We start from the raw sequence: 243,793 nt of genomic DNA on the forward strand, positions 1-243,793 counted from the left end.
GTTCAAGGAAACTACACTGAGAAAAGGCACCCTTCGAGGCAGTGAGATTGACACAGTTCATGCATTGTTTCCACAAAAGAGAAACTGTGAAAGTCACATGAGCATAGGAAGTCTCTGGAGCTGGAAGATGTGGACCAGCTGAGTAGCCTGGCTACTTAGTTGGACGTTGTCATCCACATTGCAAATCTCTCCTATCCATTGTTGTAAAAACTCCAGTAGTTACTTTAAGGTAGACATTCCTTATCATCCTTCAAAATCCTCAAGCCAACGACCTGTTTCTCTTGTAAAGTTTGAGATGAAATCAATAGTGCTCATAGCACAGCTAATGAAAACACCAGACCTCTTTTGAGGTGTTTTCTACTTTTTTTTTTCTTATATTTAAAGTAATAAAGCTCAAAATTATTACTAAGCATGTTGATATTAATATGGCATTGTGTAGAATTACTATAGGTACATTGTACTTCTAAAATAAATTGGTGCATGCTCTAAGTTCACTAAAGAATGGATTATTTATTATTATTTTGCTGTTTAGTTTCTGGAAGGGCTTAATACTCTTGTCACATGCTAAAAAAAAATGTTAGAAACGAGTTCATAACTGTAGTGGTTCATTTAATACTGCCAAGTGGCCCTACAGGGAAATGTGAGCTGTCTATTATAAATGACCCAGTAAATAAAGTAATTTCATTTTAGATGAAAAAGACCAAGTTTAATAACATATACTTGGCATTAAAGAACATGATGTGGAATCAGGGTGTATTTCTATGAAGAAATGTAAAAAATAATGTACAATAACTATAAATTTTGTGTTGAGAATAAATTATTATTCTGTCTGATTAGGAATGGGTAAAAGGATATATGAAAAACTAATTATAAGAGGCACATGGAATATTTTTACATTCAGAAAATTGAGTTATTGATTTAGAGTCAATGTTCACCAAAAATACTATGTGATCTTGCAGAAATTATAATAATACTGCTACATAGGAAGGATTTTATGAATTTAAAGGATGTATTCTTCCTTTTTGCCCTATATTATAGAGAAAAGCTTTTTAAAGAATTTATTAAGTGGTGTTTCTCTAGCATGCAGTTGAAACTCACGGAGCAATGTCCAAGATTATTTTAAGCTATTAGGTTTTCATTCTGTCTGGCATAATTAAATAATGTTATCTGCGAAAAAGTCTTCCATGTCACGCATAGTCTGTGAAAAGACTGTATTAGGTACAGTGTAACTTGTGTGAAAAACCCCAAAGGGGAACTGTGTTTCTCATTAAGACTGAATTATTTAGTCCCATTCTGGTGGTTTCTATTGCAGATGAGTTATTAGAAATGGAAACCTCTTCCTTTTCCTCAAGTGTCATGCTCGGCTTAAAGGTTACAGGACGAGAGATTGAAGCTTACTGAAAATCTCTGTTCTTGTTCATATGCCTCAGGCCTCCTCATGAGAGCCAGTTCAGCAGAATCTGACCTGCCACTTCTTTCACATTCACTGGATTTAACTTATTTTCTAAAGCACTTTCTGTCCTCATACAAAAAGATGTCACTTTTTTCTAAAACCAAAATGCCACAATGAAAGATTATGTAATTTGGTAAATTTTTGTGTTACTCTGGCATCCAGCACAATTTTAAACTTTGTTTACCTTGCAAAATCACCACAAGGTGCCAGTGATCACTGCTGCTGCTTCCTCTGTGTCACATCCTGGGCAGTTAACAGTCTTCTTTTTCTTGTAAAAATGTGAGGAAATTAATTTCAAGCTGCATCTGCTAGAGCAGAGTCAGTGGTGTGAGAGCAGACATAGACAGGGCACTAGTTTTGCTGTTTCAGATCTTTCCATAAGGATAAAGGCTTGTCTGGAGACAAAGTTCATAAGCAAGAACATAAGTGATCCAAAAACCTGCCACCAAATTATCTGGAAACCTCACAGGGGTTCTGTCCCAGACAGGTGATACTCTGGTTATTAGATTCCCTGTAGATATGACAGTGAACTCAAAAAACATTGTCTTTGTTTATTCTGAAGGGTCGTTGGAGTAACTCCTGAAAGTTGTTCTGTCAGATATTGGGGATCATATATTGTAGATTCATTATATAGCTAAAGAAATTCAGCCATCATCAGGGTAGTTTAAATACAGAGAATGTTTAAATACAGGATTGTTAAATACAGAGAATGCAAATGGGACTGAATTCAAATTCTAACACCTAATTTTCTTGCTGTAAAAATATAAACTCTGCCTGTCAAATGAGAGAACAGTCTAGTGATTGTCTGTATCCTTTACAAAATGTGTTAAATTGTGAATATAGACTATATAAAAAGACAATGAACACAAAGTCAGAACACTGTACTAAGGAAATAAATAAGGTATAAATATAATCCTCACATTCATCAAAATTTAAGTTTATTTAGGTCCTTTGGTTTTTTATTCAAATTTTCCTATTGATAAGTGCAGAATCTGAACACCATAGCATTCGTGTGTATATATATATATATATATATATATATATATATATAGTGTTTGTTATAAGTGTATAAAATCAATGGAGTCACTTAACTTGCAGGTATTCTTGGATAAAGGGCAAAATTTTGCCAAAATCATCTAAATCCCATAAAACTAATGAATTTTATTACTGTTTTCTGAACAGGAGAGGACAACTACACAGCAGAAGAGCCCAAGGAGAAGTGCAATAGACTCCACTTTCAGAATAAGAGAGCTGTCTAAGTCCATTAAATAATTATTCAGACATTAAGGGTTAATAGTGGATAAGGTTTGATTTCAGAGCACTGTCTTTCATAGGTTTTTTCAACAAGTTTTTTGTTTGATTGGTAAAATTCTGCTTGAATTTCAAAGACAAAGAGTGGAACTGGACTATATAAAACACATTAGAAATTTATGTCATACCATGTTTGAAAAAGTTTTAAATTGTTGTGCATAATTAATGACATACTTTGTGTTATTTCTATGTTTTAAATACAACTTTACAGTGACATGAAATCGGTCATTGTGCCCTTCTGAAAATTCCCATGTGCCGTAACATTTTAATATTAAAATGATACTTTGTTGTTGTTGTTGTTGTTACACAAAGGCATAAACAGAATGAAAAAACAGAAGTCAAAACTGAGGAAAACAGTCATTGGTGCAGCCAGTTTTGTGGTTTCTCCTGCCGAAGGCATTGGTTGATTCTGAAACTCAGTCAAAGTGCAAAGGGCTCACTTTGAATGCAGAGATTCACTAGAGAACTGCCCACTAAGACAAACACTGGAAAGTGCTGCAGAGCCAGAGTTCTGATCAAAAAAAAAGATTAAGGCATTATGAAATGTCAAGTTCCCAAGCCATTGTCCTTGGGGTTATTTCCCTGAATCACAGCTAAGAACTGTGTGAAAGTTCCTAACATTTCCCTGGCTCCCATTACTACTGTATAGAAGGATCTCTGTTAGGTAGGCAGGCACATTGTCTTCTTACAGCTACTTGTTAAGGCAGCTTTAGCATGAACCGGAGAAGAATTTGAATTCTTGCATTAGAAAAAGTGGTGATAATAATGAGCAAAACTAAAGATTTTGAAAGCCTACTCTTGGAGGAAAATTGGTAGAACAGCTGGTTGAGAGTTCTTGTTTCCATTTTCTTATGTTTAGAAACACCATCTCTTATTTGCAGTTACCCTGTTTTGAGTTTTCTCTAGCAGCAGTTCACATTACAATGGATTATGGCTGATAATAGTACTATTATTGACTTGTAACAATCAACTTTGGTTTTGCCCCTGCTTCAAGCTGTTCTTTTCATTACTTTTCTCCTTCTCTATTTGCAAGTGAATGAGTCACGTAAGCCTCTATCCATTTTCTGAGTGAATCCTCTCTAAGGGGGACAAAAAGCCTGATGCTTTTCCACTCACCTGCTGAGAGCTAGTCTTTTAAGGTACAAGGTTGTGTTTTGGTTTCTTTCAGAAAAGAAAGAAGTTTTTTCCAAGATTCAGGTGAATAAAAGCTGAACTACAGAGTAGGTATCAGAATGGTCAATAGCTGCTTAGCTAGAAGGAATGGATCTTCTTCAAGAAAAATATCCTACAAATCATTCTTAGCTTTTTCTTGAATTGCATTTCCTGGGAATGGGTTTTGGGGTTTGCAATCAAATGTTAAAACATGCTTTGTAACTTTTATTCTGAATTCTTTCTAGCTTTCATTCCTTTCCCAAGGTGTGAATTCCAACCACAGATACTGCTATAAGAAGAAAATTGAGAGCGCCATAAAGAGATGAAATGTCTTTTCCTTGCAATTTTCTGCTGTTCATTGTCCCTTCACAATGCATCAACGATGCTTGCTGAAATCATGATCTGATGATGGCTCTTTTAAAATCTTGCAGGCAGTAAGTAATTTTCAGCAGTTGTCTATGAAAAAGGAGACCAGAAGGCAGGGATTTCAGGTTCTTCAAACAGAGCATATCAAATTAATTGCAAGTGAAGTACATGGATTCTCCAGTTTCCATATTGTCATATCTTTAACTTTTAATTTTTCTTTTCTCATGCAATATTAAGAGGAGAAAGGGGGGTATGTTTTGCTGTTAGGGACTACAGTGTTCCACAGTGATGAGCGATGTTTTATTCCCATCTATTTCCATCACAGGCTCCTACAGGAGTGCTCTTTAAATCTACAAGCTCATTCTAGTACATGAATTGGGAAGAGATTCCCTCAAAAAAGTATTTAGTATCTTGAAAACAGAAGATAGGGAGAAATAACCAAATAAATAAATTTCTGTCTTCATAAGCAGATGTTTGTGTTTGGTTTGTCAGATGTCTTGGAAGGGGAGAAGGAAAGTGCTTAAAAGGCACAGAGTAACCTGAAGACAGGCAGAAGCCATTCATGACTTTACTCTGAAAGTACCCTGCATTACAGACAGATGTCTGTTTCTCTTCAATGTTTCCAAGAGTTACAGAGACCAAGGTCACTAGAAAGATACTTTAAGTACAGTACAATTTTGAAATTATAGTACCTGTTCCTCATGCCTCAGAGATAACAAAATATCTCCATTGCTTTCAGAAACATGAAAATATACTTGAGCTCTGATGTTAATAAGTAGCTTCTGTACTGCTACAGAAGCTGAGACTTATAGGTGAAACTATTGAGAAGCTGCACCCTACCACAGTGTTTATCCATCAGGGTTCTCTACTGGTACTAATTGATTTGAAAGGTGTTGTGAAGTTTGCTTTTTACTTTTTGCCTGGTTGTCACTGTTGTTAATAAACTACATTGCAGGATTTCCATTCATCCTGATGGCTCTGCAATAACATGTATGTCCTTCAGTATTAAAATCTTCTGCACAAAAACAATCTATGGGACAATTTCTTTCCGATGGAAGAGAATTGTGAAGTAAAAATTAAATTTGACATATTTGTGAGACAGTATGTGTGTATCCCCTTTGCAATTTACAGCCTCATCTATATCTCACAGTATGGAATTGTCCCCCAGAGGTATAGGAATCTAGGAGATTTGAGGATAGAGTGCAAGGAAAAAAAGAGTTTTATTTATCTTCCAGAAAACCTTGTGAGGAGTTGGGCTGTAATGGAGTTCTGAGACAGAAAAACAGAAGAGATATGCAGGGAGACAACACTGTGGTTTCATTTGAGTTTTGTAATTTCACATCATCATAAAACTGGAAAACACGTTGAAAGCTCAAAGGTTGCACTCTTCATGAAGCTTCAGACAATTATTTTAATAAATTAACAGCAAGAAAGGAGCATGTACCATGACTCTTTAGAGCCTATTAATTATAATACATTCGACACAGAATCAGCTTCTTCTTATATATTAATCAATTCTGATATCTTTAAAATTACCAACCACTTCACATATTAAACTCTTTAACGTGAAATTTTGCTGTACCAAATATGACATGGGAGAATTGTACTACAAAACAAAAAAATATTATAACTATCAGTATTGTCAATAAAAATACTTTAGATCTGTCATATATGCTGGGTTTCTTGCTGATCTAAACTTCTCTTAAATATAAACTACTGAGCTGATTTTACAGAAGGAGACTAATATTAACTTAATAGAAGAGATTAATTTTCATATAATTACTGTGAAAAAAGAATTGGATCTTGATATTCATAAAAGACTGGCTACTGTTTCCTTCATTAAGCTATAAGGTGAGTATGGGGGATATAAGGATACTACACATTCTCCATTCTACAGTTCAAGAAATCTTTTCTGAAGTATTTATTATTTGTTCATTCAAATAGAGGGGGGAAAAAAGTTAGTACTCTTATTGGAACAGTTGTGTCCTTATTTGCCATGCTGGGCAAGTAAGGAGGAAAAGGATTGGGGCTCTCACACTCTGTCCTTTGCCTTCACCCCAACTGTTCTGATTCTGCTCATAATGGTATCATCAGCATCCTTTCCTCTTGTCTCTCCTTGTTCTTTCACAGTTCAACATTGAAATCCATTCAGTTCTACCAGTTCTTGTTCAGTTCAGTTTCAAACATTTCTATTTTCTTTTCCAGTCAAAATACTTTAAAAAAAGAGATCATTTATAGGAAGAAATTTGCATCTATTTTAACTATTTCACAAAAACCAAAACCAAACAAAAAAATCACCAAACTACTTGGAGACATCTTAATTCTGTGACACAGCTGAAGTTGTTTGATCCTTTTGCCACTTTCTTTGCGAGGTTTGCCTTTGATTCTTACTTCACGTGTCTTAGCAGGTTTAGCACAGAAGTACTTGGGCTTTCTTGGTAATGGTTGCACTGTAAAATATAAGGAAGCTCTAAAATGACACAGATGCATAGAATTATCCATTGCCATGGCTGGGTATATGTGTGTAGCTCCTGGACAGAACAGGTTGTATCTGAGCTCACACCCTGCTGTTCCTCTTAATAGACCATTAAATTTGTCTCTAACCTCTGTACTATTGTTATCTCTCTAAAATCTGCAGGAACTTCAAAACTTAGGGACCTCTAAGTTTCTGTCACATTTGGTTGAAACTGGCCAATGTGTTCACAATTCTACTGTGGCAAGAATAAACAGACACTGTTACAATATCAACCTAATTTTCATTGGAAAGAAGGCTAGAAAAGAACCGTAGAAAAACAAGACTGGTACACTCCACCCTTCCTGCTCAAAATGGCCAGATTTTCATTGTATATGTGGAAAACTTGCTTTAAAAAACTTTCTTTTTAAAACTAGCCCAGATTATGAAATTGTGAAGAATTTTACAGGATGCCATATTTCTAAACTGAAAATGAGACAAGAAGTAGATTTCCAGCTAATCTTCTCTGACTAAACTGTCAAGTAGAAGCTGTCCCAGAAATTTATTTCATAATTTATACCATACATGATTAATCCTGTGGTTCTGGATCTTGAGTCCTTTGAACTTGCTGTGAAGGTAACCACAGCACTACTTGTGGCTCTTACCAGTTCCTGTTGCTGCTTTGTACTGACTAACTCACTTTGGCTTTTTGATTATTTATTTTTTCCTCTTTTGAAAAGACATTCACAAAATACAATACAGCATAAAATGCTCATTTTCTCCAAGCAAAACAGAAGAAAAAACAATAGGTGTTCCTGCATAGCCTGTCTTGTAGTATGATACACTGACAGGCATGGACTTCCAAAGCACATGTCACTTTTCAGTATGAGGAGTGAACTGGGTTTGTGTATGATGGAAAACAGTCATCAAATGCCAGGGGCCTTTTCTTTCACTCAGCCTTTTTATGGCCTAGGACATAATGGCCTTTTCCTGTCTCTATCTGGGATTAAAATTTTGGCTTGTGCTAGTTAATACAAAGCTATACATTTATGTGTGTTAGATTTTTATTGCAAGATGAGGATTTATGAATTTTAAAAGCCAAGTGTTCTGTCTCCCTTGGCAATATTTTTTTCATTCTGCCCTGCATAGTTAACTCAACTGGAATTTAGAAATAGATTATTTTCAAAATTTGCTTTGCATCCAGGAGAATTTCCTGATTTTACACATTATCTGTATTTCTGTTTCCACTTTTGCTCTTTTTACTCTTTTTTTCTTTTTTCTTTTTTCTTTTTTTTTTCTGTTCAGATGCTAAAGTGCTCTTGCAAATTTTGTTTGAGAAGTCAGTCTTTTAAAACCATGCACAAGTGAGATATCAAAAGGAAGGATTTAAAAAATGTAATTTGAAGTAGATGCCTTTACTCACGCACCCCAAAAATTGCAAGTAGTAGTAATTAAAATGGGACTGTCCAAACCTGGTTAGTAATATACTCAGGGGATGAAGCAGAGAATAAACTGCGTTCTGATGGCTGCTGCCAGCAGATGGCTATGGCTCAACTTTCATTTCCAACCTTTTCCTAAGCATTCTGCCTTCTTTGGCTCAAGCACAGATTCCACTGAGATCATGTAAACTGTGCCAGAAGTGGACCCTCTAAACTGCATCTCACAGGCAGATGTGATATTTACATGGAACTGCCAAGATAAATCTCATCTTAAAGAGACTAGTGGGAAGGCCAAGCTTCTATTTTTTAATGAAATTTTGACATTCTGAAAACAATAGAAGATGATTTTGTCCTTGCCATCACCACTCCCAAATATTTACTGTAACTCATGTTGATTCATGTATTTATTAATTCATTTCAGATTCAGTGGTGATTACTTTAATGAGATAAATAACAAAAAAGTGTTTTCTTCTTGCAATGTCACCTTTTCGTACGGTGTGTACATGAATGAAGTCAATTTCATTTGCAGATTAGCCCATCTGACCCAGTTACCTTCAAAGATGTAATATTCTTCTGATCATCTGCAACAGTAACATCAACCATCCTTGATTCGGGATTTTAGAGCAAGTTGTTTCTTTTACTCAGCTTGCTTGCATAATTCTCAGGTCTTTGTATCCCCTGTGATTTTTAGACATACCCTTCTTGTCCTTGCTTTCCATAAATCCTTGAGAGACCACTTTCTTTGGCAGTGCCTTTCTTTTCTGTGTACTTAAGAATATTCACTTCTTTCTCCTTAATTATGCTAGCAAGGTCTCTTGTGATATAGTCTCTTCCCAAGAGACTGTACTTGGTATCTCTTATCCAATCACTTCTATGTAATATCAATGTAATGTATTGTAATAATATTCTCTTTCAGTTTCTTCTAGTCTCTGATTCACTCGTTCAAAACCCAGTTTTTACAGATGTATGTAGATGATGATTTAATGAGTAATTATCTCCTTTGAAGCTGACACTTTGAAGAAATCAATGAGCTATGGAAATAATAAGGTGAGAAAACGGGCTTCATTTCAGTCATTATCCCTACACTGCATTCTAGAGGATGGCTGCCAAAGTGGTGTCAGCTGGAATAGAAGAGTCTCTTGGAGGCTCCATCCGGCACAGCACAAACTCATTACAGTGCAGGATGAAAAACAGTGATTTTTAACACTTTGCTTTTCCCTCTCCTTCTCAGAGAAGAAAATCTGGACTGTTATCTTCACAGGTAAAAATAGAACTTTTCCTTCTACTTTCAGAGCTGGTGCCAGCTTTACTTTACTGGTAGTGCTAATGGTTTTCTGCCTTCCAGAATCCATGGCACCTTTGTGCCTTATGCCAGCTGGTCTAATTTTGACAAGTAAATCATCAGAGCAAAGATAAGTCTTTGCTTTTTCTGCAGTCAGGATACACTACCCCATGAGAGTTTAAAGTAGTAAGGAAAGGGAATTTGTGATTCTAGCTGGATTTTTAAAATCTCAGAATAGTCAGGTCATTCACAACAGTCTTGCCAACATAAAACCATTTCTGTTTTCATGGAAACTGAATTCTGTTCAGGAAGTTATTTTAATAAAAATACGAATTTCTCTCCCATTTATAGAAACCTGTGTGCACACAGATAAAATTTTATTATATTTTCACAGGCCACCCCTGTCAGAAAATTCATGCTGGAGTTATTGCAAAATCACAACTTTAATTTTCAATATGACATTTTTGTATACAGCAGTTTTGTTATCAGTAGCCCTTAATGGATTCTTTTTTTCTCTGGATGTACTTAAGTACTATTTGAACACAGGCAAACATTGGTGTTCACAGCAGCCCAAAACAATGAGTTTCATCAGTGAATTACATGCTTTATGAAACAAAACCTTCTTTTGTACATGTTTATCTCATTTTTTATGGGATACCCTGTAGTTCTTGCATTAAATGCATGAACAAAGAGTTATTGCCTATTCAGTGTTTCCTGCCATTGCTTATTTACAGATCTGCTATCTCTCTCTTCAGGATTCTGTTTTCCAGACTCCGAGTCTGGTTAATGGTTCTTTATGGGGAAACCATTCTTTACCCACAATAGGCCACTCTGTGCCTCCCACAGTTGTATCATATGTATTTTCATCATTAAGGGGAAATGCTACACACATTATTCATAGTAAGAGGGCACCATGGATTTGTTCACTGGTGTATTATCCTATTCTTTCCCTTATAATGTCTAACATTTGTTTTAACTTCTGGATCAATACCAAGTACTGAGTTAATCTTGTTATAGGACTGTCTGTCATAATTCCAACATTTTTTTCCCTGAATAAGGCTATGTATTCAGGACTCATTCAGGACTCTTCATTATAAACACAAAGTTAAGAGTGGGCTGTATTTGCCATGTACACCATTTTTACCTACAATTTAATTTTACATGGGATTGTTCAGCCATCCACCATAATGAAATCCTTATGTAAAATTTTTGCAGCCACTTTTTTGTTCCTACTGCCCAAAATAATTTACGATCTTCAGCCACTTTGGGCATTTTGCTGTTTCTTTTCTAAGTCACTGATAAACATTATGCAAATAGAGGTCATCTATCTCTACTGATAGCTTTACTCCACTGTGAAAACTGATCTATTTGTGGTATCACATGTTGTGTCTTAACTAGTATTAAATAGTATTTAATTTAGCAACCGTCTTTAACAGTGTTAATCAGTGGGAATATTTTGTATCAGATGACATTAATTATTTTTGGAAGGGTTTCATTGGGGAATCTGTCCAAAGCCTTCTGAAAAGCAAGACAATCAACCAGACATGTATTGTTCAAATGGCTAGCAATTCTTTCAAAGATAAGCTTATGGTAAAAGACTTCACCTTACATGTTGACTCTTCCTTGATAGAGCACATTTATTGATGTCTTTACCAACTTTGCTTTTTTTTTTATAATTCATAATAGTTTGCCTACTGCATACATTAGGCTGGTCTCAAAACTCCCCAGGATTTTTCTAAAAGAAAAAACTGCCAGTTTCAACCTTTTTAATACTAGAGCAGTTTTAAGCAAGAGGCTCCAAACCATAGTTAGCAGTTTGGCCATTTTATTCCTGATGCCCGTTAAAATATGTCATCTTTTAGATGAGAATTTTCTGCTCTTGGCAATTTACTACTGACTGAAACCTCTCCTACCAACCTGGCAGATGTTTCAGGCAGAGAGATCCTGTGGCACATGTGCAGAAAAGGGACAGGATTCTAGCATAGGAACCCCCCTGAATTCCTCCATGGTGAACACAGGCAAAGTACCCATCTAATTATCTGCCATGGCCTTGCTTTGTTTGAAATCTTCTTTTACACCTTCCTCAATTATTGGCCAAACAGAAACTGTCAGATTCTCATTCTCAATGTATTTAGAAAGGAGTTTATTTTTTTTTTATGTTTTGCAGAATGCTTTACTGAAAATATATTTTGCCTTTCTATATTGTATTTTACACAATATGGCTTCCAAAGTTTATTTTTCTGTGTTTCCCATTTAGTATAACTTATGACTTCTGAAAGTTTTCCTTTACCTCATACTAGTCTTCAGCATGCTACAGTGAACGTGTTATCTGAGAACAATATCCTTGCTTAAATGCCACACAGCAGTAGGATGTCATCATCATCATCATGGCAGTTAAATGGAGTCTTTCATGACTGTGCTGTCCACCTCTGCAGCCTCTGTAATTTCCTTCAGCACAGATGGAATTGCCTTTCTGGTAAGAAAATCCTTGCCTTCTTTTGATGGGATTCTGCTGCTTCAGTCTCCCTTTAAAGTTTTGCCAAGCTCTGCTCCAGGCCTAATCTGAGGATACAAAGCTTCTATTGACACAAACCCAGAGGAAACGTCACTGGAAATATCATGCCCTTTCACATCCGTTCTCCACTCCCCTTGTCTTTCCTTTAAATATTTCACCAAAACTTGTTTAATTGTAACTGTCAACAACGTGGTATAATCTTAGTTTAAGATCACCTTTCCTGAAGGATCTACAAATGATTCCCCTGTACTCACTGAATCTCAGTTCCGCCTCTGTACACAATGTCCTGCATCTTTGTGTAAATTCTCAAGACAGTTTTGCACTTCAGGCTTTGGGACTGGTTTAGCCAGCTGCTTGAAATGTGTTTTCAGCTGTGGGTGAAACACCAAGCTCCTGAGTTCTAAGATTCTTTTGATTAAATATTGATGAAATGGCTGAGTTTTATCTGCCTTTTCTCTAGGTTTGGGAGGGAGAACAGGGACTGAATCAATATTGCTACTCTGAGAAATACTAAAATAAAGACATGTCCTGAATTATTGGGTAAATCAGCACTTCCACTTAGCCAGAAGCCTTCCTTTTTACAAGGAACAGTAAGTTAGTTGTTGAAAAATCCATGCTACTAATAGAATACTATTCTATAAGATGTAAGAGTTTTGAAAAATATTGAATATAATTTTGTTTTCTTTTCCCCTCTTTGCATGTCTACAGTGCAGCAGCACAGCATGGTTGTCTTTTCCTCACCAGGATCTAAAATTCACCTAAAATATATTAAAAAACCCTTCATATTTGATCTAGATATTATTAACAGATTGCCATATCTTAAGCAAAATGCCTCTGAACTGTCTATAAACACCAAGAGTAAAAATAATCAAAAATAAACACAAAGGTGTATTGTAACATCACAGATAGAGGAACTACTGAAACCATAACCACTGTGCTGTTTGGCAGTACTGCCATTTCTCAAGGCTGGGCCAAAGATCATTTCCCTACAAGTGGTCCCACTGAAACCCAACAAAATTTCTTGTAAAGATTGACATTATTTTTTTCCTCTTCAACATTACTGTATATGGGCAAAAGCCTCACTCATAGTTTACTGGTTATGATGGTTCATTGCTTACCCTGGTTGATGACTTTTTAATGATGACTAGAAATTATTGTAACATTGTGGAGATAAGATTATATTGCAAATTCTTTTTAATACTATACCCACAGTTCAAGTGTCCTATGTATTTCATACTACTTAAAATGTCTTGTAAGTTTCATATGGTGTCAGTGAATTATAACACCTGAAAATGAAACCTGATCTGCTTCTTTCATGAAACTATTTTGTGGGCAGAACCATTAACCAAGCAATGCAGCCAAAGAGGTGATTCCCTTCACCAGGTGTATAAGGACCTGTTTAGAATACAGCAGCAGAACAAGCTCGACTTACTACCCTCTTCCTTGCTGATCTGCAATACCAGTAGACTGAGAAAACCTTCCTTATTTCTGAATTCATACAGCATAAAGGGACAGCACCGGCTCCTCTATACAAATCAAAGAAAAAACCTTTTTCAGCATAACAGGGAGCAGCAATGACAAGGTTTGCAAAGAAATGTCACATTGTTCTTGAGCTCAGTTCCTCTTTTGCTACACTTGGGGCAATGTCTACTACAGTAAATTACCCAAGTAATACACTCACTAGGGAAAAGCAGGCAGTCTTTTTCCATCAAATTCCGAGACTTTTTAAACAAGTCATTACTTCATGTGTTGTCTCTTCAAAGAGCCCAGTTCACAAGTTAAGAGCATTCCCTGCTTCTATCAGATACTCTGAAGAGCAGTAGGCTTACATTTTTTTTCCAGCTACACTCAAGAAACACATGTCAAATTAGTGCTGTTTGCTGTAAGTGACCTTCTGAGCCCATCCATGCAGAGGGGGTCAATCACCTGTTTTAGGGGGAAAAACAGGTAAGGAATGTTAGTAAAGCTTAAGTCTGAAAAGTATTTGGAAACCTGAAAAGCCGGATCAGATAGTGAAAGAGTGGTGGGAACATTTACTGCACCTGTCTGACATTTAGAACTATGTCTCACATGAACATTTCATGATGAAAAAGTACTTCCTGCTGAAAGCCATGTTTTGGCTATTTTTGACAACCATACTGAATAACAGAGAACACCATCCCAGTGGTGCTGCTTTAAGTTCCCAGGACAGCAGAGCTTAGCCTTAGACTCAAGCTTAAAGAAAGCTGGATGCAAGGCACAGTTGAGGATCAAGGACATAACTGTCAAAGGACAGCTGAGGACTGACACAACACTAAGCTGATCTCAAATGACAATTAACAGCCCATTGGCCCTAGCATCTGAGAATATGGAATCACTGCAGTGTAACCATGGATGTAAAGAAACCCAAGTATCAAACAGGGAAGCTCAAGTGGACTTTATTATAGTTATTAGAATGTACAGGGACATCAGTGCACTGCTTCTTATTTCATTTCTCAGATTCAACACAGGAGCAGTTAGACACCAGCTCTTTGCTTTGTGCACATTTAGAATGTGTCATGTGGGACGTCCTTAAATAATTTTCTGAAAGGCTCTTGAAGTACAAATCAAGTCAAAACCAAACTAAGTGACTTCATAGATTCCCTGATATTTCAAGGAAATGCTATGTATACCAAAAAGCTTTAATATAAGAAGTGATTAGGATGCGCCAACAGGGTGGTAGGATACAGGTACCTGATTTTATCATCACTTTTATGATTTTTAAAGTCCATTCCATTCCATGAACTTGAAACAGTCCTTGAAAACTTCATTATAACACTATTTCTTTATTACAAATATTTACATACTATATATTAGTACAGTTTTTATTTCCACACTTTAACAATCCCATCCCTTGATGCAGTTACTATAAACCCTTGTGTGGTCTGGAAAGTCGCAATATCTGTGATAATATCATGATGCCCAACCGGGAGAGACTCTGGACCCTTCCGAGGGGTCTCATCAGTGGGCCCCAGCTTTTGTTTGTTCTGAATTTCCTGTATAAAAACAAAGTGAGAAATACTATTTACAGAAGGGTGAGCACTTGCAAAGAGAGACTGTCATCCATATTAAGTTGTCAGTATAAGAAGACTGCAAAGCCTCTTCCACCAGAAGAAACAGTCAAACAAAAATGCCCAACCATACAACCTCCCATCTTTTGACAGTTTCTTTTACTCCTTGGTTCATTTCTTTACATCACACACAGCCAAAGTCTTAATCTGAACTGACATTAAAACTCTTTGATTAGGTTAAAAATGGGGGGTTTTCTCATATTTATTTAAATGACAGTAAGATTTGATATTCCAACAGGGGGAAAAAAGCTATGGGAACACATACATCTTGGCTTCCCAAAGCTTTTATAAAAACTGCTTCAATAGCAAGAAAGTAATTTAAAAGTTTGAGAAAAAACACTAAAAAAACAGTGCATTGGGTAGACCCCTACTGACTTGTTTTAGTCACCTTTGAATCAGCACTCAATTTGTTGAACTGAAACAAAATATTGTGCTATTTAACAACCAGCAACACTGCTAGCTCCCAAAGTCACTCTGAAGGATGTAACAAAAACTTCAGCATGCAGATACTGTATTATCCTGGTGCCAGTACATCTCACATTGCCTGGCTAAGATGCTACTCAAAAGATATTCCAAACACTGATGAAAGCCAAAAGCATTAAACGTCTGAATTTCAATATACCAAAAGAAACACATGACTCTGGCTTCTGCATCTAAGTAGTATTTGTTGAGTCCAATTATGTCAAAAACAAATTATGTTTTTCTTTTAAAGTCTTCCCAACTGCCCAAAAGTGCAATGCTGACACCATCCACAAAAGTAAGAGTGAGCGAGTTATAGTTAAAGATATTATGCAATGAATATAACCTATAGGGCCATCCAAATGCAAGCAGAATAGGTGTCTATCAAACAATGCAAAGTACCTGAACCACCTCTGTGCCCTCAATTATCTTCCTGTAGTAGGAAACAGACGGGCAATTAGAACTTCCAGCAACAACGTATGATCTCTCAGGGTAGGCTAGATCCCAAAACCTAAAAATGAAGAAACAAAATCAAGGTAAGACGTTCAATTTTATCAGCTTAAAACAGCTGCTTAAAAGTGGTTTTCCTCTTATGATGAAAATGAGTGGGCACAAATGCTATCTGCTTTCTACACTTAGCAGAAGGGAGCGACGCAGAGAAATCTACACTCATATCAAGTTCACACATGAATTATTTTTTGATTTTTGTCATCGAGCTGATGAAGAATTTTACAGATGGATATACACTGTATTTCAGAGTACACACTGTGTTTCAGAGAAGCACCAAGTTCTGCAGTCCTTTTTTTGTGAACAATTTCCTCAGCTCACTGATGTTCACTAATGAACACATGTTCAGTATTATTGTTTCGGCTTCTTACAGAAGATTATTTAGGCAACACTTGGCAAAATTTAGTGCACCAGCAGGGGTGAGAAGAGGAGGGTGACAAACAAGAAGGTTGTTTAGTTTGATTACCTTATTTTCATGTCTGATCCTGCTGTCAGTAATATGGGATTACCAGAAGCTGGACTACAGTATATTCCATGGATGCTGTGAGGAGAAGGCTAGCAGGAAAAAGGAACATATAAAAATAACTTATCAGCAATAGCTGTCACCATGCTTCAGAAAGGAAATGCATTCCTAGCCACATTCATCCACCCAATTTCCAAATATTTCTTGCAAATGCCAAGTCACTTTAATGGGCCACATCTTATTATATTAAATTTCTCCCTTACTCTTTACAGAGTTAATCCTCCATAACTTTCTTTTTTTTTTTTTTTTTATCTTGGAAATTACATTCTCAGTGATGAGAGATTATTTTTAAAAGACTCAGGCAGGCAAATCCTACTGAAAAGCACATGGATGCTTAAATTTTTAGGCTATGAAGGAATTATGGGACAGATACACAACAGAAAACTATCTAAGATCATGGAACTACCTGTGTCAAAAAGGGCAGGATTGAAATGAACTCAACCTGTGATCCTTGCAGCATGTACAAACTTAGGTTTAAGTAGATTTCAGACATGCATTTATAACATCTATAGAAGCAGCTGGGTAATTTTTGTTGATGTATTTGTGAACGATATTCCAGGCTGCTCCTTTCCCAATTAAGTCATTGGAGAAGAGCCACTTCATGCTTCAAACTAGAAGTGTAGTAGTGGCATTATATTACAGAAAGAATTTGTAAAGGAGCAGATGCTTATGGAAGTATGCACAGCCCCAGGAACAGCAAATAAAAATAAATACAAGAAGCCACACCTTGAATTTTGGCTTTCTCATAATCTTTACAAGCTTGACCAGTTCACTGGTTTTCTAAGAACATGGGTGGGTATAACATATGAGTGTTACAAGTACATTCCATAGACAATGGAAGGTACCAGTGAAGATTCAGGTTACACTGCTGTTTTACAAAGGGGATTTAATTCTGACAAGTAAAACAGTTATAGCGGCAAAATGAATCCCAGGGCAAGTTCTATACTGATGCAGCATGGAGTCCAAGGTTGTTTTAACCCTGGCTACCCAACAGAAACTGGAAAAGAAAGAGACCAGACCTGCAGTTCTGAAAGAGGTGGTGCACTGCTGGCCCACAGAGTGAAGCGTCGATCACCAGTTTCCATATCCCACATGGAGACTTCATTGTTGCCTTGAACAGCTACAGGAAAGATAAAGCCAGCGCAATAAGTACCAAACAGGTTGGCTGGCTCTTTCTATTTGCTCTACTGATATCACATGGAGGGTATGACACAGAGATGTCATATGACAGAGAGAGACACTCTGTTTGCTCCCTGCAGCATTTGTATTAGTCTTGCTACAGTACTTTGGTTTTACTGCTTGAAAGCAGCTTCACTATAATTAAAAGTGCTTGATATAAAAGAGTTTAAAGGAAACCTTATTTAATTCCCAACCCTTTTAAAAATGTATAAAACCCTTGGTTTCCTCCCTAGATAACTTCTCAGCCTTCTATGAGGAGCATAGATGCTCTGTTCAGCATAGTCATCAGGGTCTTCAGAGAATACTTATATGCAGGTAAGAAAACAATCCAAAGTTACAGAGCTCAGTAGCTACAATGAAGTTCCACACTTATGTTGACAGGTAAAGAATTCTGTTCAAGGGATTGCTTACAAGCCTGGCAGCAACCTAGCAGGCAAGGACTTTTTAATAATAATAATAATAATAATCCAAAATTATGAACTTTGTCATTCATTTAGTCTTTCATAGGGAGGAAACAAACTAGAAAGTACAGTGAAACTTGCTTAATTTGTATTTTTTTCAAGAAATTTCTCTTATCTCCCAGGGTGGTTAATAACTCAAAATAGGAAGTGAAGCCTAAGAAGTAAGTAAGATATGAAACTCAAATTACTCTCATTTTACAGCAACTTGATAAATTTAGTTATTGTAGGATTAGTTTAAGGTACTTGTCCATTTCAGAATGTGTTCCTGACACAAACCTATAAAAGCCTATGACAGTGCCACATGCAGTGAGGATGAAGCAGTCGTAAGCATATCAGATGAGGAATCTTGGAGATTTCCAAAACTTCTAACCCAGGACACATTTGGCTTAGATTGGAGGGGGAATTGGAATTCAGTCTCTGCTGTACAGAAGGTGGTGGCAGATTTTCCATCAGCTTCAATGTATGAGTTTGAGTTTAATCTTTTGTAATATTTTGTCCTTAAAAAGGGATGGGGTAGACAGCACATAGGGAGGGCCCCTCATGAGAGCTGCAATGCTCAGAAGATGAGAATTGTAAAGGCTGTCTGTCATTTTGACAATGGCTAAACCCTACTTTTTTTATTTTCAATCCCCACCAGGGCTTGAAGATGAAGCTGAAAGTAAAACTGCTTTAATCACAACCTCTGGGAATTGTGAGGTAAGTTTAAGACATCTTTTACCTGCTATTACCCATGACTGATAGACAGGATGCATGAGCAGGCGTCTGATTCGGGCCTTGGAAGGATGAGAGTGGCTGGAGATAGGTAACTGAAACCTCATGTCCCAACACGCCATGGTACCATTGCTTGTTCCTGGTGAGAAAAAGCTCCCCTTAGTCAGAGGAATAAGTACATGAGGTTTTGTCCTTATCTTTGTGCTCTGTTCCTAGGGAGATGGCCTTCAGCCTCAAGTACTCAGCTGGCAGAATGCCTCCCAAAAACAGATGAGAAGATATTTCTCTCCTCTTGTTTGAGAAAGGCATATGCTAGTAAAATCAGATCAAGCAAAAGCTTGAGATGTAGTTACTGTAAGAGAAAACCACAAGGAAGAAGAGGGGCAGGGAAGAGAAAGAAACTAACAAGAAATACAGGCTTACCAATACACAGCCAGCACTGGTGTATGTCCACAGCAAACGAAGTTATGAGGCCTAACTTCAAATCGTGTTTCAGTGTCCAAGCATTGCTGCTGGATCGCAAATCCCAGCCAACCAGAGATCCATTAACTGTTCCATAAGCCAGTACTGACTGAGCTCCTGAATTGAAGTGATGCATATCTACCACACAGCCATCATCCTTCAGATCTAATGACCTGGGTTAAAAGAATAAACTAATTTACACACAGGTATGACTCCCTCCAAGTTTAAGACTCCTTCCCACAGCTTATGCTGAGCAGCTTTTTCCTCTTTGTGTCACTTCCCAAGGCATCTGCCAGAAACAGCTTTCTGATTTTAGTACCAGGGGTGCTTATGCTCTCTCAAATCTCTCTGCTGACAGATCCTGCAAGGTTGTCAGCAGCCCTTTGCAAACATAAACACAGTTCTGTGCCCTGGGTCAGGGCAAGCCCAAGCACAAGTACAGGCTGGGTTGAAAATACACTGAGAGCAGCCCTGAGCAGAAAGACTTGGGGGTGCTGGCTGATGAGAAGCTCAGCACGATCCAGCAATATGTGCTCACAGCCGAAAAAGCTACCCACAACAGAAGAATCAAAAGTGTGGGCAGTAGGTTGTGGGATGTGATTCTCTCTCTGCTCCACACTTGTGAGACCCCACTAGCAGTACTGTGAGTACTTTCTGAGGCCTGGATATATCTCTCACTCAAACTGGAAGATTAAGCTGTAGCTTCAGTACCAAATAGTCACACACTGCTCATATGGAGGTAAGAAAGAGATAAACCAAGCCCAAAGACTCCTCTAAATAGTATCCCATTACCCATATCCCTACCACCTTACCACATTAAGAGCCTAGGAGGAAAAATTGCAGGTCTGAGGCCACATCATATGCAGTACCACTGTAAAAATTTATCTAATGACCTGTGAAAGAACCTTCAAAATCACTTTCTTAAGATCTTAACAAAGGAACTAACCAATCCCAGTACACAAATAAAACAACTAAGAACTATTCATAAAGGCTGTTTCAAGCTCATAATGTGTTCAGTGACACAGGAAGTACAAATATCCTATAGCTAAGAATGGTCAGCTCTGCACAGTGCATTTGAACCCTTCTTTATGAAGCAGGGTAAGAACATACATTACAGCCTTCCAGTACAGTCTGGGCTCAGCCAGCAAGAAGCCTAGATCAAACTTAATGATCTATCTGAGGAATATACTAACAGCTTGAGATCTGTGAATGGTGAGATTTAACCTCTTTAAGTACATACCTGCTTTGTATTGGATGAATTTTAGGAGATTTAGGGAGCTTTGAGGCTTCAATACCAAGAAGCTGGATGGCACCATTATCTGAAGCTATAGCCAAGTAATGTGAGCCTTGGCAAAATGTAAGTGTTTTTACATGTCCTCCAATCCGAGAGTATGTCAAAATTGATCTAAACAGTACAGAGAGAAATAGGGGGAGAGAAAAATGAGGTTCTTTTTGGTGGCACTTAAAAAAAAAATTACTTCTCTTAAACACCTACTTGAAACAAATGGCTCTTGAGAGAGCTCTGAAAATAACATTTTCTAGCTGTTTCAGAATGAGAAAGCAAAAAAGCCAGTGTTGTTTAAAGCAAAAAAGCTTTAAACAACAATACCAGAATATATTTATATATGTACAGAAATTAAATCAAAAGCCTGTAACTATTGTGCCTACAAAGCAGTCCCTTGGTTTATTTTCTTTTATTAACTAATTGAAACAGCAATATAATATTATAGATACAAGCCAAGAGGAACATATCTCTTTATTGATATTTCCAGCACACCCAAAAGTGATTCATATTCTGCTCCCTGCTCTACTTCATTTTTCACTCTAAAATTGCAGCCCCAAATACCACAGGTTTTTAAGCTACCTGGTTGTAGTTGTTTTTCCTTCCATTTTTTGGCTGTTCCAGACCTTCACTGTGCCATCATTTGAGCAAGTGGCAAATATTGAGTGTTCATCAGAGACCCGAATGCGATTCACGGCAGACTTGTGTTCATGAAGGTGAGCTACCAACAACCCTTTGGGACGCCATCCTACAGGGAAAACAAAAGCACAATCTAATTAGGAACATGCAAATCCCCCTAGATCCATGCACTAACTATATCAGGATACAGTCATTACAACTGCAAAGCACAGACAGCACTGAAAACAGTGTTAAGGCATTTTAAATATTAAAGGCAAAAGCCTACTTGCTCAGTTCTTAATTAGACACTAGGTCATAGGTGTTCTGTGCAGTAAACACATTTCCTAAACTAGAAATTTCCTCTTTTCCTCATCCTTTGTTTTTTTTTACATGAAAGGATGATATCTTGACTCAAATTATACATATATATATATATACACATATAATTTTTTATCAAATAATCTCAGTGGCCTGTGATGTACCTGGAGGTGGGGGCTTGCTCTCCCACTCAGCATTCTCCATCATCTGTTTGGCAAGTCTCTCTGCATTACACTGCTCTCTCTTCTGCTGGATCAGCTGCTGCAGCTCAGTTTTGCAAGTGGTGATGCGCAGCTGGTGTGCAGATGGGGACATTGTGCTGCCCAGAGCCTGCAGGGTTGGTTTCCTGGGCTGGACAATTGCTCCATCAGATGCCTGTAAGTAATTGGCCCTTAAAAAGATGTGCCTTACATTTTACACACAGACAAATCCCCTTCATAAGATTTCTGGGTCACACACACAGTGAATAAAAATGGAAAAAAATGTTTTTTATTCAATCAATTAGCAATGAATTAGCATTAAAAAAATGCTCGCATGAAGACAATTAAAAATAATGAAAATTATTATTTATATAAAAGATTAACCATTCTCTTATTCTACCCTGTTTGCTTACTCTGTTCTCTATTCTATCTAAAGAAATTGTAATGTGCAGTGCACACCTATTAATGTGATTATTACAGAGGCAGTTATTGCTCTCAAGACTGAAAAAATTAAAGGTTAGATCTCAAATTCATTTACATTGGGCTTTAAAAACCAAAATGTGAAGTGTTTCCCTTATTGTTCAGGGTAGACACACTCATTTAAAGTTAGCAGAAGTTAATCTCCAAATAGAAGCCAAATAGAAAACAACAGAAAACAGTGTCAAGAGATGCCTCCACAGCCTGCAGAGCTCCCAGCCTATCCTTCTCTAGCCAGTACTAAGTATTACAGGTACAGGATGTCCAAATGCTGTTGTGATCTCCAAGTTAAAACCATGATTTCTCTTCCTCACAACATGTATCAGGGCATGCAATTTGAGGAAAAGTCTTCCTTGCCAGAAAGGTTTATGTAATAACTGTCTAATCCACAAAGCCCCACCTCTTTGTGCAAAACATCTATTTGCTAGTGAAGGGCTAAACTTACTTCAGTCCTCTCTCAGTTCCTATTTTTAAAATAAGAACTTGAATGTCAGCAACTCTGCTGAAGAAAACAAAAGCCAATAGCATGGCCAGTGTCAAATAACCTCCAAAACAAAACAAGAACATCCCATCCATACAGTCCCACTTGACTTTAAAATCAAATCATTTCAGTTTAAGATGAGAACATAGTATTTTTCAAGTGTTTTCTCCTCACCTGTGGAGAGGATGACAAAGTGGCACAAATACCAGCTGAGGACTCTGAACGAAGTGGTTTCCCAGCTTGGATGGCTTCAGGATCAGTAGTTTGCCCATGTCCTTTGGATATTGGCTGGGAGATGTTTGTTGGTTCCAGAGACCCAAACATGCTTTTCCATTCTTCATTTACATTTGAATCTTGTTTTACATGCTTTCTAGCTATAAGTAGATTGGAGAGAGGGAGGAAAGGAGGAGGTGGCAGGAGAAGAAAAAAAAAACCAAACACCCCCCGACATTACCATGACAACATTCACTCAGGATTGTCATTACTTTTGAGACCACATGGAAGTCTAATGTTTACATGCCAGATTGTTATTTACATACAGAGAAAATCCTATTGCTATGCTGTGGAGATCAGCTGACAGGCATTTATGAGGGAAACCAAAGCAAGCACCTGCCACAGGTATTCACATCTTCTTGATCCTATAACTGACTCGTGATAAATCACTTCACTAGAGGGAAAGCTTACATCTAGAAGGCTGCAGGATTGGACTCCACCATATGATATATTTTTCTTATAGAATCATGGAAGGGTTTGGATCATTTAGTCCATCTGCCCTGCAATGAGCAGGGACATCAAGAATAAATTTGTAACAGCATTGTACACAAATCATTGTTAGTGTCAAATACAATAGTTTTCCATCATAAGTGCAACATCACCTTTAGATTCAATTATGTTTTATTTTTAATAGGAAATGCATTTATTTTCAGCATTTCTTTAGAGTCACTTAGAACTGTAAAATATAGACAGAAAAACATGGGACAAATTAAATTTGGACAAAGTCAGTGAAGAAAAGTTAAAGGCGTGGAGACTTTAAGGGTAACAGCTTTGGGTGAATTAGTTCAAGTATAGACTTCCTATACACTAAGTTTTAAATCATGTTGACTCCTGATTCAAGGATGCAAAAAAATAAAAAATCCTATACTTCTGTACTTTTCTTTACAATTATATGCAAAACACCCTAATCCTAGAAATAAGATATTAATAGGTACAGGTTTTACAGATATTTCTGTATTTTTATATGTAAAAACACAGAACCTACCACTGGTGTAAGAGAGAAGGGAATTACAAGCTTGAGAGAGTAAAGAGGAAGCTCAAACTGTCTGGTAAAGAAGAATTTTGAGATTACAGAGAACTGGCATAGTTAGCAGCAAGTGGATTTCACATCTGAACAAGGAAATGTAAGAGGGTTTTTACGCTGAAAGAAGAGCACGCAAAAAAACATAAACTGGGAGTGGATGAGAAGCTGAAGAACCCTAGGGCCAAAAAGCATGTACTTGGGTGAACAACAGTTAGCAACTCCTCAGTGCCAGCCTGAGGAGTTTTGAGTTTTCTTCAGGCTGCCTCAAGAAAACACTATTTTCACAGTTAAAGAGCTTAGCACTTGTTAAGAGGAAACAGCAGACATGTAGCCTTCAAAATTTACACTGTTGCCATGAGTCACTAGAGTCCTGTTTGCCACAACCAGCTGAACAACTGCACATGCAGCCAATTTAAAATATTCTCAGGGGAAAAAATAATCCCCATTTTTCAATGATCAGAGAACATTCCACCACCTCATATTTCAAACAGAAGTAATAATTTTCCTATTGCATACTCAGTGAGAATGGTGATAGTAGGTGATAGGCTGATTTACTGAGAACACCCTGAAAGGATGGCTATACTTCAACTATATAGGTCACAAAATATACTAACCACGTTTGTCATCGGAATCCTGCTTTGTTTTAACAAGATCCACTTGTCTCCCAGTTATTCCCAGAGCTGACAAGTCAATCACCCCTTTATGACTGCTGTCATGCAGGTGGCTCTGATCCACAATATTGGCTTTAGCTTTATTAGATTTTAGCATAAAGTCTTTCAGTGCTAACAGTTTGTCTTCTTCCTCCTCAGTCATCCCCTACAGAATAAAATAAAAGGTAATATTAGTCTCTTTTAACAATAACATGCATCAAGGCATGAAGATTTAAGAAGCAATAAAATTAATGACTGGCTCAGAAGTGCAAAAGAGGACATCCCCAGAATTCAAAGCATTGGTCCATTGCTCATACAAAACATAAGGTAAGCTACTGCAGTGTAAGAATATCTTTCCTCCTACGGAATGGGACAAGGGAAAGTGAAAGGGCAGAACAGAATTTAATGCTGGATCACTATCTGGTGCAATCTCCTTAGCTGCCACCTAGACCATGCTTACAGCCCACAAGCCATAGGGGACAAATAACCTCACACAGCTACAGTCCTTTCTCTTCCCAGTTCTCATTACTTTGGGTGGGTGATTCTTTATGTTCCCCTCTTCACACATAAGCCTCAAGACTTTCCAGCTCCATTTGCTTTTGGCACACAAATCTAGCATTTTGACAAATACATACTCCTTTATCCAGCACAATGCACTTAATCCAGCAATACTCTGTAATGCTGCCACATCGCGGATGCATCAGATGTTTGAGACTTACAGCCATTTTTTAAAGACTTAGGTGGTATTTGTATGTCTCCATACCTGGCAGATCTTTTAAAAATCTTTAAGTTCTGAACAAGTTGTCCCACAAGCATATACTGAAATCAGTGAAGTTAACAGCTTGGAGGATGAGAACCTCAGACTAGGAGTCCCTCACAGCAGCACTGCAAGGTCAGGGTTTATGGAGGTGTACAGAGCCCAAGAGTCTCAAGCCTGACTTTTAAAGTACAAATAAAACCAAATTACTTGTGAAAGAAGCTTTTTCAACAGCTGTGCAATGGCAGGATCTTCTGGGGGTGGGCACTCAGAGAGAGCTCCAGTTCTCTTCTTTTGACGCAAGTGAAGGTGTCGGAAGAGGCTTGTGATATCCTTTGATCTTAAGACATAATCAAATATGGAACGGCTGACGGGCTCCTTAAGTACACTTAACAGGACTATTTCTTTGTCCACCTGGAATTCAAAACAGTAGACCAGTCACCATGATGATATCATATAACTTGTACAAATCACTTAGATTCAACTTGTCTCCTTTCTTGAAAATAAGTTCTGTGTTGGTCATGTCAAACTTTCTCCATTCTCTTTCCCTCTTTCCTATAAAGTGCTTCTCATAGCTTGCTGTCTACATGAAAAACAACTTCAAAGTGAGTCTAGAGTGAGAACTTAATATTACAATCCAACTTAATGTTACCCACTACTTGCTTGCTAAATATAGTGTTGCATAGCAAAGAAAAGATTTATATACTAAAACCAAGAAGAAAAGATTTATATACTAATATGGCACAGGAAGTCAACAAGACAAATTTATCAATCAATGCCTAAAACACAGCACAAAGAATATGTAAACAAGGAAAAATGTTATTATAGTAAAGTTCCCATCTGCAAGGTTTACAACAAAATGTTAAACATGGGATGCATTTCTCAATGTACATACTGCAATTATTTCTTATCTATTTATCCATTAGAACAACTAAGAGGTGCAATCTACAGGTCCTGAAGTTGTATGCAAAGATGCCTATAAGGTCATACTACCAGCATCATGCAGGTCATTCCTGGACATGCACTGATAGTAAATGACTTAACTCATTCACGCTGAGCATTGCACCCTGACCCTTGTCAGAGCACTGAAACACAGGAGAGGTGCTGGTGAAATCATAAGCATGGTAATCACTGCTTAACAGACTGGTCTTGTAGATGAAAACAAAGAACATAAACCCACTTGTTTCACAGCCAACTTTTCATGCCTTTTAGACTCCTATAAACTACCACACTATTGCAAGAGTTTGACTATAAACAAGGCAGAAAATCAAAAACCTGTTGATTTTAGGATTTGTAAAATGTTTTGCATTTTGCAACAAATTTGAGAGAACAGTCTTTAAAACATGGAAAGCAATGGCCATTCTATAAATCTGCCAGCAGAGATCAAGAATCTATAATTGCCTGTAATCTTACTTTAAAAAAGAAGTATATATGGTCCTTAAAGCCAGACCATAGCCAAAACAAACTTAAGAATCATGGCTAGACCAGACATATTCCCTAATATTATTGGAAGTATTACCTGTATTATTGGTTGTGTGATAAAAGGATGGAGGTATGGCATTAGCTTGCAGTAAACATCAGCAATATTCAAATACTGTGCCACCACAGTGATAAATCCAACTGCACCATAACATATCCAAAGATTAGGGTGACACAGGAACGGTGCTGAAAGAAAAACAGGCTGTTACAATATATCATTCATATAGGAGAGAGAAGATCATCCTGCACATGGCAGCCTGTGATGTAATTTCCTTCTAATAGAATTACTCCCAAACTGAGCTGTCTCTACTCCAGAACACTAAGGTGAAAACATTCATATGGAGGAAATTATTTCATGGATTTCACTGTACTCATGCTGCTCAATTTCCCTGCTCTTGCCAAAAAGCATATTTTCCTTATTTGTTCATTTCAATCCCCAATTGTCAACTACAGATTTGCAATGGAGACTGATCCAAAAATAAATCTCAATACATTCTAGCAATTACAGTGAATCCTAAAGCCGGGGATTTATTTTTTTTAAGTAAATACTTTACTCCTTCCTGCTTTCTCTCTCTTCCTTGAAGAGTCACTACTTATATTCTAAGATTATGAGACTCAGAAGTCCCCCTAATTATGTGGGCTTTAAGAACTTGTTGTCAAGGCACTGTATCTAGCCATGAGACATAATCACAGATCATCTGCCCCAAATTCTGAGTGCATTTGAAAAACTGTAACATTAAGAAGAAGCAGACTACATCTCAAAAAATCATTTGGTATTTTTTTTTATAAATAGTTGTTAAATCTTGGGCACATCTAAATTAAACTGATAAGCCTGATCAGGAAGGTGAGACCTACTCTGACACCAAGGATGAATTGAGTTAATGGGTTTTTATGGTGTGAGAATAAGAAAGGATCCCAATTGTCTGAATTCTCTCATCTTCAAAGGCTATCAGTCTATCAGGCACATAACTTGCAGACACACACATTAGTGTGTCTGCAAGTTATGTGCCTGATAGACTACCAGAAGCAACCAGGATTTTTTGTTTACAGCAGGTTGCCAAGCAGACCAAGGAAAAGTCTTAAGGCAGAAAGATTTTGGAGTGAGTGTTTTTTGCTGCTTCCAGCCTATATAAAATCCAATTTGTTCCACCAAAACTATTATTTTAGAGTCCTGAGCACTAACATGGTTCAACTAACTGTAGGTCCTTACCACAATTTTGTTCAGATTCTAAAACAGAACTACAGGTTTGTATTCTAGACAGCTAAGCTGACAGTGTAGCTTTATGTAGTACTGAGATTTCTTTTCTTTACTATGAAAACGGTATTTTCCAGTATTCCAACTTACCGATATCACATGCAAACTCATAAATATGGGGCTTTTGCAAGAGTCCCAGCTGGCACATACAAGTAAGAGCATTGAGGGCTTTATAAATGACAAATTCTTCAGCATCACTGAGACCTTGCTGAAGCAGAGGTTTGAGTATTGATGAGCTTTGCCAGCCAACATAAGCAGCAACACCTGAAGCATAAAAAAACAAAGCAAATTGATAAACACCAGAAAACTCTATGACTTCCTATCAGAATTGAGAGTAAACATAAAATAACTTTATCACTTCTAATATAATAAAGTAATAATCAATATACTTGTTCATGTCTTAATGCTGGACTTTGCAGCCCTTTAATAAAAGGAAGGGAGGAAGAGGAGAGAAACAGCACAGGTAAGAGAAATTCCCTCAGTGCCACTGCTACAGAAAGGCATCTGCTCAAAGCCACAGGCACCAGTGCCTGCACTTACTTAAATACCAGTTAGAGAGCTCAGTTTTAAAGATGTGCAAATGCTTGAAGTAAAATAAAAACATAACTTTAGAACTTAATCTGAATTCTTCTGTGGATATTTTGAATGGATCCTGGGAGAAGAGTTAAAAATATAGGTTACATGTCTTCACTTTAACTCTCAATTACCTCACGTGTCTCTCAACGTCCTGCAAGAAGTCAGGACACTCTGACCTGTGCTTTGGCTGCTCCATTGCTCCTTCTAAACAATTTCTGGTAAGTTATCAATATCACCTCTTGGCAGTTTGTCAGCACAGCATTTTGTGGTTTCCAGTCACAATGGATTGTGCAGCTATCGTAATGGCCCCTCTGAAAGTTTGATCATGACTGTTTTTCTTGCCATGCACCTGAAGCACCATTTTTACTCTCAGGAACTGCACTTGGGAAAGTTTTCCTAACCCACACATCCTGAGCACTGACTCTCAGAAATGGTCATATGGATTGCCAACATACATAGAGCACTAGATATACTTAACACCTGATGTCATTATTAGTAAGATTTTAAAAATTGTTATGAAGTATTTTGAAGTGACAGGAATCTTTAGGTGAGGTTTTAAGGCATTAAAAAAACTTTTCCAGTTATAGCTTTAGCATATGACAAAGCCTAGCTATCACCATATGAACAGATCTGAAGTGAATGGGACGATGTGCACATGGTGAAGTGATGCATCTACTGCAGAGCTTGCCGAAATCCCAGTAATCACTTGCCATAATTTAGCTTTTTAAGTTAGTGGCTGTAGCAGAGACTCAAAGAAAAAAAAGCATTTAAATTCCAAACTTTTAATGTTAACCTACCCTAGACTTAAATATTTGGACTAAAAGAAGTATACATTTGTATCCACATTGTTTCATCTTCATTCTCTAAAGAAGCATTTCCACCCAATACTTCAGAAAGCTCTTTTCTTATAAATTCTACAAAACTTTATAAGAAAAGACTTTTATATCATTTATTTTTTATATCCTGGAAACTATTAATTTATTTACATTATTTTCTTTCCACTCTGTTTGGCTGCAACCAAACACTTACCAACAATGCTGTCAAAGAAAGCTCCTCGAAGATGCCAGTCATTCTTGTCATTTAAGAAAGTGATCATATGAGACAGAAGAACATCATTGGCTTTTTGCCGTCCAAAAAAGACACACAGACGTGTTATTCCATTTTCCATCAGTGTTTGTTTCACAATATTCTCTGGGTCACTTAGCAAAGTCACAACTTTCTGCTGGACCATTTCATGCAAGGCTTGCAGCTCTGCAAGGGACAACAGGATGACAACAGACAACATTTTGGCTGAGGAGAAACAGAGTGTGCATGTGTACCACCTGCTGCTAAAGGAGTTACAGCGACAGGTCATCCTGAACAACACCACACTCAGTAAAATTAGCAAAGCAACAGAACCTCCACGGTTCCAACCAGGGCTCAAAGACTTCAGGCTAAGTGTGAGGTGGTGACAAAGGTAAAGAGTAGAGAAATAAGAGACATTTTTACCCAGATCAATTTATTCTAAACTTGTTGCAACTTCCACTAAGACGTTCCACTCATTTTATACATATAGGTGATACGCAGATGTGAGGAAGCATCAGAATGAGTCAGCAGCAACAATACCGCAGTAAACAAAATGCTTTGAGGGAATTTTGATTTGATACGTTTATTTTACTATGAATTTCAAAATTTGTGAACTGACAACAGATCAAGAATATGTTTTCAGTTAGGTAGATAAATTCACTTCATTAAGCATACAGAGAGGAATATAAGAACACTTGAAAAAGTGAGTGCTTCCAGTTTCATTAAATTTCTCTAGTTAATGTAACAATACGATGAAAAATTTGACTATGACCTTGCCTATGGCTTCTACTTCATGACACAATTAAAAAAAATCTATTAAATGGAAATTACTGATTGTTAATGCACTGCATACTATTGAAAACTACAAGGCAGGATCTCAAACAAGCAACACAAAAATTTCAGCTACTGCTGCACCAGTTTTAAGGGGTGATTATCATTTGCCTGCAGTCAGAAATCCAGCTAATTTGCTTTCTATCATGACCCTGTCTATCAGTCACATGAAAAATCTGCTTCCTGGGTTCAAATTTCTCATGCTTGGTTTCTAAAAGGGTGAAAAGAACAGAACTACTCAAGCTTCTTTCTTCCTTGTGTTACTTCCTTCATCTCCAAGCTATCTCAAGGGCTAGGGGACAGCACTTCCTAGAAACACAGCCCATACAATGGAGCTTCCTCTCTGCGTCTTCAGTAATTCTGGGCATCCCACACCTTACATGAAGGAATTTTAAAATAATCTTTTATATTTGGTTTTAGTAGATTCATTGCTGTTTTATTTTAATGTATCACCCTGCAACTACTTAAGGGAAAACTGCCTCTTCCCCAAATTGAATATATGCAAGATGTTTACCAACTCTGATTAGTCACAGATGGATCTACTTAGCCCAGAAGAGAAATGACAGTTTTTAACCACAAACTCTTCCCAGCTATGAAGACTTGCTCAGCATTATTCTGGGAATTTATGCAGCACTACAAGGGACTGCATTTGACACACAGGTCACTTATTACCATGTGTCTTTCTGAAGGAAAAGAAAATCCATCCTTAGGATTTTAACTGGTTCTCTGCGCTAGTTACAATACAAAGTTACAGTAATGTTACTGGCAAATGGCATCCACACATTTAGTTTTGCCAGGCAAACAGACAGGAATTGGGAGGCACAGGGACAGAAGGAAGAATGACTGAAAAATACAGTACAAACACTATGCTAGAATTTGACAGGTTTTCCAAAGCTAAGGCTGCTTCCCACTCCAACAGAAGCAGTATTTGGAACACAGACATGTTTTTGCAGCTGTCTTGTTTATGCGACAAGCTGGAAGTGAAGCTGGACATGCAACCAGGCAGCCAGCATCACAGTCAAATACCTTGAGGACTTCTGGAGAAGAAAAATATGCTCATTTATATACTTCTTTTGTCTCTCAAAACATTCAGAGCAGAGGTGCCTGTTTTTCTGTGAAGCTGTAACACTTTGATACTGGTCAAGGCAAATCATTCTTCCTATTTAATAGGAAGGCTAAGGTTTGAGAGATGAGACAGATCAGTGCTACCTAGGAGGTTTGGGCCATGATTTGCTATTATAAGCAGGCAAAAAAGTGACATTACCTGTGTCATAGTTATCACTAGGGTGAGATGTTTCATCCGTTTCTTCACCATTTGGTTCATTTTCCATATTCAGATTTTTCAGCTGTACTAACTCCAGAAATCTCAGAGCTGTTTCTGCCAATAATGCTATGTTTTCTGCAAAGGAAAACATTTTGGTTACGAATTGTTCTACTTTGCCAATTTACACCAGTCTGATGATCCCCCTGAAGAAAGATTACAGCCACTGACAACACTAGTCACCATGGGCAAACAGGAGATTACACAGCATGCTCTGGTCAACCCATTTCTGTTGACTCCCAGCAAAGCTACCTAAGTTCATCAAATCACGCAGTACATTTGTCGTGTAAACAAATGGAAAAATACCAATGATATTAGGTGTAACAAAAGCTAATTTAATCCTGCTAGAACTAGCTCTCAATGCCACTTAATCTAAATTTAGCGACTAAATAACTTGACAGAATATAAGGGCAAAGAGACTGAATTAACTAACATTGCCACATAGTAGACTGCAACAAAATAACAACAAACCGTCACACCAGGACATGTATCCTAGTGAATAACAACTCGTTACCCTGGAATCCACTTTTAGAACATCTGTCAGGGTATCTATCCAGCCAATTTGGCACAGTTCTGCACCGTTTGGAAGCTGCTGAAGCAACTCAGGCTGCATTATACGGGTCAGGCCACCCCTGGCACAGGAACAATAACATCAAGGCAGAAGTCCCACTTAAGCAGTCATTCTGAGTGTCATCCAAGACATCAGCAAATGCCAATGGAGCCTGTCCACAGCCCAGACCAAATCCTCTTAAGTCACCAGTCTGACCACTTCCAAAAGTGTACTATAGTAACAGAAGCTAACTCAGTTAAACCATCTTTAAATACATTGATGTATTTGAAATTTAAATTTATCATGGTGACCACAAGCGATCGGTCCTATTCGTTAGCTATACAAAGTCTTCAATAAGTAGTTTTATTAATTTACTTAGTAAACAAAAGAAAAACATCACCTAAGACATTTTCAACTGAAAATGTAATTTTTAACTAAAAAACCCAAAACTAAAACAACACACCTGAAAATGTGCTAGTCATAGCAAATAAGAGTACATTGTAAATAGAAAACATGGGCATGACTACAAAGCTTCTTCCTGAACCATGCAGAACTCACACATCTGAGTAACATCTAAAGAACATGTCTGTTACAGTATAAACCAGTCTATTACAGAGCAAATAATCTCATTTCAGCCGCTGCATATCAAATTTAATTTTGTTAGAAAACAGCTCTGCAGCCCAGCAACACACTGATGCTTCAAGTTAGTTTTGTATTTATTCAGTTCCATCGGGCCATTTTAGTTAAACAATCAGAGCTAATGAAATGTGAGTACAGGTGTCATTACCTGCAGTCACTTCTGGTGACTTTTACTGACAGAAACAGTTAAGAGATTACAGAAAAGCTCAAGATTTGGAGTTTTGACTGGATGTCCTCTTACCAGCATATGCAAGTCTGACGATGGTGGCTTCATCCTGGGCCAAGTGTGCAATGCCTGGCAGAATGTATTCTGGGTAAATGTTAATATCATTGCGTGGCACCTCTTTGACGAGAGCAAGAACTTTAGTTAGTGTCCTCACAGATTCTGCCCTCACCCTGGGCACAGAGTCATTGCTGAAATGTAACAGATAAGGAGTAATACGATCCAGAAGAATCTCTACACTTAATCTTGGTGCTAAATGAAGAATCAGCTCCAAAGCAGCCAGTTTTGAATCACAGTACTTGAGAGTCTGTAAACAGGAAGTTATCACAGACACTAGAATAACCAGCCCATTCTCTTTTGTCTCTCCCTCGACCTTCTCTGTGCGATCCTGCCCACAGAGATTGTGAATGATGTTGTCCAGATCTTTACGTATGACCAGTATACGCTCATCTGCTGACACAAATGTTTCCTTGGCAAACTGGGCCATGTAAGGCTGAAGGAAAGTGTAAAATATTTCAGGAAATGCACTGTTACGTTGCTGTTTCAAATAATCTTCAGCTGCTAAACGTTTATCTGGCTCTCGATGGATCATCTGAGTGACCTTGAGAAAGGCAGAAGTAGGAGAGAGTAGGAGAGAAAAATCAAAGGTTTAGACATTTGTAATACAAAAACATCAAAACCCAAACCCAAACAATAAGCAATCTGTCACCAAAGTAAGTGAAATAAACTGCAAACAATACACACAGATGGTTCTAATTCTGTAGTCCATCCTTACCAGTTCTCTGATACTGTGGTCTTCAATTTTGTTTAGGACTTGATCAGGGGAAAAGAGGCCATTTCTGTAAGCCAAAAGTTGAGATAAATCAAACAAGGGTACACCTTCTGTGAAGAGCTCTGCTATTACACAACCTGGGACAGAAAGAAAAAAATAAGTCAAAGATTGCCAGAGGATAATAAACAGATAGTTTAACTTTGTTTTCTGCATGTAGACAAGAACAAGCCCTAAACAAGCCTTTGCTCGATTAAAAATAAGGCAAATGAGTTGCCAAATTCGTTTGCAGAAAGAAGATATCTCAAGCTCCAAAACCTGGCTTTTGTACTTGATCCCTGAAATAGGTTCCAAGTAATTTATTTTGAGCAGAGGGGTTTGCAATTAGAAAACATGAGGCAGTGATTTCAGCCACCTGCCAGCTGGAAAATCCATCACTAGAAATGGAACCCACATCACTGTCATGTGTTAGAGGAGTGTAGTAAGTCGGGTAGTAGCTCAAAATTAAGCAGCCCTTTTAAAGAAGGTAAAGAAATAACTTCTGCTTCCACAGCTGATGCTGGGACACAGCATATATTCACTCACACATGATTGCCAAAAACAAACCCCCAGTGCTGTGTACATGACACAGGTCTCTCTTCAAAGAACCTGCTCCAGCAGTTTCCTCCCAATAGTCTGCTTTATCAGTGGAGTGTTCTGGAAGTTTGGCCATAAGAGCAACTTGTAAACAGCTCCTTTAAATTCATATTTTGAATCACTTTAAGGGGAGAAAAAAAACCCCAAAAAATCAAGGGCTAAATTCATAACTTTCAAGACAAGGCCAAGACTCAAGGCAGTCTCTCACAGTCAAACTCTAACAACTACTTGTGAGTGGGACCATAACAGGACTTTGCTCCCACTTTGTGCCTGTGGGGAAAATGAGAAGGGGCTTCTAGAGCCAGTATTGCCAAATTACCCTGAAAGTTGTGTCAATCCCCCCACAGCTGGACCACTGACTGGTTTCTCCTCTCAGGCCCCATGAGGTACATGCTTCTCTGCCAATAGAAGATGATGGACTGCACCTTGTGCTCTTTCCTAGAGTATAGTTGAGCCATAACAGAATAGTTTGCGATTTCTCTCCTCAGATAACAGCAGTACACTTAAATTATGTAGCCTACTATGTTGTCTTTGTATTTGTCTGTAAATGAAAAAGGGTTGGGTCTTTACGTATAAATACGCAAGTTTTTAACATGCTGTTCTCCAAACCCACTGTAAAATTAGAAAAAAAAAAGAAATCAAAAAATTCCAGTTAAGCTCTTTTGCACTGCATTAGTCAGAAACAACACCTGATAGCTCCAAGTACCTGCAGAAAAGATATCCATTGCACGTTTTAACTCCCCTCTTGTTCGCTGATTGCTGTTTGCCAAGTCTACCAAAGGAGTGGAAGGGTCCCGCATGTTTTCCAGCTCCGTGGCAAACATGCTGCCGTCGACAAAGCGCTCGGGAGCGATGTAACACGTTCTCCTCCGGGATGTGTCAAAGAAGTAATTAAAGTCAGCAGGATTGTCTTCAGGAAGGTAAGTTGGTTTAAAACTGGCAAAGTCAGTTAGAAGAACCCAGTTCCAGCTGGTCACCATGATGTTCTCTGTTTTAATATCACCATGGCGGACTCCAGATTTGTGCGCTTGGTCCACCGCAGTGAGGATCTGGAAAGCGATCCACCTTTTCTCAATGTTGTTCAGGAATGGCCTGGTACTAATTCGGTCATAAAGGTTGTCCCGTACGTACTGTCTGAAAAGCATGGCGGCCTTATCGGACAGGGTGGCTTTCTGGAAGGGAAGGCAGTTCTGTGCCGAGTATAACCTTATCTTCAGCTCCTCCAGCTCCTGCTTGTAGCTTGTCAGGGATAAGGTGGGATCCTGAATGGCAAACACCTTCACGACCACCAGCCCCTCCCGGTGTTTGGCTCGGGCCACCTTGAAGAAGCGGGTGCTGCCCAGGCTCTTGTCGTACTCGAAGTCGTGGATGTCCGAGAAGTAGCTGTCCACCGAGAGGATCTGCGAGGGGGCGATGCCAGCCAGCTGGTTCCCCATGGCGGCACCTCCTCGGGCCGCGGGCACCGCGCCGGGGCTCTCCCGCGTCCGCCTGCGGACAAACACAGCGCGGATCTCACGCAGCCCCGGGTCCGCCCCGCTGCCCGGGCCCGCGGGCCGCGCTCCCCGCCCCGAGCGGGCCCGGCCGCCGCCGCTGCCCAGGCCCGGCCGCCCGGGCCGGCCCCAGGGGCACGGGTCCCCCGCAGCACTCACCGGCCCAGGCGGAGCCGGGACCCCCGGCCCCGGAGGCAGCGAGAGGGAGCGAGGCGGGACTCGGGGCGGCGGAACCGGCACCGCCGGGCGGGCGGGGAAGGGGCGGTGCCGTGAGCTCACATCCTGCGCCCGGCCGGCGGCGCCGGGTGTCCCCCAGAGTCCGCGGCGGTGCCTGCGCGTGGACGCCAACCCGGCTCTTCTGCCGCTCGGGCCACTGATGAACTTTCCCCCCCCGCTCTTGCTCCGTTCCCTGGAAGGGTTTACTTTTGTTCTTTGCTCTGCAATGGGAAGAAGCTAGGTGATACGTTCAGGCCGGCTTCGGGTTGTTTTCATCTGTTTGTTTAGCCGCGTTAGGGACGGGCCGTGAGGGTGCAGCGTCTCCTGTGAGCCTGGTGCTGAGTCAGCTCAAGCAGTGCGGGTCGGAAGGTGCCTGCAGGAGATGGGGGTGCAGGTGGAACTCAAGAGCATCAGTCAGGAGCTTCTCTCAGCAAACAGGAGAAGAGCTGCCATGCTTCCTTCTACTGGTGCTTAGCTTTTTCAGGAGGCTTCACTTCTAGGTCGGTCCTGACAATGGTGGTATATCTGAAATATGAGGGAAAAGGCTTTTTGTGGCAAACAAAATTATTGCCTTTCTCACAGTTTAATCTGAAAGTGCTTGAGAGCAAGGAGAAGCCCAGAGCAGAGTTTGTTCATTCTTCCCTCTGCCTTTTCCCTTTGCCATGATCTTTCTTTGCTATCCATGATACGTTACTACAATCGTGATATTTGAGTCTCACAGACCAGTGCCTGTATACTCAAGACTTTCCTTAGTACAGGATTGCCACCAGCCATGTGTGAGGTCACTTAATCTTCAAAGTGGTTTGGCTTGTCCTAGTCAGGGTTTCTTGCCAGCAGGACTCTCTCATCATTAATGGACACCTGGAGAGTTAGCCTGTCCCAGGGCAGAAATCTTAGCCCAGGTCTAGGGTTAGGTTAGGACTAGGATCAAGGTGGGAAGCAGCAAACATTCTGGCATTAGACTGATGCCTAGGCACAGTTCATTCCAGGGTCAGAACTGTCATGCCATTTTTTCCCTTGGAATCCCATGATCTGGACATAACTTCCATTCACGAGACCTTTTCCTGAAGGGCGGGTAGGGTAGGCATGAAATACCAGGGGAATTTGGGAAAGAAGGCACATAACTCAGTTTTCTGCTCTGCTAGAAGCTTGGCAGGTTGGCTTCATGCTGCAACACTGTAAACAGATAGCACTGTTTAGCTCCTGTCATAGTGGATAGGGAAGGGAATGTGGAGTGGTGACTATTGTGCTTCCTATTTGACTTTGAAACAGACAGTATGCTAATGGACCCCTGGTATAATCCTTCCTAATCACCTAAAACTTAATTCCCTCATTTTTAGGGCATAACGTGGGTGGAGAAAGCTGTGTAAAGAGACAACTGCTGCTAAGAGTCTGGCTAAATCAGATGTTGATTGTCTTGTAAGTTACTAAAAGGGTAATCAGAAAATCCCCACGGACTTGTCTGCAAAACAGTTACATAGGTGTTGCTCTCTCTAATGGAAAAAGCAAATGGATTTAAAGTGGAAAGGTTTTCTCAGTTGCATCTGTCAGCCCCTGCAGCTTAGCTGTGCTCTCCACCCTTTGATCGTAGGAGGTAGGTTCCCTTCCCAAAAGAGGGCAGGGTTTTTTCATAGCCAGGGCTCTTTGTAGCTGCCACAGGCAGACTTTGCTCAGAGCTGAGCCGTTAGCTGCTGTCTCTGAGCTAAGGCATTGGGCTAGAGTCAAGCTTCAAGACAGTTTTCCAGCCACCTATATCAGGGTGACAGCCTCCACAGTACTTCCAGGTGTACAGTGTGTGGGGGCACAGGTGCTGAGAGAGATACAGCAACACATTTCCATGCTCTTTATTTGAAGTTTAGCTAAACTGGCCACAACAAATAGAAGAGGTGCATTTATGGCTTTGGAGTAATAAAATGGAAAAAAGAGTGAATTGTGTATATGCTCTCCTCTTATAGAGGAGACTGTTTAGGTGCTCCTCCAAATAAAAAACAAATGGGAAGGAAAACTTAACATTTCACTGTGGCATCTTTGGTCAGCATTTATTCATAAGTATACAAGAAGTAAAACTAGACACTTAGTTTTAGCTGTTGATCATGCTGAAGTTAACAGAAATTATATAGGCTGCTGAATATGTTGTCATCTTTTCCCTTGTCTCCCAAATCTCTTTCCCTTCTAAAGCTTACATCCTTGGGTATCTATGCAAATACAATACCTTTCATCATTTCTTGAAAATGTCAGAAGTTTGCTGCTTCTGCAGAGCTGAGCTTAGAAAAGCAAAGAGCATTGTCATATCAGAAATCTCCTTTAAATCATGGATGAGTACTGGAAATTGCCTGGAAACTGCTTGGGCACAGTGGTGTGTCCTGTGGATCTCCAATGCTTTTGCTCCAGTACAAAGAATTTATCCCTATTCACTCATTTCAGGGCTTATGGGAATGTTTATGTTGTGTGAAACCAAAACTGCTTTGAAAGAAGAAAGGTGATTTAATAAGACTTCAATATACAGCATCTTGGAATAAGAACAAAGCTTCTGAAATGCTCAAATTTGTATGTTTTACTGAAAAGGGCTTGGAAGGTTTTAATTTCTTACAATTCTCTAAGCCAGCATTTTGAGGTAATTTTTTGCTTTCAAAATGGTTCATTAATATGTCAGTTGACTTTCTAGGAATGGTGCTTTTTTAATTACTAATTTGAAAAGGGTCTCAAGATCTGTGCATGTCACCCCTGATTAGTATGTGTGTACATTTTAAAACATTCTGCAGCACCATTCTGTGCTATCACATCTTGTGACAGTCTGTCCTGCTGATTTAGCAAGACTTCACTGCATGCAATATGGCAGTGATCCCAGGGACTTAAATGGGTGAGAGAAATGGTTTATAGAACACTTTCTTTAAAAGTGCCTAAGGTAGGAGAACTGCCTCAAGTTTAGTCTCCAGACTGATATACTGACAGATTTGTTCCCTAGTCATGTGCTAATTATTTTGGAATGAGAATCACTTGCTCCTGGATCCTTCTACCAAAGCAGCATGTACAAAATTAATTTCACAAAACTCAGTAAGAGACCATATGGAAGGGGAAAATGGTATTTATTTTAAACAAAGTTGATTTCAGTCACTAACACATTGTGTTGTAGATGTCAGTCCCTTGCACTCCCACACCATGTACTCAGAAGCATCCAGTCATGTGTGATACTTTCATACACAATCTTCTATTAATGTTTCATTCAGACCAAGTTCCGTATTTCTGCCACACAGCAAGTTAAATTGCACTAGCACACATGCTCACCATTAGGTTGCAGTGGTGCAGTTTTCTTCTGTGCCTGCAGCTACTTTTAACTTTGGGAATTAAAAATTGAAAGATGGAAATTGTAGAAGTGAGTTCTATTACATACCTTAAAAACCTATGCCTTAAACATACCTGCAAGCTGTGGATAGTTTTTATAACCACCCCCTTGCAGAAAGAGTGAAGCAGGAAGAATGTTTTGCTTTTTTGTTTCTTTTGCAGAACTGTGGAGATTTACTAAGGAAAATGTTGCTCTGTTTTGAGCTCCATATGAACGTTGGGTAACTCTTTAATCTCAGTATCTAAACTGTGTAAATTTCCCCTTTCCTACGTTTGATTCCTCTGCCTGAGACTCAGAAGTGGCTCTTCTGTATTAGACACAAGTCAGCTAATGATCATCTTTTATTGGACTAAGTCAGCTCCAGTGCCAAATACCTCATGCTTTTTGTTGTCATGTATCTTAGTTTAGTTAATCTAAGCTCCAATGCCAAACACCTTATAGATTTAATTAAATTATTTTGATTTAATTTTTAAATTATTCCATTTTACTTTTGTTTAGTGTATTATTATTTAGTTTGGCTTATTTTATTTTGTATTTTCATTTCCTTTTATACAGTGACTAGTTAGTCTTCCTTTGAAATCCAGGGTAAAAATCCCAAACTGTGCTCTTGGGCACGGATTTAACATGTTCTTCAGTAAAGGTACCAGCCCTATGCTAAACGAGCTGCTCTCTGCCAGATCCAGACTCAGTCTCAGCTGTGACCCCACAGAAATGCCAAGTGTTTCCAAGGAAGCAGGCCTCTGCTGGAAGCTGAGACGTTTGTGTGTTTCATCTGTTTGTGGGCTGATGAGAATTTGGGAGGGTCTTATAGAGTGGCCAGCACATTTTGGAAATATGTTTTAGATAGGCAGGTTTTGTGGATAGCAGATGCCTTCCAAAGCGATTATAACTCACCATTTCCAGGGCTTTGGTTTCCCATGCCCCACTTGTTCCTGTCTCAGTAGGAAATAATTTTACCAAGACATAGAGGACACTGTTCAAAGCATATGCTGACAAAAGGCTGAGTATCATGTTGCAAATGCATGTCCTCATTTGCTGGAATTGTAGAGGCAAAAGATAGCAGAGAACTGCAGTTGAATATTACACTTCCCAGTAAAAAACAGCTAGCAGGTGCTAGTTGCTGTGAAGTCTAGATGAAATTAAAAGTGATTCCTCCCTTGCAAGGGAGATGATGATATGAGAATGAGCTCTTTATGAACAGGTATACTTAGGAGAAAGCCTCCTGAAAAAAGTCAGTTGTTAAGCTTGCATGTCACACAACTGACAGGTGAATTGGAATGGCAGCATCTGGGGAGGTGATGCAGGGCTGGGAATATCTGGCTGGTCGGTGGTGTTAATTATGGGAATGTCAGGTGAGAGGACAGTGAAATAGTTCAGTCAAAAGTTCAGTGAAATAGGTCAGTCCCATAACTGAGTATTATTGCACTCCAGGCCTGTGTGTGAGAGCAACCACAGTGATACTGGGTTTATCCACAGGAGAAAGGACTGACAGCAGAATCATTGCTATTCATAATCTCCTCATGTGGATATACAGCATTAAAAACTGTTGTACCTTATTCTTTTGATGACAACTTTCTGGCAGAGACAGAAGCAGTAATGTTTATACTGTGATATCAAACAGTGCCCTTTCTTCTCCACTCTTACTCTTCCCACTGAAACTGTAAAATATCAGGGAATTTCACTGCTAGAGTCTCTGTCTGGCTGCAGTCAGATTGTTTAGCTTCAAATCCTGGTCTGAATACAACTAATATTGTCAAAGATTTTGTTTTTTCAAATTTGAGAGAAAAATGATAGACTCGGGCCCATCTTTATCACATCTATTGTCAGATGTCAGGGTAGTTACATCAGAACATAATTACGTCCATCAGTGCAGTATTCAGTTGTTAGTCATTCTTCCCTAATGGTGAAATGCGTGACAGTTTTGGGTTTTGATTGGCACCTCCATTACCTGCTCTCAGTAAACAGACTATTGGCCTTCTTTTTTTCTTTCAAATAGAAATTTGCCATCTTCACCTTGCACACAGTCTTGTTACCCAGCCTGCTCTAATGTGTGCTGCAACTAATAAATGAGCAGCTGCCATGGCTACTGTAGCCATACAAAGAAAAGCTCTTTAGCTTTTAAGGAGTGGCTGGAGGCAGGTAATTAACCATGGCTTCACTCCTTGCACGCAAAGTGCCTGGAAAGCCACACACCGGGCTTCCCTGTGGATTTTCCTTTTATCAGCACTTACTTCAAGGATTGCAATGTCGCTGCCAGTTCTGGCTACAGCAAGAGAGTAAGAAAAAGCAAGGCAAATCCAGTTATAATTAAGCCGGTGATAGCAAAGGGATCTTAAAAATATAATAGCAGATTAATCTCTGGAGAACTTCCTTCTCCTGCTTCCTTTCCCCCATTTCAGGCTTTATTCCTTTGTGCTGTTGTCTGTTCACTGCTTCAAGAAATGTGTCTCTAATGCATCCAGGAGGGTGCAGGAGGGTGTTCACCAAACAATCTTTGTTCTTTTCATATCAATGCATTGCCATTTATGCATCTTAATCCACTGGTCCTCCGTCTCTGAAGACTCCCTGATATTACAGAGCTATTTAAACTCATTTTTTAGGATGCAGGGTGAATCACATTCTGCTATATAGCAGATTGTTATTTGTCTGTCAGCCAAAGGTGAGAGGTCTGCTTTCTGCCCACTGACTTCACTGCAAAGTTCTTTGTTGACTATAATTATAATTATAATATAGTTTATATAATTATAATATAATATAATTATATAATATAGTTGACTATAATTATAATTATAATTAGGGTAAAATTTGGTTCAAGAGTGTTAAATTATATCTTCTCCAGCACAGAAGAGCATACCCTGACTTTCAGCCATATCAATCTGTTTGCATACAACAGTGAAATTCTTTTTGGGTGTCACTGAGCCATGACAACGTGACAGTCTCTTAGAACTATAGATTGGATTTCAGGACAGAAATTGCTACTACCAGCTAGTTTGAATTCTTGTAGAGAGAGGCAAAAATTCAGCCAGAAACTTGCACAAAACCTATACATCCTGTGTGAGCTATAGGCCAAGAACTGCAGCCTCTTTATCTTGATAACAAAAAATTCTTACCAGGAAAGTTACTGTTATTGGTTTATTGGAGTGTATTTTATCTCTCTCTCCCTCATGTCTAATTCAGAGCTTATTCACTTGTCTCAGAAATTCAAGCCATTAGTTGTTGCTCTTTAAAGGTCAACAGTAACTTTAAGTTGCTATAAAATTAATCTGGAGCTGAAGTTACAATTTCACTAGTACTCTTACTGTTCAAGTAGTATATTTTAAAGTGTTTGGGGCCTTATAAATCAAAATAAATACTTGGCTGACTTGCTTGGGTATCTTCCCTTGGCAATCTGTTTCTAGCTCACAGTCTGGCTTTCTTTGCAGCTGAGATACCTGGTTCTTTTTCTGCCAGCTTTTTTTTTTTCTTTTAGTGGGTTTTTTTTCTGTTTTTTTTTTGTTTTTGATTTTGCATCTTCTCTCTGAAGCAAAAAATTATCTTGGTTCAGCAGTCTAACATTGCACTTTGTGATTTCTCAACGCTCCAGTCAAGAGTTTTCAAGCTTCCTTGACTTTTACCACTGCAATCCACATGTTTTAAAAAAATATTGCTTATTACCTAACTTGTGTAGTTTGTTTTATATAATTCATTTCTTTCTGAGACAAAGAATTACATTGATAGCTGCTGGCATTGACTCACACTGCTGTTTGTACCCAGCCTGCCTATCTGTTGACTTCAGTCAGGCTGCTAATCTAAGGTTTGCAAGCCTCTGCAAGAAAATAAGCTTCTTAGAGATGCCCTTTTAAAAATCCTCGTAGACTTCAGTCCATCTTTGTCCTTTCCCTGATTTGTCCTGATTCCCTAACTGTGTTTTCTGTGGCTTCACTCCTAAGGCGTGTTTGAGCCTTGCATAATGCCTGGCTGGGGAGGAGGGAAATAGTGATGACAGCCAGCTGCCTCAGCCAGCTGGGGAGCTGAGTGCTGGGGAAGCAGATTTTGTCCTTGGTCTCCACCACCCCATTCTGCACCAGTACTGAGTGTGGGAGCCAGCTCACTAACTGGTGAGGAACTGCAGCTGACTTGGGATGACTGGATTCCTCTTGAGAGCTTAAGTTCTAGCTGTCCTCTGAGCTTCTGCAGACTTTAGAAAGGATGAGTGGGATGTTTTGTTGTCCTGTTGTTTTCAGCTGATTTAAGCATCTTTTAAACTTGGGGGCACTTGGGGATAGCAAGTGAAGTGAAATAGTTGTTTTAGCATCTTCTGAAAATACTCTGAACAGCAACAGACTGCAACTTAGAGGGAAAATATTTCCAATTTTGGGGTGAATGTGTTTGCAACAACCCTGGGTCATTTAGAGAATCTCTCAGCATGCAAACCACCAGAAAAAAAGAACAAAAACAGAAAGCAAAGGAGGAGCTAAGCAGCTGGATTTTCTCCTGTAGTAGCATCCACTGGCTGGCGAATACAGTCAGTTTGAAAAACAGTGTTATTGCAACTCATCCTGGTCAAAATCTGAGTGGTGAAAGAGAAGTAAGACTGAACTGGTGGGTAGGAATTGCATCTGCGTGGCTCAGTGCTGGCAAACTTGCTCCAGCTCTGAGACTGGGAGGAGACTTCAAGCTCCCCTTGGGCCATACTTCTGCTGTGAAGCCATCTGATGGCAAAAACACAGTAGGAAAGACCACTTGGAGAGTTATAGCAGGTTATTAAGAAATGTGCCTGTGTGAGAAAATTCCTCTTCTTTGCACTACAGAGCCAGGCACATTTCTTGTCTTTGTGCTTTTTGACTACAGGGACAGGTTCTGCTTCACACAAGAGCAACGCTGATTAACTCAAAACATTTGCAGGGGAGTAAAGCACAGCCAAGACCCACTCTCCACCATGTGCTGCTGGTCAGCTGGAACAACAGCACTGTACGAGGAAAACATCACTTCTTCCTTCAGTAAAACACCCATTCTTCCTTCAGTAAAAAGCCATTGCATTAGAAGCAGCAGGATGAATTTTGCTATGCTTCCATCTTCTACTAATTTTGTATTAGGGTATACACAAGATAATTTTGAAGTGAGATTTTTCATTCCCAGCTTGTGAAAGATTTTGTTTTCCAGCTGCTGGAAAATAACATGAGCTGATCCTGTAATGAACTCTCTCATGTAAGAATTGCCTCATTACCACTAAATGTTACCAGCTCTTAGATTTGTGTTCTACTTCATAAATTCTAAAAAGGAGCTTAATGTATTTAGAAGCTATTTCCCTGTTTTAAAAGGAACCAGAGTCTATTCCAGGACCCAAGCCAGATCGCTTACAGTTTAAATGAAGATAGATTGCCATGAGCTTATTCCAAAAGGTGAAGAAAAAGTTCTTGCAGAGCAATTTCTCTCCTTTTTTTCTTTTTTTTTTTTTAAGGACAAAGAACCTGTGCTTTTTCTGTTCCTGAAGAACAGTGAATAAATCCAACAAAAATGCACTATTGTCTGTGCCTGCTAGTCAAGTATGAATTTTTTTTTTTTTTCCCCATTGGCAGAAGGCAAAAAAGGGCCAGAATCCATTCTCCATGATTCTACATACCAAGTCCATAGGGTTCAATTTACTCCAAAATAAAAGGGAGCTGCTTTGGAAGAACTAATGATAAGGACTGGAGGGTTTCTCCCATCAATTTTTAATTTGAATATAATCCATGTCAACGTTGAGCACTTTAGGTCAGCTCTGTGTTGCTTGACTTCTATAAAATAATGAAAATCTCTTCTAATCATGGTGGGTGGTTACTGTGAGTTTTCATTTCTATTGGCAACCTGAAGTAGTGAATAGGACAAAGAGGCAATTTTATTTTCTTACCTAGACAGGTATAGGCAGAGCAGCACAACAAATTTTGTAACAAACTGTTATTCATTTTGCATATACTCCTAAGAAATAGAAGTGAATTTGCTATAGGCGGCAAAAGTAGCTCACAAAAATGAAATTGCCAAGGAGAACATCAGTTCTGAACTGTGCACCTTCCAAATATCTGGGAATTCTGCCTGGGCAAAACAGTAATGTTGGATCTTAGTAGACAGTGAGACACATATGTTGGGTTTAACCAATGGATCTTTCCAAAGGAGCTACAGAGGGGAAAAATCCATAATGCAGTTGGGCACATTTCTCATTTCCCATTGAAATCTGTCTGTTTCCACCATGTCCAGTCAAATTTAAACAGATGAAAACATCAACTAAACAATGATCCTTTATGTACATCAATTAAGATATGAGAGTGTTCAGTAATTTATTTTAGCTATTAAAATGCTGCTGTAATTTTGACTTTGAGAAAGGAAGAGCTTTAGAAGGACCAGAAGACAGTATCTCATGGTAAACAACCAAAACTGGACAAGTTGCGAAGATGCAAGAGGATGTGTTCAGTCAAAGATGTATTCAGTCTGTTCAAGAAGGAGCATGCAGCTGTGTCCTAATAAAAAGAAATAGTTTGATTTATTTGATCTTCCAGGGTTCTTTCCTTCATAGTTTATCCAAGAGAACATTTTTTGATGTTATGACTTCTTTTTTGCATAATGTCTTTCAAAACCAGGCCTCTTTTCCAAATGTCAGCTCTGACATTTGGCCATTGGTAAATTCATTGCATTGGATCCCTTCTGCACTGCTCCTGGAAAACTGCACAGCAGACAGCTGGGAATGCCATAGCTGGACCTGGACTGTGGTTTCCCATCCATATAGGACAGAAATATGCAGAGGAGGAAAGCACCAGGTCTGACATGACAATGCTGGGAAAAGCTACTAGCTGAATTAATAATTACACCAGGAAACTGCTGGGCTCTCTACATGGACTTGTTTTATTATCTAAACCCAAAATTCAGTTTTACTTGTCATGTCCTAGCTGGAAGTAGAGTACATAAAACAGGCTGAAATTCCAAGCGTAGGTATAATGAAATATTTAACTCTAGTACCCTATTCAGCCGTTGCTTAGTGTTCCTTTCAGTTTGTTTTTTTTTTTTTAAAGTTGATTTTCTTACAGTTTTTCTTCAGAAAACCTATTAACAGTTATAATTTCTTATTTCAACGGCTGAAAAATTTGGCATCTCAATCTGATCACCTCATGGCATGTTGTACCTGAGCAAAAATTTACCCCCCTACTCTTCACAAAAGCAGAATGCATGGAAGGAACAGTTGTAGCACTTTGAAGTGCTATTTAGGCTGTCAATTCTCTTTCCATAAATGTTTTTAAATCAGGGATTTAAATTAAGCACTCACATTACTCACTCTCAAACTAATCAGTGAATTGATTCCAAATCTGGCAGCTAGTCAGTGCTGATACAAGATTTGCTGCACGTATACTCACAAATTTTGTTTGCACAGTGTTTTATTGCAAATTTAAAAAGGCAAATTCAGTTGTCAGTTATGAATGAAATTGAATCAGGATAAACTGAAGTATGAAACTGGTGTATATACACTAAGTAGTCTGTCAGTATGGACAAAACCACCTGTGATTTGACATCTTATTTGATAGATCTTCCTGTAAATAATAAATCACCTTTTCTTTCTGCAAACAACCCGAACTGTGTTCATCATTTGAGATCCTTTACATTATTAACAGCTTGGCAGGGAGTTCAGAAACACAGCAAAGAAAATATTCAGAAGATCCTATATAGTTTATATTAAGATTCCATGCTGATCTTTTGTACATAGCCTTCTTATTTTACTAGCAAATTTACATAATTTGGTATTAGAAAAGTCATGGTCTTCTGCTTCTTGGGGCATTTCCATACTGGAAGTATTCTGAAATATGATTTGAATGACAAGACTCACAGAATGTGTTGTTGAAAGAAATATTTAAAGATTGTCTAGTCCAACCTTGTGCCATGGACAAGGACACCTTTCATCAAACTGGATTGCTCAGAGCCCATCCAACATGGCCTTGAGCATTTCCAGTGACAAGACATCCATAACCTCCCGCAGAAACATTTCTCAGTGCCCCATCACCCTCATCATTAAAAATGCCTTCCTTATATCCAACCAAAATCATCCCTCTTTCAGTTTAAAGCTATTGCCCCATGTCCTACCATTACAGGAAGGCTGGAATCTTTTTTATTCAAGTAATGCATACAGTTTGCTATGTATTTCAGAAAGTGAGACATTCCCAGCAGTGCTCTTACATTTTTACAGCTCCTGAAGCTGATGTGCCAAGAAACATATTTCTTCTCAGGTGCAGTCTGGCTCAGCATGGGTCCTAAAGATTCCATGGCAAAACAAGGGAAGGAAGACAAAAGGTACAAAGAGCACAGAGACAACTCCTAGGCTGCAAAATAATCCTATTCCTTCTCTGAAGACAGTAATGCACAAAAATGTCTTTGTAGCTAAAGCTGGTTACTTTCTAGCCTTGACATACTTCAAAATATTATTTCTGTGACATAACCCACAATAAGACGCTGTTATATCTTGAAGACAGTGGTACCTTAAAAGCCTCATTGAGTGATGAAGAGCTGGGCCTATTTACTCCCAAAAATGCCAAATGTTCCTATGTATGAAGGAAATTCCATATTCTCACTGCAAGAGTTTAGTGGGTAAAGAGAGAAAACAAAAAAATCTATCATGAAGGAAGAAAAGAATTCTGAAGTTCAAGAAGCACAAGCCAGATAGTGTACTCCCTTCTCCCAATCCTTTTTATTATCTGAACAAAACATTCACAAAAACAGAGGATCGCTGAGGCAGGGGAGAAAACTTGGCAGGAAAGGATTCTTGTCCATGCCTTTTTCCTAGTGCTGTAGTGAGCATGGGGAGGGTGGACATGGAGATGGGGGACAATGACACAATCAGGGTTCTCTTGCACAATGGCCACTTAATCTTTGGCTGTAAAGAAACTCTCTTCATCCATCCAGTACAAGATCCAGGCTCCTGAGTGCCATGGGGCAGGTGTAGGTGCTTCAAAAAAGATGAAGACCATCCTGTTCTTTCGCACCCTGAAAATCTTCATACAAACAGCCAGCTTTGGTTTTAGGTCTTCAAATCACACGTGGGCTGCTGAAAGTAAAGCTATCATTAAATATTCATTAATTCCTTTCTAGAAGTAATTTATTCTTCTTACTTTTTTTTTTTTTTCCTGTCTCAAATAGACATCTCTTCCTCTGGTTTTTGTGAGAGATAACCTGCAGGACTAAATGGAAATTGAGTTTGTGCCCTTATTTCTAGAGTGATTTGGATTAGGGGTGTATCACTGAAAAATACAGCTGTCCTAGCTGCTAGGCAATTTTAATAGTGATTTAGCCATTTTTCCCTTATTTATTGTGGACTTCTTTTCTTAGTTTCATATTTTCTTGTTCTTAATCTAAACATCCAGTTCATAGATATATAATTATTTACTGTGAACAAAACATAGATTTCTTTCAATAGTGATTTGTAAATCTATATAAAATATAAAAGGAAGAAAAACAGTTTGGTACACTAAGGAATGTAAAATACCTGCTACACATCTTCTTCGTTGCATCAACCTCTTCAACAAATAAGCTTACTGGAAGACCTGCAGGAACATCACAACTGCACATCTGATTAGCTAAAGCTAAACAAATCTGAGCATTAATTCAGTAGAATCCTCTGGACTGGTAGACAGCCAACTCAATTAAGCAGTTATCCTGATAAAGAGACACAAAAATGCTTCTGAAAAGACTTGCCATGACATAAAGTAGCCATCAAAGTAAAACTACAACAAAAAGAAGATTACTCACAGCATTTAATTTGTCTTTGGTATTTATTTCTTTATTATGACTGAAATCTCTGTTTGTGATGGAAGTTTGGCATTTCAAACTGTTTTAAGAGCTTGAGATACTTCATTTCTGTACCACTAAATGAATATAACCCTGTTAAGCAGTTTCATGGTCATTAAGTATAATTGTGCTAAATTAGCATCCATGGAGATGTCCTGGTTAAAAGTTTTTTTTCTATACCAGTGATTGTATACAAATAACATAATCCTGATTGAAAAAAAAAAAAAAAGAAAAGAAAAAGAAAAAGAAAAAGAAGCCTGGGCAATAGCTAAGAGAAGGAATTTGTAGTTGCTTTTCAGAAGAGCCGTCAGGGAAGTGGCTTCACACCAGCCTCTACTGGGACAGGGAGGATTCCATTTCTCAGCTAAGTCAGCAGAGTGGCCCCTGAGGATTGCTGTTTGACACAGCTGTTTCTCTAAAAGAGACACATGGCCATTGCAGTCCAGGCTTTGGCAGAGTCCTGTTTTCCACAGTGCTTGGCTCTCTTGCTAAATAGAAATTACCTGCAGTGCTGGTGTTTTGTGGGCTTCCTCTCTGCCGCCTGCACAGGAACGGTTTGCCATACAAATTCTTCAAACCATCCTCTTAAGAATTAATGTTGGGAGAAGGCTTTTTCCTTTTTGAGCTGTTATGCTTAACATCTAATTAGTCCATGGTGTCAAGGCTATCATGATAACTCTGTAGGCCAGACACTTCTCATGAGGAGTAAGGAATAATGTAAAACCATCATTAGGAGCTGAAAGGTCTTGAAAATAGAAATTCTGTTCACTTTATCTATAACTTTAGATAACTGTGCTACAGTATTCCAATTTAGTGCTCATTTCTGGAGTTACTAGGTAAAATAACAAGCTGACATCTGTACTGTTTCATATGCTTGATTATGTGTGTGCAGAAAATGGCAAAGAACTATTTCAGATAACCAAGTGATTTAATGCTTGAGGGAATTTCCAATATAATTAATCAGCATCTCAGGACTTTAAACTGTTTGCTTAAGAAGGATTTTTGGTTAATTGAGGTTCACTAACTAAGGTTACATAGAATGCAGAGCAACTTTTAGTTAGGCCTTGAAGCGTCACAATGAAGGGTGTTTCAAAGGATTGTTTGAAAAAATGCTTTTAACATCTAATAATTTGCCTCTTAATTATCCTAATTACTAGCCATTTAATTATCTTTCTTATTGTGTAAGCAAAACTGAGAGAAAATTATCTTCCTTTTTTATGCAAAACAAAGAGTAAAGGTTGGTCCTTACCTACATACAGAGAAACTTGAGTAAAAAATCTTAAGTTTCCATTAGTCCTGAAGCATGTTGAAGTATTATTGATTCATATTCATCTGCACAAATTGAACAAACATATATTTCAAAACTATCCTGATACAATCTGTCTTTAGTTGTATGCTTCAATCAAAGCATCAGGCGTGTGTTAGAAGGGAAGAATGAATTCCAGAAGGAAGACTCTTCCCTCTTCCCAGCCTCTGTTCAAACCCAGATACCTGCAACCAGCAACTTCACAGCTAATTCTGACAACATTCTTGTTTTCATTTTCTTAAGAAATTGCAGGATGAATGAATCACAGGGGTCACATTTTGACCAACAGATTACTCAGTCAGCTTAACTGACCACTAGATTGGTCTGTGTGTTACTGAAGAAATCAGTATAATTTTCATCCCTGACAGTCTTTGGTTACAGAGTAAGCATAGTGAGGAATACTACACACAAAATTTAGGACCCAGCAATAGTCTATGTCAATGTTTCTCAGCTTTTAGTAGTTGAAGAAAAAGCCAAAATTTAAGCAAAGATTTATCTTACTTGCTTTGTCACGATTGTTTTCTTGTGTAACTAAACAACAAGTGCATTGAAATGGGATCACTTATGCTTTCATTTTTTATACCATCATTTTTATTCCCTTCTCTTTACTTGTATTTGGCTGTATATTTCACTAACATTATGGGATTTTAAATTGTTTGGAAAATGTGTCATCTGAGATATGATGGGACAATGGTGAAAAGCTGTTGAGAAGCACTCAGCTAGGAAACTTGTACATGTCCTTTCTATCCATTTGCTCTACAGTTGTTTGATATGTCATTGTTTGCAAGTAGCTGTTTCTTGGCACCCAACTTGCACTTTCAGTTCCGAGCAGTAAGAATGAGGATTCAAACCCTTTCCCTGCATTCCCCTGCTCTGTTTACACTGTTAAGATACCAGGGCAAACAAAAATGTTTACTGATGTTGTCTGCAGCCTGTTCATCCAAATTTCATTATTTCAGTGACCTTTCTTATAGTAGTTGTGCGTAATGTTTGTAAAAGCAAATTTTGAGGCAAGGGATTTCTCTATAAATTCTTAATTGCTTCTACCTGTTTTATTTCTGATGAAAGGTTCTGATTGACAAATTAAGTGTAATTGCTTTAAAAAACAGCCTTGATACATGCTGCATTACAACTAATACTTTATGAGGTGTTTGTGAACTCGGAGTCAGTATAAATGTCAACATGGGAAATATATTTAATCTTTCTGCACAGCTGTTTTTATCAACCTTTTCCTCAACTATTAACAAATAGCTGATAAAGCCCTCAGGGGAACTTGCCATGACACATACTGAAATTGGTTTTCCCATCCTATTCCTCCTCTTGCTTAGTGGAAGGTTAATGCTTTAAATTGGTCAGAGAGTTTGAGAAGATGGACTAATTCAGGAGCAGTTACACAAGTGATAAGAGGTCTGACCTTGTCCCACCATCTGGTATAAAATTAGAAGGCAACTCATTTCACTGGAAACAAGACCCCTCTTCTAATGCTGGGATGAATTTTGTGATTTGCTAATTTATATCAATGGCTCAGCTGCTCCAGATGGAAATTCTGACTCACAGCTAGTGGGGTTGCAGGTGAAATGAGGGTAAAACATTTCCCACCCATCTGCAAGCTCCAAAGGAAGGCTGTAACTTTGTAAATGCTATTCCTGATGCTATTCCTGATGCTATTCCTTTAAAAAGACTGTGTTAAAAACCTTCTCTCAAAAAATTGATAAGAGCATTCCCATTATTTTCAGTACAATCAGAATTTTATGCTGAACAGGAAGAAATGTAATTTCAGAGTGCCTTCCTTGACAGTAGAGATGATATGCCCATGATTTACCTAGGAAATGATTTTTCTAGTGCCTGGGAATTTCTGTTTTTCATTTTGGTCAAAATTGCTCTGTTGACAATGTTTATTCATGACACATTGCACTATAGGGTAGTCTTTGTTTGCTGTGTTTACCTGACAAAAGTGACTCAGTGGGACAATTGTGCTCTTGAGTAAATGATATTTAGGGCAGAATATTTGAATTGCCCTTTGGCTGAAAGAGCATGGGAGCTCTGCTGATTGTTGCTCATTCTGGCCATTTTTGAACTTAAAAGGTGCTGAGGAGTGCTTCAGTCCTGGAAATACATATACTTTTGAGGGGAAGAAAAGGATAATATTGTAAATTACCTTTTCATTGGAGTTCTGTGACCTAGGAAATAATACTGCAAGAGTGACAAGTGTTTTCCAGTGAATTTATGGCCATGTTTATAACTGGCATCCTTCACAGCATTGTTTGAGGTATTCTGGATTTACACAGAATTGTTTAAGTTTGGAAAAGACCTTTAAGACCAAGTCCAGCCATTGCAGACACATGCAGGAGCTGTAGAAAGTAAAGTATTTTATTTGCAGCCAAGGTGTAGCAAGTGCCATGTTCTTGCAAAATGCCTGTTTTCCCTTCACCTTTTGGTAGAGAGCTGAGTCTAAGAATGGAAGTAAGGTTTGGTTTGCATGCTTTTCTCAGAAAATGCATGTGGCAAACAGTCCTTACGTTATCTGTATGTCTACTTCTATGCCACTTACATGTGACCTGTATATACATGATCACCACTGGACAAAATACATGAGTTAGTTTTGCAGCTCAGTTAGCTTTCATATTTAAAAGCTGGAATCTAGGGCAGTGTGCAGAAAGAGCTTTTATATATGACTGTTCCATCATCACTATGCAATGAATCAGTGGTGACAAAATCCACTTTATAGAACACGATGTTCATCTCATCACAGTGGCCATGATGAGGCTGACTGGATACTGGGACTTAAAGATCCTCTTACCCTTGAGTGAGATTTGGCCTGTGTTTTTAGCTGCCTGAGATTTGTATCTCCTGTGTAGACAGCTCCTTGCAAATGCATCAAATAAATTATGCACAAACACTCTGTCTTAGGCAAAAAAAACCCCAGATACAAATGCTACTTTCCTTTCCCCCAAAAGTGCTTCTTTCTATCCACACAATCTTCTCCTATCTCACACAGGACATTTATTTTATTTCCATTAAAAGGTATTCTGTGCACTCATTTCATCAAGGGAATGAAATAACCTAGCACTGTTGAATGAAATACTGATACAGTAGAAATAAATGCAGATGTTTCCTATATGTAGGCTTCCCAGCTGGTTAATTGACAGTCTATACAAATGTTATTTTCTGGCACTGTTAATAATTTTCTTTTGTGATTTGTGTCATAATCCATTTATTTACAGAATCTGTCATTGAATTGAAGCAGGGAGTACAGTGTGCTTTTTGTAAAGTCAGTCTGAAGATTGTTATTTAAAGCAGAGTCTGTGGCTTATGAAGAAGATATCCCAGGAGGTGATAAGGGAAATTGCATTGAGACAACAGAGCAGGAGGTTAGCTTACTATGCTCTGGAACAGAGAGATATGAGAAGCAAAACAGGACTATAGTAAATCCCAGGGTAATGGCATCATGTTATTTCATGGAATGCCATGGAAAAACAAATGGAAGGAGAATAGTGATGTCTTACACATGCACTGTAAGCATCTGTAGGTTAATTGAGTGACCCACGTGCTGAAGATGGGTTTTAAATAGAAAAATGGGGAAAGAGAAGGGTGAGATGTCCTGCTAGCTCCAGTTGTGACTCCACTAACTCTACTAGAAACCTTGTCTTGAAATGATCTCCTGAGAGTAAGAAATGCAACTCTTCATTTTCCCACTCAAAAGCCATAGCAGCTCAAAAGCTCAAGAGCAATGTTCTGTGTACAGGAAGCCCTTGAGATGACTCTTGAAAAAGAACACCTGTGGAATCATGAGGAAAATGGAGTCTTCCTTTTTCTTCAGTGTTTTAAAGCCAGCAGAGCACCTGGCATCAGCTTTCTGTATCAGATAGGGAAGTGGGTATCATCTCTTACAGGATAAGCTGCTGTTGGGGAGCAACAGCCTGGAGGTGCTTCGAGCAGCTTAATGTAGGCTGGGAATGCACAGTATGTGCCACCTTAAGCTGGGCCTTGTGGCATTTACTTCCAGCTACCTTTGCCAAGAAGTTCTCATGCTCCATCCCTGAATATTTTTTCTTGGTTTTACAGGGTTTCCTGCACTTCAGAAGGCAATGAAACTAAGGTATAATAGCAGAGTGTCCTTATCCCACTGCACATTCCCATTGCAGAGACATGGGGAAAAGTCCCTGTGTTTGACGGAATCAGAGGATGATAGCATTCTGTTGATGTCTTTATCTGCCTCAGCTCTGCAGTGTTATTTTTCAAGTTACCCCATAATCCATGGAGTTAGTGAGCATTTCCCAGTTGTATGCTGCACTGGATACCCCAAATACAGTGACTGTTAGGTAATTTTCTTTGCTGACTGAAAAATCGTATACTGTTTCTCTAACATGGAAGCTTGACTGAGTCTGGAAAGAGCATCTGAGCATATTTGGTGTATTGTATCAATCAAAACAGGGAGAAAGCCAAAGAAGGCGTTCTCCATAGAAACACAAGGTTACAGTGGGAACACCAAGTCTTCTCTTGGTGATAAATGGCACTTACACTGTGATTGCTCTGCTTTTGTGGTCCCTGGAGGTGTCTCTATGCAATAAATTTTTTACTAACATGCCCCTTACTTTCCTTTTTTAATCTGCTCAATATTTTGTCTGCCAGATTTTACATAAGTGAAGCACACTGTATCATTTTTCCCAAGAGTAGTTTTCTTAATATCTCTAAGCCCAAAATTTTATATTTGCATGTGAGCACATTTGTATCAAATCATTCAAAGCAACTGATACTTCTAGATCAACGTCTATTCTCAGTTACCAGTAAGAATTCAGCAGTAATTTAGCTACACAAATTTATAGTTTCTGCTATGCAGGAACTCTGTGACCTGGAGATTGCTGGAAGCTGACCGAAGCACCTGGGGGAAGCAATGCTGTGTGCCTGCTCTGCTCTCAAGTCTGTTGTGTGTGCATCTGCTAAAAGCCCTTGCAGGAAGCAGCTCTCAGGGGACATGTCCTCTGCCCTTGTGAATGGCTTCTGGCAAAGGGTGAGACCTGGGAAGAGAACCCCCAGATCTGTAACCTGTGGTACAAGAACACAACAGTACTCCTGTTTGGCAGAAAGGGGTGAGGACAGTCTCTACCTCATGTCAGGGCCCTGAGGTCACCCTCTGCCCCTCTTGGGGGCTTGACTTCCAGGGCTCAGAGCCAGTCTAATGCCCTGTGACACAGCTGCTGGTCTTAGGGAGAAAGTGACTAGAACTCAGTGAGGTCTCTCCTCACCTGCCATTCGCACAGGATCTGGTTTTAAGCTCAGGCTCTGGTTCCTTGGGTCCTGGCCAGTCTGCATTGCAGCTGCATTATGGCCATGTTTGGCTGTGGACCCTTCTGATGCACTGCCCCTGACCCACGAATTGGCTTCCCAGACTGACCCCAGACCTGCCTCATCACCCATGGACTTGCTGTGCCTGGCTGCCCCCTTCCATCCTGCCCTGCTTCCTCCATGAGGGCAGTGGGATGAGCCCTGGCTGGTGGGGCCATCTCCTGTGGCTCACAGCTACCCACCTCTTACCCTGGGAACTCACTCCCTTGCTGGGCCACACCAGTGTCCTGTGCCACACCAGCAGCCCACACTGGACTTGCCATGAACAAGTTGTTGACCCAGTCTGTGATCCATGTAGGAGATGAAAGGTCGGTGTTTTGTTCACCTCTGGATTTTATGCACCTTTAGCTGTGGGGCAGAGGCACAGCCTTCAGCTGTCACATACCTCACTCCCTGCCTGCTTGTGTTTTGTCAGGTGAATCTAGCACATGTGGTCCCACACACTGGGAGAAAAAGTAATAGGTCTGACAGTAATATGCTTGATCATGTAGCACCATGATCTTATAATTCAATTAATCTTTACAGAGATTCTCTTACAAGAATTTATAAGGTTGAACATGCTAAACAAAAAGATTAAGGGTATTTATTTATGGGCATAGATGCTCAATGAACTTTAGTAATAATTGTAAGGTGACTCAAACATGGTTTGCCTGGGGTTTCTGGAAGTTTATCAGGGCGTCCCTTTGATTTCAAACAGACAAAGATAATGAAAAGGCCTGGACTGAAACATGGCTTATGGCTCACTTGTAGAGCCATAAGCTAGGATAATGAAGGTCACTGCAGCTACCAACAGGTTGTGTATCAACATAGATGTGTTCAGAATTGAGAGAAGTTAACACAGCAAACTCTTCAACTGGAATCTGTTCATGTAATTTGCCTTATGAGACAGAAAATGGGTTGCAGGTTTTCTCTTCCTGCCTTCCTTCCTTGAGAATTCATTGGCAGAGGAAGCCAGTGTCAAACAGCCTTGATAAATTATCATTTCTATGCACAAAACACATAATTCAGGTTTCATCACCATTTCCTGTCAACAAGTTTCAGTCTGTTGGGGAATGATCCCTCTGCTAGAATTGAAACATGTTCAAGCTCAGGGTGACAAAGTACATATAGCAAATCATTTAGACAAATTGCCTTCCTGGTAAACCATTTTGTTATATTAACAGAACTTTTAAACATTTAATATTGCATCTTCTCTGAGATGTTTTTTTTAATAAAAAATCAATTTATTCATCTCTTCAATATGTCACATTTCTGTTTCACCCTCTCTATAAATATGATGCTCTTTTCCTCAAACATTTGGAGCACTTTTCCTGTCTTTTCACAGTTCCACCTCATTGGGCCTAACCTCAGAACCTAGAGTTGTTTCTCTTTGTCTGGTTAACTGATGTTTCATCCCTTTCCTTTTTCTAAGGAGTAAGTTGGGGATTTTCTTTCTAAGTCACTGCATGTTGATTTGTCAGTTTGCTAATTCCATTTCCATTTCTTTTTTACATCTATATCCCCCCCTTGTGTTTTAGGTCAAAGGCATTATAAATGAATTAATAATACTTTCCTTGCCTGCCAGAATAACTGCTTATAAAAGTCTGTTTTCTAATTCCTTAGAGTTGATGAGGGACCTTTGCCCTGAAGCATACAGTTTGACATCCCAGCCTGCACCCTTTCTAATGAATGTCCCCATTATACACTTACTGGTTCAATCTTCCTTTGAATCTGAGTAACATTTGACCCCTGAGATGGCATGCAGAAAAATTAAAAAAAAAAAAAAATAAATCCACATTTTAATCAATTCCTATTTTATTCAAAAGAAAATCTGTTTTAAAAAACAGACTTCCTTCCTGTGTTTCAGATGTGCTGTACCTAGTTCTTCCACTGTCTTTCATTTCCCTCTGTGTCTGTCTCCTGCCAGCTCTAAACAGTTTGCATCTTTTCAGTCCTTCTTCATATAAAAGCTTTTGTAGGACTATTCATGACCACTGTCTGTCTCACGTCTTTCCATTCTTGTAGCTGGTTTTTGTGAGATGATGATACATCTGGCTATGGGTGCTCTCAGTCAGACACATCCTGAGCTTATAAAACAGAAAATAATACAGCCCTCTATTATTCTCTAGACACACTTTTTTGATCATCTGTGCATAATGTGAGCAGTAGCTTCTTCTTGATGTCTTTAAAGTGACTGTATATCCTCTGCATAGAGTTCCAGGCTACCCAAAACTGACAGATAATTCAATCCTAAAATAATTTTTGGAGTGTGTACAAGGCAGAAAAAAGAGATTGACACATAGCTGCTAGGAAGAGTGTCCTTTGATATATAAACAGATAAAGTCTATACCAGACACAATTTTTCAGAATCCATTTTCTGAATGCCTTTTTACTTTCAAATACCATTCTTCAAGTCAGATGTTTGCCAATTTACAACATGAAATTCAGAGCCTGTTGAGCAAGCTTTTATTCTAAATTCTCATGCTGGTTCTTGCTTTTAGCTGTATGTAGCTGTCCAACACATTCTTCTTTTAATCTGATCAATAGATAAATGAACTGCCCTGAGAGATATTTTAAAGTGGAATCTTTTATAAATTAAGGTATGGTTTTTTTTCAGTAGATTCAGCTAAGCAGCTGAATTATTAATTGCACCTGGAGTTTCAGATGCTCAGCAATTGGTCCTTACTCTCCACCAGCTTTCAAATGATATATGTGCTTTCAATTAGATCCTTTACATCCTTTGCACTGGCAGGATTCACATTCTCCACTGTAGGTTAAGGCACATTTCATGCACTCACACCATCTCCTCTCCATGCTTGCTTCACTCACATGCCTCAAATCTGAGATCTTCACAGAGACAAGAGGAAAAAATCTAGAATTGCCTAGCAGTAATCTCCTTAAACCGTATACTGGGCTAGGTGTTTTCATATGAGAGGAAGGGAACCTAAGGCGAGCTCTTATAAAGCAAACATTGCAATCCTTTCCCTTTCCTTTTCTGTGGTGTGCAGTATTCCTATAAGAGAAATGTTTCAAGGGGAACGTTTGGAAGGGCCTTGGAAAAGGAAAAGAATTACAGACCATGAGAAGATGGGAAAAAAGGTTAGTTATTTCTATTTTTCAATTGTTGATTTATCTTGAGAATGGTAGGTGCATTCAGAAAGAAGAAAGGTTTTGCATAGGTATAAAGTCACAAAAAAATGTAGCAGAAGAAATTGTGCAACAAGTTTGAGGAGTAAAGTTAAATTGCTAAAGGGGCTACTTTCACTTGAGTCAAGAGACTTCTTAATTTTGAGTAGAAAGTTGTATGTGAAATCTGGCAGAATGCACGTTGGATTTCCATGTTATCTTTCCCTAGTCTGATGAAGGGAATATTTTGAAAAGCTAATGCTAAGTGTTTAAAGGTGAATTGCTGGAATCAGGCTCACTTTGAGAAAGACTTTCCTGGTTTCCTACAGTCTCTTATGGGGCTCTTAGCAAGTACAAGTCTTGTATCCCTAAGTACACCTGCAGATCTAGTCCTTGGTGTCCAGGATGCAATTTCTGTAGAGCTTGTACTTGAATAGGAGAGGGTTTTCTCAGTAATCTGACCCCGTGTGTCTCTGATTATGCCTTAAATAAGTGCACTTGTTTAGAACCTGGACCATTTTGTAAGTGTTCTTCAGCTTAAGCAAACCTCCAGGGGAAGTACTTTTGCTTAGGGCACTTCTGAGTAAGATGTGGAAACTGTTCAGATGAGTCCTCTTTGGAGCTGGAAGAGCTGTGTGTCTGAAAAAATGAAAACTAATGAGTAAAGGCCCCCTTCTTCCACCCTTCAGGCATTTTCTCCTGGCTAGGAGCTTAGTGGGTTTTTGGATGGGCTGCTAGCTGCTTTTGAGTGTTTGAAGGCAAACTTGAGGGTAGTAACAACACTATAGGAAGATAACCTGGGCTAGACAGATGAAACCGTGGTGATGTAATGAGTTAAACCTCAGATGAAAGAGGTGGAGGTGAGAAAAAGCTCAGCTGGCTGCCAGGTTCACAAGCAGTGAACTTCTGCCTTTCTAGCCCTGCTGTTCTGTGAAGCACCCTAAAACTAAACCGCAGTCCATCAGTGCAGTGAAGAGGTTTTCATGCTCCATTGAGACATGTGCGAATAATTAGTTGAACTTTTTTGTTCAGACTAAGTTCATAAGCTGCAGTATATTATGTGTTTAGCAGACAAGTGAAAACACAGTGGATTTCTGTTATCTAACTCTACCACGGCTTCTTGTTGCTATGTGTGGGAAGCTCCTTCAGGAAGAATTCGGTAGGAAAAAAGCCCTTCTCAGCTTCATAAACTTGTAACGTGAATACAGAATTGCCTGGGCTACAATGTGTCAGGATAATTAACAATGAAACACCAGTGGTGAGGGAGCTATCAAATGGCATATCTCTGAATCAGTATTGGGTCTGGTATTAATTAATGAAAGCACTAATTAAGGTTTCTATTAAACAATCTGGAAGACAAAATGAAGCACGCATTGATCAAATTTGTAGAGGCTAGGCTGAAACTACAGAATGATTGATCAAGAGATTTTAGAGCAAGAGGCAAATTTTAAATAGGGTGTGATTTTAATTTAGATAAATTTAAACAGTGCACTAGAGGGTGACACTTTATAAAATGGAAGGCTGCTGATTAGACCTCATTAACACAAAGAACTAGGAGAGTTGGTAACAAATGGGGCCCAAATCCCAATACCATGGAGCTTTAAAAGGACAAATAGTTTTCGTGGCTTTACAGAGAGTAAAAGGTAGGTCGTTTGTAGGACAGTGGCTATAAGAATATCTATTCTGGACTTCTAGTGTGGCAATAAGGGTAAAGCTTCAGCCTGTTATCCATGTGAAATTAACTCTTCAATTGTGACCTCAAGGTTGGATATTAAAGAAATTAAGTTTCTGAAAACAGTGCTGGGCTGATAGGTCTGGGTACACAGCCTCTGAGAGGCATGTGAGCACAGTGTGTTCCACTGACAGCCACCTCTCAGCCATGTGACACCTGATCACACACACTCTGCTTATGATCCATTGACTCCTGATGCATTCCTTTACTTGGCATAATGGAATGGGAGAAAACTGCTTTGATCAAGGAGAATGCAGCAGGAATAAGCATAGAAGTCTCAGCCTCTGTCTACCATCTTATCAACCTGGTCCTTCCTGTTACTGCAAAACTGCAAAAAAATATTTGACATTATCTTCTGACTGGGAAGTGGTAAATCAGGTGAACATGAAGAGAATATCCAAGGAAAGAAGTTTTGAGAAATGGGTGCTGGGTTTTGAGCTTTATTTTACAGCTGGGGTCTCTCTTTTCTAGGAGTGACATCATCTAGATTGAAGCCCTGGTACAGCAGAAGTACCATTGCAGTCAGTTGCTTCTCATGACTTTGTATTCTTGGGAATTAAGGAAGAAAAGGGGAAAGCTAACTGCTTCATGCATGCTTGGGAGAGGTAGAAAAAAAGTCTGAAAATACTACAGTATCTAGGAGAAATTATGGACCAGTTATCTGGTCCAACAATTTCAAGTAAGCTATTGTTAACCAGACTTGTAGTATATGTAGTTATTTGATGCCTGTGTGAGTACTTCTACATAAGAGTGCTGTATTACATTTGAGAAGCATTCTGGAAACTCAGGCAAAATTTCTTGCAATAAAATGAAATATTATTTTCTGGCACAGCACTAGCAATGAATCTATATATTTGGGAATCAGTTTACTGGTGACATTTCTTTAACTGTATCTTCTTTCTTTAAAAAGCACTTGCTTTTACGCAGAATTAATGATGCCATTTGATATCCTTAGGGGTTTTTTATAGTAATAGCTTATAATTGCACAGAAATATAGAGTAGCTGAGGTTGGAAGGGACTCTTTGGAGATCATGTAGTACAATACCATGCTCAAAGCAAAGTCAGAAAGAGCAGATTGCTTAGAATGGATTGCAAGGCTTTGAACGTGTCCAAAGTTGAAGACTTCACAACGTTTTTAGCAGCAGATTTCAACACTTCATCACTATAACAGTGGTTTAATAAACAAATAATTACATTTAGGTGGAACTTTCTGCATTTCAGTTTCTGCCCATTTCCTCCATTCTTTTCACAGGGCATTGCTGAGAAGTCAGGCTCCTCTTCCTTCATTTCAGCCTCTCAGGTATTTATGCATATTAAGAAAATCCCCCTGAGACTGTCCTTGTCCAGACTAAACAGTCCCAGCTCTCGCAGTTTCTCTTCCCATAATATATATTCCAGTCCCTTAATTATCTTTGTGGCTCTTTTCTGGACATGCTCCAGTATAGTCATGTCTTTTTTTGGACTCGGGAGACTGTTACTGGACATGGAACTAAAATTGAAGCATTAAAATCCTAGAAAATCTAAATTAGTGATGCATATCAAATATAGAGTTTGCATCATTCAAAATAAAAAAAAAAAAAAAAAGAAAAATAACTGGATCAATTTTTAACTAGAATTGAACTAATAAATCCTGCTCAAGGGTACAGAAAATTAGATTAGTTGAAAATGTTGGACTAACAGCTCTGCTGGAGTTACTGTTATTTATCAAAGTAATGATGTGGGGGGAGATGGGGAAAGAAGCAAATTCTTGTCCTGACAGTATACAAAGCCAAAATGCAATACTTTATACGTATAGGATATTCTTCAAGGACCCAAATGCCATGGCTTCCTTGGGATAGAAGAACTTTGCAGTGAAAGGCTTTAGAAGGTGAGGGGTCTGGCTGAGATGCCAAGATGGTAGAAGACAATTAAACAGCTCACAGTGAACAAGAATTTTATGTTGCTGCCTGTCCTGCTGCCAGCAGCTTGCGCTGAGTAGTAGGACAAAGTCTGTGTTTGTTTGCCGACTCCTCAAATGTATTTTCAGGGTGGGGGCATTGTGTATAGATGTGGTACCTGCATCTATATAGACACATATACCGGTGTGTATGCGTACATATCTCTGTTATGGTGTGGTTTTGGTTGGTTTTGGTTTCTTTCACTCAGTGAAGAGATAATTATTTGCTACTTTTACACAGGATCTGGATGCTGTTTGTGGATTTTGGCTGCAAGCAATATATTATATTGTCATTAGAAAAGCTTATAATACAGGGCAGGGGTTGTCCAACTGCTGTGTAGGAGATGCTCAATTCACCCTGACTGATACTGCAAGAATTAGTTGAACAAATAGGCTAGTGCTATTCTTGTTGTTACTGGATAGTTGCCAGGCCAGAGCTGAGGAGTTTAGTCTCTGTTATTTGCTATTTTCTGAGCACATTATAGATCATTATTTTAGTATAAATTTGATTCATTCCTAGGTAGAGTCAAAATGTTTAAATTTCTTTCATTTTCTTTTAAATGTAGTATGGCATGAGAAGTGAGGGGATTTCTTTAGTAAAAACACAGGGCACAAAGAGAAACTGTTCTTTCAGGTGTCAGAACTCATGTTTGGAAATTTTGTCACATTATTTTACACCAGAGCAAGGAGAGTTTTTCATTAAAACCCTTAAACTAAAACATTCTGACAGCTGATATTGTATGTTGAAAGCTTGTCTTTGCTTTCCTTGGCTTATTACTGCTTTTCTTAAACAGGGTGGAGGAAGAACATTTGTGATATGTACCCACTGACTTACCCTCGACAGTGCAAGTGTTTCCTAGTTAAGAAATCTTTCTCTCTGTTTCAATAAAGACTTCAGGTGCTGATCAAGGAAATGTAGAATTCTGATATTTGCCAAGGCCAAGGTATGGCTCAACCAGGTGATGTCATCCTACACTTCTGAGGCTCCATCCACCATCCAGCTGTCTCTGATACTGCAGATGTCTCCCTTTGTGCTCCCTAAGCACCTATATGCAGCACAGAAGAGGTGAGTGTACAAGTGCCTGCTTGAAACACTGTTAGACCAATCTGAAACAAGCCTATGGTACTCCATTCCTCTGAAAGAGCTTGGTCATGCACTTTAGAACTTTGCAAAGAAGCATCTTCAGCCTGGCATGATTTTGCAGGGAATGGCATAAACATAACACTGAATTTAGGTAAAAATCTAAGGTTATACAAAACAAATGCATCCTAATATATGCCATTTTTAAGGAACCACTACAGCAAAGTGGAGCTGAGAGTTTCCCCCTGCTTGACTCTTTTATGCCTGTGGCTTGTGTTTTTGCCTTTATTATTCTTGTCCTTCTGCTTGGGGTGATCCTGGCTTTGCAGAACAATTAAAATTCTCATGCTACGATGTGTCACTGATCTTTGTAACATCCCCCTGGCTTCAAAGTAACAAGTGTACTTGGCAATTTACAGTGCTGACAACTCCAGTTTTCTTCCTCTGCTGCTCAGGTGGTCAGAGTCACTCAAGTGCCAACAAATTTTATAAAGCTCAGTGTTTCTGACTCAGCAGGGCTTTGTACCAAAGTGAGGGCAGAAGAGGTATTGTGCCGAGAGCTCAGAATTGGCTGGCCTCTCTCGATAGGAAGTGAAACAGGAAGATCACCTTGTAAGCAGGCTTGGTGCCATCCAAACAGATGGGCTGAAGTATAAGCAGCCAAACAGTCATTTAGGAACACAAAAAGGATTTGTTGAAGGCATGTTTCCAAGCATAAAATGTCAGAATGTTTGCCTGTGTCAAGCATCAAACCTGAAGGGAGGGATATGCGCAAGTAGTGTGGGATGAGTTAACACTGAAAACAAACATGTAAATCTGTCTTGGATTCTTTCCTGAATCTATTGAAAGATTTTTTTGTAGCCGTGAGACCTAGAAAGGAAGAGTGGGAGAAGAGTCCAAAAAGCAGTATTATTTCCCTACCATATGGACCACTTTCCACAAACTGTGCTGACAAGGTAAAGAAATGATTTCTTTTGCCTCCCACAAATGTTGTTGTGCAGGAGGCACATAACATTCTCTGGCTGGTTAGTCTTTAGCAGCTGTATATAATAGCTTTGGGATAAATTCTGTAGTATTAGCCAAGATCTAAATAATAGAATCATAGAATGGCCTGGGTACGGAGTGACTTTACAATAATTTATTATACATGGAAACACACCTTAGGAAAGACTTAAAAAACTTGGAGTTAATGGCTGTGGAGTTGTAGTGAGGACTGAATTGCTTTACTGTAATAAGAACCCAGCTCTGTGACTTCTCTGCATAAAAGGCCAATGACAACTAGAGAGGGAGACATCCACCCAAACTTCCATAACTCTGAAACTCAAGAACTTAGGATAATAATTGATGTAACTGTGCTTTGCTGCTTTTCCATCCGCTACAAAAGCCAGATAAGCACTTGTCTGCTGATCAAAGGTGCAAAGAAGAGAAGGGGCCATAAAGACAAATATAATGACTTGAAAGGAAATGAGTTTGCAGGTAAGATTCAAGGCAAAGCCCCCAGCTGCAAGCTAAGCTTTATCTGAGCTTGCACTGTTTTGCTCTGTAACTGGTGCCTTGCAGTTCCAGTTTAGAAAGTGGGGAATGAAAGAAAGCATTAATCTGAAATCCACATAACAGGATTGTGTGTGAAACAAAAGTGAAACCAGACAGTGCAGTCGGTGAAATACAGCTTGAGGAGGAGGGGTGAATGTGCTGGAAACAGCAGTTTTCTAACCTCTTTACTGCAGCTGAACAAGCTTTAAGAGGCATCAGGCATTAGGAGGGGTAGGAAAAAATCAGGACCTAGTTACTGTTGATTTTTGCAGCAGAATGTTCTTACCAGAAGTAGAGCTGTTTGAGCAGGCTGCCAGGGAAATGATTTGCATTTGGTAGAACTGCCCTTCAGTTCTTGCAGCTCACATTGCCCTTGTGGCACTTTAACACTAGTCATTTGTTGGACGCTCTGCATTTGATGTTTTGATTTTCACCAGTTGCTCTGCAGGAAAGGATTGTGCAACAGTCGAGGACTACGAGTCTTTGGGAAGAGGCAGAAAACATGCATTCAGAACTCCAGAAAGGGAAGCAGTAAGAGAAATTGCCTAAATTATGGATAATCTGCTGCATAAGTCTGTCTTCTCCTGTTTTATAAAGCTTCCTATCCATGCAATTTGGAAACTTATATCGACAGTGAAAGCCAAGAGGATTCAAGAAAAGGTAAAAGCAAATTAAAAAAAAATAAAACTGCTTCAATTGTAACCCTGGGGATGACCTAGCTATATCTTAAAGGGGAAGATCACAAGTTTAGCTGCACGGTTTTCTAAATGTCAGTACCTGTGAGTAATGATTCTATTTAGGATTTTATGAGAGCACTGCGAATTTGAAAAAATTTGCCCTGAGAACAAATGATTTTTGATTCTGAGGAAATTACTGGGCACTTAAAGAGATTGGGGCCTGACACCATGAAGCTTTAAGTAGTCATTACCTGCCTCTTGAAGATCACAGAAGCCCATATTTCACTGCTGTCATGAGTTGTTTTCAGTGTAATTCCAGTTCATCTTGAACCACTCATCTTCATACTAGCTGTGTAAAAAAACTGTTAGACTTCCTTGTGTTCAAGATAGTCTTGAATCTGCTTGTTATGCTAAGGGGGGGATATATTTGACAATATTAATTTCTAAATAGGTATATAAAATACATAAAAAAATAAACCAGACTTTCCCTCTTTTAACTCTTCTCTTAGCCACAAGCTTTATGCTGTGCTGTTCTCTGTTTTGTAAGGATTTTATCTTTGCTAAGAGATTTTCATTTTTCTGAGATCAGGTGTAGACACTGGTCAGTATTTGGGCCCTTTATCATGTAGATCTGTGTTAAACAAAAGGTTGCATTCTTGGAAGTAGGGCTTGTAAACCGATTTCTTGAATATTTTGGTAGATCACGATTTCTTGACTTAAATGCAACATGAATATCCTTAGGAAAACGGAATTGTAATCTGAAGCTGTTGCTGTTTCACAAGGAAATGGAAGCTGTTTAGCATGGGCGGGGGGAGAAGGGGTGAGTCTGGAATGAGGCCGTCTCTGCTGAGTTACTGTTCCTTTTCATCCAATATGTGCTGGATATTAAGCTGTGTGATGAGCATTCAGAAGAACTCTGTAACAAGAGCTGGAATTCTGCATTCCTTTGAAACAGTTAAACTTCTTTGTTCTCTGTGTGCTAAATGATGCTGAATAGCATACTTCTCCAAATCAGAGGTCATCAGGCAAAGAAAGACACATTCCTTTGCCATGATACATTTTGGAAAAAAAAAAAAAAAGTACCAGGGCTGTAACTGGCAGGGGGTGGGTGGGAGGGAAATCTGCTTTTCCTGTTTTGGTACAGTAATGTTCATTATTTTCTTTCTTCCTCCTAATGTTTTTACAATGGCTAACAGCTCAAGCACTACATGCTTAAAGAAACATCGTGTTCATTCTCCTTGGGTTTGTCAGATGTTGGCAGGGCTGATACTCACCACATAGTAACACTTGCTGCTTTGACTCTACAAACACAGAGTGCAGATTTGCTCTGGAGGCTGCCCTGCATGGTGTTGAAAATAAGCTCTTTATTTCTGAGGATCACATTCTTTTATTTAGCAGGGTAAGTCCTTGGGATGGCTTGCTTAATACTGACTGAATGTTTTAATAAATGCTATCAGTAGATAAATGCTTTTTTCTTTGGGGGTTTTTGTTATTTTCTCACTATTTACCCTTTTCTAATCTCAGTGGGCATTAAAGTTCCAGAGAGTTTAGCACATTCTAACTGTGCTATTGTCATGTTCTGTTCTGATAGATTTTGTCTGATGCACATAGTGGTGCTTGTCCAGTCACAGAGGAAAAACATCACAAGTAAAGGATACAGGCAGGGCTAATTGGCTAATAACTTTTGAGTTGTTCAAGATTTGTCCTGACAGCTGAACCTCTGAAGATGCACAGGCCAGTTAAGTTGTAACTTTAACATTCATTGGTGGAATTGAATGAAAGAATTAGAGATTGAATTAGAGAGCAACCTGTAACTTGATGCTAAATTTAATCATCCTGCTTGCATAAGGATGTGAATATCCTTAGTGCAATATATTTCTGGCCCTGCTGCTTCCACTGCTGGAAGAAATCCATTTAATCAAAACAAGCATTGATGTGGTTATTAGCATGTTAGTCCCAAGACACAAAGCTTTATCAATATAAAATGAACTGAATGTGATGCTACTATTCACTCTCTTTACATTGCTTGATATTGTGCACTGAATGTAATGAGGCTTGTTGAAGAACTGCTGTTCACTGTGATGTTCCAGAAGAGTTATGCATCCTAGGAGACTTGTTCTCTGATCAAACATTTTAAATTAAATACATTAAAATAAGTGTAATGGCTACAATCTGAGGTTAGCTTTGCATGCTCACTTTAATGAGTTGCAATTTCTTCTAGAAACTGACAACTAAAAAATCCTGTTTACCAGTTGCTTAGAAACTGATCGTCAGTAAGAGCATTAGACATCAAATATTTCAGTAAAAACTAAAGCTGAAATAAATGTGTATTGTTCAGAAAAAATAGATTTGGGAAATTACCATGGATTTTCATGAAGTCCAAGACATAAACACATTATAAGAAGGACATGCATATAGATAAGAACTGGTACTAAGAAGGATAAACTTGCTTTCTTAAGGTATACAATATGGTTTAAGGAAAATATTTCAATACTGGCAGTGTATTAAATGTTTCCTTTCTTGGATCACCTTCTGGAACCATTCCTTAATGAACACACAAGGCCCAGGAGCATGGACTTCAGGGAGTATGATCCAATAATGGAATTATTTATGATCTTTGAGATTTTTCTCTTATTTTTAATACAAACTTGAATGTTTTAAAGCAAAGAAATATGAAAGCTTTTTAACAAGCCTTATAGAAATGGTATGAAAAATTTTGTGGCTACATGGCAGAGTTTGTTTGAGAGCAAGTGACATTTTAACAGCATAGTCAAGTTTAGGAGGTAATTCCAGCTAAATGAGGCTTTTATCTAGACCTCTATAGCTCTTTCTTAGAGGAATATGTATTTTTTTAAAGAGCAATTCTTATCTAATTCTGTACATTGAATTTTTCCATTAAAATTATTATGATTAAGTTCTTGGAAGGTTTGAGGTTTATAATATTAATTCAGTCTGAGCAAGGAAATGAAACATGCCACTTATTTTCTTGTCAAACATAAAAGGGCTATTATTTCAACATGTTTAAGCGGCCTCTCTGCTTAGATAAAAAACAATAGAAGGCATGTATGTGGCTTATTTAATGGTGTTTATGCTGGCAGGATTATCTCCTTTCCTTTAAGTCATTTTTCAATTCATTTGGCAGAACAAGAAATGATATTCTTTTGCCTTTGGTGCTAGTTAGAGTATATCTCATTAACATTTGAGGAAATTACTTTTCAAGAGTATTGTAAGGTTACCTCTTTCCAAAACATGGCCATAAAACTTGGACTTCCTGTTGAAAATTCCAGCTAGACTCGGATAAAATCTTTTCCTGGAAGAAACTGCAGGATGTTTTTTTCATTCACAGTCCATTTCCAAAGGGTCTGTGACCAATGCTAAAGGAAATGGAAGAACCATAATTTTGTCCTGAGAAATGCCACCATCTTTCCTTCTGAATCCTAGCAGTAAACAGACATTTCTTACATCCTTTCCAGCCAATGCCTCTTTAGAATGATTTCTCAGCTACACACCAGCCACAAGAAGAATGCTGAAATGATTTCTTTAGGTATTAGTTCATGCATAAGAGTGAGGTACCGTCAATGAGGTTCTATCCAGGAGAATTAACAGATGGGGCTTTGTCCTTTAGGGAACCCACCAAAAGAGCTTTGGGAATTCAGAACTGAGGCAGGACAGAGTGATTTGTACATTGTGCTTGGCATTGAGGGTATGTTTCTTTAACAGTTAACACAGCTGCTTTGGCAGAACCCTTTTTAGCCTCTTTTCTGAAGGAAGTGAGCTGTATCTGTCCCTTTCCCCCAGTAACTGCAGAACTCATGGATAGAGAGTCTCAAAGATGTGAAACACCCACATGCTTAATGAAAATGAGGTTGGTTGGTAAGAGGGGAGGCATCCTATTAAAACTGCCTTTTAGAGCAGCATTACATCAAAGAGATCACGCAGGGGAGAATAATCAGCAGCACTTCATGTACTGGAAAAGCTCACATCGGTGTTTGCACCTCTCAAGTATTCAAAAGAATAATTCCCAAAGCCTACCCTGGAGAGCATAACTGAGAACATCCTTGACTCCTATCCCTGGTAGTGCTTGACTGCTGCAGCTCAGTCAGTTTACAAGTCAGTCAACCAGAAGACACCAGAGGACACCAGACTTCTGGAGACCAGGCAGGACATTCCTCTATTCATGAGAGAGCTATTGACATTAAAACGTATTTGGTTTTTTCAAGTTTACCAATCAAATTAATTTAAGAGGCAGTGACTGAACTGAGGGTAGAGTTGGATAATAACATCTATGCCGAGTGGCATTAAGCTGTCTTTCCTTTGAATCTCTGTTTTAACTGTGATTTGTAGGTCCTTCCAAGGTCTGAGTAGGAACAGAGTACAGAGCCTCTTGTGAGGATGTTCTCCTAACAGAGCTTATCAGATGCTTGCTTGTTTAGGGCATTGTTCTTTTGCCTTATCTTTAGCTTTCCTCAAAAATGGCAACTCTGTTCAAGTCAAGGTCTTATCTCAAAGTAACTGAGGATTTAACACTATCTTTGAGGAAGACAGTGCTCACAAAGGATGGGTCTTTAATCAAGGAGAAAAAAGCTCACAGGCTGCATGCAAATAGGATATAAGGTGCCACCTTTCAATCTGTATTTAACATTTGGAATAACTTTTTGGGTTGCCAGCCCGTTCTCTGAAATTGTGATTGGGAATGCTTATAAAAGACTTTATACAGATGAAATAGAGGTTATAGTTCTTGTACATAATTTACAGGTGGAAATTCTCTGTTACACATACAGTCAGACTGAAATAAATAATTCCTTACAACTTTAAAATCTACATTAGTTGAATGAAACTGGCACTGTTTAAGATTGCCTGTAAATGTAGCTGTTATAAGCCAAGCAACTAATGTAGCTGAATCTGACATATATTTGACACACAGTTCCTGAAACTACAGGACTACAGGCATTTTAAAGTACACATTTCATGTGACAACCTAAGACTCCTGCAAGAATCGGCTCTTCCAAGGGGAAAAGACTTCAGACATCTAGCTAGTTAGCCTGGAGAAGAGATGCTGAGGATGCAGCTAAAGGGTCTGAACAGGACATGACTTTATCCATTAAAAGATCTGGCAGCTTTTGCTGAAATAGCTGGCACTTGATCTCTGCTCTGAGATGAACGATACCTCCCATTCCACACAGGTTAACCTCTAGCTGGAAGTGATGCTGTCTCTTAGTGTGGAGAAATATATCTCTCAGGAGAGACGGCATCTGTGGTTGCTAGTGTTGTAAAAGTGATAATGCTTTTATTATGGCTATGATAGTTCAAGTGCTACTGCTGACTTACCAAAAGAAAAAAAACAAAAAAGGAAGAAAAGAGAGAGGCACTCTGGCTTTGTTTTGCTTTTCTAAAGATTCCGGTATCTAAAGATACATTTGGTGCCTCAGGTTTACAGTGTAAGTTCTCTATGAAATTCATGGGTATTACAAATGACATAGTACTTCTCTACTAGGACAGCTAAGAAATCCGTATAGCTATTAATGAAAAGTTCATTGTAATGGCTTTATCATGTCTAGTTAATTTTATTTAACAACAGTGGTATTTTTACTTTTTGGTATGTAAAAACGAATGTATATGTTAAATTTGAGATGACACTTTAAAAATGCTGCTTGCTTTGGATGACTAAGGCACTCTGACTTTTGTGGTTAAACAGAGGCTTGACTAATTTTTCTAATGAAACATTTTCCCTCATTTCTCTTATTTGTGTTCTGAAGCACAAAAAGCTCTGAGTGCTGTGTATCCCTGGGATGTGGTAATCTCCAGAATCTAGAATACTCTGGGGCTGATGGATATTATGTTGTTTAATATTTTATATTTAAATCCATTGTGTCAGAACAATTACTATGATCTAACTGTTCCTTGCAGTTCACAAATTCATTTGGAAAACTCTAAATCTTCTGATAAAGATGGGTATCTCAGGTATCTTCTTTGTCACATTAGCTTCTCCTAAGCTCAGATCAATATTTGAGAGACTGCATCAAAACAAATCCCTATTTGGTCCAATTTGGCTTTGTGCTAGACTTTCTCCTGTACTCATATAGAAATTCCTGTCAAGACTATATGAAGTTTTCCAAGGATGTGTAGATTCTTCATTTTTTTACCCAAAGCAGATTTTCTGCTTGAATTATCAGTGGCATCAAAGCTTGAATGTTTTGCCTCTTCAAAAGAGGCAAATGCATCAATGCATTTTCATTGAATCACCATCTTATACTTCAATCATAAGCTCTCCACTGCTTTGTGTCAGACACAACCAGACAAATTTTCAAGCATATGCTATGTCTATCTATGCAGACATATTTTAAGATGAGCAGGTCATGCCATAAGAAACCAGTTGAAGAAATCAGTAGGCTAAGCAAGGATCCTAATCATAAGGCATTGAGATTCTGCTTTTCACAAAAACAAAAACGAGCTGTTTTCCAAATACAAATCATTAAACTTATCTAGCTGCTGATGGACTGTGGCAGCTCTTTCCTAATGGTTTATTCAAATTCTTATTTTAATATGTTGACAAAATATTAATCTAAATGGTCAAAGCTTATTTATTTTTGGTCTCTAAGTCTGAGATGATCTTCTGAAGAAATCTTATACCACTGACATTTTAAATAGGATTGTAGTACATTTCCTGAAATACTTTCTCATTTAGGCACTTTCTGTGACACACATATCATATCAATCAGATATGGCAAGGTTGGATGGAGCTCTGAGCAACCTGGCCTGGTGAAAGGTGTCCTTACCCTTGGCAGGAAGGTTGGAACTTGATGATGTTAAGGTCCCTTCTAACCCAAACCATGCTGTGTTTTAACAGTTTTTCAGCTGAGCCAGTATCAAGACTGAATGGTTGCTGCTGACAGCTGTTGCTTGGGAAGGGAGGGGAGTGGGGCAGGCTGACTGCCACTTCTCAAATCTACTGAAATGAAAAACCTTAACAGAATAGGCTGTTCAGTAGAAAGCCTACTCTCTCTTTAATCCTTAAGCTCAACTTTTACAGCTTTATTTAAGTATCTGGTAGAACAGTGCATGTAAACACAAGTATGTCAAAGATTGAAAACCAAGAGAAAAAATTTGAAAACTAAGATCTATTCAATTACTGAAGCTTTATTTGATTACAAATGAAACAGATTATTTGTAACTAAAAAAAATCTGTCTTATCCCACTGTTTCCTCTCTTTTTCATATAAGAATATGTCTGCCAGATACAGACAGATTAGATTTAATTTTTGGAGCCTTCATGTTAGCATTTCTAATGTCATGGAAAGATAAGGAACCCAATAAAGCTTAGGGAGCATTTCAAGTTCTGAGACAGTCGAAAACAGATGCTTGGTTCCTGTTTTTTTAATTGAATTTCCTCAGCTCTGCCCTGTCAAATTAGCTTCTTGCACCATCAGATGTACCAAACCTGTGCTACAGTTAAGAGGTAGTCAGTAACACATATATCTATTTACGTTTCTCCCCAGGAAATTAGACAGAAATATAGCAGAGCTACTTTTTAACCATATTTTTAAAATAATCAGAGCAGAAACTGCTCAAGAGGCATTAAAAAGGGCTAGGTGAAAATGCTTTTGAGAGTTAGAAATTCCAGGATCATCAATCGCAACCATTACAAAAATGAATTACCCTTTCAAATTCTGATTTCTTTTCAGAGAAATTTCATTTGGCCTTTCTATTCAAGTTTTGAGGTTCATGCCTTCCAGATTTTCTATTCAACTAAAAGGATTAGAAGCTTTTTTCAGCATAGGCAAACTTCTTTAATATAATGGCGCCGTTCCACAAACCAGCTTGTAATATCAAACAATACAATATTAAATCCCAGGAACTACAAAAGCTTAAACAGAGCAGTGTTATAGGCATCAAGCTTTGGGTTGTAACTTTCCTCTGGCATTCATGCCATGTCAAGCCTCTTTATGGTATTTGCTTTGCATCCACAGGAAGTTTGTTATGAGCAGTTACAGCCTATAGCTGAAGACAAAGCAGGGAACCTGAATTAGTAAAAGCAATCTTAGTAATAGTGGTTGTCTTTCATAGTAACACATGGAATTTTCCCTGAGAGCTAAAATAAAAAAAAAATAAAAATTGCAACCATCTTATGTATAGGACTCAGAAGCACTGGCATTGCAGCTGGAAACTTTTAAACCTGACCAAATTTCACGTAGCTGCTCCTTCAGTTGCAGTGCTGCAAAAGGCTTTGTGTTTGGGCAGGGCTAATTTCACATGGAAGGACAGGATGTCATGCCACAGCTATTTTAAAAGGTTGCTTGGAATTACTGTCACCACTGACTGAGCTACTTCAAAATCATTTAAATATATTAAAAAAAAAAAAGAGAAAAGAGTTCTGTTTAAAGAGAAGTGATTATAAAGCTTGCGTACCTGCAATAAATCTGAAACTCGTCAGAAAATATTTACTAAGAAGTTCCCATTGGGATCAGAAGCCATTATGTGCAGGATTGCAACAATGAAGTCACTTGTCTTTTTTCATCAGTGTAGATGTACCTCTTTAGGTGGCCTAGGGCCTGGTACAGGAAATGGTGGTATTCCTTTTGCTACAAACTGTAAAAGGAAATGCTGTTTTAGAGGTCTAGGCAAGTCTGAAAATGGACTTTATTTTTCCTCACAATTTTCAGCTTCTCTGCTACAGTTCTGTGTTCTTTAGGCTTTGACCCTAGGAGCAGTATCTTGATTACACTTTGTAGGATGTAACAGCTGAATTGATGCTCAGCTTAATTTATTCAAATCTAGCTCTCTCTCTTTAGATATTGCAGTGGGGTTTTGGATAAAACAGACTTTATAAACAGGAAAAATTGCAACACCACGGTTAGTTTATTCTACGTCCTCTATTATCTGTCCCTGGAAGTGGAAAACAGCATCACTGTACATAAATGTTGAAGATGTGAGGCTGTAAACAGCCAAAGATCAAGTTTTCAAAAAGGGAAAACAATTTGGGGTGAAAACTGCGGGAGACATGAAAGATGAATTCTTAAAAGCACCTGGCTCATGAAATCTGTATCTAATGAAGAAAATACTCCAGGAGTCCTGTTTTGCAACTCCAATGGAAGCAAAATCAATATTTTGGTTCTCAATGCATACACACGTAAGTGATTTCTGATTAATCCATGTTACTACTACAATGTCAGAGGCTTCCAGTGATCGTTTTGGTTTTTGTCCTGGATGGATGATTTTTGACACTTGAATGACTGATGAATCAGAAACATTTACATCTTAGTATCTTTTTATTTCTGCATAATTAATAAGTCATAGATATATGTCTGGATAGATTTATTATTTGGTACAAAATAATAAACTAATGATAAGCAGATGTATGATTCAGTAAATCATAGATATAATAGCAATCATATAAATATAAAATGTACCATATATTTGATGCAATGTGATAGATATGTTCTCATAACAGTATCTTAATACAACCTAAGATATTCTTCTGACCTTAAATTTATTATATGATATATGAAAGAAGTAGGATAAAATAAAACATGCCTCTCATTAGATATCTAAATAGTCCAGTCAAGTTTTAAATTGTATATGGGAAATTCAGAGTTAAAATTTACTTTAAGCTGAACTTCAAATAGGAAACAAGATTTTCTCTGATTTATCACTACCAGTTTCTCTACTCTATAAATAGAGTTGTATCCTCAGAACTCCTCAACAGATATGGATTAGGCTGGAGGCCCTCAAAGATGGAATGGGAACTGCCTAATTTTTTTCCTGAATAAGAAATGGATTTTTTTCCCTTCCTTCTGAAAAAGCAGTTGTCATGCTGAATTGTACTGAATGTCCCCACTAGCCAGATGGTGGGGAGGAGGGCCTACGATACGAGTTTCGACTCTTTTTAAATTAAATCCTCCTCTGGTGCTTCTTGGCTTGTTGCAGATGCACAGAATGCAGCTGACATTAGCTGCTGAATTACCGGGAGACAGAGGGGCACCTCAGGGCTCTTTTAACCTTCCCCTTGCGACAGGCTGCTGGAATATACTTTCCCAATTCATATGATACAGTTGTAGGGTTTGTCCCTCCCATAGCCATTCCTGTCACTTTCAGCTGGGGCTGTATCCAACCTTTGGTGATGCATGACCTGACTATGTGATCTATTATTTAGAGTCAGGCTACTAAAGATGGTGATGTTGCTGGGTAATATTTTAGCACCTATTTTCAAGAATGACAGGATCCGCCTTTGAAATGTGTGTTTGTTTTTTAATTCCCTTGCGCTGAAGTTTGATATTCATTAGCAGTGGTATGGAAACACTCTCGAGCACTTGCTCCCACCTCCACTTTGTCCTAGCACAAGCTTGTGCAGCTAGATAGGGAATGAGGTCACAACAACCTTGTTAAATTCGGGTATTTTTTTCTAAGTGTACTTAACTAAGTTTCTAAATGTTACATAACCTGTGTGCACAGTTTTTATTCCTCCCCCTGCAGCCTTACTGTTAACTTTGACTAAGAAAGCATCTGAATATAGATTTAGACTCTGATTTCACCAGTTGGACCTATCTTAAAGTTAGGGGTCTTTATGACAGAGAGTTGCAATAGAAGCATGCTACATTAATTGCTTTTATCAGTAACATTTACCAGCTTTAAAAATGTGACCTCAGACCACTCCTTTTAAGACATAAGGGAGGAAAAAATTCTCTGTATATTTGATGCCATTTACATGAAAGTTGTAGTAATACTAAAAATAAGAAAGTATATAGACTCTCCTGTAAAACAAAAGTTTGTAATGAATTCCTCCCAACCTGAAAAGCTGCCACATGCTTTCACTTGATAACATTTTTTGGCTCTGAGTCTGAATAAAATTTCATAGCCCAACATATTATGCTTAAGTGTGTTATCAAACAAATCATCATATTCTTGCCAGGAGCTGAAATTGTATCACTATGTAAACATCTGTTTATTAACTGCCAGCTCCTCACTGAGTATCACCTTTGCCCTTTTTTGCTCTCATCCATAGTCTTGAAGAAGAATTTCCAAGACTCTTGGCAAGCTTACTTGTCTGTAATATATGCAGCATTCCTGAAATTCTTGGCACATTAACCTTGAATTCAAATGAAAGTACTTTGCTATTGCTGTTTTTTCAAGCTGTTTATAGTTTCATTGCTGAAATGTCTTTATTCTCCACCACAGACAGCTTGCTATAATGTAACTGAAATAATTTAAAAGTAAATGGGGTGCCTTCTTTGCCATGTAATAAATTGCAGTAATCCTTCAGAAAGACATAAACCTTTACTAGGGAAGAGTTTTCCGCCTTCTGCTGTATTCAGGCCACAACATGATGGTAGCTGCAGCTGGCAATGCAGAGGAGTGCAGTCTTTGTCCTGTAGCAGACATCCTAACAAGGCATTTTGCCTGCCTCAGCCAAGACTTCCAATAGTAACTTGCTTCACAGCATATTCCAATTATAGAGCACATGCTTCTTGGCTGTCTTTTACAGTCAATGTGAAACTAGATCTTTACTTCACAAAATGTCTCTGGAAATGTGAAGCCTCCAGTAGATGGGATAGAGGCACTCGTGAGAGCTTCCATGTTAGCAGTGAAGCTTTTACTGAAGTAGCTAGGTTTGAAAACAGTCACTGAGGGGAAAACAGAAACAGCTGAAGAGCTCTGCGAGTCCTAAATAAAGGGAAGGGAAACCTCTCTGGAAAATGTGCAATTAATATTTTTAACTATTTCAAAATAGTGCAGCTGAAGGAAGAAAATAGCAGATGAGTATTGAATATGTGGTTGAAGGTATTAAAGAAGAAAAGTATGGAAGATGAAATGCAGGTTTTAGATAAGGAGATAAGTTGAGTGCTATGGTCAGAAAATGAATTAACTTTGTCTTTCCCTGAAGGATAGATCAAACCTGATTTTCTTGAATGCTCTGAGTATACATTCACAACAGTTCAAAATGATTAAAGGTTTTAGTCCTGGCACTGCTTTACACTGCCTTACTCCACTAGTTCTGGGAGTTCAGCAGTAGAGCCTTTCTTGAGGTGGGCTTTCTTCTTGGCAAACCACTCCTCCTGAGCTGGGTTATCAAGAAAGGAGAATGTCAAGGCCAGTGCAGAACCAGCAGAAGGGCAGTCACAGAAGCCTGATTTTATGTCAACTTTAATTGCTGTGGTGCTGAATGTACAATATTGGTAGTGATGCTACCTAGGGATGGGATGACATGGTTAAATTCAAGTGTTTTAAAAATCAGTGAAATGTAATTTAAGACTCCCATAAACCAAAGTTCCTTAATTAGCATAATTGCACAGTGTCAAGACAGGGCTGAGCTAAGGTAATTTGAAAATGTAGTTATGTTTCTTACATCTTAAGATGCTCAGAATTATAAAATTTAATGAGCACTTATTTCCTCTGGGAAAACTGTACCATTTTTCTTCTTTTAAACTTGAACTGATTTTACATACACACACACACACACACACACACAGAGAAAACATTTGAACTTTAGGTGGTCTTGCCTTGGGTTTTTCTCTGGAGAATTCAATTTGGAGATGAGGTGATTGCTTCTATCTTCCATCAGTTGAACAGCATGGATGGAAAGGATGTGGAGATTAAATTTTCAACACAGGCTTTACAAATGACGTGCCATTTAAAGCATGTAAATGAGAAGCTCCAGTATCATCCCTCCCCTGGTCTGACTCCAGTCATACAAGAACTCTGTAGAGGACTGTAGAAGCACAGTGAGTTTTTGACTTCCAGATGAAAGACAACAAAAAACATGATTAAATCAAATTAAACTTTGTCTTACCAGAAACCAGTTTTTTTCCTTCCATGAAAGCAAATTTATTCTCAGTGTATTGAGGGCTGTTTAAGTCATACCTAAAGCAAAGCAAGCGAGTAGTGAAGCCTGTTTTGACAGAAGGATCATATATTAACCCTTTTGGACCCAAACTGAACTGCTATAGAAAGCTTTGTCCAGATTAAAATATCATCAATGATATGTCTCAGGAAAATGTCTCTTGTTGTAATGTATAAATAAATTCTTATGAGACTAACAAAATTTGTAACAGATTTCAGTAGCATGACTCAACATTGACAGGCTTTAAGCAAATTCATCTTGAGAAGGATACCATAAAATAATACTTTAAAATAATCCGTAAACTCACTTCAGAGCAACAAGTATTTCAAGTGCTGTTGTGGTCTGACAAGTGACTTCAACAGAATTCTGTGTAATAAATCTCTAATCTGTGAACCATGCAGTTAAGGTATCCTTGTTATGTTTAAAATACATTTTACTGCTTTTGGTAGTGCTGTAGCACATGGGAGACATTGAGATGAAGCTGAATTGATTGAGACTAAAGCAAACCGAGTTCAGCTTTCCTATAAACAAGCTGCAGGTTAAGGCCTATCTGTTTAACACCATTAGAGTAAAATTCTCCCTTTTTTGCTTCCAACTGATTGATGGTATTTCCTGGACTGTAATGAATTTTCTACTTTTTAATTTTTCCAAGCTTTCCAGAGGCCTTTAATTCTTCTGAAGAAATAAAGGCAGCTAAAAACTGGGGTGAGGTGGTGGCGGTTGGGTGGCAGGAATTCTGTTTTATTGATGCAGAATACCAAGGTAGTGCTGTGTGGCATTAAACCTGGTAACACAGCAAGAGAAGGAGAATGCCTGGGGCAGGAGGCTGCTTAATTTACCATTGAACACTCATGAAACTCTGCTCTCCTGAGTGTAAACCTATTTCCAGAAGGTTTGCTTGCTTTTATGAAGTATTTTCAGGACTGTGAACTAGAAAGAAAAAATGCTAACAATCACCAGTGTTCAGTCTTTTTCCCCCCAAACTCATTAGTATTGCATATCCTTTCAAGTACTGTTTTTTAAAAAAAGAGATTCTAACTGTGTCAGTTAAAGACTGTTTGTGTATGTTTTTCTAGTTTGTATATGTATTTTCATTGGAATTCTTCTGTTTGGGCTAGACATGCTTGCTCACTGGAAATTCAAAGGAGCATTTCACTGCAAGATTTTTTTTCAAGATTAAAAGAAGTAAAACAAATATTATTGTAATTTGTGAGTGCAACTGGCTATGACAGGTTACTGTAAGCAAAGCCTTGTTTTAATTTCAGATTTATCTCTACAATCATATTTTAATAATGTGCTGTGGTTTGCCAAATAATGCCTTTGCCACACACTTTAATGAGGCTTCCTGAAGATATTAAGGCTGTCTTTATACTCTTGTGTATCAAGCTCACATTAAGGATGGGATTTTTGAAGAAACAACATTTAGCAGCAGTTGTAAACAAAATACTTTGAGCATTTTTTATTAAACAGCCACTGTTTGCAGGTGTGGAATATGGCAGAAACTGCACTATAATTTTCAAGGATGGATATAGTCTTTGTGTAATGCTGAAGAGGCACTTCCCAGCTGCCTGGCAGCATCACAGGCTGTAATATTGGCAGATGTACGTAATGAGAAAAAGATTAAGCCTCAAAGATTAAACTTTTTCAGTTGTTGCTATACAGTATGACTTGCTTTTGACTTCTTATGAGATACCTGAACACAGAATGCTTCTCAGTATGCAGACTTTGTCACACATATTTAGGTCTCAATTGTGAACAATCTCAGTAATGTTCAGGACCTCTCACTCTTCTCCCCAAAACTTTTCACAATGTAAAGAAGTCCAAATATCTTGTGGATGTAAACAGTATTAGGATCTACAGGCTTTGTTTTTTTCTCCATAAAATATTTACCTAAGTTTTTAATATTTAATGATAGCATATGATATTGAAAGCAAGACCTACCTGTTTTAACAAAGTAACTAAATATTTTTCTTGCTGGGTGCATCGGTTTTGTGTAGAAATTGTGGCATTATAACTGTGGGTGTGTCATGAGTATCTTGGAAGGGTTCTTAGTATGCTTACAGATAAATTAAGAGAAGCACTGTCTTGGAGAACAGTCACTGCTACTTGTAGTGGGATACTTCATGGAGTAACCATGGAGATACTCAAGTAACATGGCAACTACATGGGACAGGCCAGGTAATCTCAAACTACTAAACCCACCTGGTGTCACCTTAATTTTCTGAATATAAATATTTGGAGCCTTTACTTTAGGGCAACACTTCTAACCCTTCTTTACTGCTCAAAATATATTGATGAATCTATATTACGTTAATACTCAAAGTTATCATCAAAAGCTTCAAAAGAAGCAAGGATGCTCTTTAGCTTCAAGAGGCACACTATTACGGGTTGTGAGATTCATTTGAAATGTTAAAATTCGGTTCTGTTAAATGCTGCTTATGAACTGACAAAGACTGAGTTTGGTTTCTTCTGCTGCTTAAGAAAAACAAAGTCAAGGTGACAGATCATTAATCATGAGATGTCAATGCAAGTGCTTTTTTCAGACCATGTTGTCACCGCTCCTTTAGAAATGGGATGTAAAGCCTACAATTAGCACATCTTCATTAGATTTTGACCTTGAAAGTTGAAAGGTATTTTGTTCTTACTAGTAGTGCACATCAGACCTTAAATTAAAATTAATCGTCTCAGTGGAAGTTACTTTTACTTAAAAACTTCCCCAGCTGAAGAACTCAGCATTGCAACTATAGTTTCAAATAATATTTCTTTGGTGTCTAAATGAACATAATTGAGTTGATAAAGCATTTTTCCCTCCAGAATTCAGTTACTTATTAGGGTTGGTGGTTCCATAATTGGTAGCTAAAACCTACCTTTAAAATTTAGTAGTTACCTGATGTGTTTTAAGATTTTGTACTGAATTGATTTTTTTTTTTCTGCTAACATTTACAAGAATATGATAATTTGGTGGCGCAAAACCAAGAAGGGTTGCCAGCATGTTCTGTGACATAGAATAGGAACTACGAAGGCCTTAAGATGCCACTGGGGAGATTCTCATTATTAGAAAGGAAAAATTCACTTTTAGGGTGATCGGGCATTCAAATAGGCTGCCAAGGGAGGTGGTGGTCACCATCTCTGAAGTGTTCAAGAGGCGTCTGGACTTGGCACCGAGTGTTACCGTTTAGGGGTCTCAGAGGTAGCGCTGGGTGCACAGTTGGACTGGATCATCGAAAAGGTCTTTCCCAGCCTCGGTAATTCTGGTTCTACCCCATGTGAGTGACCCCGGTTTTCATGGGAGGGCAGCAGAGCAGCACTTTGAGGCCAGCGGCAATGACGGGGTTGTTTTCCCACGCCAGGAGGGCCGGCCTTGGCTCCCGGCGCTGGCGCCGTGCCCGGTGGGGCCGAGGGCGCGGGCCGGGCCCCTCAGCACAGCTCGCTCCCCGCGCCGGCCGCTCAACGCCGCTCCCGGATCCGCCTTCTCGCGGCACCGTGCGGCTGCTGCCCGGGCAGGGGGCGAGGTGGGCACCGGGCGGGAGAATCCATGGCTCCCTGCAGGGGCCGGGCGTTCAAATGCGTTTATATTCGACCGTGGCGCGGTTCGGCTCCCGCAGCCTGCGGAGCTGCCCGGCGCTGCGGGTGAAGCCGCTCCGCCGTGCGGGGCTACCGGGGCCCGGCACCGCGCGGCTGCCAGCGGGGAGCGGGCGTGTGTGGGCTCCGCCCGCCCTTCCGCCGCGGCGCCCCGCCCCGTCCGCCGCCTCTGCCCGCGGAAGTGAGCGGAGCGGGGATGCGGCCGCGCCGCCCCGGCGCTCCGAGGTGAGCGGCGCGGCCGGGCGGCGGGGCCGGGCGGCGGCCGTGCCGAAGCTGCTCCTTGTCCCTCTCTAGGCCGCCACGGCCGCCTCCCCCGCGCTGCCCCGCGGCCTGCGCTACGGTGCGGGCGGGGCCGGGGCGGCCGAGGGGGCTGCGGGCGGGCGTCGCTTCGGGCAGGCAGCGCTTCCCTTCGCCGCTCCCCTGTCTCCCGCCTGGCGCCGAGGATGCGGGGTGCGGGCAGAGCGGGGAAGGGGGGTTACTTGGGGTGAGGGTTTATTTTTAGGAGCGAACGCCCCTCCCCGGGCGGGACGAGGCTGTTAGAGGCGCTGGTGGCGAGGGGAAAGCGGCGGCGCTGCTCCTCCGTGTTGCTGAAGCTGCTGGGCGGCTAATTAATCCTAATGCTCATCCTCGGTGGTCTCTGACAGCTCTGCGGGCTTCATGTGCCGCTCTGCGTTGGGCAGCCTATACGGGCTTTTATTTATTTTTTAAAATTTTTTATTTTTTTAATAATTTTTCCTCTTTTAGCGTTGGTTTCTCTTGCAGATGTTGCTGCAGGTGGGGGCAAAGGGAGCACTGTGATTGCCTGGGATCTTGGGGCATTTCTGTCTTCACCTTTCTGCTCCCGCTCCAGCGCTGCTGTTGCTAAAGACTTTTGTAACTATCGACTCAAGTACAATTTCGATGGAAAATGAAGGTAAAGGTCTCATCAGAGTCACTGACTTCATTGGAGCTAAGAGGATTTTTGCATGCAATTTGGTGACAACTCCTACTGGTGCGTGTGTATGTTTTACCGTTCCAGGGGTTCGCAGGGTTGCTCTCGTGTGTTAATCTTGTGGTAGGGATTTTGATCTGCATTTCGAGGTTTAAGATTTGTAGCATCATCGTTTTTCTTTATTTGTGCTGCTGCTTGTTGAACTAATTGTCAGACAGATTTTATTGTCTCTTGACAGATACTCAAAGCATCTATTGTGCATTTAGTGCTCTGTGTGTTTGGAATAGAAATATTTCATTTAGATAGAAGCTTCTTAGCATTAGTTGCTTGGTATTTGCTTAGATTATATGATTCTCTTAAATTTATATTTCAGGATGAAATTTAGAAACATTAGTTGTATTTTACTTTGAAGTATTTTGTGTATTTATATGTTCTTGAAAATGACTCAAATTTGCTGTCTTGGACAATATTTAATTAAAAAGTGACAGTGAAGTTTTGAGTACTGAAAGAAGTTGCTCTGTTGTGCTTTCCCTTTCTTGTCTTGTTTGGAAATTACTTAACATGGGGAATTGTTTCAGTTTTTTTCCTGTTGGCCTTCACTTTATGCTCTGGGAACCTTGAAAGCCCCTTTGCATTGTGACAGTAACTGTGGACTTCACTGATTTTTTTTATTTTTGTTTGTTTCTATTTGACTCTGTATGTTAAAAATCTCTGAAATTTATTACTTTTATTACTAAAGGTAAGAAAGGAACCGTTGATACCCCCCTCCTTAGGTCATCACTGTTCTTTGAAAATGGGTGGAGGTTTAGGTAGCTTCTGGATTTCCTTTGCTATAGATTGTTACATGACATGTTAGGTGTCTCTTTTCCTCCCATCCCTGTCTGAAAAGAGGAGTGTTTTTTTTATGGTTTGACTTGAATGAAGAACTGAACTGAGATTGAGGGGCAGACCTAAATTATTTTTTATGGTTGGGTATTTTTCTGTTTTGAAATATGGTTGTCGTGGATGACTTAAAGCTGTGGTAATGGTGAAGTCCAACCCACGTTGAAAACTATGTAGGTTGCTGTCACCTGGCATTTCTGAACTTTCTTCTAACTTTAAAATCACGTTAGAATATTTTAAATTCTATTGATCATGGCCTCCAGCTGGATAATTGTAAAGAAGAGCATTGACCTTGTTAGGTAGCAGGAATTTTGAAGTGCACAGACCACCTCTAGAAGATTGGTCTTTGTTTTTAGAGGCTGGATAGCTGACAGAAGTGGGGTCAGTGCCTTTGAATTGCAGTCACTGTTGCAAGTAAGAGGGTTTTGAATGGGCAACGCCCAGGAGCGGGGGAAGGCAAGCAGAGATAATACCAGTGAATAGAATTACACTTAAGGGAAAAAAATATCTGTGTGCAAAACCCAAATGGCATAAAGACTTTTAATGCCTTACAATTCTGTTACCAAATAAATAGTATATCATAGATGCAGTGTACAGTTGAGTTGTGTGTGATAGTGTGTCTCTATTCTGTTCTTCCAAATGCACAAAGATGGCATTTCTTATGGAATAAATAAACTATATATAAAAATTAGTAATATTTGTATGATTGAAATATGCATTTGATTATATTTTAAAGTATTTTCTCCTAGCTAAAGCTTATTTCTAAGACAGAAATAAAGGCTGTGATTTGTAGAAGGTTTTCGAAGTGGGGTAAGCTTATGGGGGTAGGAGAAAATGATGTATGATAAAAAGACTGAAGTGGTTTTCTGAACACATGAATTACTTCTTCTCCACTATTTCTGCTCCCATATCCCTCCATCTCATAATTAATTGAGTCTCCAGATGGGCATGGATATTTACAACTGTGTACTGTCTGTTTTGGTGTTCTTGGTATTTCTGAACCCTTCTTTTTCTATCAGTGTGACATTTTAAGGCAGCTAGACACCAACACCTTCCGTATGGGAACTTTTCAGCACTCTTGACGTTGCTTAATGTATTTTTTTCCTGGCAACAGCTGAATAATCTTTGTAATCTTGTAGAACAAAGATTGCATTTAGAATATTTTAAAGCTTTTTTTTTTTTTTTTTTGTTCTTCAAGTATGTGTTTGGAAAGTCTCTTAGGTTTGGATATTGAGCAAGAGATGGCAGATTGTGGTTTTTTTCTCTCCTGTATCTGAATGAATATTCAAGAAGGGGAAGTGATGAAATTGTTAGGAAAACTGATGTTTTTCTGTGTTAATTCAGTACTCATAAGCAGTATTATGTGTTTATGTCCACGCTAGTTAATGTTTTGTTCTGAGACTTTGTGGTTCCTGTTGGGTTGATTGAACTTCCGCAAAAATTCATGTTTCTCATGGTAATAAGGAAGACAGAATTTCCCATCATAGGAGGACTTCTGCTTGATCATAAAACTATGAGTTAGAGGATTGAAGTTCGTATTTCCATTTGGAATTTTGTGACTTCTTTCTGTAAGAGTTTTTTCTGAAACTGTAGGCAGTTAAGGAAATCTTGCGTAGGTGAAACATAATTTTGTAATTTTTGGATTTCTCCATTGGTACCTCTGGGCCATTTAAAGTAATTTTCTGTAGTATAGTCTTAAATGTTTTTCTTTCTCTTATCAACATATTTTACATTGTGACTTAGGCTGTTTGTTTGAATGAGGATTGTCTTGTAGAAGGGTGCCTTTTAGTTGAAAAATAAAGAACACAGTTTAGGTTTCATAGACTTTGAGCTTCTTTGAGATCAGACTGTGATGACAAATACAAATTGTTAAATAGGAGTACTGTTTTGTTATCAGGACCTTAGGTAGGATTTGTTTTCGTATCATTAAGACCTGAATGAAAGAGGTCAAAGTAACATTTTCCTGCAAAAAAGATTTTCCCAAAATGATACGGAGGGTTGGTACAAAAACTCAGACCAGACTTGCTGCATGTAATAAAACATTGTGTGGTGATTCGAAAGTCCTCCTTAATCCTCATTGTTTTGAGTCCTAGTTAATTTTAGCTAATCTTCAAAGATGATGGTTGATTTCAGCCTATGGTCCATAGTAATTTCAGGATAATTTTGATGTTTGGATGAAAAGGGAGATGTAAGTGAAGACTGTTTTATTTCTTAGAAAAAGGTACTTTAGTTCTTCATAAAATCCTGATAAATTAATAATTTTTTGTTTGTCTTGCACTTGAAGTGAAGTTGAATTTCCTAGTGAGTTTCATGGGTGGTGTTTTTTGGTGTTTTTTTTAAATGATGAAAATGGGCTTAGGTGCTGAGCTATCAGGTTGAAGATCAGTGCATAGATTTTGGGTTTTGGGGGCAGTGAGTTTTAACACCCTGGACTGGCTCATCATGGATTAGGCAGCTGTAAGTACTGATGAAAGGGTGGAGCGTGTGTACATGCAACAGACAAGAGGAGGAGGGGAGGGATGCCTGCGGCAGCAGTGGCTTGAAAATAAATTAAATGGTTCCAGAGTGGCATCATCAGTTGTTCATTAGGTAATATCCAAAAGAATCAGACTGAAATTTGCGATGGAAAATGTCGGAGTTTCTGAAATGGACCTGGTGTTATCACAACAGTTCCAAGTTCCTTTTGGAATGTAGATGACTTCTTAACAAATTAGTAGGTGAAGCAAGAAATTTCATATTCATTGATTACAGTTTTTTACTATCTACAGCTTGTAGAAAGCTAGAAACTAATACTTTACACTTATGTTGGCAGAAGTTACATCTTTTGAGCTTAGAGGTTAAGGTGAGAAAACAGAATTTTACTTTTTGTTTTTAAAAAAGTGGGAATCTTCACTCAAGACCAATTCTATTCCTATATTTGAACAGTACTTTAGTAACTTAAATAACTGCTAAGGTAATATAGTTCAGTTTTGCATTCGAAACATGTATTTCCTTTTTAAATGAACAGTCAGAGTCATCTTTTAAACTGGTTGATGGAGCATTAGATTAGTTTTAGCCTTTTCTTTCCCCTTTTTTTCACATGCAGGTAACTTTGAAATGTTAATATATAATAACCTAGAAGTAATTTAACATGGTGTCAGTTTGAGTTCAGATGTTGCAGAATGTATGTTTAGTTGTTTTGCTCCCTCTGTAACTACTTTACTTGGAGAGTTTATGGCATAATATTGTGGTGAGGCAGGAGTAGCATTGCTGTAAGGAAAATGCAGACAAAATTCAACAAAAGAGAAACAAACATTTTTGCATGTGTTTTTGTGGGGAGGAGTGGCAAATAGGTAGTGATTTTTAGCATCTTGGTGTGCTTTTCTGTAGGACTGAATAAAAGGGTCTCCTTATTGCTGAAAAAAGATCCTGCTTCTGAGCTGTGTTCCTGCACTAGAGTTGTGTTGACTCTTATGATTGTTGAGTTTGTCTGTTTGTTATGGTTGTTTGTCTTTTGCAGGCTTGGCAGCAGGTTAGCCCAGCCCTTCCTTCCCCTTGCCCTTGTTGGGCAGCTTTCTTTTGAGTTTGAAAATTTCATGGGTTCATGAAGTGTTCAGGTAATGTTGGAAAAGGTGAGGGGCAGAGGAGTGAGACTGGTTAGCTTGAATCAGTTCCTTATGTAATCATGTCTTCCATTCTGTATCAGTTCACCCACAGACCATGGTGGAATTTTGCAAGAGTGGCATAAGTTAATAAATAGAATTTTAGTTGTGAGATCTGCTTTTGATCTGGTGAAAGAGTTCAGATGATAACTAATTGACTTTGGGTGGTAAAATTGACATTTGCAATGTGGTTTGTAGAAGCTGGATGGAATGACTAAGTTACAATGAAGAGAAGAGAGGGAAAATAAAATGCAGTAATTAAGGTATAAATTTGGGACAAGGATCTGTTTCTAGTTATTTGTTTTGTAAACAATCTTTGGCAAACAATTAGAAAGGATAAAGTGGATAATAGGTTAACAGATGCTATCTACAGAATCTTTTACAAAGGCTTTTAAAATATTTGTAGATCATAAATTTTCTGCAGCACTTTTTTCTGAATACATAATTCACCAAAAAAACCCCATTGCGAATACAGTGTTGCTGCTTTCTTGATACTAGTCATAAAGAAATTTATTTCCATAAGTAGAGTAATTATGCAGTGAGTTATGTTTGCATTTAAATTGACACTGACATAGCTTGGCCCTGAGAAGTGTTGTAAACAGTAAGTTCAGTATTTTTTTACTTAGAAATTTATTTTGTTGCATTATGAAGAGACTGCACAGCTGTCAAAGATATCATCAACTATGGGGTCTTGAAGCTTCATTATTTTAAACGAATACTGAGACAATATTTTTATTGGTGTTTTTGCTCAGTCCCATTATATAGCAACTAAATTCTGCATGTCATGGATACATTAGTAGCATATCACAGGGTGATAAAATTCTTCGTTTTAGTGTTTGCCATTCAAGTGCCATCCTTGATTCAGAGAAGCTCAGCACTTCAGAGTGTTATGAGATACAAGCAGGCTGTTGGAGAGCAGCCATGATCTTATTTCTAAGCTTAAATGTTCTCTTCTAGAAAGTTAGTGACTCTCTGGTAAGATAAATGACTGATACTTAGACCCAAAGTTTTTTGGCCTTTAACTTCTAAAGAGCTTCCCGTGAATCAGGATTTAAGCTGAAGCAGGAGCTATTTGTAGAGTCAAATGAGGTATGGCCAGCAGTGCTCTCTCTTCCTGGGCTGATGAGTTTCTGAACTGGTAAGCTTTGATTTCATCGAGGCACTGGCGTTGATTTGATCATTTTAGTGTGTGCTTAGGATTGTGTATCTTTTTGTTCTTCTGAATGATAAGTAATGACAAATGTAAGAAATGTCCAAGCAGACTTTTCCAGTGTTCAAGGAGTTTTCTTGAACAGAAAGATTGAAAACTGAATATTTTGGCCAACCAACTACAGACAGGTCTGAGGTGTTTGTCAGTGCCTTCTTGACAAAGCTGACGCCATCTCCAGGCTGTCAGCAATGAGGTTCTAAACTCATCATAGTACATTCTCCAGAGAATGCATAAATGCTCTAAATGGTAAATCTTTTGTAGAAATGAAATAGAAAATGTGTTTGGCATTCTTAAGCTTCCCCTGTATTCTACATTAAATAACCTAAAGGAAGATAAAGTGGTGTTGGAGGTTTAGTTGGACTTTTTTTGCCATTACTCTGTCAGTCCACAGCACTGCAATCAGGTTAAGGTATGATTATTTTTGTGAAATGTTTTCTCTAGTTAGAAAGTGGGCAGTTGTCACTCACAAGGTTTGCAAGATAACCACATGATGTATACTATGATTACAGCAAACTGTCCATCTTTATTCTTTGCTGCTAGCCTCAGTTGAACTAGATGTCCTACTTTGTTTTTTAAATTAAAGAAGACATGGGGAAACATCTTGAAAGAGTAAAGTGTATTCCAGTTGTGGAGACATGTTTCTTAGAGACTGTTCTTGGAAAGTATTTTTAGGACTTGAAAATAGTTCTTGAGCTTTATAGACTATTGGACAGTTAATAAATTGCATGTTAAATGGAGCATCTTAGTCTTTATTGCACTGCCTGAAGTAGATGGGGTTGGGGATGGGTTGCTTAAATATTTTATGACTTTTAAGGTAGGACAAACCTTGAGATTTAAAATGGTCAGTGCCAGTGTTCGATTTCTGTTTCTTATTTGATCAGAAATAAAAAAAAAAATTGCCAAAGTGTCATGTATCAAAGAGTATGGTTCTGCATTATGGTTGTTTTGTGGCCGTAGTGAAAGTCCTAAGCACTGCTGAAGTGGTACTGGAATATGAGGCAGGGGTTTTTTCAGGCTTACAGAACAGCTTAGCAGGTTGTTCTCATAATTTGGGTGTTTATATTTCTTTGGTTAATGGGTGGTGTCTTGCCCTTTTTCTAGACAGTATTATGAAATGATACACGATAGCAAGGGGCTGAAACTGTGACCTCCCAGGATAAAATTACTCTTCAAGGAGAACTCATTAATGTAAATTAGTGTTTTTCTTTCCTTCTGGCTTTTTAAGAGTCCGAACTTTCTGTGTGAACTTCCTTTGATGTGGGGGCTCCTGGTAAATATTTTAACTAAAATACTGTTGAATAGGAGCAAATGTTTTTTGACTGTTAGAATACAGGGTTGCTGCAGTTGTTTCCCCAGAAGTGAAAAATCATCACACTTTTCCAGAAGAGTACATTCAAAAAAAGACAGTAGACAGTAACTTCAAAGGCTTCAAAAAGTATTTCTTTTTCTGAGCAAACAGTGCCTGGTAGAAAACAAGAGGCTCATTAGTTTGCAGACTTCAGTGTCTCTTGGGGTGGGAAGGGACAGCTCTTTGCAGTGAAAAGTAAAATACTCTTTTTGCAAATTGGTCATGGTTTGTGTTGAATAAGTGCTGGCCCTTCTTGTTCTAAAAGCCTTACTTCCCACGGAGGTATGTGTCAGAGTTTAGAGCTCTCTGACCAGGTTCTTTTGGATAACCCGCGTAAGGAGGGTGCAACACTGAATTGTTGCACAAAGGGGGCAGCAAAACTGGTGAAGATCTTGAGCACTAGTCCTGTGAGGAGCAGCTGACGGAGTTGGGGTTTAGCCTGAAGAAAAGGAGGCTCAGGGGAGACATTATTGCTCTCTAGAACTGCCTAAAAGGAGGTTGTAGCCAGGTGTGGGTTGATCTCTTCTCCCAGGCAACTCATGACAGGACAAGAGGACATAGCCTCAAGTAGTGCCCAGGGGAGGTTTAGGTTGGATATTAGGAGGATTTTCTTTACAGAAAAGTTGATTAGACACTGGAATGGACTGCCCATGGGGGTGGTGTAGTCACTGTCTCTGGAGGTGTTTAAGGAAAGACTGGACATGGCACTCAGTACTGTGGTCTGGTCACCATGGTGGTGTTTGGTCATAGGCTGGACCCTGATCTCAGAGGTCCTTTCAGCCTAATTGATTCTGTGATATCTGTGTTTGAAGATATTTGATGTTATGTGGGTTTTTTGATTTAGCAGAAGGACACATTCATATTATGTTTTCAGTATATTTTGTAAGGATAGGTTGCAATTAGTAAAATGTAGAAATTTCAATACACAGTTCAAACAAAATGCCAATGTGATTCCCATTTCCTGTCTCTGTAATATCTGCACCATTGTCATGCTGGGCATCCCTCATCACCAGAAAGGATCATGTGGGTTGAGACCCCCCCTACGGTGCTCCTGAAATTTTGTCAGTGGTTCTGTGCATGTGATCACTGAGCAACGTGAGCCTGACCAGCATGAGAGGGGATGCAAACTTGGAGATTAGCATTCGTTCGATGAAACTGGGGAGAAACATTCACACTACCAGCTGATCCACTCAGCTAACTGAGGTGTTTATCCAAAGCAAAGGCCACCCTCCAGTCCCACTGAGTAGAGGTCAAGTCAGCCTCTTTGCAACAGCTGTGTTATTTCCTGGATGCTTCACCCTTGCTCAGCTCCTCCTGGTACAGGGTTTTATTGGTCAATCACCTTACTTGAGTATTTATCATATCTAAATTTACAGGAGTTAGAGGCTCATTTGAGAAGTTACTAGTGGTTAGTAAGTCATGATTTAATTAGTTGCTAGTTGGTCGTCATGATTTAATCACGTTTAAGGTGCAAACAACTGTACCAGTGCAGTCTGTAGAGATAAAGCCTTTCTCAATGTAAATTCCAAATTTATCCACATAATTAAAATATAGATAAATTAGTTCAAAAGCCAAGAATAAGACAGTAAAAATCAGAGTTTACTTCAGGTAAATTGCAACTTGACTGCATTTATAGTTTGCGGACTTGATTGCACTGGATTTTATTTTATTAAGTCTATTTGCAATACTAAGCTGCTTCCACGTGCTTCTTCTGTTAGCATAACTGGTTAATTTCTATGGAGATTTAATTCCTGTTAAAATCTGGTGGAATCTCACAGATAAAATTGAGTCATAGTCACAACCATGTTCAGTATTGCTGGTTTCAAAATGGTCTGATGGCTCTTTGTGTGTTCCTCTCTGCTTTTCCTCCACTTTTGGAATCCTGCTTCAGGGGTTTGCTTCTGGCTGTACATTTGGTCTAGGATTTACTGTAACTATTAAGTGTGCCTAATGCCTTTTTTTGTGTGTGTGTGTGTGCCTGGCTTTTTCTGTCTTGTCATCACTTGGCCATGGTTCTGTAGCTGGGACTTGGATTGAGGTTCCAGAAGCACTTTGCCTTCTAGACAAAAGGGGGAGGGAAAGATGGCATAAACATCTAGTGAGATAGGTATTTTTAAGGTCATTGTTAGCTAGTGACTCTGTGGAATCACAGTTGTGATGCTGAGCAATTAGCTTTTGAAATAGAGAGCTTGATGATACTTAAGACAGATAAGATAGTTATGCTTTAAAGAAGACAATTAAAAACTTGCATCTCCAGAACCTCTAGCCACAATGTCATAATCAGCAGGAGAGGATTTTGCAGTGCTGCTTCATATCTGATGGAACTGATGGAAAAAAATGGATTACTTATATTCTGGGTAGTCCTTTCCTTGAAGATGCCTTTTGAATTTAGACTAGATACCAAGACTAGAGTCTTTGCCTAATGGGAACTGTGTCCAAAGTCTGTGTGCATCCACAGGGAGAGTCAGATATCTGTGCCCACTAGTTGATCTCTAGTACTGTGCACTTTCAGGATTCTAGGCAGTGCAGAAAAGGTAAGCACTTGGTATTTAAGTATCTTACTGTATGCATGGGTGTCTATGTTCCCCTGTGCACCTTCTTATCCTGGTTCTGAATTGTACAGACTTGGAGAAGAGCATGCTTTTTAGGATCTGAGCTTTTTAAATCTTTCAGTATCACATATAGTTTGATCATATAGAAAGTTCAGGAAATGGGAAGCTTGTACATGTCAGTCTGGTGTTCAGTGAAATACCTTTTATTATGTTGAATGCTATTGTTTTTTTCAGTGTGGGGAGGGTAGATAAAAAATGAAACCTAAAACATATAGTGGGTGAAGAAGACCTTGTTCTTTTGGGATCCCAGTAAAGAAAGATGTGAACGCTTGAAAGGCAGATCACTACTAATAGCTGAAAAAAGGCAGTGGCAAAGTATAAAATCATATGTCCTTTCTGATGCTGGGAATCCTGAGATGATATGGCTTTGGAAGGATCTCTGGTCAGGGCATGGCACATGGCACATTTTTCATTAGTACTGTTACGGGGTTTTACAATACAGAGTCATCCATCACTGATAGTAGTTGAGTCTGGAATGAGAGCTTTGAAGTATCCTGTGGATTACGTGCCCTAATATCCTTACCTCATTAATAAAACTGCAGTTCCTGAACAAGGTGCATATAATATTTCAAGTGGGAAAGACAGCATACTGTACACATACTGAAAATGAAATGCACATTGATTAGTTACACATTGATTACGTGGACATTCATTAATTATGCTATTGATTAGACACAGCATGACTCAGTAACGATCATATGGTATCTGCGATAATCACGTACCTGAATGTGGATCACTGACTGCTCACACAATAATAATCTTACAGGCGGCTCATTACAAACAAGTTGAAAGGTCTTTGTAGTACTTGAATTGGCTTGAAAGGGGTTCAGTTTTACAGGGATTGATGGGACAGATTCAGACAGATTTAGTGAGCTTTTCAGGTGGACCTGAAGATTCAGAAGGAATCCCAAAGAATCAGAATTTCTTTCAGTACCTCAACTTACATTCCATTGATTTGTGAGCATCTGCGTTTTTTTTTCACTTTTGCTATTCTCTATAGATTTGTTTCTCTACTACGTTTGTATTTCATACTTGTAGGTCAGTTGAGTAGCTTTATGTAACATTTGCAGGGCTTAATATTAGCTAATTAGCCTTAGTGTGTTGGTCACCAGTTTGTCTAAAAATAGATTTCGCTATGTGAGTGTTCTAAATTTTTAGACTGTCTCCGGTGAATGTGGGTCCTGCCATTTGCATTTTCTGAGCAAGAAGAGCTAAAATTCCCTTTAAAGATAATTGTAAAAGTATATTGATGTCAGTGAGCCCTACTAATGGGTAATGGGTTCATCCTGTTAAGCTGAAAAAAGCAATGGTAGAGGTAAGCTGACTTCATATTGGTCCTGGTAGAAGGAAGTTAGGTAGGCTCTTGTAGCCTATGAGGAAGAAGAAACGGTAACACATCGCTGTTAACTGGAATTTTCTTCAGAGAAAAAAGAAGGGAGCTCTGAATTTCTGGTAGTTTAAGCCTTCCAGACAAATTTGTATTAATTTTGATAAACATCCTTTGGTCACAGTTCCATGGTCGTATGATTGATGCATATTTCTTGGCCTAGAAATTATGATGTGTACCTTGGAAGTGGTCCAAGAAAAGCCCTTCCTGAAGCAGTGATTTATTTTTGTTAGTTAGCATCCTGCTGATTTGTTCCTTAGCTGCAAGTGGGGAATGGAAAGCTGTAGACATAGAAGCTTCAGTGGTGATGTGTGTGCTCCCTATCCAATACTTGACATTGGCCAGTATAATTTCTTAGCCCGCATTTTCTTTATCTATAAAAAAAAAAACTTGGCCTGCAATGAAATACTGAACTATTTTAAGGTATCAACCAATGAATGATGGAAAATTAATTGCAGCATGGGATGGAAAGAGAATTTGCTATATGTGGGTTGTCTCCTTTAATGCAGAGGTTCTGGGAATAGCTTCTGTTGGATATCTTAAAAGGTGTTGCGGAGGCCCAGCTCTCTGGTGGGCAGCAGTGCAAAGGACTGTAGAGAGTGCTTGCCAACAGTATTGAGTAAGTAATTTTTCTAGTTTTGTGGAAGTAAAAGTAAAAGATGTATAGTAAAAGCAAAACAATTTGCTTGAATACAGTTATTGTGGTCCAGCAGATAGCAAGTGCAGCTGCTTTTTGGCCCTAAATCTGTTGGTATAACCCACTTCATATTTTGTGAAGGGAACAGTGATTGATTTCTCATTGGCTAAGCAATTGAAATTTAATTTGTGGCAGTGTTAGATATTTGAAGCTGTTCTTTTCTGAACTACAAGTATAGTTCAATCTACAAAGATTGTAGAGGGTTTTTAAAAATTAGATGAGGATTCATCCAGAATTATTGTACAATGTGTAATTCTGCTCTGGTGAAAGGAGGTTATAAAAAGACTTTCTCTGAGCCTTTATCTTTCTGATTCTGTATCAAACTTTTTGTACATTTTTTTTTTCACCACATGCAGTACAGCATTCTTCATAAAAGTGGGAGATACTATGTATGAAATAAGTTCAAAATTACTGTTTTTTTGAGTCTGTCACAAAAATGTTGTCAAAATAAGCTTTGTTGTTGCACTGTAGTTTTGTGCTAATGGAGATTTATTTGGAAAATAAATCTGGTCTCTGAGAGAACCTTAACATTTCTTTTTAAGGATATTTAAATAACCTTAAACATGTTATTAGACTTCCTGAAGTCCTAATTGATAATAATAGGGAAATGACCAGTTATGTGTCCTTTTTTTTGGAGTTGTGTGTGTTTAGCAGTGTTGTCAGTTGCTACAGGGAAAAATATTTTTGTCAGCACTAAAATTTGTAATGGCTGTCAGTTCATTTCTGCCTGCCCTTTCTGGGAAAGCATGGTTGCTCAGCATTTTTGTTGAGAATGTGGAGTCATCTTGGCCAAAGTCATATATATGTTGGTGGGCTTGTTTTGGAACAGCACTTAGGCTTAATGGTTTTCTGCCCTAAACTGGTGTTTGGTAGCTACAAAGAGAATGAGATACAGTAGTAGAGTACATGGCCAACAGTGTGCATTATAGAAAATTAAGACTGCCATACCTTTTTTGGGACATAAAGTGCTGGAATCTTTTAATGTGTTGTCATCTTTAGGTACTTGTATTTTAAGTCTCAGCACTGATAGAGGAGATATATACAATACAGTAATTATTTCCAAAAGCATAAACCCACTAGTTGAAATTCTGTGCAAGTATAATGTGAATTATGCTGTGGCCATTTCTGTGGTCTGCATGTTTGCGTGTTAGGTCTCTTCCAGTTAATGGTGGGGGGATGTGTGTGCAGCATGAGATATTAATTGTGAGTGCAGTGAGACACCAGGAAAAAAAGAGTATCACTCCAGCTTCTCATGAATCAGAAACTCTGAAGTTTCATTAAATATCAAAGCAGTGCTGACCTATGCAATCAATGTTGCTATTGTGCTCTACTGCAGTTCACAGAATTTTAGCTTCCTGAAATTACAGAAAACATTACTTTTTATAGCACTGATTTGAAGCTTTTGTACTGTAGTCAAGTTTTATGGCTTCACTTGCATCTGTCCTCTTGTTTGAGGTTTTCTTACTGGTGTTTCTCCTTTTGTTATGTACAATAAGATGTAAATAGGCCTACTTAGAGCACCTTCATTAATGACTAGAAAGTAGGAGCAGGAAGTGAAATTTATCTGGAGTGACTTTCTGACTAGATATTGATGATAATGAGCTAAAGGATTATTAAGTTAGTTTGCTGTTAGGATCTTTGATTGTTACAGAAATTAGTGTTCTCACTTGCATGTCCAGTGTTTCATTATTGCAGGTGGTAACTGCATGAAAATAAGCTGAATTGTAGATTATTTAAGTGTGTTTTTTATAAAAAATTGCCTTTGAGTGGTATTAATACTTAATTGCTCTGGCATGTGTTGTTTAAAATAAAAAATTAGCACTGTCCTTCCCTTCAGACTTTGGTTTTTATTCTAGGTTGCACGTCTTCAAAAAATCCCTGATGGTGACAATGAGACAATGATTCCTGTACTGTCTTCAAAAAAAGCAAGTGAATTGCCAGTTGATGAAGTAGCAAGTATTCTGCAAGTAAGTAGCTTTTTCATATCTAAAGAATTTCCTGATGCTGGCAAACAAGGACAGATCTTGTAATTGAAAGTTGATGCATTATCATGCAGTTTGATGTTTGATGTTAGCTTTTACCTTTTTTGATTTTTAAATTGTTACTAGAAATGCTCTAATCTCTTATTTTTTTAAAAATTGGGCATTTGCAGGGGGAGTGAGATTCAACTTGAAAATGTTTGGATTTGTTTGCTTTGAAAATTGCAATTTGTTAATAAAAATCCTAGAGCCAGTCTTGCTATAAAATTCTGTCTTGTGTTTTTCTTTTTTTATTGCTTTAATTTCTCTAAGGAATCTTTAATGTTCTTAATTTATTTTGGTAGCCTTCATCTTAAGTGGAGAAACAGGACTGAGAAAGCTACCCATTGACAGATTTATGAACCATTCAATCTGGGTTAATTTTCATGATAGATGATCTTTTTTCATTTTCTGTATGCTTGACTGCTTGAGGAGTACACCATGATAAATGCTGGTCACTGACAACTCAAGATTTTGTAGCTGTTGCTGTCATTTGGCTGAGTCACTGAACTCCTGACATAACCCTCAGGAGTCTGAAGAATGCCCACAGTTTGGTTTGTGGTAGAATTTTTTGCAGGGAATATCAGCAGTCATTTACAGATGTGAAGCAACATCTGCTTCTGTAGTTCTTCTGTGAATTTTTGATTGAATCCCTTAAATACTGCCAAACAGAGTTTTAAAATAGTAGTTAGCTTTTGTTGTCATACAGACATTAGTACCAAGCTTGTCTTTCTGATGTTGCCTAAATTTGTATAATCTAAGGCTTTGTATTTGGGTGTGAGAATTTACACTAGCTTCTCAGTGTAATTGCTGACTGTTTTATTCTTTGCATATTTTAATAGGCTAATCTTCAGAATGGCTTAAAAAACTGTGAAGTTTGTCATAGACGGGCATTCCATGGATGGAATGAATTTGATATTAGTGAAGATGAACCACTGTGGAAAAAATATATATCCCAGGTGAAGATTTTTGTCCTTTCTGCTTTTAGGTTTTAATACTTTTCAGTAGTTTTGTTCTTTATTTTGTTTGCTTAGCTTTTGTGTACATGAACATATTTTGATAAAAGTGAGAAAAATCTAGTAGAGTGGGAAACTACAGCTTATATAATTTATATCTAATTTACCTATTGAAAAAGCTTTTATTTAGGCATATACCTATAAACATCATGGTGTTTTGATTGTGATTTGTTCTTAAATGTGTATTCATAGTGTCCAAGGGTGCCATTCATAACTAGCCTGAGGGCTAGAAAAGCAGAATAAACTTCCCTGTAGTCAAACGTGGTCCTGAATTGTACTAAGGTCAGAGAACAATTCATGTGACCATTGGTAAATATTTAAATGGAATGTGAAATATGAAGAACTTGATAGGAAATTTCAAAAAGCGAAACCGCTGCCTTTGATCTGAGGGTGGAGGTGGGACCGGCCTTGATTCTGGTGTTAAGCAGAACTGGCAAGAGTGAAGTGTGAACTTGTTTCTTACCAGTGTGATGTATCTCAAACACATATATACATACCTGATGTGAAAGTGTCACTACTTTCTCCTGCCTACCCGTCCCACCCCCTAGCTGTACAAGATACTTACAGATGATTCTTCTAATGAATTTCTAACGTTAAACATTTTGGTCAGTGTTTGCTGCACCTTGGCTGTGCAGCAGTGCAACCCTGCAGCTGGAGTCTGTGGTTGACTGTGTTCCTTAGGAGAGATTAAAAAGATATTCAGTGCTCTGATGATGGTAGCGGAACAGGAACACATCCCATCTTGGCTGTACTCTGGCATTAATGCTTTATTTTCAAGAGTGTAGGGTCAATTACTCAGATACATCAGAACACTTCTAAGGCATATTGCCCAGGCTATTTTCAATGGGATTTATTAAGATTCATACTCGCTTTGAGTGTGCTTATCAGATCTGCTTTTGGAATGTTCTTCAATTGAATTGTAGGAATGTTCTTTTTTTTGTAGTGTTTCTCAAAAAATCCCCACATTAGCAACCAGCAGTTGTAGAAGCAAGATCATTCACTGTTTTACCCTTAAAAATCTGTGGAAATCATATGATCTAAAAGGAAAACTTTAACCTTGGAAAACGAGAAATCATGAATTGAAAATTAAGAAATATATTGCTACCTTAATAGTGATTAGTTGCTGGAATAGGATCAGTCTTTTACCTCAAAGACATTTTGACCGTATTTCAGGCTTCTTTTTGTATGTTTAAATACAGTATAAGCAGTTATAGGAGATTATTCTTTTTGCATTTAAAATGTGAATCAAGAAATGTAAGAAACATTTTCTTCCTGTTACATATTGAACACAGTCTATTCAAGATCTTTGATATTTAAAAGAAAATGCCTCAAGTAAGCATTTGAACTGTAGAGCTAGCTTTTCTTTTCACTGGTAGGTTATAAATATTTTAATAATAGAATAATATGTTTCAAAAATAGATCTGGTATGCTTTGAGGAGTAGGTAAAATGGCCTGTCTGTCAAGAGTGTGGCTGAATTACTCTTCTATTTCATTTCAGTTTAAAAACCCCCTTATTATGCTTCTCCTGGCATCTGCAGTCATCAGTGTTGTAATGCATCAGTTTGATGATGCTGTCAGTATTACTGTGGTAAGCAACTGAAATTCTGCCTTGGTTGGGAGTACTTGGGAATGTGTGACCACAGGTGTGTTCAGCATCATGTGCATGCCAGTGTGGGGTGGGATCACTTGATTGCAGATACTGACTTTGATTTGTGTGTTATCATTAAATCCGTTTAGTTCGAGACTGGATTTTGTTTTTTTTTTTCCTTGGTTGATAGCAGCAATACATATCAAAATACATCCATGAATAATTTTATGGCGGCTTCTTGCATCTTTCCTATTGGTTAAAATGCTTGTCTTTAGGCATTTGTTCAGAGAAGCAATTTTTGGTGTATTCTGTGTAATTCTAATCTTAAATTATTAAAATTATTAAATTTTAATAATTAAATTTTAATTATTAAATTAAAGCCAACAGAAACCACCTGTGAATTTACTTGAAAGACATAACCTTTTAAAACATGAAGAAGGAAAACCTGACCTGTCTAGAAACCCCAGAAGAAAGATAGAAGCTGAAATAATAGATTTTTTGTAGAAGGTCACAGTTAAATAGGATGCTAAACTAGTGAGCCAAATATAGTACTCATAACTACTTGTCACTGCAGTTGGCACAGAGAGGAAAACTGTAACCATTTGACCTTCTAGGGGTGTTAGGTGGTGTCTGAAAATCATGATTACTGTATGACTAGAGGCCTGGTTTGTTTTTTTTCTGTTTTGTCTTATCTCTGCACTTTCTGTGTTGACTTTACTTTGGTACATAACTCAGAGTAACTGGATATTCACTCCTACTCTAATTTTTTTATGAAGAATAGTTGCCTTTGAAAGATAAACTGTGTGGCCTCTTAAAGATAAAACTTGCAGTTTTGAATTTGAGTGTTGTGTTGGTTTGGAATAGTTCATTGTTTTCTTAAGTTGGATGCAAGTAAATTGTTGTATTATGAAATATATTTAATTATTTGGGCTGAAAGTTGAATTATTTAATGTTTTTTTTTCTCATGGTTGGTGCCCTTAACTCTATTTCTTAACCCTCTTGAGCAGGGCAGTGAGAAAAAAACAAGGCAGTTAGTGTATGAGAGCAGTAATTTCTGTGTTCTTTGTTACAGTCTGGGAAGAAGTCTTATAATATCCATGTGAACATTGCTAGAAGTATCTTAAAATACAGAGAAAAAGTGTGGTTGAGTTAAAATTATCAGCTGTGGGTTTTGTCTAACTTCTGACTAACTTGTACCATTTAGTCTTGTTATTATCAATAATGCTCACTTTATCACCAAGTGAATATTTGTCTTACTCCATTTTCAGATGATAGTGCAGCTTTTCTGACTACATATGTGCTCAGAGCCTTGGCAACAAAACTTGTTTGCTACTAAAGATCAATGACATATATTTCTTTTGGTGGCGCTGCTGTCTTAAGCTGCTTCTGCCATCTTTTTAGCTCTGCTCGTACAACTTCTTGATCTGGAGTGGGAACTGTTGAAGATTAAAAGAAAAATAAAATAATTAAATACATTCCATTTGGCTTCTTAGTGCAAGCCATTACACACAGACACAAGCTGAGACACTGATGTGAGGCTAGGAATGCAAAACTTTTTCAGGTAGCATGGTCTGTGGAATATACTACAGCCTTCAAAAAACCATGCAGCTGTGGTAGAAATATTCCATGAAAAGATTAAGTATATATAGTTATTTTGTCATATTCAGTTGGTGAGGCTAATGTTTCTATCACAAGTGAGGTGGATTTATGTGGATTTATTGAAGAGTTCAAAAGAGTTTTTCACTTGCAAAATGGTAATATCTTGGTTATTTTTAGTAGCTGCAGTGTGTACTTGAAAGGCTTAATTAATGGTTGTTGTGTTATGGTTCTGGAAGAAATCACTGTAACAGCTCAGCTTGAGTAACAAATTCAGTTAATGTAGCAAAACTCAATTTGAGAGTGTGTTGAAGGAGAAGATGAGGCTTGCTTTACAACAAACTGATCTTAGTTGTTTCTTGCAATAGATTTATTTCATTTGGTCACTTTCATATCACATGCTTAGAAGCCCTGTAATGTTCAAGTTGAAGTGTTGCAACCAGAACTGTATGTGATAAAGGGGACTATGAAGGCTGCTCTTGAGGTCTTAGTACTTATCTTGGATTCTTCCTAATGAGCAATATTTTTTAGCTTTTTTTGTTTGGGATCTCTGACGTCCTGTCTGGGTTGTGCCCAGTGTCCTATTTCACTCTGTGGGTGCCTTGGGCAGAGTATCTGGGGCTCATCCTTCTATTGTTCTTGCCAGGATGTTTTATGGCTCCAGAGAGGTTCTTCAGCTTGCTGCCTCTTTTCTAGTCTTTCTGTTATCTTGGTATTTGAATAAAACCACATCTGTGATGCCCTGTAGCAGCAGAACACCTTTGTTCTGGTCACAGAAAACACCAGTCAGGTTTTCTGTTTGTGTCATGGGTCTCTTTCCATTGCTGTCTCTTATTCACTGTTCAGAAACAGGAAGCAGAGGCAGTTTTTCAAGTTTGCTATCTAGTTATTAATCTTATTTTTATTAAAATCAGTTTATTGCATTCTTGGACATCACTGAAGCAGGTGTAAATAGATAATGGCATTGCTTTCATGACAGACCTGAGAGATACCAAGTGATTTTGAGCATGGGAAAATTAGTTTGTTTCCAAATCATCTTGTTAATATGTAGCAATAACTATGACTGAGCACAATCGAATATGATTGCTTACTTTCATGGTCATCTGGAATGCTTTTATCTCACCCCCTTCTGTTCTCTTTCAGGCAATAGTCATTGTTGTTACAGTTGCCTTCGTTCAGGTAAGACAGCTGTTGTCCAAGTAAGATCATTGCTTTTATGTAAACTCTTTTATTAAAAAGATTGAAGTAGCTGTCTTGATGCATTGTGCTGTGAATGCTTGAGTAATGTGCTTTCATCCAAGTCTTAGCCTTTTCTAAAGTGCATGATTTGTCCTGCTTTAACTGTGTTGACATTTATGCACCTGTATCAGTATTGTACTCATCAATAAGAGTACTTGTAAGGAAGCCTTTGTAATAAACAGTGTAGGAGTACTTAAACATCTAATTTCATTGAAAATGAAGATGTAACTCTTGCTTTAATTTTGTCCAAAAATGGAAAAAAAGGTTGTCTTCGTTTCCCAAGTCATAAAAAAGTTGTTTTCATTCTGTAAATGCACAGCTTTAGGAAGGGTGTGCCTAAACCAGAATTGCTTTGTGTGTTTGTGTTTTTTATCTTTAATTACCTTAATTTTGTAACCTGTTAATCAAGTTAAAGGTGAGCTGTGTTACCTTGGTTCTCCTGGGCCTAACAGCATGAACACAGTATTTTTGGTACTAATTGTTAAACTGTAGCATTCAATAATGTGTCTGATCTCTGAATTTAGAAGCATTTTAGCAAATATTACAAAGACCTGAAGATGTTGAAGGAAAATGCAAAGGATCTCTGCTGTTTTTTCAGAAGAAACGTGTAGGCAAATCTGTAAATTTTTCAGTGTTTGGACCATATTTGCTTTTTAACGTAATACAGAACTGTTGAAAGTCATCTTTTATCTGCTTGGAATATTACGTAATACAACTTTATTAATGAAATAAATTTCAGTAACTGTATTTTATGTTGTGTAAGTTTTCTCAGTTTAAAACTATGATCTGCTTTATTTTTAAAAAAATGTCTCCGCAGGAGTACAGATCAGAAAAATCTCTTGAAGAGCTTAGTAAACTAGTGCCTCCAGAATGTCATTGGTATGTAGTTTTGTCCTTTGAGTCCTAAAGTAAATCGTAAGAAGTTTAATCTGAAATGAGTAAACGGGAAAATTTTACTGAATTTAACTCCTTTGTATCAAGATCTTATGCTGACATAGAACATGCTTCGCTTTTGCTCATTTTTAAGATTGTTTTATGAGCCTAAAAAACTACAGTGTGGTTGTGTGTCTGAACCCTTCCAATCATGTTACTGACGTGTAAGCTCTCAGAAAGAAGCAGGAAATTAGAAATATTTTAGTGAAATGTGTAGCATTGCAATGTGCAATCAATGGTAGGAATGCTTTTCTCAGCCAAAATTCACTCTTACTGCTTTTTGTGCCTACAGTGTGCGAGAAGGTCGGGTGGAACACACACTTGCAAGAGATTTAGTGCCAGGTGATACAGTCTGCCTGTCAGTGGGAGACAGAGTCCCAGCTGATCTACGATTATTTGAGGTATATTCCTAACTTGGATTTAATATGTAATAACTTTACTTTTTGTGGGACAGAGGGGAAGGGAAGATCGCCACTGAGTACTGAAGTGCAGTCAGTAACTGGGCTTGTTTGGAGTTCACAACTGTCTTGAAAGAAAATTTGCAATAATTACTTTCCAAATGTCAGATACATTCTTAACCATTGTGTGTAGTTTCTTACTGTAGGACAGGAGAAGAAAGAATTTTTCAATTTTATGTATCATGTATTATTGAAAATGCTATTTTCTTTTCCCTCTAAAGTTAAATATGTTCTAAAAACATTATTTTTAGTCTGAATGCCAAGATATTTTGGCATCTGGTTGAAGGTGGTTTCACTCTTTATTTGCATTAAATTTTAAGATGTAGTTCCGGTTTTCTCCAATAGTGGAATGTCAGAAAAACTTGTGAAATTGTGCAGGTGTAATCTTTTCACTCTGACACTTTTTCAGCAGCGTGTGTCATTACATCTTCTTGTTTACTAAATACTTAATTTGTGGTATTAGGTGGAAGTACTTAAGTTGAAGCAATTTTACTATAGCAGTACTTGAACATTCTCTAAAAATTAAGTGGAATGTGTATATATATATATTCATCTGTCATATTTTGGTGGTTTTAGTTAATAATGGTTTTATATCAGATTGGGCATCTTGGTTTGCTCAGTATCTGGGCTATCTATCCTGTTAAAGTAGTGTCTGGATATAAAAATCTGTGTGTCCAGGTTATCCACAATTGATAATTGATTAATCAGGGTTCATTTCATTGACAAATTCTAAATTAACTAGTTTTTTGACAAATTTGTTTGGATTGTGTTGTTAGCGTCTGTGGTGTAGTTGGTGCTTCAGTTGGTTTATTTTTTATGAGTGCAAGCACTGCTTCCCTTGGCAATTGTGTAGTCCCTGCATTGTTATGAAACTACTGTTGCAGCAGCACCTACTTTCTTGCTCATATCTGATACCATGCTATGATAGCAGCATGCTCAGGCCTCTTGCAAAGGAAAACAGAAATGGAATTAAAAGTTTCTCAGCTGTCTGCAGCCCTGCACTAGATGAGAATTTTTTCCATCGTGAGCTACTCTTGTAGCGCATTTGAAAATAAGAGCATGTCATCTTATTTCCCTCTTCTGTCTACTGGGCATTGCTACAGGGTGGTGGGTTTTAAAAAGAAATTATATGGAGATCATCTTCTCAGAGAAAGAACTAGATTTGTTCTGTATATTCTCGTTGATGCTGTCCTAGAAAACAGTAGAAGTGGTAACTAGGCACTATTTGTTTTGGGAAGTGTAAGTGAAAACTTTTCTTCACTGATCTGATTTTTTGGGGACAAGCTTGATTTTCAAAATTAACTTTTTTTTCTGGTCTAGGTTTTCTGTGTGTTAATGAATGGTCCATCAAGTTTCCTGATCATCTTCTCTAAAGCCAGTGTATTGAATCAAGAACTAACATACTGTCGTGTTTTTAAACCAGTAACTAAAAAATTACTTATTTTTTTTGCTGTGAGATATGGATTAGAACAAGAGCAAAACAGGCATGAAACTTAAAAGGAATAAATAAAGTTTATTAACAAATTACAATAATAAGAACACCAGAATAAACTTCCAGAAAACCCCTTTTTATCTCTTACTACCCACTATTCCTTTGTTCACATGACAACAGAGACAAAAACTTTGGAACTTTGATGGTTAAAACAGTCTCAATTCCTGCTACAGTCTTTTCACCAGTCTTTGTAGAGAAAGAGAAGTCTCTTTCTATTAATTTATGGAGTTTTTCACAAGAAAACTACTTCTGTTATAGTTTTCTATTGCCCTGATGTCAGCTGTCCAGAACTGCTGTTATCAGAGCTCACTCCTCCCATTTCACATCATTCTGAGGTGTGTATGGGCCATGAGTCTAGGGATGGCATTTTAAGGATGAGTTATTCAAAGGTAAAAGTCTTCTTCATCTGTTTCTGTGAGCTTCACTAGAAAACAGTTTTTTTCTCTTGCCCCCCAAGGCTTCAAATCTTCTAGCACTTCACTGTATCACAATTGCTCTACTTTTTACTCAAAGTCCACACTTTGAACACTCCATTCCTCCCTACATACTCTGTCATGAATTAAAGGAGTTCTTTCAAGACCTTATTGTCCATTTCCATAATCTCAACAGAAAGGTATTTCAGCTCATAAGAGCATCTTCTTATTCTCTACCTTTTCTGAAACTTAATTATTTTCTTTACTGTCTCTGATAGTTTTATAAAGTCTCTTTACATGTTGATCACTCTCTTTCTCTCTCTTTAGATAAAAAGATTAATCTGCAAGTCTCATCTGGGTAATGAAAGGGTTAAAATCTTGCTCAGGCTTTTGTAGATGGTTCTGTGATCTCTGCTGGTGCAGGAGCTGGAGCTGTCTGCCATAGAAAATTCCTCATGGCTGCTCTGGAGAGTGTAGTCGCTGTCTCAGCTCGCTGCAGGTTCAGAGCTTTTTCTCCTTCTTTACTCGGCAGTCCCCGGTGAACTCCGTCACTGCAGCCGAGCCAGGAACCGGCCTGGCCCGGCCAGAGCCCGGGACAAGCCCTGCAGGCCCCATCTCCCGGCCGGGAGCCGCTGGGCCCAGCCCAGCCCCTGCCTGGGCTGCATGGCCTGGGCAGAGAGTGAGAGGCCGGAGCTCTGTTACCTTTCACAGCCAAGAAACAAAGAGGCTAAAAGTGCCTTGACTTTTACATCTTAAGGTAGGGTTCACAAGTTGATCCCACTTTTCAATGGTCACAACTGCTGTCAATTCTCAGTAATGACCAATAATTGGTCAAGAGAAAAGACTCCCGTCAGTCCCCAGCAACTTCAACTTCCTTAGTTCTCAAAACCACCTTAAAGGTAAAGTCACCCCATGACACATACCTAATATGTCATACCTAATAACAGTGTAGACTTGAAACACGATTTCTTTTTGGTTGTAGTGGTTCAGATTCACCAATTTGAGTTTCCTGGCCAATGCATCAAATAATGTGGTGGATTTTAGTGCTGGCTAAAATCACCAGTGCACTTACTCATTTCTTACCATGAGATACGGATTAGGAGAAGGGCAAAACAGGCTTAAAACTTAAAAGGTATAAAGAAACTTTATTAACAGGACTACAAGAATAAGAAGCATCAGAATAAAACTCCCAGAACACCTTTCCTCCCCCTGCCTAACTTTTTCCTTTCCCAACTGACCATGTAGAGGCAAAAACTGGGATGTTAAAGCAGTACCAACTATACAATGGTCTTCCATCTGTTCTTGTAGGGACAGTTTTCTCTTGCCATGCCATGGAGACTTCTCCACAAGAAACAGTCTTCTTGTGGCTTTTCATTTCCATGAATAGAAGCTGCCTGGGCAAAAAAGTTCTGCATTGTGATTCCTCCCATTTTCACAGCCCTGCTATAGGTGTGTCCATGGGCCATGAACTCATTGGGTATTATTTTAAGGATGAGTTGTTCAAAGGCAAAGATCCTTTCCATCTGTCTCTGTGATCATCTCTGGGAACAGAGGTTTTCTTCTCTCCCTGGGGGCAAAGGGTCTGCATCAGTCTCTTCTCTCTCTCTGTTCAAGCTTCTCATGGGATCACAGCTACTCCAGCATCTGCTTGGCTTCATCAATGGATGCTTCTGTTTAGATCTACAGTTTGAATACTTCATCCCCCCAATACTCTCTCATGAATTAAAGGAGATATTTCAGTATATCATTATCCATCTCCATGGCCCCTACCAAAAGAATATTTCAGCCCCATTCAGCATCTCCTCATTCTCCTTCCATCTGGGCTTGACTCCTTCTTTACTGACCTTGGTGTTTTCACCTTGTCTTTCTACGTGTTGTCACGCTGTCCTTTTCTCTCCCTGGAGAGAGGAACAAGGTCTGCAGGTCTCATCTGTGTAGTGAAAGTGTTAATATCTCACCCAGTGCCACAGCAGTCACGGTGTTGGATTTCAGGCTGCTGATTTGGGTCTCTCGCTGTGTCCGGCAGCTGCTGGGAGTGGGGGCTCAGCTTGGGGCCATTGGTTTGGGCCAGGGCGGGTTTAGTGTCAGCCAGATATCAGCAACCATGGCCCAGCCCAGCCTGAGCCAGGGCTCCCCCAGCCTCCATCCCCTGCCCCGGAGCCGCTGGGGTCTGGCCCAGCCTCCCCCAGGCCGTACAGGCCGCAGGGAAGTGGGGCTGGCCCCACCAGAGCTGCGTTATCTTTCGAGGATGGAACAAAAAAGGAGAGAGTTCCTAGGCTTGTGTTTTTAAAATGGGGATCTCACAGAGGTGGATCTAATTTCTAAATGGTGCAAAATCTAATTCCTCAGAACTAGCCAGGTATAGGCCTTTTCCAGGCACAGAGGAAGCTCCCAGCAGCTTCTCTGAAAGAAATCACTTCTGTGGGTGTTGTTTTTACTTCTTCCCAAAATGTCAATCACTGTGAAACCACCATGTTGGTAGTGGTGTCAAATATTTCAGAGCTCATGGCTAAATTTGAATAGTAGCAAAGTGGCATCTTCGTCTTCCATCTTTGATTCTGGTGAGAGCTTTGTAGGAGTGCTCATTGCTTTGTCGATCCTTGAAATATTGACATGTTTTCTTGTTGTATGAATAAATTGGTTATGTTTTAATGGTCAAAATTGTGAAACTTACCTTTACACTTCTGAATACTTACAAAATATTGCCATTTTTTTTACCTATTTTGTTTTCAAAGGCTGTGGACCTTTCTATTGATGAATCCAGTCTCACAGGTGAGACAGCTCCTTGCTCTAAATCTACAGCTCCTCAGCCAGCCGCGACCAATGGAGACCTTACTTCTAGGAGCAATATTGCTTTCATGGGGACATTGGTCAGATGTGGAAAAGCAAAGGTAAAATCATTGTTGAGAGGGAAGACTATGTTCCATGTTTCAACTATTTGAAGGCATTTCTTACTTTTTAACTTTACCTCCCAGTGATTAGTGTGATACTTTGCAGAGCTTTTCTCACATGCTTTTTCATACACTAGTTTAATAAGAAAACTATGGCCATAAGAGCTCAAATTCATAGGGATGTGGAACTCCTCTGTCGAGGTTGTGGTGTTTTGCTTCTAGAGCTACATTCATGTGTTTGAAAATACGGTTCTGGCTAGTGTTGGGTGTTAGCAATTTGAGTTTTGCTACTGGTTGTTAGTAAGTACTTTAGCAGTGGACAGAAAAGCACTGAGGCAAAAGGTTTTTTAGGAGAAATTCCCTGCTTGTGACAAGAACCAATTCTATAAGCCAGGTTAAAATTTTTTTGGGCTAAATGGCATTTGTCTGTGATTGGAGTCAAATCTGTCAATGACAAGCACGAACATTACACTTCAGATTTGATTTGGCTTTCTCTTTATGTTGTTTATTGGGTTTTTTTTAGGGGATAGTTATTGGAACAGGAGAAAACTCTGAATTTGGGGAGGTTTTCAAAATGATGCAAGCAGAAGAGGTAAGAGAAGATATTTAGCAGCAAAGACATAGTTTGAAAGTGTGTTTCATTCATTAAAACTTCAAATTTATTCCATAGGAACTTAGTTAAACATACATTGCTTTCAGTATTTTCCTTTCCTCTAGTGAAGCAAATCTTAGCTCTTGGACATGAAAGTAATAATTGAATGCAGTGCAACAAAATATCTGTAGCTGACCCAAGGATGCTAACTGTGAAAATAATACTCTGCACCTGTCTAAATATTTACATAGCTTTCTATTTTGCTAAATTGAATTTTCTGTAGATGATTAAAAACATTCATTCTGAGATATAACTGGCTTTCTGGGGCTCTAATGCCTCTGTTTTGAAAATCAGTTTTATTCTTGCTACCAAGAGCTTTTTTGGTCTTGGAGGAAGTGCAGTGGCTTGTAGTTGGCATGATGTTTTGTTTTTTTAATAAAATTTTTGATAAGACCTTTTATATTAGATTTGTTATTGCTATCACAAAGCTCTGGAAGAATATTTATAATAAATATTTAATTTCATTGAAGTATTTTTGAATGTCATTGAATTCTGTAAAAGAACAGTCTGTTTGCCTAAAGTAAATATATGGAAATATGGGGTATAACTTCATGCTATTCACTGACTGTCTTGAATTTTGCATCTGTGAAGTAAAATGTGATGCAGTCCATTTGTTAACTGCTGCATGTTTGCCATTCTTCAAGGCTCCGAAGACACCTCTGCAGAAGAGCATGGATCTCTTGGGAAAACAGCTTTCCTTGTATTCCTTTGGTATAATAGGTAAGATAATTTCTGTAAAATAATTGCAAAAGATTATCTAATGGAAACTAGTGTGTGTAGGCCTAGGAAATGGAAAACTAAATCTCTAAAGCACTTTTGGCTCCTATTTCATTGGTGACTTTGAGTTCATGTCACTAATCATCTGAAAATTGCATAATGTGACATAACTCTAATCATAAAGGTGTTTATTTGCTTCTTCCTGCAAATGTGCTTTATTGACTTTCTGTCCTCCAAATGTTTCCTTTTAAATTGCAGTGTGTCTTGGATTCTTATTCAAGGTGTGCATAAGTGAGCACCTCACTTAGAGATGTGATTGGGCAACTTGACTGGCTGATACTTTCTTTGGCTTTGCTGTACTAATGGAATCACGACAGTGAAATAAATAATAATTTTTTATAGGTAGCACAATGGAAAGCTATGTTCTGGTTATCTGAGTTTTTTCTTATCCCCATGAGGCTACAGTACATGCTGGTTTTACATTAATCCCCTTGACTGTTTTCTTTATAGGAGTTATTATGCTAGTTGGCTGGTTGCAAGGAAAGCATATCCTTGATATGTTCACAATTGGTGTGAGGTAAGATTTATGGTTTGAAATAATGTAGATCATGCATTACAGCAAGTGTTTGAAAGCTAGTGATCTGTTTTATAATATGCTTGCATACACTGTTCTTAACTTCATGGAAATAATGCAAAATGAAAATAAAAAAGCAAATTCATACATATTTTTAATGATGCGGAGTGTTCCTGTCAGTCTCTTAAACTTTACATTCATATGGTGATTTCTGAGTGTCTTGTGGAACATCTGCAAACAGACAGTAGAGTTGTACAATTCGAATTTTTGTTGCTGAGTAAATAAAGTAGCTGTAATTTTACAAGGCATATGAAAAAACTAAGTTATTGCAAGCTTTGTGCCATGTAGTTCAATAACTCATCTTCTGCTATATTATATAAACTTAATCCCAGCGTGTTTGCTGAGAACAGCACTGAATTTAGATGGTCTAACTCCATACTCCTAGAAAAATTGTTGGATTGCTGATTACATGGGTAGTGCATAAGGCAGAAGGGTTTCTTTAAGTGACAGGATCAGACTCTGAAGAATTACACATTTGTGGAGGGGAGAACAGAAACCCAGGAACTGCATCTTTGAGCATTGCCTAATGAGTTGTGATCTTGTTTACACTGCATCAAGTTTTTTATTTGTTTATTTTTTAAGTGACCTTCAAAGCCATTCCCTTACTTAAATTGCTGCCACATCATGATCTGACAGTAGCAATTGTGGATCAGTGGTGGCATTTCTCGGTTCTGTTTAGTGCTGACAACACTTACTCTTCACAATAAGTAGTAGTCAGCACTAAACTGGGCTCCTTTCCACAGCCCTAATTAGTGTTTTGTGTAGGCAAAACAGATGTACAATTGATTTCTCCCTCTCCCCTACATTTCTTCATACTTTTGCATAAATAATGAGTAGAAATTATCTAATTTATTTCATTTGTTGCTGTCTTCAGCAGATTTCTTATAATGAATGCTATTCAACTAGAATCACATGGCAATCACATCACTCCTTCCTTTCTGTTTTAATCTCAGTGACCAGTCAGCTACAGAAACAATTTTCTGAACTGTAAACTCATCACTACTGTGTATTCCTGTATGACATTCGAAAACACATCTGTGTATTTACTTTCATTACAGTTTGGCTGTAGCTGCAATCCCTGAAGGACTCCCAATTGTGGTAACAGTGACACTGGCCCTTGGGGTGATGCGAATGGTGAAGAAGCGGGCAATTGTAAAAAAGCTGCCTATTGTTGAAACTTTAGGTATGACTAGACTAACTTAGAGATAGTGTTTTTGATATAAATGTTAGGAAATACTGATGACTAATGAGGAAGACAAAGCAGTTATTCTTATTTTGTTAGCAGTGTGGTGGCATCTAAAACATTCCTGAACTGAATGTGTGCTACACTGGAGCAATTCAGGGAGAGTTTCTGTGGGCCGCCTGACTACTTTTTTTGAACTGAAATAAAGAATCTGCCAATTAATAGCCTGCCATGCTATTAATACAGTAAGCTGAATGTTTGCTGTAAGATGTTAAATAAGACTTGTAAAAGGTTTTTTAAGTTAAAACTTTCTGGTGTAAATTTTGGGGTGATACTGACAGTTGAAAACATCCATATTTGGGTACTAGAAAAAGCTTTGTAATCATAATGCACCTTCAGGTTTTTATGCTGCTCATAGTAGAACATAAAATCATTTAAAAACTTTAAAGCTCAAAGAAGTTTTATATGCAGGTTGAGTCATAAAACATGTAAAGCACAGAACATGGAAAAGGAATAGAAATACGAAGTTAAATAATTCTGCTGCATCTGAATTCCTTTTTGCAATTTGAAGACTGGGGAATTTATTTTCCAGTGCCTCTAGCAGAGTTTCATTAGTGTTGCAAGGTATTTTGTTGCTGGTACAGGTCCTGCTGTCATGTCCGGAAATGTCAAGATAATGCAAAACTCTTTCAGCATCTCCATTCCAGAATTAAAATGTCATATACAAATCTCACATTTTTGTAATCTTTTCAAACTTATTAAAATGTGCAGGTTTATTAGTAAGTCACACTTGTGACTTAGTAGTGTAACACTTGTGTGACGCAAAAACTGTGACTAGTGTTAAATACATGTAGTTTTTAAGTAAGAAGAGTGATTCCTTTAAAGCAGGCTCTTAGTTTTTCTCCTCACCAGGAATCACATTTGAGATTTCAGTAATGTAGTTTGAGGTACAGCAGAATAAAATTAGTTTGGAGGGTTTTTTTTTTTTTTATTTCTTGAAACTCAAAGAACCTTGTACAATTATTCATTAGTAGTTGAAAATTTGCTGTCTCTCCCTTGTTTTTATTCACAGACAGCCGCAATATTTCTAGAAATTTGCTCAGCTTGCATACTTTTCTCTTTGTTCCTCAGATTGTTCTAAACAAGAATTGTTTTATAAATGTTAATTTGTTATTTCAGGTTGTTGCAATGTCATTTGTTCAGATAAAACTGGAACTCTGACAAAGAATGAAATGACTGTTACCCATATTTTTACTTCCGATGGGCAGCATGCTGAGGTATGTAGTATGACACTTAGACTTGAATTTGCCTTTTTATTTTGTTGTGTGTATCAGCTGAAACACGCTGGACTATACCACAGGTAAAGCATCAGTTAAGAAAGCATGAATTTGTTGCACTAAACTCCTGTCCCTCAGTTCATTTACTGTGCAGCCTTTGAGCTGTGCTATCCAAGCCTTCTCTGGTTACAGAAGCATTTTTTTATATATGTTAAGTTCTTAAAAAATTTAGTACTGTAGGTCACACACAATAAGAGTCAGATGCTAAGATACACAGACAAGTTGAGAGATTGGTTGTTGTCAGTATAGAAAGTTGAGGCTATTTTGCTCTTTTAGGTACAAAGAAAATCCCCTAAAATTTACATGTTCCAAACATTTAAAGATATCCAACTTTTTGCCTAAAAGGCAGTTTATTGTGTGAACTGTTCATACTGAATATGCACTGTCGTTGCTTTTTTATAATGGATGGACTTGCAAGTAGGAGCAGGACATGAAACAGTGATAGTTGAGATTAGGGAGTTGCTGGAAAGACTGATGATGTAAATCCACAAAAGAGAAGCAAAAGCAGCAGGAATAGAAAAGCAGTGAGGTGGGGAACTGGATGTGGGTTCATAGGAATGTTTTAATCAAGTTCTTACATTCTCAAACTCCTTAATCATGGTTTTATTTCCACAATAGAGTTAATAGATGGTCTTGTAATTTTGTTCTGTAAGCAAAAATAGTGGCATTTTTTCAGTTTTTTTTTTTATATTATTTGCCTGTATTTTCTTATATAGCCTGATACTTTTTTTTTTATTGCTAGAAGTCTGTATGAGTACAGCAACTAGCACAGTTGCATCTGGGTCAAATAGTCTCCTTTTTCCTAATGGAAAGAGAACTTAAAATGACTGTGAAATACATTAGTTCTTAATGGTGTAGATAGGAAGACTTTTAGGATCCTAGTAGGATGCCTGGTTTTTATGCACTAAAAGTACAGTTTTACTCGTTTTAACACCTTTCTGAGGTCTAAACTGAGAGGCTGTTCAACTGTTTCTTTTTTCCTTTTTTTTTTTAATAACTTGATGGAAGTAGGACTCTGCTCTCTAATTCCATTCCCCTGCAGGGGGTATGCATTATTAATCAGGGTAAAGACAAATAGGAGGACAAAGTTAGAAAGCAAAAAGAAGAAGAAAAAAGAAAGCATGTCTAATACTGTAAGGAAACAACATACTACATTTTTTTATGCTAAGGAATAAAATTGATACTGTTTAAAGAAATTAGTCTCTAATATATTTTATTGAACTCAGAGCATTGTTGCGTTAGAAGCTGAATAAGAAGAATTCATGCACACTGAGTAAAAGCCATTATGAATGGCCTTTTGAAATTCGTCTGTAGTTTATAATAAAAAGCTGAGAGCTGTTAACCTGGTGAACACTACGTTCATTGCATGCTGCCTCTGGCTGCTTGTCTTGCAGGTTACTGGTGTAGGTTACAACAGGTTTGGAGAAGTGATGCTCGATGGTGAGGTTATTCATGGTTATAACAACCCATCCATTAGCAAAATTGTGGAGGTAAGATGTTGGCAAAGAAAGGTGAGTTTTAACTGATGATGTAGCATGAGAGCTTTGTATGGCATTTACTTTGTGGTTTTTTTCTCCCCTTTCCTTCCTCATCTTTTAGGCTGGCTGTGTGTGCAATGATGCCTTGATTAGAAACAACACATTGATGGGGAAGCCAACAGAAGGGGCTTTAATTGCACTTGCTATGAAGGTGTGTACTTGAGGGTGCTTTTTGGATTCATGGCAGGTGGGAAATGTGTAGAAATAAGTTGTGGCTTTATTTTTCTCATTTTCTTCTCTTTTGGATCTCCTAGATTTGTATTGCAACTGCTCATCTCCTATGTTTCTTTCTTGTAAATCTTGGGCGTTCTGAAGGATCAGAAAAAAAATATTTACGAGTGAAGTAAAATCTCTATTTTCATCTTTTTGCACTTAGTACTGTCTTTTTACCTGCCACAAACTGATTTACCTGTTGAATATTTACTGTGCCATCTTTTTCGCAGTTTCACATCAGTAGCAGAGGGAAGTTGTTAACTGATGTATTAGTGACTGCAGAATTTATAGTGCCTCTCAAGTGCAGGGCTTTTGAACTGTGCTGAAGTGTTTGGGTTTTTTTTCTTTTGGGGACGGAGGGGGTTGTTGTTGGGTTTTTGTGCAATGCTGTGACACACACAATTACAGCTACTGAGAAATGTAGCAAGGCCCATGCTGTAGCCTGAAAGAAGTTTCTAGGTATTTTCAGTGCTAGTTTGTCAAGAAGTCTTTCTAAATTGGAACAGTGTGCTCAAAAGGCAACTTTGAATATGAAATTGTCCTTTAATTAAGTGATGTTTGCTAACTAAGGTGTTTCAGCAAGTCATTAAATTTCATACCTATTTGAAAATAAAAGGTCCTGACATTGTGGTGGTATTTCTGTTTTATACAGATGGGTTTAGATGGAGTCCAGGAAGACTACATAAGGAAGGCTGAATATCCCTTCAGCTCAGAGCAAAAATGGATGGCTGTTAAATGCATTCACAGAACGCAGCAGGTAAACTTCAATCACTGTTTCCATGAGCACTGGCTCTGTAGAATGGTTGCCTACCTTGTTTAATATCTTCATTTTTCGCTTCAGATATTTTAGAAGGCTGGCAGTAGTGTACAGTCCTAGAAATACGGTTTGATAATAGACACAGCTTTAGTTTCAAGCTCTGAAGTAGAGTAAAGGAATCACAAGAAATAATTTCCATAAAAGGCATCCTCGGATATTATTTTAAGTATTTTGAAAACTGAGACCTTGAATGTATACTTAGCTATTTTTTCTTCCTTCTTCCTTCTCAAACATCTAGAGCAGTTCTGCCAATCTTCTGCTGTTCCAGTGCTGCATAGTTACATAATGAGTTAAGAGCAAGAATATTCATTGGTGTTCAACAGTAAAATGTCATTTGTTTGAAAACACAGGGTTTCTGGTTTTGCTGCAGGCATCACATCCCCAGTGTTGACAAATTTTATTGATGTCAACACTAGCACAGATTATCAATAAAACCTACTCTTCAACCTCTTTTTCTGTCTTCTGGTACTTTCACATACATTCATGTTTCATTTAGATCCATATGAATGTTTTTGTTACAAGTATTGACATAATCACTGCCAGTCTGATAACTGGAGCCTCCTAGACAATATGTGCAACAACAGACCTTATATTGGATTTATGAAAAATCATCCAGTGCTTCAGACCAAAACCAAGCTTGCTGACAGTGTTCCAGTATCACTGTAAAATCTTTACTTTGGAAAGAAAATATTTGACTCCTTTTAGCTATATGGGTTATATTGTTGATTATCTTTGTGTAAAGAACAGTGAGCAGAAAAATTGGTATAAGATTTTAATCCATGTAAAGACTTACTGTGTCTGTGTTTTGAAATCAGCAGTTTTAAAAAGAATGTTGAAAAATTGCTAGCAGATTTAAAGGGAACATAAATTTTTTGAAGACTAAGAAAATACAGCAGATTTAGAAACTTGGAGCTCTCATCAGTTAAGCCTATCATGGAAGACTGAGATAACTTGACTTCTGTGCATATAAGTAACTTCACAGAAAAAAATAGGTATATTAAAAAACAGCTTTTTCGTTCAGCTGGAGAGAAGATGAGTGATCAGTGAATGGAAATTTAGCTGAGGCAGCAGTTCTTAATGGAAAGGATGGAAGTGAAAGAATGAGTTGATTTAGCATTGGAGTTAAGTGTTAGAGGTAGGTGGTGGACTCTCAGTCCCATGGTGTCCTATCAAGGCTGGATGGCTATCTGGAAAATATTAGAGTGATTAGGCCTTGTACAAGAATGGAGGGGCTGTTTAATGACCTGTAGAGCTTATGGTCTTTCAGGTCTAATGTCCTGTGTGGCTTGAATTTCTGTCCTTTGCATGGCCTCTTAGTCTGTAAACTGTGACTTACAGTGCCTGTGTCTGATATCTGCTGAAATGAGATATTGATTATTATCTTGGCTCTGTTGACTTTACCACTCCTGAATGTACACTGTCTAGAGACACTCAAAAGAACAGATTTTTATTTTCAGAAATGTAAGTTTGATTTTCATTACGTTCATAAGATCATTAACAAAAGGACATGTCTGTCATTTTTGCATATCCATGTGTGTACACACTTGTATATGTGTAGTTATGCATATACACACGTGCACACAGCAGCTCTTCTTTCTTTTAGGACAAACCTGAGATTTGTTTTATGAAAGGTGCTTATGAACAAGTCATTAGGTACTGTACATCATATAACTGTAAGGGACAGACCCTACCCCTGGTGCAGCAACAAAGAGAGCAATACCAGCAAGAGAAGATGTCTATGGGTTCTGCAGGGCTTAGAGGTAAGGCTGTTTCAGTCTCTCAAAATAACAATTTCATTTAAATGGCACTGCTTGTTGTTAAAAAAGAAAACCCTAAACCAACAACAACAAACAAGAGCAACCCAAAACACTAGGATCTTCTTTTTTTTTGGTTCGTTGGGGTTTTTTGTTCAGTTAGTGTCACTGTGTTGTTTAGTTTTTAGGCCTGTATGATAACATGATTAAACTGCAGAGGGTGAGAAATGGCACTGTTGCTTCCTGTCATCTCTTGCATGTGACCATAACTGAACAGTGCATTGCTACTTAATGGCTTCCATACCTTATTATAGATGTCTGTGGGTTTGTGTTTTTTTTTTTTTTTAATGTGAATGTGTTTATTTGTTCATTGCTTTGGCTCCCACCACCTTCATGAGTTAGGCTAGCACAACTGATTGCAGGTCAGGAGATGTCATTAGAATTGTCTTCTATGTTAAGAAGCTGTGTAGAATTTTAGATAAAACAAAGTATTTTTCACAAGATGATTGACAGAAGATGATTATGGGCCAGGATTATACGTGACTGGCTTTCTTTGGCCTCTGTAAAGAGATCTCTAGGCTGTTAAGTCCATGCACAGCTTTTAAATTTAAAAATTTTTTTTAAAGGGAGGGGTACTCTGTGTTTCAGGAAATTCCTAAGATGCAAATTATTAGAAGCTGCAAGAATATGCCAGGAGTGGTATTTTTTTTCAGTTTCATTTGAACAGTCATTTGTTCTGTCTGTCAAAAAAATCAAGGGTAATATTTTGAAAAAGGCAAGCTTGCTTTTTCCTTACAATTAAGAATCCTACTTTGAAAGTCATTCCAGAAAGTATTCAGCATGTACTCAATGAAATCTTTCTCTCTAAAGGTAAAAAAAAAAAAACAAAAAACAAAGCAGCAAATAAATACGTTAACTGATCCTCACTTTCATCCTAATGCGTAAAAGAAGTGCACAGAGAAATCACAGAGCTAGATGTGGTTCTCTTTCAAAATATAAACACTTTCTAGTGAGAATAAATAGGAAAGTTACCTGTAAAACCTGGTTGTTTGGTAAGAAATTCTTCAGAAGACAAGAGTGTACATAAGTAGGCTATTGTGAATGCTCAGCAATGGTACTACCAAGGTTTAAAAAAATGAAAATGTCAATTCCAGCCCTTTGCTTTATGCTGTCCTGTTAGTTTGAAACAATTGTTTTAAATGCTGATGTAAATGTTAATTTCAAATCTTAACATGTTTATTTCTTTTTCTTCTTAAAGTTCTGGCATTAGCTTCTGGTCCTGAATTAGGACAGCTAACTTTTTTGGGGCTTGTGGGAATAATCGATCCTCCACGGACTGGTGTAAAAGAAGCTGTTACTACACTTATCACCTCAGGGGTTGCAATAAAAATGGTTACTGGAGATTCACAGGAAACTGCAGTTGCCATTGGTAAGAACAGTTAATTTCCTTTCATATTTTATTGTTTTCTGCTTAGTTAATTGTTATGAAGTGTGGGTGTTAAATCTTTAATGTGTGTGAGTTCTGTATTTTGGGTTAATGTATGGCACAGTGGAACTAGCAGGGAGAAAGACCCAAAAAAACCAGGACCATTGCCTGAAGTGGTACTTTAGTTTCAGCTGGAGCAGTGGCTTTTCTAATTTGGTTAGCATATGACTTCAGCCATTTGAAACTATTATTTTATGCTGTTTTCTTATGACATATGCTTGATTTCTGATTGTTCCTGTTACATCACCTGTTTCATTACCACCCTCTGCTTAGGATGCCTCTCTCTGACAACAGGGATAAACTAAAAGAGCCAGTGATGAGGAGTAATGATGTATGGCACTTCAGTGCTATCCAGTACAGTTTTGTCCATATAACTAAGTTTGAAACTTAAGTATTATTAATATATATTTAAACAAACTGTTTAACTTCTTTTTACAAAACAATGCATTAAAGAACAAGCGCTTTAGTTGAAATATGAATGTTTTACGAACAGGATAATGAATAGCTGAATGGGCACATAAAAAATATACCCCCAAATTCAGAGTATTTTATCAGAGGTGTTTTTTCTTTCCTTTGTCTCTCTGTCGTTACTTTTCATTTTCTGTCGTGTTATTTTTGAACTTTAAATTCTTTGAGAGGGCTGAATTCCTCTATTTGTTTATATGACACCTGACAGAACCAACTACAGACCTTTAGACCTAAAATGGCTAAGCAAATAAATATCTGATTTAGGATAGACTTTGTAGCATGTTGTTATTACTCAAGAGTTCATCTAATTTACTCCAACATACTGAATCAATAATGTAGTAAGATGTTCTGCTTCAGGTATTTCAAACCTGAAATACTGCAGAAAATACTAGGACTAAAAATAATAATTGGGTACTTAATGTCTTAAAAGGATAAATTATTATAATAAGTTTTTTTTATGACTTTTTTATAGCTAGTCGACTGGGATTGTATTCCAAAAATTCACAGGCAATCTCTGGAGAAGAGATAGACGATTTGGATATTCAGCAGCTTTCTCAAATAACACCAAAGGTTTGTTTTGATATACTACTTACTGAAATGTGGCAAAGGATACATTTACATATTGAGAAATGATTTTTTTCTGTGGCAAGCTAAAATGTAGTTTCTGAGTTACACATAATATTGTTCTAATAAGTATCTTTTGGTCTGACATAATAGCAATATGGAAATCTATTTCTTTCAACTTACACAGTTACCTTTTTAGGGAATTTATTACTTCTGTCTCTTTTAATGATTCAGGTTTTTATCTTTAACTTTCATTTTGTCACCTCTTGGTGAACATCACCTTTTTGTATTAGGCCATTTTATTTCTGAGCAACTCAGTTCAATTATATAATCATAGTCTGCTTGTTCAGACAGTCCATTCTTTTGCAATTCGTCAGAGGATTTGTCTGTGTTTTTAATGATTTTGATTGATCGAGGTCACTAGTTGGGAATTTTGAAAGGGTCTATTTATTAAGTTACTGCTTAATACTTTTTAGTCATTAAATAACTAAATGGATTAACCAATGTCCAAGTTATGAAAGTGAAGGCATAATCAAATGCAGTAGAGGTTCATGTTTAGCTATGTTACAAAATTCATGCATCAAAATGCTACTCTGTTTGCAAAGGACTGTAAAATTAGACTGCAGCATGCTTGAGTCTGATGTAAGCAAGCCAAAAGCCCATGTTTGCAATCAAGAAATGTGCATGTCAGCTTTCTGTCTTTTCTTAGTGACTCACAGAAACTGAGAAAAAGAAAGAATTGTGTGGCAAATAGTAATTTTTGGTTTATTTGGTAATACGTGTTCTTAAGGGTTGTCTACATTAAATAACTGAAATAGATACAAATTTACTCACACAATTTTGACCTTTGACCCAATTGCTTTTCTAGGTGTTTGCTTAAAATCTTATTAGGAATTAATTAAAATTAGCCACTAAGATTGATAGCTGTATACAGTCTAAACTGATGATTGAGAAATCTAGGGTTTTTTTCAGGCATCTTGAAAAATGCAAACTGTTTGGCAGTTATATAAAACTAAATTCCACGTGCTTAATTTTCAATTTACAGAAAAGTCGAGAGCCCAAGATAAATCTGAAAATTAGTCCTTCCAAGTCAGAATTTTTAATTAGCTTTAAAACTTCAATGGTTAATAATATGCTATAAACTAGTAAAATTGAAATATCTTGAGTAGCTTGTCACTTGTGCTCGCAAGAAAAAAGGATGTTGATTGTAAAGTCAGCATCACAATTGTCTGTGTGAATTTAGTCAGGGACGCCAGCAGCAAGCCATTATACCTCAGTTGCTTCATTATTTTAGAAGACTTTTAAATTGCACATTCTATCTTTGAAATAACTTTGTGTACTAACTAACTTTGTTTACCAGAATAAACTTCAAATCTTCTCTGAAATTAATGATTTCACTCAATTAAAAATACAGCTTACAGGTGCTTCACCTTAAGCGCTAACAAGAGTACAGTTGGCCTTTGACTGTATTTTTTAACCTCTACCTTAATAGAATCCAGTGCAATTCTTTATATTTCTGAAATTTTCACCATTACTTCATTATTCTTTTAATAGGTTGCGGTGTTCTACAGAGCCAGTCCCCGACATAAATTGAAAATTATAAAGGTATGTCTTAGAGAGGCTCAAATGCTGGACTGTTGCTATGAGTAGTGCCTGTGCTGCCTTTACTTAAAGCATAACATGCTACAGTGTGTCAAGATGAAATCAGAAATACATCTGATTTGACAGTGAAATGTACTTGAAAATACTACCTAGAAAAATGCTTAGTGTCCACAAGGAATAGGTAGGTAACATTGTACTTTCTTCTATGTAGGGAGCTGAGGATTGATTGAGCTTTTGTGTCATGTTGCAGTTGAATTGACTAGGAACTTGAGAGAACCATATTTCTGATACTTGTCAGATGAGATAAAAGGGAATGAATTTCAAGACATGTCTGTGGCAATGCCTCTATTCAGAAGTTAACAAAAGAAGGTAGCAAAGAGGGACATATTCAGTTTAACAATTGGAACAATCAGAAAAGTAACAATAAAGAGAAGTCAAAACACTGAGACCATAGGGATGCATGCAAGACTTATAAGAAGGTGATAATGGTAATATGTAAGTATAATACCCTCTCTGTCTTTCTCTAGAGTTTTTTCTTTCACCTAAAGGCAAATTTTATATACCCTAGCTTTAAAATTTAGGTTGTCTGAATATACAAACTGAAGTTTAACCCAAAATATTGCATAAAAATGATTTAGAACTGAACCAACTGCTTTTTTCTCTAGGACATGAGAGTGCAATTATAAGAAATGGGGGAGGGGGAGCAATGACACAAACCTTGTATCTAGAATAATTTTATAGGATGGGTTATTTCAATCCCTGATTTAAGCTCTTTTCCCTCTCTTTAGTCCCTGCAAAATAATGGTGCCGTAGTAGCTATGACAGGAGATGGAGTGAATGATGCTGTTGCTCTGAAGGCTGCAGATATTGGTGTAGCAATGGGACAAACTGGAACAGATGTTTGTAAAGAGGCAGCAGATATGATCCTCGTGGATGATGATTTTCAGACAATAATGTAGGTGGCCTTTACATACATATCTTGTACTATATAGCTTCAGTGAGATGTTACCTGGTTTAAAACCAATAGAAGTTTCCCTGAACTTGTAAGTGTAGCAGCTCTAAATGAGTTTTCTGCTCAGTCAGGAATATTAGCATGTTTGAAAACATAACTGAGGTGAAATTATGACTCTATTAGCCATTAGTAGATTTCATTCAATTTCTTATTTCAGAAGTATACAACTAATGAAAAAATGACAGAGCATTCCACTCAAGGTTTAAAAAATTTACGTAGTTCTCAGTTTGTTTTCAGCTCTTAAATGTAGTGATTTCAGAAAAGGAAAAAAATATAAACTATTTAGATATCACAGGTGAAAATAGGTTATTAGTGTCTGGTAACCAGTTGTTTGTACTTGTTTGGTGTTTTTGGTTGGTGTATTTCAAAAAGAGATTAGCTAAACTTATCCTGTTTTGACTTTAATTCATCTGACTTTTAAAGGTAGTGATTGTTGACAGAGCTGACCTGCTGTCTGGCGAAATAGCCTTCATTTTGAAATTATGCATCAATCTCAGAACACTTCAGTTCAAAGTATGACACTTAACCCTTGGGAAGAAGTGAAGTGGAGGAGTACAGTATAAGAAAATGTAGCAGTATGTCAGAGGATGATCTGAGGTTGTCACACTAATTCAGCCAACAGCAATGTGCTGTTATGCATAAACATAACAGAGAAGGGAATCATTTTAACATAGTCAGAAGAGTACATAGGAAGGACATCTGTAGTAAGTACTTTACATGGACTTGGTGAGGTTTTTGCTGGAATGTGTTATCCAGTTTTGCTCACTTCATCAGGAGAGCTCTCAACAGGAGAGAGAGAAGAGTGGTGAGTGCTAAGGAAAAAAAGAAGTATGAACTTGTAGTTCTGCATCTTTTTCCCACCTTTTAATTTTTTTTCTTTTAAGTAACTGAAGGAATGCTATTTAATTATCGGGGGAGTGGAAGAAAAAAGTTAGTTTTATGTGCAGCAAAGTAGGTCTGATTTGGGTATCAGAAAACCCTTTCTTGCTGCAGTAATTGTGATAATGTGATTGGCACGTTGTGACACATGCTAGGGGTTTTGAAGATGTTCTGTACATATTTCATTCTGGTACAGGAAGAATACATGCTCCTCTAAAGCCATGCTGCATTTCTGTGCCATTTTAAAAGTGGGGGTGGAGGGTGGGGGGGTTGTTGGCTTTTTGGGTTTTGTGGTTTTGTTTTTTTTTAATTATCCAACTTGATTTAGAAGCTCTTTTCAAGGATGGGGCTGAATTTTGAACATAGAGGAGATGTTACTAATAATTACATTTTGAAAGTTAAGCATCTGGAAAAATAACTTGTGATTATTCACAATCACAGAATAGTTTGGGTTCCTATAGACAAGTTGAAAAACAATGACTGCCAAAGTTAAAAGAACCTCAACTCCATTTGTTTCTTGCTGTTTATTTTCAGCTGTTTATTGCTGCTTAAATTAATAGTTTTTTTGGTTTGTTTTAAGCTTGTCTTGGCAGTAGATTAATTTGTCTAGTAATGTAATCTTTGTTTTTAATTGCAGGTCTGCAATTGAAGAGGGTAAAGGAATTTATAATAACATAAAAAATTTTGTTAGATTTCAACTGAGCACGTAAGTTTGAAAAGCTATCAGAAGTTTCTTGTGAATGAATCAAAGCATGAAGCAGATGCATAAATTCATGTTAATACTGTAAATTTCAAGTAGGATGCTGATATACTGTGCTTATGAGTTTTCACTGTTTTGTGCTTGGTGGCTTGGTTTAAAGACCCAGAAGACAGTGCAGTGAACAGACATGTAACTTTGTCACGGTTATTCCTGTTGAAGTGTGTAAAGTCAAAGGGATATATATACCAAAGGGATAATGAGAAACAGCATAGCTGCCTTTGGGTCCCTGTTTAAATGAGAAGCTTGTAGTCAGTCCCTCCTTAACCAGAACATGTATTCAAATGGAGAAGACTAGGCAATGAGGAGGTTAGTTTTTCTGAAATCCATGTACTGGTTTGTGGAATGAGCTCACTATATGAAGCTGACTTCCTTTGCTTGCACATAAGGATTCATGTGCTAGCTATATAGTGTGTGTGAAAGACAAGAGGATGAGAGTTTATTAAGCCTTAGTTTCAAATTTTTTGTGGATTTATCTTATTGGATCTGGATTCAGGGGCATGGTTTTTCTCTTCACCATGTCATTCATGTACTTTTTTGAAGCCTTTATGACATTTCAGAGTGGTCTGAAATTTGCAGAAGTTAAACCAAAACAACCAAACCTAAAACCTCAAATAAAACAAGCCCACAAAAGGCCCACAAAAACCCCAACTCACAAACAACTACAACCCAAAAAAATCCCTGAACAACAACAAAAAAAAATTCTCCACAAAAAATCCCAACACAACAAAACCCAGAAAAGACAAATTTGTTTACCTGCATAAACACTGTAAGAAGTGGCATATACTTTCAGTCTTACCAAGTGTCCTGTCTAGTCTTACCAAGACTAGACTAGGAATCTGCTGCTGAAAAATAACTAAGTGTAGATGTTCTAGGAAAGTGTGCTTACCTGTTTTTGATGAATCAGCTACCCTTTGGGTTTTTTTCTGTCCCTCTTTGGAGGGAGAGCATAATAGGGTTAACAGTGCTAAATTTGGAATTATTATAAGCCTTGCTCTCTTCTTCTTGGTTATGAAACCTCTTAATCTTGCACTGAGAGCAATTAGTGCATACTTGTTTACAGAGGTTTCTAATGCTGAGCTTGCAGACAGTTAATCTGTTTTTCAGTCTTTGGCCTGGCCTTCTCATCTTGGTAGTAATGAGTAGTGGTTGTAGGTATTTTTAGGGAGCCTGAGTAGTACCTTGCCTTGACTGACCAGGCAAATCAGTGACAGGTACACAGAGTGAGTTTGTTTACATCAGGAATGGAAAAGCAGTATGTTTTTCAAAACCATAATGAGAAGTTCCACTTCTGACACAAGAAAAGTATCAGACCCAGTTCCCCATAAAAAAATCAGTTAGGTGATGGTGAGTGATAATTCTGAAATGTTACCTAAAAGTTTGGGAGGCTTTAAAATGCAAATTTTCTGCCTTTTTATTGCTAGAAGAAAGCTGTTTTAAGTACAGACTGTGCCAGAATGAGTATTCTAAAGGATCTCATGCTCTATGTTTTAAGTTCAACTTAATGTCAGTCATGATTCACACTGACAAAATCTGTATCTACTCTTAAACAGTTGAAGTGTTGATTACAAAGCAGTTATCAGTGGATCTCTAGAAATGTTCCATGCTGACAGTTGTAAAAATGGATTCTTTCAACAGGAGTATAGCAGCACTGACTTTAATCTCACTGGCTACATTAATGAACTTTCCTAATCCTCTCAATGCCATGCAGATCTTATGGATCAATATTATTATGGATGGACCTCCAGCTCAAAGGTAAGTAATTACTCTTAACTCTTTTAGGTTCCGTAGTCATTTTATTTCAACAGGGGAAATGGTTGCTCATACTCATACAGGAAACTATGAAGTATTAAACTTCAGTGAGATGTTTCAGAAATAGCAAACTTCTCTCTACGACTTCCTGAAAGATGGTTGTAGTCAGGTGGGGGTTGGTCTCTTTCTCCAGGCAGCAGCTGACAGATAGAGAGGACACTGTCTTAAGCTGTGCCAAGGGAAATATTGATTGGATGTTAGGAAAAAGTCTTTTATGGAAAGAATGATAAAGTACTGGAATTGTCTGCCTGGGGAGGTGGTGGAGTCACCATCCCTAGATGTGTTTAAGAAAAAGACTGGATGTGGCACTTGGTGCCGTGGTTCAGTTGAGGTGTTAGGGCTGGGTTGGACTGGATCTTGAAGGTCTCTTCCAACCTAGTCATTCTGTGTGAACTTCCTCTGTGATCTTCAGTATCTGCAGTATGTTTCTGTGTTAATTCTATTTAGTTTGCTTTAGTATCTAATTATATGAGGGCAGCAAGGATACCTAAAGATCCATGGATATGCCCATGAAACTTGCATGCAGGATTCTGGCTTCTCTCTGGCTTCTTCTGACCCTCTTCACTGCAAATAGATGGTGGAGGGAGAGATGGTGAGGAGCTAGCATTAAATCCTCTTTTGTTCAACTCAGAAAATTTAATCCTTAGGTTAGAAGCAGTGAATTAATTTTATGATGATAAAAATGTAAGATGTTCTTTTAATTGAAAGCCTTGGGGTGGAGCCTGTGGATAAAGATATTATTCGAAAACCTCCAAGAAATCTGAAGGACAGCATTCTGACCAAAAACCTGATTGTTAAAATACTGGTTTCATCAATAATTATTGTCTGTGGAACACTGTTCGTCTTCTGGAGAGAGGTACGACAAATATGCAAAATCAGAGCAGTAACAACCTAATTTAAAAGAAATCCTTTTTATACCAGCAGCTGAAATTCAGAGTTAATATGAATTTAGTCATGACTTTTGGTCATGCTTATTTAATAGTAGCAGAATAGAGAGGAAGATTTTCAAAATAGTTGTTGAAATGCGAACCACGGTGTTATTCCCCAATCTGTTTTAACATAGACTTTTTCAGCTTCCAAATCTACTTTGGAAACTTTACCCATAGAAAGTAATTATGTAAATTTTCTAACCAGATTATTATGAAACAGCCATTTGACTTTGTTTTCCCAGTAGAGAAAAATGTGTGAACATTCGGTAGTGCATCGTAGAATTCCTGCTATTCCACATGCTTGAATAAATGTTGGTCAGGAGGCTTCATTTAATCATAGCTTGGAATTATAAACTTTTATAAGTTACAGGTGTGTAATATTCAATGTAGATTTCATAAACCAGCTTCTTGGGGCAAACAAGTTACTTTTGCTTTCATTTCCTAAGTAGTAATACTTACTGTATTCAACTTACTTATTGTAACAGTTTTGTTTAATTGACCTTGTTTAATTGTGAAGGGTTTAAAGCATGCTAAAGCCATTTCATTTTATTTTGTTGGCAGTTAAGAGACAATGTAATAACACCACGAGATACAACCATGACTTTCACCTGTTTTGTATTTTTTGATATGTTCAATGCTTTGAGTTCTAGATCTCAGGTAAGTCGTTCATATTGTCCATTTACACAGTATTAACACAATAATCAGAGTTTTCTTTGAGGGAAGATTTTGCTGTGTTTGTTTCAAGTGTTTTCCTGCAGATTTACTTCACATCTGCTATTAAGCTCAGAGTTTCATGTATTTACTAGGTAGAATTTCTTAAATTACAGGTAAGTTAAGTAATTAATTTGTTACATGGTGGTTTCCTGACAAAAGCAAGAAAGTTGTTATTTAGAGCTGAAGTGTGATGGGCCTTTGTATTGCTGCATATACTTGGTTGGTTTTTTTTCTCTTCCTGGAAATTCTGTCAGTTCAGCAGCCTTACCAGGATATGAACTTTCTTGAAGGCCTTTGCTTTTATATTTTGTAATCCTAAACCCATAGTCCAAGGAAAGTTTCTGAAACTGTTCTGTATTTTTTTATCTGTGTATATTTTTTCATTTTAAGGAAACAAGTCTGAAATTTTGAGATAGTACACATTACTACATTTACTGTAATTTGCAGTCTTACCTGTTATGGAATAGTGTAGGGGAAACCTTTTTCTGATGAACTGTACTTCTGGAATAGTGAGCTCAGTATGCAAGTTGTTGACTATGAAGACAAGAATTCTACTCTATTTACCAGGGAGAAAATGCAATTAGCCTGTTCAAGAAGTTGTTCTGGATTATCTAAGAGGTCAACAGTAATTTTTCTAAAAGTCTGGATGAACTTGTCTAGTTTCTTGTCTAGATAATCAAGATTGCATGTACATTGACAAGTATTTTCTTCTTTACAGACAAAATCTGTGTTTGAGATTGGACTTTGCAGTAACAAAATGTTCTGCTATGCTGTCCTTGGATCTATAATGGGGCAGTTATTGGTCATTTACTTCCCTCCACTTCAGAAGGTTTTCCAAACAGAGAGCCTGAGTGTCTTGGGTAAGAACAGTTCCCTTTTCAAAACTGTGCATTAAGGATTAAAAATTGCGTTAAGGATTAATTTATAAATGTGGTGGGTGGTGGTCCTGTAAGAACACTTTCTGGCTGTTTGCATACAACAGGAATACAAAGCCTGCTGATACTTCTTGTTTTGTGGGTAGGGTTTTTGGGGTTTTGTTTGTTTCATTGATTTGGGTTTTAGTTTTTTGAATTGTTCTAGCTATTTTCTTTGGGAACCATGATTTAAATGCTTATGGTACATAACTGATCAACGTGTTCTTAAATTTTTATAAAGGTGCTTATTTATTTAGGAGTTATTAATATAAATTTTGTTGCAGACTTTGTAGGTTTCTGAACACCGTTAATTTAACTGCTTCACAAGTTTTTTCTCTAAATATAAACACCTTATTTAGAAATCCTGATCCTTTGATATTGATTGCATTTTCACAGGGTAAATAAAGAGGAGGATTTTAGGAAGGTATAGATACATAATATTGTTGGCCTTAAGACTTGGATTTATTACTTTTGTGGTTTTCTGGAGTTAAGTGATTGTAATGAAATACATGTATTTATTGTAGCATAATTTCTGATTCTGTTAATATTCTTTTTTCAGGATTAAGTTAATTATGTTGCTGAAAACAAGTTTATGAAATACTTTAAAAGCTTTAAATATCTTGTGTGTAGTTATGATTTGTACGTAAACCATCCATGTTAAGATTTGTACATAATCTTCTGGGCCTGCAAAAAATTGAATTTTGCTTTGTTTCTCACAAACTTTCCCAATGACTGGGAGAAAATTTGAAAGTTTTCTAAGTCTTGTTCTTTTGTAAGTCTCCCCTCAGCCTTAAATAGCAATTTTAAAGAAGGCTAATTATCTCTTCCAGATTTACTGTTTCTTCTGGGACTCACTTCCTCTGTGTGCATAGTGACTGAGCTAATAAAGAAGTTTGAAAGAAGCAAGGAAAAGATCCAGAAACGTGGAAGTACTTCTTCATCAACTTCGTCTTTTCTTGATGTATGATGCATATTGCATTCTTGTGTTTGCAAACTTAGCGATTGCTGTCTAAAGATGTTGGAGAAAGCAAAACAATATCTGGAGGATAAAGAAATCCTGAGGGCTTTTGACAAGTCCTTTGTTCCACTGGCTAATGACGAACTTCATGTTTCAAGACTGTTTAGAATTTAACTTCCAGCTGTGGAAGTAACAAATGAAATTATGCAACTTTGGTAACATTTTTCCTCAAACATAAATTTACTTTTAAGATTGAATGGTATTGTGGGGGGGAGGGGGCAGGGGTTAATTTAAAGAAAGATCTAAGCCCAAGTCCCATTTTCTGCACTTAAAAGATATAACTGTGTAAAATCCTTCTCTTAGATATAAATATTTTAGTTTGTTTTTATTTAAAGCATTGTACTATTCTACTTTTATGGTGGTGGGACTTTGCTACTAATACAAGGATAAAAATATTTCAAAGGCATTCCACTGGGTTTAGTCTGTCACAAGAGTGCCATATTCTAGCTACTGTATTTATTTACTTTATTCTGCGATGTGTAAGCGGCTCAAGTACCTTGTGCTACAGTTTTTTTGTATCCCAAGTTTGGTTTTTTTTTTTGCACAGGATGTGACCGCTGTCGGATCACTGTTTTTCTTTTCTTTTCCTGTGATTGAAAAGCCTATACTGCAATTTGAAGTAAATGTTTGCTTTTCTTATAACTGTGTTGTCTCTTTGCTTTAAAAGAAACTGGCATTTACACCAAATGAATGAGCTTGTTCTGATATGATTGCAGTTACAGGCTTTGTTTCATGTCTTGTTCCATATTTACTGTAGCTTATGACTGTTAGATCACTTGAGTGATTATAAGACAGTAGTTATGGAAATAATTTGTAGTGCACTGAATTAGAAAATTAATGCATAAGCCTCACTGGGCAAAAATACCTCATCCCTCCCTCAAAAAAGCTTCATTTTCCATCCTTCTTCTTTCCTGCCTGTTCATAAAAAACCCCTTATTCCTGGTAGGTAACTTTGAATTTTAACCCACAGAATTACTTTTGGAGCTAGAAAAGCATTATAATAGATTTATTTTGACGTTGTAAAAGTATTTTTAATCTATTACAATGTCTGAATACTCTAATATTCACTAATTGGAAATAGTATTTTTCTTCAAAATAGTCTTGCCCTATTATCATCAGGGTCATCTCATCAGAGAAGAGAGTGTCATCAGTGTCATTTCATCTTCCTTTCAGGAAATTCAAGGAACTATCTCCTAAAGAATATTTAGAAGAGGATGTCTAAAGATCTCTGGGGGGAGTCAAAGACACACTGGTATCCCTTGTAAACTTGTGCATGTGCATCTCTCCGCACTGTAGCCTGAAAATGTGGCAGTGGCGTTGACTCTGGCCCATGCTGTCACAGTGGTCATCCTGTCACTTGAGGAGGAACTGTCATGAACAGACACTGGGATATTTCTGAACTTGCCATTGTGACTTGCCCACGTGCCATGCTCAAAAGTGCAGTGTGAATTTCTCTGCTCATGTTACTGGAATTGTTTTCTTCTTTTTGCCTGTGGGATTCCTAGACTTTGCCAGGAAATGGGGCTACAGAAACAGGGCATGAGTGCACACTCAGCCTGCTTTATATATGCAGTTCATCCATGGCTCTTCCTGACCCTCAATAATACCTGGACTACCAATGTGCTGAGATGTGATTGTGTAAATACAAAGATCCTGCAGCACCTGGCCCTCATCTCTTCTGGGGGTTACCACTGAGCTGGGAGGGCCTGAACAACATGACCTCTTACAGAAATGTTCTCGTGTCTTCAAGCAACAGTAAGTTTCTTACTTACAGCAGTTCTGCCTTTCAGAAGTTGGACAAATTTGACCGTTTTTGAACAGTTGTCTTTGGCAAGTAAGTCTTTGGCTAGGGCTGTAGTTGTTCAGTATTGTACTATGTTCAGTACTTCAATACAATTTCAGAACACTTCATTAATAAAATCCTTAGTATTCATTAATAAAGACAAAAAGTAAAAGCTGACAGTGCATGCTGATGAAGAATCTCAAAGAAACTTTGATTTTGGGAAGAGACAGCAACTATACTGTTCACATAGTAAGTTTTAACTTGTGGTTGATACTCTGCCATGTGATTTGACTGCTTTGCGCTCTGCTCTTGCTCTTGGAGTCCCAGAAGTCTAGGTAAGTACAGATAAGTACAGATGAATGCTAGATTATTGTCTTAGCTTGGAACTGCCATTGCCAAGTGTCCTTTCCCAGCACAAGTCCCACTTCCTGATTAAGGTATGTCATTTTAGACAAGTAAAATAAATTTCAATCTCCTAAGGACAATTCTGCCTTATTGCAGGGTGGGCTTAGTTGAATGTAATTGACTTAAATTTGCCAGAAGTGTTCTGCTGTGTTTTCCAATGGAAAGCAAAATACTAACAAGTAGTAAATCAGTTCAATGTCATTATATGTAAAAAATGCCTGGACTGAATTCCATTGTCATTATTTTGGTTCCTCTTGTGATTCACTACCACTTTACAGCAGGTTTGAGAGGTTTTTTTTTTTTCAAAGCAGTTGAATCAATAGTGGGAACTTTCCATAAGAATTAAGAGGCATTTCTTATGGGGTGGAAATAAGCAACAACCAAGGAATTTACAAAGAATTTTGGTTCTAATAAGTAAAGACCCCTTTTAAAAAAAAATCCTACAAAGACGATGGGAGACCTATAATGAGTCAAAAAGAAAAATTCTAACACTTTAAATTCTGCATGGTAACTCTAGAATCAGTAATTATTTTCTTCAGCCTAGAGGACTGGGTTTTGCAATGAGTGCGTATAATTTCATCAGCAATAAGGAACAGCTGAATTCTGCATTGCGAACATATTTCTCCTACAGTAATTCTTAATAATTGAGGCACCTTTCCCAAAGGTATTCTCAAAATGCCACGTGGTCATAGCAGTGTTTTTATCCCAAAGGGGAATATTTGACCTTATTCCAGTCTTCTGAATTATCTAATTGAAAATATGACTTAGCAAGTCTCAAGAATTTTTATTATCCAGCAGTTTTCTGATGTGGGATTCAGAGTAAATGAAGATCTCTTTTCTCACCAGCACTAATGAAGTGGAATCAAACACACCTGTATTTTTATATTTAAGACCTATTTTGCATGTGACTATTTCTGATGATTAAAAACTCCAAGTAATTACAAACTTGGGAAAATAAAACATATGGGATCATAATGGAGAAGAGGATGATTTGGACAATTAAGAATTTCAGTTTTAGTTAGTAAAAACAATAACTTTAACCCCTTTCAACTTTTATTTAAAAGTCATCTGATGGAAATGTACATAGAAACCTAGAGAAGTGGGTTGTGAGGTTCTGGCTTGTGGTGTGGTTGGGTGTATGTGCCATCTGCTGGTAGTTCAGTAAGCAGCAGCTTTTGTCCTGGAAAAAAAATTACATCTTGCTAGGACAGGCTGCATCTGAAAACTAGTTTTCTCTTTAATATAACATCTTATAGATCTTTTCTCATTGACTACACCTGGGCAGTATCAACACTCAGCTGTACGATATAGGAGATCTTTTCTCTAAATCCTAAGATATGGTGAGTTACTTCCATGGGAACAGAGTTAATAGGGAGCATAACCAGGACTGAAAACTTGAGCACACAGTGCAGGAATCAAGCTTGAATTCTGGTAAGTTATGGGCAAAACTTGGATGATGAGAGGTGGAAGTCAGGATTTGCCTACATGCAATACAAGGTTTGTGGATTCTTGAGAAGAAAAAATCCAAATGTAACTATATTTTACACAGGGAAAACAAATAGATTCATAAGAAAAGCATTTCTATAAATTGACTAATTATGCTGGAAAGCTTGCTAATACAAAGCACTGAGAAATAGATGATGTAGGATTCAAAAAAAAAATCATAAACTGTTTTTCAGTATTACTGTGTTGATAGCAAGGGTTTGTCAAGTAATTAGTGTACATAGGGGAAGTCAAAACAGATCTGGTTTTTAATATAGCCATTGTTGAAAGAATAAGAGTGACAACAGCTTAATAGCAGAGGATTATACACAATTACTGTGACAACTACTGAGAATTAGCAAACCTGTAGAAACTTGCTCCCATGTGACAGCTTTGTGTGTGCACGCAACTCTTTCTTTAAACATAGGAGGGGGAAGGGGGAGAAATAAAATCTGAAGTTTCTCTCTGAATATTGACAGAACCTGTAATATTTCAAGCACAACTTAGTTATCACTGAGCAAAGCTACCTCTCCCTGCAAGTAAAAGTACTCCACTAGTAATGGCTGATTTTACAGTATTTTTAAACCTGTTAATTTCTGTTTTAATCTCGACTGTTAGACTGTGACCACTGTGTTGTTCCAAGTTTAAAGTTGGATTTTTTGTAAATGAAGTAGTCAGGGAGATGAGGCAGAGCCAACCAAATAATCATGAAAAGAACTCCTCTAAAATAGTCCTGCTTTGAAATACTAAACAACTTTGCTCTCATTTTCAATTAGACTGATGCCCTTAAAGAAAAACAAAACACCACAACTTTTATATGCCATTTCTTTTATACAAATGTTAAGTTACAAAAAGGTAAATAAAAAAAAAATCCCCTGAAGCAAGTTTTCTGTAAAGTTTGAATCAAGAACTTGTGTGGAAAGAGTTGAGCAAATTCCAATACAGTCACATATTTTAATGTTACTTCTTTCATCAGCATGGCATTAGAAGTTATTCCAAGAATAACGCTTTCAGTCATCCACTTCCAGTGATGCAAACCTATTAACATTGCATAAATGCTGAGTTTCTGGCACAGCACATCGGATGGCTGTTTTTTTCTTATTTGATGCTTTCCTCTTTTTGCAGGACTCTGATCTGGTCTTGGTCGTCTTTTGAAAGAAGTCTGGAGATACCACTGACTCCACTGTATTTAACAAAACCAGATAAAGATGAGCCATTTTTGGAGATAAGATAAACAGATTTTCCACTGAAGGTGCTGATTTAAGCTCTTGATACAGTCTGTGCACAAGGGTCCCAGTGTAAAGCCTGCTCAAAAGAAGGAGAAAATCTGCATTTAGAATTGCACCTCAACAGGACAGGTACAGAAACACACTGCTTGATGACAAAAATATACAGCATCCAACAGTCAACTCCTATACTAAGAGTATTTTTCTTAATAATTCCTTTAAAGAAGGGTATTCTACTGTAAGTACTGGCCAAAGGAGTTTGACAGAGAAAATGAAACATGTTAACACATCCCTTCAGGGGCTTGTGTGGAAAGCAGATCTCTGGAACACAACCTTACCTACTTAGGTCTGGCTCAGAGAGAGGAGTACCAAGTAGCTGGTTGAGATACAATCCCATCTGAAGACAGCACTGCCACTGGCAAAAACCGTGTGCAGCCTCCAAATCGAAGTCATTATTTTGCAATTTCTTTTCCTTCCATTTTAGAAATTCGTTATATGCCACACTGTCATCTTCAGCAGGTAGAACTGTGGGATCTAGGTTATAAATAAAAAAATAACTTGGAAATAAATGTTCTGCTGTGAACAGTACAAAACAGTACAAAAGGAGGGAGGAAGGAGGATGGAGCCAGGTGGCGTGGTCTCTTCTCCCAGGTAACAATTGATAGGGCAAGGAGAAATGGCCTTAAGTTGCATCAGGGGAAGTTTAGGTTGGACGTTAGGAGAAATTTCTTCACAGAAAGGGTGATTAGACACTGGAATGGGATGCCCAAGGAGGTGGTGGAGTCACCGTCCCTGTGGAGGTGTTTAAGGAAAGACTGGACGTGGTCAACATGCCATGGTCTGGTTGACAGGGTGGTTTTTTTCAGTCATGAGTTGGACTCTGTGATCTCAGAGGTCTTTTCCAACCTAATTGATTCTGTGTGATCAAACCCCCCAACAGGTATAAATATTACTGAAGCTTGAATTACTGAATTTCTGTGATTATTTAATAATTTCAGATTTGCAATGCATAGGCAGAAAAAGTATGCCTGGGCAACTCAGCATTTTTAAGTACAAATGATTTTAGAAAAAGTCAAAAGCAAAAAAAAAAATCTAAACACTTCAATAGTAGTTTTTTAATGCCTGAGTACATTAAGCTTATTTTTTGTAACTTTTATATCTGAATTAATATTTTGATCCTAAAGAAAGTACTTACAAATGCAAATTAATGTTTTACAATGTGGTATTGGTTTACCTATACAAAATGTTAAATTTATGGTTAGCACTTTTTCTTTGTGTGTATCAATGCAAAAATTGTGACACCTCAGAATATAATGTAAATCAAGGCTAATTCCTCTAAATTTGGACAACTCCCTATAAGGGCAGAAAAATTAATTACGGTCTGGATTTCTGTGGCAGCTGAATAAAAGTGTATGCTCTAGAGACATACCTGGATCTTCAGTTATCCTCTGCAGTTCTCCAGAAACTATCATTAGAAGCAGAGCCTTTAATTGGTTCAGCTTAACTTTTGGTTCTGAACAACATATCCAGTAACATGTTACAGCAATAGGGAGTTGTAAATGACTTGGGATAGGTTCCAGGAAACTCATTTTCACTCCCAGAGTATCGAGCAAAAGCATCTGGCGGCATAACACAGGCACCTGAAAATAAATTTAAAAATTGAAGGTAAGAGATTGACCTGTTGTGAGCAATTTCTAAAAGGCCAGTAAGTTCCTGGTTAAATTAGTTACTGCTTTAGGTTTTTGACAAACAATTACTTAATTTTCACAGGTATTCTGAATAGGAAATATTTTTTAAAATACTACTTAAAACTTTAAAAATGACATAGTTAAATATCAGGTAGAAAGACAAAAGTAACTAATGAGTAATTAATTCTTAGCACATGTTCCCTTTTTGCTGAGCCATTTAACTTCCATGAAGTGGTGTTAAAAACTTTGTCCATAACTTCATGCATGCAGAATTACAGCAGGCTGCTCAGCTGCAATCTGAGCGCTTTGTAAACCTTGATTAGGATTGTTTTGCCTACTCTTAGGCAGACATTCCCACAGCAGAAGAGAAACTGAAGTCAGTTTTGCCTGGAGCACTTTAAATGTTGAACAACATTTAGTTCTTCTTCTAACCTTTTGTTCAATTGATAATTCCCATATATTCACTAAGGAAAATTGTTGTAGTAGCAAAGCTCAAATTCATTAAACGAACAGCAGACACACCAAGGTTGAAGTAAGGTGTCATTAATGTCTCTGAACATGAAACTTGATTTGTCAAATTCATAAGTGTTTGGTGTTGTTTAAAAGGCGTGTGCCAATAACCTATGTAAAGTAGTCTGTACTTTGGACCAACAGCTATTGTAGCATTTAACGGTGTAGCAGTTAAGACAGACTAACTTCTAACTGATAGATTTGGTTCCTTTACAAAGGAGCCACCAGCAAGTGATAAAAACATTCAGCACTGTCCACATACAAAGATGTGTTAACAGTCAATCTGAATGCCAGAACGGATAGAGCATAGAAAAATGTAGAATTAAAACACACAGATTGTATTTCTAGACGTCGCAGAAATTTCTGCATACATAACCTCAGTTATGCAGCGTCGAGAATAGGAGACTACTTCCCATTATGGAAACAGTTACAGTCTTAAACATTAGAATTTACACAGAAGTGCTACATCTGGAACTAACCTAGTACAACTTTCCTGTGATTTTCAGGTGTTTTTCAGGTGCTGTTCTGCTCTGTTTGGTAAGCATCAGAGGTTCATGTTAGCAGGAGCATACTTGGGACAGGTAAAACTGCTGGACAGCTGCAACATTCACACGTGGAATACTGACTTCTAGTAAAAAGGCATGGGTCAGATTTTGTTTCGGAACACTGCTCTGAAACATTCCACAGCTTGATCAAATACAAATTAGATTTTGTAATGTTAAAATTGGACTTTCCTAAACTACATGAAACTGAATTCCTTCCCATAAAATGCAAGTATTAATGTTACAAAATACGTAGGATTAAATAGGGGCTTCTAATGGAAAATGCAGGGAGTATTGCATATATACACACTACACCTTCTCATATAATTTGTCTTTGTACACTTGGAGGGGGGCAGGAAGGGAGATGAAGACAACCTGGTATAATTTCTTAAATATCACAGACACTTCTGTGTTGAGCAATTACTTACTGAGGTGGCTTAGTTCAGACATCACATTTAGTGGCCAGATGGCAAAAGTGAGTCCCGACTATTTTTGTGTCACTCGTGGAACACTGTTACTGTGATCTGTCCTGACAACCATTTACCTCCATTAACTTGTCCAAAGGAAAACGATCATCACAAAAATCTGGGGGTAGGCTTGCTGCTTGAACAAATGTTTTTTTAAGTGTCTTTTGGTATCTGTCAAATTCACATACAGTGGGCAGCTCGTTGGTCTGCTTACTTGGAGAATCATCTTCGGTACTGTGAGATACTCTCAGCAGCAGTCCATAGATAACTTGTCGGATGGGCAAAGCTGTGCTGTGAGCACTGGGTCTCTGCATGTTCTCCACCTGAACGCGGAGGAAGGTGCTTCTAAGTATCAGGGCATTGATGACGAATGGGGCCAGCTTACCTTTTGCCAAAGCATCGAGTACCCACTGTGGTACGTCTGCTTTCCTGGCAGCCTCGCACTCATAGCTCCCATTCTGAAAGAAGTCCTCAAGATTCACATCAGACGGAGCATAATCCTCCATTGAAGTGCACAGAAGCTCCCGTATTTCTTCCCTCTGATGTTTCTTGAGGTATTTCAGCACGTTGTCGACGGCCTCGGCGGGCTCCGCGAACTGCGCCAGCCAGTTCAGCAGTCCCTGGAGGCGGAGGTGCTTCCCGCCCCGTCCCGCCGTGCAGCCCCTCGGCAGGCGCACCTTGCTGAAGAACGCCTCCAGCGCTCCCAGGCCGATGTAGTCGTTCCCGTTCATGACGGCAAAGAGCGGGAGCAGCGCCTTCCTCAGGTGTCCGAAGTGCCCGCAGAACCTCTCGGCGGAGAAGCAGCGCGCGGGCACGTAGCATCCCTGCGGCCCGGCGGCGGCGCGCACGCTCTGCCACTGGAAGTGGGACAGCGGGCAGTACCCCCCCGCCAGGTCGAACACGAAGAAGTCGCTGTCTAGGGAGAGGACGGGGCAGCCCCAGCGGTTGGCCAGCCCGGCGATCTCCCGGTCGGCCTCGGCGAAGCACTGCACGAAGGGCACGGCGAGCCGGCCCAGTGCCTGCACGAAGGCCTCGCGGGTCAGCAGCGGCACCAGGCAGCCCCCGGCGCCGCGAGACAGCCCGTGGGCCGCCCGCAGCTGCTCGGCGGCGCGGCCCCGCAGCGTGGGCAGCTTCCTGTCCTCGGCGCCGCGCCCGCCGTCCAGCACCACGAAGGGCGCGACGCCGCAGGCCCGCAGGACGCCGAAGAAGTCGCGCACGGCCGCGGCGAAGGCGCCGTAGTCGCCGCCGCGCCGGAAGTCGGCGTCGGGAGCCAAGCAGAGGCGGTGGTAGAGGCTGCTGCCGTCGATGACCAGCTTGGTATCCCGCACCCGCAGCTCGGTGAAGAACACCCCGCGCTCCTCCACGAAGCCCGTGAGCCCCTGCACGCCCATGGCGCCGGAAGCGGTGCCGGCAGTGACACGCGCAGCCCTCCCATCCCGGATCCGCTTCCTCTTGCTCCTCCCGCCCGCCGGCGCCCGGGCGCGCGCGCGCCGTCTCCTAGCGACGGGGCCGCCGACAGCGCGGGCCGGGCCGGGAGCGCCGCGAGGCCCCCGGGAGCGCCGCGAGGCCCCCGCCGCTGCCGCCCTGCCAGCGCCCGGCCTGCCCCGGGCCAGCCCCAGGGGACGCGGGACACCCTGAGGCGCCACAGCCCCGCCGTCGGGACGGGCGCTGGAGCGGTGGGGAGCGGCGGGGACGCGCGGCACAGCCGGCTCCCGGGGAGTCCCGCAGGCCTCCGGAACGGGGACGCCGCCCTCGCCCCTTGCTGTGGTGGAATGTGGGTGCTAACTTGTGTTTTGGGTCTTACACGGTCTTGTAACAAGGTAATAACACCGTTGAGGTTATCCTAGGGGATCTGGGCTTCCCGAATGTGCCTCAGGGAGATACTACATTTGATAGTCGAGTACATTTGACCCCGTTTTACCGTCGCCCTCAAGTTACTTTGCTTCCAGTAGTAATAATAAAATGTAGTTATCATTTCTCTAGGAACAGTAAAAAACCGAGCTAAGTGACATGATGTCACTTCAGCCTTGGGTAAGTTTCTAAAGATGTTGCAGAAAATAATAATGGAGCTAGTGTTAAAAAGTTTTGTTTGTTTGTGTTTTTGTTTTGTTTTGTTTTTTTGGGTTTTTTTCCTCCCGTTAAGGAAAAGACAAGGAAAATCTCATTTTTTGAATTGTCAAAACATTTGAAGGAGTGGGCCAGTGAAGTCATCGTCAGGAAAAATATCAAGGTAGTAAATACTGAAGATACTTAGAGCTAAATATAAAGATTTTAGAATTTATGCTTCAGGGGCTGGAGGTTGGCAAATGTTAAAAAACACCTGATAAAATTGGAAAACTGCCATGATTGGCAAAGAAGGGATTATCTTGGAAGCAGAAAATGTCAGAGTATCTCAGCTGTTGCTAAAGAAACCTGAAGGTTAATTTTTCTTACAGAAACTAATAAAGGTCAGGAAAGAAGTTGAGATGGTTTGCGCTTCCCATGTGTAGGTGGAACTATGAAACCCTAAGCAGCAACGTTCCTTTAGTTTGCAGCACAAAAAAGATGATTTAACTCTAGCCAAGGGAAAAAAAAAAATAAATTAAAAATAGTGATCCAGACACTGTAATTGCATTAATTGAGTTAGCCATCAGCCTGCCTCTGGGATGGGACTTGGGAATGGTGGATGGGACAAAGGAAACACCTTACCAAAGGTACTGGATAGGGTATACTGAGATTATTTTTTAGGAAAAGAGAGCTGCAGACTTGATTGCTTTGTGTTCACCTGTTTTGAACGTTAATGAAGCAATTGATGTTGCTGCTTGGGAAACAGCTGCTCAGTGGGAGATGGACACTGGTGCAAAAGGAACACAAGGAAGGTTGGGCTAAAGGTTTGAGTGAGGTTGGAGAGCCTGTACTTCATATACTCTTGAATAATCCATCAGTCTTGTGGTTGAGTCAATGTTTAAGCTCTGTTGGCTCTTAAAAGGCATTTCTTTCAGATGCAGTGCCAGCAATTCACCTCTTCTGTTCCATTAAAATGCACTGGTGATGCCACAATGGCAATCACTGCCCCCTGCCTTATGAGAGTCTTCAGCAGTAGCCTGAAGAGTGCTAAATGCTAAAGCATTTCACAAAGTTACATGATAATTATTATTATTATTATTATGTAGGGAGGGAATTTGAAGCATAGAGAGTAAAAGGTGGGAGGTATTATTAGAAATAAAGCACAGAAGTTAAACTCAGTGAGCTACTTGGTCTTAAGCATGGTTTTGTGGTCTAAAGGATTGTCATACATTCCTAGGTAGGCCCAAGAAAGTATGAAAATCTGAAGGTGAGCTGTGTTGACTTCAGAAAGAAGAAAAATAGGTATAGATGGCTCAGCAGTTTTTCTAAAGGAATTTATGAAGGCATGCATGAAACAGAAATTAGGAGAATAGAACAGTAAATGAAAATTGCATAAACTTTATAGAATTGGCAATATAATATTTTATGGAGTTCATCATTCTGCCCTCCCCTCTACATCTCAACATGATCCATTTGGGCTCCTTCAGGCAGATTTGGAGTTACAGAGAAATAATTTTCTAGCTGGCATTATTTCCTTAGCATTGGCATTTCAAAATTTTTGTCAGAGTTGCTGAAAGAGAAAAACAAAACAGTGTTAGGAGTGCTGCAGTTTAAGAAACATGCGGGATTTGTATTATTAAGATGTCTTGTAGTAATTAAAGTTTATCTGCTTAACATGGTGACAGGCTTTTTGGTGTAGTGTGACAGCAGCTCAGCAGATGGGTATGAAAAGAGGTTCTTGTGCCTATGCACAAACACACACACACACAGAGTTTGTTGTTGCAAGATACAAATCTGTAATCTTAATTTAGGCTCTGCATTCATTTGGAAGAGAAGCCAATGACTTGGAACCTAAAGTTGTACAGCTTTTAAAATTAGGCAGTTTGTCTTTGCTCGTCCAAAACCACCACCACAGTGAAAATCCTGTTTATGTGCTTGCCTTGGCCTTGAAATAATGTGAACAAGGCCAATGAGGGCCTGCTGCTCTGCAGTGCAGATGGATGGTGACAATAGTAGCACTGACCTTGCAAGACCTTTACTTGCTCCAAAAGATCTTCATGCAAAATGATGCGCGTAGCATTATATAAAGACAAAGTAATGAAAGCAATATTGTTTTATTATGTGCAGTGAAACACCTCCCCTTTTTCATTTGGAATGAGGAAGGCTGGGTTACTCTAAACAAAGTAAACAAAGTTACTCTAAATTCATGTTGAGCTGTTGAAAACATAAAAACAAAAAGCATAGATATGCTAGAGCTTGGCCTTTGCAGACATTTTGTCTGCAGAATTAGAACCTCAGACAAGAATTCCTGACCAAAGCTAATTTGTTGGAAAGGTGAGTCATGGAAGAATACAGTGAAAGAGAAATGAGCTTTAAGGAGAGTTGGGTTTTATTGAAAGTCTTGCAGATTTTCTGTGAAACTAATTTGCAGAAGATACTAGTAGTGAGTCACAGAAGAGCTGTGAGGTCAGCACTGGAACAGATGGTGAAATCTGAGGGGTAAATGAAGAGCAGAGAAAACAGAGATGGGAAAGAAATTATGGGTTGAGGTTATGCTTCAATATGTACAAAAATCTTTAATTTAGTATCCTGAAATGCAGATACTTTTGGTGTCAGGTACTGTGGTGGTATAAAGACAGGTGGTGAGGAAGAGTGCCATATCTAGGGGAACTGTGCTATCAGTTCAGTGAATTAATTTAAGGTTGATTTAGAGAAAGACTGCCTATGTCACATCTACATTATCTGGAGTTTGTTTATCAAGTCTGCTGTCTGCAGTTTAACAGCTAATGATTCCATTTAATCTGTGTTTGCTGCAAGCTGGATGCTGTAAACACCGCCACAGAATTAAATGAGAAGTTTAATAAGAATAATACATTGACAAATCAATATATTTCTGTTTGAAGTGATTTCTGTGAAGATCCATGGAAGAATAAAAGGATTTGAAAGCTACATCCTTGAGAAATTTGTGTCATTTTTTTTGCACAGAGAAATGCTGAAATTTCAAGAAACTGCTAAGCATGTCACTGTTGCCAGATTTAATTCTGCTTGCTCAGATGCTGTGATTGCCAGAAGATACACTATTCAGAGGAAACTTGGTAATGGAAGCTTTGGAAGTGTGTATTTGGTTAATGACAGAAAAGCAAAACAAGGAAAAGAATTGTAAGTAAACCCTTCACACACTTTAAATAAAAATGTTGGGAAGATATTTCTTGCATTGTAGATATTTTATTTGTATTTGTGTCTCATCTCTCAGTTTGGTGTTATGTTGCAACCTTAACTGTCTAACTTTAGTGAGGATCTAAGATAGAAACAGACTTTTTTTGATAACATTTAATTGGATGCCTTCAGGCATTCTATGTTACTGTAAAGATTCAGATTGTTGGAGGGTCTCAAAAAAACCAAAACTGTACAGTATTGATGACCTAATTTTTATAACTGAGTTTTCTAAACGAAACCTGAGAAGGAAGAGTTACAGAAATTCCAGTAAATACCTTTCTATTTGCTGTATACCTAACTGGTAGGAGGTTTGCTTTTTTTAAAAATTTTTTTTTTTTTTAGCTTGCCTGAATTTGGACTACTCTCATCAGTTTCACTGATAAACCCTTTGGGATCCTGAAGCCACAATGACAAAAGACCATTTTCAGTGTTAACATTCCTGTATGTGGGTTTGATATTGGGTTTGTGGCTGGACTTCCAGTTGTGTAGAACCATGTTTGTCTACCTTGATACTTACACCAAGTGAAATTTAACTGTAAATATTTTTTTTAATCCAAAAATGTTTGTAAGGCTCTTTGTCTAAAGTCAGAAACATCTAATCAAATTGCTCCTCAGCCAGCAATACATAATTCCTTTAAACAGGGGTTCTATTGGTCCTTACTGGTGGACACATTAATGAGCACTTAAATGATTAAAGTGCTTTTTCTGATTCATTTGTACCTCACTTCTGCTACTTATGGCCACACATTATTGGCAATATTGCTTTAATAAGTATGCAACCAAGACATAATTTGATTGCTTTCTTTCTACTTCAATTGACAGTTTCTCAGGACCTTGAATTAGGGTTAGGGTCCACTAAGCTCGTAGCTTTTTTCACATTGCTTAAACAGTTTTGACTCTCTCATTGCCTTAGCTACACTTTTCTCAAAAAAGTGTTCTTTAATGAAATATTTCATTAAAAGCAATAAAGAGTACTTTTCATTTTATGTTTATATTAAGATAGTCTATCATGCACATGGGGTGACAGGAACTACCTGAGCTTGTAAGATGCTTCAGAATTCAGCTGTTAGTAAGCTCATTCTTAGAATATTAACAGTACAGTGAAATGTGGGTCTCACATATTTGCTGCTATAGCACAACCTGCCAAACCTCAAAAACAAGGAACGTGCCTTAAGCTTTTAAGTGGCTATTTTAATTTTTTTTCTAAAGAATTATGAGTGAACACCTTGAACCAACATTCACTACCTGCAGCATTTCATGCCTGCATTTTGTTAGGGATGAGCCTGAGTGCATCCTCTGCTATCTTCACGACAGAGACTGAATATCAAATGACATATTTTTGGTTTTATTTTAAATGTTTTTTTCAGTCTTTGTGACCACAGTACAATAGAAATACACCAGTATTTAACCAGCCCAAATGCTCTAAGATGTGCAATGCTGTATTTAAGCCTTCCATCACGAGGTGGTGCTCACCTATCACAGTTCATTCCTTCCATGCCTCAAGTGTGCATCGAGGAGGGGATCCCCCTAAATATCTATATATAAATATCTACCACTTATATGCTAATGGATGACAAAAATACTGTCCCAGGTGAGCATGAAAACACAGGTAGCATAGTGATACTGACTGCAGGATTTAGAAATACTGGTTTCTTAGGGTGGTAAAATATGCTAGAAGTCACATTCTCAATACTGCTTTCAGATAATCTCATATGGAACCGTACTGGTTGGTGATTGTGTTATATATATTTTTGAATGAAAATTTATGTGGTTAAAAAGAATAATCTTAATACAGCTTTAAAGGCACTTTGACAGAAAAAAACCCACAAACAACACAGCTGTGACCTCAGCAGAATTAGAATTATATTTTTATTGTTTTGGAGATGATTTTACAAAATGAAAGGACAGAGTCTTAAGCTGTGCCAAGGGAAATATAGGTTGGATGTTAGGAAAAAGGTTTTTACGTAAGGAGTGATAGAGTACTGGAATGGTCTGCCCAGGGAGGTGGTGGGGTCACCATGTCTGGATGTATTTAAAAGATTGGCTGTGGCACTTGGTGCCATGGTTTAGTTGAGGTGTTAGGGCATGGGTTAGACTTGATGATCTAGAAGATCTCTTCAGCCTAGTCATTCTGTGATTCTGTGTGATATAGAACGTGCTGAGACAAACATTATGTACAGTGTAAACTCAACCACAAATAATTTCGTGAAAACTGCTGTAGTCTAAAGCACTACGAAAAACCATAGGAATAAATCATAGAAATACAAACTCCCAAGAAAAATGACATATTGATACAGAAACTGTTCAGGGATATCTTTCTTGATTTTCCATTAGTGCAATGTCTACAGAATGAGTTAATGCAAAGACTAACAGTGTAATTTCAAGTATGCTCAGCAAAACTTCTGCATGATTCTAGAAGCAGTTTTAGGTTGTGCTTTGTATTTTGTGACCTCTCAAGGATCACACCTGGAGTGAGTGAAGTGTTACATACAGAGCTGCTTCAGCTGGGAAGGAGAGAGAGTTGTTTATTTGGGGCATACCTCAAACTAACAGATTATAAAATTTTCAGGGCTGCTCAGCTCAGCAGTGCCTGTCTTTCTAAGAAGTACATGCCAGCTTCATGCTTCTCTCCAGTTCTTTGTATGGATGAGATCAGGACTATTGACTTCTCAGATCATACTAGATCAGTATGATATAGTTGACTTGCCTACCCTATAAACAATAAGGTTATGAAATACCACAAGTATAGTAGCATATGTAGGTCCCTTACTATAGGTCCCTTTTAAGTGTTGAGTGTTGCATTGTATGACACATTCTTTGCCTGTTGCTTTAACTTCTTAACTGGTGGTATGGGTTGTTTAGTGTTTTGGGGTTTTTTTTTGGTGGTTTTTTTTGTTTGTTTAGTTTGGTTTTTTTGTGTTTGTTTGGGATTTTTTTGTAAATTCTATTTTCTGGTGCAAGAACTTTTGATCCTGTTATATGATTCTCACTGAGTATGACAGGGTTAAATATCTCAGATAGAGGTCCCTGCAATTTATGTGAAAGCAGCAGAGAACAAAAAGAATGCCCTCAGAGACAGAAAGGTCAGAACCTGGGAGGTTCTTCACTATGAACAAAGCTTTTTATGTACTAAATCTATACAGGAGAGAGATTATCAATTTCCCCTCTTCTTTTGGAAGAAACAAGAATCAGAATTCATATCTTAAATCCTGAAGTCAGTTAAGCACCAGAGACACATCTGTACAAAAGCAAACTTCTTAGTTGCAGTTTACACAGGATGTCTTAGTTTGTGGATTACTTGATATTTATTTGTTCCTGGACATTATGGACCTAGACCTACCCAGAGCAGATAGCTTGGCTTATATAAAGAAAGAAGCAGGATTTACCAGCATTTTTTTAACTAAATAATATTCCTGCAGTCACTTCTATGCTAGTCCACCTGAATATCTTCTCAGTTAATGATAACTGGTAATTCTGGTTAAAGACAAAGTTTTTTACAGCAGACATAAGTTCAGCAGTAGTCTTGAGGGACAGTGCCATCACTTGAAGAAAATGAACGTCCTAATCAATTGTGCCAAGGGAAGCTCTGGGTTAAGTGCCACTGATTCATAACCATGTATGGGCAAGCAGCTGAAGTACACAGTAGGCAATAGGGACTTCTAGTTCATAAATATTCACATGGTATTTATGTGTCCCTGTGGAGGAAAGGACACACTGGCAAGTGCCAAACTCCCTGGACTGCTCCACTGTGGGGTGTCAGCTCAAATGCTACATCTGACTTGCATTATAGCTTTAATCCAGACTCATGCTAGGATTCCTTGGAAACTGTGCGCTTAGCTGAATAATTTATCACATGACTTTCAATTATTTATGACTTATAACAAATGATATAAAATCTAAAGGTGGGAGAGATTTGTTCCTTATGAATATCCAAGTGACAATCAGCAGATTGCTGTGTTGTCAAATCCCTGTGTTTGCTACCTGTTTGCTTCTCTGAAGGTATTCCAAGGAAATGGTCATTCGATGCTGAATTGATTAAAACAAACAAATTCCTCCCTGCCAGTTGTTTTGTGCACATTCATCTAATTACACTGCTTTCGTTTATTCTTCTTCTTCATTTAATAATAAAACTTAGAAATTAAAACTGGAATTTATTAGGGCATTTTAGATTTGTGAAAGAATATTCACGACCTCCTTGAAAACTGATCAAAGGTGCATTTGCAGTAGGACCTTCTTGATTGTGGCTTTTTTTGAAGTAAGCTTTTCTTAGTGAACCATCTTTTGCTTGGTTCAGTCACGTGTACCCGTGCTTCTTCATGCAAGGCTCAGCTACTGTGCCATGCCTGCTGACTGGGTACGGTCATGCTTGGCCCAAATAAGAGACCGTAAAAGCAAGGACCTTGTGGATTTAGCTTAGAGCAGTTTGAGAAGTGAGCTTTCATGAGCTTTCCACTTGAGTGGCCAAGCATGACTTTCATATTCTGTGAGCAATGTTACAGGAGTCAAGTCCTAAAGCTAAGTGTCCAAGCAATTTCCATGCTGAACATCTGTAAGGGTGGCTGATGCTCTCATGCTTTACTTCAGAATACACCTGCAATGGAGGTTGCCAGGGAGTGAAACTGTAAATATTTTGCTTCAAGTTTAGCAGGCAGTCCCAGCTATAGCCACAATGGTTTCAGATCATTTCTAGTGTATGCCAATACGATCCTGATTCAAAGACAAGTTTGGTAACCTTGGACTCACCCAAAGCAGATCTCACTGGAAACCGTGTGGGAAGGTGCTTTAGCCCCTACCTCCTGCATCCCTGTCAGTGCCCAGCTTTTCCTGCAGCCCAGCAAGGTACAGTAGGGCTCCTCCAGCTCAATGTAAGAAAGTTTAGGAAGCTCCTGTGCTGGGTAAGGCTCTGTGGGTGCTGTAGGGTAACTTGGCATTGAAGCACAAAATGAAGATTTCACCCTGCCTATGCTGGTGATGGATTTGGCAGTTTAAAGTCACAGCCATGCTGCAATCCTTTGCACAGGAAATTACTGGGTTAAATTTCCTAGTTCCCTCATAATCAAAAGCACAAAACCTTGCATTCTGTGGCTTCTTTGGAAGCAAAAGACGCATACTGGAACATGTTGAGACCCTTTCTTCACCTTTATGATCTTTGATGGTATTGTTACTGGTTTTTCTTTTTTGTCTTTTTTACTGCTCTGCTTTTAATACACCTTTCTTAAACTAAGTAGCCTACTTTTTCATTTTTGGTGGGACTTGTCTATTTGACTGGGGAGGATTCTAACTAGGTTTTTAATGTATGTAAGTGGGAGGCAGCGTGCTTTAAAGGAAATACTACCTGGGTTTACAATAAATCTTTTCCCCCACAGAGCTGAGCTCCCAAGTGTGCAGTGCTGCAGCACTCACCACATTCTGGTCTGATGTGCAGGCAGTGAGCAGTGCTGGTGGTTGAGTTATTGTCTTGAGAATTGTTTACAAGTAACATTTTCAACATAGGGTGGAGAACTGTGCTTAAGGCATTATTGGTGAATTACCTTTCTTTGAGGTGCACAGCAGAGACAGAATTTAACGATTTTGTAATTAAGCAAATGCCTTGAGATCACGTCTTTCTCATTCATTTTACTAAAACTAGTTTTCATGCATTTATAAGCTAGTTTTAGTAAGAAAATTTATTATTTAGGTTGAACTGCCTCAAAGATAAGCATAGGTGTTTGAAATATGTGAATATGCCTGTCTACTGTATGGGCTACCCTTGTTGGCAAGGGTGTTTCCTCTGAAGTCTGCGTCAGGTTGGTTTGAACTTCTGTTCAGAATGAGCCCCTAGTTTTTTGTTGCTTTCAGTATATTGTAATGATAAAACTGATGATAAAAAAGTGAGTGGAATAAATTCTGGATTTGCTGGACAGTCAATGTACTTTTCCCTATCTTTTTTTTTCTGTCTTCTTTTGTTTTTGTGCTTATGTGACTAACTAGTAACTGTAATTCCTAGTTAATTGTTTCCCTTACACCCATGCTGTGCCCTTCAAGTGTTCTAAAACTTTTTAATGTTGCTGGGTAGTTGCTTTAGTTTTGAATTGCATGTGTTTCAATGATTGTTAAGATCAGAGTATCATACTCAGGAGGGCTTAAAAGTATTAAAATATTTTTATCTAACAATAGATGTTATACACAATTAATTTCCTCAGCATTGCTTGATTCCCTTTGCCTTTGATTGTAGACTACTTAATAATGTGCTTTTTTAAAGCTATAAACCATGCTTTTATCTTCTTCTACACTCCTTTTATTTTTTATTTTTTTTTGTACTATAGATACTTGAATGCATATCAGAAATAAACATTGAAGGAGATGCCTGATGGGAACAGACATGTAGGAACAGTGAATTTTCTCATTCAAGTTGCAGCAATTACTGTTTAAATTACTTTTGGGAATTAGGTCCACTGGAGGGACAATACTGTTGACATAAATATCCTTGCAACAGTGAAAGGAACATAATTCTGCTTACAAATATATTTAAATTCAGAAGAGAACCAATTAAATTTTACATTAACAAGTGTTTTAGTTGAATTTCTATGGAATGCATTCTTACAGCAATTTTTAGTGTATCTGGTTTCCCTTCACAACTCCTATAGTTCAAAATAGTTTGTTTTCTGTGAACTGATGAATATAGATCATGATATGAAGGTCTTTCTTCAAAATTTCTAATTGCAACTATTTTAAAAATTCAAACAAATTCCTACAGAAGGAAAAGTCATTTTTGGCAGATGCTCTAGCCCAAGGCTTCTAGTTGAAGAGTTATAACATGGCAATTATGAGATATTTAATCATATTAAAAAGCTTGAAGGCAAAATGCTGCATTCAGTCTTGAGTTCTGTAATGGTGTCTCCTTTTGTTTGAAAGCAAGTGTTAATTAGTAGAGAGCAGTTAATTGTAAAATATATTGTCTGTGTAATGAAATCACAATGCTGGTTTAGAGGTTTTGTTGTATGATGGAAGTCTTCAAAGATACAGAGAATAAACCAATTATTTAGTCCTTGTTGTATTTCTCAAAAATCCCATTTAAATTAGGGACAGCATGGTGCTTAATTTCATTCTTAAGCAAGACTGGGCTGTAGGAAAAAGGTTGGATGAACAGTAGAGGGGGATAATGCAACATGTAACCATAAGATATTGGTAAATATAAGTACATTCACAGCTATTAGTCAGTATCTCATCATCATTTTTTAGTAATTTTTCTGTTAAAACACACATTTCTTCTGTTCAATCACAGTCTATTAGCATTTGATTTAGAACTGAACTGTATGAATGGACTATAAATGTATTTACATTTTATTTTTCCATTTCTCTCTAGAAAAAAGTTCTAATTTCAAAAATATGGCTTTAGAGAAAAATTCATCCTTTATTAATCATGCCTATTTTTATTGTGATTTTTAATAAATGTCGATGGCTACCCAAAGTATCCCAAAGAATTATTCACAATAAATGCATTTTTATATCTAAATAAATAATTTCATTTAATCACTTGTTCAGTTCTGTGGATGATAACACAATTGCTCTGCTTTATGTTATAACTACTGATTTTTTCCAAAATTGGCACATATGGTTGACCAAAAATAATTTAAGTTATGCCCCTTTGTATAAATGAGTTTGCTCAGTGCAGAAGAAAATTATATAAGCTGTATTCCTTGAGGCTAACTTATTTCAACAGTATTCTCTTTTCAGAAAATATATTCTACATTTTTTGGGATGCTAATTAGGAACTGTTAATTTTCAAATAAGCATAAACTGTTTTCATCATTAGTTGGCCTGTTCAATGTTAGTGCATATGTTAGAGCATTTCAAAATTTGGCATCTTGAAAAATATTTGTAAATGCTATAATGGTGACTTGCTGATGGAAATGGAAAGTGAATCATCCATTTCACTTGCAAATTTAAGAAATCTCATTGCCATTCAAAGATATTAAAGTAAGGTTAAATTAGTTAAAGTGCTTATTCAGAAAATGAAATTATATTTAATCCATCTGCAGATATTACAGTGCTCATATAGCGATTGAATTCATAGCGGTTAACTGAGGGATTAGTTCTCATGGTCTGTAAATGTTCACGAACAGTGTGAATAGGATGTTTTGGAGAACAGGAAAAACAAGTTGCTGATGACTGTTCTGGCATTACTAGGAAGTCAGTTATGTCCAGGGGGACAACAAAAGAAGTGCAGCATTTGATTCAAGAAGCTATGCAGTGATACTTGCATAGCTGACTAGCAAATCCACAGTGGGCATGGGAAGCCAAGATTCGATTTTAGAAGTTCCATAGTAATATTTGAGTCTGAAATCCTTTGGATAATGCCTAAGTGTGTATATGTAAGGAGGAATACCAAACAGCACTTGTTTGTTTTGTTGTGGAATTGTGGTAATCCTCTTCATTTTCCCACAGAAATCAAGTGCTCCTAATTTATTGTGTTTCTTTCCTTAGCTAAAACCAAGAATTCTTTTGGGTAGGACTGACTTGTGTATGCTGACTTACTGTATTTCGTGGATTCACCAGCTTCCTCTGTCTCTAACAGATAGATGCATATCTTTAAATTATCAATCAATTGAAAATTTAAATTATCAATCAATTGATAATTTAAATTATCAACAATGCAGACACTGGTGTTCCAAGTATTATGGATAAAATGTGAAAAATGATTATTTGAATTTTTGTTGCTAAGCTGTCAACTGCAGAAAAGAAGTAATAATGGTGAGTGACCTCACCCTGTCTGTAGGAACCTGGTGCCTTTGTTACCAAATTTCCTTAACAGTTTTAATAGTGTGGAAGCTTCAGGCAAACTTTCTGCATTAAGGTTGTCACCTCTTCATTTTGGTTCCCATTTGCTGAGCTGTACCTTCTATGTGATAAGTAGAATAGAAGGCATCATTAATTGGACAGGCACTCCTTTAATTTTATTGTTTGTGACCAATTTCAGATCCAATTACAGACCCAGTAAGAGGTGATGCATTTTTACAGAATTGCACCTGGTCCTTGTACTGAGGAGTTACCAGGGTGAAGTGGTAGTCCTGCAAAGGCCAGCATGGATAGAAATACAGCACACAGTTATGCTACAATTCTCCATAGTGGCAACTCAAATGAACTAAATGAAATTGTAATTAACTGCAGTTAACTGAAAAACTGCCTGTGTAAAATAAAGTTTCTGTTTCATTAAAAGCTTCAGCTTTTGATCATATATTCCTAGATCACAATTTTTCTGTTATTTTGTCTGACCTATTTATTCTTGACATTAACAGAGTTATATTTCTTTTACTTCCTTCACAGCAAGCAAATTTACCTAGGCAATAATTCATATTTCAATTTAGTGAATAACAGAGTGCATTTTGAGAAACACTGCCTTTTAAGAATTGCATCTGATCCAATAAACCAAATTATATAATAATAAAGTATGTCACTGATGTAAACAAATACCAGATGGGTTGTAAAACATTCAATTTTAGATCAGTGCAAATAGACTGAGATACTGCTGTAGTGTATTGTCAGTCACTAGTAAAGCTCAAAAAGGGATTCCCACTGCATGCCTGAATCCTGGAGGGTTCCACCTTCATGTTTGTTTTTCTCTTGCTTTAAGTCTCACTCTCTTTATCCCCACTTGCTCCCCATTATTGCACTTTCAGACCCAGTGCTTGGCTGCTTTTCAAAGTGTGACAACACAAGCCAGCAAGGTTTTACCGATGAAAATCAGAAGGTGTTCCTAGAGTAAGTGTTCCCAGGGAAGAGGTGTGGGCCTGTTGAGGTGTGGGCTCTGCGGAGTCTAGGATGTTGCTTTCTGCATTTTGGGAAGTGGGAGTGGGCTCATCCCTCACATTATTTTCCCACCCTGAAGGGATGGATGTTACTACCTGTAGCAGACCCAGCTTCCTCCAGGATGGATGGACATGGTGGCAGTTGGAATTTTTTACTCTTCAGATATGAATGGTTTCACAATAAGACTCTTTCAGTTGTGGTCAGTTTGAGATAAAGTTTAAAGTGTGCTTCCATTATTGATTGAGTTATAAGTCTTCTTCCACACAGTTAAATTCCAGAGGCTGTTGTTCTGTATTTAAGATATCTGCTGGTCCTTCTGTAATAAAGTTTTCTAATTGTGTGACATGAATAATGAATGTTTCTAATCATTGATATTTTATCTTATCTTTAGATACATGGTCTAGTGGTGGACTTGGCAGTGTGAGGTTTTTGGTTGATCTTAAAGGTCATTTCCAACCTAAACAATTCTATGATCTGCTTATGTATCGTATTCTGCACTAGTTCAAATTTATAATAATATTGAAATTTAAATTAGCGTATGTCATTTAGCATTCTATCAGAAGGGGAAGTTACGTATTGAATTTGGAGGATATCCAAATATCATTTGGATTTTTTGTGGCTTTATGTGGTTTTCTACATATGCCACCTAGATCTCCGTTTTCTTTGTTCACGTGATAAATCGGAGGTTTCTTAGTTCACAGAAACAGCTTTAGACCTTTTAAATCCTGCTTAATACTTGAACCTAAGGGCAGAAAATATAGGGGCAGATTTTTTGAAAAAACTTGACTTCAGGTGGTTCTGTTTACTCCAGATGGGATTTTGATAAATTCTGAACAAGAGAGTGTATTATTCCCAAAATCCAGAATAAAGGTTCATGAAACATTCTTCAAAATGTTTGTTCAAAATACTTAAGTTTAAAAAAAATAGTTAAATAACACAATACAGACAGATTTTCAGCAGATGATCTACAAGTACCGTGTCTGAATTATGACCAATGATGGCTCACTCTTTATTATTAGCCAACCATAAAATGCAGGTTGGATCATAGAAATAGAAACGCTTTGTCTCCTTCAAAATGTAGAGCTGGATTTTATTGGTAGAGAGGAAATTGAGTCAGGATAGTTTAGCTAAGAAATGTTTGTTGTCTTCTTATGAATACTAAGCTTTTATTTGTGGATCTATCAGCCTATTTGACATTGCCAGGGGTGCCAAATTTGAGTTATCTTAGGTGCTGTAAAAAGCACAGAATGTGCCCATTTTAGCTGCCTGTTCAGGTAGAATTTACTTGTGTAAAAAATACTGAACTGGGGTAGGGTGAGTTTAACCATTCTTTAGGTGTTTTATGTATTAAAAAGTATAGTTAATTTATATAGATGAATTTCTGGCTGCAGGCTTCTATTTTCCTTGTTTTTCTTATAAAGTGAACAGAAAATAACCACTTCAGGTCTGGAGATTCAGATTCTCTGTTTTCTCTGTGAGGCTTCTGAGTCTGACATAACTTCTTTGTCAATACTTAATTAACACAGAGTTTTTTAGTACATATCTTAAATTTTAAAGTGTATTTACTGAAATATTACCAAAAGCTTTGCACAAAGTATGAAGTCTAGTTAGGTTCTTTATATTTAATGCATTAAAATCAAACCTTATCTACATATAGACACAGTACACACATATACCAGAGGCATGCAGATATGCCCAATCATGATTGCATCCAAAAGTTTTCTTTCTAGAAGCAAATGCCTTCCAGCTGTGGGTATGAATTAGAATTGTGTTGCAGAAAACCAATACCTTATTTACAAGAAGTATAGTTTCTTGATTTCTTCTCCTGGGAATTAGTTTAAATAAGAAAAACACCTGTCATCTTGTCTGACAGCTGATGACAGCATTAAGATCACTGAGTGACTAAGATGACAAGCTATCCATACACATCAACACATCAGGCTTTTATTGCTGTCTTGGGCATGCAAGAAACTTGTATTAAGTGGTCTTTAACAAGGACTCATCCTGTTTGTCAGTTCTGTGACATTATTTTTATGAAGGAAGGGGTAATGACCCATGTCAGCTGAAGATGAGGAGATTGCAGTAGGTATTGCCTGTGTTCCATGAAGCTTGTCTGCAGAGATGGAAACAGATCAGAGGGCGTGTTTTTTCATCAGAATTCGTGATGGGGATTAGGCAAGTTTATATGAAAATTCAAACATTGCTAGTCAGAAACTGATTGTTCAGACTTAGGAAAAAAAATTACTCATGAAGAAACACAGATTTTATTTTTTTTCCCCCTTAGATAAGGTGAATTATTGTAGTTTTTATCACTGCCATGTTTAACTACTGTAACTTTACAACCATTCACTATTGAATGGGGAAATTACTAAAAGCACTGTGGAAGCTTTCCTTCAGTGTGAAACTTGCCTTTCATGTATTCAAAAGTTTGGGGAAATTCACCACTTTGTTTCAGTAAAGAAACATATTCTCTAATAGTCTTCAATATCTCCTTCAGAAAAGATCTGTGATCTATTCTTCATTAACTGGTAAAGTAAATGGAACTGGAATGTGTTGTATTGTCTTTCTTAAACATTTCATCCAGAAGATCTCGGCAAAAAGTGCTTTCTTATAGTGCCCTGCACTATATATTTCCTTATATTTTTCCAAGACAAGTTAACAGTAAACTGCCCTATTCCAGCTTCTGTATACAGCTAATGCTGAACTCCAAATTCTACTATGGCACATTCCTGTGTTAAGGTTGGAGAGTATTAAAAATCCCTACATTTTCCCAGAATTTTCCAGGGGATTTAAGGTCTTCCTAAAGAAATGTTAAATACTAAAGGATTAGAATTAATTGAAACAGTATAATTAGATTCCAGCCCCAAATCTAGATTTGTACTTTTCACTTATGGGCTTAGGTGAAGGACAAGCTGATCTTTATAAAAAAAAAAAAAATGGACAGCCTGAGTTTATCACTGGAAAAACAGCCACAGAAATATTACTTTCTGTGATTTTTCTCATGCCTCCGTGGAGAGACTTGGGCAGAAGCTGCGAATGCAGTTTCTTGCTACTCTTTTTTTCATACATGAATCTTGACCATATGCTCTGAGTGGGTTTGAAATCTCTTAGATTTGATTTTTTGCTTATGTTTGTTGTTATGCAGTAATTCATAGCACTGAAAACAGGTTTTAAAGAAAACAGTGCAGTAGGTAATTAGTGGAGAAATATTTCAAAACAGTATTTTTAATACGTTGCTTAATCTATATGGTGACTAGCATATTTGTTTGCTTTTTAATGCATTCTCATTGTTTACCCATATTTGCCTCATCATTTCATGTTGCCAATAGTTGGTCAATGTTACTGTTTTGCATTTAAAGAAATTTTGATGGGATTTTGAATGTTACATATTCTTACATTTTTTTGGTTATATTAATATAAAAATTTATTTTTTTTCCCCTCTAGAAAGGTCCTAAAGGAAATCTCTGTTGGAAACCTAAAGCCTAATGAAACAGTTGAAGCAAATCTGGAAGCACAGCTACTCTCCAAATTAGACCATCCAGCCATTGTCAAATTTTATGCAAGCTTTGTGGAGCGAGATAGTTTCTGCATTATCACTGAGTATTGTGAGGTGAGACTGAAGAAATTTGAAAAAATGTGTGTATTAAAATAGGGTCTTCTAAGAAGCCATTTTATAAAATGTTTTAGTTTGAATTTTAGTCTTTATTTGTTGCTTGTGGCATCACCTGCTACTTGTTAGGTGTGTTCCTTTCAGATAAGGAGTGCTACCTGCTCATGTGAGACTCACAGACAAACCACAGAAGAAGAAATAGGTAATTTTAAGTGCAAGATCATTTAGCATTACAAGTGCTACAAGAAAGGCTTAAATGCAGACAAACTGCCAGATCTGTGGGAGAGCTCAGAAAGGTTCTACCACCTGTGTGTGATGTGCTACTGATAAGTGAGAGAAGATGAGATTGTGGGTGTGGGGGCACGATACAAAATCTGATGTAAATGAGGAAGGGAAAACTCACTTGTGATTTGGAGTTGGTTACAAGAAGCTTAAGCCTGATCACATGGATGATGAGTTTGGCAGCAACATTGGCTTTATAAAATGAAAATCAGTGTGAGTCAAAGACCAGAGTGTAGTGGATACAACAAATATTAAAGCAGGATGTTCTACCACATAGTTACCATTACATTTTTGACTCCAGCATTTGATTTAAGAACATATTGCTGGAATCTGTCTTTAAGCTTTCAAATAAGAATTTAAGAATATTTAAGCCATTTTTTTAGTAGTTAATATAAAACAAGTGCCTTCTTTATATTAAATATAGACGTGCTCTTTCAAAAAAAATTTGTCATACAAAAAGTGATCTTTTTATGAAACTGTGAAGCAAACTCTTCAGTTGTGCTCTGCTAGACATGCTGAAATGCTTTGGAAGATAATGAACTTAGACTACTGGGCTACCGGTACACAAATCAGATTTGACTTAAATAATCACACTTCTTCAAGAATTTAGCTTTCATGGGAATAATTAAACAAGTACCATTCCTGTTCTTTATTTCTTCCTTGGAAGCTTTCTTTGGTGACATATAAATGCATATTTATTGGTGGGATATTTAAAAATTGAATCTGAAATGTTCAGTTCCATGACACAGTCTGAGTATTTGCTCACATACTATTTTAACACCCATGCAGAAGCTTTTTGTGCCATTCCTTGAATGTCTGACCACTGGGGTTTGAGAATATTGTCAACTCTTTGAGGAAATCTGGAGCTCAGGACTGAAGGATTATTCTAACTGTTCAGCTATTCCCATGCACTCATAATTATCTCTCTACTAGCAGTACAAATGGACCCAATACAGATCAGTTAAACATGTAGGAATAAAGAAGCCTATTTCAGCAGCACTATTGTGTCTTTTATCTATCCACTGCTTTTCACTTTTTTTTTATTACTCCTTGGAGCTTTGGGGTTTTTTTATGCAGGCAGTATAAACTACCCTGCATGAAAATGTTTTGGTACAGAGTTACTTTAGGATCTGGGAGTGACATCCTCAAACAGGTGAGAATGTATTACAGCAAGGAAGAGGAAATGGATTCATTGGCTATGCACTGAATCTTTCCAGTTTTGAGTCTGCTAGGTGAGGTCAGCATGATACTTGATCCAATAGGATGTGCTTCTGACTTTTTCCCAAAGGACATGTTCTGTGCATGTTGCATTTAAGTCATTACAACATATTTCATTGAGTGTTCAGACAAGGAAAAATACAAAGCAAAGTTGCACACAGTGCTATGAAGTTTCCTTTCTGTTTTAGTCGGGGTATTTCCAGAAGGTATATTTTGTATTTGCTTGTCAATAACCTGCCTTTGTATGTGGTGGGATTTGGGTGTTTTGACCTAAAAGATGCCAGTTTAAACCATGCATAAGTTGAGAATGAGAAAAATGTAGTGCTACCTGATCCTTGCTTGGAAGTCTAGTGTGTTCAGTTTCTCATGCATAGAATAATTACCAGATTGGCAGTAATTGCTACTCTTGGGCAGACTCAAAACAAAGAGCACACATTAAGTTGGCATGGAAACGGAACTACCCCCCCTGAGCTTTATTCTGTTTTCTCCAAAGTACTGTGACTTATTCATTAGCCACAGTGCTTTGTTCATTCTGGCGTGAGTAGCATAGAGTGAGCCTCCAGCGCAGCTGCCCCGTGCTATACCTTGTCCTGTGAAAGAAAAGCAGAGAACATTGGTCTCCATGGCTCAGCTTGACATCTTTTATTACAACTGAATTAAATCAAAATTATAGAAAAGTATATTTGTTCTGTTTTGATCTTACTTGTTGAGCTTCTTAGACATTTTCCCCAAATCAGAATCTTATGGGTAGTATAAACATTATCAGCTAAGACTGATTTCAAACCAAAATGCCTTAATGAGCCTTGAATTTAATTTTGTAGTACAAATTTGACTTCAATAAAACACAGTTTTTACAAAGCAGTTACTTCAAAAATTGCATCATTTTAATGTATTATAAAGCAGAACTCGTTGTACTGTTCCCCCAGACAATTATTTATGTCTCTTGACTGTGGTCTCAGCTGTGATGTGAGTACACATATGCTAAGGAAATCTGAGTGAAAGGAATAACTAAAGCAGTCAATGCCTGTTCACGTTATCGGCTCTAGATGCTAAGCTGTTTTAAATAATTTACTGGTGTGCTTGATACTCTGATATTTAAATAGCAACTGCAGCTTGGAAACTCCATAGGTACTTAATTTGTTAAATTGTTGAATTCCTTATGAACTTCAGTAGACTGACCTTCCAAAATGTGAAATTGGGTTAACAAATTTTATAGAGTTTCACAGCAGCAGTATTTCAGCAAATCTTTTATGATGTGTTTTTGTTTTCCTTTCTTTAGACACAAAATCAAGGGTAAATTAATTGTAGGACATTGAGACCACTTTTCCCTGCTTGAAGGTAAAAAGCTGTGCACTTATGTGAAGGCACCTGTAGTGCATTATTCAACTGCTTTTGTTTTCCTTAGACCTTTTTCAGGAGTTGTCCCTCAGCTTCAGAGTATTCACTGCCCTAACTCTGTAGGCGCTGCACTTACTTTATTTTGCCTTTTTCATGGCAATGTGTTACTGTGAGAGGGGACACATTGGGACAGGGAGAAACAGTGACTGGAGCCTGCTGCACTTCATCTGTCCTCACCTGGATAGTACACAGTCCCCTGAAGCAAATAGCCAGCAGCCAGCTGACACATGTTTGAGCATCCCCTCAGCCCTGGGCTTTGGATGATCTGGGGCATCTGTCTAGAACAGTTTATTTTATAATAATGACTCATTGTTTTCGAGGTGCGTGAGTAGATTTAGTCACAGCCCATCTGGCTGCCACGCAATGGAGTACCCAGCAACAATTTTTCTTTCCTTCCTCTTCTCTGCTGCAAGCAACCAGGGGGAAGCTGCTGAACATTTGGAGTTGCAAAGGGGAAGCAGCTGCTTGGAGTTCCAAGTTCCCAGAAGAGCTTCTCTCTGGGCTGCAGTAGGGCAGCAGATGGAGAGCTGAACCCATATTCCCTTCCCTAGTGTATGAGATGATTCAGACATTTCAATTAAAAAATTGCAGGACATTGTAGGCAACACATTTTTGATAGATGATGAAACAGATTTGCTTTGTTTTAACAGACTTTTGAATGCTGTAACTTAGAACCAGAAAGGCCATAGAAATTACTGTAAACTTATGTCAGAAGCACATGAATATATAGATCTGCAAGGACAGAATCTGCTTATTTTGTAGCATCACTATGAAGCGCTGTGGTGCTAGGAACAGAAAAAACAAGAAATGCTGAAGACATCATAAAATGGTGAGAGTCAACAGTGAGGAGGAATAAAGGGATGATGATGGGAAATGATGGTACTGGTACAGCTGTACAGGCAAAATAGTTCCTTGTATATGGCACATAAAACTTCTGATTTTATGTAGAATGTATAATGTAAAAGTAATGATTTATGGCTAATGAGCTTTTCTGATGTAAGGTAATTAGTCACTAGAATGTCATTAGACTCACAGTCCCTTTGCTCTGGGGTTAGTTACCACAACATATTGCTTACCATTAATGTGTGTGCATTCTGGTATATAAAATTAATTTATTTTATAAACTGGATAAACAATCTAGATTACAGTTTTCAGGTAGTCTTTTTCTGGATATATTTCCTGGTTTATTTGCATTCTCTTCTGTATGTCCTATTGTTCCATTCCAAGTGCTACTTCAAGATCAGTTGTCGTTTTAATGAAGTATCACAGGCCACATATTCTTGAGTCTTTAAATCTGCTTTGTTTCTGACAAAAGTTTGAAAGAGGGAAAAGTATCATAATTAAAGAGACTGTATTGTAATTCTCAAGAGAACAACATGGTTTCTTTGATGTTGACATGGTTATTATAACATAATAAATGAGTGTCATTTGAGTGTGTGCTTGAGTGTCACTTGAATGTGGAGTGGAAATGCTTTTATCAAATTTATTAACTTATTCAGACTGATCAGGGCAGATTAATTTGACCTACCTAAATATCTATATTATAGCCTGTCAGTGTAGGCCCTTATCATAAATCTCTGCAGAGAAAGTGTTTCTACAACATGATCCATCACTTCCAAAGGCAGACAACTAGATGACAGAGATAATTGCACTAAACAGGTGTGTGTTCCTTTGTGTTGAGTATAAAGGTTTGGGGTGACCAGCTCAGATGCTGAAGTTGGGTGACATGAAGGAAGAACTTTGGTGATCTTGTGTAAGACTAAGAGAAAACTACAAAGCCAGAGTGGTTGATACCATTTTCTTCCTCACTTGTGTATGCTTTTGGTGCTGGGAGAGTTCAGAATTCAGAATATGTTGATTTTACAGACCTAGATGATGGGATGCCTGAAGGCCTAAGGAAGTGGGGTCCTGTACTATGATGAAGGAAATAGCATTTTGAAAACTTTCTCTAAGTGTGCAAATATGTTGTGATATTTTTCAGGGTGGAGATCTAGACTTTAAAATTCAAGAGTACAAAGATTCTGGGAAGATGTTCACTCAAAGCCAAGTTATAGACTGGTTTATACAGTTGTTACTCGGAGTCAACTATATGCATGAAAGGTACAGTCATTTGATACGAGAGCATTTAGCTTGGGAGGGGAGTGAATGGACTTACTGACTAGTTGGTGGTATTCAAACAGAAATGAAAGTTCTGTTCACCAAACTATTGTAGTTAGTTTATGTCAGATACCTCAAGTGTAATTAATTATCTACCCTGCAGGAACATTGTGCATTACATCTTTTAGCAGGACAATGGTAAATGTCTTCCAGCATTAGATACACTTTTTTTCAGAGCCAAATAGAAAATGGAGCATAGAAGAAATAGTTCAATATTGCTAGAAGAAAATGTATTAAAAGGCTAAAACAAAGTAATCTTTTTAAAGGGGAGTCAAGAAGCATGTCCTGAACATGTTTGATGTGAAGCATCCAATATATATGCTTGATGGACTCCCAGTAAAGTCAGCGGAGTTACATACATGCGTTCTTTGAAAAGAGATGTCACTTTTAGCATCAAATCAAAGACTGACTTAAAAAATTACTGCAGGTCATCCAGATATGAGGAGATCACACATGGCTGGAGCAGGGGCAGTGTATGTAGATGAATACCTACCTGGTCATCCGCATGAGTGTAGCTCTTGCCTGCAGTGTGATTTAGGCAGGCTGACTGCAGTGATGGAAAGATTTCCCTTACTACCAGTGTGCTGGACATGTACAATGCCTGTCTGGTCCCTTTCTGCATCATCCTTTAGAGGGCTTGGGCAAAATTTGCTTGCCTGAATTTTAGGTGTACCCAAGCAGTAGATAGTGAAGTCACCTGTCGTCAAGAACAACTACTCCTGAATTGAGCTGAAGTAAAGTGTGTGGGATGTGTTTGACCTAAACTGATGGATGTCTAATGAGTTTTTGCCAGTGTCAGACTGTATAGGGAAAAGGGCAGAGTGAATTGCTGCCCAAGATGCAGGAGCATTTTTGTTTCTAAATGCCAATTAGGAACAAAATACCAATTTCATGTAGGCTTCTACATGAAATGCTGCCCTGCCAGTGATGGAAGGACACAAAGAGAACTCTCTTGGGCTGCTGTGCTCTTCAGCATTCACCTCAGGCCAAAAGGACAGAGGGAAGTGGAAAAAAAAATCCTGACAGTTTAACTAAACTGTCAGTGTGACTTGGGTTGTTTTTTTTCCCTCTCTTGAACTTCAATTTAACAACTTATCATTAAAAGTTTTGGTGCCCTGGAAAGTCCCCTTTTGGCAAAATCCTTTCTTTAATATACGTGTTTAGAAGATGCATTGTGCAGAATTATGCAGCATAATAATATAAACATTGTGTTTGGGCTGATGGTCACTGTAGGCCCCTTCCAACTGAACTGCTTTATTTTATTCTGTGAGTTATTCTTTTTGTCTTTAATTTTCTGTATTTTCTTATGCCTCTTTTTTATTTTCTCTCTATTTTACTCATCTTCTACTTGTTCTCAAACAAATGTTTCAAACCAAATAAGATCCTAAAAATAAACTTTAATTGGTTGTATATAAAATTTGGTTTCCTGAGAAGTCAGTTAATTCTCCAGTTAAAGCAATTTGATTTTCCAAAGAGGATTTTATTTTATCCTTCTAGAGAGCTAATAGTACCTCTCCAGACACAAATAACTTGATGGTTTCAATTTTTATACATTTATTTGTATTTTGGGTTATTAGGTTGTATGTACATTATGAAATATAACATTTTCCTTATTAGTATAGAGTCAAACAATAGCTTAAGTGGAAAAGATTAGGCTTGAAAGAATTTAAAACTTCCTACAGAAATTTGAAATACTAAAACATAATGATAGCCCTCTGTTTCTGTATAGAGGAGTCATACAAGATTCCTTCTCTACTGACATGGAAAAAAGCTGTAATATATGTTTGAATTATGTTGTAATGCAAAGAAAGCTTTTCTCTAGAATTAAAAGCTTGAAGTGTTTACAGCCTGTGGGTTGGTCCCTCCCCATGACATTCTTAAGAAAACTCAGCTTCTGTGGATGTGAGGTTTTTTTTTTTCCAGAGCAGCAAAAATTATTACTTATGGTTTTAAACAGACTATTTATTTGTCCTTCTTGCACAACTTTAGTTGAACTTATACACTTTTTGAAAACTCTTATGCTGGAAACTTAATATATTTTTTTTTAATTTAAAACTTGAAAACAAAATTATCTGGAAATAAACAGATTCAATCCTTATCTGTCTTTGATATAAAGAAAGGGAGAAGTAAAGGGAGACACCATAAGAGTGGTCTTACCTTCAGGGAGACTTTTAGCATGAAACCATCCTGTAGTCTCTTGTGTTACACATAGCCCATTGCATGTCAGTGCACAAAATTAATCCCACAGCGATCAGGCAATGATGCCATTGATTAATTTAACCTCAATTTGAATAAGGCTGACCATTATGTTACCCATCATTTTGCAAATCATTATGAAGAATTTATGAGCACACATTTTTATAAGGTTATTCTTTGTGCAAACAGCAGATAATACAGGGTTTAGACTTACACAGAACCTCTTACTCTTCTGCAGAGTTCTTCAGATAGAGGAAAGATAAATTAATTGTGTGTTATTTCACAGCAGTAATATACGTCTGCTTCCCTCAGGTTCACTTGCAGCTCATTTTGTTGCAGGCAAAGCTTCATTCCAGGAGGCTGCCCACTTCTCTGGGCTTGTCCTGTCCTTTTATGACTATGAGACAGCAAGCAGGTACTATACAGAACATAGATATGGGTATATTTACAGCCCAGATTTGAAACTGTCCTTACATGTTAATTTCTACCCAAATTAGCCACTCAATAACCACTTCACTGTCCATCAAGTAAAGTTTTCATAGAGCCCAGTTAATTCATGCTGCCTTTATAGGTCTGTCTTTTCCTACAATAAAGAAGTTGTTCTCTTTCTTTAACTGGATTTACAGTGCAGTCCTGGTATTAATTTCTTACTAGTATTAAAGAATTCTTTTCTGGCAGGATTTCAGCTGGTATCTAGTTTATCTTCAGGCATATCATAGCAGAATAATTTGCATTGCATTGAGAGATATCATGGAAAGCTGAAAAAAATTATCCCAAATATTTCCTTGTCATATTAATATATGAAAGCATCTTATAATTACTGGTAATGCAGGTAATGAATTTTCATCAATATCTTGCAAGATTACAGTAGCATTACATTGGAATTCAAACTAATGTGACCCAAACATCTTTTTTCATCTCCTTTTCAAATAATATGCTACTGAAAGCTTTCTGGATCATTCTTTAACTTCAAGATACCTGTTGTTAAAGAAGTAGATAGTCAGAAAAGTTTCAGGTTCAAAAATTCTGTGGTTATATTTCTACAAAGGAGTGTGATTAAAAGAAGGTTGAAATCCACCAGTTCTCAGCAGCAATGTACAAGAATAACTTAACTTAGTGAAAGCAAGTTCTTTCAAAGGATCTGTGTGATGAATGGTAAGAAAATTCCTCATGAATCTCAATTAACACAGCAAGATTTCTATAAAAGTATGTGTGTGTACATACAAACATATATATACCTATGAAGGAATAGCAAATATCACCTTAGTTTAATATCCTTACCAATGTATTGTATGAGTGTATGTCTATTGCTCACAGAAGTTGTCAAATAGAGAAAAAATTATTTATAGACAATATTTTATGAACATGGGTGGAGACATATGAATAAAACTTTCATTTTTCCCAATGCGAAAAACCTTTTTCTAATGAAATTAAAGGCATTACTTTCAGGACAAAAAAATTGAAAGAAAAAGAAGTGAAAAACAATTGCTATAAGAAACATGAAGAACTCTTTTCCTTGACCCATAAAAATAGAAATGTTTCTTTTTCATGCCCAGTCTATGTACATACTGCAATGAATTCTACTATTATTTTTCATATTGTTTCCCCATTTGTGAACTGAGTATATTGAATTGCATATTTTTTTCTCATCTTGCAAAAAATATTTTCAAATTACATGTGGACAAAATTGGGTATTTAAGCTGTAGAATGTATATTTTATAATCTTAATATAGAAACTATTTTGGAAATAATTTCATTATGTCAATGCCTAAGACTTAAATAATTCAAATTTGAGATAATACTTGAGGATTGCACAAAAAAAATCAAAATTGAGTATTATATTTATTTTATCTACCCTCAAAAATCTCAAAGCATCACTTTCTTTCTTTACATGATCTATTTGGCTGAATGACTACTGTATTTGTATTAGCAAATACAGTTTCTGCAGCCAGTATGTACCAAATGTTATTCTAACCTCCTCCTGAGCAGAGCTAATGACTAATCCTGTGTGTTAGTAATAATTTCAAAAGTGGATGAATTCTAGTTTAGGTGAGGCTATAGGCAAGAATGTTTTTGGAAGTGTTATTAACAAGAATTAATTGAGAATATGTTTTGTATACCGCAGAGATACTTTGTTTTCATAAGGGACTGTAGAATTACTGTCACACATATAAGACTTACAGAAATTAAGAAGATTCTGTATATCCTTACATGGTGTGTAGCTTATAATACTTTTTTTTTCAAACTCTCATGGAAAAATAAGTCTGTAGAAGCTAATTGTTCTGTTCCTTTTCCTTTTCATCTTTTTCTTTGTATAGTTCTTTCATCTTCCATGCTGTTACTGAAAAAAATTGAACTGCTAGCTTAGGCTATATACATATTTGTCTTTGAAGTAATACTTTTACTCTGTAGGAGTCTTCCTATAGCTTTGAGTATTTTATGCTTTTTTATGCCTCTTGTGAGGCATCTCATTCTGCTGGCAGAAAATAAGATGTAATGCTTTTAAGACGAGTCAGATAGGAAGACTTGTCTTTCTCTCTTCCTCTGCAGCTTGTGCTATGTCTGTATCTGTGTCCTTAAGCTGGGATCCCCAGGTATATTTTTATTATCCTGCTTAGGTTCTCATCCTGCATGTGGGTGCCTGTGAATGCACCTCTGTGAAGCTCCTTAATGCCTCAGTGCCATGGATTGTCACTGGCAGAGTTAGACTGCAGCAGTGGTGGGCTGGCCTTTCTGAAAAGGGATGAAGTTAAATGCCTGAAATACTTAATACACAACTCTGAATTCTTCCAGTTGGATGAGGTTGAATTTCCTTTTCTATTCCAGACGGATACTTCACAGGGATTTGAAAACCAAGAATATATTTTTGAAAGATAATCTTCTTAAAATTGGTGAGATTTCTATACTTGTTAAAGATATATTTTCATGTGATAGAACAGTCCAGCAGACATTTTGTCAATAAGGAGATTTAAAGAAAATCGTGCCCGAAATAGCATTTTGATTTGTAGTCAAACATTTATTTGACAGTTAGACACAGGAGAGGCAGTGAAATCTCTAGCATTGAGGGTGCTTCAAGCTTGGCTGGACCTGGACCTGAGCAGTCCCATTTAACTTTGAGCCAGGGGTTTGAATCAGATGACCTTGTGAAGCCTCTTCAAACCCACATTGTTCTGTGATATTATGCTTGTGTGGTGTTTTTATTTTGAAGAACTACAGAAAATAGTTTTTCCCATTTTTTTAAAATACTAGCAGAATTTTCTGGATGTACAGTCACTTTATCATATCTGACAATAAACCAAAAGTTTATATTAATAGATATATGTTAATATTAATAGATTATTGTTTCTACGGATATTTTTAGGAGACTTTGGAGTTTCTTGTCTTTTGATGGGTTCATGTGATCTTGCAACTACTTTTACTGGGACACCACACTACATGAGTCCAGAAGTACTGAAGCATCAGGGATATAATACAAAATCTGACATTTGGTGAGTAGTTATAATGCTATTTTGGTTGGATTAGGCATTTATCTCCACTAAAACTATTTCAGGACATTAGAATCAAATGTTGTAATTTGAAGCCTTGCCCTTTTTGTTAAGAAGCATGTAGTTGACTTTTATTCTAGGTTATCTGAGACTTTAAAGGAGAATAAGATTCAGTCCCAGTCTCTGATGTGGTACAGGATGATTGTAGACAAAGTTCAGGTTTTTCTAGAAAGGGGGAAATCTCTTTTTTTCTCATATTGAGATAGATGAATTGAAAAAAAGCAACTTTCTGTGAAACTTTAGATGGATGAGAAAAGAGTGATTCTGGCTGAGAGGATAGAAGGACCTTCTTAGGAACTAAATTTAAAAACATTGGCAAACGTTAAAAGCAAGAAAGTATTTGGAAGTGGAGCTGAAAATGAGAATAACTGCAGTGTTAGAACAGAAACAAAAAGGCACTCTGTTTTAGAAGAGACTCAAAGGTAAAAAGAAAAGTATTGGTTCTGCATTTAGATGGCACAAATTCTTGAGATCAGGACTTCTGAGGTGATGATTAAAGGATCAAGTTTAGCAGCTGAGGTCTGTTGAAAGACTTTAGGAAACTTGTGGGTGTGCAGGTACTCTTCCAAACTAAGATGAAGAATGATTTTTTTGTAATAGCAAAAATATCTGGCTTGTTTATATGTGTGTCTTAAAGCATCTCATGGTTTAAGATTATAGTTAAAAGTGTTGAGTTTTTAAATTTTGTCATAGTATTTTATTTAAGGGGCTTTGTTTCTTTTATGAGGTGTTTTGTTGTTTGTTGGTTTTTTTTTCCGGTAGGTATATGTATCAGAAGATTAATTTTAAAATAAGTATTTCAAACCAGGAAAGTGCCTTTGTAAAACATTTGGCCCCTGGATTATAGTTTGACTGCTTGATAATTTACTCTAGCTTTGTCTCAGTTCTGCCTTTTCAAAATATACTTGTGGCTGCAGGATATAATACTAAAAGTGGAGGACAGTCATCTATATTTTCAAATGGTAGCAACCATTTTTCACAGTTGACATATTCAGTGCAGTCAACAGATATGTCAGGAATCTCATCTCATAGCCTGTGTGGCTGAGTGCTATGGATTTGATGTCAGATTCTCTCTTGTTCATCTGAAGCAAATATCAGTTAATACATGTAGTCAATAATAATATATTGGGAGAAGATTTCAAAAGATGTCAAAACAAATGAATAGGCAGGGAAGCCTGCCTTTTGTGCTCTTCTACTCTAAGGAATAATTTATTTTTTTGCAGTGAAAACAGGAAGTAAAATACATGTTTAAGTTCTATTTGTGGTTACTAGTGTCAATCCATATAGGTCATTGAAGTTGTATAGAGTAAGCATAATCAGAGTTTGGTCAAATACTTTTATAAATCATGTGTTGATCACCATTTCAAAATTTACAAAAACACAGAAAAAAAGCCCCCCATCCCAAACTCAGTAGCTACCAGCTTTCTGCTATACTTTCTGCCTCTTGTGATCTTTCCAAATCATTACCAAGAGCACTCACCTGAGGGTGAAACGGCCTTCAGCAGGAGCTTCTTGGCCCTCAGTGCAGTGGCACTAAGGAGGAGGTGTGCCCTGATCAGTACTTCCCCAGCCCACAAACCCGTTCTTTTTTTGAACTCATTCTGTTTTTTTGATCAGGACTCGTGTTTGATTGATACTCACGTCTTTTAATATTTTAATATTGATTCTTTGAATCATTCATAATGGTTCTTTCAATGATTCTTGCTTTTTTTCCACTATCCCCATTTAACAAAAGACAAGAGGTCACTGAGTATACAGGGAAGCCCACCCTGGAGGCTCCAGATGAGATTAAGTCCTTGGGCCACTGTGCAGGAAGTTTGGTTGCTCATGAAGGATCAAAGACTCATAGAATGGTTTGGGTTGGAAGGATAAAGATCATCTTGTTCCCATCCCCCTGCTGTGAGCAGGGACATCTACTAGATGAGGTTGCTCAAAGTCTGAGGTTGCTCCAGCCTGGCCTTGAACTCTCTCTCAGCTTGAAGTTGTTACTCCTTGTCCTATCATTACATGCCTTTTTACAAAGTCTCTCTCTGGCTTTCTCTGTGGTTCTCTCTCACTTTATGTGCTGGAGGGTGCTCAAGGGTCTCCCTGGAGCCTTCTCCAGGCTGAACAGTCCCAACTCTCTCATGGAAGTGGTGTTCCAGCCCTCAGATCATCTTTGAGTATCTCCTCTGGACTTGCTTCAACAGGTCTGCATCCTTCTCATCTTGAGGGTCTGGATGCAGTACTCCACGTGAGGTCTCAGAATAATGGAGTAGAGGGAAGAATCTTGTTCCTCAGCCTGCTGTTCACACTGCTTCTGATGCAGCCCAGGATGTGGATGGCTTTCTGGGCTGTCAGCACACGTTGCCAAGTCACATTGAGCTTTTCATCATGCAAGTCCTTCTCCTCAGGCCTGCTTTCAATCCATTCTCTGGCCAGTCTGCATTTGTGACCTAAGTGCAGGACCTTACAATTTGCCTTGTATTCCATAAGGTTGGCATGAGCTCATCTCTCAAGTCTGCCAAGATCCCTTTGGATGACAGCCCTTCCTTCCAGCATGTCGACCATACCACACAGCTTGTCAGCAAACTTGCTGAGGATACACTCAGTCCCTCTGTCCGTGTTGCTGACAGATATGTTAAACAGCACTGTTTGTTGACCCCTGAGGAATTTCAAGGAGTTGCCCAAGTCTTTTATATGGACCTGAAGTGACATTCTCTCTTCAGACTTGTTTTTCTGATCTCCAGCAGGACCCAAAAATTCACACACAAAAATTCAGACTTGCAAGTGTTCCCATGTTAAATGTAAGATAATGTAAAATATCTTCTGGAAAAAACAATTAGTGCTGTCTCACCTTGTTATCATGATCCTCTCACTGTTCAGTTCAGTTCATTGGAAAGACCTTAATTTATGCTGCATTAATGATGTGCTCCAAAGAGACACTGTGCTTTTCAGGTTCACTGAAACGTTCTGTACTGGCTTTTCAAGACTGGCTTGAATATTCACAGTGCAGCAGCTGATGCAAGAAGTATTGTCCTTTATAGCCCAAGGTAAATAGATGGGGAAAAAAGCTTCATATTTTACTGTTTTTCCCTATGGAAGTTCTGCAGTTAGGCTCAGAGGAGCAGCAGCATTTATGTTTTTCTTCAGTTGAAATGTCAGGGCTGGAATTCTTTGCCATTCCATGCTTTATGTCAAATCTAAATCCACAGGAGGCAAATTAAAGTTGGCTCACATGTTTTCCCCAGCATCCCTGAGCCTGGACTGGCCGGGCCATGAGAGAAAACCTTTGCAGATGACACAGTCTGGGGTTTCCTTCTTTCCAGATAAGAAGCGTCTTCAGGGAACTCAGTTCAGCAGTTCACGACCCCTTCTTCCCATCGGTGCTTCCCAGATCCAGCAGGGAGAGGAGTCAAAGACAGAGAGCCCAGGAGGCCAGGCCAGGTCAGGGGTCAGTCAGTGATGGGTGTTTGGGCAATTGGGCTCCCTGGTAGCCCAGTGCAGCGTGACCCCGAGGCGCTGCTGTGCCACTGTCCTGCTGTCCCTTCCAGCCCTCACACACCCTGTGGTGACACTGATGCTGTTGGGGCTCAGCCGACATTCCCATGCCTCCAGTGCTGTGGCAGAGACAAAGCAATGTCACAACCACATGTAAATCTGTTGTACTCTGTCTTCCATCAAGAACTGTCAGATTTTGACAGATGGTTTGTCTGTTGTGTTTGGCTAAATTGGGCTGCTCACACCACAGATCTGGAGGCTTTCATTTTATTGTGCTTGCTTGTCTGTGCTTTCCCTCCACTTTGTCTTTTTCTTTCATATTAACAATCAAAAAATGAAGCAATGAGAAGGCTGAGGGGATGGGGCTGGGGAAGACAGCAGCAGGGAGTTCTCATTTAAGGGCTGATGAGTGAGTATTGAGGAAACTAAATTCAGGGACACATTCCTCGCAGACTCTGAAGCCAATGAATTCTTAAGACCTTATGATATGATCAGAATAAGAGATATAAGCCATAAAGGTATATGCATTTACATTATCTGACTTTTGAAGTTGAATTTAAAGCTAACTTGGATCTTAGAACCTTTGAAGAACTGTAATATTTTTTTACAAAACATCAGAAGATGTTAAAAAGATGACAATATTTATGTAAGCAACATCAAAAACCTCAGGGTGTTTTATCCTTAGAGGGAGAAGTTAGTGGTCTGTCAGTTGAGACTGGGGAGAACACACTGAGGCCTGTCTAGATGCTCCATTTTATGATATAATCAAGCACAAGTAGCTTCAACATGAACTGATCATGCCCAAATTTTGCTGAAATTATGTGCTGTTCAGGAACTTTGTCAAACCTATTCATGAATATAGGGATTTGTCAAACCAAGTGTGCTGGCTGGCTGGTTTAATGACCATTCTAGAATTTTATAACATTGGAACTTATTTAGGCTAAGATTATAAAAGTAATTAAATTGTATGTTTGGATTGTGTGTGGATTGCTTACCGGAACTGGGAAGCAATTTCCTCTTGCTCCTCACAAGGTGCTTAGACCAAAAATGTAGAAACTGAGAAACAATGAGAAACAATATAGAAGAAACTGAGAAAGGCAGTTTTGAGCCAAAAGCTTGTCTGTTACTTCTTTAGGTGTTTGCAGCTCAGCAACTCTCTTGGGAGGAAGAAATAACCTTATTCAGGAATCCAGGGCAGCATTTCTCAGTTTAGGAGATATTTATATTATTTCAAAGATTTTGATCCTGCAGAAGGAAACTTTATTCTTTTTCCTTAATTTTTCTTTACTTTTTTCCCTGATTTTTTTCTTTCATGGAAAAGATGGGATTTTCCCTGGGTAGCCTGTTCACAGCCCTGGCTACAGCAGAATGCCCTGGGCATTCTTTTCATCTTTCTCCACCTCAGGTGTAGTCAGAGCACTAAACTAGATGTATAAATCAGCTTGCCTGATGTGTCAAATCCCGTGTTCCTAATGGCTCATTAAACAATTTCTAGCTGCCAGAATCAAGCAGCTTCCAAAACAGATTGATTCTGCAAAAGGAAGTTATAGTACAGTCTGTCAGGTTGGGATTTTCCTTCTTTTTTTCTTCTCGCTGGCTGATTTCCATTTTTATTTGATGCTTTCAGATGCTGTGTGCATAGGGGTTTTTTTTGTTGTTGTTCTTTTTGCTTTAAGTATTTTCTCATGTAGTAATTATCTTGTTTTGGAGTCTGAACATACATCATAAATACAGGTTATCATCTGTGTATTACTGTTTACTGATTTTTAAAGTTTGAAAGGTGTTTGATAAGTTTTAACTATTTATTTACCTCAGTAGTTGTTCTTTAGCTGATTCTTAGCAAAAATGCTCTGTTAATGATTTTGACACACTTGCTTGAAAAGTACCAGTGAGTGGAGTCCCCCCCATTCTCTCTCCCTTATTTGCACTGAATGTAGGCCCTTGGTTTTGGCTTTAAAATTATTTGCTCTTGTTTTTTCTATTGCTAGATGTGCCTCAACGCCACTTCTTTAACCAAAATGAATAATTGAAACTTTATTCATTATTTGCTTTCAAAGATTTTTATACCCCTTTCCTGAAAGCCATTTACCCATACATATTTCTTATCATTATGCTTTATTTTCTTACTTCTTATGGAATCACAGATTAAATTAAAAATACCACAGTCAAATATAAAGATATTTAAGCTGGTTGCTTAGATGAGCCTTGACCTGTATCTGGCTCTCACCAGTATTTTCTGAGACCTTGATCAAAGCAGTCATTGATCAAGTCAGCACCCCTGACTGGAGAAAGAGCTGAGCATCCTCCAAGGCCTGCAAAACTCAACTTCCCTGTTTTTTAAAAAACATTTGTCAGACAGAACTGCAAATTGTTATGAATAGTCATTACATAAAAATATTATAAGAGTGTTTTTTTTAAAATGTCCAACTTGGTGACCTTTTATGATGGCCATTAGGACTGGTGAATAATATGTTATCCCTATTTGTTTATTCTTCAAGGTCTCTGGGATGCATTTTGTATGAGATGTGCTGTATGAACCATGCATTTGCAGGACAGAATTTTTTGTCTGTTGTGTTAAAAATTGTGGAAGGTGAAACACCTTCTCTTCCTGATGGATATCCAAGCAAACTGAATACTGTGCTATGCAGGTATGTTATTTTCTTGTTTAGCAGATTTTTCACTAAGTTTGGACAATTGCTTAATTGCTACTTTTGGTTTTTAATGTTTCAGCATGTTAAGTAAGAATCCTTCATTGAGACCAGCAGCAGCAGAGATCCTAAAATCCCCTTATATTGATGAACAACTAAAAGTATGTAAGAAAAAGCAGTAGCTGTACATTTGCCATTTGAGTATGTATTTTGCAAAAGCAAAATGGAGGCAGGGAAATCATGTTGAGAAAAAATACTTTGATAGCTGTTGATGGGAGCATTTATCTAGGGGACTTTCAGAGCTATAGTACAAATGTGAGTGAGGAATGACACCCTCATCACTTGATATGCTGAATGTATCCCCTCTTAAATGTTATGAGCAATAAGTAAAACAGGCATCTATGCATAACAAATGTAGATCACTTGGCCCTGGGTACATATATCTCTGAACTGTTCTGGTTCATCATAGTTTTAATGAAAACCAATGCCTCTTGCTCTTTTTTCCAGGCTTCAGTGCCTGTATTATTTGGCTTTCTGAGAAGCTGGGGAGGGAAACTCCTTGGACAGTTTTTATATCAGGATGGTATTGGCTAATAGATGAAGATTCTGGATAACTTTATAATCAAATCTTGATACCTATTCTGTTTTATTTCCTTACAGAAAACACAGTACAAGTTCACAAACATTACTATGAAAGACAAGGCACTTAGCTGGCAGAAAGAAACTGCTCCCATTTTTGGTGCCGTGTAAGTATTTTTAACAGTTTTATGGGCTGTAGTATATGAAATTACAGTGTTGCCAAACAATGTCATTAACACGTGTCAATCTCGTAGTGCTTCATATTTAGACAAACCTATTCCCCTGAAATACAACAGAGCAACCACATTAGGGAGATGCATAATTAAGATTTAGGGAGTAAAAAAAGATTTGCAGATGAAATATTCTTATTTTGTGACTGTGTAAATTGCACGTGCATGTGCAGGATATGTTTATGTTAATTTAGTACCAATTGGTAAATAAATCATTACCTTTGTCTTTAAATTTTGGAGGTTTAAACTGTCATTTTAGATAGGTCATCATCATTTATAGTGCTGCTGTTTTGGTAGTTACTAAAAATTAAATGTGGAAGCTATATTTCCTAAATTACACCAAACTAAAAGCATATACACTTAAACTAATACTCATCTAATACCTCCATAGAATGCTATTATTTTTGTCTTGTAACTACAGCGAGAAATCAAGAGTAGCAATGTTTCTTGGTACTTATATCAGCAGTATCTTCACACATGATCTCTCTTTTAGGCACTGAATATATATTGAATTAATTGCATTAAATTACAATGCTGCAATGTTTAAAGCGAATTCCAACATGGACATTTTAATTTTGCCTTTGTAAATTAGCTCTGCAGTTTCATGGGCAGCTCACCCTCCCCTTTGCTCCTCATCCCTGAGTTTTCTGTACAGGTTTTGTTCTGAGAGCTAGTAAGAGCAAAACCAGAAGTTTGTGATCCTGGGAAGAAGCAATGAACATCCCTGTTTCTTGTTTCCTCTAAATAACTGTCAAGATTTTAACAGCTCTCTGAAATTTATTTTGAATTATTAGGTTACAGCAATGAAGATTAAAACAATCCAGAACTGGCAGTGCCTTTGAGGCTATAGGACTTTCACCTTTTTTTTTTTTTGTGATCTCTGCTCTTGTACAGGACCCACAGTTTTGCAGCTGAGATCACTTTGCAGATGCTGGTGTTTCTGCAGTTTGCAAGCCTCCCTTCAGGAGAGGTGACCACCTTCAGCTTTTCCAAACAAATTGTAGTTTGCTGTCAGTGGTAGGAAGAAAGCAGAGTACAGACAGTTGAATTCGGCATAGCAAAATATTTTATACATCATTTTATCCAGTTTAACTGCTGTCAGTTGCTGTAGGCTCTCATCTTTACAAATTGTGTTTTGGGTTTCTACTCTTCACTTCTGTCCTTAGTGTCTCTTGTTGACAGATGAGCCTCTGTCTTTTTGTGAGACCAAAATTTTCCATTTTTGTATGAGTAGGTACCTCTAGTATAAATAGTTCAATGGACTTTGCAAGCCTTGATGTAAAATGAAACAATAATTATATATATTCAAGTTAATTCAATTTACTTTGAGAGGATTGCTTCCTTTTCAAATTAAATATAGTTAACTACAGAGGTGGTCCTTAAGAGACATTCTGTAGATAGTTTTGGGACACTGAAATATTTCCCAGATATTATGCCAAGTCTGTCCGAAATATATGCAGTAATTTTAATGCTTGTTGAAACATAGAGTATGAAAATCTTCAAGAAACTTTTAATTCTTGCCATTAGCTTGTGGGCACAAATTTTCAGATTATCTATATGCACCAAAACCATTGTGTCTGCTTTGGGGAAGCAGGATTGTTACTTGCAAAATATACATCCAGACTTCAAATATCCTCATGCTTCTAGATGAGACTAATAAAACCACTTTGTATTTTTTGTAAAATACATACTGTATTCTTTACCTGATCCATTGTCATTAGCTTGAATGCATTGAATCTCATCACCTTCCAAATGGAAGGATCATTTTCTGACAGAGGTAGCATGTGGGAAGGACATTTATGTACATCCCAGGATCTGTAAGTATACTTTTTCAAAATCAAGTTTATAGTCTCTAAGAGGAAGAGCAAGTAGTTCTAACAACAAACATCATGCTCTTATACTATTGTTAGAAGGAAATAGAAAGTCTGCTTCTCTGCAGAGGTCCAGAGTTCCTGTAAATTGAGAAGCAATGAATGGCAATTTATCTTGAGGTTTTAAAATTCAGGACGTCAATTAGAGAAAAAATCCTAGGAGAAGTTTTACTTCATCCTCACTTGTGTTACTGTGTGATTATTTTGGCCCAAGTGTTTGGAATATGCAAGAAGTCATAATCTTATAATGACTCTCATTGTGCTTATGACAACATTAGCTGCCTGTATTGTCACTGGTAAGCAAAATACCAAATAATTCCTGCTATCCCAGGTCTAAACAGGTAGGTAAAATGAACTAAAAATACCTGAAAAATGACAGAGAGCAGAAAAGGTGGGGAGAAAAAAATTAAATATTGTGAATTTCCCACATCTTCTCTCTTGCAGCAGTACTCTAGTCCCAGTGACTGTACAAATAGTTTCTTGCTATGGTATTCTCCTCAAGCATTGCTACTTTATATTTATGTTTACTTTTTCTCACCAGGAATTCTTTTTGCCATGCAAAGCAAAAAGGTTGAGTCTAATTTCTTCTAGTAAAGGCCTCTGATAGCTTATTTTAATCTATTCGCATTCAAGTCATAAATTTTAAATATTTAAGTAAGTATAAGGCTGTACAAGTTCAGTTTCAACTTGAAGGAAAAATTGCTTTTTTCCCCATGAGATTCTTTTAATTTGAATTAGAGTTTTTTACAGGAGAAAGGAAATATGTCTACATTATTCATACTTGAAGAGTTAGTTCCATTCTTATGAATAATTGAACTCCTCTTGTCTTTGTCCTTAATCTTTCATATTTCACACTAATATTCAAATCTTTGCACTATTTGAAAAACATAATGAATCTTCTCTGCTCATTTATTAAAATTCAGAATTATAGTCCAGGAGTGTTACAATTTGTACAGTTACAAACCTGGCTTCTTAGATTATCGAAAGTGAATTTATCTCTTAAGAGTAAAAACAGTAATTTGAAATGAATACTTGGTGTTATAAATACATTGTATAATAAATATGTAATGTGTAAGTGAAAGGAGACTGCCAAGGCATTTCAAACTAGGGTTTAATTTTTGTTTTAATTACTGTAGGATGTGAGATAAAAATCTGAGATTAGTATCCTTTTTCTCATAAAGGACTAATATTACTTTCTTTGGTTGATAATACAGCTTAAATACATAAGTCAATAATTTATCCTCAGGTTTCAGAGATGGTCTGTGAAGACCATTTTAGCTGTGAAATCTTATTATTGATTAGGACCAGAAATTCAAGAGGACATCATGATAATTATATCTGTCATTAAGGACACATAAATATTCTCTTTTGTTCTAGACAGTTTGTAACAATCAATGCAAAATGTACAAGTGGTTTTATGGCTCTCATTTAAAGACTGCCTTTGTACTTGGAATATGTCCAATAATGAAGCCCGACAGGGTAAATATTTCACTGTGCTTCAATATTTATTCTTTTAAGTAGATGAATCTACCTATTTCCATCCCCACCTGAAATGATTCACCTTCTTCACAAATCCAAGTTTAAATATTTCAATTTAAAGAGGCATTTGCTTTCCAAACGAAGGTCTATTTAGTCTGCTTTAGTTCCAGAGACTTTCTAATTATTCCATTTGAAATGTCAGTGTGTTTCAATATCCAGTCAAAATACTGAATATTTACATTTTTATATGAAGTTGGGTTTCCTTGCATTCAATTTCAGACAGAAGAAAGTTCATTTGCAAACTCTGCAGGAACTTTCTGAAGTACAGAAAATGACACCGCGGGAACGAATGCGGTTGAGGAAGTTAAATGCTGCAGATGAGAAAGCAAAGAAGTTGAAGTAAGTTGTGCCCTAACCATGCAATTTTTCCCACCCAACAGTCTAATTGGAGAGATAGAATTGTCAAGGTAGAAATAAAATCAATATGGGTCTTCAGCTACTCAAAGTCAATGAGAATTTTGGATGACAATAATCACACAAATTATTTATGTAGGAAAAAAATTAGAATTTTAGCCCAAAACTGGTGCTTTGAGTACCGTGGTTCTGGTTAAATAAGTGTATGAGAGATTTTCAGGTGTGTTACAATAGGAGACATTTTTTTAATGACTATTTATGTTAAGAATTGCCCGGTCTGAGGAGCTGGACATTTAGTTACAATCCAGTGCTTGTCAATTGTTTTGGCCTCAGAGGTTTTCCAATAGAAGTTAATAGCTGGAGGAAAGATAGTCTTGTCAAAGAATCAAAGAGGAGTAATGGTTGTATTGTAAAGGATTTATGATTTATGGGCTTTTTTATTAAGTGAGACATAATAAAATATTTTGGAAGAGATTAAGTACAGTTTCTGATGGATATGATTCTGATTCTCAATTCTGATGGAATATGAGAAACAACTGGAAGGTTTTGTTTGGGGATTTTTAAAAAAAACCAGAATATATGGTTTTGATGACACATTTGAAGCAAGTAACTAAAACCTTCATGTCCTTTTGTCTGAAGAGTACTTGTGCCTGACTGGCATTTGCTACATAAATTGATTCTAATTTTAAAAAGCCCTCTCCTTGAACTGATATAGAAAGTACTAACATCTCTTCTGCATGGTGCTTTCAGTAATATGGTAGGCCAATTCTTGTACTAATATGAAATTTGTACATAGGAACAGAAACTGTCTCTTTCACATTTTTAAAATGGAGAAAGATTAAGAAATTAATTAATAATTAATTAATTATTAGGAAATAATGCTAATTGCAGGATAGTTCTAGTTTGGTTTTCATTTTCATTGCTTTCTTCCATTTTGATGTTTTCTGATGAGATTTTCACTTTTTTTCTTTCCCCCAAAACCAAAATGAAATATATTTATTTTGCAATATGAAGGGAACATTAATATTCAGACCTTGTTTTCAGGCATGAGTTTTTAAAATGGATCAACACTGAGCTCTAGATCATTGTCAGCTGACTCTGGCTGAAAATGTTGGAAACAATGCAAAAATTATACCTTCTCAGACTGGAGATCTATTTCCAGCAGTGAAAATCTAGAGATGGGTGGGAGGGGAATATACTAATGGAAGCTGGAAGAACTTCTTAATGTAGCACCTGTCTGAAGTGGTTCCACACAGAAAAGCACAGTTATCAGCTGTCCTCCAGGGGAAGAATTTGTAGCACACAGATGTCCCATGCCTGTCTGAAGCTCAAAGGTCTCTGCACTACGTGGTGGAATAAAGCCCAAAGTATTTAAGACCGTTGGAAGAACTAGAAAAGACTGGGATTAATAAGTTACTATTTAATTATGTTATGCAAGTTGTGAAAATAAAATATAATAGCACTTGGAGGTAAGGTCTGAAAACTCTTTTTGCATTCATTAAAACCTGAGTAGATACCATGAATATTTGACAACATGAAAATCTCAGCACAGAATTTGTTTTTCCATGTCTGCTTTTAGAAGATCCCTTTGTGCATGCTCTGATATCATGTTCTAAATACAAGTGTTCTGTATTTACAGGCAGCTGGCAGAAGAAAAATATCAAGAAAATATCAAAAGAATGCAAGAATTCAGGTCCCGTAATTTTCAGCAGCTGAATGTCAATGTCCTACATGTAAGTATGGGCTATTGCTTTGGAGGTCTCATTTATGTGCACCCAGTGTATAATACTTTTCTGTTTCCCACATGGCTTCTTTAGCACTAGAGGCACAGGCCTGTTCTGAGACTTGTAACTGGGAAGTGCATCAGAATCTGGACTGCTTAGCGGAACCTGTTGATCTGTGATGAGACAAAGTACATTCAGTAATTCAGATATGGTTCAGCAAGCTCTCTATTCATTGCACAGTTTTATTTCTTTAAGTTACTCTTTCTTATTTTACCCTTAAATCTAAATCTGCTCTCTGAAATGTTTTTACTGACTATATGACATCAGAGTTCAAAATACATTTCTTTTCAAGATGTTTAGACTTGTAATCCTTTAAACATTTTAATTTGGCATGTCTGTGGGTTATTTTCATTTGTTTAAGCATATTAACACTTCACCTGGCTTTCTAGTAAGAATGAAGCCTTGGAATGACTCCCAGAATAAGTTGTCCTTTGCTTTTAAGCTATCTGCAACAGAAGATGAGCCAGTTCAATTCTAGCACCACATCCTATTGTAGAAAGAGAAGGGTCAGTTTGGAATAGTTGATTAATGCATCACAGAAATAGTTTTTTTTCACTTTGTATTTTATTTTTTCTTTTGTATGTCCTCTGGTTTCCGTTTTCCATTGTGTCTAGAGAAAAAAAAATATTAAACCTGCTTCTTATGGCTGAGTCACTACTGATCATTTACAAAAATGTTAGGATTTTATTTTAACATTTGCCTAACACAAGTCCCAGGAATTATGTAGCTCAACCATTGTGTTGTGATCCTTCTGAAAGCTCTGTTCTGTTTCTCCATGCTGCCTCATCATTTGACTAAGGAATCTGATGAGCAGACTTCAAAACATCTCATTCATTCTCAGCCAGCCGCTACGGGGAACTTTGTGTCCACAGGACATGATGAACCAAGAGGGAATGAGACAAGTGAAATCGGCATGTCTGAACTTACAGACCACGGTAAGAATTCAAAGTCTGATGTTAAAGTGAAAATTCCTATCAAGAAAGAAAGATTTGTCCCTTGTAGTTCTTATGCAGAGGGGAAACTGTGGTTTAAAAAGTGGCCAGATTTGTAAAGTTGTCAAAAAATGGCAAAGAGAGAAGGAAATTAATCTGGGTGAATGTATGTACAGCAGATGTATAGCAAGGTTACGTGGCAGGAGGTCTGTGTTCCCAAAGTTTGAGTGACCTGTGAGCAGAGATAGAGGTGAATGAACTTCCTCCAAATGAGATGCTGAATTAGAAGGAAATAGCTTAAAGTTTCCACATATGAAATGACTGGCATTAGAAAAGCTTTTTCTAACTTACTTCTCCAGTGAAAAAGGGAGTACAAGAATTCAAAGTGTTTGCACCTTTGGTACACTTTGATGCCATTTTCTTTAACAATGAGAGAAGCAGATGGAAACTCTTTAATCTCTGCTTATCTATATTGTCCTCAAATATTTAGCTATTGTCTAAAGAATATTAAGTACTAGATAACATGTATTTTTCTGTTATAGACAAAAAAATAGTCAAGCTTTTTGAAAAGGATCAGACTGTGGAAATCATATGTTTAATGAGGAGAATATTTTTAAGATCACATTTATGTGTTTTTGTCTACAATGTTCTGGAGTGGTGTCTTACTCTTAAATATTTAAAAATCATTGTGTGAGCACTTATTATGGTGGAAGATTTTTAATCAGATTAGAATCTTGCAAATATGCATCAATATACTTTGAAGTAGGAAGACTACTTTTCTCTAATAGCACTGCCTTTTAGTGTTGGTTTATGTACATCTGTGAAAGTATAGGTCATTAAATTAAAGGCATCAGAATCAGTTCACTTGTGTTTTGGGTTTTTTTTAATTGCAAATGGCACTCTTTTCTTTCAATGTACCCTCATTTGTGTCTATGTGGTTGGCTTGCTGTTTCACAGTATGAGGAGAGATGACCTGTGTAGGAGAGAACCCAGCTGCTAGAAGTACATCCTGGGGGGAGGGCGGGGAAACGTACAAAGGGAGGACTGAGAGAAAGCAGTGAACGTGGGTGGGAGATGGACTGGGAGAAGCATACAATGACTCCTAAACAGAAACAGAACAACATGCTTGGAAGGAAAGAAACAGATTTTTCTGCCTTTAGAGGTCGTTAAGCTGTTAAACTATAATGACAGGAATGAGATGCATTTATATCTGTGCTGCAAAAGCTGGGTCAGTCCATTGTACAAAACTGAATGCATGTTTAATTGCTTGTGCCAGAGTCTCTGACGGAGGAGTGGTGGGTTCATGACAAAAAGGAGTTATGGATAGGCAAGAGAAATTACATGGTTTCTCTTCTTTGCTTTGTGAATACCTTGTTATTCCTGAAGCTGATGTCAAAGCTTGTTCTTACTGTATTCAGTATTCAGTCTCTTCTTTTCTTTTAGCATTTCAGTGCAACCATGCATATCCTACATGTCTAATTATTAAGTTATTAATTGCACCTTTGTATTTGAAAATGTAGAAACTGTTCCAGCGATTGATTTTCCAACAGAATTTTGTTCTTGATCAATGGCTATACAATAATAAAAGAAAAAAAAGCTAGGAGCAAGGCTATAAAATGGTTTTAGCAAGTTGTCTTTCATGTTAATTAATCTTGCTGACCCTTACTGTGTTAACAGAAGAAGTTAGCATGTGAAAGCCAGACTAACAAACTCCCTTGTACAACTAATAACTAAAAACTGTTTAGGAGGGAGAGAAAAGGGCAGACCTAAAAAAATCCTCTCAAGAAAAGCTGGCGAGGAATAGCTAGGGATAGTACCCCAGACCCCACAGGTATGGAGGAAAGGTCAGAGTATCTGTGGCTCGTAGCCTGCAGTCCTTATAAAATTTGCAGCATGAGCTGAAGGGAAGATCAGGGTTTGGAGTATTGAAAGCTCAAGCTATTAAAGGATTAAGGAAAGGACTAGAGAATAAAACACCTTATTCTCCTCTTTCAGTGAAAATTATCTAAACCATTATGAATCATAGTTGTATGTCATTGCAGAAGGTGTCAAATACAAAGCTTAGCTTTAGTTAGTTGTTTTGAATACTGTGGCATCTTGAGTCAGATTTAGTAGTGGTAGTTACACTTAACTGAAAGTTGGGAAAAACAAGGCAGTGTAGTTAGATAAACAAAACCCACTATGGCAGTTTGGGGTTTTGGACTTCACAGTGGACAAGTTTTAGCAATGACAAAAGCATTAAAGTGCTATTGACTTCCCTGGGGAGTTTAAGCTTCTCTCCATGTTTGTTTTATGTAATCAGCAATGATATTCTGAACCATTTTTTTATTCTAATTAGTAGCCTTGTACACTTGAGAGACATTTGAAAGAGTTCTTTGAAATCACCTGTAGCTGAACAATTTGTTAGTTTCCAAGCAGGTTTATTTTCTGGAATATGAAAGATGTGAGTGGACCCTGTGGTTTTGATGTGGAGATGAACTCATTGACCTACAGAAAAGCTTCCTCAAGACTGTTTACAGCTGGTACAAGTTCTTGAGAACTTAAAGAAATGATCTGATTCTTCTTCCTAAAGAGAAATGCTTCAGGCAATGTAAATACTGTTTTTTTAGCATTTTTAAAATTCTTTGCCTTTTCGCCTAGTAGCTTAAGTACTTCTCCTGTGTATAAACCTCGACATATCACTTCTATACTGTCCAAATGTTTTAACACTTGTCATTTTTAGCATACCTGGGCCTTCCATCCTTATTCTTTCCTTAAGATGCTTCCTAGCTCTTACCTGAGAATTTATAATAGATTATTTTGGTTTTAATGCCCTAACTTTTGAACTCACAGCTATGTTCTTTGGGTTTCCTCATTTTCCATTATTCCATTTCTCAGGGTCATCTAATGCTTATTCTTATATTATCCTGGTTCTGGGACTTGGTCTCTCCAGCTGACACGCATACTAGAACGAAGGATTCTTTTGGTTTGCCTATTACTTTTCACTGCACTGCAGATTTTCAGAGAGGTGGGCAGGGTAACATTACTTGCAATAATAAAGATTTTAATTTAATTTAATTTAATTTAATTTAATTTAATTTAATTTAATTTTATTTTATTTTATTTTATTTTATTTTATTTTATTTTTATTTTATTTTTATTTATTTTATTTTATTTTCTATTTTATTTATAATATTAATTTATTTATAATTTTAATTTATTTTGGTTTTTTATTATTTTATTTTTTCTATTCCTCTGAAGTTGCCATAATAAGTTTCTGAACAGTTTTGCATCTTTAATCATACTATCTAAAGTAAACAAATTTTCTCCTTTTATGTAAAGAGACAGACAATGGAGTGGCTAAGAAAGAACTAGAAAAAAATTACTTCAATGATTACTGTTAGCCATATTAAGTAACTGAATATGTTGATTGTATCATTGGAACAGTAAATGTTCTTACTGTATTGTTTCAGCTAGTTAGACCTCTAAGGTGTTCCTTAGAATATTAAACCTTTGTAAATAGAAGAAAATTAAAAGTATTTTTGCTCATTTGCAAGTCTTTTATGTAATAGCTTTAATCTGCATTAAGTTTTTAGATTGGTTACTTGGAAACAAAAATTACATTTTGCTAATGAGATACTTATGAAAAGAGATTTTATAGTTATGCTTATAATATTAGTTGAAAAATGTTGATGTCTTATGTGTTTCCAGGAATTTATGGAATTGTTATCATACAAATAATTTATGGTGGATGGAGCAGATAAGAATATATTGTACTACTAGGAACAGTTTTGGGTTACTGTAGATATCTTTGTGTCTCTTCCATCTTCAGTTTCTCCAAGTACAAGCAAGAGACAAAAGAGCTGAAATTAGATTTCTATAGAGAAAAACACAGACACAGAAACACTGAGCCACTCCCAGTGCTAAATTCAAATATTCGTGTGTTGAACATATATATATATATATATATCTGTATACATCATTCGTTTTCAACGAGCAGCATAGAATGGAATAGCTAATGATTAGCATTAGGAATAGCTAATGATTAATAACAGAATTCTCTTCATATTTTGATTTGGATGTTTTGTTTTCTGCTTCATTTCATAAAGTTCATTTTATTGATTAATTATTTCTAAATGTTAAAAAGCATATTTTGCCAGTCATGACAATGACACAGGAATGAGTAATGCAAAATGTGTTAGGATAAACTTTTACCTATATTTCCTGTTCTTGCTGAGAGTTACCTACAAAATAAATTATTCATCTTCTCGTGTTATCATCAAAAAGAAAAGCCACGTAGCAATAAATTGCTTAACATCACGCACAGCCCACTGTCTCTTGACCAGTTTTATCTCCATTTGGACTAGGACAGATAGGCCAATGTACATTTTTCTGGAGATTACGGCATTTTCTGCAATTGTACATATCTTTCAATTGTGGGTTTGTGAAAATACTGGTGAGGAAAATTACATTGTAGTGCTGGCAATCAGAGGTCAGTTCATCTCACAGAAAAAAAACCCAACAAAGCTGTGATAAAAGCTCTGCATATTAAACTGCTCATTTCCATTAATGATAATGAGTGCAGATGGAATAAAATCATCCATTTTATAAAACATAAGCAAAAAACTATCAACAAGATAATAGGACCATCCATGACCTACAACCCAGCCTTGTTGTTATGGATGAATACAATCAGTGTCTTCCTCTGCCAGTTACAGCAAGGCAGTTCCAGCTGGGCAGGTTCATTACATGTTTAATGTTTAATGATGTGGCCTCCAAAACAGCTACTGGAACCACCACAAAAATAATGCATTGCTTCCTAATATAGCATTATAATTCACCTTCATCTTCTAATTTACCTGACTGTGCTTGTTTTTTCTCATTCAGAAAGAATAACCAGAGAAGTAGATACCCCCTTTTCCAGAGAACTGGATATTGACATTTTAGGATGCAGAAAGTAATCTTTGCCCTAGATTTTCCCCTGATAGACCACCTCAGCTTTTCTGTGTGTGCTACTACACGCTGGGCTAGATAATGGCAGATCTCTCACTGCATCACATTAATTATTTGAGTGCAGGTAGTTTCACTTTGGTTGCAATGTCTTCTAACGAAGCCAGATTTTACAGCATATTTCCTCTCAATTCTTTGTACAACTTAATTCCTTTTTACTTGCCTAAGTTTGCAGAGATATTGAATAAACTAGGAAACACTACTTATGGGGACTTACTGTAAAGAATCCAGGGGAATCTGTATCAGACCGTGCACTGCACCCACCTATGTGGGAAAGTAGTGTGAAATACCAGAAATTTCTGAGTTTACTAGATAGGAAATCATCTAGGTATAGGAGCTCAATTTTGCAGCTAAAAATAGCATGAAGAACAAGGCATTATCCTGTTTTACAACAGTAATAGTTAAAGGTTCAGGGTTTCTGATTCAATTTCTACAGTAGAGCTTGCCTTGAAATTTGCTACAGAATTATAAGCTGTATCTAAAAGTGCTTCTAGATAGTTCAAAGAAATTGCAGATGCAACCAATCTACCATTTCCTTACCATCATTTTTGATCCTTCTGATTTGGATCAGTGTTTACAGTTGAAAGATAAACTGGATACAAAGCTATCTTCACTACCAAAGGCCCAGACCTTTTACAGGAACCATAAGGAGTGTTTAATTCAACGAGCCACACTCTAACAGGCATGAAAACTTAAAGCCATGCACTGACATTCATGGCTAAAATTGCCACTTTTTATTTGTATCAATTTCACAGCTCATGAAACATGGTAAACAAGGATGGAGAGGATTTATTTTTTTAAAAAGGTATTCAGGAAATGATATATGTATCTATATTTTTAAGGGCTTGTCCTCATTGTACCACTTCATTGCCTGAAATGAAAGAAAGCCGAAGCAAAACAACACTGGACATAAGGGGCACTAATAAAATATTATATCCTGCATTTTTGAATTGCCAGCTGGGACTTCTGTTGTGTTCACATCCATTTTTGTAAGACTCCCAGCTCTGCATAAACTGCTACTGCAGTTATAGACACATTTTTGTGTGGGAAGGGGTCAAGTTAAAAGAGGAGAATAGCTTCAGTATTTAACTGTGGTGTTCAAATTCTTTGTACAGAAAAAGAATGTAACAAATTAAAGCCATATGAATAAAGGGACATATTATATGATCTCTCTGATCTGTATTGTATTGCTTTTTATTTCTGTATACTGCAAAGCTTATAACTTGTTAAATTCCTTAGCTTAATATCTTGCAAAACATTACACCTGGCAAACCCCTGATTTCATTACAGTTTCAAAATAGTTAAGTATGTTACAGTAATTGTGTACATTATTTCTATGTCTTCATGGCTAATTTTAAGTTACAGATATATTGCTTTGACTTTCAAGTGGGCCCTCAAATAGGAAATGTTCACTCATAAAATACTGTGCTTTTTTCATAGCCTGTTATTTTTACAAGCTGTGTTGAAGGATTTTCACAGTAGTCTTTTAAGTCTTGGAAGGTTAAAAACCTGTAATATTTCTGAGCAGATCTTCCAGCATCTATGCACATACCCCTTTGTTTTGGTGCCTGTAAAATGGTACTTATTCTTACTCATGAGTAAATGAGTAACTCTAAAAGATAACCATACGAGTGATCGTACTGCTCAAAGGCTTTAAGGAATAATGAAGTCTTGTTTTGTTTTTCAGTCTGGCAAGTCAGAGCAGAATAGTACTTACAATAAGTGACATTAAGCACCTTTCTGCATTATTCTTGTTACATTATCCTTTGTAACCAGGAAATCCTATCTCAATTCAGAGGACAGCATTGCTGTGAGTTCTGCTGTGGTTAACCATTGGTCTCCTCTTTCTTGTGGTTACCCTGCTTTCCACGATCATAAGGCTTATTCCCTGACTTGCTGCAGTGATAGCGTGGGATGCCTGTGGAGAGAAACACACTGGTTTAGTCCTGGCATTTGCAGTTACCAGTCCTACACTTGTCCTTGGAACATGGGGTGACAAACTCCTAAGACTCTTGCAGGATCTGAAGGTGTAGCGTGCTCCTCTGACCTCCTCATCTGTCTCTTGTTTTCATTGCTTGGTTTCACACTGAGCCCAACTTGTCCCAGATTCAATTAAAGGAATACTAAATCTGATTTATTCTAGCAAAATCAAGATTTAATGAAGTTTTAGCAAGAAAGTAGAAAATTAATGATTTGTTTTTTTATCATTGACAAAGAATTATTACTCTTGTTTAAGGAGTTCTTCCCTAGAAGTGTTGCCTTTGGAGAGCAGGAGTTGAACTCTGGCCATAATCTCCTTAGGAAAACTTTTCCAAATCTATCTACTCTTCAACATGCCTAGCTACTAAAATCTTTTCACAGATTCACAAAAATTCATAGCTTATTTCTTACAAGAAGTCTTGCTCTTGCAGATTCACAGAGGGAAGCTTGCAGAATAAGGTCTTTACACAGCAATTACGTAAAAAAACCCAACCACTTCCAAAGTGTGGGGAGAGCAAATTATGTTACTGTATAGCTCCTACCTTTTTTCCTTATCTGTTTTTCAGACTGGTTTATTTTGGCTATGATAAAGAGAGTCTGCTTCAAAATTCACCTTGGTCAATGACTACAGTTCAAATTATTCTGTGCTAGTATTTTCTAAAAATGGCACAGGAATTCCCTTCACTCCTTCCAAAGCATTATGTTAAAAAAACATTTATGGAACACTCTGTGAATTTAGGAAGCAATTAGAAAAAAATGCACTGAGATTGTATAAGTAAAAAAATACTGCATACTGGTTTCTATAGCAGATACTTTCAGATAATGTCATTGTTTTAAATCTTCCTTAGAAAGATGCTAGTTTTTATTCCAAGTTGTCCTACCTACAGAGCAACATAACTTTACACTGCATCTTAGACTCAAGGTTAAACTGATGTAAATAAAGATGCACTAGGCTTTTGCTTGCAAACGAAGCATCAGTGAACAGGATGGTGTTGAAAAACATTTTGAAAGGATTCCCAGTCCAGCCCCATTTGCAGTTTTATGGCTTACTTATCAAACTAGAGGGCATTTCTCGGGAGCTGAAACAGATTATATGGTGATGCAAGAAGCTGGAGGCAGTTCCAAGTGAGGCAGAATTTGCTCTGAAAGAAGCTGTAAATGCTGAATTAGATTGTATATTCTATCAGTTTAGCTTTCACTGCGTGTGACTGTCAGACAACTGCATGGACTGAATTAGGTGACAGCGGTGAAGGTCTTGGTTGAATTCTCCTGCTTTATTTTCTGCTTCACAGAGCAAAGTGTGCCCCTGTGATCTTGCAAATATGTGCTTTTGCAAGTGAATTTCATCTAGGTGTTTAAGTGCTCAATACCTTTTTGCTTGGTTGCAATTATTTGCTTCTTTTTCTTACTTGTTCAACATATAATTTATATTATTGATTATATCCAAATTCAATGCATTTTGCGTCTTTGCTACATCCAGACTCTTGTGTGCACAACTGCTTGCATGAAGTTTGGATATGAGCCATTCCTATTTGTTTTCTTCTCTTTCTGTAAATTCTGGTTGTGGAAATGCCCCCAATTTTAGTCTTAAAAATGGCATTCTTGGACCAAATCTCGGGGAGAAGGAAGCAAGTCTCTTAAGGGGCAGATTTTGTATTAACATGTGGACTTTTTGCTGTCCAACACTGTAGGCAGACTGAAAGAGAAAGTGTCAGGAGGTCGGTATCTGCCAGATTCAGGAGGAAATCTGAGGTTTTATTTAAAAGTATACTTTGACTGATTAAAAAAAGTTTAAAATAACTCAGGGAGTAAGATATTTTTAAGTTGATGTCATTAGGTCACTTTTCCTTCCGCTTACATCTCTTGGTCTGTTCCTGCTGGAAGCAGTGCAAATAGTAGGGCAACTTTTACAATAAGAAGGACTATTACACATAAATGAAATGGCTTCCAAAACTCACTAAATGCTCCCTTTTATTGACTAAATTACTATGTTGTTCTTTATTTTTATTCACCCATCATTAGTAAAAAGATTTCAGAATATTTGGAAGATTTTTAGATTTGCTGAACTTTAAACCATGTTTGGAAGGTAGCATGGCTTTATCTTCATCATCACTGCCTACCAGAGCTCCCATTTCTGTATACATGACTAGGAAATCAGAAGAAAAAACAACAAATTATTCAGAAAACTAGGGAAAAATGTGGTTAAAGTCTTCCTTTTTGCTGTTCATTTTTGTTAACCACTCCTTTTAAGAATTTCTTTTTTCCTCTCATGCTTTGTCTATGTACTTACTAATAAAATACCATGAGGTAGAATGTTTAGGGGAAAAAAAAAGATGTCCTTCAAATAAAATATTTCTCTTAGAAATTTAATTTTGGTTAAAAAAAGGTAATTTTTCCTTGGATAAACACTTTGAAACTTGCTACTTTCTTTCTAACATCCCCTGAGGCCACTCTGATTTATGCCCTCTGTATCTCTTTTTCTAGCCATTTCACAATAGGTAGTTCTTCACCCAGTGACACCCATAAAATAATTGAAACTTTTAACTTTTTTTGAAATGCAAAGAGGAGAATTATAAAATATTAATGTTTAAATTTTATTATATTTCTAGTTCTCATTTAGAAGAACTCACTTTATGTCTAAGCTGCACATGGCTGTGTCAGAAGATGATTTATTTAATTTCTTAGTAGTCCTGTTGTGCTTCTCCATAGAAGGATTTTCATGGGCACAAAATTCCTGTACATCACCTAGTTCATTTCTTAAATGTATGTTCTGAGAGTCTGTTTCAGCCTAATTTAGAAGAGATGGAAAAGAGATTCCACTGTCTTTCTGAACAACAATCCTTCAGAGCTTGAAAATGCATGTATCATCTATGCCTGACCATAGGATGGTGATTCTCTTTGAAACTTTTAAACTTGAAGGGTTTTGTCTTGCACAGGGGAAAAAACCAAAACACCTCAAACCCCCAAACCAGTCTGAGCTTAGATCATAATAAAGAAGTTTTTTTTATTTTTTTCTAGTCATATGTGTGTTGTCCTGAGCTGCAAAGGGGCACAGAACCCTCGATATCCTTGTGGTAGAATTTCTCATTCAGGATGATGTAGCTCAGGGAATCATCTCTGTGTTTCAAACTTCTCTTCTACTGACAGTGCTTGAGCTCTTTAAGTTTTCTTCCTTGAAGGCAGAAATCCCTTTCTGTTTTTTCCCTCAGTGGTAACTGATGCATGGTTCTGAAGAGAGCTGTCCAGCCCTGGGCACCAGCTCCTCTTGCCAGCTCCTAAGTTTCTATTTAACTTGTTTAGTATGTATGTTAAATATGTGTACACACACAAATAGATCTGGGGTGATTCTGAACTGTTTGTGAGGAATCAAATAGCCACAGCATTATAAAATACTTTAGGTTGGAAGGAACCTCTGGCAGCCTAGTCCAATCCCTTGCTCAAAGCTGTTCTTTTCAGATCAGGTTTTTCAGGGGTGTCTGATCAAGTTTTGATCATCTCCAAGGGTTGACTGAGCTCTTGCAGCTTCTTTAGGCCCTGTTCCAGTATTTGATCACGCTCTTTTTCTTTTTTATTCATAATGTCAAATTGGAATTTAGGATGTTTCAGATGTTTGTTGTCTCTTGTCCTATCACCATTCACCATCTTCCTTTTATCCTCTGTTCAGATAGTCACAGACAGCAGCAAGGTTTCCCCTTTGCCTCCCCTCTCAGGGCTGAAGGGACCCTGCTCTCACAGCCCCTTCTTGCACCCGGGTGCTCCATTGCTGTGCCCAGCCTGGGTGTCATTGTGGCATCTGCTCCAGTAACACCTGCTCATATGGGATCAAACTGGTGTTTGATGATGCATTTATACAGAAAGGAAAGGATCAGGGGCACCTTTGTGTTACTGACAGGGTTCTGCCAGTGGGCTGTCTTGTGGCCCAGTGCAGCACAGAGGCAGAAGGCAGAGGAATGATTTTCCCTGCTCTTGCCTCAGTGCCCAGTATGGCTCATGTACAAAGCCTTGCAAGAGGGACAGTACAAGGCATCCTGGATCATGACACCATCTTAGGAGTCCATTTTGACATATGTACATATGACAGTACATGTCAGAGCAGTTGAGTGATTTGCTCCTCACTTTCCTATGTGTGGTACTGTGCAGACCGAGGAGTGTAGCAACATGAAATTGGTAGGCATGTGGCAGCCTTATGCTAGGAATGTGGCAGCTGAGAAAAATCTGCCTTTTTTCCAGAGATGCAATGTGTTGCTATATTTTATATATTAGTAAAGGCCTGTCTGCACAAACCAGTCTTTGAAATAAGTCGTGATATTAAAGGCTAAAGTCCTTGAAGCCTTCCTGCAGAAGAGAGAGTAAAGCAAAACAGTATCATTGTGTACAGGAGAAAAAATGTAAACCTGTGTGTATTAGCCAATAGTAACATGCTTAGCCCGCAGACCCTGTAGAACGCTATAAAAGGTGTGCTAAAGATAGAAATAAATGGCATTCACATTTACTTCTGTGAAGGGTTGTGAATAGCTGGTGGTTTATCAATAGCAATGAAGCCTTTGGATCAAAAAACTACAATAGTCCTTAAGAGCCAAGTGTGACTCTGTTGCTGTGAATACAAATGGTGAAAATTTACATATGTTACACCATTCTGTTTTCTTTTTTACTTTTACTCTTTTTAAAAAAAAAAATAAAAATCATTATTATTAAAAGTGGCCTTTCTTATTCTCTTCTGCATGCTCTGGAATGTGAGAATGCTGCATCAATGCAATGACAAGTATGACTTTGAGGCACAAGAAAATTAAACGTATTTATCAAAGTATTTTCATCTCTTTGAAGAAAATTGTTGTTGCTGAGTTACCATGCTACCTGAAACAAGCTTTTGGTGGATTTAAGCAAAATATTACAAGTATCACATTCCTATGTTTTCTGTTTAGCTTGTCTTCTTGGGAAATAACCATGCTTTTATGATTTTTTTAGATAATGGGTTTTTACCCTTCATTCCACTATTAGCATCAAGTTACTGTATAGAAAGAGATCTAAAGAGGAAGATTTTTATTCAAAGCTTGTTTTCTTTTGAATATCTTAATAGCAAGTATCAAGTGTCTCAATGCTGTGCCTAAACCATCTAGCAATACCAAAGCAACAGCTGAGTTTGTTCTGAATTCAGTGCTTTTTAAGCAAATAAAGGCTGTTGTGACTGGCCTTGGTGCAATACACACAGCTGGATAAAGCACAAAGTGCTTTCAGAGACCAGCTGAGAGATATGGGGGTGTGAGGGGGCAGAAGCAGCTGTACAGACCCTTCCTTGTGCTCCCTGTGGAGGGTATAAGTATGCTGTATCAGAGATGTTTAGCTGGATGCCAGTCCAGCTGTCAAAACAGAAGCAGGGTCCCCTGGGTTCTGCAGCAGGAGTTTTGTTTCCTCTTTCAACATGATAGACTTGGCATTGCCCTCACTAGCACCACTTCTTTACCCAAGTACTGCCCAGGCACAAATAAGCTTAGTATCTATTTATTTGTCAGAGCAAAGGACAGGATCAAGGTCCTGTCACTGCTAGGCTTTGCAGAGGTCAAACAGCCAAGCCCAAAGACCAACATTTTTATTAAAAATACTTCTCTGAAAGCACAAACCAAAGAATTCTCTTCTGTGCTACATTACTAAGTGTGCAACCTCACTGGTGATGTTCAGGAATTGGGACAGTAACCAGCCTTTTGTCACCTGGTTTGTGGAAACTGGAGGTGTATATGAAATCACATGGAATTATGGCAAAACTCAGGTAGAAAATATTCTAGAGGATGGACTGCAGACATGGAAATGGAAGCCTGTGGGGCCTGAACTCCCCTGATAGTGCCTGCCCTGAGCTGAAAATACCAACTCGCTCAAGCTATCAGTGCTTGGACTTTACTAGGCAAACACAGGTACAGCTTGCCATGTTGATTTATGGTATCTTCTGTGCCAAATCCACCTTATCTGTTCTTGAAATTCATCTGATCCTGGGTCTCAGCTCAGTAAGCTGTTCTGTACTCAGATAATTCTGCAAAGAACCAGAGATGTTTTGTGCATCTGTAATACATGGAGGACTGGGAGCTGGCTCTGCTATGGTAAGACTCAAAGAATTGTTATATGGAAACAGTTTAAATAAATGTGTAAGTGCTTTGAAAGCTCCTTATTTAAAGATGCTAGTCATAAAACCAAAAAGTTTTAAGAACTTTTCTTATGTACATGCCAAATTCCCCTGCACTGGACATGCTGGCTTCTCTCAGAAATGCCACTTGGAATTGGTTTCTGAACTGGGGCCAGTAAACTTGATGGAACATCTCTAGCATCTGAACTAGCATTTCAAATTGTATTACTAAACTCAGATTAACTGGCTGTCTATGAACAGCTGTCAAACCAATTTCACAAATGGTGAGGTGAATAACTCCAACAAGGATGCAAAAGCTGGCATGGAAGTGGAATACAGCCACTGCCAGCCTCTCTGCATAGTTCAGGAGCATCACCAGTTTTGTATGGTCATGGGCTGCTCACAAAGTATAGAGCCTACAACAGCCAGAGCAGACATTTTAAAGTTACAATTATGAGTAAAAAGACTAATTTTGATGCCTGGTTTGGTTGGAAATGGGGAGCCTTGCATTTGTTAGTACAGCAATAAACAAATGCAGAATGTGGGAGGAGAAGATGACTCAGAAAACAACGGCATAGTCTGATGTTTGTATTACAACATAATAAATGGGCTGTTTTTTATGTATTTGAATGCACATAGACAGAATGCAGATGGACCTAATAAAATTATCCTAATCACTGGGATGACAGCCTCTCTGCAAGAAAGAAAAATTGATCACCTTACATGGAAAAGGAGATGTATCTTAATTTTGTAGTGTTCTTTCCACATAGAAAAGATGATATTTAAGATTCCCTTTTTAATGAAGTGCTGGACTTTTCTGTCAAATGGCACTTTGTAGAACTCAAGCAATTAAATAAATGCTTTCTTTGTGAGAAGACATTTTTGGGTTGAGGATGTTCTTCTTCTGGAAACTCAGATATAGATTAGTTGTTTGTTTGTTTTTTCAAACTAAAAGAGGTGAAAAATAGAAACAGGAAGGATTAGGATTAGGAATTATCACAGTGAAGCATGGGGCTTTTATACAGCTCTCATTAATATCTTAAAGCAGAAAACTGAGTGAAAATGTGTCAGCATTTTGGAGCTAAATCAGGTTTATAAAGAAAGGAAGTATTTTTGAAATTACTTTGGAGACAATAGATAGTAGACCTTATATCTCAACAGGCGATCTTAACCATCTAATGCTGCAGATAGCTACACTATTTTTCCTGAGTTCTCTTTCTTTCACCTTAAAGATTAGATTTATTGTTCTTGCCCAAATTCAAATGTCTTTTAGTGGATTTTAATTTCATTCCCGTTTGAATCCTTTTGGGTTTTTATCCATGTGAAACAGTTAAAAAATTGATTAATAATTTTTATGTCTTATTTTTTGTATTTAATATATTTCAATGCAGTAAAATTTAAGATAGTTCTTACTTCTTTAAAGGGACAGACTTAATTGAGAAGAGTGGTTGAAATTAGCATTAGCTACAGTTATGACAATGACAGTGATGATTTATGATAGCTGAACATTAAATATTTTTTGTCTTCAACTAACATTTCTTGTAGTAATATCCCCCTGAAGGAGATGCAATCAGACTTCAAACTGTTTCACTAATTCTTTCCTACAGAGTCTGGGATGCTAAAGGATTTCACCCAGTGCAGAGTGTCTGGAGTGTCTTTCAAGCTATGATGAATGTGTTGAGTTTTAATACCAATTATTTTATTTCATGGGCTCATTTGCTATATTAATATTTTACTCACTGCTATTACTAAAACTTGTGATAGTAATAAATTGAGAGAGCATGACACCAAAGTATGCATAGCTTGACTTTATACTAGTTTCTTTTATTGTATTATGGTTTTGCTTCAAGAGAGTCTTGAAAAATATATAGATTTAATTTCTCATATCTTTTAAACGTGTACCTGATATATATTATTTTCTATTTTAGCTTAGCAGTTGTATTCACCACAAGTTATGTGTGTTAAAGAAAATGAAACTGAGTTATAATTTCAGCTCACAAAAGCTGGATTCAATTCAATACTGGCCCTGCTTTGACTAAATGATCCCATAAGGTCACTTCCAGCCTGATTTATTGTACACTTTAGAGATTTCAGTGACATATCAATATAGATCCCTTAAGTTCATTAATTCACATATGATGAGGATTTGCCCTTTGCCAGGGCAGCTTTAACAGTGCTTATCATATCATTAAAGACAAACGTTTAATGTGTTTAATCTTATCCTTTGCTTTCAATTACAGAATGCATTGCAGAATTGCAGAATATTGACATAACACTGGTGCTATAAAGTTCATTAATATATTTTTCAGTTAATACTTCTTTCTCTATATATGCTATAAATTCATAATTGCCTTTAGAGATCCCTGAAGACCCAGAAGTTGCAGAAGAATATTATAAAGATGAGTTTGAATCCTATTCAGAAGACAGTGAAGGAGAGGAAGATGCAGAATTGTCATGGACAGTCTCTAAGACAAAATACCAGGTATATGTGACTTTTGAGAACACCATATACACTTGATGCTCATTTTCCATGAGAAAACTGAGTTCCTTCCCAGAATTCATCCTACTGACACTGCTGATTTTTTTTTTCTTTTATTAGGACCGTGTGTATGTATCAATAACATGAATTAATTATATGTGTATTATAAGATATTGATGAGAAAGGTTTTTGCATTCCTTCAAGATTAAAGATAACACTCCCATGAATGCCATAAAGTAGATTATTGTCAGAAAATATCCTTGTAACTCCAGAACACTCAAAATGGGATCCTCTCAAATCATAGCTATGATTTAAATTAAATTGAAGCTGAAGGTATACTTCAAGCATAAGATCTAAGTTCCAGCTCTAATTCCCAGGCAAAGATAGTCACCTCTAGTTCCTGCCTATATTAGACACATTTTCTAGGACAGTGTGATGAATGATGAGCCTAAACAGCTGCGAGACTTGGTCAGCAAATCTATAGATTTTCCCACCTCACAGAAAGTGTCAGTGTAGAGAAAACTTATTGTTGAAAGGCTTAAAGTAGCTTTATCAGTTAAGGCTGCCACAAGAAAGTCAGGGATTGCAGTGTGAAGGTTGAAGATTATTGGAAAAGGCACCTAATTTAAATCTGATCAGAATGAGCTGAGATGAATCTTGTCTCCAGTGATCAAGTCTCAGTGAAATCAATAAACTTAAGTGCCTGAGGCAGTTCTGAAAATGGATCTTCCTCGGCCATTCAGGAACTATTAATTTCTCCCATGGGCCACCAGTTTCAAGCATGTTCTACAGTGCATGTTCTACCTCTGAATGGTACTATCTGGTTCTGCCTAGGAGCAGTTACTTTATTCTGAGATCATGTGCAAAGTTTGCAGAACAGAGTGTTATGTCTTCTGCATTTCAGGGAACTGGCCAAGTAGACTAATACTCTTCACTAAATTAATTATTAATTATTAATTATTAATTATTAATTATTATTAATTATTAATTATTAATTATTAATTATTAATTATTAATTATTAATTATTAATTATTAATTATTAATTAATTATTTGAAACGTTTGAACTAATAGCTTCTTTGAGATGTAGTTTTTAAGGCAAAAATAAAGTGTGAGAAATCAGAACTCTACTTCTACAACAGTAGCAGGGGATTCTGAAATTGTCCCACAAGTAAAACTTGAAGTTTACTCAGAAACAGCTTCATTCAATCTAGACATGTCCTCTTAACTTTCAAATTGAACACATGTCTTAAAATTCAGGAGCAATTTGTGCAGTATTGGTCTGAAGAAATTGTTATTCAATTGTAGAACAGTGGATTATCTTGGACAATACTTTTTTTCAGTTTGCTGAGTTTATGCTTACCCACAGCACATAGACATGCGAAGAAACCATTGCCCAGAAAGTCTACCACAAGATACCCTTGGAAACAAAATTGCTGCTCATTTTCATCAGATTCTGAGACAATTTTTCTTTTTTAGAATGCCTTCTGAAATTTTCGTTCAACTTTCATTGATGGTATCATTAAGTGTCAATCAGTAGTGTTTTTGAACAGGCAGACTGCTGCTTAGAATTAATGAAGGGCAGAAGACAGAAATAGGTTTCTCAGTAATGCAGAATAAATTAGGTGTTGGCATTCAGATGTGAGGTACAACCCTCAGGTTGGACTGACTAAAAATTCCATGATAAGAAGCAGCATGGTGGGCTGAAAGAGCCATCCCACTGGCACCCTGTCTCTGTCCAGTCCCCGTGGCCCTGAGGTTTTGCTCTACCAGCTCACAGAGCACTGTGACAGGACCTTTGTGAATGGTCCTGCACAGGCTGAGTGGAATGCACCCCCATGACCATTTGCCTTTTGGGACTTCCTCTGTAAAAGAGGATAATTATCTGTGCTTTTCTCATGTTGACCCCAGCATCTTAAGATATTGAATAAATGTGTTTCTGGGTATTGACACAATTTCCTTTTCTATTTCTTGGGAAGTGAAAATAGGTGATTTTTGCTTTCTCAAGTGAAAAATTCTGCCATGAATCCAAGGTGAAAGACTGAACATAGCTGTACAAATGTGAACGTCTGTGTCTGAACTCAACAAACAGAAAGGCAATACTGTGAGGGGAAGTAAGCAAGCATTATCAGGAAGTAAACATCTAATGCAGGTTGGATGGAATACGCAGAGAGGTCCCTCTTTGGTTATTATAAAAGGATTTACAATTATTAACATGCACACAACACCTTCCTTTGGATATCAATGGTTATGTGAGATGAATCCCACTCAAAGGTAGGTGGGATCATGCTCAGTATTAATAATGAGCTTCAAATCCTACCAGAATAGCAAAGGTTTGCTTCTGCAGTCATTTACTTAATACCAAAACTCCTATTTCTATGATGGGATTCATACTCTTAAACTCTCTTCAAAGTATATACTCTTTCTTCAAAGATACCGTAAACCAAGCTTTTGGAGGTGTGTGCTAAAAAAGAAATCATTCCACTGCAACACAGTAAGGGCTTGTGAGGTAATTTCTGCAAATCTCTTAAATTTCCAATCCCAAGATGCTTTACTAGTTACTTCTGTGCAAAGAGTGCAGAAATGCTGCATCTGGTGGTGCTCTCTGGTGACCCCATTATTTCAAACAAGGATTAAAAAAATTTCCAGTGTTCATGCAGTAGCATGGGGTCAGAAAAGTCATCTTTATGAACAGCATATTAAGGTGCAAGATGTAGAAAGGGATATGAGCTGTTTATGCAAGCTATATTAAGCTCCCACAGATGTCAAGACAGACTGAGAAGTAGCAGCCTCACACGGGTTGTAAGGCCACTTAGGAAGGTAGAGTTAGGTGCTGAAACATTGTCATTTTAGAGGTTTAGGATAGCAGCTGAGAGGGCTTTTTTTCTCCTGTTGATACCTTTCAGTACAGCCTATCTGATTTCAGATACATTGGCCAGCACTGGAGTTTAGTGTCCTTTATTCCTTTCTCTTGGAGCAGAAATACACATTTACAGATTTCAAGCAGAAATTTGACAATTGCTTCTCCAGACCTCTACCTCTTCAAGCCTGTGACTTTTTCCCCATGTTTGTTGGTTTTTTTTTTCCTAGGAAGACCAGTTTCTAAATAGGGGGAAATCATGAAATAGAGTGACAAACTATTTTAAAAAATATTTTAATGTGTGATGCTTAAATGAAGTTTCATCTTGAAAAGTTAGTGGGTATTGAAGCTTGTATTGGCTTTGATTTAGCCGAGATGTGGATGCTCTTTACTGCAGTTCATCACCATGCTCTTAGTGGTTTTTCTCAGTGACCATAGTAACAAATTTACGCTCTTCATTATGACAAAGTCTAATACTGTGGTGCAGTAAGCTCCTATTTTCAAATTCCAAATTGCTTCTGAGATTGTCAAGCCAGACAATAAGACATAAATTATCATAGCTCCAGCAGCTCTGAGTGGTCTGTGTGCTGTGACCCCAAAGATGCTCCACTGGATTCCTAACACATGTTTTGGCATGGCTTGTTGCTGTTAGGAGTGGAGTTATTTGTCCTGAATCTGAAATGCACAAGCATTCACCCACACTGGCCCTTATGCATGGGAGTGCCTCTCTTCTGGGCATCCATCACAGTCCCTTGTCCATTCCATAGGGCTTTGTTTTCTCTGAAAAAAAAAAAAAAAAATATATATATATATATATATATATTAAAGAAATATATTAAATGAAACAGCTAAATCCTCTTCCGGTGCTAAACCCAAGTGGGGAAAAGACAGGAGTGATGAAAGAGGTGAAAATATATCTTTTGCCTTACAGCATAATAAGAAACCAGCTTTGTTGATATAATTGGAGTAAATATGATGTCCTGTTGTGAGAAGTCAAAGGTTTGGGAATTACAGTCTTTATCCCATTAATTTTTTATTTTAAAAAAGGTTTTATTAGAGCAATAGTGTTGTATATGGTTATTTACTATGTTTTGTCTGTAGATTTGTGGTTAACTGTTAGTGATAATGAAAATAAAAATAATTACAATGTAATATTAGAAGAAAATCAATATAACTTTTTAGTTTTGCATGACAAAGATTTAATAACTTTTTAATGAAGTCCTAATGGTTCTTTTCCTTAGAAGCTCAGAGCAATTATATCTGTAATACTGAGTCTGTCTTAATTCAATATTGAATATGTACTGTGTATATTAACATTATTAATGCATTCCCTAGCATTTCCTGGCTGCAGAATTGGAAACATTTGTACTGACTTGATCCAATCAGGACCCCACAGGCTGCTCCAAAAGGGCAAAGAGGCTCCTTTGAACCTAGGAGCTTGTGGGCTACCTGCTGCAATGGCCAACCAAGAAGCTGATTCCTGCCTCGCAAGCCTCAGCTAAAGTAACAGAACCTGTTTCAGATATAAGCCCATGAAACAAATTGGGGTGAAGAAAAGTTAGTTTATGCTCATCCATAATAGTTCCCACTTGCACCAGAAGGTGTCTGACCAGCTGGAAGTCATTGCCAGCTATTATTGCTGTCCTGTTTAGGTACACTGGCAGTTCCTAAATTGAGAAATTTAGAATGGGCTTTTTAGTAAGATCACTGAAGAACACAAAGCAGATTGTAGAAGTGGAGGTCAATAGAGTTTCTTTTTATTCCATTAAGTCTTAAAGGCATAGAGTGCTGACTATTTTTTTTAATATGCATTTTTGACATATTTTTTAGCAAGGTCAAGATTTTGACTGTCAGTTTTAATAGTCAAGAAATGCTGTGTTGTTAATATAATATGGCAGCATCTTCTATACACTCAGAGTCCAAGTTTTTCTTGGACTTCCATAAAACTGTGATTTATTTCCTGGACAACAATCATTGCTTAATGGTCAGAACTTTAAATTTCATCTGTGTACACAAACAGCATTTCATATGAAAGATATCATGGCAAAACTGTTAGCCATCTGTTCAGTAGCAGAAGACTTGGAATATAAAAATGTTAAAATCTCTTCTTAATTAAAAATTTTTCAATTAGTTGTAGTTACTAGACATGTAAGTAGATGCAATTACGTGAAAGATAAGTATTAATTTGCTGTGGGCAACTATCATAAGCATAAAAAATTTTGGTATAGTTAAAAAGTAAATACTTGCCTTTTTCAATGTAATATTGTTTTAGATATTCCAGGACTAACTGATGATAAAATGCTGATGTATTTTCAGAGACTGCACACCACCCTCCACACTAAATGTATATTCCATGCACAGTTGTTCTAAACACTTGTGTTCTACAAGGAATCTGACTTAAATAGTTTAGTTATTACATCATTCCAAAACCTGATGCTTTAGGAGCAGAAAACATAGAAAATATCCTGGGCAATGTAACTTCTTTAAAGGCTAGTCTTGACACTTACTGGTGTGATATCCTCTATGTTTGTGGGATCATACCCCTGGAACACAGTGTTTGTGTTTAGGTTTGTGCTCACACTAATGCTATTCCTATTTCATTTTTTCACAGGACAGTGATATGGAGGCAATGGTTGAGCACTTGGAGAGTGTCCTGAATAGCAGCTCATTGGGTAAGATGATATATCTTCTTTAGATAGCAACAGTTATTAGCAGTCTGTATGCATCACTGTCCAACTATTTCCATTTTGTAACAAAATAACTCAAAAAATATGATCTCCTTGAAAATTACTTCCTTTATCTACTGCAGAGAAGTATAACCATGCCAAAAGAAATGGCATAAGTATAGTTAAGTACTTTTGTTGAAAATAATAAAGCCATAAAGCATGATAGGCAGAATGTTATTAAAAAAACTTTTAAAAACTTGGCTACTGTCATTTTTTCTCCAGAGGAAAATATTTGAGGATGTGTAAGCTATTTTATAGTTTTTAATCCTGGTAACAATAAGAGAAAATTAATTAAAATATTTAATTTTTAAAAAAATATGGTCAAGGTTTGGATAACACTTAATTTATGTAACAGTATCTCATTACAGGTACAAAGAAAACAGTGAGAATTTAAGTTTGTAATTTAATCTAAAAATCTCTGGCAAAATATTGTCTATAGATTTAGAGTTTGAAAGCCTGGGTTCTTGTGGTCTGCTTAAAAGCTAAAAAGAAAACTTATGTGAAAGAAGGCTATTTACTGTGGCTGCCACAGTCACTGTCCTCAGAGGCCACTGGGTGGGACTGTGCCAGTGTCTAGGTTTGAAAAGACAGGTGTCTGCTAAGGAAGGCAGCAACTTTTCTTGAAATGGAAAAATGTAAACCTGTCCCCCTCCCCTTTTTTTGAATTATTATAATGTTGAAATCAAGGGCATTCAGGCAAAGATATAGGAATAGGAATAAAAGCTTTTTATTAGGAAAATTAAAACAAAAATGCAGTAGTAGAAAAACAAAACACAACAAAACCAACAAAAAAAACAAAAAACAAAAAACAACCAAAAAAACCCACTGAAACCACAGAATAAAAAACCAAAAAACCCCCAAAAACCACTGTCAGTGTCAGAATACAACCTGACACCCTGTTGGTCAGGGTGTTGGTAGCAGTCTGATTAAATGGTGGCTGCAGTCCTCTTGGAGGGACAGATGTACTTTTATTAAAACAATGATCTTGTAGAAGGGCGAAGTTTTCCTCTGAAGGTCTGGTGGTGTAGATGGGTCTTGTTATCTTCTGGGAATCCAGTGGACAAAGGCTGACTGCAGTGCTCCGAGTTTCCGATTATATCCGGGTAGGAATGCTTGGCTCCTCCCCCTGGGTGGATCATCTCCCAATGGGATGATATAATTTTATCAGTCATGCAGTGAGACTCAAGGGCCCATTAACAGAAGATATCTCCCTGGAGGGAGGATGGGTCGCTGCCACACTTAGTTTTAACAGCTGGCCCATTAACAGAAGATATCCCCCTGGAGTTATGAGGGATGGGTCATGGAAGAGATAAAGAACACTGCCCTACTTGGTTTTAACAGATGGTAATAGAATACATGCTTTTGGTTACATCTTGCATTGCAACCCAAGACAGCTAGCAGCAGCCTGAGTGTGAACTGCCTGAAGGGCCAGCTGGGTTCCTAAAGGCTCCCATGGGAACTGCAGCCTCATTTAGCTGCTTCATTTGCACTCATTCAGTTGGGATAAACCTGACTTGGTATTATCTAAAACCACAACACAGGAGACTCCTAGGAAGTCCTCCTTCCAGAGATTCTTCCAGTACGGAGCTCTGTTTCACCCCTGCTTGTGAGCATGGACAGATGGGAAGAGAGAGCCAAAGAAGGAGGACGAAAGGGAGTAATCAAAGTTGTTGCCATCATAGTCTTGTAGCCACTGGTCACCTTCTGGGACCCATGCCAAGAAGACCCTCAGGACTGAATGAAGGAACACTTACATCCAGTTTCTCTTCACACTTAAAGAGAACCCCCTGCCTCCAAATTCTGCACTCATTTATGCATTTGCAACATTACTGTCTGCAATGGGTTTGCAGACGTTGAAATAAGAACAAAATTTTGCTCTGTGCTTCAATATTCTGTCATTTAATTAAAGAAAGGAATTGCCTTGAAGGCTGCTGAGAACATGCAAGAATATTAGCTGAAGACAAACAGTGGAGTTTTAAAACCAATCTTAGTATTAGACACTACCTTATCTTAATCTTTTTCATTCAGTATTAGGGACAAAAAGATGCCCTTTAAAAAATTTTAATATTTAATATTTAATAATTAAATTGTACTTTTATCACTAAAAAATCTTCAACCAGTCTGTGCTGACTTTCTCTAAGCTAAGGTAGTAATTAGGTATGATTTTCTCCAGAGAAATATATGTGATGATAATAAGAGACAAATCTCCTTTTTTCTTTTATCCATTTTTTTTTCCTTTTATCTTTATGCCCAGTGTCACTGAGAAAGTTTAAACTTTCATTATTTTAAGTTCTTCCAAAATCAAGCTATAAACCTGCAGTTGGGGTAAATTTTTTGTGTTTGCTCATGTTCATTTATACCTTGCATATTCTTCACTGGACTCTAAGTTCCCATTACATCAAATTTTTTTTGTATATGGTGCATTTTACATAGGTTAGATGTCTTTTTCACCCTAAAGCTACTTTGTCCCCTTCCAGGTCTGCATTTCTTTAACTGACCACTTGCACATTGTTTTTGCCCGTACTAGCCAGAGCCTCCCTCCTTGTTGTCCCATGCCTGTAGCCCTTTATACCTCATCCTTTGTTCCCACTTTTCCAGGCATCTGCTGTTGTACCAGGCCTGTGCTTCTCTACATTAATTGAATTAACTTAGTTATAAATATGTCTTTCTACGCAGGATACTACTGTCCATCTAAAAAAAAATGGGTTATATGTTACAAGAATAAGTGGAAATTAAATAAAATAGACCACTACATAGTAATTAGAAGAACTACTGCTATAGCTTAAGCAATTAAATCAAAATTTCTGTCAGGACAAGACAAGATCAGACAAAGCCTGAAGCCTTGCAGACTCAGTTCCAGGTGTGTGGCCTGGTGCAAGCAGTGGCACTACCATATGAGTGGGCTACAGACCTACAGCAGAATTATGATGGCTACTCCTGAAACAGTATGGATTTCATGGCAATAATAGGGCAATAGAAGCAGCAATCTGGCCAGGACAGAATTCTTTATAGCATCTTTCATTGTTAAAGCATTACAAAATATTATGAGTAATTTCAAGCGGTTGTTAGAGAATGACCAAGAAGAAAAACTAGAACTTTTATGTCAGCAAAGGACATGATAAAAAGGATGCAATAAACATACATTGTTTTTCAATGGGTGGAATTTGTTTAGAAACCTCAGTGTTCATAAAAGGACTTGGGGGAGGTAACAGAGTTTTCTCCTCAAGAGGTCCCAGAATCACTCCAAGTACCAGAGGTTTTGTGGTTCGCAATTTCTTTTGTGTTGATTACACAGGTCCATGTGAAGTTCATTTGAAATAAGATAGGCCATGCTGGCAAACTAAAAAATTGAGAAGATCCCAGAAAAAAGCTGCAAAAGATAAAGGAGTTTGAAAAAGTAATTTTAAATTTTACTAAATTTGCTTGGCATTAAGGAAGACAAGGTTAGGGGCAGTTGGGTCACTTTTTATTTTTTATGAATCTGGAAAACACATCTGATTCTAATGCTTTGTATCTTGTACAAAAATGCATTGTAGGATCTCACATGTAGCATTGAAAGCTAAAGAAAAGAAATCTGGAATACAAACAGAAGTTCGTGATTCAATGGAGATAACATCTTCACAACACACCATGGCTTATGAAGAGATGCAGTATATGTGTATCACCAATTCTATGGTCATTAGCAGAAATGTTTGTAGGAATGCCTTTGGACCATAATTTATGAAAACTCTTACCAGATAATGCACCTGTGAATAAATTCCTTTCTCTACAGATCCTCAGTGAAAACCTCAAACTGGTGCTCTATCACCTGAGAGGACAAAGATCTTTTGCTCTTTGCCCTATGTTGTTTCTGCAATACTGGATTAGACACTGGGATATATTGAAATACATTTAGAAAGTCACAATACCTGGTTTTGTTTCATTTGGTTTTGCTTAATGGATCAAGAATGATATATTGGATAGAAAATGCAAATAATTATCTGGCAACTTTTTGTGTGTACATGTGTGTACATGTGTGTTCCTTTATGTGGGTACACAAACTGCCTGGAGCTGGGTGCAAAATATATTCTTGTTCAAGTAACTGCTTCTAAGAAAATACCTTTGATGTAGAAGTTGGTATGGTTATGAATCACCTCAGCAAAATTTGTTGAGGTGTGCTGTAGCACCAATGTATCAAGCTCTTAGCAGTCTTCACTGAGAACTTTTTTTAATGATTAACCACACCTTTACAGCATCCTACAATATTCAGGCTGTGCTGCCTTGCAGTAGCCAGAAAATCATATTAAATGGAGAAGAAGATAGAGAGTTTGCACAAAGAGATGAAGTTTTTCTTGGCCAACAGCCAATGTGTAAAATAGACAAAATATTGTTTAGCCAGAAATCCCAGGGGGAAAAAACAAAAAAAGAAAAAAGCAAACAAGAAGAATGTGTTTAATAAGGAAATGTCAGAGGAGAAGGAAATTTTGTAGCAATAAATATACTGAATTCACTAAACAGAAAGAATATGCTGAGCTCTTACTACAGTGATATATCCTGTAATAATAGTAATGCCAGAATTTATCTGGTGCCCCTGGTTAAATGTAGTCTTTCTTCAGAGACTGCAAGGTTTGTATTTTCCTTAGGCCGCTGGTGCTCAGGGCATCAATTTTTAATTGGTTTCAGAGCACCAAAGCCCTACATCTGGGCCTTAATACTGCCCCAACTGAGAGAGGAGCGTGCAGCCCAGTAAGTCACGAGCACTGCTTTGCACAGCACCTGGGGTTTCCTCAGAGCTGTCCTGAGGATAGCTGAATTTTCCAATGTCATTAAAGGAGTTGAATGCTTACAGACTCCATGTAAAAACACATGGATATGCATTTGCACTGTTACAGTAAATTATCAGGGAATATTTTTTGCATTAGTGGGTGAAATAATTGGTTGCCAGTAAGAACTGGGCTTGTAATTTTTTCATCTTTTAAACTACATGAATTATACCTGAGTTGTGTAAGGCAACAGAAAACTCCTAGCCATTAGGTGTAAAGATAAGCTAGAAAAATGTTTTTAAATGTGCAATTGTTTGTCCATCCTGCTAACAGAATCAAAAATCCATTTCTTCTGTGCTTCCAAGCTTCTGAATCCAGCAGACACTCACTGTGAGTGATTCAGTAGGATCACTCATGATGGAAACTTTTAATCTCAGTATTCAAATGGATATGATCAGGGTCTAGAATCATGTAAGGCATAGGAGCTTAACTGTTGGGAGAGCCATGGTTACACATTCCAGGGAAACATTTAGTGTTCTCTGGGGGTGTCTATACCAGCAAGCTCCCTCTGGCTGCATGTGATCCCTTTAATGCAATCCAAACTAAGCCAAATCCCAGCTGAGTCCCAGCTAAAAACCCCTGGTGGAAGGGAGTGTGTGTTCATTTCGACAAGACATTGTGTTAACATGTTTGACTTTTGGCTTGTTCCTACACTATGCAAAGCCCTCCCATGCCTGTTCAGAACTTGGGCCCTGTGTGGCACAGCCCACTCATTTACACCTTGATACATCTCCTGTTTTGGGAAGTGAAATCCTAATGCCAAACAATTTGCAAGAAGAAGCTAAAATAGCTGCTTTGTTCAGCCTAACAAACTGAAAGCTGAAATAGGATCTCTTTTTCCAATTATAAAGAAATTAAAGGAGTATGCAAAAGGCAAGGAAAGAACTACGTAAGCCAAGGGAAAGTACTGGCACAGGAGGAAAATGAGCATGAGCTGCTCAATAAAGAAATTTTATCAGGAAATAAAAAGGGAGATTTTAGCCACTAGCTCCCAGTGAGGCTTTGAAATTGTCTTTCAATGATAGCAGTCAGGGAAAAAAGTACATACATTTCTTAGGAAAACCACAGTCTTATATGATGGGATGACTACATGAAATTGCAGCATATTTGAGCTGATAACCCAGACAGTCCTCTGTGATTCAGCACTTCTGTGTTCCTGTGGAGGAGTTCCTCAGTGGTATGTGAGCCCTAAGTCCTGAAATAATGCAGCAGCTCACAGGGCCTGCAAACAGAAAGAGTGGAAATGTGTGTTTATGCATGTGTGTATTTCTTACACATACATATGTATTTACATATACAGTATGTTTTTATACATATATATATGTATTCATACATAAAAAGAGTACCTTTATCTGAAGGAGAAACTGATGTTGTAAGATAAATCCTTCCAGTTTACAGTGATGATCAAGCTCAAGGAGAGACTTTCCTGTTAGGATGAATGTTCTTGTTCTTAAAGATAAGTAAAAAAATAATGGGAGAAAATGCATATGGTCTCAGAAAATTTAATTTTATTGTGTATTTATCCATCTCAGCACTTCCTCAAGTGATTGTCCTTTCTGTTGTAATTCCTTGTGTATTATACAGAAGGAAAATTATTATTATTATTATTATTATTATTATGGTGCCTTTAAGCTATAAACCTACTTGGCCCTCAGAAAGGAGTTGCCCTCAATGTACATTTAATAATTTAATTAATCTTTAATTAATGTGGCATTGCCTTGTGAGAAACAGGAATAGTCTTCCTCCTTCTGACTGCCCTTGATTCTGCAGTAGAGCTCATGGGATGAAGGTGAATAAGCTTGTGTGTCTGTGCATTGATTTGTAGGCTCGAGGACTGTCACCGGAGTGTCTCCAGGGGTGCCCCAGGGATTCAGAGCTCTCAACAGCACAATGGCTGAGACCAAGCTGAAACACATGAGGGAGTAAGTAGCATATTTATGTGTTACCAATGTGCAGGCAAAGAATATGGATTTGAAAAACTGCAAAGCGCAGCAAATAAAACCCAAAAATACCATCAACAAAAAGAAGTGGAAGGTAAGGTGTTTAGAGACTTGCTTACTTGCCTCCAGAGAGGATGAAAGCTGACCCTCACTTCTGATTGCTTTCTTGTAAGCTGAACAATCACTGACATTCTTCTAGGATCCCGTTTGCCTTTCCTGCTGTTGGTGTCATTCTGAATTTCACTTGCTGTATTAGCACAGCCCATGCCCATAAATCACCTGCAGATGTACACATTACCATCACATTTGCTCCCTCACCCACACTTCATTCTTGCCTGGAATGAAGAGTAAGTGGGTTTGTTTCCCATGGTGATATGATGTTTTAAACTAACCAAAATTGCTGCTGTTTTCTGGGATTTTCAAAAGAGAGAGAGGAATGTATATGGGCAGTTCCCTTTGAAACTCATTGTCTACCTGTTTTCAACATTGCTGAAATCCCAGCTTTATTTATAAAGGTTTCAGTGTCTTAATAAAACAAAGTTCTGTGCTTCCTTTCTAGAATATACTGGTTAATGTACCTTGAGCCTTTATCTTGATTCAGTAATTTCTGTCCTTCCAAGATTTATTGCATCCTAACTTAGGTGCTGATCAGATAATCATAGTGATGTGTATTATTTTTGAGCTCAAATATTCTTTGCAATGTTGCAAGATTCAACTGCTCTCAGAATGTAAACTCTTTAAAAAAGGGCAATTTTTTCTCTTGTGTAGGTGGACAGTGCCAATAATGTGGTGGATGTTACTGGAATACAAATAAGTTCAAACAGTAGATGCTAATAGTTATTTAAGTGAGCTCTCTGAAGAAAATGAGTAGAATTCCAACAGCATTGATAGCAATCGCTGTTTAAAACAAATCACCATGTACTTCAGGAAAATACCAATCACATCTATTCCTGATAGAAGTTGTTTTGTTTTATATTATTTCAAAATGCAGCAGCTCCCAGGGTTTCACTTCATGGCTTACTCTTTATTGTGCAACCAGTCTCAGGTCTCACAGCCTTCCACTTACACTGCTTTCCATTCTCCTTTCATGGAAACTACTAATAAAAATAAATTAATGCAGTCTGTTGTCCCAGCTACTTACAAGGTGAGATTTTTAGTCAAAATGCCTACTAAACTTACAGATTTCATCCAGTGTTCTCATGGTTCCTGGATAAAACTTAAAATATTTGAACTTCATGATCATTGCTTTTAGGGCTGAGGTATGATTAGATCACTTCTTTCTAATTCTTTTTTTCCAGTACTGTTTCATGGTTTTCATGATTTGTTGTGACTCACAATATTGTCTTTTCTCCAAAGCATAGCATGACTTTTTTTATTTTCTAAATACATAAAGGTGAGAAAGGACTTAATTGCTTGGAATGTAAAGTTTTAAGGAACAAGTCAAGGAGAAGAGTACCCAGCATGTGTAGTCAAGGAGATCCCTGCAAACTCTGATCCATGACCAATCTGCACACAGGGCACAGTAGGGTTTTCACTGGTGAGAAGGAAGTACATTTGGTTATGAATCAATACATAAAGCCACAGCTTCTCTGCTCATCCCTCAGCAAACCTCATATGATGTGTTTGTTGAATGCTATCCACACAACAGTGCCACATAAGCAAGGCTAATGTAATTTAGACCTGTGCTATTCAGTTTTAGTCAGGTAGATGCAGACTCCGGGTGGGCGGCTCTTCCAGATAACAGCTTCTGATGAAAGAGAAAATGTGGGGGATTTGTCTTACAGAAACTGAATAGCTGGAGTTCCTAAAAAGAAAGGGAAGAGCAGAGCAGGAGAGATAAAGTGGAGGTGCAGTGAAATCTGTTTGTCAAGTCACTCTAGAATGAGAACTATGAAGGTTTGGGATTTGCACTGTTTTCAGATGTTAGGAGCAATAGATTCTGATGAGGGAGACTCCTGTCATGAACTGCTCATAAAGAAAGTTTGTGCCCACACATTACAGATTACATTACCGGAAGAAAGTGTCAGTAGGTCTGATAAAATGGTAGATTAATCTAAACCAACACAAGGTCTAACAGTTAAAGTGCCTTTTAGCCATGTACAATTGATGCATGAATAATGTCAGCTTGCAAACCACTGTACCAAGGCAGTCACTTGACAAGATGTTATATGCTCATTCCTGGAGTTACTGCAGCATAATTCACTAAATGCCTTCTTTGACTTGCTGTGTATCAGAGCATCAATTTAGGAGGTTTCTACTGTATTCTTATGCAGGACTTGACAAGGATACTCAGGTGAGAGTGAAGCTCTGCTAAAAATCTTAATGGGAATATAGAAGGAAACCACTGAACCCTGGTAGGAGTGTTTGGTGTCCTCCTATTTTAAGTGAAAAGAAATGGCTGTTTTTTCACTACAGGCCCTAAATATTTCCCCTGACTTTTTCTTTCCAATTACCACTGCACTCTCTGTTCCAGTTGATCACATGCAGCATCAATGTGAATTGATGTCTTCTCAGTAAAAGTCATGATAAAATCACCAACTCCAGTGATAACAATTTCTAGTTTGTTATATTTGGCATCAGAATTCATTGTAGAATTTATAAGAGCAGAGTTTTAACTTTACCCTTCAAGAGTTCATTGACTCCACAAAAATCTCCAGTGCTAAGCATTTCGATGTTGGGATCTGTAGTGTTGATAAGAAATCTCCATTTTTTGAACTAGCTCCCACCAAGGCTACCATTATGCTCCTTCCCAGCCTTACATGCCAGCAGCAAGAAATCAACCAAATATAGAAATAGGAGCTGTGAGACTCTTATTCCTCATAATGGGCTTTGAAAACAAGGAATCATGTTAGATGCAGGAAATGGGAGGAGGCATTTCCTGGCATTTTCTGTCCTGGCCACCATCTAATTCTTGTGGTGGTTCCCATCCTTGATGGTACAAGGCAATGTGGTGGATGCTGAGTCTGAGAAGCGTTACTGCCACATGGTATCCAGAGCCAAGTTATCTTCATGGAGAGATCCATGAAGACAAACAAATGACTGTTCCACTGAGGTTCCCCTATAGAGATTTTCCAACTATGCATCTCAGGAGAGAATCACACTGTTCTTCAGAAGCAACTCCTCATGCCAAAGCATTTTTCCCCTGTCAGATTAAATTGTAGTAGCACCCATTAATTTTTTCCCCTGAGGTCCATACAAAAAGCTTAGTACAGATGGTTTTGTGCTTCTTTGTAGAGATATCCATGAATATCTACAATGAGTCATTTTAATAGCTATGAACTTTAATATGCACTTTAGAATTCAATAAAATGTATGGCAGTAAAAGGAAAAGGCTTTTATGCCCCAAATTTTAAGTAAATTAAAATCCTTTAGCCCAGCAGTAAGCACCTCTTAGTCATTCCCCAAAGTCTTATGCACAGCAGCATACCACGATCAGGCAAAAGACTTCATCATCCCCTGCTGAGTGTAAGTAAAGCAGTCTTTCAGAAGTCATGAAGAAAAGGCATTGGGTGATATTTTTATTCTGCTCCTGTGAATGCTCGTAACACTATTGGTTTAGACTCATGAGGAGTATGTATATATGCTTCTTGTGCTTTGATGCTGCCATCAAATGCATCATCTATCTTAAAAATTCAGAAATAAAGGTCATTTTGAGGTCATTCAGTAGGCACTAGATGTTCTTGAGGTAAGTAGTCCTAAAATGCCAGAAGTATAGAAGACTTTTTGTATATTTATTCGTGCAATTAAAAAAAAAAAATTGCAGTAAAGAAAGTGTTTACTTGATATATTATTTCAATTTATGCAGAGTGGACCTTTCTGAGCCAACTGAAACTGGTTTTGTTATGGAGGTCATTGAGGGCAGCTTTAGTGAAGACAGAAGTCATAAATACAGAAAAGCTAATTGTTTTTTAAGATTTTTATTTAAAAACTTATCAGTGACCTTTTGATTGCTATTGACTGTCATGCTGTAGGTATCATGATGTAAACTTGCTTGAGAAAAAAGATATCTTTTCACAGACAAAAGACATATTTGGTAAGGAATTTTACTGACACTATCAGAGCTACCATGTTTTTGCAGGTAAATAGAGTACTCTTGAAGGTGTTGATCGTGAAATGTTTTTGAGCATTGAATTTCCTCTGACACACATCACAGCATTCTGTCCAACACTTCATTTTCAGGTAATAATTTCTGTCTGGTGATCCCAAGACATCTTACAGCATGACTATAGTTTTCTGCATCTCATGGGCTAAGCCAAAATTTTATTTACATATCCATCTTCCTTGTCACAGTTTCTCACACCTCATTTTTAAAGGCTAGTCTCAAATGAGTGTAATGAGTTCATTATGGAAACAAATTAAGCATCTTAGTCCAAGAGGTTCTCTTTCTTTTACTGAAAATCTATTTTAAGGTAATTGCACCATTACCTTCCAGACCCAAATCTGAAGAAAGTATTTTGGGTTTGCTGTTTGCTTTACAAGCAAAGGAGAATACAATAAACTCAGTGGGAACATTGAAAGATTGAACCCTGCCTGTGTGTGACCAAGCTGGGATATTGGTTCTTGGTTTCTGTCAGGGAGGTGTGAGTGCTGCGTTCTGGGGCTGCAGGATCATGTGCAGGGAGGCTACACTTACCAGTGACCGACATGGGACACCAACAAGATGGGCTTCTGCTCAGGAAACCATTTATTCAGCACAGGAACCAACTCAGCTTAAATCCGGAGACAGAGAGCCCCAAAGAGAGGCAGGGTGATGGGTTTTGTGGGACAGAGCCAGGGTGGAGTTGAAGGTCAGGGACTAATAGGGACAGAGTAAGGGAGAAACCCCAGGGGCTCAAACCCAATCAGAACACCCTGGGCTGCCACCCCATGAAGGGTCCAGCGTGAAGAAATTCTTCCTGGGCTCACAGAGCCTATCACCCAAGGCAGAGGAATGGAAATCATTCTCCCTGGGCTTTAAAGCTACGCCTCTAATAATGCTTATCTGAAACTAAATCTCGGCCTCCCTGGGCTGGGGACACCTCACAAATAAGTGAATGCTCTTGGCTCAGGAGTCGTTGCTGTCCCGAGGCAATGACTGAAAGAGAAATTTGGAATAGGTAAATCCTGGGCTTCTCCTGCCTAGGAAGAAATTAAGCTGAGTGAGACAGTGTCTGCTGCTCAGAAGCATAGGAGTCCTCTGCAGCAGAAGCAGCACTAACCCCTCAAGGCCAAAGCTGCAGCTTTGGCTAATAATAGTCTAATTCCTCAGGCATTTTCTATGGGTCTTTGTTCAGCTTCTTCCCACTGTCCATACTCCTCCCCTTTCTGCGACAAAAATGGGCTGCTTCTCTTGTTGGCACTTTGCCTCTTACACTGCTCCTCTCCATCCTGCATCTGAGGATGGGAAGAGCGCATCACCTGCCAACACCATAATTTCAGCAGTTCTTAGCAGCTTTACATTTGTTATGGTACACTTTGAAATGAATAATGAGAACAAACTTGGTAGTTAGAGTGAGTGAGTATTGGGGCACAATTAATGTTTGATGCATTTTCTTGGGATGCTCATCTTTTTCCCATTTTACTTGAACCTCAGGTCATATCCTTAAAATGGTGTGTAATATTTTGTGAATTTGCTTAGATACATAAAGAAAACACAGATTATTTTTCATCTTCTCTGCTCAACTGTATGTCATAGATCCATGAGTCATTCTGTTATTCTGAATTTTTAAGGACTTTTTTTTGTAAGGGGACAGTAACATTATGATTCCTTTAGCACTAGAGAGTTTTTATTCACTTTGAAAATTGCATTTCAGTAGCAAAACTCCTAAAATTTTAAGCATAGATTCACTTATTTTAAAATGTCAAGTGGCCCCAAACACTCAAAAGATTCAGAGAATTAGACTTCTTTTTGTTTTGTACACAAAGCATAGCTTACCTAGTTTCTCATGCTGCGCATACATAATGCAGAGACTGAGCTATTCAGATTTCCAGCACCTTGATTTTGTCAATAGTTTGCAAACGCGAAAATGCTTTCACGCAGCATTAATTATATCGTCCGTTTTCAATACGGAACCACTCGAAGAATTTTGACTGTTTTTACTAGAATAGTATTGCAACCTTGGGAAGTTTACTTGAGAGAAATAAAAGTAGGGAACTTTCCAAGAGGTTTGATGCAGGAATGACCAGGGCTCTCTTTTCAAAGATATAAAATGTTTGTTTTTTAGGAAAAAAAAAAGTACTAGACTTCTGTCTATGTCTTTAAATGCCTGAACCACTCTGTGAAGCTTGTCTTCTTTTGATGCAGACCTAGAAGAAAATGATTGTGTAAATCTTTCTAGGCCTTTCTGAAAATCACAGATCTACTGTCCATAGTTGGTAATTGTTTTCCTTTTTTTCTCTTTAGAATGGTGTCATCGTGGAATTGTATGGCTCTGCCAAAACGTGAATTTGGCTTAGCCCTGTTTTGTGCTAGGAACTTTTTAAAGGCCTACAGATGTGAAAAGAGACCTGAAAGAAGTTGTGGACTTAATCCACTTAGCTTCAGACCCCATTGGGTGGATATAGATGTGAATTTACCTCAAATGGTTGATGTTCGAAAAACTGTTTGCATAAAACCTTACCTAAACGGTTTGGGAGTCTTTTTGTGTATATGTTAGTGTCTATTTTTAAGTGACTTCAATATTTGTCATAATTAGACATCTCACATTACACAGCAGTTGGTATTTTTTAGCTTTAAAATGTCTTTCTGATTGGATTGTTTAATAGTATTTTTACTGTAACCTTTTATGCACGTTTAGCATAGCTCAGAGCTTGAATGCTGCTTCACTTCCCTCTGTGGCTGTACAGTGCTCAAGCCCAGCAGGAAATTTTGTGAGTAAATTACTGTGGTGTTTGTGATATTTCTGTCAAGAACTGTCCATCTCCATACCAGCTGATTACATTAATTTCTCAATTGAAGCACCTGACTCATTGACAACTTTTTAATGAGACTGACTTATTGCTAACTCAGAAATGCATTATTTTAGATCCAGTAGTAACACTTAATAGAATATGGCTAAAGATAATGCTTGGATTGAGAAAAAATGCATATATAGTTATAAATATTCTGATTGTTTCTTTGTAATGCATAAATACTTTTTTTATTTCTCTGATAGGCAAATTGTTGGTTTTAAAACTATTATTTTGGTATGAAATCCTAAGTCAGGAGAGACCCTCTCCCAGTATTAATCCATGTAAAAGGAAATCAGCATTAACTCTGTGTTACCACACAGATGAACAAAGGAGAATGCAGTTATATTCTTAAATTCTTACAAGATCTGCATGTAGGTATGGAGTTTTCAGAGGTAACTACTGTATCCTCACATGCTCACATTCAGGAATTAGCTGTATATTGTGCTGCTTTTTAGACACACCTTTATAAAACAAATGCATTGATAAACAAAGCAAATAACATCAAGTATGTGTTAAGTGTGCCATGAATTCCTGCTTGATCTTGATCAGTGGTGCTGAAGGAATTAAACTGATGACTTTTCAAAGATTCTTTGAATGCCATGGCACTGTTAAAAATCAGAATGTTGTTTAAAATAATTATAGAAAGACTAGGAAATCTCAAACTGTGTATAAAGCTGCTGCAGCTCAGGGACGTGTGTTTCAGGTAATTCCCCATGGCCACAGTGTAACACAGTGAAACAGTGCCCACCCTACCTCATGAAGAATAGCGCTATAGAAGCAAATATATTTCCTCTTATTTTTAGTACAGGTAGTAAATTTCTTAATATAGGAAGACTTTAAAATTGCAGTATTCAGGCTTGATTTAAATGACTGTGTTTTGTTGTAATTTGTTTCCTTCTGTGGGAAAAGCTAAAAGAAGCACATTTTCTCTTATGATAAAGCATCTTCTAAATTCGTAGTAGCTAGAATTCAACTAACAGCTCTAAATTCTAACTAGCGCTTCTTCCAAGAGCAGTTGTCAGCTTCAATTCCTATTTTATAAATTCATTTATCTCTGAGCATGAGGTGCATGGAGAATATTATTGTTGATATTTCTTCACCTGTGTGTCTACATCTTTTAATAATAAGATCTTTCTTAACTCATGGGAAAACACGTCCCAAATATGCTTTAGATTTTTCAGGTCTTTGAAGCAGGACATCAGAGAGTTTTGTTTGCAATCAAATTATGGTGTGTTAATTCAGGAATTATGAAGTAATTAAGGATGAATTAGGAAAATTATCCTTGTGTTTTCAAGTGAAGAAATTTTCATTCAGCAGTAATATGAGGATAGTCGAAGTCCATTGAGGCTTGAAGGTGAAAATGGAGGCTAATATTAGTAATTCGTATGTCTTTTCTTACTAGCTTTTATATCATAATACTTTCCATTACCTTTTCTTTTTTTTTTTAATAAGCTCTTTTCTTACTTAGCCATTTTTTTCACATTCCCAAGACTAAACAGCTGCCAGAACTAGAAATGTTTTGCCCTACCTTTAGATATAAGTTCCTAAAACCTGAATCATGGAACTTATTATGTCCTTCTCCTAGCAGATCTCAAGGGGTCTTTAAACAGCAACAGAGAAGTTATGTTGGAAATGAAGATTTGAACCCAGAGCCATTTCTTTCAAGTGTCAAAGTTTTAATCATTCATAGTCAGTAATGCCAGCAAACAGAATGACAGAAAAGATAACTTGAGAGGACAGAGATCTTTTGTGTTCTGACTGAGATAAACCTGTTTGTTTACTGAACCATGAGATGCTGTACCAGATATCTTAAGATTTTCTGGTACAGTTAGAAAACAATATTTTGTATGAGACTAAGGATATGTAATTTCCTGATTCTTTTGCAAAGTCATCTCAGGAGATAAATGTAACAATCTTTTTCACTGAGATTCATATCAGTACTGGTTAGCTGCAAAGTGGCATGATTGTACTGTTTTAAAGAGAAATATGAGGTTAATAAATTGATGCTTGGAAATACCATTAATTCAGGGACAAATCATTGTTGGATGTGTTGATGAGAATACTAAAGAATACTGCAGGACTCCATGGGGTTAGCTCCTTGAGTTAGGAAGAACAGAATTAAGAGACCTCTACTGAAATTATTCTTTCAAAGATCCCTGCACATGCTTTTATGCTCCATGAGGCAAATTCAACACAGATTTGTGCTCTGCTTTACAATGTGCTCTTTCAGTGGTGGATGCAGGTGGCCTGGCTGCATTCAAAAGGATAAATAAATGCCCAGTGGAATGGGTATTCCATGTCCAGAAAGTTTCTTCGTTAAGTTTTGCATTGATGTGGGCATGAGTAACTGGTATTTTGAAATAACTGAATTTTCTGTTTTTCTTAGGAGCAGTGTGTTTGTTGCCTGTTGTGGCAGGGGTGAGATGGTATTGCTGATGCCTGATCTGGAGGGACTTTCATGGTGTTACTACTCTGGTGTGCTCAGTAGTGGCTTGTGCAGAGCCTGTCCTTGCACGGACCACACGCTCTCTATCTGAAGGGGATCCCAGTGAGACCAGGATGGCTTTAGATGATAGTTGTCATCGTGCCAAATGACACTGGAAAGTGAGAAGCTGAAAAACCCTTTAGCTGCTGATTTGTGTAGTAGCTACCCTTCAAGGCAGGTCATGACAAGTTGTTGAGAAATATTAACCTGGCTTCTAACACCCATGGAGGAGCACACACTTCAGCATTAATCTTGTTTTGTGGCTTTTGTCAGTGTGGAATAAAGGTAGGTGTAATGTAATTGATCTCTAAGCCAGAAAGGAGATGTTAATAAGTAGCTGGTAGCAGAATAATCAAAATAAAGACCTGTGGGATAATAGAGAATTCTTTGTTCACTTAGGAAAGATTTACAACTTCCTCAGCCAGCTGAGAATACAACATTATTATATTGTCAAATTTTAGTAATTTTGCACTGATGCGTAGAAAATCAACTGCAAATCACCAGATAGCCTGATAAATTCATTTAGGTCCAATGACTTGGAATGGTTTTAGACACACTGTGTCTTAAAATTGCAGTTCTCAAGGTTCCGATTTAGCTCCCCTCTAACTCCAGGGGTGCCTATGATTTTGCTGATGTTCTTTACTGCATCTTGCATACTCAAAAGCGCCTTATCCTTGATAGAACCAAGTCTCTATTTTATGTCCATGCTCCATAATTATCCACAAATCAAATGTCAATATGGTGTTTGGGTCTCATTGCAGTTAATTTTCTCAGGCATGTGTTGTGTGCTGCATGAGAGCTGGCAACAAGAGGCTAATTTTTTTTCAGGCAACATCTTCCATGGGTGACAGTGTCCTCAGACTGGCAATATCTGCTGTGCAGCCAGTGGGTTGATGGTCACAGCATGTCCCCAGCCCTGTGCCTCCTCTGCCTGGAGCACTGGGACTGCTCTCTGCAGCCAGGAATGGGGGGAGTTGAGCTCAATGGATCCCTCCATCTAAGACTGTAACAAGAAAAGAAAAAAAACAATCTGAGATACGACATTTAAGCACAGTACTGAGTATTGCCTGAAGCCAGACCCTTGATTGGTAGAGCCTGATGTAATTTCTTGGATTTTAAGACACTGAAAACCAATTTTGGCCAGTGTGGGATGGAGGTCTGGCCCACAGTCTTTCACAGTAGTGAAATCCCAGATGTCAGGTATCCCCTTTGTTCGTGTTGTCTTGGCTAAAAAAGAGATGATGACTCACAGTGAGTTTGTAGGTGAGTAAGCTATAGGATAGCATGAGGAGTGTGCCAGTAAATCAGAAAACATGAATGGCCAAATGGGACTGTAAATGAGAGTTCTGCACTTCTTCTCACACCACATTTGGTGGTAAGGCTTTGATTCTTTTCCAGACATTTAGTGCAGGTATCCCATATTTCATGTGAAATAGCAATCTGTAATTGTGCCTCTCCAGGATTTTACATGGGTGGACAAATATCCCCTAGCACAGGATCAGGGCCATAATAGACAAACCTCACTTTCCAGGAAGCGCCGTCCCCCCTCCCTCCATCAGGATGATAGATTCACTTGGTGATGCCTCTTTGGCATTTACTCTCTGATATCCCACACTTCTGCCTCTCAAGTCCAAACAGAGCCTGATATCTTCTTTTGTAAAAGCAGGTTATAATTTTCGTTGCCTACCCTGTAATTTTCAACCTATGAACATTTTCCCCTTAATTGTATTGTATCAGCTATTATACAGATTAGCTGGTTTGCATGCTCTGCCAAGCTGAACAGAGAAGATTCAAGTCTGCAGGTCACATTTGTTAGCAGAAGCAATACTCCCAAGGTGTATGTTTGCTTAATTTTTCATCTTGAAATAGACAGGACTGCCAAAAATTAAACATACTTGTCTAAGAGGGAGAGAGGAGTCATTAGAGGCACTGATAAGTAGCAGTGATTTCAGGATAGCTTTTCATGTATTGATTTTTAACTATTGGAGAGAAATAGTGATATTTTTGATAATGTTTTCTGAATAAATGTACATTGTCAAATCTCCGTTTAGCTTTCAGTGGTAATCCAATCTCTAGGCTTCTAGCATCGGAGAATTTATTCTTTCCAACAGTTTTTATTTTCTCCTAAACAACATTCTTGGTAGAAAAAAAAGCAATTTCTAGTTACAGGAAGCAGGACTGAGTTAGGTCTAGACCTGTAGAGATTCCAGCTTGGCCCTGTGACTTCTGATCCTGGGTCTTGGCTTTCTCTGCCCCAGGTTCCTGATCTGCCTCTGTGTCAGGAGCCAGCAGAGGAGTGCCCTGAAGTCAAAGGGGCATCACACCTGGGCACGACGGAGGTGCTAGAAAGGCAAAGAGCTGGTGGGATGGGAGAAGTTTGAGGAGCAATAAATTAGAATTCTTTGCAATGTTTTCATAAGAATTGGGGAATTTATATAATATGGAACTCTTACTGGCTGACTTTTCACTGTGATGATGTTTTTCCTCAGCAATAACAGGATGGCCACTGATAAAAAGCAACTACACCATTAGGCTGATTATGCTATTGGGTGAGAAGAGTTGACCTTGCCCTGGTGTTAGACATGTAGCAAAATCAGTACAAAACCAGGAAAAACTACAGCTGCAGTTTGTGAAGTTGTTGTTGGGAGTTAGGTTTAACTATTTAAACTGCTATGGGAAGTGTGCCTGCTCCCATGTGCACATTTACTGAGGTTCTAAGCCTTAATGCTGGCGCCAGGAGACATCTCTGATCCCTTTCTCTGCCTCTGTATAGATCATCCTTGGTACAGCCACAAGCTGAAGGTGTCCCAGCTCCTGCTGCCTCAAGCACTGGCTGGGAAGCCTACTGCTGGCACCTTATGACATGGTTCCCTTCAAATATTGCCTTTTTGTCTAAAAGACAACCAGCTCTTAACTGCTCTAACATATAAAGGCTCAGTGAAAAAATCCAAGTCAGAAGCATGAAGAACAGGCAGATAGTCTCCGATACACTGAAGGAAAATTACCCTGGTATTTTCATCAAAATATGAAGCCATCACTGAGTGACAAATTGTACGTTACCTGTGATACATGAATGTAAATATGTTTTTCCTTTAGGAGGAAGAAAGGCTGTTCATTGTCTTGCAGTTTTCAAATGGGTCTTTTTTTATAAATCAATATTAAGATGCTGTGAGTGTGTGTTTTGTCACTGAGTTATATATCTGGGTTCTGATAAAAGGAGCACTGTAGAAAAGAAAAAAGTGTCAAGTTAGCTCATGCTGAGCTTGTACAACGTTTTTCTTGTATTTGATAGAAGCTAAAATAAAGAAATGAATAACAAAGTGTGCTCACATAAAATGCCACTGGGTGTTCAGCTGACTGGGGTAGCTTCTTTTGGTTTTGATGAAATCCGGAGGCAGTAATATATGTGTGTTTACCAGACTTGTAGATAAAATCATCTGGCACACTCAGCATGAAGAGGATTATTGGATTGTAACAATGAAGATGGCCATGCTTCCCATGATTTTGCTATGGCCAGGTTTTTACTCTTGGGCTCTTTGTATAGCAAGTAATCACGGAGAAAGTCACCAGAAAACTTTAGTTCCTTTCACTGTCAGGTAAACGAGGTGCATCATGATATTATTTTAATCAAACCTACATTTAGAAGAAATCTGCACTAGTCAATTCTTGTGTTACTATATAACATGAATTAACTTTTACTTGACTTTTTCTATAATATTTATCCCCAGATCTGCCATTGGGAAGCTGGGAGTAGAGACATTTGAGGCGGTGTACAGCTGCCTCAAGGAAGCGAGACAGCAGAATGCCAGTGAGGAGGAGATCAGGAGCTGTTTGGAGAAACTGGTTTCTAGAGCAAGTGATTGCTTCGAAGTGGATCAGCTGCTCTACTTCGAGGAACAGCTACAGGCTGCAGAGCCACACCTGCAGCTGTAACAGTGTGTCAGCAACAGCTGGAAATCGTGTTGGGGGGAAAGGGGCCTCCTTCAGGCCAGCAGGCAAGTACACAAGGTGTTTGGAGGACAGTGCTGAAGGTAATGTAGTACATAGGCATGTAGGTAAGCCTCATTTGAGAGTCCAGACTGCAGTGAGAAGTGGATAAATATGGATTGAATTTCAGGGGCAGGAAGAAGAACAAATATTTGGGACAGTGGAGGGGAGGATTCATAGTTACCCTGTCCACTTTTTCTGCCACTTAAAACATAAGGAAGGGTGTTCTAGGCTGTGTCTGGATGCCAGTCCTGCACTCAGAGCATCTGTGGCAAAGCTGCCTCTGGTGGAATGATGCAGGATTAGACTCCAACTGCTGTTGATTTCTGGTCCTTGTGATATTTAAGTCCATAATTTTTGTAATTTGGCAGATTTACTCTTAAACATGTATGTATGGCCACTCAGCCCCTAATTGTCTTGTTGTTATTGATTGTTCAAAAGGGCTGCATTTAACCTGATGTTCAAAGGAATTGTGGAAATACATACATATGTGCATATTTTTATACATATATGCATGCTCACATACACAGGGATATATTTTCATAATGACAGAAGTATGCCTGGTCATACACTGTACTTGTATAGAGTTTTGGATTAAATTCATTCTTCAAAAATGGAATAATAAACTGATTTTTTTTTCTGCCTTGCACATTTTTCCTGTTAATGTTCTTTCTTAGTGTTTATGCTCCCTTCTTCAAATGCATCCCACTCCTGCTGATTTCAACTGTATATCAAGCTCTGATTATATACCTGATGTTTTCCTCTACCTCTTCCTTCCTTATTCTGCATTCTGAGCTCCTTCCTCTATCTGTGTAAAGGACTAAAGGTTAACAAAGTCATATGATTGGTAAAGGAATCTGAAATTAATTGTAGACCAAATGAATTTTAGGCATTGAGCCATTATCATAATCCTTATGCTTCCTGCTTTTTCACCACAACTCTGAAAGGACTTTGGGACTGTATTAAATAAATTAGAGAAAATTCTTATTAAGAATATCAAAAAACCATTTCTATTTGACCTGAGTTATTTACAGTGAAGTATACCAGTATTGATGGTTAATTAAGAAGTGCTACTGATCCATCTCTATGACATGTCTTAAGAACAAAGCAAAAGGCAAGTAGAGTCATCTAAATCTATTTTAGCAGCAGCATAAGCTGAGGAGGCAAAAGGCACGTCCAGCTACAGATGATGTGACACTATACTTCCAGCTCAAAGTAATAAGAGATTCTGGCATATGTCATCTTTTTCTAGCTTCAGCTTCTGTTTGGAATACACAGTGTTACAAACCAGAGACTAAAGTCCACTATGATGTTCACTGAGGTAGGGAAACATTTGTTTGTCAGGTTTCAGTCTCTTTCCTATTATTTCTTCTTGACTTACACTCCCCATCCTTCTCAATGTTGTGCATGTGTGCCTGATTCGGTATTTTCTACATAACTTAAGACCATTTTAAAACAGAAGTGCTGAAGTCCAAGATACAGGAGGAATGCTTGGATGTTGCAGGGACTATAAAATCCAAAAGCAAACAGTGAGTAACTGACACAGTGAGAATAATGTCAGAAGAAGATAATCTTCACTCCTTCATTTACCTCTGCTGCAATTCAAGGTGATTTACCAGAAAAACTTCAAAAAGAGCTTCTGTAAGTAGTCAATACTTTTTTTATTAGTGACAAAGACTTATTGAAGCTTTTTTTCCATGCAACTTGCAAGAAAAAACACCTGGGTAAGAATGGGTTAGGCTCTTTAAGGCAGTAAAGGACTCAGGAGATCATTAAAGGGAAACCTTTAAAACCTGATAAACATGGTTTAGTCACTCAGATTGACTTCAGGGAAATGGTTGCTCTCTGATGAGCATTATTTTCTTTCATTTGTTGCACAGGAAAAAGAACTCATGGTGCCTTTTACACTTAGTTGCTTTTGGCTCTCTGCAGGGAAGGACCTTTGAGGCACCTGAGGATCTGGAGGTTACTGGTTTACTGCTTATATGCTTTAAACCATACCTTGTTTCATTTTGTGTGTTTTTTACATGAATCATAACACAATTAGCCAAAGCAGTACATTAAACACAGTGGAAATTTTTGCCTTTGAGCTGTAGTAAAAGCACAGAAGTACTTCCCATGGATTTGACAGAAATTTTTACATTACTGTTTAACTTGCAAAATCCCATTACTGGTGGTCATTAGTAGAAATCTAAAGGGAGGAGGAGGATTTTTGATATCAAGGATCTTCGGTAGTAGAAAAGCAACAGAACTGCTGGAAGTAAGTGCGAGGAAATAAATGTAAAGGTATTAAGTTGCTATGTATAAATCTTCATAAAAAGTCCCATTTAACCTACATATTTGTACCAAAAGCTTTGCAAGCATGAGGCAACCTTGCTGCCTTTTTATTAATTCTCTTCAAAATGCTACAAGATAAATTGCTTGATAAAGAGATATTGAAAACAAAGGAAGTGAGGTGAGTACTTTTTTTAATACTTTGAGGTCTTAAACCTGGTATAAAAGTGCTTGAACTATAAAGGGAAAAACATCTGAGTTTTCTGATAAGAAGTATAACTGTCAGTTTCTTGTCGACAGCTGAATTAGGATGCAGATCAATTCTATTTTTCACAGCAAACAAAAAGGAAGTCCTTTCTTAGAGGTTATTGTTCTGCTGGACAAGTTCTAGAAAACATCAGAATCCCCTCTCTGCAAGATGAAATAGAGGTTTCCAGTACCTGAAAATCCTACCTGCAGGAAAGGACCTTCCTTCCTCATGGACCTGGCTTTGTGACTGTTACCCTGTGATGACCAGCTCTGAGGTGCTCTCACAGCCAAACCACAAACCTGCACCTGGCTCAGCAGGAGCTCACCCCTGGCTGCTGCTGGATCTCCAGCTCCACACATAACTGGAGCACTGTAGCACCAAGCAGATACTCAGGTGACAAAAGGGGTAGGAGGCAGTAAAGTGGCCATATCAATAATGCAAAGGCTGACCTTTCGTCTTTGGTAAAAGTCAGCTCAGACTGACCTGTAGGTGTAACCACTGTTATCTGAGGGAATTCAGTGGGCAAGAGAAGAAAGGCTCAAACAGGAGATTTGTTTGGAAACAGCACCAATATGCACGGAGGCATATTCATCTTCCATATGTTGTTTGTAATATGTGTGCACGTATTACAAACCTGAACCTGCCAAACCTGAAAACTCCTTAGCCTGTGTCCACTGAATATTCTGTTTTTTCAGGAGGGAGAAGTCCAGCAGAAAGTTTCTGCATGTGATTACTGGTAGTAAGTAGAAGTTCAATGAAAATACATTCTCTAGATGGTAATTTGGCCGATGATTATTCCTGTTCAGGAATATGACTGCCTTGGAAATAACTATCCAGATGTGCTGGACATATGCACATAAAAAGAGCTGGTTAACAGCAAAAGCAAATGTATTTATGTACAGACTGGTCAGGCACAGAGGGTGGAGAAAGGATTGAATAGGATGAAAAGAGTTGTAGGTTCCTTCCTCTTACACCTTCTCGTCATGTACTTGGTTACCACCCCCAGTCGTACTTGTTTTTGTCACTTTTTTATAGTTGGGAGAATAATGAGGCAGTAAATGGCCTTTTCTGAAGGCCATTGAATTATCTAAAGTGAGACTAAGAATGAAAACCTAACAGGAAACCTTGATGTCAGTGGTCACAGGAAGAGAAGACCATGCAAATGCTTCTGGTTCCATAGAACTATGGGTCCAGTTTTCTTTTGTCTGACTGGAGTAAGGCCATCATGGCTGGAAAGTTAGTATTTGCAGATAATTTGCCTTGCTAGCTCTGCAGACAGGTTTCAGTCCTCAGTTGTTCATGAATGGTTAACTACAGCCTCCTGACTTTGATTATTGCCACACTGTGGAGTTGGTCACTTCCCCATCAGGTCAGAAAACAGAAAAACAGGTCCTGGGAAAACTTCCAGTAGAAAGAGCAGTTGAGGAAAACAGACATTTAGTCAGCTGGTTTAAAAGTATACCTCTTGGGTAAATATTTTCCATTCCACTTGATGACACCTGTCCAGGGATTTCCAATGTTTTGCAATGTGCCAGAAATACATACCCAGCAATTATCATCCCATAGAAGAAATGGGCTTGGTTTTATTGTAATTTTTATTATTACATGCATAGCTGTAATTGAAGTACAAAGGCAGTGGTGTGCAAACAATAAGAAAAAATACCTCAGAAGAAAAATGGCAAATGAAAGAGAAGATTACTGCTTTGTACTAGTTAACTGTCCTACATATTGATATATTTTAGCATTTAGAAACTGCAGTCTGTCTTAGGGAGCTTGAGAATGTTGTATCTATGTACATGTATCTACACAGAGAAATTAATTGTGACTCTCTCATGAACTGTCTATCCATCAGTTATCTCCCTCTACATCTATGCATGCATACACAAACATATTTCTATACATATGGAAATGGATCCTTATGTATACAAATGGAAATATATCCTGATGCACACCATGTCACCAAACCTTCAAGAATATGTTTTCTGTCTTGGTAAATGAAATATCTGCCAGCTGCACCAAAAAATTCTTACGAGCAGGTAAATACACAGTTGAAGGCACCTTGAGCAGAAAAAAACTTGAATGTTTTGATCAGGTACTGCACCAGGCACTGTACAAAGGAGCTCCAAGGCAATCCCACACTCCCAGGCCTCCCAGCTGAATTTTCCAGCAGGAATATGAGTGGAAGATGGTTCAGAGAAGTAACCTGAGCTTGTACAGCAAAGTGCAACAGGAAGCTAACCAAGGTGAGCACTTCTGATCCTTACCTGACGCTGTGTCAGGCAGTCAGCCATGGCTTGTGGGTACCAGGATAAGGCAAGACAGAAAGGAGGATGCAGTGTTGTGAAATGGGCTTTAATACAGAAAAACAGTATTTAATGAAATACCACTCTGTGCCTGTGCACAGAACTGTGTGTGTGATGGACTGTCTGTCCCAGAGCTATATGCCCTAGAGGTGACCGAGTGCTATGAAGAAGCTGGGAGTCTGTGAATTGCTCTCCTCTCTCCATTGCCATCTGCTGATCCCTCAGGGACCCTGTTATTGTACCATGACATGCAGATATTCCCTTGGGCTGTGTTATTTCCTCTCAGCATCTCTAATATGAGTTCTATTTCAGTTTTTTTCATGTGGAACTCTCTTTCTGGCAGAGGCTGCTCTATTGATCTGCATCTATAAAGGGTCAGCAGTGTGAGAGCAGTCTTAAGTAATTCATTGGAGTTTTCTCCCTCTGCTTTCAGTGAGTTCTGGGAAATGCTCCATAGAACTGTCATGGAATCTTCCTAGCTTAAACTGTCTCAGTTGTCTTCTCTTGTCCTCTTTCCTCTCCAAATCCTCAAGGACTGAAAGCAAAGCAAACTCAAGGTGCTCAGCGTGTGTAGAACAGATGCTGTTGTTTAATGTCCAGAGGCAATCCTTTAAATGAAGAGAGTCTGCTTCTCTTGTTTTATGACAGTTTTTGAGTGTGAGCATTATTTTCTTGATGCCTTTAGGCACCTGACAATCAGTGGCATACTTTTGCCATCCTGTCTCTGCCAGTGAGTTGTGTTTTTTCCCCACCTCAAAATGAAACCTGCTTGTTTTGAATGCTCTTTTGTCAGGAGCTTGGCTCCTGAGGCTGGCAGCGAATGCTCCTGACTCCCTGGAGGCCTAATTTTTCCAGTTACTCATGTGTGCCCTTCTACAAACTGTCTTGGCAACTGGGGACTGTATTTCTGGAAGGGGGTGGTATTCCAACAAGCATAAGCAAGGCTGTTTAAATGATCCTTCTATTGCCTGAGGATGGCAGGAATCACTTCAAGATAGCACAGTGGGACTGGAGACAGCCAGAGCAGCCCCAGGCCTGAGCATCTCCCTGGTGCTACTGGAGGAGCCCCCGGGGTTTGCTGCATCCCAGGTGGGCCAGGAGACTCGGAGACCCCCTGGATTCACATTCATGTCGTGCTTGCTGTTTTGAAGTAATACTGCAGAGAGGAGATTCATGGAGAGCAAACCCTTGTAAAGACAATGAGTCTCCAGACTACCTAATGACTACTTAATGAGTGTCTAAGCACTGCACCATTATTGAATTTTAATTGCCTTCTTTCTGGCCTTGTGCTAGAAAATGAAAAAGGAGCAAACACTACATGTAATGAGGGTAGATGATTAAAAAGTAATACCTAAGAGACACCCAGGCATTTGTGGAAAAGACCACAAGAATAATGTGATGAGAGAAACCAGCACTGCTGTGTGCCTGCCACCTCTTTGGATTTTTACAGCTGTTAATAATTGAAGTTGTTTTCAGCATGATCTAGCATAAAAATAGATGTGGTATCAGCAATGTAATTAAACTTACTGATTTTATTAAATCAATAAATATTGGTTATTTACCACTGTATGGAAAATCCAGTCCATATCACCAGATCACTGCAGATGGGCTTTTCAGAGGTTGCTCTTTAGCACTATGCCCTTTCTGATGTCTGCTCAGGTTATTTTCGACTGAATTGAGTGATTGTGCATTACTTTGAGCAGTAGACAGCAGAAAGGCCCAATTGAGAGTAGACGAAATAAGCCCTAAATCCATCAAGCATTTAAACGTGTGCTTAGCTGTGAATGCCAGCCTCACTGCTGCACAATTGCCAGGGAAACAGGGAGCACTGGGTTGTTGTACAGAGCAAAACATGGCACAGAGACTCTGCTCATAAAAGAGGTAGATCTTCAGAGCTGGAAGCTCACCTTTGAAGCTATATACATTCAGAAGTGTAAGAAGACCTCCAACCACTGGGACAGTGCCTCAGCCTGCTGGTCCAATCAGCTGAAATAAATTATTATAGATCTGTATAGTCAAAAGATAAATTTAATTAAAATGTACATAGATTAAATAGGTTCCTATAAAAAGAGCTAAATGGCAGTAAATGTGGTTTTGAGGAGAAACTTGCATAATTTCACTCTTCATCTCTGAAGGATGTGCATTTGTGGGGTATTTTAACCTGAACCAACAGAAAACTCTGGCCAGATGTTAATGTCTCTAATTCTACCCTTTAGTTTCTCTCTTTCTCTTTCCATGCCACACATTTTGTCACAAGGCAGTAATGTGACAGGTCTCTCTTGTGTAGCTTCTCTTTTGGCTTCTGCTCTCCTAGAGTTTATGGGAACTCTTAGTGAAACATTTTGTACTCCATCATTTTCATAATGAAAATGCTTTTCCCTCCCTCCCTCCCTCCCTCCCTCCCTCCCTCCCTCCCTCCCTCCCTCCCTCCCTCCCTCCCTCCCTCCCTCCCTCCCTCCCTCCCTCCCTCCCTCCCTCCCTCCCTCCCTCCCTCCCTCCCTCCCTCCCTCCCTCCCTCCCTCCCTCCCTCCCTCAAATTCCTGTCAGGCATAAAGCTTCTAGGTAAAATTATTCTGACATTTTGGATCAATTGTTACACTTTTTATGTATTTAGTACCAACCTCATCTTAAAAGACACCAGAACTATATTTCTGTCACATCCCTTCTTTTTGCTTTCTTTCCCTTTTCTAAGGGCTGAATTTCTCCTTTATGCTTTCCAGTGTTCCCTACATTTTAAATTAGTTTTGAGCTTTTGAAATAATTACAAACAAGATTCTAACTAGGAATGAAAGGTGAGCATCAAGTAATATTTCATGGCAAGACAAAATCACCCTTCTGGCTAAAGAGACTGCAGAGCAAAACATCAGAGAGACAAGTCATAAAAAACAAGTTTTTTCAGCTGCCAAAAGAAAGGACAGGCTTTCAGAATTCTTGCTATGAAATGAAATATCTGGAAGGCAATAAGAAAAATGAGAAGCATCATTTAGGCATTATTCTTACAAAAAAAATCTACAGTATTTTAGGACATGAATCTAATTCTTTGACATCAAATCACTTTTTTTATTATTGCGTTTATATTCAGAAGAAATAGGAGAAAGGTCATTCCATTATTGTCATCTGAGGAAATATACAATTTTTTCATCTTGCTAATCTAAGTTTGGCAGCAAAAAAGGTAAGAGACTAAAAGCCTGGACAGATGACTTTGAAGAAAAATACTTTTCTTGGAGATTTATGTATTTTTCTAGGAAACTGAAAAGAATTTGAAAATGTCTAAAGTGTGAGCTGCACCAGCTGATTGTGTGAAAATGAGCTTCAATCAAACAGGCTTTGATTTCTCAGAGAAGGAAGCACACTTTCAATATACTCATTTGCAATCAAAAAGCCTAGACAGATTTGACTTTTTCTTTTGCAGCAACAGATTCAGGGATTTGCAGAACCTGAGGATGTGTTGATTTAATGACAATTCCCATGAATTATAATGAGTGGCGTTCTCACACCTGTGAACATCTCCATTTCACCACAGTACAGCGTCAACTCATTTCAAATTGCCCAAGAGCAGGAAGATATTCCTTGGGCAGTCACTAACTAGAAGAGCCACAAAGCTCCATGTGTGGGCCACATCTTAGGTTCAGGATGATGGAACCTGGTCAGGATGAGTAGCAGCAGGATCACACACCAAAAGCAGAGTCTCAGTCCCACCTCCACCGTAAGGGCTGCAGGTGCTATGGTTGGACCTCAGAGGGGCAATGCACCCCTGAGGCAGAACATGATTCTGTTTGTGCCAGGATGTCTCACTGCAGGATCAGTGAAAGAAGATGATCTAGAGAAATATGTCCCCAAGGGTGCAGGTGGTGTGATTTTGTTGGATCACAGAGCAAGGACAGTCAAGCACTAAAACTCACCAGTTTCAGATGGTGAGGATGGGACCGCTGCCTGAGAGCCTTGAGCTGGTCTGTGCAGCCTAGCACCCCGGTCCAGGGCCAGCAGTTTTCAGGCTTTTTCCAAAGGGTTAAACCTCAAAGTTGGTGCTATTGTGTAAAAGAAACCTGCATTCCTACTGCTAACATCTGTCCATAATTCCAACAAGGCACCAGAGACTCATACAAATGAAGACAAAGCTAGTACTAAAATGCAAAGTGTTATTGTTGCTTAGTGCTAATGGTTTCTGCCTTATTGTAGCCATTTATCCCTTTTCCCTTTGTCATATCCTTCTCTCAGATACGAGTTACTGTCACCAAAGACAGGAAGCAATTTGCTGGGGCTGCTACCTAAGCATGAGTTGCTAATTATAGACTAGGAGCAGGGAGAAGGAGTCAGGTACATTGTGAATCTGTCTTGATTAATGAGCCAGCAGCTAGGCTGAGGGTCTCCAATTATGTTCTGTATGTCAGCAGACTTGCTTCTCTCTTGGCTGCAGTCCTGCTGGGTAGATGGGTGTGAACTGGCCTGATTAGCCTGCAGCTACAGAGGCTGGAAAGCAGCACACCATGTGCCATTGTCCACCCAATATGGCCTTCAAACACCCATTTAAACCCACTGTCCTCAACATTCATTGTGAAAACAAGACAAAAACTCATCTGGAGGTGAGGTGAGTTTTATTCTCAGAAAGAGCTTTCACCCTTGGATTTGTGACTTTGTACTGCCTGTCCAGATAGAGCAGTGACTTCTCAATCACTGCAGCTGGCCATGCCACAGCTCTGTCTGTGGTGGGTTGGGTGGGGAGGAATGCTTTGTTCCACTTGGACCACACGGCCCCCACTGGGCTCAGTAAATGGTTGTATTCCCAAGAATGCTGTGGGTGAAGATGTATTAGGAAACTGTTTCTTGCAATGGGATGCATGAAGAGAGAGGCAGAAACTCCAGGTGTGCAGAGGATAAAGAGGGGAAGAAACAAAATTCCTTGAAGAGAATTGTAGACCTCAAACCTAGCCTGGTAAATGAAGCCCTCCCTTCAGCATGTAGGGACTCTTGAAACAGAGACACATTTCTGAAAAAAGAAGACTGTGCTGCTATCCCTGTGGGTGTATGCCAATGTTTTATGTATTTTAAGTTCTCTTTCAAATAAAACAGCAATCAAGTCTTTTGAGTATCAATAATACTATAAACCTGCCAGCCTCTCTAAATTCGGAGAGAGCTGATGTGGCTGACCTCATGTTTCTGATAGCTGCTGGCACTAGGGCCATGCCTCAAGTAATTTGATTCAGCCAGAGCAGGGCACAGGAAAATACTGGAGAGAAAGTGATTTTCCTCATCCTACTCAGCAAATCAAATATGAATAAGAGATTTCACAGTGTCAGCCCTTCTTTAATATCTGCGTATTGCTAAATGTGTCTGAGTTTACACTTGGTCTGACGAATTTAATATCAGCCATCAAACATAATGGAGCAGACTGGTGATTTCCCTTCCCAGGGTAATAAGATACACCAAAGTAGGGAGGATTCTTTTCATGTTAATAAGCCAAGAGTCTTTCATTGTATTGGCACCATGAGGAATTTGAACTGAATTCAGAATAAAGCCCCTGATTCAGAAATGGGCTGACTGTAAGGATTTTTGAATGACTTTTGTTTTTAGGTTTGCCAATGTGAGGGTGAAGCTTCAGTGTGAGTTCTTCAGCAAATGGTTATCAATGAGATATCAGCTCCTTCATTAAGGGAAACTATGAAAAAGGCACCATGAATAAACAGTGTGCTGTGAGATGTTATTCTCATTAAATAAGCTTTGCTTTACCCCGAGGCTGGATCACCAATGTACCTGTTTGGCAGCAGAGCTACCTCCAAAGGGTGTAGAGTTGAAAAAACAATTTATGACAGGTGGTACAATGTCCATAATGAGCAAGAGGTGATGTGGCAAGAGGGCAAACCACCAGGATACATCAGCAGAGGTAAGCCCACGTGCATCACTCATCTCCCAGAGAAGCACTGAACTGCTATTGCATGACCGCAATTAGTGTGCAAGTTTGAAGAGGCTGGGGAGTCAGACAAGGGATGTTGGCAATTGAGAAAGTCAAAGGTACTGGCTGGACAATCAGACAAATATGACTGCTCTCATCACAGGGATAGGGAGAGAGGGCAAGAACATGAGGTGGTAGTGAAGGAATTTGAGATAAAGCACATAACAAAGCCTACAGCTGACAAGGTCTCCAGACACATTCAGGTTAACCACCACAGGGACCAGAGAAGACATTGATTCTAAGCCTCTACTGGTCTGGAAATCAAAACTTGGCAAACAGGCTCTAGCCCTCCACTGGTATGAGTATGAATAGTGGCAGCTACAAAGTTCCAGACACTTGACTCAGTGCAGAGCTCAGTAGGTGAAATAAAAGGATCTGTACTGGGTAACCTGTATATCACAGTAGCAGTCTCTAGTATCCTTTCTAGCTTCCCAGGCAGCTCTGCAGGAATGTTTTTTATGCAGCAACACAAGCAAGAAGCAGTTATTTTCATCAGCAGGGCCTTTTCTGTGTTTGAAAGTGCTTGGGTGAATGTTAGTTGATTGAAGCGATGTACTCCTAAGGAATATCCCACTGAGACTGTCAACCAAGTGACTGCCCATCTTTTCCAAGCAAAAAGATACAGACTGACTATATTTCTGAATTCTGCTACAGTGTCCTTTAGGTAATCAGGGAAAAATATGTTCAGAGGTGTTGCCAAATTTGATTGCAAAAGTAGAAATCAAAGTCTTCTGTAGTTTCAGTGTATTTGCTTCTGAAAAATTGATTGCATTTCAATGACAGTGCACCAAAACATGAAGAGCTGAAGTTATTCAGTTAGAAACAACTTGCTGCTTCTCCTGTCTGTTTAGTCTTCCCCCACTCAGCTCATGTCACTCAGAGAAGGACTTCCATTGAAAGGAGATGCTTGCTAGGCTTTCCAGATTGCTGTTTAATTGGCTCCATTCCCCAGAGACTAAGACTCAGAAGAAGTTTTCAAAGTTGAAATGACACTGGTGCAAGAAAGTGTTTCCTCCCTCTCCTTCACTTCAGCATCCCTGCATGCAGGTCCCTTCCCTTGAGAGGCCCACATGCTGAGGAGCATTCAAGCCTCAGCTCATGTCAGGAAGGGAGGGCATGCAGAGGTGACAGCATGCCACAACGTGATTCCATGGAGATGCAGATACCCTGGAGAAGAGCGATTCCCAGCTGGGGCAGGAAGATGTGTGTGAGCTTGAGCAGAACCGAGGAGAGAGGCAGGCGGGTCTCAGCTGGGTGAATAAAGAAAGACTTCTCAGTAGCTGCCCCCTGACAAGCTGTCAGACAGAGTTCCCTTGCTAACTAGAATATCTGTAGTATCTCCACAGTGGGCATGACTCAGAGTTTGAAAAGCATTTCAGAACCACAAACCTGATTTAGATATACTGTTCCTATTGCTTTCTTATTACTTCTTTTAATTATCTGCTTAAATTAATTTATTAGATTAGACTAATTAGATTGAGCCTATTCAGATTAAGACAGTGTTTCTTCTGATGTCTTAGTTCCAGTAATTCAGACCAGCTACTATCTACAATAGGCTCCTTGCAGAAGCAATGGATGGAACATCCACTGTGGAGGCCAGGATAGTTGCTTACAATAGCTTGCCAGAATATACCCTCTGATCACTGTCAAGCTCAAAAGCTCTAAGTCCATCCACAATTCATGGCTATTCAAGGACCAGATTCTGGGAGCTGAAGTTGCTGCTAACTCCCAGCACAGTTTGAACATCTCCTAATGCCAGAGATAAAGACTACCAAGGAGGGATACATGGGAAGTGAGCAGTGCCTGGAAATTTTACTTTGAGCACTGCAAACATTTGTTGTCTGTACTCTATATATACATCAGGCTACTGGAGGCAGCCCAGACCAGATTCCTTGCCTGTTATCTGCCCTTTCTTGAACCATGGGCATTTCAGCCCCTTGTCCAGGGAAAGGCAATAGACAGTCTTTCCTGGCAGCCCAAGCAAAGAGGCTCTTTGTAGAGTAAATACTACAAACATCCCTCTCCACACTAATATCTGGATTTGAGGCAGCACATTTATAGCTTCCTCTGAGAAAAGCAGAATGCCTTAAGAAAACAAGTGCCTGGCCCACCAAATTATCTTCTGTCCCCTCTTGTTCCAGACTGCAGAATTGGGAAGTGCTAATTCCTGCTGCTTGTTCTTTTGCTTCATTTTCATGACAAGCATAAACCAGGGTTGGAAAGAAACATAGTTATGGACAGAACAGGACAGGACAGGAAATCTGAGAGCATTGCAGCACCGGCACTGCTCGACTGCCACACTTGTCACAGCCCCTGGGAAGGTTTTGTTGAGGTATTGACACAAATACACAGTAGATGCAGCAGCTTTTACCCACAGGTATATTGGAGCAACTCTGCAAATTGCTACACTTCACTGCTGATACTTTCACTTGTCCACAGAGGTGTGGTACTCACACATTATCTAAATGACCCAGAATTAGCAAATATTTCCTGTATCTATTTTAGGACGCTTGGTGCTCTCTCAGCAGTCTTTCTTGGGATGGCAGTGCATGTCCTGGTTCTCATGTTCTTACCACAGTAGATCAATGCATTGCTGAGCACACCCAGCAAGTAGGTCTGCTTTCCGTAGTTGTGCTGCTGGGCTCTCTTGTAGCTGATTAACAGGCAGCTGGAAAGGGCAGCTGAAAAAACAGCTCCATAAAGCCTGCTAATTCATCTAACCAAGCTTTAACAAGCCTATAGCACCTTCTGCTTGGATTTGGCCAGTTGGGCAGAGGACGTGCTCTGTGTGTGGTCTCCAGGAAACAGCAGCACATTTGCAGCTTCTCTCACTGCTCCATAAAAAAATAAGCAATCTTTAAGGGTGACAGCTTACAAAAGATTTACTGCCTGATTCCTGATCTCAGTATTCACACTCCTACTTCAACTGCTGCTCAGTCCTGGAAACCTCACTTTCCAAGTTTAACCCATCTGCCAGAATTCAACTGGCAACAACAAGGCCTGCACTCAAACTTAACAGAATGAGCCAGAAACAAGTAAAAGATTTTCTACTTGGTGAGTTTATTCTCCACTTGCAAAGAAAAAACAGATATCTTAATTAATATTTTGTTAAAGGGTACAACAAATCTCTAGCAAGATTGGTAAGCAGTAACAATTGCAATTATTTTCTAAGGTCCAGCTAGAATTTAAACAATTTTTACTGTATTTTCTTTTGGTGAGGCAGCTTCTAGGACAGAAGTTGGCTTCCTTCTGCTTTCTTGCACTAATCTAGATGAAAAAATTAAGATTCACTCTTTTGTGTTACAAGACCTGTACTGACATGTACAACTTGACTCTGTCAGCTGCTCCTTGCTTTGTCAGCACCCTCTGTTTGGCCAGTCCACCCTGGGCAAAGTATGTTCCAAGGCTGTTTGCTGGTCATTCTCAAGCATCCCTCTCTGCTTGAGCAGATGTCAACAGGCACTTTCTCAATGTTTTCTCCCCAGGGAGTTCTGGAGAAGGGAGGCTTTGGAGGGAATGGTGATGCCAGACTGGAGCTGGTGTGGAAAGCTGAAGGAGTCTTACCAAACCACACTGATGTGAAGTGTCTGATCTCTGTGTGGCAGCCATGTGTGGACGTGGCCAGCAAAAACCTCCCTCACTAAGGAATCTCCAGAGGGAGATTTGCATTCCCACTGAAGAAAAAAAGCAGACACATAATTAAAGACAAAGTGCCTGGGCAGGATGGCACCATACTCTTAGGTGGATGCATTCTCTCTGTTGGATTTATTTGCTCTGTTTTCCACATGTCTTTTCCAAGGAACTGTTTAGCAAATTCCCTGTGTCCTTCAACCCCTTTCCCTCCATAGCAGCAGTCAGATGTATGAACTGCTGCTAGCATTGCTGCACTCCGTCTATTCCTGAAAACAGAGAACAAGTTGTGAGGCTACAAAAATCATCAGAAGCCAAAAGCAATTTGTTTGGTTCCACGGGAGAAATGGCTTGTCCCTTTAGCTGTGTCACCATAACATTAGCTTTTAGCAATGGAACAGCCCTTGCTGTTCAGTTTGCCTAGGTGAAATTATATTGTTGCTGCTCTCCTCACTCTTCCTCACTGTAGCCCTCATGCTGCTTTAGCCAGGGTACTTAGCTGGGGTCCCCCTTGCTGTAGTGAGGCTGTTAACTGCATTGTTCTGCATCTGTCTTTCTTGGGCTGCTCCCCCATGGTGCTCCAGAGATTAAGGGTGTCTCTTTCAGGGATTTGGAGTGACCTGTGCAAGAGTAGCATTTGTTCTTTCTGAGCTGTGACGAACTCACTTGCTAAGGGAACAAATCCAGAGTACCACTTTTCTTCAGCAGCACTGCTGGTTAAACAATGCCTGCTAGGGAAATAGAAAGACAGGGGAAAAAACAGAAAATGAAAATAATGAATAGGTGCCATCCTGAACCACATCAGTTCTGTTACACTGGTAAAGGAGGAGGGATGACTGAAAAACTGTGGTGATAAGGATGTCCTAGGAAGTAACTGGTAGATTTTCTATCTGCTTTCCAGAGGATGTATCCTTCATTCTCAGGAATACAATAAACTTCCTTCTTTTGCACTGTCAGCTATGCCAATGTCAATCACTGCAAATCCACTGCCCTCACTGAAACTTTACTTCCTTATGGCAATTGAAGGTCTGACTCCACCACATTCTGACTCAAGAGATAAATCCAAAAAGGACTTGACAAGATTTGAGAGTTTGAGCCTCAAAATAAAACCAGAGGTTCACAACCAGTGCAGATGATTTTTCCCAAACAGCCTAAAGGAAACTGTATTCCTGCATCTCATAGGCTCCCCTCATAGGTTCCCTGGGGGTCTGAAGGGTGTGCACCGCTGCAGGTCCTGGGACACAGAAGCACAGAGGAGTGACAAGCTGAGGGGACACAGGCGCACACAGCTTTAAATCTCAAAGCTGGGTTTAGCCTGAGGCCAAAACAGCAGTGTTAGTGGTGCCAGCGGTTGAAAGCTTACTCTTTCTCTTGACATCCTGTCCCTGCATGAGGCCATGGCACATACATCCCAGCAGTGGAATAGCTGAGCTCTCCCAGGCTACACAAATCAAACCTCCTTCCATGTCCTGAGCCTCACTCATAGCAAACCCTAATTTCCCTGTACTCAGTACCCAGCAGCATTACAGACCACAGTGAGGCTTGTGGCAGGGAGCAGCTGGTGTCTGAAAGGGCCACCAGGCCATCACTATGGCCAGGGATCTATACAGGAAAGCATAAATGAACAAAGAAGAAAATAATAACAAAAATAGAGCAGGAAAGAATGAAGCCAAAATAGCACAGGAAATAGCAGCAAAAAGTGTTGGGAATAGAGTTGTTGAAAATGTCATTGCAAAGGTCAGGGCAGGCTCAGGAAGACAGCAATGACAGGAATACTAAGCACGTCAGGAAATGTAAATACGTTCTTTTTCCAGAGTTCACAGAGGGATAATGAGAGCAATGCTGGGGACAGCCTTACACTTTCGGGGGAATAAAAGAAATAATGAGGGGACTCTGGGTAAAACCAGAGAGAGTGATGAAGGACTTGCTCTTGTTGCAGATTGTTAAAGTTTCAGGGCAAGGATTCAGCTCCTGGGGATTTCAGCAATGAGCTGTGAGGAACAGGGGCTGTGCTAGATGGACGGACCTTGTTATGCTGCCACTGTGGTCTCGTGGCAAGGTTAGGCAAATGACGCAGGTAGTAATGAATCAGGGTCCTTGAATTCAGCAGCTAGCGGGTCCAGCCAGATGGAAAACACCTGGAGAAGTGTAATTTGATTAAAAATAGTCTGCAAGGGATAACAAAAGAAAATCATGGTTAACAAATTCTATGGGAAGTTATTGTTCGTGAAGTGGATGACATTAAGAGCTGACTGGCGGATGCCGTGGGTGTAATTTACCTGGCCTTCAGTACAGCCTTCAGTATAGAATAAATGAATGCATTAAATTTGCATTTATATAGCTCCTTTTTGTCCACACAAAGCACATTGAAAACATCACGCGGGCCATACAAAAGATACATCCATGATAAATTTGGACAAAGAAATTATTGGGAAAGCAGGTCCTGGAGAGGCTGTGGGTTGGAGTCATGGATGTCTCCTGTTAGAGGTGTATGATCCACACCTGGGAACCTGCAGTCTGTCCATAGAGAGCCACTTAATGATTGGAACATAAGCCTGCAGACCACTTGGAAATTTATAGAAGTGAATTCCTGCTGGCCAACTGACACAGCCCCTCCCTCTCTCCAAGGGGAATCCCCAGGCAAAGGGTATCCAGGCTGCCCTTTACCTTCTTTTAGCTTTTAGGGTGTACACTGGTCTGAAGCAGCCTCACACCTCCCAGGTCCTGCAGCAGCAGCTGGAACTATATTAGCCAGTACATCCTGCTGCTGCTGAGGATGGCTCATAATGAACAAGTCCCTAAGCAAAATGCACATAAAAGCTTCCTTTTATGTGGAAGTGTCCTCTGCTACAGCAACAAGGCAACATACTGCACTTTGTGGAAAAACCTAAAAGCCTCATTTAGAATTGACCATAGTATTTTCCTAGATGATGAGTGTTTTTCTTTAGTGAAAAACAGCAGAATTGTTCCCAGAGAGCTGAGATGTGGTTTATATTAACCTTATAAAAATATTAGCATTTCTTTTTAATTTTTAATAAAGAGGGTTGTTGCACTGTTGTATTCACAGAAAGTATTCCTGCAGTTGAACCCTGCTGGCAATCATTTCAAGGTTAAGAAAGGCAGGAAGAGGGCTTAGAAAAAGTCAAAATCATGACTAATGTGGAAGAGATAAAGATGACTTCTATGTCAGCCAGGCTGCTCATGGTCTCTGCCCTCTCCTGCTCCACGCAGCCTTCATTGCCCTAAGCAGTAAACTTCACCGTAGTTGTGTCAGCAAGGATTTCAGCAGCATGTTGCCATCAGGGCTGCACAAGATTTTGCAGTTCCTGGTTGTTGGTTTATCCTGTGGGTTTATAACCCTTTCATTGTCTCCAGGACTGATGTAATCCCATGCAAGCAGGAGACTATCCACAGCCTGTGGTACTGCAGGACTATCTATCAGTAACTTTAATGGTGCTAACCAGCTGGTTGTAATTTCCTTGTAGCCATTTTTTTTTTTTCTGTTTTAAAGCAGTATAAAATGTTTTGACAGTATAAATAACAGTAACTTAAAAATCTGCCTCAAAGTTTTCTCTTCTTCAAACAATCCCTGGCTTATTCCAAAAGCATTTACTATGTGAAACAATTGTGAGAAATTACACTGGCAGCCAAAGACAAGCTGTCTCCAGAGTCTGATTTTAACAGATTATTTTTATTAGAAAACACTGGGTAGTGTCAGTGAGTGACAACTTGGAGAACTGGTTTATGGCAGTCCTTTCAACAGCTATCTCTCTGCACTTACTCCACATCAATCTTAGATGAGTGCCTCCTTCAAGGCTTATCTCATCTACTCCAATTTTAGAAACAACTTAATAAAGTGCATTTATTCCCTCTTATCCACATGGAAGCTTGGCTAGTTCTGTGTTTATGTAACTTTTATGTGTATCTCAACCTTGATCTGCTTTTCCTAAAAATACGCTTATCAGCCTTCTGATGAAGGGCATTTCCTCCTCCTTTTTCATTCCTCGATGCTAACATCTCTGAGCCGTACTCATGCTCTTGCACTAAACTGTTCTATTTTCACAGTTCAGCTTTTAATGAGGGTTGGTAATGGTTGTAGCAGGGTATTTGTGATCCCACTGCCTTCATGTTTTAGCATGTAAGGCATGAGGCACGGTCCCAGTGCTGTTTGGCAGGAAGGCAATGTGCATTTCTCCCAGGCTCCCACAACCACTCAAGGTATGTGCACAGTGAATTTAGGACAAGCTCCTCAGATGGAGAGAGAGTCTGTCTAAAATCCCAGCTACCACATATATATTCATTAATATCAGTATTGTTTAATTGTACCCAATATGCATTTTAATAAGACTTGGCTCTTTACATGGGCCAGGCTTAGTCCAGCTTTTGCTTCCATCTGACACTCTGCTGAAGAAAGTCATACATTTATGATGTAAGAGAAATGTGTTTTGGCACATTGCAAAGAACTTGTTATCCTTCTGCTTTGGATTCAGGAATTTGCATTTGCAGCAGAAATATTGATATTCTTGTTTATAATGGGGAACAAGGATTTGTAATTTGGACTGACTCAGCTTTCAGGAGGTTTTTATACAGTCTCTGAATATTTCTCTGCAATTTTTTGCTATTGACTGGCCCTGGGGCCTCTTCTCTCCAGCCCTGCTTTGAGGAGCATCTGGTTGCAATTTTAACTTCTTTGCTCAGTCCCTGTCTTTCAGACTATTGAGGATAGGGACAAGGGGGATCCACCTGGAGGAGAAAAAAACCAAAGCTGTCTGCCATCATGTGAGGAGCTAAATTCCACCTGTGTCTGTCCCACAAGGGATACTGGGCAATTCCCCAGCCCTCAGGGCACCCTGATTCTCACAAGGCTTCACAGAACTGTACCATGTGACTGTAGTGGCAGTGCTCTCCACTTTAATTGGGCTGCTTTACTAAGTTTATTTTTTTTTGCTCCCTGATTTTGCCTCTGAGGTCGTCATGGTGACCAGTTCTCTGCTCTCCATATATCCCATCAGTATTTTACACAAGACAGGCACTCCCAGCAGAGCTGTGCACCCCTCACTGCCACCCAAGCTGTGGGTGCACTGGGGCTGCACTGGAGGGTTTGTATGATTACACCCCAAAACAGATCTTGCCTCTCCCTCACCTCATCACTGTATGCACTGCTGCCAGCCTTTCTTTCCCCTGGGACCTTGGGTGCACATTTGCACATTGCTTCTTTTTCCTGATATCAGCAACTGTTCCAGATGTCACAGATGTGTATCAGGGAGCCCACCCAAGTCTAAGGCGGTTAAATGGTCTCAGGAATAAGCCATGACTGAGTTTCCAGGAGGTCAAAAAATGGAGGCATTTCTCTCATGTATGGTCTTACTTGGTTTGTGTTCTGTTCACTGTCAAAAGCTACTGCTGCACAGGTCTGTGTGGACTGATGGGATCTCTAGCACTCATGTTTTTATGCATTGGAATAATGTCTGGAGTGACCTTCTGCTAGCCCATGTGTTGACCACTTTTGAAAAGAATAAATTCCTTCTGACCCACCAAAACAGAGCACAGTGTGGTCTGCCTGGTGGCATTAGCGAGATGATTGAACAACCAGTTGTCCTTTCACCACAGTGATGGGAATAGGGGAAGAGCTGAAGAGGGAAATGAATTCTTTTCATGTTGGAATAGGTAGCATATAATAAAAAAAGAAGACATTCAGAAATAAATGAGATGGCATTTCAAACAAAGCAAAGATATACATACTCCCCTATTCCCACACAAAACTCTGTAAGACTTACTGGGCAGAGTGGGGGCTGATTTTTGCTTTGTTCTCACCACAAAGATGCAAATGGGGTGAGAAACAGCAGGAATTTAATCTCATGACAAAGACAAGAGTAATATTGAGCTGCTTTATCCCTGTAATCCAACTTTATCCATTTTCCTTCGTGACAGTGCTCAGTGCTACATGCTCAGGCTTTTCGTCATGGGCTGCCTTTTGGAATGACTTTGGCTGGGCAAGTGTTGTCAGAGCATAACCATGATGATCTCCTAACTTCACAAGAAAGATTTTAACCCCTCCATCCACGCAAGTCAAGGCTGCTGGCAACATTAGAGTCTGTCTTTGGTCATTCCGAGGAGTCAGTAGTGTGTGTCCACAGAAATTTGGTAACACCTTAGAGAGTAGAAAAGTGGTTTTTAACTGAATAATTAGCAATGGTGAAGTGGATTGGGCAGATGGCTGGTTAACCTCTACAACAGTAAAACCTGAAGAAAATTCCCTGCAGCACTCACAGGCTCACGGGACACTCTGATGGGGGCCAGCACTCTCCACTGCAGGTACACAGAAATCTGCTGGACACCTGAGCTCAGGCTGAAGCACGGAACTATGGGACCACACTGTCCCAAGCAGGCCTGTACAAGGCTTGGGAATAAAATGTCTCTCACCTTTCTTACAGTGGCAGAGCCCAGTCCCATCCTTTACACGCATTTTTCTGTTTTGATGCATTACATGCTGAGACCAAGCTCTGGTCCACCCCTTTGGTGTGCCAACCAGTGTTTTTTCTCTTAGAAGTCTAAAGCCAGAGACTAAAACTCAAAGGCAGGTGCTTGGGGCAAAATTATTTTATTTCTATATATATTCCAAATGGTTGAGCATTACAAATACAGCATGTGTCAGTGGTAGTGCAAGTCCTCAGCACACACACTGTAACTCCCCACAGTTAATGGATTGAAATAATACCATCTCAGTTTTAAGAGAGGTATCCAAATATACAAGAGTCTACATTTATGTCTGAAAATATCATGGTCATGTCACGTAATTTCTTAAAAAGTGAAGGACCCAAGTTACTTCATTCCACTGCTAATCGTACTGGTCTATCAGCATATTGTAGCAGGACTCTTTGCCCTTGCATTGTGGTCAAACAACTAAAAAATGCCCTGTTTTGGAGGCTACCAGTGGTGGGCTGAGAGGGGGCATCATGTGCTGCTTTTGGTGTTGAATTATGCTGAAACTTGTTCTCTCACCAACCCCAAATCAACATCCT

General features: G+C 38.2%; 4 protein-coding genes across 16 annotated transcripts; 2 read left to right on the forward strand and 2 right to left on the reverse strand.

Moving 5' to 3' along the window:
* Nucleotides 1-14,754: 14,754 nt before the first annotated feature.
* Nucleotides 14,755-36,501, reverse strand: PIK3R4 (phosphoinositide-3-kinase regulatory subunit 4). Its single transcript, XM_058832375.1, has 19 exons — nt 35,492-36,501; nt 34,156-34,289; nt 33,399-33,981; nt 31,912-32,046; nt 29,781-30,002; nt 28,266-28,439; nt 26,961-27,106; nt 25,652-25,855; nt 24,649-24,850; nt 22,912-23,111; nt 21,744-21,954; nt 21,226-21,391; nt 20,602-20,766; nt 19,323-19,534; nt 18,907-19,038; nt 17,568-17,668; nt 16,492-16,580; nt 15,921-16,029; nt 14,755-14,984 (listed from the first exon to the last, which is right to left on the reverse strand). The coding sequence occupies exons 1-19, from the start codon at nt 36,219-36,221 to the stop codon at nt 14,814-14,816; spliced, it is 4,086 nt and encodes a 1,361-aa protein (XP_058688358.1). The 5' UTR covers nt 36,222-36,501; the 3' UTR covers nt 14,755-14,813.
* A 29,601-nt stretch (nt 36,502-66,102) lies between these two features.
* ATP2C1 (ATPase secretory pathway Ca2+ transporting 1) lies at nt 66,103-130,745 on the forward strand. 9 transcript variants are annotated; one of them, XM_058831193.1, is made up of 28 exons: nt 82,585-82,676; nt 83,509-83,659; nt 97,311-97,421; nt 98,315-98,431; nt 99,987-100,076; nt 102,816-102,851; nt 103,729-103,790; nt 104,137-104,245; nt 108,943-109,098; nt 109,622-109,690; nt 110,395-110,470; nt 110,978-111,044; nt 112,160-112,284; nt 113,464-113,561; nt 115,016-115,111; nt 115,221-115,310; nt 116,025-116,129; nt 117,793-117,949; nt 119,202-119,372; nt 120,370-120,467; nt 122,016-122,066; nt 122,852-123,018; nt 124,592-124,660; nt 126,350-126,466; nt 127,232-127,379; nt 128,014-128,109; nt 128,885-129,026; nt 129,911-130,745. In XM_058831193.1, exons 2-28 carry the CDS (start codon nt 83,654-83,656, stop codon nt 130,045-130,047), a joined length of 2,766 nt encoding a protein of 921 aa, XP_058687176.1. In that variant the 5' UTR covers nt 82,585-82,676; nt 83,509-83,653; the 3' UTR covers nt 130,048-130,745. The 9 variants fall into 9 exon arrangements, with proteins under 9 accessions (XP_058687169.1, XP_058687176.1, XP_058687174.1 ...); XM_058831191.1 differs by having other exon boundaries at nt 82,589-82,676; nt 83,491-83,659; XM_058831194.1 differs by lacking the exon at nt 82,585-82,676 and adding an exon at nt 82,869-82,971 and having other exon boundaries at nt 83,491-83,737.
* Nucleotides 130,746-134,592: 3,847 nt separating this feature from the next.
* On the reverse strand, nt 134,593-139,737 carry ASTE1 (asteroid homolog 1). The gene is made up of 4 exons (XM_058831196.1): nt 138,279-139,737; nt 136,424-136,634; nt 135,333-135,528; nt 134,593-135,073 (listed from the first exon to the last, which is right to left on the reverse strand). Exons 1-4 carry the CDS (start codon nt 139,590-139,592, stop codon nt 134,779-134,781), a joined length of 2,016 nt encoding a protein of 671 aa, XP_058687179.1. The 5' UTR covers nt 139,593-139,737; the 3' UTR covers nt 134,593-134,778.
* A 149-nt stretch (nt 139,738-139,886) lies between these two features.
* On the forward strand, nt 139,887-223,013 carry NEK11 (NIMA related kinase 11). Of its 5 annotated transcripts, none has more exons than XM_058831197.1 (16): nt 139,887-140,021; nt 143,233-143,406; nt 156,697-156,862; nt 161,742-161,860; nt 166,940-167,004; nt 167,475-167,601; nt 173,637-173,786; nt 173,869-173,947; nt 174,447-174,532; nt 178,225-178,344; nt 179,999-180,092; nt 180,943-181,078; nt 196,514-196,638; nt 202,106-202,166; nt 208,848-208,944; nt 222,106-223,013. In XM_058831197.1, the coding sequence occupies exons 2-16, from the start codon at nt 143,237-143,239 to the stop codon at nt 222,308-222,310; spliced, it is 1,800 nt and encodes a 599-aa protein (XP_058687180.1). In that variant the 5' UTR covers nt 139,887-140,021; nt 143,233-143,236; the 3' UTR covers nt 222,311-223,013. The 5 variants fall into 5 exon arrangements, with proteins under 5 accessions (XP_058687180.1, XP_058687181.1, XP_058687182.1 ...); XM_058831198.1 differs by having other exon boundaries at nt 180,985-181,078; XM_058831199.1 differs by having other exon boundaries at nt 181,016-181,078; nt 196,516-196,638.
* Nucleotides 223,014-243,793: the final 20,780 nt, after the last annotated feature.

Source organism: Poecile atricapillus, chromosome 2 (assembly GCF_030490865.1).
Source record: "Poecile atricapillus isolate bPoeAtr1 chromosome 2, bPoeAtr1.hap1, whole genome shotgun sequence".
Taxonomy (NCBI): Eukaryota; Metazoa; Chordata; class Aves; order Passeriformes; family Paridae; genus Poecile; species Poecile atricapillus.

Bases quoted from the DNA above. Each gene is read 5' to 3' on its own strand.
- ATP2C1 (XM_058831186.1), top strand. From the start codon at position 66,206: ATGGATAATCTGCTGCATAAGTCTGTCTTCTCCTGTTTTATAAAGCTT. The intron at 66,314-97,310 runs GTAAAAGCAAAT...TTTTTATTCTAG, and splicing joins CCAAGAGGATTCAAGAAAAG to GTTGCACGTCTTCAAAAAAT. The intron at 128,110-128,884 runs GTAAGTCGTTCA...TCTTCTTTACAG, and splicing joins CTTTGAGTTCTAGATCTCAG to ACAAAATCTGTGTTTGAGAT.
- PIK3R4 (XM_058832375.1), bottom strand. From the start codon at position 36,221: ATGGGGAACCAGCTGGCTGGCATCGCCCCCTCGCAGATCCTCTCGGTG. The intron at 32,047-33,398 runs GTAAGAGGACAT...TTTCCTTTGCAG, and splicing joins CGTCAGACTTGCATATGCTG to AAAACATAGCATTATTGGCA. The intron at 19,039-19,322 runs GTAAGCCTGTAT...TTTTCTCACCAG, and splicing joins CCAGTGCTGGCTGTGTATTG to GAACAAGCAATGGTACCATG.
- NEK11 (XM_058831197.1), top strand. From the start codon at position 143,237: ATGCTGAAATTTCAAGAAACTGCTAAGCATGTCACTGTTGCCAGATTT. The intron at 173,948-174,446 runs GTATGTAAGAAA...ATTTCCTTACAG, and splicing joins ATATTGATGAACAACTAAAA to AAAACACAGTACAAGTTCAC. The intron at 180,093-180,942 runs GTAAGTATGGGC...CATTTGACTAAG, and splicing joins TGAATGTCAATGTCCTACAT to GAATCTGATGAGCAGACTTC.
- ASTE1 (XM_058831196.1), bottom strand. From the start codon at position 139,592: ATGGGCGTGCAGGGGCTCACGGGCTTCGTGGAGGAGCGCGGGGTGTTC. The intron at 136,635-138,278 runs GTAAATGGTTGT...ATTTATTTTCAG, and splicing joins CTTTGGACAAGTTAATGGAG to GTGCCTGTGTTATGCCGCCA. The intron at 135,529-136,423 runs GTATGTCTCTAG...TTTATAACCTAG, and splicing joins GAGGATAACTGAAGATCCAG to ATCCCACAGTTCTACCTGCT.